The 254119-nt window shown below is 40.2% G+C and overlaps 16 protein-coding genes across 27 annotated transcripts; 8 read left to right on the plus strand and 8 right to left on the minus strand.

The window, feature by feature from the left end:
* Positions 1–4940: 4940 nt before the first annotated feature.
* egr3 (early growth response 3) lies at positions 4941–9529 on the plus strand. Its single transcript, XM_053325648.1, has 2 exons — positions 4941–5429; positions 8204–9529. Exons 1-2 carry the CDS (start codon positions 5276–5278, stop codon positions 9280–9282), a joined length of 1233 nt encoding a protein of 410 aa, XP_053181623.1. The 5' UTR covers positions 4941–5275; the 3' UTR covers positions 9283–9529.
* A 4841-nt stretch (positions 9530–14370) lies between these two features.
* bin3 (bridging integrator 3) lies at positions 14371–49960 on the plus strand. Its single transcript, XM_053325880.1, has 9 exons — positions 14371–14471; positions 21899–21947; positions 22948–22988; positions 31327–31388; positions 33023–33159; positions 37630–37670; positions 44675–44816; positions 45874–46008; positions 48357–49960. The coding sequence occupies exons 1-9, from the start codon at positions 14464–14466 to the stop codon at positions 48501–48503; spliced, it is 762 nt and encodes a 253-aa protein (XP_053181855.1). The 5' UTR covers positions 14371–14463; the 3' UTR covers positions 48504–49960.
* A 1039-nt stretch (positions 49961–50999) lies between these two features.
* Positions 51000–59158, minus strand: acsl2 (acyl-CoA synthetase long chain family member 2). 3 transcript variants are annotated; one of them, XM_053326080.1, is made up of 19 exons: positions 58737–59158; positions 58525–58639; positions 57198–57262; positions 57008–57109; positions 56402–56501; positions 55180–55358; positions 55028–55060; positions 54772–54823; positions 54542–54615; positions 54138–54215; positions 53905–54039; positions 53652–53786; positions 52247–52415; positions 52044–52132; positions 51840–51956; positions 51601–51744; positions 51395–51496; positions 51238–51309; positions 51000–51140 (listed from the first exon to the last, which is right to left on the minus strand). In XM_053326080.1, exons 1-19 carry the CDS (start codon positions 59115–59117, stop codon positions 51000–51002), a joined length of 2283 nt encoding a protein of 760 aa, XP_053182055.1. In that variant the 5' UTR covers positions 59118–59158. The 3 variants fall into 3 exon arrangements, with proteins under 3 accessions (XP_053182055.1, XP_053182053.1, XP_053182054.1); XM_053326078.1 differs by having other exon boundaries at positions 58731–59158; XM_053326079.1 differs by having other exon boundaries at positions 54138–54191; positions 54518–54615; positions 58731–59158.
* Positions 59159–67047: 7889 nt separating this feature from the next.
* Positions 67048–73782, minus strand: prkg1l (protein kinase cGMP-dependent 1, like). The gene is made up of 19 exons (XM_053325340.1): positions 73593–73782; positions 73366–73489; positions 72987–73153; positions 72264–72377; positions 70628–70733; positions 70283–70346; positions 69929–70006; positions 69646–69740; positions 69382–69447; positions 69158–69235; positions 68967–69063; positions 68714–68853; positions 68482–68571; positions 68154–68295; positions 67909–68072; positions 67691–67813; positions 67398–67460; positions 67238–67304; positions 67048–67131 (listed from the first exon to the last, which is right to left on the minus strand). The coding sequence occupies exons 1-19, from the start codon at positions 73780–73782 to the stop codon at positions 67048–67050; spliced, it is 2052 nt and encodes a 683-aa protein (XP_053181315.1).
* A 1853-nt stretch (positions 73783–75635) lies between these two features.
* Positions 75636–80305, plus strand: ubl4a (ubiquitin like 4A). The gene is made up of 4 exons (XM_053325342.1): positions 75636–75789; positions 77639–77744; positions 78099–78307; positions 79679–80305. Exons 1-4 carry the CDS (start codon positions 75742–75744, stop codon positions 79784–79786), a joined length of 471 nt encoding a protein of 156 aa, XP_053181317.1. The 5' UTR covers positions 75636–75741; the 3' UTR covers positions 79787–80305.
* Positions 80306–80935: 630 nt separating this feature from the next.
* On the plus strand, positions 80936–88546 carry si:dkey-32e23.4 (dynamin-1-like protein). The gene is made up of 17 exons (XM_053324775.1): positions 80936–81074; positions 81833–81959; positions 82123–82264; positions 82818–82864; positions 82962–83033; positions 83123–83209; positions 83375–83537; positions 84065–84185; positions 84364–84702; positions 85125–85245; positions 85418–85573; positions 85682–85771; positions 85867–85965; positions 86165–86281; positions 86370–86479; positions 86582–86741; positions 86873–88546. The coding sequence occupies exons 2-17, from the start codon at positions 81858–81860 to the stop codon at positions 86927–86929; spliced, it is 1983 nt and encodes a 660-aa protein (XP_053180750.1). The 5' UTR covers positions 80936–81074; positions 81833–81857; the 3' UTR covers positions 86930–88546.
* Positions 88547–95260: 6714 nt separating this feature from the next.
* disp3 (dispatched RND transporter family member 3) lies at positions 95261–102935 on the plus strand. The gene is made up of 20 exons (XM_053325653.1): positions 95261–96245; positions 96336–96555; positions 96655–96791; positions 96954–97088; positions 97752–97912; positions 98088–98227; positions 98347–98435; positions 98561–98725; positions 99110–99271; positions 99358–99504; positions 99587–99723; positions 99844–100013; positions 100102–100232; positions 100507–100691; positions 100792–100918; positions 101300–101445; positions 101557–101716; positions 101861–101974; positions 102116–102288; positions 102427–102935. Exons 1-20 carry the CDS (start codon positions 95261–95263, stop codon positions 102781–102783), a joined length of 4041 nt encoding a protein of 1346 aa, XP_053181628.1. The 3' UTR covers positions 102784–102935.
* Positions 102936–104316: 1381 nt separating this feature from the next.
* Positions 104317–134656, minus strand: bmp1a (bone morphogenetic protein 1a). The gene is made up of 20 exons (XM_053324756.1): positions 134272–134656; positions 126124–126237; positions 123197–123322; positions 122572–122689; positions 120947–121125; positions 120444–120549; positions 115660–115784; positions 113896–114011; positions 113626–113728; positions 113345–113461; positions 112791–112936; positions 112487–112682; positions 112104–112229; positions 110861–111021; positions 110509–110689; positions 110271–110396; positions 109993–110120; positions 109274–109487; positions 108675–108925; positions 104317–106992 (listed from the first exon to the last, which is right to left on the minus strand). The coding sequence occupies exons 1-20, from the start codon at positions 134414–134416 to the stop codon at positions 106858–106860; spliced, it is 2913 nt and encodes a 970-aa protein (XP_053180731.1). The 5' UTR covers positions 134417–134656; the 3' UTR covers positions 104317–106857.
* Positions 134657–136562: 1906 nt separating this feature from the next.
* kansl3 (KAT8 regulatory NSL complex subunit 3) lies at positions 136563–149918 on the minus strand. Of its 6 annotated transcripts, none has more exons than XM_053324759.1 (22): positions 149256–149918; positions 147762–148034; positions 147493–147663; positions 147268–147358; positions 146812–146997; positions 146568–146699; positions 146330–146446; positions 146141–146239; positions 144485–144556; positions 144308–144382; positions 144026–144183; positions 143831–143894; positions 143536–143724; positions 142726–142882; positions 142294–142371; positions 141785–141955; positions 141269–141356; positions 140924–141051; positions 140430–140536; positions 139471–139663; positions 138378–138488; positions 136563–137565 (listed from the first exon to the last, which is right to left on the minus strand). In XM_053324759.1, the coding sequence occupies exons 2-21, from the start codon at positions 147971–147973 to the stop codon at positions 138412–138414; spliced, it is 2565 nt and encodes an 854-aa protein (XP_053180734.1). In that variant the 5' UTR covers positions 147974–148034; positions 149256–149918; the 3' UTR covers positions 136563–137565; positions 138378–138411. The 6 variants fall into 6 exon arrangements, with proteins under 6 accessions (XP_053180734.1, XP_053180733.1, XP_053180732.1 ...); XM_053324758.1 differs by having other exon boundaries at positions 138378–138493; XM_053324757.1 differs by having other exon boundaries at positions 138378–138496.
* Positions 149919–152860: 2942 nt separating this feature from the next.
* LOC128364229 (beta-microseminoprotein A1) lies at positions 152861–154330 on the plus strand. The gene is made up of 4 exons (XM_053324771.1): positions 152861–152990; positions 153260–153347; positions 153827–153938; positions 154050–154330. The coding sequence occupies exons 1-4, from the start codon at positions 152928–152930 to the stop codon at positions 154177–154179; spliced, it is 393 nt and encodes a 130-aa protein (XP_053180746.1). The 5' UTR covers positions 152861–152927; the 3' UTR covers positions 154180–154330.
* Positions 154331–156977: 2647 nt separating this feature from the next.
* antxr1a (ANTXR cell adhesion molecule 1a) lies at positions 156978–176061 on the plus strand. Its single transcript, XM_053324764.1, has 18 exons — positions 156978–157253; positions 159546–159617; positions 159698–159769; positions 160360–160441; positions 160615–160648; positions 161398–161477; positions 162062–162130; positions 162728–162808; positions 163925–163985; positions 164340–164438; positions 166476–166545; positions 166648–166726; positions 167047–167142; positions 168796–168837; positions 169756–169851; positions 170114–170281; positions 171122–171202; positions 174200–176061. The coding sequence occupies exons 1-18, from the start codon at positions 157096–157098 to the stop codon at positions 174638–174640; spliced, it is 1881 nt and encodes a 626-aa protein (XP_053180739.1). The 5' UTR covers positions 156978–157095; the 3' UTR covers positions 174641–176061.
* Positions 176062–178499: 2438 nt separating this feature from the next.
* On the minus strand, positions 178500–193532 carry gfpt1 (glutamine--fructose-6-phosphate transaminase 1). Its single transcript, XM_053324763.1, has 19 exons — positions 193482–193532; positions 191490–191597; positions 190814–190921; positions 190596–190721; positions 189668–189726; positions 189437–189571; positions 189287–189348; positions 188979–189058; positions 188787–188895; positions 188495–188658; positions 187211–187306; positions 186623–186720; positions 186294–186414; positions 185749–185906; positions 183110–183224; positions 182509–182636; positions 181943–182110; positions 181298–181459; positions 178500–180307 (listed from the first exon to the last, which is right to left on the minus strand). The coding sequence occupies exons 1-19, from the start codon at positions 193486–193488 to the stop codon at positions 180263–180265; spliced, it is 2049 nt and encodes a 682-aa protein (XP_053180738.1). The 5' UTR covers positions 193489–193532; the 3' UTR covers positions 178500–180262.
* Positions 193533–194483: 951 nt separating this feature from the next.
* On the minus strand, positions 194484–198556 carry nfu1 (NFU1 iron-sulfur cluster scaffold homolog (S. cerevisiae)). The gene is made up of 8 exons (XM_053324768.1): positions 198493–198556; positions 196884–196990; positions 196666–196801; positions 195726–195792; positions 195515–195632; positions 195357–195420; positions 195070–195244; positions 194484–194861 (listed from the first exon to the last, which is right to left on the minus strand). Exons 1-8 carry the CDS (start codon positions 198549–198551, stop codon positions 194823–194825), a joined length of 765 nt encoding a protein of 254 aa, XP_053180743.1. The 5' UTR covers positions 198552–198556; the 3' UTR covers positions 194484–194822.
* An 82-nt stretch (positions 198557–198638) lies between these two features.
* Positions 198639–201747, plus strand: c9h9orf78 (chromosome 9 C9orf78 homolog). Its single transcript, XM_053324767.1, has 9 exons — positions 198639–198783; positions 198923–198982; positions 199672–199723; positions 199831–199901; positions 200026–200106; positions 200259–200456; positions 200616–200752; positions 200856–200960; positions 201114–201747. Exons 1-9 carry the CDS (start codon positions 198707–198709, stop codon positions 201209–201211), a joined length of 879 nt encoding a protein of 292 aa, XP_053180742.1. The 5' UTR covers positions 198639–198706; the 3' UTR covers positions 201212–201747.
* A 930-nt stretch (positions 201748–202677) lies between these two features.
* On the minus strand, positions 202678–205523 carry med22 (mediator complex subunit 22). Of its 2 annotated transcripts, none has more exons than XM_053324769.1 (4): positions 205424–205523; positions 205047–205206; positions 204308–204388; positions 202678–204058 (listed from the first exon to the last, which is right to left on the minus strand). In XM_053324769.1, exons 2-4 carry the CDS (start codon positions 205167–205169, stop codon positions 203840–203842), a joined length of 423 nt encoding a protein of 140 aa, XP_053180744.1. In that variant the 5' UTR covers positions 205170–205206; positions 205424–205523; the 3' UTR covers positions 202678–203839. The 2 variants fall into 2 exon arrangements, with proteins under 2 accessions (XP_053180744.1, XP_053180745.1); XM_053324770.1 differs by having other exon boundaries at positions 205431–205514.
* Positions 205524–207876: 2353 nt separating this feature from the next.
* LOC128364217 (AP2-associated protein kinase 1-like) lies at positions 207877–233374 on the minus strand. Of its 4 annotated transcripts, XM_053324752.1 has the most exons (19): positions 232601–233374; positions 228390–228508; positions 227702–227810; positions 226958–227100; positions 226702–226823; positions 226530–226611; positions 226264–226396; positions 226038–226141; positions 225652–225731; positions 225403–225566; positions 224549–224724; positions 223358–223543; positions 222562–222749; positions 220671–220864; positions 220507–220575; positions 220167–220256; positions 217272–217373; positions 215551–215640; positions 207877–210593 (listed from the first exon to the last, which is right to left on the minus strand). In XM_053324752.1, exons 1-19 carry the CDS (start codon positions 232758–232760, stop codon positions 209791–209793), a joined length of 3114 nt encoding a protein of 1037 aa, XP_053180727.1. In that variant the 5' UTR covers positions 232761–233374; the 3' UTR covers positions 207877–209790. The 4 variants fall into 4 exon arrangements, with proteins under 4 accessions (XP_053180727.1, XP_053180728.1, XP_053180729.1 ...); XM_053324754.1 differs by lacking the exons at positions 207877–210593; positions 215551–215640 and adding an exon at positions 215658–216172; XM_053324753.1 differs by lacking the exons at positions 215551–215640; positions 217272–217373 and having other exon boundaries at positions 207877–210584.
* Between the last annotated feature and the right edge of the window lie 20745 nt (positions 233375–254119).

Raw genomic sequence — 254119 nt, forward strand, 5'->3', positions numbered from 1 at the left:
CGGTCTGATATCACAACTCAGTGTGGAAAGAGTTGATTCTAATTCAGGGGCGGAAACACGTCAGGGCCAAAAAAAGGAAGTGGGAGGTGAAACCGAGACCGCAACACAGCCGGATGCCGCAGTGGAACTTGAACCAAAATACTCTTCTGAGTGACAGGACAGGGGGGAGGGGCTGCAGTGCCTGTTGTGAATCGGGTGAAGGGAACTTACTGTTTGTGAAATTGTTTATCATATTTCCATTGACCACTCTTACCCCAATCGGAAACATTGAGTTACTTTCAGGTCCTTGATTGATTTTTCTGAAGCAAAAGCTGCTTTCTCTAAATGCTGAAGTGTCCTTGAATGTAACTTTGGGATGATGAACCCAATTTGAACTTTGGACAGTTGCATAAGAGGCCCACCTGGCAGGTCTGTAGAGGATGGTGTGGATAAACTTTTCAACCCTTTCACTAGGAGATACTTTTCAGACTTCGTGGGTCTTTGTAAAGGGTGGGTCAGAGTACCCCCCAGGAGGAATATTGGTTTCTAACCAGCAACTCTCCTCTGGGAGGGGTTTGTATCAATACCCCAGATGTCTGAAAAAGGCTGGATTTACATGAGGGACTTTGATGTTCTGATGATCAATCTTTAGTTGGTGGTTTCATTGACCCTAATTTGGTGTCTCATCAGTGGGCTAGGCAGGAGTAGGTAATGGAGGTTTTTTGTTCCTTTGGTGGATAAGCCAGCCTTGGTAAACCCCTATGTGCCCTCTTGATGAACTCTGGGAGATCATTGATCAAATTGTCCTGCATCTGCTTTGTTTGCTTCCTCGACTTAGCAGTCAAAGCAGCTGGGTCCGCAAACAAAACAACCAAAACAATGCATATAAGCACACAGCCAGTCAGAGTCCATTGCTTTTGAACAAATGTTAAGTATCTGTGGTTGGATTGCCAATCTTGACCTTGATTTACCCATCTTATTTGACTTATGAAATAACATTTCTAAAAATTGGCAAGTAGAATATAATTCCACACTCATTGTGTGGCATGCCAAGTGGGAGAGCATTCTTCCAAAAACCACCTACTTGAATCCATCAGTACACCATTGAAATGCCAAGATTTGTACGTCCAAATACACTGTGCATTTTTTTTCCTCATTTATATCTTGAAGATATCCTGCCAAAACAGCTGGGTTTGCCACTCAGCTTCCTTGAATGTGTTTATTTTTACTCTAAATGTCAGGAGAGTTGAAATATTATGATTAAGAAAAACTGACAGCTGTAGTTCAACAGTGCGCAGTATATTGCCTTCTCTGAAAAAATACCTTTTCACATCCCCTGATGATATGGGAATGGCATTTAATATTTTCTTAATTTATTCAAACTTACATTAATTAAAAGGAATTTGTATAATCAATTCAATTGCCTAACCGGCACTAAAGTGATCTAATATGCATGATGACTTGAGTCTCTATTCTTCTGTTCTCTCTGCTGCTGAATAAGTGCAGGAGATGTATCTCAGTGGAGAATTTCTCCAGTTCATCTCTTGTTCTACACAGTGGCCAAATGAACTGAATAGTGTGACATATGTTCTTTTTGTTATATACCTTTTATGCTTTATTGTATAATAAGTATAAAAAGTATGACATCTATTCAATGTATCTATGTCAACAGTGTGGCCTGCTGACCACTTTGCATATGTGTTAACTGTGCCTTTGACCTCAATAGCCTGCAGAGATTCAGTGCAGTTCACTTCCACCTGTACATTTGAATTCTGGCTCTGAAGAAAAAATTCACATAACTATCCACATTTTAAGTTCTATTGAACACTACATTCAACAACAAGGAGGACAGACTATTCAAATGCAAACTTCAACCTCTTAATCGTTCTGTTGAGGTATCTGTGCTGGCCTTGTGTCTTTAATGCATTGTTAAAGACATTGGAACTAATGTGAAATTATGGAATTAATAGTGAAAACATTTTTAAAATCCCTGTATGGATGATGTGGTGAAAAAGAAAAAGAAAGAAAGGCTCCTATTCATTTTATTATCTCCTCTTACAAAAGAGCCTACTACTATTGCTTTAACTTCATTTGATGCAAATATTCTACTATGGGTTGAATACTAATCACCTTCCGCTAATGAAACCCTTTCAAAATCTCTTTCATTCCCTGTTGAGTGAACTTGAAATTTGATTAAAAATTGGACAACAGTAATAGTAAGATAGTTTTAGGATAATTTACTTGCTGGGACATCAAAGTCAGTGATTGGAAAATATGACTCAAAAAATATGTCTCATGTCATGTTATCTGTATTAAAATGTGATAACACTGGTTATAATAGATACACTGTCTTAAAAAAGTAAAAGAAAGTATGCAAAGACATTGTTGGTATTACTGGCAACATTATTATCTTTCTAGTTCTTTCACCAACAGCGAGGAACAATTTTAGTCTTCCCCATGAAGCTTGGAAAAAAAGCAAAACTAATTTGACTATATATCCACAGTGCCTGGGCAGTTTTCCACTGTGCTTTAAAATGAGCCTGTGCTTCCATGGAATCCCCGTATGCAAAGAAGCCAGGATGCTACAATCAGAGAGATCTAACATAGCGAGCTGTCGACCAACACTGCAGGCCTGCCCCATGTGACACAGCTCACAGTCGAGGAAATAAGCCCACAACAGGTAGGTGTTCCAGCCGGGATGGCCAACTTTCCAACCACAGAGCCAGAGACGTTTCCCCCGGGGAGAGACACTGTAGGTACAGTAAGTCCTCATCCTGACCTGCCGGGATTTCTCATTACTTTGCATTTATAAACATGACAGTTGGGGCAGCCTTTTCCATGGATCTCCCACTGCACTGATAAGTCTGGGCAACTCCATGGGGGAGAGAGGGGGAGGAGGGGTAAAATAACAGGAGCCGCAAAAATTATAACACAATCTGATGCAATATTCCTGCAATTATTAGTTATTATTATTCCTCATTATATTTAGACTTTCCAGACATGTACTGATTAAACTCTGCTCCTTTTTGTAGCAGTAGGTCATTGATTTGTAGTGAATTACATTATAATGTTAGGACTTCCTGTTGTATAAATATCTAACTCATGCCTAGATTAGATCAATTATACAATTTAGAAATAAGTTAATAATGGGTTCATACATTCACTCTTAGGAGATGTTATTCAAAACTGTTGTGTCTGATTCAATGTGTGTTTGTATATGACAAATATAGTACAACACATCACTTAAACAGCCTTAGCATAGCATGTAAAGCTGAACTAAGGTCAGATTGACAGTTCAAAAGCTTATAAAGAGCTTCATCACAAGCCAAAATGACAATTGTAGCTTTCGGTGCCTTTTGACCTCAGCATTGAGCCAGCGTGAGGCAGATGGAGAAGTTAATATAAACTCACATAATCCATATTTGATCTGCCACAAGAGTGTTGAATTTTGAATGGAGTCCATTAGGTTCACTGTTGTCTATTATACTGATTCAACATACCTGACTGGGCAAACGATGCCCTGAGAGGACATTGCTCTGCCTGCTGGTGTAACTGGTACTCATAAAACACATACACATACACACACATACACACAGAGGCCTGGTCTGTGATGATGAGACACTCAAGATCACTGGCTGCTGTGTTTGTGTAAGCCCCCTAAACACGGAGCATGATTCAGACTAATTCTCCCACACACTCTGTTTACACTTCTGAGGTTCTATTAATTTCCCAGGTCTGTCTGAATATTCAGGCACTGACATTTCATTCAATATTTTCTGTGAATTTTTGGAAAAGCCCATGTTTTTCTCATAATTGTTACAGCTGAAAATAGGTAAAGTTCACACCCAAACTATGAATACCTCCACAAAACTATTAACTATGTGTGCAAAAAACTAAAATGAATGGTGTGACAGTGATGCATGTGAAGTCAGTGTAATGAACTCACACAAGCATTTCACATAAGCCATTCTTTGTTTGTCTGCGTGACAAATCTAATTATAGAGGGGTATTTTTTGAAACATTATAAGGCAACCAAAGTTAGGTTGTTTTTTTTTCACAAGTTTGCAAATTGGTGAAAAGCGAGCCATGACGCTTTGTCCACTGTCATCTCGTTGAACGTCTGTGGCTTCCGATCACTTTTCCACTACTACTTCACCCGGAACTCATATGTCCAAATACAGACATGGCGGGGCGGGGCCGGACACTGCCTTATTTGGAGTTTCCCACTTAAGCGGTCATTTGGGATCCAAGTCAAAGCAAGCCTGTGGATTTACAAAGCAATATTTACAAGCGATTAACTCCGTCAATTACAGTCTTTGTAAGACAGTGTTGCTGCATGAAAAGGCGAGTTTGGAGCAGTGTTCTGCAATACAGCATGGCCCAAAGTGTGTGCATGTTCACCATAAGTAAGGAGTATAAAATGAAAGCATTCACACTATCCTGACACTATCTAACTGAGTTTATTTGGACCAAAAAGTAAACACACATTGGGAATAAATTAACCAAATAAACTTCTTCCTATGGCATATTTGGTAAGGGTTAATATATAGGCCTTAAATGATGACATTAAGGAGTTTGTTATGGCCACAACACACTGTCTATCTCAGCTGCATGAATAGCTCCCACTGTGCCGGATACTCCATAAAGAGCATAATAATGCCTGACAATAATAAAGATAAAGCGCAGTTGAATCAGTGTAATGTTTTCCACAGCAGAGGGGAACCCGGCTCATCCCGAAGAAGGACACCGCTGGAGGTGCCATGTAGATTCAGTAAACTTTGTAGCAGTTATCTATCGGAGCCTTTGCCTCCGCTGTAGTTTCCACCGACTGACGCGCGGAGAGCCTGGCGCTGGGCGCTCTGTCCATATATGGTCATCTACGTCACGCAAATGTTCCATCCCCCTATTTAATACGGGCAGACTGGAGTCCCCTATCCAGCTCCAATAGAGCAAGTAGAGCCGCTCTTGTGCAACCAACACCACCACCTCCTCCACTGATTCACAGACTTCAAATTCCCCCACAAGCAGCCCATCAGCTTCCACGGTGATCAGATTAATAACAACAATAGCTTGTGAACACGCAGGAGGAGATAACCGGCCGCTGCTCGTCCTCCGCGGGATACTTGGATAGCTACAGCAACAGGATCCATCCCTGCTCCTCTCTCCTTTTTTTGTGTCACGCCTGATCCACACCTGTGTTTTCTACTTTGAGAACACCCGCTGCTTTTTTGTGTAACTACTTGGATACCTGCGCGCTGTCCTTTATAGCCTAAATGACGGACTGAATATAACTGCTATGACAGGGAAACTAGCGGACAAGCTCCCTCTTACCATGAGCAGTTTAATAAACACGATCCCTGACAGTCTCTACCCAGAAGAGGACATCCCGACATCTATGAATATTTTCACCAGTACGGAATCTATTAATCACTATTCACAGATGAACACAGGTAAGATTCAAACTTCTTTTTTTCTGCGTGCTTGTGTGCTTGTGTGTTTATGTGTATGGGTGTGCATGTGTATGTGTGTGTGTTTGTGTATATATGTGTGTACGTGTGCATGTGTGTATACTTGTGTGTTGTTTTGGTGAAAATGAATCAAACTGCGCTGTGCGCGAAAGGCAACAGTTGTCTTTGGAGCACCTGTTTGCGCTCTGGCTGTTGCGCACAAAGGCAGATTCCCTCGCTGAATACTTTCTCGGGGTCAAGTGTAACACTGCCCGCTATAATTTAGATACACCTTTAAAATGCTCTACTTTTAGCTCGCCTCTGTCATTTTTTTTTATTTTATTTGTATTTTCTCTCTTGTCCGTAGCCGAAATGCCAGAGCATTTATTAAACTCGACCTGGGGAAAAAGGCAACTGTACTCATTTCCAAAACTTTCTGTTTAACCCTCTGCTAAGATGTTCCTTTTAAGAAAACCTATTGTATTTTATAGTGTTTTTTATTCTCCAAAGATGAGGCGTGTTTGTGGAAATGTGTTTGATATGAAAGGTTGTGGAAAAGGGCTGTTTTATGCAAAGTCTTCTAAAAAATGCAATGGGCTATTGATTGAAACTGAAAGCTGTATATTATGAAGAAAGCTGTTTAATTATTGCGGTTAAACTACAAATACCACTGATTTCTTAATCCAATATTCACCCGCAAAGATGACCTAAGTACTTCAATGACTTTCATTCATAACTCTATTAACATGTCAGAGACCGGATTTTAAGTAGGCGTTTGTGGCTGCCTTTCCTTAGCCTATATGATACATATTAAAGACGCCAGGCCCGTGGATCCTCTACTTCTTTATATGCGAGGCCTGATTTATTGCTTAGTCCAGATTAATGTATATTTCTGATTAATTCAGACGCCTACAGAAACGTGGTTTGTTGTTTCTGCTCGGTGTCGTAGATTGGCAGTAAATCAATCACTAATTGTGCAGCTTCACCTTCTGGGGTGATGGGTCAGTGCGGCACAAAATATACTAAATCTTTCCTGATGTGGCTGAGGAGACCATCATGTGATGTTGTGGCCACAATTAACTTCTACCCGTAACCAACTTTGTGACTAAATCATTTTTATTTTATGTTCAACTTCTTTTTTGTGCACAATTAAAAATAACACTTCAGTTTGATTTCAACCCAAAATATGTGTGCCTGATTTACCTCAAGAGTGTGTGTTTGAATTATCCCAGCGCCAAGCCTTAAATGATATATTTATTTTTTCTGAAGTAAATTAAATATATTACATCACATTTCGCATATCACATTTTTCTTTAAACACGGGTATAAAATATAATTTAAGCAACAACGGACAGGAGGCATTTAAAACAAACGGAATGAAACCCTAATATTATAGAAAACCTTACAGAGTACACGTGTGTGTTGCTCTTTTAATTATGTCTGGACGTGCTGAAATTTATATTGTAAACTGTAGATTATTTTTTATGTATTTTTTGCATGTGAGCTCTTTTCTGGAAAATACATTTTTTAGTTTAAGTACAAAGCTGAGATGATACAGATGGAGCAGGTGTGTGCTGTGTACTGACATGAATGCTGACCTATTAGAAAACACTGATGGCTTTATTTCATACCCCTCACTCTTCTTAATTGCCCCCATATACCCCCAATAGTGTAAAGATTTAAAGTAAAATACATAAATATGAAACTCAAGCTTGTTTTCTTTGTGTTATATCTAAGCCTAAATCATAACCACAAGTGTTCTTATGTACGTCATGTGTTCAACAGTATTGTGCAATATATGTAATTTATCTTTTGTTTGTCTCATTAGATTTTGCCTATAGCTAAATTCCAACACGCTGTAATTACTGGGTGAGAATATATGAGCAGCCCTGTGTGTGATTTCATGCCAATGGGAGAGACATGTATTTTAACCTTCTGTTTAAGGAGGAATTCTTCTCAAATGTTTCATATTTAGCCTTCAGACCACGATCGGCTCATAACTGTATCCCCATTAGCCACATCTGCATTTGGTGGTTTTTTATGGCATCTTCGGAGTTGGTAAATGTGTGTGTGTGTGTGTGTGTGTGTCAGCTTGTGTATTCGGCATGAGGTGTAAGATTCTGTACAATTAAAATGTCAAGGAAATCTGTGAAAATTTAAGCTCACTAATGCAGAGATCGGATAGGAAACATTTATTACCCCCCCCCCCCCCCCCTTTCCATTATGTGCAGATGTTCTTTGCTGCAAATGTGTTTTGAATCCTTGAGCGTGATAGATGTGGCGTCTGCCTTATAATCCTCCCTGCTGTAAAGAAATCAGATCTTGCCATTCAGTTTGGCTGTCCTCCTGAGGGACACAATGACTGGATCAAAGGGGGTGTTTAGGTCTTGATTTATGAGGGCTTGTGGGATCTGAGAGAGAGAGAGACACCACTGTCTCAGATGCAGCAGTCAGTCACTTAACTTACAGGTCTGACAGCGCTCACATTTCTTTATGAACTGTATTGGACTTTTTCATTTTTGAACTCTTGTTGGCACACTATTACAGAGATATGCAGACAAGCTGAATTTTGGACAAACCCAGGACTGTCACTTCAAGTTCATATAGGTTGGCAGAGTGAATTTTCAAGACTTGTTTTTTTTTTTTTTGCACAACTTTTGCCACTTTATCACTTTTACAACCTTTTCTTCTCAACTGATTGCATTTCATATTCATGTTTTAGAAACCATGTGGATGATTTATTCATGACATCTGATTTTTGTTTTGCTTTTATCTAGATAATATCATGGATCTGGGCATGGGAAGTGAGAAAGGAACGGCAGAGATTCAGTATGGATCCAGCTTCCAATCCAACCGAAGCGGGCAGACTGTCACCTATCTGGGGAAGTTTGCCTTTGACACTCCTCCGTCAGGTGGCATAGGTGGTTCTGGCTGGTGCTCTGATAACAATATCATCAGCCTTGTCAGTGCAGGAATCCTGGGCGTTTCGCCATCACCCGGCACGGTAACCACGCAGACATCATCCTCCGCAGCCAGCATGGGCGGACAGACGTCAGATATGGAGCAAGTATATGGTCCACCACTGCCTGCCTATTCCACCTGCAGTGACCTATACCAGGATCAGGTCTCCTTCCATCACAGCCCTGCCACCAGCACGGCACTAGCCTACCCTGGCAATGACTATCATTCCACATCCAAAGCTTCCATGGATGGCAGCCTTTTCTCCATGATCCCTGACTACAACCTTTTCCATCATCAGGGGGAGGTTGGCGTGATGGAGCACAAGCCCTTCCAGACCATGGACCCCATCCGAGTCAACCCTCCACCTATCACACCCCTGGAGACCATCAGAGCATTCAAAGACAAGCAGCAGATTCACCCAGGATTCATTGGTGGGCAGCAGCACCCTCCTCAGCACCACCCACCGCCACAGACTCTGACGCTCAAGCCTATCCGACCACGGAAGTACCCCAACCGTCCCAGCAAAACCCCCGTCCATGAACGGCCTCACGCCTGTCCGGCAGAGAACTGTGACAGACGCTTCTCTCGCTCAGACGAGCTGACACGTCACCTCCGAATCCACACAGGTCACAAACCCTTCCAGTGCAGAATATGCATGCGCTCCTTCAGCCGGAGTGACCACCTGACCACACACATCCGCACACACACGGGTGAGAAACCCTTCTCCTGTGAGTTCTGTGGACGCAAGTTTGCCAGGAGCGATGAGCGAAAGAGACATGCTAAGGTTCACCTGAAACAGAAGGACAAGAAGCCAGCTGACAAAGGTAGTGGGGCAGCTGGGAGCCACAGCTCGCCACCCAGCTCCTGTGGGGGGCCAACAGTGGGAACATCATGACCGTCACTACGTGCACTTGGACTGGACCTTCACCATGCCCCATAAACAGACTTAAGAAGAAGGGACCACATCCACTATGAGATAAATAGGTGACTCTTTTCCTCTCTTTCACATCCCCTGCTCTTTTCAGTTGTATTCCTTCTATTTTGAGATGGATGCCTTTAGTTTAAGTAAGAGGGGAAAGGCTGCTATGCCCTTCTCTTTCAAGCAACTCAGAGCCTCAGCTACTGTAACACAGTGCCAACACAAAAAAAAGGGCACCTTGGCATGTTCTGTCCACAAGGCCACTGTGTATCTGTCGGTTTGGGGTGGATACACTTTTGTAAATTTTACTGAGAATTTCTAAATTGGAAGGAAGCCAGAATCCATCATAGAGGTCGAAACAGACACAATTACAATGGAGCTTAGTTTAAGGGTGAGTTGTCTGGGATGTATGCATTAATTTTACTAGGCTGTTTTAAAAGTGCAATTGGTTATATTTGTGTATTGTCATGGATACCTTATTAGTGGCACTTGTCTTTTTGTTGTTTTTGTTGAGGTGTGGTGTTTTTTTTTTCTTCTTTTCTATTTGAATGTTGTTTTCTCAGAAGAATGTGCCAAATGTATTGTGGTAATACAGCCAACCTTGTTCTTATTATTGTGCCTGACATTTGCCAAACATGACAGTGATATCAGCTTAGCACATGTGTTGAGTTAAAAAGAAAAGATCTGAGTCAAAATGCCGCATCTCAGATTTAGATTTACCTGCACAATTTGACTAAATCTAAATAATAACTGAATGGGTCACAAAGTTAACCAACGTCTTGTCCTGTTACTTATAAAACAAACATGCCTGCAGCAATCAATGCCTTTGCCAATACTTATTTATTTACAGTCACTTAGAGACACTGTGTAATTTTTGTTGCCTTTTTATATGGTGGCTTTATGTGGTGTTACCAGATATAATTTTCGTGTTTTTTTTAAAGGTCACCAATACAGTTAAATTTTTTTTCATTTTCTTGAGTTCTGCCATTATATGCAATATATTCATGACAAACTATGTCACCAACCTGTAAACTGAGATCACAGACAGATAAACTGAACTACTTAAATATTTGACACTGCGTTGCAAACCAGCAGTATAAGAAAGCAAGGATGACGATGGAGATGATGATGAGGCTTCACATTATCTGGACACACTGTAAAAAAAAAAAAAAAAAAGAAAAGAAAAAAAAAAATACTGGGTTTAATTCACCCAAAGATGAGCAGCATATTATGAGAGGAAAGCTCAAATATCCAAATCCATGTTTACATCTTTTCTAATACAGAGAGACTGAGACTGAGTTGTAAACTAAGGGATTGTGTTTTTTTTGTACAGTATACAAATATGTATGCAGGTAGCTACAGTAGAAGTTTCACTTTTGTACTCAAATGTCAAATGCACCATAACTCAGTATTAAATTGTGCATATATGTGCATGCCCTCATGCACACTATGTAAATACAAATGTCTGCATAAATGAGAACTTTCAATTGACTGAATGCTTGTGCGGAATGTGTCTTAAAGCTTTTAGTAATGTAGTTATGATAAAGAATATTTTGTTGTCAAAGGTCATTGCAAAATTTAGGAGCACTACAATAGTGCCAAATATGGTGTGTTATCTTCCATTTAAAAAACAAAAAAAATAGCATTTGCACCATCTGTACGCTTTAAAGTGGTAACTGGTTTAAAGAAGCACTAATGTGTTCTCTGAATAAACGACAAGATTTTTTTTGTACATTCTGTGTATCTCCATTATAGTTGCAATCAATTCTTTCAATTAACACATCTTCCCCTCTGTGTAGAAAACACTGGTTGTTCTCGGATAGAGAGGAAACAAAATGATTTGATAGTCTCTGAAAACTAAACACATGACAGGTCAATGCCAATGTTTTTTAAAGATATGGTTTCTTATTGATCATTGTCCTGATAAGAGGAACTACCTCTCATATCACATCTTATTCAATGACATGTTTTGTGCTGGCTCATCTCTTCTATTGGCTTTTCAATCCGAATTCTTATGTTAAACCCATATTGACATATGCACAGCAGTAACCACGTTTGATAAAACTTACTGATAATAGCTGAATTACTTTTTCTTGGGAATGTTGTTTTGATTTATGTCAGACAGACGTTTTTTTCCCCTCCAAACTGCATTATGACCCTGTGGAAGAAATGCAAAAAGTCAGAACGGAGATTATATAAAAAAAATATGGATATGAAATATAGCATTTTCATCTAATACAATGAATTTATCACATAAAACGTAAAATAAAACAACAACAATAACAAACAAACAAACAAAAAACACATTGAAAACTGTGTGGTGAAAAATGAAGAATGAGGAATTAATACAACTGTAGGAAACCATGACGTATTTACTTCTGTCAAAGCTATAAAACCCAGATGTAAAAAATATTAGTAGGTCTCACCACACAATTAATGTGTTTATTTCATTACTTTAAATGTATTATTCGAAGAGTAATAACCATGTCATTTCTGACTCATTACAATCTTTACTTCGCTAACCTTATTGCTCAAATTACAGATGTACTTCTCTCTCTTTTAAAAGCAGCATCCTTCTCTTCTTCCAGTTTGACTAACGATATCTTGAGTTATTGGCTGTGCTCCCTGACTGTTAGGGAGAGCATGCTGTATGTGAGGCAGAGAAGTTTTATATATATTGTCATCAGCTAAAAAAAAAGGATATTTGTACTGATTAGTAGATTCAGCAATCAGACTTAAAGAGAGTATGACAAATGCAAAGGCCAAAAGAAAGGTTCAGACAAGTGAGGCCACAGAGAACACAGTGCTTTCTGAAACGAGCTTCCAAGGCCATGCTTCCTCTCCTGTAACAACCAGTTTCATTGCTGAGCTTCCTGGCAAGTGTCCACTTATTTTCCAATTAATTTGGCCTCAGAGAGTCTTTTCTCAGCTCATCTACATGGTTAAATGAACAGACCTCCTTGCACTTTTTGAGATGGTTTAAAAAATTTGCAGAACCTGTAATATCTAACTGTAAATCAATAGTTTTGTATCATAAAAATACACAATAGAGTGAAAGCTCATATAATGCAACTGAAATGAAAATCACCACTTAAAACTCCTGAAAATCGACCTTTAACACATCTAATACACAGCATTAGTCATTTCTAATTCCAGATTATTTGTTTGATATTGAAATATTGAAATGTTAGATTTGGATTCAAGTTAAATCCTGTCACAGGGAATGTAAACATTCTGTAGCAGCTATCTTCATGGCGTCAGCACAAAGAAATATAGTATATGAGGTGATCAGATAGAAATAGAAAATGTTTATCTTAAATGTCATATCGCTGTATAAAGGACAATGTGATGTTAACCCGCTGATCATAGACTCTGGATCATTTTGAATTTATTTGACCAAAAATTATGCTCTTGTGTGCTCTTGATTTGACGCTCGCTGGTGAGAATGGATGTTTTTAATTATAGTATATTGAATGTGGCCTCCTCTGAGAGAAAACTGTGTTTATGTTGCTTTGTGTTAAGGAATGATGCAGAGCGAGACAGAGACTACACCAAACTATTTCCATGTCTAAATGAAGCCATGTAATTACAACTTCACAAACCCGATATTTCATTGGTCATTTCATCTGACTGTATTCGTCACTTGGCTTTGTGACATTTTCGTAATGGACAGAAAGATTTTGGAAAAAAATGTATGATCCCCTCTATCCCACCCCCTCAATATAGTTTGGTGGTAGAACAATACAGGCCACACCATGTTCTGCAGAACAATAATCCTACTGTGTAATGTGTGAATGCTATAGATATATGTCAGTGACTTGGTAAGCAAACAGAAACAGTCTCATTTTAATACTGTTTCTCCAAAAAAAATTCATTTTATATTTTTATGTTCTATTGTCCAAAAGTGGGCAGCTGAACGCTCTGAAATTGGAATTTGCCTCATCTTCCTTCTCTGCTCCATGTTGGATTTGAGCCAACATCAGCAGCCATCTTTGTGCCAAACTGGGTTGCAGGGTTGGCTGATCAAAAACAATATGTGATGAGAACTCCACAGGAGCAACAAATCATAAATGTGACCTCAGTCTGCTTGCAGTTGAAGGCAGCCTTATGCTAATGTTTGTGTTTAACTGTTTGATTTAGTCTTTGTGAAGTTGGCCTTGGGCAAGGCAATAGGCTTGGACTCATTCATGACAATTAATAATTACAGGAGGAAAAAAAACTCATTTTGAAAGAGATTTCAATAATGTGTAGATATTACAGGCTACTCATGTCATCTTATGGACTTCAGGGTGGCTTCAGGGATTTTGTGGTCATCAACAGTAACACTGTGGTGTTCGGATGGAGTCGATACTCACTGTTTTCTGTTGTGTTGTGTTTCCTTATCATTACAGTATATCCTCATGTTTGCATGTGCACGGAAATGTTCCAAAGTGCTGCCCTCAGATGCTGTGGGTGGTACTCATTTCTTTATTATGCATGAAAATAAAAAGACACATTGGGTGGAATGGGATAAACTGAGCAACAATTCAAGACGGACAATTGGAAACACACATTGGGATAACTGTTCTGTTGGCTTTTTTTTAGGGGGTCTTGTTTAAAATGTTGTGGATGTCTTTAGCCTATTTCATGTTTTTATTACCTTATAATAAGGTCCTTTTATGATGAGCTGAATATTGAAATGAATTTTACTATATCCTTGTGATGGGGAGACGTGCTCCCCTGTTTACCTGGCACTTCAGTTTGTTGTAATGCAATTGTTTTGTTATTTCTATGTAAGTACTTGAATAAAGAAAAATATCACTTGCCTTCAGTTTACTGAAGTCTCTACACGCACGCCAACGCGCGCACCCGACATACACACTCATCCACGCGCTTGACATTTAAATCAATTCAGATAACCTAACCTGCATTATAAATAAACGTTTCACAAAATAAAACACAAACGCATATTACCTGTCTGGTATTATGATTTTAACACGATAGTAATATATATGCTTCCTTTGGCTTGTTTCTGTCATAAAACTTCCTTAGAGGAAACGCGAGTGACTAAGTCCCGGACTTCCTGTTTAATGTTCGGTTATTGACTGGTAGAAAGGGATGAGGTCTTCGGGAGAAAGGAAAACCATCCAATGAAACTGGAATAAAAGTTCACTCAAAATGAGCTGGTATGTATTTTGGCTACATCGTTCATTCGGGGTATCTGATAAAGAATATAACCTGAAATGACACATTGTTAGTGAGCTAGAACAGATCGCATTGTCGACTGGGCTCTGGCTATTTCCTGGAAGCGCTAACTCAAAACACTACGAAATAGAAGTTAGAGCTAGCTTGTTAACACCACAGCCAGCCCCCGAACAAAAGCTTTCACGGTGATTTGTCTAACTAATTAAAATAACAGTTTTATTGCGATAGTTTGCAGGGATATTGTCTTGTGTAACAGCTGTGTTAACATCGAGCGGAGTTAACTTGAAGCTAAGTTAACGCTAAGCTCAGTCATGTTGTCGAAGCATTAACGAGCAAAGCTATATGATTCATATATGAGGTTATAGTCGCTCATTATATCATTTTAGATACAGTTAGGCAGGAAAGAAATAGCCTAAAGCATAACATGGAAGCTCAATGTAAGTTATCTAGGTCAACAGGGTCAACAGAGGAGCCAGTTAAAGGGAGTGTTGCTGTTTACAGTAATTAACTATTTTCTGTTGCTTTCTGTACTCACATGTAGCCAAGATAGTAAAGTGATGTCGTGGTGCTGTATTGCTAGTGTTCAGTAGTGACTAAAGTATTAATTAATAGTATTTATAGTAAGATTTGTTCATGCCCCCCCCCCCAACGTGTGCACCAAACACAGCAGTGGATTTAAAGAGGCATGTTCAACTTTGTAGGAGGGCTACATGTTCAGATGTGTTTATCTGTATTTTTTTAACCTGTGATACAAGCTAGACAGTTGTGGTAATATACACATTAATTTAGGGCTATTTGTCCACATGGCCAGTGTAAGTTCTAAAGAACAGCTCTAACGGCACAGATTTGGACACTTAATATTATCTGCATATTCAGCATTTATCTTGATGAAACATGAGATAACCTTTAGTGAGGAAATATTTGAGTTTCACAACTTAAGGTCACTGCAGTAGGGAATATGAAAATTATACATTAGTTGGTTGAAAAATGTATCGTCGACTACTTTGGTCATCGATTCATTGTTTTTGGTCAAACATGAATTCTCTTTTACCAACCTCTTTAGTGAATATAATATAATAAAAATAAATGCTTCCTGGTTTCTTTAGTTTTTCTGTGACAGCAAACTGAATAGCTTTGGATTGTTGGGGGTTGGTCAGGACTAAACCAGACATTTTAAGATGTCGTCTTGAGCTTTGGGAAGCAGTGATTGACATAAGCCATTTTCTGGTGTTTCGTAGACCAAGCAACTAATCGATTAATCAAGAAAGTGATTAAACAATCGACAATGATGAAAATAATCTTTAGCTGAAGCCCTAATTGTTAATTTGTTTTTATGGCATGAATCTAAACATCTAAATGAGCCATTCACAGTGATGTCTCTTTGAGGATTTGAGAGTTTTTAGCCTTTAGAATAATCAGTGATTTACTTTGGATTGACTAGATTGTTGTGGATTTAGGTTCAATGTGAACAGTTGGTTTTATGACATAGTCTACATGGATAATGTGCCCTAGATATTAGCTGAGTCTGCAAATCTTGTAATCAGAGACAACAACAGTAACCGGATGGTAACAAAGAAAAAAAGTATTAATCCACAAAAGAATATGCTATGTGCATTTCAGATTCTTGACTCTTATCCCAGCCAAGTTAAATTGGTGTAAATAACATCCTAATATAACAATGTATAGTACTAATTGATTTTACAGGCTTATATCAGCACTGGTACCTGACCTAGCCCAATATCTCAGAAGTAAATTCCCCCAAAACCTTAGTACACAAAACAAATGAACGAAATGTTACTGCAGGGCAACTGAAAGCTCAATTATTTTGAGCTTTGAACCCTGAACCCTGATACATTTAATGGGAAGATGAACTTCTACTTTCAAGTTGGTTGACTTATGAAGCAACCTGTTGCTTCATGTGTCTTTGCCAAGATTTTCCTTTAAAAGGAAATGATTACCCGCCAGCATGATCTGTAATTTACTGTAAAGTTGCATCCGTCACATGCGTGGGGGGGGGGGGGGTGACGTTTCAATGTCTTATTTCTATGTGTTGCACCCACAGGTCGCTTACGTAAATCACGATGGCTCAAATGTTTGAATAGATTAGATGCAGCTTAACATAGACAAAATTTTTGGTGACTGTAAATTTTAAATAAAGGAATCCCTTTACACCTGAGTAGTGGCAGGTGTGTAGGAGTGAAGTGCAATGTACACTTTCTCACTCACTACTGTTTGTTTAAAGCTGCACGCTTTCGGCCTGTCCATTTCAATCAGATAGACGGAAACGTTGCAACTCAATAAAACAAATAGCAGTGAACAAGACAGTGTGCGTGAATTTTTTTTCACTGTGTGCAATTTTGAAAAATGACTTGGGCGCACCAGAACGAAAGACACTTTGAGGTCTGATACCTGGGTCATCAAAATACACAGATTTTGCGAATCTCCAACGCTAATAAACCTGTTAGTTCATCTTTTATCTCTGACCAATCTTTGCTTATGTATCTATAAATGACAGGAACGTCTGTCTGTCTGTCTGTCTGTCTGTTATTCGCATATCTCTTGAACCGTTCATCCGATTGATTTCAAACGTGAGAGGTGTCTTGCTATGAGTACGAGTAAGTGCAGTGCCAAGTTTGATGTTGTTTGGATAAGAAATGTAAAAGATATAGATAAATATATCGGTAAAAGAAGCATTTGCTGTTGCTGCTCTAGCCGCTGGCCACTCCCCCTCTCACACAGCACACTGAGCACAGCGCTGGACCACAGTTAGAGAGGGTATAAGGCAGTGGAGCTTTGGCAGCTAAAATGTGAAATACACTTCAGAACCTCAAAAATATGGATGAAACTGAAAACACTTAGAATAGCCCAGGCTACTTTGGACTGTCTTTAGACTCTGAATAAAAAAACAACAATTCCAATGGATCAAGGTCTCAAACTGAAACGAGCAATAGGCCTAATGGTCCCGAAATGAAGGATGTTTCAGAATCCCACATGTGCCATGCACAACCAGCTACAGACAACAAGTGGCAGACAGAACGTGAACTTTTGTTGTGTAAATTGAGCATTCAAACACATCAAACCAACAATATAGTAAAAACACACGCAAAAACAGATTTTGCACGGGCACTGAACTAGTTAACATTAATTCTATTAGTAATTTGATGGCGGGACAAAATTAAACTTGGCTGTTTTTAAGGGTTTGCTTGCGCTCTGAAGCCAGTGTCAGTCCTCAGCCTGAGTTCCCAGAAACACTGAGCGTGTGGAGCCTTCTCTGTATTTTATTGCGTATCCTCAATTTCAGGCAATCTATAAATTATACTTTTATTATCAATAGTTTTGAATCGAGACCTTCAGTAATTGGTTCAAGAACTTTGTGAAAAACAAGGTGTGCCCAATTGAATAAAAGCATCTGTTATTTCAGTGTAGCAGATACATGATTATACTATTGTCAGGTTGGATTTTTTTTGTTAAAGAAATCACATTGGGATCAGGGCCAAAAAACATGGTCTAGACATGCTTACTTGTTCCCCACAATTTGTGAAAAGAGCTCAAGAAGAAATGGATAGAAACTAACACATTATAACAAACCCTTTCAGTATATATGTGACGTATATTTATATTACCTCTCTTATATACATTACAGATTCTTAGTGTCTTTTTCAGAGAAGATGGTTATCAAGTGAGCAAGACAGCGTCATTCAGTTCAGTCAGATAGTCAATAGCTGGCAAGCTACGCTTCAACCAGCACGCACCGCCAAACACAAGGTCAAGAGTGGGGTGCCCGAACAGTGAAAAGAGTCCTTTATGGACTATGCTGACTGATGCATTCCAGCATGGCCTGCACACTTTCTTCTATGACGTGAGGGGTTTGACTCCGGGGTCATCGTCAGAACAATTCCACTTCCCAACATCTTCAACCAGTGCTCTGTGCTCTATGGAATATCCAAGGTCGAATGATGCACTGTCCCTCTAATGGCGTACACATTTGCAGTTTGGTGAAAAGCCATTGGTTCTTCCAGTCGATGCATAATGTGTCCCGGATAGTGAATACTGTTATGTCTTTGTTCATGCCTACGTGCTTACTGGATGGTAGTGACGTGTAGCCTGTTACAGCAAACTCGTAAATGCAAGTTGTCCAGCTTGCTGATAATGACAGCAAATATGTCACTGGGCAGTTTTCAAAGTATCCAGGCCAGAAAATATTACCAAGAAGTTCTCAAGCTGCTGTGATCCCCTAAAAATCTATGACACCATGAGATCATATATTTCTTGAATTATTGGTTAAAATTTAGTTGTGTGAGTATTTGTGTCAGTTTAGTCCTTTTGATTCAAGTACATTAGCTTGAACCAATACTTTAATGACATGGTTATAATGTTAGTTATCAAGTAGTCCAAAGAATTTAGCACTAACAGAACCATTACTAGGCTTAGATTTGCTTTGGTGCAACACATACATCATCTGCAGTGAGATGTCTTGCGGCCACCAGGCCTCTGCCATGTTAGGCACTATTTCTGCGTTCACAGGACCTCTCTTACCAGTGTTTCTAAATGTGACAGCCCCTACAGAAATATTGCTGTGTGAAGAAACGTTGGAAATGATTCTCACAGTGACTACCATCCTCCGTCTTTCTCATTCTCTCCCTCTGGTTGCCTGCTACATTTTCCCTCTCTCTTTCTCTCCTGAGCGCACTTCACTCGGTGTGTTTGCCAATTCTCACGAGCAGTTGAAGAGAGTGACCACTTTCCTTTGGCTCTTTGTAGAAGAGGCTGTACTCTGAATCTATAACATTAAGGCCTCTCTTCAGTCATTTTTTTAAAGCAAATATAGAATTTGGTATAATTACAGGTAAAGTCCATCCAAATATGGTTTCATTCGAACTGTTGATTTCACCAAGCAAATCCCGTCATGCTCAGTCATGCCAAAACAGGTAGTAAAAGGGAGCATTGAAAGCAGATATTTGAATACATACACTTCATGGTGCATGGACGGCAGTTTGGAGGACTGTAATGTTTATACTTAACTCTCCAGTTGGGTTTTTGCTGTGGATGTCATGATTTTCTGCCTGACACACCCATCGAATGGGAGCAAACATCAAAAGCTGTTGCCAAATGTTGTGCAATGTTGGTAGAAAACAGATTGTCCAACAAACATAAACTAATGCAGAATCACATTAGAGACTTGCGCTATTTAAAAGACAAATTTAAAGGCAAAATCAACATTATACTGCTCAATTTTCTTTAAAATACAACCATCTTGGCTGTCTTTTAGCACTTTTATGCAACCCCCATGTGACCTCTTTTTACTTATGAGTTGTCTAATGCTCCAAAAAACCTTTATTCATTCAAAGTCAAGATATCTTTAATAGGAGAGACCTGTGATAAAATGTATGTGTACAACGTCACAACATGAAAATACAGTTACACAAAGAAGTAATCACAAACAGATATGCTAATGAATTAATCACAGCTTTTAAAATATAAGCAAGAAAACTTTAAAGTCCCTTAAAGGAACAAGTCTTCATTTTGTGTTTCATTTCATTCTAGTAGAAAGGTGCATTGAAACCTTTAGTATATACGAGACACCTGTGCATCTGTGTGTAGTTTTAGTCTCTGCCTTAACTACGGATTTATTATTCAAAAACACTAGAAAATCATGAGGATGAAAACCAAACACAGGAATACTGCATTAATGAAGTGAAGCAGTGATAACAACAAGTAGGCGCTCACTAGCTGAAAGAGTTAATGTGCTTAACCCTGGAAACCAGTGTGAACAACTGCAGCTCATAAACCTGTGGTGATTGTTTGGTGCATGTCTGACTAGGTTGAATGACTGCTAAAGTGGATGTTCCCAGACTTAAACCTCATTGTAAAAACCGAGCTTGCCTTTGGAAGATGAAACTGATTTGATGATTGTTTGCAGTAACGACTAAAACGTCTCCAGCAAGTGTTCAGTTTGAAAAAAAGAAAAGTTTTTTGGTTAATTGACCAAAAAAAGCAACAACTAGCGAACAGACTAATCAATATTCTTTAAAATGCCAAAATGCACCGGAGGAAGGCTTTACATTGACATTCAAAGAAGTCTCTTTTAAATGATGCTGTTGTGGGAATAGGAATTGTGGACAATTTCAGACAGCTACATCACAGCATTTGCATATTGTACGGTACGTAATGCGATGTTAGTGTTCAGGCTGATCAGGTAAGCCGAGAACGGTGAGTCACCTAAAATGGAGCTGAGTAATTTCTGTGGGTATTTTCCGTGTTGGCTCATGCAAATGATGACATAAAGGGTGAAACTACTTTCTTGAGCCAAAAGCAACAAAATGTTTTTAACGTCAGTGATTTGCTCGGATTATATCTTCATAAATCTTGAAAATCTTGATATCTGAGCCACAATAGAAACTTGTTTTCTCTGTGTGTGTGTATTTTTTTTTACTGCATTAATCTTCTTATTTGACCATGTTGAGTTTTGTGATTGAGCTGTCATCTAAAGGATCCCCCCCACACGTCAGTAGCATTCCCTGGTTGCACAATGAGGCCCTACATCACACCCTATCTTTTCCATCTCATTAGTCTACACACCTATCTTTTGACGCAGCTGTTGCCTCACCCTGCCTGTCAACAGCAACTGTCCATCATATAGCTTGGATTTCAGGCTATTAGTGCCACATCAAGACAACCTACAACTAAGTGCATTGGCAAGGCAGTGTTCTCTGTCTCATGGATTTACAAAGCACTCTGATGCTCGGCAGCCAACTTATTAAGGCACGAGCAATGTTTTGAAAAGGGGATGAAAGATTGTGTTTTAACTAAGAAGGAAAATATGTTCTACCAAAACTATAGTGGAGATCTTGTTCTGTGTTCTTCTTTCTTTCAAGAGTGGAGAAAAGTTTGTATTTCATTCATATTCACATATATTCAACTGCAGTGACACTAAATCCCATGCCATTTCCCCATAAATGTCCCCTTAAAGGCAAGTCATTGTCCTGACCTTGTTGAGTTCCAACATATTAACATGTTTTTGAATATGAAGGGTGAAATACGCTCACTGTTTTTCTGATGGTACAATATAGCCTGTGCATCTGTGTTTAATTGTTAGCCCGGGTCATGCAGGAAAGGCACACGGAGAAGAGGGGACAGCCACTTCTGTTTAGTGATCTGCCTGCAATGGGAGCCAGATGTGTTTGGTGATGACATGAAGTTAATGTCCATGACTTTGAGTGCATACTTGAGAGGAGCTGGGATTAACAGCTTCAGACTGTCCATGTCAGGGATCTGAAAGAGGAGCATGTTCTCCTTTTAGATTTGTACAAGCCTCTAGTCATCCAACTGATGACTCAGTAATTATACCTTTTAGGTCAAGCCAGTTGCTTATGTCTGTCACCTGTACATTTCTTTTGTGTCATTTCAGGATTCCCTTCAAGATTGGGCAACCAAAGAAGCAAATTGTCTCTAAAACTGTAAGTAACAAGAGGAAAGGTTTGCATTCAGTCCACTCATCATTCAGTCGACATACATGTAAAATAAAACTTTTCATTCATTCAAGTAGTGTTATAAATGTTCAGCTGTAGTGGTAGAGCTTCTCAAATGATATATGACTTATAAATATGTTTAAATAATGTCCTCAGTGTGCCACAGCTAAAAGATGTATTGGATGCCAATTTGTCTGAGCCATACAAGGGGGCAGAGGTGGTTACCTTGAAGTGACAGTGAGTGGGTGCACTCCTTACCGGAGAAAACCACTTCCACTGTAATGGGCTTGTGGCCCAACAGTCACTGTCAGACCGGCTTTCCAGCTTCCTGGACCATCCTAGACAAAAACCAGGGAGTGGGTTAAAGGCAGCCCAGTTAGATGATCCATTAGTGACAAAGTGACAACTGCCTCCCTCGTTGTTTTGGCCACTGTGTTTATGTCCAGGGGCCCACAGGACCACAACACAGGAACTCATGCTGCCTCTGTAAACTGCTTTGCATGTTTTAGAAACATGCTTAGACAAAGTGTTCAATCCCTTTTTCAACCTTGGAAACCCTATGTACTCAAGTATTTTACCATAATTTAAACTGCAGATTCCAAGGCCCCCTTAATGTAGTAGTAATAATAAAAAAAAAGTTAATGTAACGAGGATGTACAAGGTCCAGGAACTGTTCAGACCACAAACAAGTACCAGTTGTTGCAAGTACGTATTAAGTCTCAAACCATTGGTCACTTTTTAATTTACCAAACGTCATCATTCTTCAGATTATGTAGAAATGTAATTAGGAGTTTAGCCCCCAAACGCATTCCTGACTTTGTAGCTGGGACTTGTATATCCTCGGACTGTGTGGTCGAAAAGGGCAAAGTAATTGTGTGTTCATACCTTGTGATTAACAATTTGCTGTGATTAAAGAACAGAAACAAATGAACACATATGTTAAATAATGAAATCCCAGAATTTCACATGAAATGTGTTCTTTTCTTAGGTTGAAAGAGACTTCGAACGAGAATATGACAAGCTCCAAAAGTAAGTTTGAATTTTGAACCATGGTCTATATTGATGAGGGTGATTATTGAGGTTCCTGTATCTGGTACTCATGTCTTTGGACAGTTTTGGTGCTGGTGCTTTAAGTTTGTTATTTAGCCTACACTATATCTGTGACATAATGCAATTTATTTTTCAGAAAATACTGTTTAAAATCTTAAGCCACCAATCAGAGATTCCCTTGTGTTTAAATGAAAATTCACATTTCAAATAGCTTGGTCAAAAGGATGCCAGTAAAACAGTATCTCAAACATTATTAGAATAAAATGTAATAGCAGAAAATTGCTCTAAAATAATTTTGCATGTATAAATGCATTTTAACTACCAACATATCAAGTAAACTCTTCTCTGAACAATATATAGTGTAGCAGGGGTTATGTTATGATCCCCTCCCTGTCAAAGAGGTAAGTCCGTGCAGAATACACATGGTCATGTACATGATGTAGATCTGAAAACACTGGGAAATCTCTTATACAAAATGTTCCAAATTTAGATAGTTATGCATTATTTGATAATTTTATTTTGAATGAATATGTAGGTATTTTAGCTTCACATATTTAAAAGCACTTGGAGAAACTCACACTTGCAATACTCCTCAGTATACAGGCATACAGTTTCTTTGTCCCACAGTTTGGTCACTTTTTTTCTTAACACTGAATTGTGAAAGGATTTAAATTATGGAGGAGTCTGAAATAAGAAATTGGGAGAGACAGTTTACTTTCCATTAAATATACAGTATATTACCTTCAACCTCTGAATTTAGATTCAAGAAAAAGTTGTAATCTTGTGAAATTTCCTGTTAACCTGTTTGTGTTCATAAATTCAGAAAAACTTAAATGTCAAAGCGTTTCATTGAATTTTTTGATGTAGACACTGACAGCATTTCTACAAGTAATCCTGATTAATTTAGAAACTGTTACCAGCTATTGTACTTCCAACGGAGTAACAGCAATCAGCATTTCTCTAAAACAAATCAAAAAGGGGTTCAGAGCACTTAAGCACCCAAGACCTGAAATCTCATTGCGTCCGGGCCTTCTCTTATTGTGAGACCAAGGTTAAAGAAACTCCCTGAGGGCCCTTTTTGAATGAGTGGGATCACTATTTTACTCTCAGGTTTTGTTGAGTAGGAGGGCCCTTTATCAGGAAGGTGTGGTGGCAATAGACCTTATAGATGAGTCAGAGCAGTAGGCATGTACAGACATTTAGAGTCTCCACCCAAGAGATCCATATCCGCGCATCATGGTGGATCTGCGACCTAAATATTCTTAGTAGACCTTAAACTATGATTCCTGTTTTTGTATTCCCATCTGGCTGATGTTTTGTGCAATGTTTTGTGATGGTGTTATGAGTATTAAAATCTTAATGCACTCAGCAGAGCTAAACTAGAGCCTAAACTAATTTGCGACTCACACTTACACAAACAGTACAACAAAAGTATATTAACAAGATAAGTAGTGACCAGGGCATTTTATCATTTAAAAATACACCTCGTGGTATTCTCTGGTAGGAAAACTATGTTGCAGCGACACGATTTTAAAATGATCTCAAACATATTGTCAGTATTACTGAACTGCATTCTCTTGTTACTTATTGGCCAACCAATCCTGATAGGATAGCTAATGGCAGTTGTTGTATTGGCCCAGGTGATTTATTAATGGAACTTGAAAAACTTGTTTGGTGACCATCAGATAATTACTTTTTAGGGGTGTCAACCAACTTTTCAAGATCAACATATTATAATAAGGGTGTGAGAAAATTATATGGCATTTAGCACCAAGAATTCAGTTTGATGAATGCATGCCATGTTTAATTTCTATTATAAAATTGTAATGAACAAATTAATGTACTGAAATTAATGTACACAAGTTGTGAAATGTGTCTTTTAGGTTTTAGCAGTGATTTGTGCTGAAACAAAGTTGCAGACCTGGTTTTTGTTTGAGTAGCAATGACCTCTGTCCTTTGGGTTACTTGCCAAAAAAGAGAGGTCCCATAAAGAGTTTAATCTTCTCAGCAGTTCAACAACAAATTTTGAAATTTCATCACCACTAAATTTAAATACCACTGAAAGATGTAGTTTACATATATGGCTGCAAATATTGGTACATTGGTCCTTTTTAAAAAACAAACCAAAAAAATATCTCTATTAAGTTAAAACTGACAGAAGTATATGATATCCATCATTCTTTATTTCACATTGATTGTAACTGAAACATTGCTTTTGATGTACAACTGAATATATTATTTAAGTGCCCTTAATATTTTGTAGCATGGCCTTTGAAGAGTGCATGAATTGAAATTGAATGACTGCAATGAAAGGGTTTCTGTAACTCTGTATAAGGTTTCTACATTTCTTCACTGGTAGTTTGGTTAATTCTTCTCCAGCAAACTGCTCCAGTAGGTTTGATGGGTACTGTCTCCCAACTGCAAGTTTCAGCGCTTTGCACAGATGTTCAGAGAGATTCAGATCAGGACTCACAGCAGTTTGTTCTTCTCATCTATTCTTGGGTCCTTCTTGATGTATGTTTGGGGTCATTATCCTGTTGGAAGACCCATGACCTGCCACAAAGACAGCTTTCTGACACTACGCTGTATGTTTCACTCCAAAATGCATTGATAGTTGTCTGATATAAATGTGCCCTGCACAGATTCAAGGCACCCAGTGCCTGAGGCAGGGTAGCAACCCCAAAACATCACTGAACCTCCTCCATGTTTCACAGTAGGCATGGTGTTCTTTTCTTTGAAGGCTTCTGTAAATATAGGGTTGGTGCGATTTACCAAAAAACTCTAATTTTGTTTCATCTGTCCAAAGCACATTCTCCCAGAAGGATTGTAGCTTGTCAACATGCATTTTGGCAAAGTCCAGTCTGGCTTTTTTTTTGTCTCTCTCTTAGATGTGGGGTCTTGTACAATGGAGCCCATTTTCAATCAGACAGTGACAGATGGTGCGACTTAAAACTATTCTACCTTTTAACTTGAAGATCAGCTTGGACCTGTATTGAAGTTTGGCTCTTTCTCGGCCATTCAAGTAATCCTTCTGTTCAATCTCAGGCCAATTTTCCTCTACTGACCAGGTCCAGAGATGTGGTCTACAGATCCATGCAGGATCAGCAGAAAATGTGTTAGTTAAGGTCTCAGGCCAATTTTCCAGGTCCAGAGATGTGGTCTGGGTCATGGGTGTTGCCATGTGTAAGTGGTAAACCCAACAAGCCTTGACAATAAAACATTGCACCTATCGTAATAATTTCAGACAGCCAGATTGTATTCTGTCACTTTCCTTCAATTTAAGGTATTCTCTGAACTATATTATATAGTAGTTAGTATATAGTTTATATTAGTTATTTAGTAGTTTTATTCTCTGAACTACAGTCACCTGCAACTTCATTGGGAACACTTTCAATACAATATAATTAAATCCAATACAACAGCTCTACTATAAATTCAGCTTTTTTGGAGTTTATACATTTTCAGTTTTTGTTGACATTGTCAAAGAAGTGATAATTCTACTTTGTTTATTACTGAGGTTGTACTAAGTGGTGGTGGTGTACCTCCTCATGTATGTTAATGGAGTGGACAAAATATTGGGAACACCATTCAATATAATGCACCCTAATACACCACAATCACTCAATAATGAACATAAAGCAGAATTTTCACCTTCTTGTCAAAAAATGTATATAAGCTTCATAAATGTAGAATTCATAGCAGAGCTGCTGTATTGGATTAAATTAGATTGCACAGGTTAAGCCATTGAGTCTATTTTATATAGGTAACTTATTCTCTGAACTATATTTTATAGCAATTACAAGTTATATAGTATTATACAGTTAAGTACTTATATTCAGCTTCTGTAGCATCACGTTTTTGTTGAACGTTGGTTGGATTTATTCATTTTATTTATTTATTTATATTTTTTTTTTTGAAGACGTTAGTTAAAGCGGCAGGTGTGTGTTGCTTAGGCGGCCGCCTTAGCTGTAAAGTGCTGTGGGAAACCCTGGTTCCATGGACCTTAAACATTGTAAAAATATTGACAACAGTGGTCACAGGAACATAAAGCTCTTTGGAGATGATCTTGTAACTTTTACATTGACCATGCTTGGCTATTACCTTTTTTCTGATGTCTTAGTTTCCTGTCTCTTTCTCATGTTCAATGTGATGCACACAGTAGTAACAATCTTCTCTTAATCTGGCTGCATGAATGATTATAAGATTGAAAACACCCATGATGTTAATTTGATAGGCTCAGTTTAGATCTAAAAAATATAGTAAAGTAAAAAATATATCTGGTTGTTCAAATCCACACTAAACGTCAAGATAAAAGATTTAAATCTAAACATCTTGGATACCAGGGACAAGCAATGGAGTCACGATGGAATTGAGCCATCCTATTAAAGAATACATCTGTTTAAAAGAGTCTTAAAGATGTAGCCATCAACTGCATATTTGAGATCATAAAAGACTGACTGATTGACTGGCTGGGGATTTCACAGGTCTATAAGATTCCTCTTAACAAATATTTGTCTACCTGGTTAGTTGGTCTAAAAGAGAGACCCTCATTGTTACAATTCCCTGTGGAGAGAGCCACACCCTGGCTGGTCGTAGTGTGATTGCCTTCCATTCTGTGACCATGAGCCTTTCTCCACAACATAAGGGATATCTGGACCCAATCGCCCAGAACAAACAGGATTGGGCAGAATGGGATGTCTAATTTAAGGATTGGTTTGATACTGTCATGTATGGCTAACCAGAATGTTTGTACAACTGGGCAGGACCACAATAGGAGCCAGAGTGTACCAATACTCCCCCCACACCTCCAGCAATTCATGCTGTGCCTTAATCTCACCCTGTGTAACCATGAGGGAGACCAGTATACCCTGTTCATTAATTAAATTGCACTAATCTTCACATACATGAATTTCTACACAAAATACTGCTACATTTCAACTTAAAGTATTTAGTCTTGATGTAATTTCACAGGTATTCAGTTTCACAGAGTTTGTGAGTGTGGAAGTCCTATAAATTGCAGTAAGCTCTTTCCACATTTCAATAGACTGGATGGTTATGGCTGTGCAGGCCCAACATTGGGGCACTGGAGCAGGGAGCAGCAGCTGTTCCACCAGGCCACTCTATTAGCACCTTTTTGAAAGAGACTCCAGGGCTCACCTGGCACTCATCCAGAATGACTCTCTCACTGTCAGTGCTGACAGAGTGAAGAGTAGTGAAGATGCAACAGCATTGTGCAACACATTTTAAAGTAGGAGGTACTCACTGGAACAAGAGTTTCACATGCACAAACAGGCAGTGCCAGAACACATCTTGAGGTACGCTTTGGTCTTAGAGCATGCAAGTTTGTTTACATAGTAAGATGCTCTCACCCACCATCATGCAACCCAATCTCCTTGAAGGATAGGATTTTGCTGTTACACTATTATTTTCCCTTCCATTACTTTATACTGTAATAATGTAAAAGCCTTGTTTTACATTATTCCCTCCAATGACTCCATTGACATCAGAATCACATTGAAAACAAAGTCTACTTATGGAGTATAATTGCTGAACTGTGTCTACTTGCTGCCATCACAAAGAGAGATGATAGTCTGACCATATATTAGAATTTTCATTGATTTTTTTTTTTTGAAGCTGCAGGTATGACTGACAATATAATTGGTACATGATGGCTGCATGTAATAGATTGTCTAGAATATTATCTAGAATATTTTGTCAGATTCAAACTGTTTTTGTCTGATGAGACAGTAGACTGAATATCTATTTGTCACAGACAAACCTCAGTGCATAAATAAGATCTCTGTAAGTAGCATTTACTGCAACTAGGAAAGCCCATTTCTAAATATCTGAAACATAGATTTTGGTTACTTTAGAAGAAGGCTTACAGGGCTTATGAGACCCAGTTCCATCTAATTGGTGAGAGCGATACAAAAAGTTACTGTGGAGATTGTTTTGACAGAATGTTTCTTTCCTGTGGAGTGAACAACAAAGGACGGAGTTACATCATTTACTCCAAATGACATTTTTGGAACAACCTCCATCTGGTCGGTGGCGATTCTGTGTAAAATCCTAAAAGATGTCAAGATGAACAAAAGCATGTAGAAGACAAGTCATGATGGGAAATAATTAATCATTTTCAACTTCTTTTAGACCCTGCATCCCTTAAGTTCAATCATACATCCTTGCTGAGATCATGCAAGTGCAATCTGACCTGGGTTAGTAAGATTTTGTGCTCTTTGCCCTGGACCCCATACTACTGTTTCAATGTAAGTGTACATTTGTAACCAAGTGTATGAAATGTCAGGATTGTATTGTGTGGGTAGTATTTAAATCAGAAGTTATTGGGCTTCAAAACTCTTGAAGATGGTGCTACACAAGCTGTTTAGAGTGATTTTATGATAACACAATATGATTTCCTTTCTGGAGCTCAACATCTTCTTTACTGTCCTGCTACTGGTCTTTTGATGTCAAGATAACCCAATATGTGTGCCAAATGTAGATTAAAATTATAGCAATTACAACTTTAGGTGCATTATTCCCTGTCGCCCTGCACCTGAGGTTTAGTACTTTGAGGATTGCATTTAATCGTCAGAAAATTATTTAAAAACTACTTTAATTATCAATTAATTGTTTTGAGTAATTTAAAATACAATAAAAATTCAAATTATCTGGTTCCAGTTGCTCAAACATGAATATTCTCATTTTATTTAGTCCTCTATGATAGTAATCAAAATATCTAAGACAGTGATCAAGAGGTTGTTTTTTTTTTTTCAGATTTATCAATATCGAAAATAATTGATAGTTACAACCCTCATCCTGAGTGTTAACAGATGGCATTGGGGAAGCAGAAAACCAGGGCCATGCTTGTTTGGTTCTTTGTGTATTCCAGTTAAGCCTATGCTGTGCTAGTTTTCTGGCTGCTAAATCATAATAATAATTATACCAAAAAAGAAAGGTATGTTTGGCGGCACCTGAATTCCATTTTTGGTTTGCAGTTTTCATTTGCTCATGTATGTTACTAATGTTTTTACATGTTGTGTCCAGCGCCCATGCTGCTCCCATAGAAATGATATCTTTCTAGATAATATAATCTCTCAAAGCAAAGATGGAAATGAAACCCCGCTACATTCCCTTTTTCATCAAACCAGGAGAAATGATATGACAGCGGTCTCAGGGGAGATTCTAAACCCCTCGTTTGCCTTAATTGATATAATGAATGGCATGTGTTTTCAGCCTCCGTAGTCTGGTAATTGCCATTTTTAACACCCATCAATGGAATATGTGCAGTGGAATGATTGAAGACATTAATGCTTTTGAGCGCAAATGTAGTTGACAGCAAAAGAAGGATTTCCTGTATTGTTAATTAGCTAACGGATGTTATAATAACATTTTATGTGGAATCAATGAAATGTGTAATTCCCTCTTGAACCGTGTTTTCTTATATGCTAATTTCTTTTTCCAGGTTTTTTATTTGGGTGTTTTTCTTTGTTTATGTCAGCACATCTTTAGTGAATGTAATATATTATTCATTATATATATAGGTAATTATTACACTCACTGGCCACTTTATTAGGTACACCTGGTTGACTGCTCTTTTAACGCAAATATTTAGTCAGCCTATCATGTGGCAGCAACATGAACAGGAAACTGAGGCTACAATTTATACAGGCTCACCAAAATTGGACAATAGAAGATTGGAAAAATGTTGCCCAGTCTGATGAATCTTGATTTCTGCTGCGGAATCCACATAGTAGGGTCAGTATTTGGCTAACAATTGGCCAATAATTGAGGCCGGTGTGGTGTAATGGTGTGGGGGATTTTTTTCTTGGCATACTTTGGGCCCCTTAGTACCAATAAAGCATTGTTTAAAGGCCACAGCATACCTGACTTTCGCTGCTGACAATGTCCAGTCTTGTCACAAACTAAGGAATTTGACAAAGAGGGAGTCCATACAAGAGTATACTTAAAACAAATATAGTATTAAAACTAAAGCTAACAAAAAACTGGTGTTAAGAACAAAGTGCTAATCCAAGAAATGACGATGCAGGGTGGATGTGAGCCGGAGGAAAGGAGAGAAAGAGTTTGGAAGGCTAAAGTGGGTCCAAGGCAGCACTATCAAGGTTCACCTAATAAAGTGACTGGTGAATGTAGTTGTGATATGGGTGTGGACGGCCTCCTTTTACCACATTTTCCCCATTCCTTTTATTTAGTTGTACATGTTCATCTTGTATTACCCCCTGTTGTCAGTTTTACTGATGCGTTACTGTATTACCTGACGAGAAGGTGGCTCATAATCATTTTTCTTCTTGTCTTGCAGGCTGGAGGATCAGACAAAAAAGCTTCACAAGGACATGAAGAAAAGCACTGAGGCTGATTTAGGTGTGTTCTGACACTAACGTGTGTTACCGCCTGGGGTGCTATTGATCTCCACTTGTTCACCAACATACTTGATGTTGCTCGGCAGGTTTTTCAGGGCCAGAAAGACGTTTGGTTGTCTTGGTTTGTTTGCTGGTGCGTCAGCTCTCTGAACCACTCAACAAATGAGACGAGAGAGCGCGGGCCTCCGCCTTAATCTTTTATAGGTTTTTCTAGGCTATCATAGTGTGGATTTATGAGCGTATTGTTTTGCACTGTGTTCACTTAAAGCTCAATTTGTCTACCCTTGCTGCTTTCATTTATTCACATATTTGTCAGCCACAAAAAAAACATGTTTACTTTTTATTTGCTTATTTGTTGGTTTTTGAGTTATGTATTTGGGAAGTAGCAGCAGACATGGCCTGTGGTAAGCAGTCAGCTGTGGGGGTGGAGGCGCGGGGACGGATGGAGGAGTGAGAGGCTTCTTCATTTCCTCTCCTTTGTGCTCTGGAATATGGATGTCTGCATCATCAAAGTGTCATAGCTGTCAGGGCCTCATTATCGTTAATGGATTCCATCTGTTGCACAGGTCCCGTCTCCACCAAGTGCTACCAAACAAAGAGCTGGACTTACTCCGCATGTCAGCACTGCATTAACTGCACTGCTTTCTATAACAACCATCGACCATCATTTATCAAGTCAAGGGTTGTGATATGCAGAGCTCTATTTGAACTCACTGACAATTAGCCGGTGAGGGACGATAATATTCCCCAGTTAACAATTTCAATTAGGGTAAGTGGGGAGGAGAAGAAAGTGGCAGGGATAAATGTGTCACGCTGAGAAATAGTTTGTGCCATTTCAACTCCAGGTGATTACAAGGGGCATGAGCATCAGTGAGCAGACTAATAAATCACTACCCATGGATCACCTCTTGATTTCCGTGATCCCAGTAATAAACTTTTCTTTCTGTCATCTCAGTTAAGGTCAAATCTCGCAATTTGTTACTTGTCAAAGGGAGAGAAATGCAGAAATGCTACACCTGTGTAATTGATTGCTCGGAAATTGGTCGAGAGAATCCTAAGGGAGTGTGAAAATAGACCAATGACTGTTCCAGATCTCGACGAAGCCCATTTTCACCATAGCCTCTGCTGTCAGCTTGTCTCCTCAACCCAGCTCATTTATTTTGACAGTGAAGCCATAATCTGATGTGTGCTCTGTGTCTAAACAAAATGGCACGACTGCAGATTAACAGTAATTTGTGCTGTCAGTGTAGAAACATTGCAAAGATTCTTGGTGCTCTGGTGAATATTCAACACGGCAGCCAGCCCCACCACCCCCTCAGATTTTTACAATGGGGGCAATGCTGTGCCATTCTACTTTTTCTCTTCTCCAAAATCTCACTTTTGGAGACCCTACCACACAGAGACACACACACACACACACAATCACAAAGATTAAATGCTGAGAACCTTAGTATAATCCTGTTCCCATGTTTTAAGAAAAATGAAATAAATCTGGTGTTGAATTGCATTAGAATGTGTTCATTTAGAAGTGTAGGTGAAGACCTTAATTTCTGTGAGCTGTAATATACACAATTGTTATTATACATAGTTAAACAATGTTTCAACAATATTCTCTGCTTTTGTGTGTTTTCTCAGCAATGTCCAAAGCAGCAGTGAAGATCTCTGCAGACCTGCTGAGCAACCCGCTGTGTGAGCAGGACCAGGCCTTCCTTGAGTCCATGACTGCTTTAGATACGGCCATGAAAAGGATGGATTCCTTCAACCAGGAGAAGGTCAGTCTCCTTCCCGCAGTCTTTCACACTTTCAATTTTTAGTGTGCCGTTTCACTCGTCTTCTGTCTCATCTCCTTTGCATTCTTGGCTCTTGGTCATTGGTATTAGATTGGGATCTGGGGAAATGTTTTTCTTAAGACCTACAAAGTAGAAAACGAAGTGAGTTTTTGTAGGAAACGCATGTTTTCATATTTTTCAATATTGTGCAGCTTGTAGACTAAAATCTATCCATATGTCTTTCCTTCTGCTGTTTTTGAAAAGCATCTGTGGCATCATCCTCTATAAGCCCAAGCTACTGGTTATCAGCTGTGAAAATTGATGCATTTGTGACTCACTGGTGTCTAAAATAACTCATACAATGGAAAAGCCTTTTTCTCAACAGGAAAATATGCCCTACCAAAAAATTCATAGAAGTAACTCTGTTCACAGCTTGAGTAGTGAACAAGTGCGTTGTATCTCGTGTATATACTATGCATTTCACATCAGCAGTTCACTCCATGTAGTCTTAAAAAGCTGTTTCTTCCCTCATGAATTTACAGCAACTGTAACCAAAATCTTACATTAACTTCTCAAATCCTTTCTGCTACATTTGTATTGGTAACATGACATAAAAGATCATGGAGGTATTGACCAAAGTTACAGACAATACCAACAGCAGTGACATTACCATCAATAAAGCCACATCACTAGTGTGGTCTAATCTCATCTTTCTCCCGTGTCTTCTCTCTTGATGCACATTTTTGTTGTTTGTGTTTTACTATTTAGAGTATTTGTTGATTTAAAGCGCATTTCTTCTTCTCATCGCTGTAAATGTTTTGTCCAAAGGGGAAACAGCAGCAGATATAAAGACATTTCTCTTCAGAACTGTAAGCAATACAGCGTAATCTTCCCCGTTGTTCCACAGCTGTACTCTGTGAAGATCTCTTCTTTGGCTGTCAGGCCTCTTCAGATTATTTTTCCGGGTTGCACTTCAGCTTTTGATTAGAATCATTGCCACAGGTAGCTATAATGTGAATCATAGTGGCACCACATGTGTGCATCCTCAAGGCACTACACTGTGAAGGGTAGACTTTTAAAGAGGAAAAAATACAGGAGAACACAGGAGATCACAGTAAGGCATATACTGATTGACTTTTTTCCATCTGTGTTTTCTTGACTCATTGCCCTGCTGTTATGTGTTCTGGGCTGTTCACAGTTGTTGCCTTAAAATATTCCCCTTTCTTTTCACATTTCATTGTGAACGAGAATGATTTCATAACCTTTTCCACAACTACGATCCAACAAGGTGGAGAAAATGAATACCGCTCTGAAAAGTGGATGATTTATTTTTCATGGTAAAATTGTATTGTAGCGGACCTGAGGAACAACAAATCATCTGGATTTATCAGTTTGGAGTTGAGAGCATGTGATATCTGTTTTCTGTGAAACGTCAGGATTATTACTCAACCTCCCAAACCCTGCCGTGAGCACTCTGAAGCAGCAGTGTCAGCCTAGTTGTGAAGGTTGTGAAGTCCTCTATCATTAAACCTCATTTTGAAATATAAAATAAAGATAACTGTCAATCTAATAAGCATTAGTTGTTTGGTAGATTACACCCCAAAGTTAAATACTAGACATGTATTTTAGGCATGATGTCATGTTGAGGATTTTCTTTCAGCTTTGATGCGAGAGCTACTTAAATGTCACACAAGTTAAGTTACATTATAGGTTTCATTAATATGAATATGCTAAATGTCTCCAGGGTGGAGTTTAAACTATACTGTAACTATGTAGTCACTTTTGTTTCTTTGCTTTCTTATTCAGCTTCAACATACCACTCTTTCAGACTGGCTTTGCTCACAGCTCATCAAATTTTACAGGAGCCGTTTTGAGTGACTAGACAAAGTAGAATGTGGGTTGGATTGAGCGTGTGGGTTTGTGACCTGGGATGCGTATGTTCCAGGACTTGGCTTGGTCGAGTGCCCAGGAGAGCACTCCTGCCAGTTTGACTGTTTTCAGGGGTAGAGTAACTTTTACATTCTTCAGATTTCATAGGATATCTTTTTTTTTTTTTTTTTCTCCACTGTATTTCAAAATCGGAACTGAAGGAATTTTGTCACCACATAAATGATGGTGCAATGGGTCCCTTCGATCCAGCTCTTTTCTACGGCATTTGAAGACCATATTTTGGCCATCTATCTACTTATTTTCGTCCCTGTTTTCCTCATAGCTCTTTTTCACTGGATCCCGCTTGAACTTGCACAGCATTTCTGAGTATTCCCATCATCCCAGTCATCTCTCATTTGAATGCAATGTTGTATTTGCACATGTCTCCAGTAGTAGAAGAAGGGAAATCTGGTCTTCATAGTGAAAAGTCCTGGACTCATTTCCTGGCTCTGAACAGTGCAGCTTTCCTGTTGAGCACTGACCGGGATGTGTTTGACAGTGATTCAGCCAGGCACTTTGATCCCAGTACAGTTTCTCACTTGTGGAGGACAACAGTCACCAACTGTATTGACGTGGTTGTATTTTTTTTTTAACACACTTTCATCCAGAGTGGATTTTGACAGTTAGGTCACACCTGATTTTCTCTGCACTTCTTTCAGTCTGACTAAATAAAAATCCGAACAACATTCAGTTCCAGGTTTGGGGCTGGGCTGTGTTTCCTTTTGTAAAGTGGCTAAAAGTGAGCTAAAGGCAAAATAGTGATTGTGAGCACTTTTTGGTCAGTCTGCTGTGTGAAATATCACCTCAGGTTTGCTAGGTGTTTTAAAATCCAGCACAGCTCACTGCAACACTGCTCCAGCTTCTTCCCTTCAAGCTGACTGTTGATTCTGACGGCACCAACAGCAAACCCTATTGCTCCAGCAAAACAGACACAAAAGCATCCACCCTTTGCTCTTCTTCGTGTTGAGACGAGATGTTCCGCCGCAGGGCCCGCAAGTGAGAGAGCCAGCAGATAAAACGTGCAGCGATAATGAAGGCAGCAGTGGCCCAGGTCTGTGTGTTTATTTCTGGGGCTGAGGAGGGCGCACAGCCCCGCCGGCACACTGCTGCCGAAGCTGAGCCCCAGTGTAGATGGCGGCAGCGCAGTAGAGGATGCTCCGTTTGGAGGGATATTGATTTCCTCTGCGATCTGTGTGTATTTTTGGGAGGCCTGTGTGCCGGGATGGCCTCTGCCCCGTGACTCACTGATGGAGACTGCTGCTTTAGCGCCGGCCTCAGGCTCTGCTGGGCCTCCAAGGAATAGCTCTGCCCCCCCCCTCTCTGTGGGAAGGGGCAGAGGGTAGAGGGCACCAGCATGCTTAAGCAAATCTGCCGCTGTTGTTCTCCTTCCTCGCTGCATGCTCTCACCTTAGAAGCAGCAGCGCAGCTCAAGTCGGGGAGGGGGTGGGGGGGGGGGGCTTGTGGGGATGGTGTGAATATGTAAAACAAAGAAAATGTGAATTCCCATGTACTTATTTGTTATTGGTTCTCTGTTTTCCCTCAAACCACAATCAACATTTTGTACTTGGAAATGTGCCTGTGTGAAGCAGCGAGCGTTGCTGTATGTTGTCATAGATGGTCAGGGGCATTTTTTTTTGCAAAGCACAGCTGCGATCTCACTTCCTCGTTGTTAGATTGTGTGATTGACTGTCCTTCCAATAGCGAGTGAACATATGATTAGCGGAGTTGCTCGCTGTTTCCATGCAGCTGTCACTTCACATCTCGCCGCTTTAAAATTCCCTTTCGCTGTTCTTTGCGTTGCGCTCATCGCTCGGCTCGTTCGCCTAGTTGACTTAGCGCTCTGTCACGCTCTGAGATCTAGTAGCAACCAGTCATTTTGAATCTGCAATGTAAATGACGCTGGAAACTTTATTAATTGTTTGCCAACTTCTGTCGATGAGACTTAGTGCCGGGGCTGGAGGCCTTGAGATGAGATGTTCGTTTACTTCCATTTAACACCCCCCTTCCCCTCCTTTTCCCCTCCCCTGTCGGTTCTGGCAACCAGAAGGAGAATGCAGGAAAATATAAACTGTTATTGTTAAAATGTTTGTTTGCAAAGAACTTTCATCTTGTAAGGCAGCCCACCCTCCACAGGATTTGAAATCAGTTGGGCTTTGCTTTCATGTCCGTCCCCTGACAGTTCCATCCTTTTGTATCACAAGCTCAATGAATATTCAGGGGTTTCTCCTCGGGGCTTGTGTACAATAAAAGAGTCAACGTCACGAAAGTTTCTTTGCAAGCCCCCTCCCCACTCTCGCTCTCTCTCTCTCCCCTCCTCACCCCCCCCCCCCCCTTTTTTTTTCTTGAGTGCTCTGTTTGAAATACACACAATAATTGATGTTTGTGCAGCGACATTACTTTGCTGCTAATGAGCGAGAGATGTAGAAGCTATTTAGTCTTGATGTAACTCAATTTTACAATGAATAACCATTTGTAATGGCACTTCCCTTGATATAGACATGTTTTTTTTGTTCTTTATTTTAACTGTTGTTCATTTTGTTACAGGTCAACCAGATCCAGAAGACCGTTATTGACCCTCTGAAAAAGTAAGTGCACCATCTTGCTTGTCTTTCTATCTATGCCAGATCAGGGTCAAATTGTTGTTGCCGATAAGTTTGAATTCGTGTTGATTAGCAGAGAGCCAGAGTTTGACTTTAGATGCATTATAAAATTACAGTTAAGGCCATTTAGTTAAGTTTTTGTGGCTTAATTTTCCCAATGTGATATATCCATATGACACTCCGGGCAGATTAAGTTCAGTGCCCCATAACATTTTTATTATTTGACCTGGCTTTGCTCTTCATACTGGTGGGGTGGAAAGTACAGCTGTAGTGTAGAACCACAGGAAGGCCTGCAGTGTAGTAATACAGATTGTAAAAATGAACAAGGGAGTGAGCAGTGCTGCTGTGGTGGAAGTGTGTCTGGAAGAAAGTTTATTTGCTTCTCATTCCTAATACTCGCCCCCATTTGAGCAGGCAGTGAGTGCTATTCCATTCCTTCATCCTCCTTTTTTTCAAATACACACACACACACACACACACACACACACAGTACACACGCACATGCAAAGCAGAGGTACTAAAGGGAGTGGTTGGACGATCCCACCCGTCTTCCGGAGCGCTTGTTAAGGCTTTGCTTCCTGCTCCTGGCTCCTCCCAGGAGATTAAACATATGCTGTGTAAGAGAGCGTGTGCATATGATTCTATTGCAAGTTTGTAATGAACTTTCTCCTCCATAAGCCTGTTAGTTCAATTTTTAAGAAAGAACCAATGTGAAGAGATTCCTCTGTGAGACATGAATAGGTTGGGTCTGTGCGTGTGTGTGTATGTGTTTGTGTGTTAAGCCCTTTCTTTCTCATGTGCTCTGGTGGCAGAGCAATGACAGGATGGAATGGTTCTAATTTCCTCTTCCTGGTGGGCGGCAGGCGGACGTGTGGGCAGGCTCAGAATATGGCAAAGGGCCCAGCTTCCTGGGCCCAGAGCCGTGGATTGGTTGTGGAGGAGAACTGTCTCAGGACAGTGCACACTTTCACACAAACATACCATAAAGGCCATAAAGTTAGGCATTTACATGATGTTCTTAAATGACTTTTGAAGCCACGCTAAACTGACCTCTTCATTAACTTTTTCCCTCCATAAAAACACAGCACTATTAGTTATTAGTTTATCAAAGTGTCTTCTATAGAAAAGTGAGACACAAAAGCTACAATACTTTAAAGCTTCCATTAAGATTCCATTAGTCCTTCGCTAATGAATATTTTTCATTGTTTACTTGGTCTCTAAATACTCTATTGGTGATCTTGTGTCATCATGAAGAGAATTAGAGAAGAGTTGAAAAGGAGAACGTTAATGTTAATGGAAGACCTTGAATGGGCTGTGAGTGTATGTACAAGGATGTATGTGTGTTCGGTACGTGTTTGTGTCCATGTGTGATCGCCATTTAAATTTTTGGCATGCAGCCTTAATACTTAGTGTGGTAAAATGTAGAGTCAACAAATGAAAAAGAAGCACCCCCCCCCCCCTCCACTCCCCCTGTCACTGTCTTTTCTCTCTCATGCTCAGACGTGAATTTCATCCACTCAGCAGGGTCACTGAATGACATCACAGTGTTTATGTGAGGGGAGGGGAGTGCGTGGGCATTGAGGCATTTGTGTTATCTGGGCTTCCTAACCTAGCCCTTTCTGCTCCGTTGCTCTTTTGGGTGAGACAGAAGTCAAGCCTGTTTTGACACCTCTGCCCCGGGTTCAGCTATGACTGGACAAGCCACCTCCACCAGTCTCAATCAGAGGAAGACTCCACTCCTGGAGCTGTCTGTGTGGCCTAGAGCCAATAGGACTATTTGGACTTAGCTGTGGGGCCAATGCTGTTTTTTAGGGGATGCAGGGATTTGAATGTGTGTTGTTTTTGGATTCAGTCTTGTGTACTCAGCATGCTCATTATGAAGTCATCTTGGTTGTTTTTAATCTTACCTGGTGTGTCATGGATCCAGACTATGTGTGATGTTGGCTGAGTTTTTCAACAAGGCAAGTTCTAGCAGATCAACCCCCCCCCCCTCTTACCTAACAATGAAGCATTCCTGTCTGACTGGAGAGTAGTTAGCCCAGCTAACTTGATAGCAGTTTAGGATACTGTCATGAAGATGTTGGCACAGCACTTTGTCATTTCTCTCCAGGAGGTCTGAAGCATCTTGGTTAGTATAGTTTGTCAATGGAGCAGATGTTGCAGTGGAAGATTGATGAGAGAGCTGGCTCAATGGGGTTTAACCTTAAGCCTAGCTTGGATGCTGGCTTGCTAGCTTATTTGTACGCAGTGAACAATATTTCAAAGGGAACACCTCTTATCTTGGAATTTGAGGTGATACTGTGACATCTAAATTGAAAAAAAATTGTTTTAATCTAAAATATTCGTCAGACTAAAATATTCATCACATCCTACTACATGAACGCCCGTGCGCCTTTCCCTCCAGGTGTCTAGTCTTGACTTTCCGACCCCTGCCTTAGGTAAGCTAACATTGGTAAAAACAAAAAGAAAAGTCTCCGGAGATTGTAAGGAGTGGAAAGCCGTTCACAGACTGAGAATATGAAACAATCGTACTCTTGGACTTCAAAGAAAATTAGAGATATGCCACTTTCTGCAAAAGCCAAAGAAATAAACACCAGCCACATGGTGTCAGTGGCTACAGAAGAGGCACCTAGTATGAGAGGAGCTTTGTAACTGAACTTCAGAAGTTGCTGGATCGAGAGCTGCTGGCGTTTCACTGCATCTTGCACCATGAAGCACTGTGCGCTCAAACATTTTCCTGAATATATGGAGCTGATGAACCTTGTTATTCCTGCTACATAACAAAGTCCGGTGGTGGTCCAGGGGAGAGGTGTTAAAACGGTTTGCTGCTTGTCTGGAACATGTGTAAACCCTCGTAGAAAGCAATGGCCTCACCTATCCTGAACTGGAAGATCCCAATTGGCCAGAAAAGTTGCATGGTGGATATGACAAGTCACCTAAACACGCTGAAAAAAAGTCTCCAGAGAAAGGGAAGCACAGCCCTGCAGATGCTGCAAGATATTTTGGCGTTTGAGTGTAAGATGACAGCATTCACCAGAGATGTTCAGAGAGGCATGCTCTCTCACTTCCCCTCCCTGAGAGAGTTCAAAGAAGAACATAATCACATAAATTGTATTTACAGCGTGCGGTCATCATAATGCAAACTGCATTTGGGGAAAGATTCAGAAAGGAAAAAAACACATGATCCTTCCCTGTCACACCCCTGGACATGGACTCATCCCTGCTGAACATGTCCACATTCACAGGAGTAAGTCAACCCGATCTTGAAATTGAACTGATCGACGTAAATGATAAAGACGTATGGGTGTCCAAGTTCAAACACTTCACAGCTGATCTCGAAGATGTCAAACTCTCAGGAGCACAAATGGAGCGATATTGAAAACCTCCCCAGACCTGACAAACTTGTTTGAAACATGGAATCCCATTCCCGACACTTAATTGAACATGAAGAAGTATGCATTTGGAGTCTTGTCCATCTTTGGATCAACATACTTATAAGAGCAGGTTTTCTCAGGCATGAATTACATAAAATCCAAATATTGCTCACACCTCGCAGATGACAGCCTGCATCCTGTGTGAAGATCAAAGTCACATCTTATAGCCCTGATATAGAGGAAAATCTGCAGTGATGATCAGAAACAGAAATCACATTAAACAGCTGAGAACGCTATCCTTTAATAGGCTATTATTTTGCAAAAAATATTTATTTTAGGCCCTGAGCTGATGTAATTATGTTTTATGCTCAAGCACGATGATTAATTGCTATACCTGGTTGACGGAAAAAACAGAAGAGAATGACAACATACTGAAATGGACTTGAGTCAAAACTAATGACAATCTAGCCCATTTTTTTATGTTTATGCTATTAGGCTGCAATTATATATTTTTTTATTTATTTCAAAGTGGGCTACTTTTTATTTTATTATGTTTTCACAAATATGGGAAGGACTCAAATAGGCCTGCATATAGTTCAGTTTATTACAAAGTAGGCCTTCACATGACTGGATTTGTTTTCTACTCTTCATATGAGTTAAGTGTTTTTTTTATTATAGTTCTATAATTTCATAAATGCAATATAATCTATAGTTTTTGTATAGTACAACTATATATAAATGTTTATAGGCTGTGTAATCTCTATTTTAAGGGTTAAATATGTTTTGCGGCTCTAGGCAAATTTTATTTGGTGGGAGTGGTCAAAAATGGCTTTTTTGATAGTCAAGGTTGCAGACCCTTGGTTGTTCTTGAGGAGTGATGACGAGATACTTGCAGTGTGGAGCCTGGAGCAAGAAGAGGCAACGCAGATTCTTCAGTGCATCACGTAGCTGCCTACGTCCCCACTGTATCACCATATAGCACATAATATATGCACAAGCACATTAGACTACCGTACGAGACAGCTCTGGTTCAACCTTAAACCCCGCAGCAGGCATCACATAACTGAGGTATTGTGCTAATTGGGTTATCGGCACAGCCCTAACGTCACACACACGAGTTCCCATAGCCCACTACTCTTAAACCATTTATCCAGCAGGTGGTATTTATTTCACATCGAACAAAAACTGCCACGTGATATAACCTTGTCTGACACTCTAAAGTCTTCATCTCAGAATGTGACGCATTGGAGGTGGTAATTTGCACACAAACAATTCCCTTTCCCATATTTTTTATGGTTCACTGTGTCTTTTTTGCAGTAGTGAGTTATGTGATGGTGATAGTCAAGAGCCAGCCTTCTAGACTGAGGGTGTCTAGACCAGACTTGGGCTTGGCTGACGGGTCAGACTGGCCTGTCTGTGGATTGGCAGCTGCTCATAAACATACTCTCTGGGCCAGATGCTATTTCCATCCAGTCAGTTCACCACACCCTGACCTGTCACATGGACAGTGGTGTGCCCTTGGCCCCCGTGCAGCCCTCAGCCAGCGTAAGGCCTCATCCAGACAGGACTGACCACAAATGCAGACCTAACCGGCTGACCGGTAGTTCTCCAGCCAAGGCCCGGACATCGAGGGAAATGTCCAGTGCCTGGACAGTTGTTGAGCAAATTATCATTGCAAGGCATCTATAGTCACCTTCAACCAGAGCTACTGCTTCACATTGTCACGTGGGAGCCTTTGACACAGCTGAGTCACTGTAACTTCTGGACACAGAGAGCCCTGATTTAAACAATAAGACATCAGCATCCAGCATGGAAAAGACAGGAATGGGTTAACAAGCAATTGGCTTTCTGTCTAGCACTTCCTCTTCCCTCAGCGCTAGGAGAGCAGTGGCCCTGAAGTCTCTCAGTGTGCTGAAGCATACTAGTTGCTGGCAGCGTTGTCCCACTTAAGAGCGCAAACAGCAGGCCATCACAGTGTGTCATGAGGAAATTGCGCCGTGCTGTCAGGTTATGTGCGCCCATGAGAATGCAATCAGCCTTTGTGTCGTTTGAAAGCTGGTTTGCTGCTGCGTTGTCATCAGCCAATAGGATCATGCTGGAGAGCAGTCATGCCTTGAGGGCAGTTACATAATCACTTGGCGCTTCAAGTATGTGTACACTGGAGCAGATAGTAGACTTGAGGATCGACATCCACCCCTGCCATAAACTGGGCCAAAGTGGTATTTTATAAATAGCGGTAGAGCGTGGGCCGTGGGGCTGGGCTGAGCTGAGCTGAGCTCCGTGATGTCACTCAAACACTACAAGACCACTCCTTGCTTCCTGTCGGAAACAATCCCTGCTTGTCTGAGTCTCAGTTCATGTCACTTACCCCCCCCACCCCCACCCCCCGCCCTCTGTGAAGGTACACAGGCAGAGATGTTGGTAATCTAGGATTTCACAATCAATCCACAGGTTCTTGGTGGTTCCCTCATATGCCTGACAGAGCAGGGCAAGGGTTGGCATGAAGTGGAACGTAAATCATGAAGCCCACACATTCTGTGGCTAATAACACTATGGGCAGAGGCACACATAATAACCTATTGTAGTAGTGTGCCTACACAGTTGATGAAATGCTTTAAATGAGTCATTCAAAAAAGCTATATCTCACTCTTCATTACGATGGTTTTTATTACTGACTCACATGTAGCAGACACCTGTGCGAATAATTTTGTGGCCTGTTTTGATATTAGAAAGACCAAAGTGTTGTGTTTAATGGCCCTCTGGCTTAGTTTGCTTTGCTATGAATTTGTTGATGACTGCTGGGATTTCAATAACTCATACTGATGCTGCCCTCTTTCTTTTCCTTCATACTCACACACATTATTAGTAGTATGTGCTTTGCCTTTTAGAATAGCAGAAAATAAACCTACCTCAGTTTAAAGAAATACTGTTTAGCCTTTACAGCATGCTGAGTATTAAATACATTAGGAGTCTAATCATGTAGTTTAGATACTACGTATCATCCATGCATGTTAAATTTTATTTCATAATTCATTAAATCTTCTCATAAGGTTGGATATTTACTGTATACAGTATTCCTGCTTCCCATTATAAGCAGCCACAAAACCAGTGCAACAAGTCCCAGGATGAAGCTCAGACTCCTGTTGCTAAGTTACAGATGAGTGTTTTCCTATTTTTAGTGCAGAAGACTAGGATTCTCGATGCAAGAATATATTTTCATTTGGAATATGATAATTGTCACAAAATGAATTGTTTCATGCCATTTTGAACTATAGTAATTAGATAATAGATTAGAGGAAGCTTAATGCAGAGCTGTCCTCTGGGGTTTGAGAGTACCTCTACAATAAGATGTTGAGAAGAGGGGTTTTATTCATTCATAATGACTTTCATTAAGATGGGATGCAATACAGAATGCTTCTCTGCATATTTTATAGAGCTAGGCGAGCTGCTTAATAATTTCAGTAACTTAATTTTTTTCCATTTGAAAACTGTGGTGTGAATGTATGAGTATTTTTTTTGTTTGTCTGCATGCATGCTTTTGTGTCTTATGTTCATCGTTCTATGTAGTGAGTCAAAGGTGTCAACAAAGGTTGTCTTTGTGCTGCTTTGTTTTAGGTACAGTGGCGTCTTCCCCAGCCTCAACATGGCGGTGAAACGTCGGGAACAGGCGCTGCAGGACTACAAACGTTTGCAATCCAAAGTGGAGAAGTATGAAGAGAAAGAAAAGACCGGGCCCGTTATGGTCAAACTCCATCAGGTACTGCGAGTTTAAAGCATGTGTTGGTGCACGTGTCGGTCCACTCGAATGCTCCCCCTATCTGCAGGGGAGCAGAGTTCACTTGCTCTTACATGTTGCACATATTGTGAATAGAGCGCAATAAGTGGAAAAAGACACAAATGCTGACTGGATATGAACAAAAATAGTTGAGCACATGCATACTGTACATGTGCGCTCCTTCACCCACGCAAGCTACCAGGCTCTCAAGTAGTGCCTTTTCAAAAAGGCATACTGCACATCTACAGGCACGTAATTGAGAATTGTAGACACACACATAAACACTCACACACACACATACACACACACCGTGAGGCCACTACAGAAGTGCACACATTCACAGATAGCGCTGCAGTGTTGCCTATTCTATTGCCTCTAACACATCCTCACATGGCGAACCACCCACACACATTGAGAAAAGCACTGTCAGGGGAACAAAGCCTTGAAGAGGCCCCTACATCCTTGCCCTTTGCGTCCCAGTGCACTTAAAGGAATGATCCTAACAAACACTAGTATGCCATTTCAACCGGCATGTGTAAAGAAATCTGAGGTGATGAGACCGCTCCATAATGCAGCAGATAAACAATATGTTGTAGTTTCAATATAACAACTCCCCCCTTCCCCTTAATAAAAATTCTCACCCTCTTATATTCATTGTGCATTCCATAACTCCATGCCTACAGTAGACTACCCACTAATACATTCACACACAGATCAGTGGTGCTGGAGTCCACTCACAGCCAAGTCTGCCCACATTACCCACTCCTCCTCACTGCGGTCGTGATTACAGCCTTTTTTTTTTTTGCACTGTTTCTCCGTGGGAATTAGGCAAATATCTTTCTGAACAAATAAGAAAAAGGACACTAATTATATCTGAAATTCTTAAAATTCACAAATTTCTCTTTCACCCTGTATTGGTTTTTGTAGAGGAATTAGAAATTGAAACGACATGAGGGGATGTCATGTAAAGTTAGAGCTGATAGTGAACGCTGGTGACCTGTTCTTTTGTATTCTCTCTCTCTCTTCTCCACGCCCCCAGGCTAGAGAGGAGCTCAGGCCGGTCAGGGAGGACTTCGAGGCCAAGAACAAGCAGCTGCTGGACGAAATGCCCAAGTTCTACCACAGCCGCATCGACTACTTTCAGCCCAGCTTTGAGGCTCTCATTCGGGCGCAGGTCAGTGACTCCCCCTGGAGACGCACTGCACAATGAGACACTCACGCATGCATGCACAGCTCACACCCACCCCACAGTGTGCAGTTACGCCCTCTGAGCGCAAGTTAAACAGTGGATAAAGTGTCTGATGGAAGGGAGTGTATAATCCTGGCAGTCTGTCTCCCTCCACGCAGTCCTAATGTGATTAACCCCAAGTGACGGCCCACACTACTGTGTTTAGCCTAGGAAGGCCTCATCTGTCTGGCTCCACTGCAAGCTCTGCAAGTCATCCTCTAACCTGAAGCTTCTCTTAAAGCAGCTGGACGTCTCGAGTTAGCGTCACCATGTCCCCCTCCCCCACTCCAGACCTGCCTGGCCATGTCATTTCCCCTTTGGGATAGTCCCTGGCACACTCCTAATGAGTAAATTAGATTATCCTAGATCTAATGACAATTATGGACTTCTATGATGTACTTTGAACTTGCAGTAAAATTAGTAAACAGTAGATTAAATATAGCCAACATTAAATGAGTGCTCAGTCCACAAATCAAAGCTCAGGTTTTTAAAATGAAAGATCACATAAATGACATTTTTACCTTTTACCTGGCTTGATGTGGTTTAACAGTGCTTATTAGTCACATTTTGGGTTTCTTTTGTTTTTTTCAGTGTAGTTTACCTTTTATTCATGTATCTCACGCACATGAATGAGCTTGTACACATTTACACACAAACACAGCCACACGTGGGTGGTCAGTGGACCAGTGGACCTCATCCCCAGCCTCACTGCATATGCTTGGTTTCATCCTCCACTCCCTTCTCTCCCAGCCGCTGTTGCTGCTCAGCTCCCAGCGGCAGCAGGAGAGGCACAAAGGCTGCCTTTGTTGTGAGCCTGCAGCTTCACTACCACGAGTCCCGTCCAGCGACTGTCAGTGGGACACTCGGCCTGACCTGTCCACCTGTACAGATGTTGATGAATTGAGACATTGTGTTGATTTTTTTTTTTTTTTCCTCTCAGTTTAGCATTCACTGCTGTGTGTGTGTTCATTTAAGAAGCACTTGAGATTACTTTCTTTGTCCTTTTTTTCTGTTGATTCACACAGTATTTAAAGACTTGCTGTGTAAGGCACAACTTAAATTATTCATTATTTTGAGGTCAAATAAGTCAGTGTAACATCTCTGCATAAATATTAAGCAGCTGGGACTGTGGTGTGTCAAACTGCCCAGACAGAGGTCATGTAAAGTAAAGCTCTGGTTTACCCAATGGCTCCTTTTTGTGTAGTAGGTGGTCACAGTTGTGTTGTGGCTGCGTTTATCCCTCGTGGTGACTCGACTAATTGTAATAGTAGAGTATCATTGCTAGAGAGGGAACCCAGACACTGATCTGGTGTACATTATCATCACTGGTCATATGGACATTTCCGATGGCCCTTTCAACAAGCCACTTTTGGGAAGAAAAAAATATCCGCTTTACCCCCACAAACAGCAGTAACCCAATACTTACTGCCCACTCATGTGGTTTAGGTGGCAGATATCGGTATAAACATACAAATGTCTTTCAGACTGAGCACTTTAAAAGGTTTGTTGTTTAGGTGGTTTAGAAAACTTGACTTTTTTTTCTTTTTGGCCGACAATGACACATTTAGATAATTTATTTCTATATAAAATGCACAAATCTTTATTTCCAATTTGATCTAGCTGATGCTGACCTTTTAGCCCATCAGCGAGTATTTCCTCCTCCAGTTATCTCAGTTGGTCTTGCTGTTTCGGCCTACAGTAGGACACGTGCAAACGCAGATAAGCCAACGATGCCCCCTTAAGAGCATGGTATCGTATGCATGGCTGCATGAATAAATATTGAGAGTGTGTGTGTGGGTTTCAAGGGGTTGTATTTCCCAGTACTTTCTTTCTCTGCCTACTCTTCTGGAGTCTTGTAATGTGATTAAAGTCTATTAATCATCAAAGCAACTCTCTAGGGAGCCTGACTCATGAACTAAAGGGAAGAAGCAGGGGTGGGAAGTGTCAAGAAAGCTTTCAGTGAACACTCTCTATCTCTTGTTCAGATTGGGAGAGAAAAGCAGGGTCACTACCCACAGAAGTCATGGGTTTTGGGGCTTTGTCGGAGTTGTTTGATATCTGCGGGTTCCCTCTTCTCCTCTTGAATCACTTCTCATTAGCGGGGTTGAAGAGAGCAGCTTCAGACTTGTGTAAGTAAAAGTGAGGTTAGATTGTGCGAGGAGAAGAGTTTGGATATCATTTTCTGGAGAGGCGTCTAAAAGAAAGGTTTGTGGATTCACCTGTCCACTCTATCAGAGGACAGACAGGACTTTTCCCTGCAATGACACTTTTTTTTCCTCTTTCCTCTTCCCCAGGTGGTGTATTTCACCGAAATGTACAAGATCTTCAGCGAGTTAACAGATCAGATCGACCAGGCAGGGTTGACTGATGAGCAGAGGGAGAGGGAGACCGAGGCCAAGCTCAGCGAGTTGCGTGCTCTGTCCATTGTTGCCGACGACTGAGGGAGGAAAGCCGTAAACCGGGAAGGGCTCCTTTCATGCCTCTCTGAATGGATTGCACTCTTTTCAGGCTCCTCCAAACGCTTCAAACGAACAGCATTGGCCTTAACCTGATTATCAGTTTGTTTCCTAGCGGCCTCATCATCAATCCCCATTCCTCATGCACTACAATCCCATGTTTTATTCTCTCTGCAAAGACTCTCTGCAGCTGAAATGCCACATGAACTAAGCCATCAGCCAAGTGCAACATAATAAGCCAATATGTTGGGTTTTTTTTCTCTTTTTCTTTTTTTTTTTTCTGTAAAGGAATCAAATATTTCTCTTTAGAACTGATTAACAGGGTCACACTTCTTGGTTTCAGAGACGTTTATAAGCATTTGTTTCTAGAGTAGGAAATGAGCAAAGAAAATGTTTCTGTTAGTCACGTCTGCTGTGTTAACAACAGTCTGTGAAACATAATTTTTATTATACAACTTTGAAATTACAAACACTACAGACTGAATGTTACGTAATGTACTGTAGGTTGTCTGCACGAACATGTACAGTTATCAGTAATATAAGCTCTGTGCCATGTTGTGAGGGCTTTTTTTATTGAGGTTTACAGGCCGATCTTAATAATGTCACCTGTGTTTAATGTGCCTACACTGTCCTTAATGTGGATGTAACATGAAAACTACCGTGTGAGTGACATTGTGCCTGAGCAGCGGTGTTGAAAGGTCTACCACTCGGGCTGCAGAGAAAACAAGCAGGTTATTGAAGTGGCAATTGCTGTCCAAAACAAAGGCTGGTGCTCCCTCTAGTGGAAAACTTTGATCATGACACCCAAATTTTCTCTCATTCAAACCATCCATCCTTTGTTCTATTGTTGGTGGCTCCATTTGTCTTTTAGCTAAGAACTTCACACATTGTTGGCACTGTTTGGAAAGTCTTATCTGTGTACGTGCCACACCAGGGTTAGAAGCCTAATTGGCTCTCTTTCATTTCGGACCAAATCATACTGTTATTGCACTCCTTAGTTTCCACCTTCTTTTTTATCAGGTACTGCCTCATTACAGTATGATGAACATGCTCTGGTTAATGTAGTAAGATGGTAAACATGAGTGCTCTTATGTCTGAGGTGTCATACCAAGAAGCTGACTATTTATCTATGGCAATCATGTTTTTATTTGTTATTCAAGCAAATGCTTAGTCGATTGTCTAGCTTTGTGTACTGCAATATGCAGACTGTTTGAATTACGTGTAAGTAACTATTCATGAAGGTGTTTTTCTAAATGATTAATGGTTTGTTTTTTTAAGCTGTACTAGTGATTGATTTTTAACACAAGTGAGTGAATAATTTAACATTAGAGTGGGTTTTATTTAGGTATTTAAACGTATCAGTACAACAATCAAATGTTTTCAACTGTCATCTAGATGTATAATCAATCATGAAATAAATCATCTGATATACTAACAACCAACTACAACTGCCTTGTTAATTACTGTTTTATTGGGGCCTTGATGAGCAGTTTTAGTCTCAACATCTGCAAACAAAGTGATTGCATGTGATTTGGTAGGTATCTTTTAAAAAAAAAAAAAAAAATCTATCTTTTTATAGACAGCAATGAATTTTATAAATGGGCTTAAATGCCATAACACTTTACCTGCCATAAAAATCTAGCGACAAAACGAGGGGAGAATATGTAGAATTGAATCACACAAAACAGTTAACGGCAGCTAATCTTTATTTTCTGTTAAGCTTTACTGGAATTAGTCAGTAGCGTCCTTTCAAGAAATCTCACTAGAAGAAGTATTTACAGATCACAGTTTCTTCAAAAATTTTATCCCAGTTGAAACCCTCATTAGTTTTAATGGTTCCAGTTGAAGGATTATGCTGGTATGTTGGTCTACGAAAACCATTAAGACCCAATTAGAAAAAAATGCATAACCAACAAGCTTAAAAATAAAGAAGCTTCATGAATACTTGGAGTGATACGAGGACCCGTCAACAGTAAAATAGACCTACAGTTAATGCATGAGCAACAATGTCCCGAGTACATATCTTTAACAGTGTCCCTTAAAAAAAAACTCCTTTTACAAGAAAGGATCTTAAATTAAATTCCTAAGTTTCTGCAGCTTGATTCCTAATAACTTCTGTGATTCCTATCTGAAAAGCTACACAATAATTTATACAACAGTAAAAATCTCATTGAATCACAACTCTGAATTAGTGACATGGACAACAGTGAGATTGGAACAAACATCAGAATAATGGTTTTGGTCCCATTAGATGAAATCTTTCATGTGAAGAATTAATAGATATATGCAAGTGGGGGCACATGTGGACGTGAATTAAAACCTCTGTGAAACAAAATACCAATAATCAAACATATATCCAGTTGTATGCACAAGGCAGTGCTGGACATTTAGGATTTTAATTTTCTTCTCCCTTTTTATTCCCTTATTGGACACCGGTAACTCTTAGGTGGTGTTTGTGTGTGAATTACTGAACAGAGTCCGTTACATGGATGTCTTGCTGTACATGTTTTCTATCTGTTCCTGAAAGACTCTGCGGATGTCGGCACGTCTACTTTTCAGGGTTGGGGTGAGAAGGCCGTTGGCGATACTGAACATCTCTGGGTGCAAGTGAAGGTCCTTCACCTAAAAAAGGAGGGAAAGATATAACACAAGAAGTCAGTATTGAGCATTTTGTGGCACGTAAGTTTATAATGGACAAATGTCAGCAGAGATTCCTTACTTGTTCTAAAGACTTGAGTCCTGCTTCTTTCCCCACAGCTTTCATGTCATCTAATACTACGTTCTTTACATCCTGTTGGAAGAAAACCCCATCAGTTTTTTTGAAGGCATACTATAATGTGAAAGTAGCAGTGCTGCAAAATTGGGATATGACCTACAGGATTTTGGCACAGTTCTTCGTAGGATCCCACAAATCCTCGCTCTTTAGCCCAATCAACAAACACCTCTGGATCAGGCACAACTATGCCTATGAGATAAGACTGGTGGGATGAAAGAAGAGAAAATGAAATGGTTAACTTTAACCAAAGCAAATGCTGCGAACATAAATCCAATGAGTATGAATGAGATTGTTTATGCATGGTACCTGTAAACTATCTCCATGCACGAACACCTGCAGTACAGGAACACAACGCATGTAGACATTTTCTATCTTCTCAGGAGCGATGTACTCTCCCTGGGACAACTTGAAGATGTGCTTCTTTCTGTCAATGATGCGTAATGTTCCGTTCTGATAGAGAAACAGTGTAAATGTACAAATTTTCTTACTTACAGGAAACTAGATATTTATATCTGTCACTTTCACACTGATTTTTTCCATCTTACTGGAAGCCACTGGCCTACGTCCCCACTATGAAGCCAGCCGTCATTGTCCAAGGCTTCAGCTGTCCTGTCTGGGTCCTTCAGGTAGCCTCTGAACACACTGGGGCCACGAATGCAGATCTAAGACAGAAGAAGGGAGTGAGAAGTGTGAGCAGGCAGCTTATGGTCTATATGTTCATATCTGATTACATCTTGAGATTAGCTCACCTCTCCCTCTCCGTTCTTAGCGTAGTACTTCATGTCAGGGATATCAACCACCTTCACCATGGCACAGGGCAAAGGAGCGCCGACATGACCTGACAAACACACACGCACATAAATCGGAGGTTCAGTGTATCCACCTAAACGGCACTACACACACACACAGAAGCAACATGTGGGAAACTGTTCAGAATCAGTTGATGTCTTACCTGCGCTCCAGTCACCAGGCATAGAAAACGTGCAGCCAGCGGTGCATTCTGTCTGGCCGTAACCCTCAAAGATCAGACAGCCGAGAGTGGCTCTGAGGAAGGACAGTACAGTGGGAGAGATGGGTGCTGAAGCAGTCAGGGCGAACCGCAGATTACCTCCTAAATTGGCCTGAAACACAAGCAATGCAGCCAGGTTTTAGAAGCGATCATATAATCATATTGCGGGTCCAAGCAAAATTCCTTTTTAACAACATTTCCAACCTAGACCATATTTTCCCATCTGCATTGACCACACTGAGCCAAAATCTTTCAGTTGCTTCACCGTTCTTTGCTTCCCTGTGTGCATGCTTCTCCAATACACTCCCACACTCCTGGTGCTTTTGGCACTGATTGCTGGAATAGTTCTGCTTCTCTTATAAAGTTTGGATACAAATTTGTTGACTATTCACAGGGCTGCTTGTCTACATGTACCACTGTGTTAAGTACTGTGGAAAACATAAACAGTGACAACTACAGAGTCCTGGATTAACAGAAAATCTGCCATTAAAGACTAGAAACCAGAAAGTGTTTTTTGTGCAAAAGTGGCCTCTGGTCCCGTAGGTCCTTTAGTAGAGAATCAAGTATGTGGGTTAGCAACACATTTTAGTGGGCTGGGTCACATGTTGAAGAGTTACTGTCATGTTATGTTATTCAGAGATATTAGATCAGCATAAAGATAAAAAAAAGGAGATATTAGTTCAGCTAAAGCTAAAGAGGATTGTTCCAGTGAAGTTACAGAGATTTCCAGGGTGACAGTGAACATTTGTGTGAGATATGTACCTGTGATTGGCAAAGTTAGGTGTCTGTTGTTTTGCCTGTTAGTTTTAGGAGTGTGAGTTGGTCTGTGTGCAAGTTTCAGAGAGATTTTGGCTGAGGTCTAACAGCAGTGTTAACTATTCAACCATATTTTTTGTTTTAGAGTATCTAATAAACTGTCACTGAAGCTTGTAGTCTTATTCTCAAGAGACGCTATAATACAATACCACAAGCACTGAAAAACTAAAGAAATGTTTAACGAGTATACAGCCATGCTAACAGCTCTGTGAGGGTCTATTTAAGCTAAACACTATAGCAAAGCACATTAGTTTTGCAGGTGTTGCATCATAAACTAAAGTAATGATTAATGTTCAAATTTTGACCTAATGATGATGCAAGATTAAAAGTTTCAGGATCACCAAAATCAGAAGGCTTCACTCTCTGGGGATCCATGACAGTTTGTACAAAAAAGTTGGATATTTAGATAATAAATAAAAAAGAAGAAAAGTCAGAGGACCAAGAAGTCATGAGGATACATACATAATGACTACGATGAGGAATGGGACAATGTGATCTAAGATGTAAGTAAAATGGTGTTTCCGCAACTGACCTGAATCCTGTTAAACACCAACTTGTCCCAAAGACTGTTGTTACGTACAACACCGCTGCTGAGCTCCGCTTGCTTTCTCCTCACAGCGTAATGAAGCAAAGCCCGCCGCAGCGGAGAGGTCACAGAACCCAGGATCTTAATAGACATGAGTGGAAATGCACAGAAACACAAATGAGGTGTAAAAACTTAACTGATCCTGAGCTCAAGAAGTGACATATGACACTTACGAGACCATCTCAATGTGTTTACCAACCTTGTCATAGATGCGATTGAGTAAACGAGGGACAACAGGAAAGAAGGTCGGTTTGAGAGTTTTAATGTCATCCATAAGAAGAGAAATGTCTCCTTGGTAGAATCCTACTCGGGCTCCATGGCAGAACATAGAAACCTGAGACAGAAATAGACTTATAATTTGGGGGCTTACACACAAACACACACACACACACCAAAAAAACAAAAAAAAAAGCCTGAGAAGAGGATCAATACCTGAATCATCCTCTCAAACATATGGGCAAGTGGCAGGTAGGAGATCGACACATCCTCTTGCTGGATCACAAACGAACCCTGAGAGAAACAAGAAAATACAAATGAGCAAAGCACATGGGAGAGATTAAGTTCAGGCGGCAGCATACAGTGAAACCACACGGGCAATCAAACATGCTGTATGGCTTTTTCAACAGCAGTTAGATAGCAGAATCTTTACACAGGGGCAATTAGTTAAAGTACCTCGCAGCGACAATGGCAATCAAACACCCAATTAATCATACCATTAAACACAGCAGGGAGAGGGACAGTTTGGAGATAGGTGAACAGAGACACAAGCAGATAGGGAGTGACGGGAGCTGTGAGGCTGTTCTCAATTAGACAAGGAGGTGGAAATGTAGACAGACCTCCAGGATCTTAATGACAGAGGAAGTGTTGGAGGCGATGTTGCCGTGGGTGATCATGGCTCCTTTGGGCTTTCCTGGATAAATAAACAAGACATTATTGCAGTGCCTGGCGCAGCATAGGAAGCTACAGCAGTGCCATAAAGAGAGGTTGTTAGTGGGCACTCAAGGACACTTCTCTAATGATGTGAGTGAAGGATAATTATGCAGAGACTTATGGGATCAGACGGTACCTGTGGTTCCACTGGTGAAGCAAACCACGGCCAGATCCTGAGGCTGGGGCGGCTACAGCAGGCAGCAATAAAATATGAGAATATGACAACGGGCTTCCTCCACTCTTAATTTAAGGCCTGTTTACAAGTGAGTGTTAATGATATCTTACGGGACATGGGCAACGATAAAACTGTCATCCCAGTATTTAGAGGGGGATTAGGTATTTACCGAAACCAGTTTGATGCGGTGATGTAGCAGCTGAGACAGTAAACTCACCACAGGATCTTTGAGGTTCTGCCTTCCCAGCTCCTAAGATGTGGACAAAAAGGAGTTATTCATAACAGTTTAAATATCACCATCGATGACTCAATTAGAGGGGATGGATTTTAATGAGCCTGCATTATTATAGTGATTTCCACCCTGCTCACCATGAGTTGTGCCAGTTTCAAAACCTCCACCTGGCAATTCTTCGCCCTCTCCACGAAGGCCTCAGTGAAATCGTTAAAGAGAACCAGGCAGGAGAGCTTTGGAGTCACGCCTTGCTCCTTGTTCTCCAACAGAGATGCCGCCTTCTCCTCCCGGTCGCAGATCACCAGAGAGATCTCGGCTAAAATGCACCATGACACAAACAGTACACCAACAGTGGTAAGTGAGAAATCAGGGGGTTTCTGCTCCACTGTGTGCCAGCTGTAAATCCAGGGAAGCTAAAAGGAGCAAGAAATGTGTTCTATCACAGCCACAATTCAAACTAACAACATGAGGACAGACATTGAAAAACACATTTTAATGTAAAACCAACTGTTTCTCACACTCATCTAATGCAACAATCCAACAGTTTGAAGTTACATGATTGTACTTTGGGTCCAAAAATCCAAACAGTGAATAAATACTTACAATTCTGAGGTATTTATACTATATAAACTATATATAAACTATAAACCACTACATATTAGGGGGAAATTTCATTTATCCGTTACTTTTCAGATGAAATATTTCACATAAAAACACATGAGCTTACATGAAAACATGCATTTAAGGATTAAACCAGTGGTTTACAAAATCTTGGCTTATGACTAACAAACAAACAAGTCCATTTGGCGAATCTTCTCATATTTGTTGTTAGTAGTTGTCCAAAAGACAGTTCTTCCCTCTAAACAAGTTTCATTTAAATAACTATGTACTGTACTTTAAGGTCCAAAAAGGTCAAATTATCCAATATTTCAAGTACAAATTTGTGTGGCACAACTTTTTTCCCCTTCTTCCCTCACCTTATTAACTCACCCCACACACATTTTTACATAGCACAAGTACTTAGCTGACAATACTCCTGTAGGATGGTAGGGGTAAGCAGGAAAGCAGGATTTTTACATTGTTGTACTGGCAGCTTAGTAAACGTTTGGAGTACTTATTCTACTGCTGCATCTAACACATTGTATACCAAATTATCTGCTTATATTTTACAGTTTCTGAATTAGAGTTGGAGTATATATATATCTCTGAATCTCAAACAGTATTCTGGGAGAGGGCTTGCTAAATAATACTCATCTCTGCGGTCTTTCAAGTCAAGTTTATATAGTGAAGTGAACTGTGCCTTTAAGTAAGTGAAGTTAAACGTGTTTTGTTGTTATTTCTATCTACAGGTTCTCTCACCCAGGTTGAGGATGTGCACCATTGCCTCCAGCCCCAGTGTGTCGTACAGAGGCACCACAGCCATGGAGTAGGTGTAGCAGGCCAGTTCAGAGATGATCCACTGTCACCAGCAGAGGGAGACAGAGCAGCACTGTTACACTCATTTCCAGTCTTTGCTTATTCACTTGTTATGATATTTAAATATTATGGTGCTATGTGTATTTTGACATTTAAAAAAAAAAGTGAAGCCATGCTACAGGCTCTGATAAAGTCTGCATAGGAATTACAAAAAATACTGATATTTTAAAAAATGAATTTGGGAGCAGACATGCTCTAATATTAGCTGCCCTCGAGACCCACATTCACCAACAGCAATTTGCTCTCAAGATGAATAAGTATGAAGGCAAGCACACTTGAGGACAGACAGATAGAAAGACATATTTTCATTTTCAACTTCATAGAAAGAAATATGATTCTGAGGAGGAAGAGGGGTTTGAATGGCCACTTCTAAACTTATGTGTGTAGATATAAAAATATATTACCGGTAAATTCTACCTGCAGATGTCTTAATAGATATCTTCAAAAAGTTCAAGGTGGAAACAAATCAAGTCAGGGATGAGTGCGTACCTCTGGTCTGTTTTGTGCAAATATCCCAACAAACTGCTCCGGGGTCGGCTGGCAGCCTTTAGCTAACAGCCCAGAGCCCAGCACCTGTGCCTGTTCAGCCACCTGGAGGACGGGTTAACAAAATAGCAAAGAAGATTATACAAGAAGTGCTATGACATCTGAGGGATGAAAATACAATAACGTGTCAGACCTCAGTGTAGGAGATCCACTCATAGGGCTGACCCGGCTTCCTGAAGCCAAGACATGGGCCGTTTCCTGAAGGGCACAGAACAGTTGTGTCAAAGCCAGTTCAAACGTATTGATTATATGACACTTCTGATAATTATGTTTTTGCTTGAACTAGAGGACTTTATATCTTCAGTATCAAAAGGCTGCTTGTGACCTGATTGAAGTAAGAATTGTGAGAAAAGGATTTCTGTCATCTGTCATATTCAAAATCAAAACAAGAATGAACAATATTCATTTACAATGTCCAGTGAAACTTTGATGAATGATGTTGCAGAAAGTAATGATATGAAGCATGCATAACTGCTCATGGTTACTAATTACAAATATAACATAACATATTTTATATAGACTTAAATTAAAATTAATGTGACTATTTTAAATATAAGCTTGGGTGTGATGATGCCAGTTTGCAAAATGTACTTTATCCAACAGCCAAATGTCTAATGGATGTTCAAATTTCCCCAGTCACTCAATAGATTACCTTTTTTGGGGGGCTGGTGAGTAGAGCTGGGGGATTATGGCAAAAATCTAAATCACGATTAATTGAACTTTTAACCTCGATTACGATTAATGAACGATTATCTCCACCCTTGATGAACAATTATGTATTTTCACAGTTTCTTTAGTTTAGTATTTTCCACTGCTGCCCTCACACATGAGTATCTTTAGGGAGTGAAAATAATGATGTTTTAAGGTGTGGCACTGTGGTTAATGTCTAGTTTACTTGATTAGAACTATGTAAAGATCAGGGTTTGGATTCAAATCATCACTGGAGACAAGTTTTCAAATTCCTTAAAGATACGCAACCTTTACTGTCATGGCAACAGTGAACGCCACAATTAAGTCGATTAGAGTTTCTAAATGTTGGTTTCGATTATTTTTCGATTAATTGCCCCGCCCTACTGGTGAGTGAAGCAAATCCACCAGCCACTCCCATATTTGACCTGCATTTAGCTGGTGGCTGTTGCTAGTTTTGTCTTGATGCATACATAAATGTGTGCCTGTTTTGTCCAGAATGTAAAAAAAAACAGCAATTCCTTTTATACCTTGACTATTTCTTTCATAAGATATAAAGTATCAAGGTTTGTAAATCGTGTAATCTTTTATCATCTTCATCAATCTTTTATCTTTTTATTAAAACATGAAAGCAACCAAAGGTGGACGAATGAAGAAGATAAAAGAGGAACAGAAAACTGAATTTCTTTATCCTGTTCTTTGATATGATTACATGGTCAAATCTGGGATAAAGACAAATTAAATGCTTTGTGACTGTGTCCCCGTGTCATCACCTGCGATCCTGAGGCCTCTCTGGAACATGTCATAGGCCGTCTTGGTGTCATCGTAGTAAAACTCCAGCAGTGAGTCATCGTTAAGAAGAGCAGATCGCCTGCAGCTGGAATCTCCCTACAAAGACACATCACAGTCTTAGTAAGACATCTTAAAATAGCACTCATGACGAGTCAAAACATTATGACGCCTACAGCAATCCACTCACGTTTACAGCTACGGACTGAGCTTGCAGATCACAGGGGGGACGCATGGGTCGAGGACGTGTCACCAGCCAATACGCAGTGAGGGATGCCAAGGCTCCCAAACCCAGCAGAGAGGAAGGCGACAGAGACAGGGAGGACAAGGAGAAGGAGGACAGAGGCAGAGATGGCAGAAGACTCCACACGTCGTCTGAATCGGATACTTTGAGTCCCGTGCTGGAACGAAGTGATCGTAACCACTCTTGGAAATGCATATCTGAGAGAGGAAAGACATGAGAGAGAAAAAAGATAAAGGAGCAATGAGATAGAAGGAAATTATATGGTGTGTTCACATCACACAAGTTCCATTGTGCTGCAATAAAAAAAAGAAAATCAAAACCTGAAAGAAGCATCAAACAACAAACATGAAGAGGACTGAAACTGAAAGATTCACTGTGTCCTTTAAATCACTCTTAAAAATGCTGTTTTCTTGCATTTTATTTGCTGTTTATCTGATGTAACAATTCTTTTCATTAATGACTAATATGTGTTTCTTTTCATTTGATTGATTGTTTGGTGGTCTGTCATTTGTTCAAAAATAGTGAAAAATGCCCAAGTTAACCACTTCAAATTCCTCCAACTAACAGTCCAAAACCCAAAGACTTACTATTCACAACAACATGGAATAGATATATACACAAATCATCACATTTGAAGATGAAGCCATGAAGTGCTTAGAGGCCCCCTCCATGCCGCCAGACATGTTTAAGATGTATAGAATGTATAAAATATTCAATCTATCTTTGAATAACAATTTTTCACTAGTATGGTTTTTCCACAAAAACATTCAATTATCTTGTTAAAATCCTTAAAAATACATCTCCTATGTCTACCTCATTTTTTTTTAAAAAGCATCAGCTATGAATATGCAAATATTTTTCATTTTAGAAGGTTAACAGTTGGGCACAAGAGCTCTCCTACTTCACTGTAGAGCCCACTATCAGTATTTGTGCTTTATGTCTCCACATCATACTTGTGAAAGTTGCATATTGGACCGTGATTGGCTCCAAACTAGTGGTTACTGTCACAAATCATGCTAGTAGGCACAGACAAACTTTCTCCTTACAGCAGATGATTTGAAAACAGCCTTTTAGTATCAAACTCTGCACATATTCCTTCTGCACATTGAAGCTCAAACATCTAACAGAAGCCACAAGAAAAACATTTTTTCTTGATAAGGGCTCAAACAATTAAACAATTAAACAATTATCACAATGTCATTGATGATTCATTTTATATCCATCATTTCAGCACTAAGACCAAGAAGCAGAACTATTTCATTACATCTCCAAAAGAATATTTCTAGCGATGCACCAATACTGATATCAGATATCGGTCCGATACTGACTCAAATAGCTGGATCAAGTAGTGGTGACAATAGGCCTACCTGGTATTGAATACCATTATTTAATGTTTAAGTCAAGCCTGATTTCTTACACATAAAAGAATGAACACAGTCTCTTCCACATGAAGCATGCAACTTATTAATTAAACACTGGTATTAGATTGGTACTCAGTATCAACTGATACCCAAAGCCCAGATTATAAGTATCAGAACTGGAAAAGTCAGATTAATGTATCCCTTGTTATTCAAAGGTAAATGCATTTTTCAGGATTTCTGTTAAATAAAATAAACTCACTACAACCGTTTTTTAAAAATGAAAATGAATCATATTCCCACTGAATCTGTGCTAGAAAATCAAAGCTAAGTTTCCAGTGATTTTTGCAAGTTAATGCATTTGTTTTCTAACTAAAGTTCTCCTGTGATTTAACTCCCCTATAGTAAACCTCTCTTTAAATTATACCACAACTCATCTTGAAATAGATACACACATCATTCCACTTGTGAAACTGTAGCATACCAGACTTGAGAGTCTGGTTAAAAGGCTGAGGCACGCTGGGCCACAGGCTTGGCACCGCATAGAGAGAGAAGAAGAGAAGAAAAGGCCTGAGCTGCATACAGGAGGGGTGGAGGGGTGGAGAGACACCAGGAAGTAATATTGATTGGCTTAACAGAAACAGCCACCGGGGTTACTCTCAGTCATGGTGTGCCACTCTTTTATCCAACAGGGAGAAAGTCTCGGGGTACGTACAGTAACGGGGGGCTGGTTGGTGAGATAGGGTGAGGGGGAGGAACAACCTGACAGCTCCGAGCCTGTAAGTCCTCCCCCATCATTCCCTGCCAGAGACTTTATTATTCATATCTAAACTGAATGAAAGAGGAAGAAACAGGGAGGGATGAACCTCAAAACAAACTTCCACAATGTTCACACACACACGCTACAAACTACCATTCTCCCCTTAAACTGCTTATTTCACCCCCTTCCACAAACCACTTTATCTTCAGCCAGTCAAGGTATTCACCTCACTGAATAAATTTCTCCTTTCCCACATCCCCTCCCCTCCCTGCACACCCCTCAACCTCTCACCCACTTTCTCCCCCTGTACCCAATTGGAGGAAAGAAGGGGAGAAAATAGTGATATCATCCCCCCTCCCTTCTTTTTAACCAGACCGATCCTGCAAGGGCAGAGCGATGCCACGCTCGTCCTCAGTGGATTTATAATCTACTCTAATCATCAATTTTTGTCAACTAAAGCTGCTGAGTTGCCACTTTACACCTGCTGAAGTAACAAAGCAGATGGTGAACCCCTTGAGTCATTTCACCTGGTAAATAGGAAAAGAACAGGGTTTATGAAATGCGACACATCCCCAAAAAAATTGACAGTTCACTGTGAAGAGAACTTCCTGTAGCCCCTTTCTGTCACTCTCCACCACTCCCTCCTCTCTCTCCCTCTCTCCCATTCATAATGGCTATTGTCAAGGCTCAGACAGGGACCATTGTGCTCCCAGCTTTTACTCCCTGGAAGACATGAGACAAAAGAAATGGCAGACACGTGAAAATATACTGAACTGTTTCAGTTACCCAAAAATGCAGCTTCACAGCCTGTGCCAGTCCCTGCTGGGACAGAAAAAACGCCACTGTTTTGATGCTTTGCACCTGAATTTACATTCTGAGGAGTGGTTGCACAGCAGGGCACAAAGATGTGTTTGTGAGTGATAACACAACATCAGGTGGCATGACATTTAGACTGTAATGGTGGATTAAATGAATGTTTGCTGCAAATTGTCTTTAATCCAACAAATATAATGATGTAAATATAGAAATACGTGGACATCCTGTTATGGAGCATGTGAAAGAAGGGGGGGAAAAAGCCATAAACAGTAGAATGCAGGTTCACAGGAGGATGGTAGGCATGTAGTGGATAGCCTGAGGCAGTCTGCATGTCTGCGCACATTGACTCCTGCTGACAAGCTGAGACAGAGCTGAAAACACACAAGACATTTAGAGCAGGAGCCACAAACTGGTCTTGAGAAACAGTGAGAACAGTTCATTTTATTAGTGGTTTACTTAAAAAGTATCATTAGTATGGCAACTGTAGGAGAACTAACGATCCTTACATGCAGCTTTTATTGTCATATGAGGTGCAGGGAGATATTTTGCCACAGATTAGGTTAATAAGTGCAAAAGTAGCTCCATCATCACATGTTTTAGGTATGCTTAGGGTATAGTGAGAGGTAGAGAAGCTATTGGCAACATCACCAACACAGTAAGGAAAGTCCTCTTCTTATAAACAAATAAGGAGCCAGTGCTTATTAATTTTAAGTAGTTATAGTCAAAACTGAGAGTATGAACCCTTAAATTAAAGGCTGCCAGAGAGTATCTTGGTCACAGGAAGTTGGACCAAACCTTTTAAATGGTACTTCAAACATACATTAGGTATCCATCTAGAGCACAACTTGAGTCTTTTTTCCTGGTACTTTTAGTGATCAAAAGGAAAACATGCCACTGAATAATGAGGCTCTGTACAGTAGCCTACAGAGCTTCTGTGGTGATGAGAGCAATGCTGGGGAATGCTTCCCCCTGACCCAGAAAACTACAGGAGGTGACACATGGAGGGGGGGGGGGGGTTGAGGGGGAGAGAGAGAGAGAGAGGAAGGGGGTTGGGGGGGCACATCATTTTGCACTAGCAGACCAGCAGCAGCAACAGCAGTAGCAATGAACTCTGCACACTTTCCATGTGCTCAGAAAAGTGAATGGTCTGATCGAGGGGGGATGAGGAGAGAGCTACGGGGGGACACACGTGAGGCCGGCCGGGCAAGCGGGGGGAACGAGGAAAAGAGAAAGAATGAAACGCACGGATGTTTTCCGGCTGTGATTCCCAAATGAAGCGTGAAGAACACAGACACACACTTGGTCACAATGAAGTTTTTCTTGTCAAGGGCTAAAACAGAATGACCACTATCCGGCACGCAGAGAACACCTTCACTTTTCACTTTCTATTGGATGATCACAAGGCTCCCATTCTCACAGACAATGTAACATTTGTGCAGCTTTCTCCACACTAAGGTTTTCAATTTCATTAAAATAAAGCATCCGGTTCAAACACGAATGTGAAAAGGGTGATCTTCCCCATTGAGCTTTTCTGGAAACACATCTCTAAAGGAAACTTTTGAATCATACTGAGTGTTTTTGTGCATCAGGGCAGATCAGCCGAGCCTTCAGCTGCTATACTGTATACTACAACTATCAAACACTCGCAGCAGACACCGGAGAAGCTGGCATCTGGCCATGTGGACAACTTTAGACATGTTGCACTGCATGGACCAGAATATGTAGACATGCAGGTTACGGTACTACTCTTTGCAAAGTAGGACACAAACACAGCAGGCACAGGATGAGGACATGGACGGGGGAGTGTGATCTGACGCAATAATGTCATAAAACCTACAGTTGAGGGCTGCAACGCTTTCCAAACACGTAATTATCTCCAGGCTGGATCAGGAATGAAATACCACAGCATAGTGCGGTGCTTTAACTTGACAGCTAAACTTAAAGTTCAGCCCTTTTCTTATGAGAAATTCAGAAGTACACTGCAAAGAATACCAGATCAAAACTATAAGTGACTACATGACAAAGTTATAATTTATTAAAATCGCAGAAAACCCTGAGAAAGTGCAGTATTTATTATAAATAAGAACCTCTTCATGTTTTGAAAACGACAGTGCTCGGATTTGTTTCATGAGTCAGTTAAACCAGGCTTATGTTAGTAAGTCTGACTTTATTTCCGGAAATTCTCTTTTCATAAACCTCTAAACCTATGTTGCCATGGAGACACATCCCTGCAGACTAGACTAACCTAGTCCTGGTTAGGCTAGTCATAATACCCTCGTTCATGTCTTTTACTTGATGTGATGTATTCCAGTCAACATATAAAATGAAACAAATATATAAGATCTTTTGCCTCATATTGCTCTGTCTTTAAATGCCACTGTAATAATACTAAAGAAACACATACCCAAAAATCTGTATATTAAAATACCAAAAGGGCAACGGTCAATAAATCTAAGGGTATTTAAACAGTATCTCCACCTGCATGCAAGTCAACTAAACAGCACCATCCAAGTTTAAAGAAAACGTTGATTATTTTTTTGGAATAAATGACCTCACTGGTGTCCTATTGAGTTATTTAAATAGCATGCTGCATCTCACACATATTGTGCAATCATTTGTGCATATAGGATAAAAAGACATTTCACATTTCTCAAGCAGCTGCTGCAGTGAACTTTGAAGTCATCTCTCCGTTACTTTTGCAGTTTTTCATTCATATTTTATCCTCAGTGTTATTTAACATGAAGCTTTATGCCCACAAACATGGCACTGGACAAAGTCAGATCTTGAACCTTACTTGAATCAGTCTTTAGATTCACACAGATTCTTCAATCCTGGTTCACGTCGTCTCATTTAAAACACGCAGGGGTTTTTCTCAATCAGCCAGCCGTGAAGTCTCAATCTCCTCACTGGATCATTTTAAAACGATCGGTTCAGATTCAGTATGAAACTTTCAAACTTGTAACAATTTGTAAGGAGTTGATTCATCTCCTCATGACTCCAATGACTAATTTACACCAACACAGTCGCAGCTCAGCAGCCTGGAGCGGACTGCAACCAAACTCTTCTTACTTTTACAAAGGAGAAATCGTGGCTCACATATGTTTCTGTATCGAGCTCAGACGATTGAAAACAAACAATCAAACAAAGTCTACACAGAACTTACCTCGGTAAACGCAGGCCTCCACTCTTCCTCTCACACTGAACTCCCAAATCACTTCAGTGTCTCCATCGAAATCTGCCCGCGCGTCAAGTTACAGATGATGGAAACGCGTTTCCGGTGTTCAGCCTATCTGGTGAGCCATCAGAGACTGTGAGCTGAGCAGTTGGAAGAAGTAGGACTCAAATCCTTAAGTAACAGTAAAGGATAAAGTAAAGGTGTCAATACGGTCATGTAAAAACATCAATTATAAAAATAAATTCTGCATTTAATACACTACTTAAATTTAAATAGATACTTAATATATTTTAGATAGCAATTTTATCTTAGTATTTCAAGTCAATTCAACTGGAAAAAACGTTGATACTTTTACTTAAGTTTAAATTTAAAACCCAGGACTTTTACTTGTAAATAAGTGTTTTGACATTGTGGTAACAATACTGTGGCGGAGTGACCACTCCCCCCTCTGGTCGCTACAATACTTTTACTTAAAGCAAATGCTTCTCAAACTTTTTCTCGAGAAGGACCCCTCAACTGACACTAATCTGACAACATTTTTGCTTTTAGCTGCTTTATAACAAAAAGTGTATGGAAGTCATGACCAAAACAATCATACATTCTTCCACTGTGTCATTTATGGATGATATTTAAATGAAAATAAATGAAAGCCCCCACGGAGATCCTTCAAAGACCCCTGGGGGTCCCTTTAGCTAACTTTGAGAGCCACTGACTTAAAGGACCAGTGTGTAGGATTAAGTGGCATCTAGAGGTGAGGTTGCAGATTGAAACCAATTGGGTACAGTATGTTGTGTTGATACTGTGAGTCTGCAGGTAGAGCTACTTGCTTACAAGCATGTAGGAGCACCTATGGTGACTAGAAAACTTAGGATAAATGCAAAAGGCCCTCTCTAGTACCAGTGTTTGGTTTGTCTGTTCTGGGCTACTGTGGAAACATGGTGGTGCGGTGGTGCGGTGGTACGGTGGGCCCCATGGAGGAGGACCTGTTCCCTGTGTAAATATTACTCTAAAATAACAAAACACAACAATTCTTAGTTTCATAAGATTGATGAAAACGTACTTATCAGTATTATATTCCATATCTGTTACGTTAGATGTCACTAAATTCTACACACTGCACCTTTAAGTAAAGGATCTGCGTACTTCCTCCAACACAGTAGGTCACAGAATCTGATGGGTCACTAAATACAATGCAACACCAGTAAATTCAAGATAAAAGCCAAGATAATGCAAACACAGGATGCAACTAAGTTTGACCACTATTAGAGGATGATTATATCCAGACAGAAAAGTTAAAATTGTATTTAATTTTACTAACCCTAACCCTAACCCTAACCCCTCAATGCCATTATTCAATATCAAAAAAGTAAAAAAGAAAGTTGAAAAAAAGACAGATGACACAGGCCGACAGTTAAAATCGAAAATTTGAAATAGAAATGGAAATCGGGGGGTGTTTTTCCTCTCCTATGTAAGTACAGTCTTCTCAATAGGACACCATCAAAATAATCTATTATCTCTTTCTTTATAACAAATAGGTTTCACTACATATTTTGGCATCGGCTTTCTTTTTTTTCTCTCTGACTATTCCTGCTCTACCTACCTCAACAACATATAAAATATGCTTTTAAAACAATTTCACTCACCAAACTTTATTTTCCAGTCCAAATCAAACTACTTCCTGTATTCATCTATCTAACTTTCTGTGGCTGTTAGCTTTTCTGAAACTGAGCCGACTCTGATGTCACTTAATTGTCATCACATTTTGAGGAGCGGTCAATTATTACAGAAGAACCGTACAATCAAAAGTGAAACTTGGCAGTTAGACTATAACATTTCAGAGGAAATAAAAGACAGTCAGATGAAGTCTATTTTTTTATTGAGTAGTTTCATTTAACTGCAGTGACATTACTGAACTCATTTGTATATAAATCTATAGGGTTTTGCAGTCAGAAACAGTCTCAGCTCACAGGCAGCATGGTTAATTTATCAAACAATATCTGCAATTACTGATACTGTGGAAAATAAATTCTTTCTGAAAATATAATTAATTAGTGATGACAGTAAGATTGGTGGCAGTGAATTATTCACAATAACTAAACCTTAAAGTGATGAAACGTTGTTAAACAGGTCTTGATCCGATTCACAACTCATCCATCAGAAATCATCCCAGTCTGTGCACAGCTCTGCCGAGTCCCCATTATAATGACTACATGTGGTGCCGTCCAAAAGATGTTTAACCTTAAAGACAAAGGAGCAGAAATCAAGAACAGTAAGGCAGCATAGTGTATTGCCTATTACTGTATACAAAGTATGTTCACTCATTACAATAAATACTGTGTTTTACTTTTGGCATGAGTGGTGGGCTTAAAGTTCCTTTACAAAGTCCGTCCCAGTTGAATCCTTCAAACCATCTGAATAAAAACAGAGCATCACAACCTATAAAACCATGTTTTCAAGCAGAGGCCTCAGAGCATTCCCCCAGTGTAATAAATCTGCTGTCTTACTTGTGCTTCTGAATGTTCTTGGCCCCATTTCTCTGACTGCCCAGTCTCTCCGAGGGATTGCTCCTTGGTGATGGAGAGTGGAAGAGAACACACAAATAAGTAAACTATGAATTCATAATCAGATTCTGTTAGTCAAGAGGTGATACTCTTTCCTCTTCCTGATTCCTCTAGCACAGGCTGTGCTGGTCTGAAAAAGCACTATGAAATTACCTGAAAACTGTCATTAGCTTTCAAATTATAATTCACAGCTGCACAGCATGGTGATCTGCTCTAGTGGGTCATATTTACAACACCTGCACAGTTTTTTTATGAGGCTGGAGGCACTTTTGCTGATGGTTTTTGGGAAGTCGATCTGATCGATGCCACGAATGGTCTCTGTGAGAACTTTCATTGGGTCGAAGCCATCAAATGGAAGCCTGGAGACAAAAACATCTGCCAATAGCCATCATTTTTATCCACAACTGGAGAAATTAGTTTGAAATGTAAGGGTGAACTAAACTGTAAAACCTACCCGCCACTCAGAAGTTCAAACACAAAAACACCCAGTGACCAGAGGTCTGCTGATGTATTGTGGCCTTTATTCAGGATGATTTCAGGGGCCATATATCCGGGAGTACCGCAGAACGTCCAAGTTTTCTTACCCACTTCAATCTTCTTTGCACACCTGGAGCCAATCTAAAAAAGGCAGATATCAGTTTGGTAAAAATTCAATAGATTATCATTCCATAATCAAAATGTGAATGCAAGTTGCACTACCAATTTGGCATATCCACGCTCATCCACAACAACATTTTCAGGCTTGACATCTCTATAGATGACACCTCGACAGTGAAGAAAGGTCAAGGCCTCGACAACACAAGCAGTGTAGAACCTGGTGATGCATTCATCCAAACAGCCTCTGAAACAGTATGCACAAGGTTGATTTGAATGTGCTCTGTAGGCAGATGCAAAACATCAGTCTTAAAATTGCATTGTGTTGAAAGCTTGGAAAAGGAAATACAAGGGAGGGACAGTAAATATTTCATTAGTATGATGACAAAAAAGTGCCTTCAGTCTTAATTTCCTTTAGTCCAAAAAAACGTACTTATCTCTGAGTAGACTGCAAAGATCACCACGTAGACAAGCCTCTGTCAACATGTAAAGGCACTCTGCATCTCTGAAGGTTTTGTGTAGCCTGAGGTTAAAAAATGGTAACATGTTAAAGATTTTATATCTTTCTTTTATAGATTGAGATAGTATTCATCTTAATCACATAGCTACCAGACATCTGAAAGATGCTTTTTAAAATGATTAAAGTGAATATGTAATCAAAACACCTGACTATGAATGGACACTGAGCCTCAATTAGGATGCGCTGTTCTCTCAGTATGTGCTCTCGTTGGCCATTGTTGAGAATCAGCTTCTTCTTAAGAACCCTCATGGCAGAAAGACACTTGACATTGCTTTTTAGCTGCACCTGACATAGGTGAAAATCAATACATTGCATTAAAGAAACATGGAATGTCAAGACGGCAGCATTCTGGGGGATCTGTGTCATTGTGTGTGAGCTGCTATAAGATCAACCCTCACCAGGTCTACGTGACCCAACTCCCCAACTCCCAGAGTGCAAATAATCTGGAAATCACTTAAAGTAGAAGATGAGAGGAGTGCAGCATCCTTGTCTGACCTGCTCACAAGGAAAGGAGGGGTGAGATTGTAGTTTCTATGGGTACCAATAGCAAGCAATAGTTAATACAAAACAGTATTACAATGCTCCTTACTCGACTTTAGATTCAGTGCTTTGCAGCCCCGCAGGACCGCTGTCAAATACCAACCCGCTGATGATGTCTTTGAAGGTCCTGGAAGACAGAAATATATCTTCTGACAATAACATTGCACAAATCACTGCATAAGGACAACAATTTATTTCCAATTTAGTGCAAAGCAGCAGAGCCACTTAGCTTGCTTCTGCATACAATTTTATTAACTCAATTTATTGACTTACTCTCTGTCTATTAACAAACATGTAACTTCACCAACAGCAATCACATTCACAGTCCGAACATCCTCTCTAGAGACAGAAAGGGAAAACAAGATGAGGAAATTTGATCAAAATAGATCAATACAAAGCACAAAATACAAAAACAAAAGGAAAATCAACGGTATCATGGAGCCACTAATTACTCTTTTACCACCCTGTACTATTTTCATACAAACAATATGCATAATTTCCTTCAGACCTTCTAAAAGGGCATAATTTCCTTCTTACCCCCACAGGGCTTTTTCTCCAAACCACTGTCTCTCAGAAATCTTGGAAAGAATTATCTGCTCTTCATGGCCTGGCTTCTTTTCTGTCATTTTCACCTGGCAAATCATAAAGAGAGGTAATGAATTGAAGGTAATGGTGGAGAGCAGTGTTGAAAAGTGCCCAAGTCAATTATCACTATCATAAAGCAATTTCAAAACCCTACGCTGACACTTTGTCCTCCACAGTCTAAATCTTTTTCTCTGAAAGCCTCGTTTCATCTGTGCAGCAGAGTATGAACCTTTACCTGGCCTTTGCTAATGATATAAAAGGTGTCTCCTGTGGCTCCTTGTCGAATAATGTAGTCACCGTCAGTGTAGTGTGTCTGTGAAGCAAAAATGACAGTTAGAGAAAACAGTGGACAATTATTTGCACAGAGAGCCGGCTCTCTTACAGAAATAGAGATGAGAACTGGTAGCAGTGAGGGATTAATTCTGACTCTTTCGCAGCACGTGCTGCAAATAGAAGATTCAGACAGACCGTGTGTACCCATGATTGTTTACCTCTGTCTGTACACATAATCTATTGGCTTCATTCTGTTTGATGAAGGAGTGATGGTTACACAACATTTTACTTCTGATTTTAAGTACTTAATCCGTACCTCTTCCAGGAGATCAGACATTTTCATGATGACATCCTCTGGCAATGATTGCAGACAGGGAACGCTGTAGACAGGTACAAGTAAAGCACAATAAAATAATATCCAAATGGACAGGTTAGTAAAGAGTTTCATTTCATCTTTCTAGCAGTCTTGGGTGGCATATTTAGAAACATACTGTATCATGGGAGAGTTGACATAGTGATCAGTGATAGTGGAAAACTACTAAAGGCTTTTACGCTGCATTGTGGTGACTGACAAACAACATGACCCTTGTGATATTGTGCTGCAGGAGCCAGAATACAAAGCAGGTGACTGTCACATCAAGTGTATCGGTCTTGTCTTCACCTGCTAAGCAGCTCCATTGAATGAGAAAGGCTGTTGAGACCACTCTGCGTAAGTATGGTCTGGTAACTCTTGTGGTCAATAACCCACAGCTTGCTGTCCGTTTGTGCTACAAGTGAAAAGAAAGGTTGTGTCAGTGCAGTTACAGTATTCAAATGGCTCTCAAAGACATGTGAAATCTGTGATGGATGTGAGTAGACAATGCAGGACAGGGCATGATATCAGAGGACAGAATAGGCTACAGTCTGAAGAGCCTGCCGTCTGCGACATGAGTGCCTCGTTTTCTTACCGAGGACTTTTAATATAAATCTTATCTGATTTCCTCACCCATTATTACACCCTTCCTTTATAATAGAGCTTGAAAGAGGCTGTTGTGAATTAATAATGGCATATTGATTGGTTCACTGAAGCTTCCTGCAAACGGAAGTGGATGTCCTCTAAATGGTCTAATTACATCCACCATCTGATAATGAGGAGTAGTCCTGATATCTCAATTGCAATATTTGGATATACCTCTCTCTATCTTTTTTAGTTGAGCACGATTAAACACGTAAATCATAGCCATTGCTTTTTATTTCCGTGTAAAAGCTGGGCAGAATATTTTTATACGAAGTAATATTCTGTCATGAAAGGAGGATTTTCTGACATTTACTGCAGTATATCCTGTGGAGTTCCATGACCTGATGATGAAGCCTTGCTTTCACCTGCACCTTTATCACTGTCAAAAGAGACCACACACGCAATAGCCTTATTGTTGGTCTCAGATGGCAAAAATGAAAAAAAAAAAAAAGTAATTTCGGGTCAGGAAGGAGGCCCTGAAGAGATCCAAGGGAAGGGCTAACAGAAATGGCCATGGAACAAAGGATACCAGACTGCCGACACAAGCAGAGCATTGTTACCAGAGAAGACATGTAGTGTGGAACAATAAATTGCAGAGGCAGACTGGTGGTCGAAAGATAAAGAAAGCAGTATCAAAAGGGAATGAGATGTTTAGGGACAGAACAAGGCAAATAAACAGATTTTTCAATTTAAACCTATCCTGGCCATTTCCACAGCCTATTTATTTGTGAAACCAGGTCACACGCACATAGAGAAGGCTGACAAAGTTTTCCCACTGGACTCTGCAATCAAATGCTGGGAAGTAATGATAGCACACTTTCCATTTTCTGGTGGAATACGACAAATTCTTACAGCAGAAATGGATAGGTCATAATACAACCACGAGAAAAGGTCACGGACGACAAACTGTTCCTGAAAATGTTGCTTGTAAATAATTGTGAAAACTCAATATCCACGAACAAAGACATTGCTGAATGTAGAAGTGCAGGGAGAAGATGTGGCAGTCAGACGGCAGGAGAACAGAAAGTGTTTTAAATTCCCCACATCTCTAAGAAAAAACGTTTGAAGCTGTGGTGTTGTCTACAAAGGTCTTTGATTTCAAATTCAACTGACATCTTACGTCTAAGACCAACAGCCAGCAATCTGCCTGCTTATGATATTCTCTTAAACAAGAATTATTTATATCCCCACCGAGTCAAAATTAATCACAGTGAAACTCCACAAGTATTCCAGTGTGACTGATCTTTGGTGATATCAGCAACCAAATACAAACTAAGAAGCTGACACAATGCTTTGATACCTGCGACAGAGTAGGTGTGGGTGCAGTTGTAGAGGAGTGCCACCTCTCCGAACATGTCTTCTGGTTCAAGTGTGAGCACCTTCAGTCCGTCTTTAGTCATTTCCAGCCTCCCCTCTGCAATAAACAAACACACAGTGAAGACATGTAGCATGATCATAACATGTAGAACTATATAGTGCACATGTGAACTAAAACTGCATGTGTATTTGTATCTTTAATGGGGCCTTCCATTATGTGAAATATACCACATGATCAGCAGATATACAATCATCCCTGCGCTGAACATTGCCACAACCTCTCACCAGTTAGTGTGACAAGAGAAGAACAGGGAGCAGCCACTAGCCATTAGCTGTCACATTATAAACGCAGCCAAGATTCCTGAGGACAATCAAGCACAGATGAACCCTGTAAACCAGGGCAGGGCAAAGAACTGCTTTTCTCCTGCCCCTTGTATCCAGTTGACATTTCAACAAAAGGCGTCAATGTGGGTCGTTTGTTATTCCCCGAAGTGCTTCTTATTTTCTTGTTCAAACATGCTTTTCTCATGTCACTGTGTTTCGACAGCAGAGTAGGACTGTGAGCAGCAGTAAGTAAATTGATATATAGATATATGATTTTAAAAAATCATCTGACTGTTCTTAAGCAGCTGTCATCTCGAGGAAATGTTAACAAATATCATCAAGCATGATTTACATTAGCGGTTGTGAGAAGAACATTATTTACCTTCTAAGACATAAGCCTGAGCCCCGTTGGTGCCCTCCTTAATGACGTAACAGCCTTGATGAATGGTGATGGAATACATACAGGCTATGATGGCTCTGATTTCTCCTTCATCAAGGTTTTTCAACAAATCATTCTTCAAAAATGCTGCCCGAATCAGCTTCTGAGACCTGGTGGCATGAAGGCAGGACACTGATGTAACATTTGAGAGCACATTATTTTTAAAAAAGTCTTGAATGAAGTGTCACAGGCTACTGTGTTTGAAAATGATTTGATTGACATATTTATTGATTTGGAGCCTTGCATAAACCCCTTGAACATTTGGGAGACAAATGTCTCTGTTAGAGCAGGCAGGAGCTGAGGGAACAGTGTGTGCTCTTACTCCTGGTTTTTGTCACAGCTCCTGTGGAAAATCATGGCGAGAGTCACTGGGTCCGGAGTGATGGGCTCAGAAATGACAGTCTTCCTTTTGGCTCTCTGGTTCTCTTCACTTTGAGCAGAGCAAGCTATGGTGGGAAAAGAAACACACGGTAAGCCAGGTTTAGGACTTGTGCAACCTGTTGATGCTTTAAAATATGACATATTATGTAAAACCACCATATTCTGTACCAGCACCGTCTGCAGAGGGACCTGGCAGGGAGACCGTAGCTCTGTAGCGATCCAGTTCTTCCTGCAGTCTTCGAATGAGTTCATCCTTGGTATCCAACTCCAGCTCTAACTCATCTATTAGTGTGTCTCTCTGGCGAAGCTCCTCAATCTTTAGTTGCAGGGCAAATTGGAGGTCCCGAAGTGTACCCATTACCTCCAAACACCAGGTGATGTCCGTTACTGTTTACACACGCAACCAAACATACACTCGGTGGGTTCACATAGGAAATGAAGGATTACTTTCTGATATTGAGTTGCAGCTACAATCTACATTTCAGCTGACTCAAAGTTTGACAGTCGACACTCTTATTTGTCTACATCCCCTCCTGAGATTACTTGTGTTACCATTATTAATATTAATAATACAACAGGGAGAATCAATATGAAAAAATGATGGCTTCTATTTGAATTTGAATCTAATTAGCATACACAGGAGAGTATGCAGCATAAATTAAACATATTCTATGGCATCCTTATTTAAGAAGGCTTGAATAGGGAGAAAATTGCTCAAACCTAATCCCATGAAACAGTTTCCCATAAAATAAGAACACTCCAAACCTTTCTTTGGTCAATGAGCTTGCAGTGTGTTTTATAACATGGGTGGCTTACAAAATACATTACAGATACAGTAAGTTTTCAATATATGTACTGCTCTTTCTCTCTCTCAACTTCATGGAAAAAATCTTCATGAATTCAAGGACACTTAACAAAAGCACAGAAGAGAAAAATGTAGGATCCGAATAAATGAGTGCTGGAGTAATACCATGGAGATAAAAACAATATATAAACTCTCTAATGAGTCACACTCACTTTGAGTCCCAGCAGGAAGACAACGTGGATTTCTTTTTGATATTTCGGGTCGCAGATGCGCTCGGAGCCATACACGGGATAATAGCTATTATAATGAATGAGTTGGTAAAATCTGACAGCGGCGTGTTAGGTTTGTGATAGACTGTTTGTAAACACATTTGCATGCTCTGTCCTATAAAATATAACGCCGTGCTGTATTTCATGCCACACACAAAGATCACTTACCACAGATTATGTAGCGTCTTTCTCAGTTGTCCTCAATGGGTTTGTCCCTGTTTGGCGGCATGCAGGTGCAGATCTCCTCCCTAAGTGAAGGAGAGGATGCTCCTCTCTTGCTCGGGGCTGGCCGGGGCTGGGCACAGACAGCAGGTATCACATGACCAAGACAGCGGTGGCTGTAATGAGAAATGCATGGACTGGATCCCAATTGGGTCAGAGGGTCTTTGGGGTATTTCTGAGGCTTTGAGATTGGTAGGTGTCTGGTAAACTGAGTAGTGAACATGAATCTTTTTCGGTCGAGTATATGAAAAAGAGACTATAGGCCGGCTGTGTGCATTGATGAGAGGTTTTACTCTCCCTCCATGTGGCTACCTGTGGCATATCCTGATTGACTATATCCTGACTTCTTGAATATAATTAGGCTTATTCTCAGTGACAATAACACTGTCAGGTGATGTTAACATAAACGCATAGGTCTATAAGAGCAAATTATTCTTCGATGATGTTGGGACAACAACTGTAGTGTTTTAAATTGGTCGAAAGCAAATCTATTGTGGGGTTTTCACACTGAAACGTTTTGAAATTAGTTGTGATGTTTAGTCTGGCTAATGTCCTAATGATTATTGTTATTTGATTAAGACAAGCCTATAGCCTTGTTTATATGCAGCCTAACTTAGCCTAAATTTCTTCACAGAAATAAAACAAAATGATTTAGTATAATGATGATAATAGGCCAATTAAAAATAATTAGATGGTAATCATGTTGTTTTTAGATTTCAGTGTCCAACAGAGTCTTCAATTCATTCTTCCTTTTTCTCTTGAATTTCTAATTATGGACTGATTATCCCGAGCAAAGGGATCAAAATAACTTGAAGTGAAATTATCCTCGGTAGTGACACACTCCGGCCAGTGGGCGGCGCTCAGCTCATCTGAGAGCCGCAGTAGCAGTAGCAGCAGCCCGCAGCTGCCGGAGAAGAAGCCTGTTGGGTGTCCTGAGCTAGCAAAGTGTGCGAGGTTTATTATTACTTAACCTGTGCCCGTATCTTTGTGTGGTTTTGTTTAATTCAGAGTATCATCGAAAATGATCCTCACCGTGAAGCCGCTCCAGGGAAAAGAGTGCAGCGTACATGTAAGTGAAGTAACACAGACTCCGCAGCGGCAGACTCTTAGTTAGCCTTCACGCTAGCTGGTAGCGGTTGTCCTGTCTGTCACACGCCGAGCAGTTTTAGGAATAATGATGTCCAATTTTAAAGATTTAACAAAATGTAGCACAAACCGGGTGGTTGTACAGTATCTTTATAAATACCGGTTATACATTGACGTTAGTGTAGCTAGCTTGTTTGCTACAGCCCCAAAAACACTGTTAATGGCTACCTTCCTATTTTACGCTAACACCTTTAAACACAGGGCTTTATCAAAAATGTCTTTGTCGACGTTATTTAGGAAGAGAAAATCAGTAGGTTGTGTGAGTTCGTTTAAGAAAAGCATCCCAGGACAAATGGGTTTACTAGGCCGGTACAGCTGTGTAACTTCCTTCTTTACAAGTCACCAGCTTTTTCTTTACTTTTGCTGCTCTCAGCAGTAATTTTATGCTCATTGGGTCAGTCCTGACCCCAGTGTGTGCCTCGCATGTTTTCTATTGATAACGTTGTATGAGGCACTAACTGGGGTTTACACGTGTGTTTATGAAAGGACACTGAAGATAGCTTACGATGCTGTTCAAACCCACTTCCAATCCTTATTTTATTTATGAAAAAAATAAATAAGAACACATTATCAGACCAAAAGATACTCAACAGACACAGCTTCAGGTTTGTGAAACATGAATATCTGGCCTAATGTGGTCTGGATGGAGAAATAGCACATCTCCCTTTTTTTCAAAAAACTGAAACTGTGTTAAAACCCTCAAGACTCTCCTTGCTAATCTAGTTCAGATTTGACAAGTCAGAATATTGTGTTTTTATGTTTTTTGATGGGAGAAAATCAGTGAAATTTTTTCAAGACCAAAAAAGGAACCCTGAAAATTGGTTTAAACAGTTAAAAGGCTTTTGTTACAATATCTAACAGTCTTTCATTAGAGCAAGTGTTGCAAAAATAGAGAATCAGCCCCTAAACATCATTATTTAGGTGTTTATGGTGCAATGTGTAGAGTTTGGTGGCATCTAGCAGAACAGACCCTGCCATGTATGTACAGTAACCCAGAAAGGACAAACCAAACATTAGCTCCAGAGAGGACATTTGCATTTTTTGTGAGTTTTACAGCCACCATAGGTTCACCTTCAAGCTTGGAGGTGGGGAAAGGTATTCAGTTGGTTAAAATGTAACCTAATCCTACACACTGGTCCTGTATCTATTCCCTTAACCCCAAAGCAGAAGCTAACTTCTGTGTTGTGGTTAAAGGAGCATTTGAACTTCATCAGAATATCATTTGAGTACAGGGAACTCTGTTTTAAAAATGTTCACTATACTCCCTGCTCGGGAAGTGTGGCGTTTTGTGTGTAGTTGATGGAAAAAAGAACAATATTGATGTCTGGCACAGGCAGTGACAGTATTTGATGCTGTTTATGTCAAATGGGGAAGTAAATTTTGTATTCTGTGGAGGACAAGTAATTCTAAATGCTGCCTCTATAAAGTATGACAGTGATCAAGGCCATGCCATATTTCTCCTAGCTCTGCTCTGAAAGTTGAAAATAAAAAAGTACCTGCTCATACTAAAGTGCTCAATATTTTCTATGTTTACAGTGCTTGCAGGGATAAATACTTCCACTACAGTCCCAGTCATTGTATTTCTTTTAATAGGAAGAATATACTAACAGGGCCATTCAAGTCCACATTCATTACATTTTGTGTAAAGTTGATGCAATGGATGCATTTCAGACTGGCTCTGCCCCTCTGAAGTTTGATTTCTGTTCAGCTAAACTGCCCAAAATATTGTCATCATGTAGTATGACTGCATCATCATACTGTTGATGTTTCAGGTGAATGAAGATGAAAAGGTCTCCACAGTGAAGGAACTTGTGTCCGAACGTCTCAACATACCAGCTAACCAGCAGCGGCTGCTTTATAAAGGCAAAGCGCTTGCAGGTAAATTTTCTTTCAAGTGTTTCATAACATTTGTGCAGAACTGTAATTACTTGATCTACCAGCCTCATTTTTTTTTGTGATTCATACTAGTGCCTGACCGATATATTGGCAGATGTATCGTATTAGTGTATATGTTAGCCAATAAACAGGTTCTGAAATAGTGTCACCATTCAATAGTCAGCCAGAAAAAAGTTTGGTTTTTCAGCTGTAAAACATCCTGCCTAGTACAAGAAAATTAATAGGTCAGATATTTTAAACACTCTATCAATATCGGCCTCAAAAACCCTGCATCGGTCGAGCTCTATTTCAAACGTTTAAATGTTTGATGATTGAATACTATATTGCTTTCCTCAGATGAACACAGACTGAGTGATTACTCCATTGGGCCAGAGGCTAAATTGAATCTGGTAATCCGTCCAGTGGGAGAAAGGACTGGAGCATCAGGGACGAGTGCCAGCAGCAGCAGCGGCACGCAGGGAGGAGTATGGCAGACGGTGTCTGCTATCCTTGCTCGACATTTCAGTCCTGCAGATGCAGCAAAAGTGCACGAACAGCTTATTAAGGTATATATTAAAGTTTATGAATGGTGTACTTTAATGTTTTGATGTTTTGCTACCAGCAGGGGTTGTTGGCAAAAGATACATTTGTAATATTTTCATTTCAGCTAGCATCTGGGGCAGTACTCACAAAGCGTCTTATCACAAGGAGCACTGATCAATTCGGCAAAAAAACCTTGCCAACAGCTATTTATAAAGCTGAATAGAGCAACCTTTATAAAGGACCCGATGAACATCCTAAACACAGAGACTGAGTGATGTTGTCACGGTAACTATGGACGACATCATGCTTCTGAATGAATTTACTCACTATATCCTCAGATTGGTGGACAGGTGACTCGTCTATGTCAGTGAATGTAAACTTAAATATTCATCAGTACATCAGAGTTTGAAAAAGTAGTGCATATTCTACAGGTAGTTGGGGTCCTAAATTCAGCTTAATTGATTTATTTTTCATTTGGTGATTATTTAATGTATACTTAATGAAGTGTCAGCTATTTTGTATCTAAAAAGTGCATATTTATTTTTAAGAATGATTCTCACTTATAGCCGACATACATCAAGTTGATCAGGAATACATTTTCCAGTGTCCTAGTAGGAAGAGTTGTGCAAACTGCTGTCTCAAGTGTTATTCTAGATCCTAGAGATCAATACTGAAAAGACAAAGCCTGTTTCATTCCTTCAAATATTGCTAAGAAATGCAAATGCCAGAATTTTGAAGAAAGACAAACTTTATCCTTTTGAATCTTCTTCCAGTCAGAAAATACTGAAGATTAGAAAATATTGTGAAATCACCACATATTTAGTTATGTCAGTTCAGGTGGTTGAGACCAGTGTAAAACTGCTGCAAGGTGAAAATAATGAAAGCCATAAAGTCCATATTAATAATTACTACATGCACCTAAATTATGTCAAATTGTACTGATTTGTTTTCACTTTGGCATTAAACTTTTTTTTTGTTTGAGTAACATAAAAATACAAATTATATTCACTCTGATTATATATGATTGTAACTTATTATGGCCAGGAGTGGGGCTAAATACTCATTATAGACCCCAAAAGTAGTAGTTGCATCAATATGTTTAAACCTCACAATGGTTACACTCAGTTAGAAAGATTGTCCCAGTTCATCGCTGTTATTTAGAATATCAGACCAATTTCTTGGTGATAAACTTGGAAATCGTTGACAAGGGATGTTAGTTTGGTCTCTGAGGATTAACTACACGTAAAGGAGACATTTAAGAGGCTTATCCTTTTTATCCTTTGATTTTATTTAAATAGAGCAATATTCATCCACAAATGTCGTGATTGCAGTAAAATGGATTCAGTATATTATGCTTTTAACCTGCTCCTTCTCCACATTTACTTTTCTTTAAGGATTATGAACGTTCACTTCGACAACTTAGTCTAGATGACATTGAGCGCCTGGCCGGAAGACTGCTTCACCCCGATGGCGAGGGCATGGACACCTCATACATGGACTAAGAATGCTCTGCTAACTGTGATTGTCTTTGGAGAGGTGCTCAGTGCTTGGAGATGCATACCGTGTTTAGAGTGTGAGAAACACAGTATCAATTTCCTTGCAGAGCCCCATATGTGTGCCTAATCAAAGGCTGAATGAACACGGATAACAATGACTGTTGATTGCCTCAACAATAGGGCTTTCTTATCCACGACCGGAGGACTTGGATAAGAAAACTTAGCCACTTTGAATTGGTCCCTGTCATTGATGTTGCAGTAATGACACAAGACCTGATCACACAATATTTGAATACAAAGGAATCCATTCATGCTGTTGGTTTCACATGATCTCTGGCTGCTATGACTCCCAGGGGACACTAACTTGTACTGGAGGGTATTTATTAGTGATGTCTGTGTTGGATGATGACTGGGTGTTTTTCTGTTCTCCATCCGTAAGAAAGTAATACATGTTTTATCCCATAACTAACTGATGGTCATTGTATGATTTGTAAATATCATGTTTATATATAAAAACATTAAAAAACACAGGAAAAAATATTTGAAGTTTGTTGTTGTTATGTTTGTTGATATTTTGAGTGACTTTATGATGTGATGAGGCTGACTTTTTCCCCTCCTTTCTTTACTTTTTATTTTATATCTGATGCCTTCCTCCTCTCAAATAACATTGAACTGGTTGACAATCACACTTTAAAAGCATTGTTCTGCACAATGTATAATAATGTTTCTATGGCACATTGGATATTATAATAATAATTCTTAATATTTAGTGTACTATGTATATAATTGTGCATTGAATTATAACTACTCACCTATTTCACCACCAATTTTTTACATACCATACATACAATTGCTGCACAATGTATAATATTTTTTATTTCACTTTTTTGTTTTGTTATGTTGTGTGTGTGTGTGTGATGTGAGCTTGACGGTGCTGTTGTGCCAATGAAATTCCCGCGAAGTTTAATGAAGTATTTGTCATTCTTCTAAAAAGTGGAGTTGGTTAAGCAGAAATGAGGAAAGGGATGTTGGGCTTTTAAAATCCATCCACTGTGCGGGGCGGGTCCGTTAGGTGTCAACCAATGAACTGGCAGAAACGCTCATGATTCATATTTTTCGACCAATCGGGTTGTTGGAGGGTGCGGCTCTGGTGGTAAACTGACGCTTGTCACTTGCTGCTAATTTTCGATAACTATCGAGGTTAAATGCGGTTATATTGACGCTTTGCCGTTTTACTGCGAAATATGAAGAACATGCACGTTTGACACGGAGGGATATTTGGCGTTGAACATCGGTAAGGTCAGAATGGAGCCTTCGGTGGTTCCCGCGGCTTAGCTTCTTAGCGTTAGCATAAGACTAGCGCATCTCATTCACTTCCTGCTTTTTTACCAATTAGCTTTAGCCAGCTGCTGTTAATGGCGAGCTTCTCGAATTGAGCTGATGCTACACCTCTACCCATACCACTTAGACGTCAACTCAGTGTCATGATTGATATCGAAGGCTTATTTTCGTGTTATACCCTGTTAGGATTCACACAGTGTTGTTGGTGTTAATCCTGCCGGGGCGTTACATTCCCCTCTCTCATCAGGACCACTTTCCCTTTGGAGAAGCAACACTGATGTCTTTCTCACTGTCTATCAATATATATATAGCTTTTTCTATATACATTTATAGATATACAGCGCATGTACCCAACTTGATTATTACAAGGTCTTTTGAGAATGAATAACTCCCAATTTGTTGTAATTTATTTCAATTTTGCTGTCATTACACATTGTGCAGCCAGCACATATGCAACTAAGGGAGGGAGCCATACACATTGACACAGTATATATTCATATAGTTATGCGCAATATACTAAAACGTTGTAAAAGCCTTGCATTATGAGATGAACGTTTGTAGGAGAGCTGTGCAAACGGCATTGTAAACATATGGCAGTAGTGCAAAAAGAAAGTCATTGTGATATAATGTAACTTGATTACCTTTGCTGATTGTTATATTAAATATCCCCTCTTTGTATTAATGTACGTTAATTTTATCTGCCTGTTTTAGATAGTGTGCTGAGTCTAGTGGAAGGATGGAGAGTCTGATCCCCACCATCAACAGGCTGCAGGAGGTTTTTCTCACAGTGGGAGCAGAGCTCATCCAGCTGCCACAGATAGTGGTGGTTGGATCTCAGGTAAACGGTGAAAAACAAAAAGTAGAAGGTTATAGTTCATTATAAGTATGAGCGTGCCTATAGTTGATGTCCACAATGCACAGAATACTTTTATGACAAAATTTGCACATGAGCAAGTGTGCCAGAAATGTTGCTGAATTGCCCTCTTCATGTGCCCCAACAGAGCAGCGGAAAGAGCTCTGTGCTGGAGAGTCTGGTTGGACGGGATTTCTTGCCTCGGGGATCGGGAATAGTCACAAGACGACCCCTGGTGTTGCAACTTATTAATGTTGCCCCTGTGGAGGAGAGACTGAAGGTTGAAAATGGTACATACATATTTATCTGTTATTTCTAAATGTGTTAGTCCAAAAATCTATATATAACTGTAAACACACAATTAGGGTTTTATACACGTTCTGATTATGTCAGCAGGGTAGTAGGTTTGCTATTTCTGTCTTTGCATGTAGTCTACTTGCAGTAGTTAATGTGTGACTAGTACTCTGCCATAGCACCTTCTCTCACTGTCTGAACTGATAGATTCTCATTGTAGGGCATTAATTTCGCTTTGCTAACATGCAGTTTATCTTCCTCTTCTTCCTCTTCAACGCTTTTTCAGGAAATGCGGTAAAACAAAATACCCAAAACAGCTACCCAGGTCTCTTTATATTTGGTCTGCATGGACTTGTCTTTGTTTAGTCTCTTCATTTCTTTTGTGAACACTCTCACATATGACATGACATATTGTTCATCTGGTCTTCATCTGTCTGGCATGACACAAAACTCCATTTACATTGTATTTCCTGTAAACCTTAATTATATCTGCATTTTACATTTTAGAGGCATTTCTGTCAAATAACTTGCTTTTATGTGTTTGTGAAGGTGTCAAGGCTGAAGAATGGGGTACATTCCTGCACTGCAAGAACCAGGTACATTTATCCAAGGGATTTAAATAATGTGCTTGCTGCATTTATCCTGTAGTGTCAAGCTTTTATGTAATGCATCATTCTCTCACCTATTTAATAGATCTTCACAGATTTTGCAGAAATTCGCAAAGAAATTGAAGGAGAGACTCAACGCTGTTCAGGTGACAACAAGGTGAGGAGAAAAAGTATGAATGTAAATGTAATGGTGCCTTGAGTGTAGTCCTCTTTTTAACTGGATCCTTTTTTGTTCATATCTTCCAGGGAATCAGTCCTGAGCCCATCTATTTAAAGATTTTCTCCCCCAAAGTCCTTAATCTCACTCTGGTTGATTTGCCTGGCATTACTAAGGTAAACTCAGCCATGTGACAAAGATTTTGATTTTGTTTAATGTGTACAAACACGCCCACACTAGATGACGATTACTGCTGATTTCACTGTGTATCTGCAATCATCACACAGTCACAGCAGCAGTGCTCTTACAGTAACTATGGTTGCTCGTTGTTGTTGTCTCAGGTTCCTGTTGGGGACCAGCCAGAGGACATCGAATCTCAAGTGCAAGAGATGATCTTGTCCTTCATCTCCAATCCAAACTCCCTCATCCTCGCGGTGTCCCCTGCCAACTCTGACTTGGCCACCTCTGATGCACTGAAATTGGCTCGTGAGGTTGATACAGATGGTAGGACATTTTGCACATGGGCGCTTCTTCACTATCAAATTTAATTTTCATTTTCTTTCTTCTCCATTGGTGCTTATTACATAACACGTTTAAGTAGAAAGGCTTTTTAAATGATTAAATGTGCAGGAATAACACATTAAGCACACCAGTCATTTAAGGCAATTAGACCTGCTGGTCATTAAGCACTGACAGCATCCTGACACTCATCAGTTGCTTGTAAATTGAAAGTTGCTATCATGGTGCACTTTGATAGATTGATAGATAATGAAAATCATTCCGTGGTAATTGTCCAGGAGTTTGGCAGTGTGGCCTAAAACTCCCTAATGTGTTCAGTGATTGTGTAGTAGTTACGATAGGTATCTTGGCCCAAATGTTCCCCAGCTGGCCTCAAATCCTGTCCCATTAAGGAACTGTTTTCTGTTTCTCTTCTATTATGTCCTACTGTAAGATTTTGGAAGGATGAAAAAAGAATTAGGGAGAACTGTCCACTGTCCTTTGATCTAATACTGTCTGCATGTGTCTGTCAGGTCGAAGAACACTGCTGGTAGTCAGTAAGCTGGATCTGATGGATGCAGGGACCGATGCTCTGGAGGTCCTGCTTGGTCGAGTCATTCCAGTCAGGCTTGGGATTATCGGGGTGGTTAACAGGTTCGTTATAATAATAGTAAACCTACTTCTAAGGTTTAGTTATTAAAGCCATGTTTTCTTACATTTACTAAAAGTGTTTTTTCTTTCTATTCATCAAGTTGATGTATTGTAAATGTCCTTGTTACCCTGATTATCTGACTACACTCCCTCTCTCTCCCTTAATTGGTGATCCTCCCAGGAGCCAGCATGACATCAATACCCAGAAGAGCCTGGAGGATTCGATGAGGGATGAGCAGGCCTTCTTGCAGCGCCACTACCCCTCGCTCGCCTCCCGCGCCGGCTCACGCTATCTGGCCAAAACTCTCAGCAGACTGCTTATGCACCACATCCGGGACTGCCTGCCAGACCTCAAAACCCGGGTGACCGTGCTGAGTGCCCAGTACCAGACACGACTCATCAGCTATGGCCAGCCAGTAGAGGACGAAAGCGCCACTCTGCTGCAGATCGTCACCAAGTTCGCCAGCGATTACTGCAACACCATAGAGGGAACAGGCAGGCATATTCAAACAACAGAGCTGTGAGTCTGACCTTTTCACAGGAGTGGGATCTTCATTACATAGCTAATGCTTTTATTATGACAACAGCCTTTGTCTCATGTTATACTGAATTGTCTCTCATTTTCTCATGCTGTTACTGCATTTAATTTAGTCCTTATTGTTGCAGAACTCAGCATTTATGTAGCCTGGTGTACAGTGCGTGTCATTAGAGGAACGTCCTTGGGGTAATGTAATTGTAAATTGAAATGGTATCAGCATCTTAAGTTGGCACCTTCATTTTCACAGCTCTCTTACCACAAGGCGATTAGTTCATGTAAATATATGGAGAGCAAATATTGACCTTTTTTGGTTGACTGAATTTAATTTTCAAGCGATTAAGTGTGCCGACACACAGCCCTGAGAAACAGCGCTAGTGTCACAGCTGAACCCATCTCTTCTGCAGCTGTGGGGGTGCTCGGATGTGTTACATATTCCATGAGACCTTTGGCCGCACTTTGCAGTCCATTGACCCACTCGGGGGACTTACCGAGCTCGATATCCTCACTGCCATCCGCAATGCTACGGTAAGCTTCTCTCAACTTCTGCTCATGTAGTTTGTTTAATCTGAATTCTAGTCAAGTCCTCTCATTTGGAGGGAGAGCAGGTGAATAGTAGAGCTTGTGTGTGTGCGGGTGTGTGTGTGCGGGTGTGTGTGCGCGGGTGTGTGTGCGTGTGTGTATGTGATATGCCCTGCAGGGCCCACGGCCAGCACTTTTTGTGCCCGAGGTGTCCTTTGAGCTGCTGGTGAAGCGGCAAATTAAGCGGCTGGAGGAGCCCAGTCTACGCTGTGTTGAGCTTGTCCATGAAGAACTACAGAGGATCATTCAGCACTGCTCCTCCTTCAGCACGCAGGTAATCCAAGTGATGGTGATGCTTTTTACATCTCTTTAACTTCCTAAAACAGACTAGCCTTATTTATGACAGCACCATGTTAAAAATTGTGTCTTTTATGTTTGCAAGGAGCTTCTGCGATTCCCCAAACTGCACGATTCCATTGTGGAAGTGGTGACTGGATTACTGCGGAAGCGTTTGCCTATTACCAATGACATGGTAATTCACAGTTTTAGCAAAGACAAGTACTATTCAGTTAAATTCAATGCCATTAATCATGTGAGGTACTTTCCTCTTTATGTTCCCTTTTTCAGGTGCACAATTTAATAGCAATAGAGCTAGCCTACATCAACACAAAGCACCCCGACTTCACAGATGCAGCGCAAGTCTCAGCATCTGTCAACAATCAGCAGGTAGTTATTTGTCCCCTACAGCAGGTACTCTCAATTATCATTTATCCTGCAAGGATAAACAGCAGACGTTGTACTCTGCAAAGCCTTAACCGTTACATGTCACATTCAAACATAGCCCCTTTTAAAGTATTTTATTGGAATACCAGGCTCAGGCAAAATTGCTTTGACCGTCTGACTTCCTCTGGTTTCTCGCTGTTAGGCAGAGGCCCTTGATGGAGGGAAACGCTGGAAGAATGAGAAGGTTGCAGAAGAGAAAGCTCCGGCTGCAGGCTTTGGCAGCCCCAGCAGAGGCCATGCCATTAACCTTCTTGACACAGTGAGTGGTGGGATTAGCAGTGAGACAAAACATTTAGTAGTGAATTCATTGCAGCCTATCAACTTTACACTTTCGGCTTCTCTGCCAGGCGGTGCCAGTATCCCGCAAGCTGGGTGCAAAGGAGCAGAGGGACTGTGAGATCATCCAGCGCCTCATCAAGTGCTACTTTCTTATTGTCCGCAAAAGCATCCAAGACAGGTCCGACTGGAACACATCCAGAACTGCTGTCTCTATTGTTGAGTCTAGCTGATGTTATTGATGCTGATTTTCTAACTTTGCCTTGGGGGTTTGTGTCCACAGTGTGCCTAAGACAGTGATGCACTTCCTGGTGAACTTTGTGAAAGAACATCTGCAGAGTGAGCTGGTGGGTCAGCTTTACAAACAGCCACTGCTGCAGGAGCTGCTCATTGAGTCACAGGACACGGCACAGCAGCGGACCGAGGTTGCTCAAATGCTTGAGGTAAAATTGGCTGATACTTTTGTTCTCTGAATAGGTTCTGAGAATTAAGAACAGCAAGTCCTTTCTCTTTTCTTTTATCTCTTATTCTAAGGCCGATGCTCTAACTAACTCTTTTTTTTTTTCTTACTCAGGCTCTTAAAAAAGCCAATAACATCATCTCTGAGATCCGAGAGACCCATCTGTGGTAGCCAGCCGAAACGAACAACTCCCTTGTCATACAACAGCTTTGAGAGTATGAGAGTGTATGTGAGTTTACAGCAGAGAGAGAGTGTGTGTGTTTGTAATTATGTGGCAGTACAACAGTTTTCTCATGGACCAATGACCATACCACGTTAAGACTTACTCTCTTTGTCATCTGTTGCCCCTGAGCTGTACATCAGGGCTGTTGCTTTTCACTGTGTATGTTGTGTAGTGACTGAAATTAATTGAACACTCAGGCTGAAAGTGTTGTTAATGTAAATGAGACAGCTGTGAACAAAATATTTTTTTCTTTTTTGTCATAAAATGTTTGTTGGAACATAATTCTGTAATATATGTAAATTATATGTGGCATATTTAAGTTCTCTTATTCTGCAGTTTCCAAAAACTTGGCTTCCTCTGAGGCCCTTTAGCAGGTGCTGAAACCATGTTACATTAGATGTTTTCCAAATTCAATCTCCTTTGTTGGAGCATTTCGTCAGAGATAGAAATGGAGTGAAGTTCCAATTCAATTAATGATGACTGCAATGCAACACTGAAGACAGACTGTGGTCACGTGTGGAAATAACAAAATGATTGCACAATGTTTTACGAGCTCTGTAGGATTAATTAATATCAGATTTATTTTCTATCTACATATCATCCAGTTTGTACTGTTATCTGTTTTGCTGACAGTGTTGTTTGTAAACTCGGGGACCAAGCGTTCACAGCTTTTGTTAGGTTTTTAAGAAGACACACACAGTTGGACACGTATAGTCTGTAGCTTACATGTACTTTGATATTTGGCACACAGAAATTAATTCATATTATTAATAATAATAAATATAATTAATGTATAAAACTTGTCAGAAGATGATAATAGAAAGTTAGGATATGTCATCATTTTTTAGATTTTAGATCCTGATGGTATATTCAGTAACTTCCCTTTATTTCCTCAAACTAAATGTCTACCCAATTCCCAGTTTTAGAGATGTGCTACATACCTATCTTTGACCCTCTCCAGTAGTAAAGACAAATTTGCCCCATAGGATTCAGAGAATAACAGTATGGAGATACCTCCGACATGCAGTTTTTGCATCCCATTGTATGCTGATGTCCCCATACGAACCATAAACTTGCATCTTAATTAAGCCAGAGTGATTTTCTAGTCACACAATTAATTCTGTAATATTGCTTGATGTGTTTTAATTATCATCTCTTCACATCTGTTCTTAACTTAGACCATTGTTCCGGCAGATTCCTCTCCCGAGTGCTGTAGCTGTTAATGTGAATCTGTTCCCATAAACAAAACAAATAGTTATCCTAGGCTTTTTCAGGAAGAACTGCCTTAATGGGACCATTGAACAGTAACTGACTTCTGTGTGATCAGGGAGCCAACACAATATCCAGTCAGTCTTGTCCCTCTAAAAGCCCTGTCTAAGTTTGCATGTCTGTGTTCAGTATGCATGTGTGGACGTATGAGTGAATGATTAGTGTATATTTTGTATTATGTATATGTATATTATGATCATGTGTCAACTGCCTCTGAGTTCTTGCCTGCCAATATTTGTGATACATGTTTACTGGATGGAGTCTGTAGAGATTGGAGAGAGATTCATTAAATTCTGACAGAGGACATTGTACAGAGTTTGTTTGGGTTTTATTGATGACATGCAGTGATAACAATTGATTGGATTTTATAAAATCTGTTTGTCTCCCACAGTTCTGCAGCAATAGAAGTGATGAGATTCACTCTGCTTCACTTTATTGATTCCAGCTGACTGAAAAAGTCTGTTGGTCAGATGAGTCTGTAACAGCTGCACCAACAGGATGAAGACAAAATGTCCTGAAGGCTGCCAAAACACACACACGCTTACAGTGACATGTGCACCAGTCTCCATACCTGATGTTTTTCTTTGTGTTTCACTCCGCTCTCTCTGCACTGCACCATGGGGCAAAATTTCAAATCAGACTTTTCCACTCCCATTTCAATGATGGATTATTACCTTTTGATGTCAAGGCAGTCCAAGTTAAATCGGAACAGAGGTGGAGAAGTGAGATGATGGATGAGTTGGATGTGGCAGATGAGAGTGCTGGTCATTAATGTTTGATGTGAGTGAGCGAGAGCGCCACTGGAGATGCTACAATTCAGGAAGAAGCATTATTGACACTACAAAGCAATTTTGACAACTCAAATCAGTGCTGAATTCAAAAAGCCTCACTAAGCGTTAGTGGTGATGTACAAACGGCAACAAAATTGCATCTATAACAGAGAGCCAGATTGAATGGCTTCATTTCATCTGGTACTTGAAAATGAAAATGAAACACAAGCTAATAAACTCTTATTTCAGGTGAATAATTTAAATTGATTGCACTTTGTCTCCCACTGTAGCCAGTTATTCTGATCACCCTCTTATAACACACCCCACCTCCCCACCAACTGAGCCTAGACTAGACCATACCAACTCTGACAGAAAGGGAGGGGGCTCGGCTGCAACATCAGAACCAACTGCATCATTTTGGTCTCATTAAAGCAGCTGAATGAGGGTGAAACCAGTCTGAGAAATGTCTTTACTCATTCATGAGATCCCTCTTGACTTTCCAGTCTTCCACCAGCAGTGTACGGAGGGCTTTGGGCTTCCTTTCCCTCCTCGCCTCTCTTCCACTGGTGAGCCAGTCAGCAGGGCAAGCTGAACAAAGCCATGGGAGAGAGAGAGAGGAGCTTCTGGGAAGAAATGTCTCTCCCTGACTCTGTCGCCTGGACAACCGGGTAAGAGAGGAGGGGAGGGAGTGGGAGAGAAAGGACCGAGGAGCATAAAAGGAGAGGAAAACAACACATTATTAACTGCTGAGATTAGAGGATTCTTCTAGAGTGTGTGTTTGTGTTTGTGTGTGTGCGTGTTTTAGGAGAGGGGAGTGGATTTTTGTGTGTCCTTCTCTTGTTATGGTTCCATTAGTTGCTCCCTTGATGTGCTATTAACTATAATAATAAAGCAGTGAATTATTTTTCCCCCACACCAGAGCATGGAGGAGATGAAATTGCAGAGCACAAGTTCACCACATTACAAGTGGACCCAGAAGGCCTGAACACTCCACCTGTAATTCTCGTCTCATCAACCTCAGGTAAGACTCCTCAGTGTTGGCGACATCTGCTTTAATAGGAATGCGTTTATTGTTGGCTGATTTATAGATTGAAATCATATTTGCTAAGGGCAGTCAAGTGTACAAATGTAGAGTAAGAAAGAGAAAGTCTTAACATTATTTAACAAATCAATAAAAGCTTGTCCTCTCTGCCTGCAGACAGTTTGGGAGACAAGCGTTATTCATCAGAGCAACTCTGAAGCAGACAAGTTTTGACAAACAGGCTTTATGTTATGTGTTTGAATTTTGTTGTCTTTAGATTTAGTTTTATTCTGCCAGATAGAAACTACCTTTTTTTGTTTAGGAGAGCGAGAGAAATTGTATTGTGCATCTCCAGGATGCTTCAGACAGTGTGCACAGAGCTGTGCGCTCTCTTCAGTGCAAGCATGAATTCAGTGACAATAAGAAAATGAACACTGTTGTTAGGTGCAAATGGATCTCGAGAGTTTGAGTTGAACCGTGGACTCTGGATTCACGGTGCGTAAAGAAAAGAGGCACGTCCGCTATAAAGATAGCCCGCTGCTGAGCACTCATGCATATGGAATATATATTCATAGAGCACTGGTGGTGAAATCAATGCCCCTTTAAATGAGGCGGAATGCTGGCTGAGTTTACACCAGGCTGAGTGTGTGTGGGGCAGGACGAAGCATATTGGATGAGATGGAGGGGAGATAAACTGAGCAGGGTGTGTGTGTGTGTGTGTGTGTGTGTGTGTGTGTGTGTGTGTGTGTGTGTGTGTGTGTGGGAGGGGGTGCAGGGTTATTTTATCTGCTGTCAGTAATGAAGGTTACAAATCTTTCACCTTTGTGGACAAGATAGAGATGTGCAGCAAGGTTGAAGGGAGGCAAAAGGTAAAGAGAGTGAAGGGATGGAGAGTGAAGGGAGGGATGAAAGAGATGTTGAGAGAGATGATTATAGGTGAAGGGTTCAGGCTCGCAGCGTGCTGGAATTGCTCACAGCTCACCTACCCGACACAATCTAGAGATGTAGCGGAGGGTAAAAACGCTGACGCTCGGCTTATCCGTGCTTTTGTTTGAGTAAAAATACATACACTCCTTTCAGGAAAAATCCACTGGAGTTTGTGCTTCACCTTTTTTTTTTTTGCTCACAACTCGCTGAACACGACATATAAGACAGCCCAAATACAGCTCTGTGCTGCACCATCAAGCACAGCAGCTGTACTTCCAAAACGCAGGTACAGCACGGCAGCACTTGTTTGTTTTTTTTAAGTAAAAAAGCTGCAGAAAAAGTTCCCAACTGAGTCCTACGTGAGGGCAGGCAAAGGCAACACAGTCACACACTACACTTAACACAAGAGCAGTTTGATCTTTCAGGCGGTTAATGCAGTATTTCATACCTCATACCCTGCATGGTTCACTTCAGACCATTCAGCACCTTTATCTGTCTCAATTTTGAGTATAAAACTGCATCACAGATAAAAGAACACTGTCTCACTATTAAGAAAGACATAGTTTTAATACAGTGTGAGCCATATGGCTGGCAGCTTTTATTCCAATAAATACAGAACACAAGATGCCAAATACACACTATTTTTACACCACACCTGTGCAGGGTTTAAATCAACTGTGTACTCCTAATCTTTGCAGAAAAATATCACTATTGAACAATTCTGGCAGCTTGTAAACACATTAGTTATACCAGGCTCTGCACTGCTCGCAGTGCTTTGCAGCTGCACACCGCTCATAATTATTGTACATGAGGTGCAATGTTCTTGGATGCAAAGACACGTCGGACTCATCAAGGAGAGAGAAAAGAATGTGTCCCTGAGGCCGTACATCACTGTGGTTATGGTTCCTCCAGTGTACCTGCGTGCTGTCTGTTGGAGGTGCACAGCAAGCAGTGGAGGGTAAGTATAAAGCACAGAGCTCTGCCTTAATGTCTAATAGACATTGAGTCTGCCTATCAGTCTCTAATGAGTCCCTCGAACTGTCAGGCTTTGACATCTGCACTACTAATCAGCCTGTTTGATGTTGAAACGGACACAGAAATGGAGCTGCAGAGATGTGCTGATGGTCCTCTCATTTAGATTTCCTCCATGAATTTTAAGCAGCAGAAAAGCATGATGTCTTTTCACAGATGTTGAGGTGGTGGTCGTTTGTTTGAAGGGTGACTGCTGTGTTGTGTGTGCCTCTTCACTCATTCAGTCCCCAGGCTCTCTTCCTTTTCCCCTTCCACTTTTTTCTTCCTATCCCTTGCTTGTCTGTGTGCCTCCTCTCATCTCCTGCAGATGAGAGCACCATAATCAAAACCGGAGAGGGAGAGATGAAATGTAACAGGATTACAATAATCTAATTACCCAAAATTAGAAGCTGTATTCCATTTCATTTACTGTGACAGCACAATTATACCTCACATATTTCTTGAAATCTGATGATATAATTGGTCATTACTTATGTAGAAATACATTTGAAGAGAGGGGGGGAAGTGACTTGCATTATGGCATCATAGAAAACAACGTAATAGTGCTCATTTTGAAATGACATCCTATGATGGTTGCAGATAACCAATAATACCACCTTCAAATCACAGCCTGAAAATTGAAACAAATTATTTTCCCTCTTATTTTAGAAATAGAAGACATTGCATATTCTGTCCTCTGTGTAAATGACTAGTAAACTCTTCCAGTTTACACTTTGAAAGTAACTTCTCAACACCATTAATGAATATACATGTCCTCTTGAGGGGCAGGAAGTTCATATTCACACTGCGTGGACAGATGCTGGTGCACTGCTCTTCCAATAAAAGGTGCACTGGTGTCCTTGTCTGTTCAGTAAGATGGCACTGGTGTTGTGCAGATTTTTTTTAAATAGCCAAAAAGGCCTTCTTTCACAGAATATTAGACACAGTGGAGACCTTGATTTTCAACTCATCAGGCTTTCTTATCTGTTTCATAAAAGTGCAAGTTCTCACTGATTGAGACACAGAACTGGTCGTGTACCTGAGATATGACTACACAAAGGTTAACATGGAAGATGTCCTCCACTGAGACACACAGAGTGGAGTGTACCCTCAGACTCGTGTGACCAGTGCCCATGATGTTGAGGTGAACACAGGGACCCCCTAAGCCTGACCGACCTTGGGCTGGAAGGACAGATACAGACATAGTTCCACTTATAGTCAATCAGCATAGGTCTCCCGTTCTTTTGGCCAAAGCCAGGTCTAAGAGGAGTGTTGTCTTGAGTAACAGTATCTCTGGATCTGCATGACCCAGAGCCTCAAAAGGCAAATGTGCTAGGCCGTCCAGCGCCATTCATATGTCCCAGTGAGGAACGAAGCATGAAGTAGATGGCCTCAGCCTGTGGACCCCCCACAGAAACCACTAAGCTCTAGAGGTGAACTGGGCATGCCACAAGACCCAAACCACCCGGTCTTACCCCTTAACCTTCAGACCATGAGGCATCATCCCAGAATTGGAAGTGAGAGGATGACTCCCTCTGCCTGACTCAGAGCCGTGGGCATTTCCAGTGCTGACACTGCCATTCGTACCAGGTGCAGGATCCATCTGGCACCTGGATGCTCCGGGATGTCGGGGGCGTCGGTTGCCCTAAGGGAAAACCAGACAGAGCCCTGAGTGTTCTCTTTGCTTGAGAACAGGTCAGCCACTGGTCGTCCAAACTATTGGCAGACCTGTGCAACTATGACCAGGGAGAGGCTCCACTCCTCCTCAAGTGGGCCACCTCTGGACACCCATGGTGAGGGATCCTGGAACATGAGAGGCCTCAAGGAGCAGATTTGGTGATCTGCCCAGGTAACGATGCACACTGCGGTGCAGGGCCAAGGATCTGATACCGAATTGTCTGTTCAGCAGGGCCAATACATGTGGTGATCTGACCTCACCATGATGTTCATTCAACTCTGGGAAGCTTGACCATGTGCCTCCCACACAGCTCTGGCCAAGGGTATCATCTAGAGAGGAAGAGAGAGGAATTTGCAGTACGTAGCATATGTATAGCGCCACTAGTTTTCGTACACTCTACTCAGGCCGTGTGCAGCAAGGAATTTCAGCTAATAAATAACCATCAAACACTCAACTGATGATTTATTGTGGAGACAAAAGCTCTTAGTTTCATTTTCCTCTCCTGCATTTCTCCTTCATTCATTCATCACCACTACTCCAGTACAGGGAGTGATGATTTTCTCTGACCAGTGGTCTGCAGTGTTTTCATGTCTCTTACTATAAGCTCAGCTGGCATGGAACCTCGATGGAGGTGATAATGTAGGTACCAGGTACCAAGTAATATACACAACTTTTGTCCAATGGAAAACCAAAAATGACAAGTAGAGTCAAGTCAAGTCTAGTCGTACCATGTGGTGGGAATGCAGCCTTACTTACTTCTCTGCTTTCTAACTTCAGGAATCTTAATCATTTTTAAAAATATATTCATTAAGTAGCATCATTTGTAAATTCTTCTTTTTTATTATTGATTTTTCACTTCAGCAACATAGCTGAGTGTGGCTATCTTTTACACATAATCAAGATTCACTGTCTTACCTGGCTGACCTTAAAGCACTGCTCTAAAGAGAAAAGATAAATTGCTGCAGTTAGCAGGCTCACTGCCACTTGAATGCAAACTGTCTGCAGTATCTTGTGTGGAGAGGAGTGGGGGAAAAAGTGGCACCTATTGACACTATTAGTCAGAGGCTGCCCATCACAGAAGATAAACCTTCTCTTTTTCCACAACTCTATCTAATATCCCACTCGCTCTTCTTGTCAGTAATTAGACAGTTGAGATGATTTAATTTGCTGCAGAACAGACAAAGCCATGGCGGGTGCTGAAATGTAGGTAGCCACCGGTAGACTCCCTGGGTGATAATGGTTTGCTCACATTGACAGGGAGAAGAATTAAATCACATCTTTTAGCCTGTCTCACCCCCGAGATCAGCATCTTAAAGCAGGATGATTTTCTCCTTTAAGGTTTTGAGGAAGATTTTCCCCATGACTGCGGTGAGCTGCCAAAGGAATTCCTTTTGTCACCAGCTGTGTGAGGCCAGGCTTAATTCTCATGTCCTTGCTTGCTGACTTCACCTTTGGAAGTTACCTTGTCCTTCATCTTGTCAGATGTGTCAACTGCTAGTAGTTCAAACATTTATTTTGTGCTTCACCTGCCCAAGGAAAGAAAAGGTGTTGTAATAAGTGAGTGATGATCAAGTGCTCTTATGTGTCCCTGACAGGTGCCAGCATGGACATGGATGATGAGCCACTGCTGTTTCAGACGAGCTGGGGAGGGGAGGAAGAGGAGGTGGAGCAAGAGGAAGAGGATGGAGTTGTGCACGCACCAGGACAGAGCTGTTTTTCTGGGGACGCTGGGGTGTGTGGAGTTTGGAGGGCAGTAGGGTGGGTGTACACCCACTCCTGTGTAAGTGGAGTGGTTTTAGGGGTAGTTGTCGCGCTCCCTTGTACCCTGTTTGCCTACATGCTCCTCTACTGCCCTCCACTGGACATAGACCTCTCCTACAGTGCCTTTGAGGTGCATAGTCACTTCTCTGCCGAGCGCTTTGATGCGCTCACCATTGCTGTAAAAACTCAGCTGGGGTCCTGGGACAGACGTAGGCGAGACTTAAATATTGAGTCTGAGGCCCTGCAGGAACTTCTGCTAGAGAAACTGGGCGGACAGGGAGTATTCAACAGGACAGATAATGAGGAAATTAGGTCATCCACCCCTCAAAACGTCCCTTTCCAAACAAGAGATGAACATAAAAGGGGAAGTGTTGTGAGCAGAGATAAAAGGACAGCACCTGATTTGGGTCAGGAGGAAATGTTGAAGCACAAGAACTCAGATTCTAGAGAAAATGAGGAAAAGCAGATATCACGGGATGGAAATTCCACTCTGTCACTCATTAGGAGGCGCAGGTTTTCTCCCAACTACTACTTGCAGAGCCAGGCTTTGTGGAGGATCGAGCTTGTGTTTGTTGCTCAAGGGGAGGGTGATCTCAACATCTTCACGCCGGAACGTCTGCAGACAATCCATCATGTGGAGCGTTTGCTCATGCAGCACCCGCAGTTTCATCAGTTCTGCTGGAAGCCTCTGGAGGTGTTGAGGGATCTGCCACTGGGACCATCCTACTGCTCCCCTCCCAGCTCACTCTTGTCTTACCTTTACCCCAGTGAGCGAGGAGGGAAAATCTACTATGATGGTATGGGCCCAGACCTGGCTGATATTCAAGGTGAGAAAACCAGCAGTTTTTCAGGTATACAGATGACCTGTTAGAGTCCACCTCACAGTGTGGATTTGAATTGTATGTATTCCCTTGTAGGTTCTCTGAGTCTGGCCATCACCCACCCACAGTTCTACTGGTACGTGGATGAGAGTCTGTCCCCTGAGCATCTCTCCTCCTCTCTCTTACGCAGCGAGATCCACTTTGGAGCTCCTCTCCCATCCTACTACTCCCTGCAGGACCGAGCTGATGAGCAGAGAACTAACTTCAAAAAATTTGTGGTTCAATATGCTGATATCTTGGCCAAACAATCTACCAGGTGAGGAAAATTAATGTTTTGCATAATTACATTTTTTTTCTCATACTCTGAGAAGAGAGTTCATTTAATGTTATTGAATATCCACCTCCTGTGTCTCAGTCAGGTGAAGGTGCTTTATGGGGGAACAGAGCTGTTTGATGATGAGGTTAGACACACCTTCCACAATGATATGATGCTGGCTGTCATCAGCGGAGCCTGTATTACTGCACTGGTCTACGTCCTTACCTCCTTCTCTGGTACAGTATGACCTGTTCTTTTGTATTATTTCAAAATATTCTTGGACTGTTAAGTCAGTTTTATGGTAACCTTTATATATCATATATATATATATATATATATATATGTATATATTTAAGTATATGTATATATGATCCTTTGGTGTTTTCTTGTCTCTCTAGTGTTTCTGACTTTCTTCGGCCTGACTAGCATTGGACTAAGTTGCTTGATGGCTCTTTTCTTATACCATGTTGTCTTTGGAGTAAGGTACCTGGGCATTCTCAATGGAGTGGCAGCATTTGTTATTATCGGTATCGGTAAGGGGAATAAATACACCAATTCATTAAATTAAAGGAATAGTTCTAAATTTTGGGAAATATGCAAATTCCCCCTCTTGCTAAGAGATGAGAGGATGTATACCACTTATGTCTGTCTATTAAATATGAAGCTAGGTAAGCTTAGCATAAAGACAGAAAACAGGAAAACAGCTAGCTGACTTTTTCCAAAGGTAACAAAATCTGCCTAAGAACATCTCCAAAGCTCAGAAATGTACATGTTGTATCTTGTTTGTCTAATGCATTTTACAGGGCATTATGTGCTAGGGGCAGTGACTTACTAAAGTCTTGCTGTCACCATAAGGCAACCAGTGGCGGATCCAGGAAGTGACTGCGCCCTGCCAATAAATCGTCACATAATACTTGCTTGTAAAACTACATCTGCTATAGTCTTACAAGCAAGTTAACTATTTAGCTAAATAGCTTCATATTCAGCATACAGACAAGAGATAGCCCCTAGTTATGACCCATAATTTAGTGTTATCAATCTTCTCTCAATCTTTTCACCTAACTCTCGGCAAAAAGTAAATGAGTGTACAGTATTTCCGAAAATGTAAAACTATTCCTTTAAAGTGTAAAGGATAGTACATTTAGCATAATATATAATAAGGCAGCTCTTTCATTTTCTTTCTCACCATTGCTTAGGGGTGGATGATGTATTTGTGTTCATCAGCATCTTCAGACAGGCCTCTCATCTGCGTCAGCCACAACAGCGTATGATCTACACAATTAAAACAGCTGGCCGAGCCACTTTCCTCACCTCTTTCACTACAGCGGCTGCCTATGCTGCCAACACTTTCTCTCAGGTAATCATTGGAGAGAAATCTGACTGTTAAATAGGTCTGTACAATAAGTGTAAGTGACTCCTCTGCTATGGATGAACAGAAGTGCCGCTCTCAGCAGACAGCCATTTTCACAGGATAAGCACAAATTGAATGTTTCAAGGTCCTTTACATTGTGCTTCATTTAACTGACACTTAGATCCCAGCCGTGCATGACTTCGGCCTATTCATGGCCCTCATTGTCAGCTGCTGCTGGCTTTGCGTGTCAGCCCTGATGCCAGCCGCCCTGTGTATCTGGACTCAGTGTGTGGAACCTCGCGAATATACCTGGTTAAATCGGTGAGGTATTATTTCCTTACTTTTGTGTGAGATGTTATTTGTGCATGCTGTGTGACACCAGGGGCGAAATGTAATCCCTTCAGCTGTCTCTCTCTTTAAACTGCCTCCTCCCTCTAAAGTTGGAAGTTTTTGGGCCTGTCAGCGAGCCACAGTCCTTTGTCAGATGAAGATGATGATGTGGCGCTTCTGTCAGTGGAGATGGAGCCAGGTTAGATTATTATCTCCCTTGCATTGAATGGATGATGGGAGGAGAATGAGAAAATGGAATGAGTCCAGGCTGTAGAACACTGCTGTCCAGGCACCCACTAAGCTTTTCTCTTTGTTTTGGGCTAGGCTCTTGTGACACAGACGGTGATGCAGCCATTCTGTCCCTGTCATTGGAGACACCTCTGTCCCCTCCAGGGCAGCAGCATGTGGGTGTGGTGAGCACAAATCTCCAGTGGGCCCTGAAGCATTTAGTGGCAGAGCCAGCTGTGGGGCGAAGAAAGGCTGTCCTAGGTAAGATTTAATAAAAACTCTGAAAGCTCAGTAGGAGTTTGACACAGCTAAGCATAATTACAACTAAAAAAGATTAGGGTGAAATTTCTACAATTTGGGTTTCTCAGATATCGTGTACTGAGCTCTTCCTCTTTGATTTAGACATGAGGGTGACCTTAAGATCAAATAAAAAGTATTGAAGAAATGCTGTAATGTCTGTCCACCCTGAGGGGATGCAGACTGTTGGAGGAAAAGCAGAGGCCTCTCATGTAGTATTCATTCACCCTCTTGAGGGGTGACTGTAATTGATCTGTCCATACTTCTTATCTGTCCCTCAGCTGCTCTGTCTAGTCCATCAGAGACTCTACTTTGTCTTTGTTTATTGTGATCTTCTTGCTGACCCAGGTGTCTTCTTCATGGTTCTGCTGTTATCTGCCGGATGCTGCTGTCTCCTGAGGCCAGCCACTCACGCCCCCTTACTTTTCCGCCGGGACACAAACCTCCAGACTCTGCTGGGTCTGAGGAGCAACCTCAGCGGTCAAGGCATCTCCTGCCCCATGTGCTCAGGTGAAACTGCGTCCATGATTGACAGACACTCACCAGTTATCCTCAGCCAAAAAACAAAGATCTGAAATGCATGTTATATCCTGCAGGTGTGTTCATGGAGAAGCCCCATCCTCTGTACACCCACACTTCTTTATCAGGGTTCAAGTTTTCTACACATCAGCATACTCCGAGCACCACAACCTCCACTTCTCCTCGGAGCTCACTCAAACCAAATTCAAGCATCAACCAAACAGGTACAACACATATAAAATGCTCATAGTTATTTGAAACCTAATTCTTTGTATTGAAATATTCTACATGGTGCTGTCTTTTTAGGCTCTTTGCTTACAGTGCACATATCAAAGTTGGACCTTGGAGCCTCAACAACCATTTACCGCTTCTCCCTTAACACCAGCACTGCCTCCCCATGGAAGCTGTGCACCTCAGAGCAAGAAGAGGTGTCATCATTTCAGGTTAGGGAGCATTAAAGTTAACTGGATCATTTTTTTAATAATTAGCTGTGGTGTTTTGTCTCCCATCTGTGATATGAGCCACTAAAGCGGCTTAAAACTAATCTTGTTTTATCTGAATAGGCTTATAATCAGCCCTGCAGCAATTACACCACCAGAATGACAGTGTGTGTTTCACATGTGTACCATCCGTACCCCAGCTGGATGATCACATTCGGCTCATGTGACCCCCGTCACGGCTGGACGCCAGACTTTTCCTTTTATGTAGCATCATCTCCACAGCAGCACAGCAGGTGAATGCACAAATTCAGAATCAGAGCACAAGTTTGCTGGACTGTCATGTCGTTTTAGTGTCGTTTCAGCTCTGCTTTCTCCTTTTAGGAGACTGTACTTCGCCCAGCGCCGCCTCAGACCTCATCCCAGCCGAGTGTGTCTCAGCCCCCCTGGTTGTGGCATCAGCTTTGGGTCTGATGGTCCCAGGCAGGGAAGCTTTTACGCTCCTTTTCCCAGTGGTGAGTGTCAGAAAGTATTTTAAATATAATGACAGTTAATAACCTTTTTGGCACTGCATGTGTCGAACTGCTAAACTGTTTTTATTTCATTTATTCTGTCTTATGCTGCTCTCATGAAAATTCTGTGTGATTTTACTTTTTTTTTTGGGCTTCTTAATGCCACACTCTCTGAAGCCTCTGTAAAACTTTTCCACAGTGCTCCAGTTGTACAGATCTTTCCACACTGTATAAATAAATTTAGTGGTGAGATTTTTCTCTGCTTCTATTTTTAAAGATTCTTCTTCAGCTGCCAAAGGGAAATCATCCAAAACTTTCGGCTTCAACCCGTGCAGTGGCGGTGTGTGTGGCCACCCAGCAGTGCGTCCTCTAGTTGACACCGGAGCGATGGTTTTTGTTGTGTTTGGGATCTTGGGAGTCAACCGAACTGAACACAAGGACAACCATGTTATTGGAGATATGGTTGGAGTTACACGTGTATTCTTAACAACCAACAGAAATAACACAAGATTTTTAGGTTATTTTCTCATGTGGTTGACATATTGTTTAATTCTCTCCTAAGGGTAACATCATATTGGATCCAGACTTTGATATTTTCCAAGAAATGGGACATCTTTGCAAAATCTGTAAATCTATTAGTGCAAACAGTCAACTTGTGAAGCCGGGAGGAGCGCAGTGCCTGCCTTCAGGTAACACTCAAACACAATTCAGCATCAAATCACTTATTTGTTCATAATAAAACAATAATATAAGCCTCGGTTCCACTAATATAAGAAATTGCAAATTGAATATCTTTAAATTTTGGACTGTAGTTTGGTTAAAACAAGAGATTTGAACATGTGGACCTAAGTTTGGGAAACTGTGGTGGGCATTTCACAGGTTTCTTACATTTTATGCATAGACCAAACAAATCAGTGAATCGGAATATTATCTGCAGTTATATAAAGCAATATTAAGTGCCTTACTGCTAACAGCAGACAACACACCATCATATCCTGCAAGTGAAGCATACAATTCTATTAAAATAATCATATCTAGAGGATTAGAGTGCTTTCTTCTGTTCCCTCCAGGTAATAAACTATCATCTATTCTCCCTCTGCTCCATCCTGAGTGTCACTCTCTCCCTGAACCAAACTTGCTCCCGGGCCAGCTCTCTCATGGAGCAGTGGGAATGCACGGAGGAAAGGTCCGCTGGCTCTCCATGGCCTTTGAATCTGTAAGTCCATTCATCCCTCAGCTTTTTATGTTCCTGCATCAAAGAGCAGTACTTTTCAGCTCACTCTCACTTTATAAGAGCCCTAATTCTCTACATCTCTCCTTTCCTAAGACCACATACAAGGGTAAATCCTCCTTTCAGACCTACTCCGACTTCCGTCAGTGGGAGACATTCATCCAGGAGCAACTCGCCACCCTCCCACAATCCTCAGCTCTGCAACGAGGTTTCCAGACCTGCGAGCACTGGAAGCAGATCTTCATGGAAATCATAGGCGAGTGAGAAGTGGTGTGCACATTTGCACATTTGCATGACATGTGGGTTTTTCTGCAAACTGAAGAGGGATTAAAACGGAGAGAGTAAGTGAGGGCAGCCATGTGTTGAAAATCAGATAAAATAGCCTCTGTTGTATTTGTAGGTGTGGAGAGTGCCCTCTGGAGTCTGCTGCTGTCTCTGGCCATCTGTGTGGCAGCTGTGTCTGTGTTTACCGCACATCCTCTTCTGCTGCTGCCTGTGCTCATAACTATTCTAGGTAAGAAGTTAAATTGTATATTCAGGTTTGGAAGTCTTGAATTGATGCATTTAGATACTGAACAATGACTTTTAAGATTAAATATTCAGGTCTGCTTCGGGATCTTGGATGTAATTCTGAGTTTTTCTGGCTTTTGTTCAGGAGTGATCTGTCTGGTGGTGGCACTCATGTATTGGCTCGGCTGGGAGATGGGAGCTGTGGAGGCAATTTCTCTTTCTATTCTAGTGGGATCTTCTGTGGATTACTGTCTTCACCTGGTGGAGGGATACCTGCTGGCTGGGGAGACCATGCCATCTACACCTGGGCGCAGCTCGGTATGGGAGTGTAAATTCAGCAACACTTTTACACACACCTTAAAACAGTCAGTGACTAAGATTTTGGTGAGGAGTGGCCCTGATGCCTCATGAATAAAGAGGAGCGGCTCATTCCATTAATCTGTGTTTTGTTCACAGGAGCCTCCGGCCGAGAGGCAGAGGCGGACCCTGGAGGCAGTGAACCATGTGGGTGTTGCCATAGTGTCCAGCGCCGTCACCACGGTGATCTCCACAGTCCCACTCTTCTTCTGTGTCATTGTGCCTTTCGCCAAATTTGGCCAGATTGTGGCCATCAACACCGCTGTCTCCATTTTGTTCACCCTGACAGTGACTGTGGCCATGCTGGCGTGCATGGCCCCCATCAGCTTCAGCAGACCCCCCGGCGCTGTGCTGAAGTCCAGCCTGGTCGTGATGGCGGTCGTGGCTGTGGGAGCGGCTCTGTACTGGGTGGGGGGACAGCTGGGAGCGTTGACCTGGCAGTCGGTCAGCACTTAAACATAGCAGCTGTCAGTTAATTCACACTGATGTCAGACAGAGGATTTCCTCTGTACATAAAACTACGAGGCACCAATTGTAAGCACTGTATTTTCCTTCATGTTCAGGTTGAGCGTCAGATCAGTAAAATGATCTTGTACTTTACAGCACAAAGATGTCAGAATCAACTCCATAAATAGAGGCTGTTTCCTACATTCATAAACCAATTTTTTCACTTGTATTCACTAGTGGATTGTAAAGTATTAAAAAAACATAATCACCCACTAGGTATCTCTTCTTAAATATTGTGTAAATTACTTTATGACTCATAATAGAAAGTTGACCTTTCTGGGTTGGAATGAGGATTCAGTTGAGGTCATTTTTTGATCACCTTCAGCCTGGAGGCGGGGATGACATACATTGAGTAATTGTTGGGCAAAACTATCTGAGTCACAAGATTCATGAGTGTAAATTCTTGAGTTGTAACGAGCCACTGACTGTTCTGTGACCTGCTTTTGTGAACATTGGCAGAGTATCACGCTCTTACGTCCGTTACCGGTTCACATGACTCATCTATCATCTTGTGAAACATCACAGCATTTGTTTCTTTTTCGTGATTCTTAACTGAATGTGGTTTTTGAGCCACGTCTGTAAGGTTATGATGTCATTTTGTGGCCAGATTAAAAAAGTTGTACAACTCAAATTTAATACTGTGCAGTTCTGTTAAACGTAGCATGTGATATAAACATCTCAGTATGCTGCTTGCACACTTTCTCAGCTGAACTTTTGATGATGCCAGAATACACTTGCTCTGGTGTTGTGTATGCCAGTACTCACCACAAATTATCATCCTATTTTCTGATCCTGTCTTTATATCTTAGATCACGAACTGCTTCAAGGTCTCTATTTTGGTCGTCAGCAGCAATTAATAAGAGACCTCTTGCCAGCTCCTCAGGTGTACCCTCCACATGCCCTCCACCGCACTTGCAAACATTCATTATAACCCACTCTGCTCCTTCCTCTGCTCTCATACAATTTAGAGCACCACTCAAACAACCATCGACGCCGGCTTTGGCCTGCCCTGTAGAGAAGGTGAGGGCCATTTGTCAAACCACATAACACAATAATGGTTAGAAAGAGGGATTGACTCACTTTCTGCAAGAGCAGTACATTTTTATTGTGAGTGTGTGTGTGTGTGTGTGTATGTGTGTGTTACTTGTGGATGTCAAATAAAGCAGGTGCAGAAGAATCGTGGGTCTTTTCTTGTGAAAGCTCAGCACTGGCTTTCTTCTGCATTGTTATGTAACAGAGCAGTGGAGCAGGATGAGGACCTGTCACTATATGCTTACAGTCACATAATTACTCAGACGGTAGACAGTGTTACACTAGTTGTTCATTATTCATATGAAATGGCTCAGATTTAATGTTGAATTGCAGCACATCAATGTTTTATGCAGGTTTAAGGAGGTTGTCTTTAAAGTTCCTGCTCATCTTGACGGCAACAAAAGCAGAAGGATGTAAGCAATTATTTTGAGTAAAATCAGAAAGATGAAGCAGGAGCACTGAATTTATTACGTGTTGCCATTGTCAGTACATTTTCATTGTCAGTGCACAAACTTTTATAATGTGAAATGTCAGTGGTGCATTTACATTTATTATGTAATGCTACAGGGATGCTTTTTCTTAAGATGACATTCTCTTGAAAATAAAAAAGTAAGTGCAGCTGGTGTGTAAAGAAATAGAACTCCAGCAGGGTCAGTATGTTATGTTAAAGCACTTGCGTATAAACGTTTTTGTTTATCACCCCACACACACACATAGGTGGATGGGTTTTAGTGTTCAATCTTTACAGTTTATAAAATGAGAAACGTTCAAGGATTTTAATCTTATCCAGGAAGATAGTTGTAACACAGGCACACTGGATTAATACATATCCAAAATATACTTAATGATCTAAATCTACCTACATGATTGATCACATTTTTTGGTGAAACTCTGTAACTGAATGCAAAAATAAATGCATATAAAAAGGTAATGTACCTGAACCTTTTATGAATTAATATCATTTAGTCATGAATATGAAATATGTCTTGATCCTTGTTATGTGTTTATCCAAACTGTGCCCCAGCCAGACTGCAGTTCAGTTCTCTATGTGTGTGTATTTTGCGGTGCTTATTGGGTTAAGTAGAGTGAGGGCCTCAGTTTATCTTTGTGCCAGTCTGGCAGTTTTTCCTGTGCACTGCTTTGCTCCTCATGTCCTTTATGGAAAAGTAAAAGAGAACAGAAATGGAATCATTATTGAGGGAGAGTAAGGTTACATGTAGGGGAATTAATATTTAGCAAGGTGGAAATGGAAATGTTTTCTTTGACTGAAAAGACAAGTTCATCTATAAATAGTGAATCACAGATAAGATATATATTTGCTTTTGTCGCAGTTCTCAAGTTTTCGTGTTTTTTGGAAAGTTTGCTAGGTGTCCGAAAATTCTTCTGAAACTTATTTCAAACGTAGACCAGTTTTAATTCCTCTGTCCTGTATTGTTCTTCTTATTTGTACTGGGCTACAGTGAACCAGTAAACAACAAGGACTCTATAAGGAGTAAAGCTTTGTGAATTAAACTCACTCAATGCACTGCCAGGACTTGCCTAACTAAACTGACACTAAAACAAGTTTTCTACCAGTGAATACTGTGAGAAGGAGGTGAGACATCAAACATGTGGCAGATTTCTGCAAGTTCATACAACAACATACTGCTGAGTGAGAAATAAATGGAGAAAAGGAATGAGTGAGCAACGTAGTATATTCAACATAGACCAATGGCTATACATTAGAAGGCAATTATAGGGCTAAGTTCAACAGTACCTTTCCACCTTTACATTATATATGTAACTACTATGACAATAAATACCCAGGCTCATTTGGTTCTTGAGAAATACTTCATTGTACCAAGAAAAGGCATTTTCTCTGGAGAGAAATTATTTTACATCAGAACTGTAAATCAACACGGAAACATAAGTCATATCTTTATTACCCCATGTTACAGGGCACACACAATGTTCAAGTATGCCTGAGGAACTAAATGGAGCAATTAAAAAAAACAATAAAGAATAAGAGAGATAAAATGCATTTAAAAATAAGTGAACTGGCATTGCATTTCACAAAAATTCATAAGCTCATGATTTTGGAACAATTCACTGTAAAGTGCTAACTGGTTCGAGCTGAAAAAGCACATGTTCCCTTTGAAAGATCATACACATTACTTTATACATGGAGGTACAGTAATAGCCAGTCATCAGGCAAGCAATTACCAACCAGAAGACATGGACCGCATTTCATTTATTAGTCCTTTAATAAGATAACTGCTTCCTTAATTTCCTTGTTAATGGTAACAACGTGAATCTTGCCACTGGTTGCCAGGACAATGCCAATTACAAATGCTGGTGTTGTCACTGTACAGTTTTCCTTCTTTCCTTGTAATTACATGCAATTGACTGACATACAGTATCAAAATCTCAAGTCAAGTCCTTCTAATCCTTTTACGGATATGAATCCTTGAACAAAAAGGATGAGGGTGTGAGGAGAGGAGAGAATAATTGAGGAGTGCAGGGAACCCTCCCATACTCCTCCTCCTCTTTCTCCCCTCCCCCTGGATGTGGTGGGCTGGCCCGACAAAAGCAGGGATCTGTCCAGCTGATGCCTGCCTTCCTACAGGTCCTGAGAATCCACTGTTTTCCTTTGTGCCTCTCATTAGGAGGCACATTTTTAAAAAAAAGAAACAAACAAAAGAATATCTGGAGGGGACTGGGTCAATAAATTTTCCCCTACTGCCCGCCTAAAGCGGACCTTCACCCTCCCACCCCAATCCTAACCATAAAAAGGTAAAAACAAGGTGTACTGCAGAATGGCTTTACTCCTCATAGTCTGTGGGGGGAGCTAGAGCCCCTAGGAGCTGAGGTGCGGTTGGTGGTCTTGCGGCTGTTCTGTCGTGTCTGATTCATCTTGGTGGCCGAAGGTTTCCGAGCGTCAGGCTTGCGCCTCCCATGGGGGCCCCTCCGTTTGCCCCTTTGCCCTGCACGGCCCCTTCCGGCCCCCGCTGGTCACTTGCGTGAGTGCAGTGTGTCCTGGAACTTGGTGCTGGTGTAGCGGACGTGAAATCCTTTTTTGTTGATTGTATCGTCAGAGCGGAACTTGATCACAATGGAGTCACCGGCTGAGTAGATCTCCTCTGGAGGCTGTCAGGAGGGACAAAACAACAGATTCATTTGTGGCTGCCGCTTTCTGCTTCTTTGACTGCACTTCAATTAAAACTTGAAGACTTCTCACATGCTGAAACTGAGAGAAAATCAGTGACCATGATGAATTGCTTCTGACTACAGAGGACTGCTAGTTCTCTAACAGCCAGGGGCCAAGCAAGGGTACTGGACCAGGATTGGCCCTCTCTAAATTTTTGTCTGTTTTTGCCTTGTGTGTTCAGTTGAATGTTCACATTTAATGTCTGTTGCATTGTCTTTGTGTGTTTTTGTTGTGAAGCACTTTGTGACATCTGCTCTTTAAACATGCTGTATAAATAAACTTATAATGACTGTTATTATTACTACGATTCAGGCTTTGGCTGCTCCTGAGGTGAGTATAAAATATACTCTGATTATTAGTGCCAGGTGCAGCACTGGAGAGAGTTCATTTTTTTCCCCTGAACAAAGCCATTTACTGCATGGCACTTCATATATATTCTACTGTCCTGAATTTAATCAGCCAAGCTTTTTCCAATGGAACAAAAGGAAAATTAACTGCATAATGTGTGCACAGAAAATATGCAACACTTGACTTGGCTGCTTGTCAGAGTTGTGGTATCACCTGAATATTAATTCAGAACACCACACTGAAAAATAATTAGCTGGTGGAGGTGTTCAGACAGCTACCCTGTGGCTTCGACAAAGACAAGTGTGTACTGTCAGAGCAGCCAAAGCGTCTCCAACCAACTGTGAAACCTCAGATTGTTGATTAAAGCTGCCATTGAAAGATAAATAAGTATCTATATAGGTAGGGCCGTCATATGAGACTATCATATGAGATTTTGGATATCGTAATATTGTCATACGGCTTAAGAGTTGTCTTTTCCTGCTTCTAAAGGCTGCATTACATCAGTACACTGCATTAAAATAGGCCATAAGTCTTGGTTTAATGGGTAAGGGATTCAAAACACAAGAGGAAAGCCGCTGAAATGTTTCTATCGTACACCCAGAAATATGTAGACTACTATTAAACTGAAAAAAGCCCTTAGGCTAAAAGTAAGCCTCCCTGCACTATAATGAGTTTTCACCCTACTTTGGATTGAAGTGTGCCATCTTATTTCGACCCGTTTTTATAAAAGGAAACTTGATTGAGGAGCTGCTCCCGTGGGTGCTGTGGGTGTTATGTCCCCTCCAGCGAATGATTCATAGGAATGGGCGTGAGTAAAAGGCCACAGCTTATTACCGAAGTGCGTAAATGAAATCAAGCTGTTCTCTGACCTGCTGGCCTCATTGTTGCAGACTCTGGCTGCAGCATTGGCTGATTAATTCTCAGTTTCAACCCAATGCCAGACTTTCTGATAGGCTAATGGCACCCAGGGAGTGTCGGCTTGTGTCGACCTACAACCACCCCCACAGCAATACTCCGAAACCCAGAAGTGCACAGTAACTTTAACAAAGTGATTAAAGCTGGAGTATGGACTAGGAAACATGAGCACCAGGGTAGTTCACAAAGTCACCCTATTAAAAACCACTGGCAAAGGTTACTGAACAGCGGCGCTATTTCCACAACAATTGTCTAAATATTTCTGCTGTCAAACACAAAAATGTGCCGTGACAATCCAGCTGTGTTTGACAAAGAAAAGCAAATCAGAGAGTAGCAGCTGTTAAAAAAATGTTCTTACCCCCGAGCCACAGTAACGTCCCAGCCGTGGAGACTTGGTATCAGCTCCATCGAAGAGCTCCATGTAGTCATAGCCACAGTCCGCCTCCTCCTCAATCTCAAAGGTCTGGAAGATGAGCTCCACACCATAGCCCTTCTCTGCTGAGATCACCCACTGACAGTCCGAGGCTCCGGGGTAGTTATTGTCCCCAAATTGTGCATGGGAGAACAGATCCTTGGTCTTGACTTCAGCTTTCAGGCGACCGCCACACTCTGGACAAAAAGTTTAGTTGAGTTGGACACTTTGCAGCCAGAGGCCAAACTTGATAAGTACAAGTACAGCTGCTGTACTCTTGGTCTCTTGCTAATTTGTGGTTTTACAGTCATGCAGATACAAAGGACTCCAAAACATGCTCTGTAGTTAATTATGACTCATAATCATTCTCAGACAGGATGGCGAAGAGCACCCGAAGCTACATCCTTTATTTCAAAAACCTACATGAAGTTTGATATCTGAGTAACTGGCCTAAATTCAACTTAATGCCTCAGAAACATGCATGGTGTGCTGTTTTTTCAGCAGGAAAAGACACTGAATACTCTTACAAAAGCATCTAATCTTACCTGCAGTGTGAGAAGCCTCAAAGCCTTTCTTCTGCACGGAGTTATCAGAGAAAAAGCGAATGAACAGTTTATTGGCGCTAGACATGATGGGTGGGGGCTTCTTGGTACCACAGAAACGACCCAGACTTGGCGCTTTTCCATCTCGCCCATCGTAGATTTCAATATGGTCATAAGCACACTCCAGATGAGCCTCCATGTCGATCTCATTAAAGGCCTGCGATCAAACAAGATGGTGAGTGAGTACATTAAAAAAAAAGAGCTGAGTGGAAATGTATGAGATCAAACTTTAAGCTTTGAGTGTTTTTTTTTTCTCAAATCAAATTACATTGTCTTTTATTTCTCATCTTAAGAGACTTCTGTGGAGAGGCACACTCGAGTTTAAAAGGAAATGAGGTTTGCTGAAATGAAGTCCTTCATACTTTTTGCATTATTATTTGCATGGCATGTTTTGATGTTCTACGTTGGTGTCTGACATAGATGCTAATTTTCTTTCAGCGAGCGCTACATTTTAAAATAATTTGATATAGTAGACAAAAATGCATATAATAACAGAAGGGGGAGCCACACATCATCATTAGGAACAGCATAACAGATCCTGACAACAGTACAGTAAACACAGATGTCCTTGAGCGATTTAGCAATTCAACTACACACTATACATGCACACAAATACATAATTTACTAGTGAACGACAGAAAGCAGGAGGAGGTGGCACGTACGACTTTGATGCGATGGCCCGGAGTGGTGGTGAGTGCCCAGGTGCATGCCTTCTTGCTGGGGTATTTATCTGGCCAGTTGGGGCTGGTGATGATACCGTTCACGCCATTCACAGTGTGATCGCAGCCAGCTGCAAAAAAAAGACATCACTGAGTCAGCACAGACCAGCTAAGACTGCACTCAAACTGTTTTTGACACAAGGAAATGTGGGCTGAGCAATACTAATAGCTGCTCTGACAAAAAATTATATCAGGAGTACATGTGCAAAAAGGTGAAATACCTTCTTTACAGTCGTGTTTGTTCTCATGCAGCACAAAGCCACTCCTGCACTGACAGCTGTAGCTTCCAAAGGTGTTGACACACTCATGTTGACAGCCACCATTCTCCTTAGAGCACTCGTCTTTGTCTGAGGAAGCACAGAGGACACAACCTTAGTTCCCTTTGAAGACTGACAGATAGCAGCTCCAAGTGACAGAGAAAAGACTTGATGATGTCCACAAAAGTGCCAGAGGACTCACCTGAGAAGAACTGTGCCTTAAAGCCCTTTTTGGACACTGTGTTGTCTGACTTGAACTCAATGCGCATGTTGTTGTACTGAGAGGTAATAGCTTCTGGTTTCTCTGCCCCACAGAACTTCCCATGTAGCCTTGAATCTGCTGAAAGTCCACTTCGCACCTCCACGTAGTCGTACTTACAAACCTGAGCAGAGAAACAGAGCATGTGAAGATGGTGTGACATTTTTCTTTTATTAGTTTAAATTATGAAACATAAGGCTTTATTTGCTATGGGAGTGGAAAGACGATGAAATGACAGAGAGAGAACACAGAACAAACCCACCCCGCGCCGATTCATAATAACCCCAGTGCTCACGTCATTGCCCTCAGTCTCGAAGACGTCAAAGAGCAGAGTGATGCGGTACTGTGTGGGGGCAACCAGCTGCCAGATGCAGTTCTTGTTTGGGGGGTACTCTCTGGGCCAACCTGGACTGGTGATTGACCCATTCAGCTTGGTGATGAAGCCTCCACAGGCAGCTGGACAAAAAACAAGACATAGGAAGAGACAGAAAAATTGTGATATAACTTGATACAAATACAGACATGTGAACTAAAAATATACAAATGTTATGTTGCAAGCCATACAGCGACAAAAATGATGAAAGACAGAAATTAATCTTCTCTAAAATATCTGGGTACCTGGGTAAACCCGATTACTGCCTGACCTGCCTGCGAGGTCTCAGGAAAGTACTGAACCAGTTATGCAATATACAACATGTTATTACAACAGCTGTTACCCCCCCCCTCCCCTCACCTGGCTATTCTTAGCTAAAATTAATGAAATGTTTATCTGTAGCAACTGCAGTGGATTCAGTGTTGATACACGGATTGTAAAGTTATTAGATGTAGACATTACAGAAATGTTGGAATGGGTAACGTCACATTTTTAGCTATTTTTACATACAATGTGAATGTGATGCGCCAGTTTTTTAAAAGATTATTTTCAGGTGTTTTTGCCTTTGTTTGACAGTCACAGTGTAGATACAGACTACAGAGAAAGAGAAGAGAGAAGAGAGAGGAGTTACGGTTTATAATCGAACTGTGGACATTGCAGGTATGTACTGTACACCTTTACCCTTAGACTACCGATGCACCCTGAGGCACCAATTATTCTATTTTTTGTGTGTATTTACATGAAGTTATTATTATAAAATAACACATTCATCATTATTTTAGTGTGCAGTATTTATTTTCTTGACATTGCACTGGTGTTACATATAAAAAATCTGCAACTATGGCTTATACAGGTACACATGACGAACTGTAGTGACAACTGTCTTCCTCTAGAGGCAGAAAGAGGTCAGATGATCATATTGTACAACTTGTATATGCGCAGTTAAGTCTTAAACAACAACATATAATTTGAGATAGATTTTTGCATTGTTGTGACCCAAATCTTTAAAAGATAGTGCCCAGGCAGCCCAAGCATCATTGTTGGCATCTCCTCTGTTTTTTTGGAATGACTGTATTTATTGTATTTGGGTGGCTAACTGTTTAAAATGCTTTAGCATGTAAATTACATAGTAAGCAGGGCTGGTGACTTTTCTCCCTGTACTTACCCTCACAGCTGCGTTTGTCGGCAGCCAGCTCATAGCCTGGGTCACAGGCACACTTGTAGCTGCCTAGTGTGTTGACACAGCGTTGCTCACAGCGACCATTGTCCGGCTTAGAGCACTCATCCATCTCTGGAAACACAAAGATATGTTAGGACCCTTCTAGCTGGCCCCTTGGTTCCATGGCTTACAAGACAAACCCTCCAAAACAACAGTAGAGTCGGGCAAAGAGGGTCTCACAGAACCCAACAGTGCACGTAGACACAAACATCTTATAATAAACGTTATTTTGAATGATGATTTAAAACACACAGAGTGACTTCGGGAACAGGTCAGATATACAGCTGTTGACATTCCCTCCAGAGAATTTACAGCACTTAAACTCTGACCTTTGAAGAAGTTGGCAGCAAAACCGGCCTTGTTGACAGAGCCATCTGAAACGAATTTCATCCACAGCTGGTTGGAGCTGGTTTTGATGTCATCTGGCTTGTCGTAGCCACAGAAACGGCCGAGTAGAGGGCTGTTCTCAGAGTTCCCATCACGCACCTCCAGGTAGTCGTAGGCACAACTGTCATGTCTCTCAATCTGAGGAAAAATAGAGGGTCTGAGGTTAGAGCTGGACACCACAAACATCTCTAAATTAATGATGAAAGACCCTCAAAGAGAGTTTGGGAGAGAGTACTGGTGTCTTACCTCAAATGACTGAAAGGTAAGGCCTACGTGGTAGCCCTGAGCTACAGTAATCTTCCACACACACACTTTGTTGGGCCTGTAGTCATCAGGGTAGTTGGGGGACTGGATCTGGCCATTGTCCTTCTTCACCTCCCCACCACAGATGGCTACATGTGACAGTAAAAATGATAAAAACAATTGTAAAGCTCCCTCGATAGTAATATCATCAGCACATGCCTCAGAAGAAGGAAAAAAAAAACGAACCCTGTGCGCTCACTGTTCTGATTTACGCAATATGGATTAGCAGAAATGCCTCCACAACCAGCTTCCACACACACGCAAACACACATCATCCCTTTGCACAGTCTGGAAACAATGGAGCTGAATCTGAAGGCTGGCCAAAATCTGATTAATGCTGCGTAAAGTGCCTGACACATCAGCAGTTGCGGAGCCAGAAACTGTGGATATTACTGCGGCTTCTAGGCACATTGTTGGATGTGTGACCGGCCATGCGTTCAGTCAGCTGAGAGACATGCTGGAACGGTTTGGAAGGAGGTCGGGGAATAAGTGCTTACCCTCATAAACGGCAGAGAAACCTTTTCCCACCCAGTTACTGCTGCTGCGGAACTCAATCCACAGCCGGCTGTCGGTGGAGATGATTGGTTCGGGCAGCTTATCACCACAGAAACGACCTAGGTCACAGGTGAAAACACACACATAAACCAAGATTTGATTATCACAACACCTTCAATAACTCTGAAAGTCAACTGCACAGCTCTTTACTGCATAGAGGCTCCTAAAAGTATATACACTGTGAGAGGAAACTCAATGTACAGAATGATTCAGCAAAACTAACCTTTGAGAGGCGCCTTCCTCCAGTATCCATCTCTGATCTCCACATGGTCATACCAACACAAGTGACTCCTGTACAGATCCATGGAGGTGAAGTTCAGAATGATCTTAAAAACAAAGAGAGCATGATTATTGATACTGAACAGGCCAAAAGTTACACACTGCTACTGCTCGGATAAATAAAAAGTAACAAAGACACCACAGCTACAAACAGACTGCAGTGCTTGTTTTAAGGCGTATCAAAGTTGATCTGGCTTCTTCCATATGCTCATACCTTTTCCCCTGGTGTGACTGATATTCTCCAGATGCAGTGCATGTAGGCTGAGTATCCGTTGGGGAAACCAGGAGAGGAGAAGTTCCCGCTGCTGTCCTGCAGACTGTCCCCACATCCTGTTCACAGAAGCAAACACACACAGAACTCCCCGTAAGGGCCTGAGCCATGAGGCATGAGATCACTTACTCCCTGAAAACACCTAAGACACTAATTCAAACTATACAAACAGCTCTAAAGCATTTCCCCTGCAACCACGATGAGGAAACAGATGTTTGATAATAGAATTATAATCATGATTGTGAAGTAAAGGGTAGCTCTTTTATTTTCAAAGGCACATCTGCTGATAATATTGACTCACAACCCTGCGCCTCACCCCTCTCCTCCCCCACCTACTCCAGATGATGATCACACAAAGGAATAGAGATTGTGAGACACTTTCTCTGAGCATCCTCTGAAAATAAACCTGGCCCTCTATAAATAACCCAGCTCTCTGGAGGATGTGATGCATTATGTACGTGTTGGCAGTGAAAAAACAGCCTTAGCTTGACTGGCGAAACTAAGTGTGCAAGTGCCCAAAGACTTACTCCAAACACAATACAGCCTCATGGAGCAACTGAGGGAGGCTCATGCCAAGTGGGAGAAAGACGTGTTTAATTAAAGCAACTGGGAAATAATAGAAAGTAGATTTATACCTTGAATTATTCTTCTTAAGAACTCTGTTTGCACTCTTTATTTCCTCCGTTTTATCTTTACCGTGGGTTGCATTTAGTAAGAGTAAGAAAACATCTCCACGACTATTTACGTTCATTGCTTCCCACAAGGACTGTGTGTAAGCAATAAAACAAGGAGCCCTGAGCTACAAGTTGTGTGTAATAATGCTTGGCACAGGTCTGCCAGTACTAACCCATTAACAAGCACTAGCACACACGGGGGATGACAATCACTCCCTGGAATGCTACATGAATGGGAGACCCGTGGCTCTTTAAGGTTTTTTTTTCTTTTTTCCAGGAACACGTGGAGAGAATCACTACCTCATCCCCCACAATGTGCGCCACATCATCCAGTCTGTTTCTTCCTCGAGAGACAGAAAGCTTGCACAAACACATATAGATTTAAGGGTAAAGCACTACACTAAAACCGCACTGGCTGGTTTAGCTCTGGTGACCATCTCTGTGTTTATTCATTGAGCTTTGATGTGAGGCTGACAGCTCAGCTATCCTGGCCTGACCTACAATTAACTGTCTGACATCAAATCCATTCAGCAGAAGGTTCAATGTACATCTGTTAATGCTATAAATTCTGTTTACTTCAGGCACATTAAATCCTCTCTGTCCTCTCTGGAAACATAAACAATGTGAGTGTTTCGGAAAAATGCCAGGCTTATGTAACTCTCCTTAGTGTATAGCTACACTGTTTATAGAGTGCTGTGATGCTCGGACATGAGCCTTGATTCCCAAAAATCGTTTTAGACATTGTCTTCTCCAGGGAAGCTGTTCTTTTGCGTGTATCTGGGAAAAAGTGATGACAAACTTCCTGTCCCTGGGCAGTGTTTACACTCCTCCCAGCTTGGGAGTCTCGGACGCTGTAGCCAAGGAGCCACACCACATCAATAGTAGCTGCTTGGTTATTTCCACACAATGTGAGCTGAATCTAGGAGAAAGGCAGGAGGAGCTATAGACCTCTTTCTCAGGACTGTGTAGTGCACACATGCAAAAATACACAGGAAAACCCCACAGCAGACAGGATCTGTCATTTTGGTCTTACGGGAGCACTTGTAGAGTTTGCGTGCTTGTGCAATATCCCCTTTGCTCAGTCTGGTTCTCTGGCCAATGGGTGGTCGCACTCCATTCACATCATAGCGTGGCAGGATGGTGTCCAAGAAGATGCCTCTGTAATTCGGAACGAGAGACTGATGTTAATGTTGCATGAAACCCAGACAGCATGCATTACAAACCTGTTAACTATTCCAACATGCTGACACGCTACCAAAACATGATTGCTCAAGGATTTGGTGACGTACGATTGATCAGAGGAAGTCAATCAAAGTCAACATTGCTTTTAATGTTTTTTACAGGGCTGAGACTTTTAAATACCATGATGAAATTAAGTACTGCCAGTACTGACTAAACCAAACAACATGGGGTTGTCTTGTAGAAATCCAACAGTCCGGCAAGTAGTGCATGGAGATCTTATTCTTTTGAAACCACTGCATTTGTAGCCATGAAATGTCAATATTCATGTGGGATTTATGGTTTAATGTCAATATAATTAAACAATACAGTGGTCACAGATAACTTCAAATGATTTGCATCACTTAAAATGACAGCATGAATTCTTGTGCCTCCTGCTGACTTTGGCATGAGCATGCACAACCACACACATGTGAACAAAAGTGTAGTTAGACTAACTGCTTGTGCTGTAACCAACATTAGATCATTAAGACCACTTGTCTCTGATTTAGCATAACTGTTCAGGATATGATAGACACACTGATGTTATTTGAAAATACCAAATGGACGTTTTTACTCTTGATTATATGTTTTTTTTAACTCTATTACCATGACCTCCTCCATCTGCAACCAACATATTCTAACGTTAAATTGTGTGTCTGTAGGCTGAGGATCTTAAGTCATTCATTTTAATCTTTTATTTTGGATTTTAGAAATCGGATTTAGTCCACCCCGGCTAAAATCCAACAGATGGACAGTTGCAGTCACTTATCACAGTCTTCCTTTGAGGTCAGGGTCACGCAGTCTGTTTCTAAGGTTAACACTGACATCGTTCTTCACACACACACGTCTGCCCCACAGATGGAGATGAACTAAGAGCCAAAGACCTTCTCCAGAGTAACTGAGCCGCGAATGTTTGTACGTGAACAACAGCCACATTTTTGATATTTCAAAGTGTAAAATGACTGTCACCACCAAAAGGTCACACAAACATATAGATTGCTTTAAAAATGACAGTTTGTCCAGTAAGACCCTTTTCACACTGATGCCTCACTTGACACTTTGTTAGTTTATCATCTCTATTTTTCTCTAAGTATTGGCGAGCAACGGCCTGGATCCCTGGCCGTTCCCATGGTGACATGCCTATCAACGCCAGGCATGTGCAAACAGTGCAGTTGGAGCTAACAGTTTAGACTCTGCCTGCCCGTCTGTGAGCTTCCAGGAGCCCGTATGCTGGCTGTTGGTGAAAAACGCCACTCCAGTCGGTGTCAGAGCAGACAAAGGGCACACTGGCAGGTCTCTATTTGAGTTGGCACTGTTCCATGCACCGGTCCTGAAAAATATCTCTGAAGAAAAGGAGGGGGCAGGCAGAGTTGTGGGTCGGGTAACACACCCCCAGACAAAAAGCACAGGGATCAGCCCTGCTTGTACCCAAGAGATAGCAAAACATCAAGACAAGCCATGAAATCTTTCGAACAACACCCGCAGCAAAGGCCCTGGCTTCCCACGGTGATTTACTGTAAAACACCGAGCAAACACACAGACTAATAATGGAGTAAGAAAGACAGACACTGGCACAGGTAAATCAGCCAATCAGTGCTGTAGAAAAAGTGCTTGGAATGACTTGTGAAAAGCTAACAGGAGCCCCTTGTCTGCTAATACAGCTCTGTGAAACATTCCCCGGCAGTGGTAGCCATTCCTCTCTCATGTCCAAACAGTCTTATTGATCAACACAGTTCCATGAAGACAGCAACAGAGTTAGAGTGAAAACAGAACTTGGAAGATTACCCAACATAAACATACTTAAGGGCTGGGCCGCCTTCATTGTGCAGCAGGCTGAAAAGCATACCGCAAATTTACAAGATCATGGGGTTAAGTCCGAGCCTTGGCCTGGAGTCATAGCCAGAGTGCTGAGCTGACTGAAATCCAATATGAGATAAAGTCATCCTCTTAACCTTTAAAAAAAACAACAATTTATCAGCTGCAGAGGACTTTGTTCAAGTCAACAAAGGATCATGTAGATCCAAACATCCACAAGAGAAAGAAATGAGAGTTGGAGTAAACTGAGTGAAGCTGTGCAAAGTGCACACACAGTATTTCACCTCTATTCTGCATTGAACTGCATTCTCGACCTACAGTTAGGACACACAGGGCCAGACAGGCATTTCTGTACATTGGCCTACACCCAGCTACAGCCTCCGTTAGGACAAAGATTCCCTCTCTGCTTCCCAGAATCTGTTTGCCGCAAGAGCATGGCAGTTGATTTGCGAAGGAGGCCCATACACTAAGAGAGTAGCACAGGGCATGGGAGAGCGTCGTGAGCTGGATTTAGAGAGAGTAGAAAAATATATATACAGCTGACATAGATGGCTATGAAAGAACAAAAGGACTGCCAACAGCTGGTTCTCATATCAGACTGAGGTAGTAGTGATCATAGTCTGGGCTCACTTGCGTTTTGCTTTGACAAAAAAGTACCCAGAGATCACATTACACCCACTCTGGCTTACTGAGGGCTGTCAAAACTATTCCTGCTATAGGTAGCACATTGCATGGTTAGAGTGGCTGTTCCTGCAGCTGTCTGAAAGGTTCCCCCATTTTATAGGCAAGGTCAAAATGCAGTTTTTTTGTACACAACACTGAAGTCATATCCTGCACACTGCATCAAGGTGTAACCATAACATTTACACGCCTTTTGGTATGGTTTCCTTGTCAAACTTAACACAATAAATTAATCCAATTTTCTGTGAGTGTAGTGATGCTTTTGTAATGACTGACTCAGAAGCTGAATCTGAGTCAACTTCTCCCAAGAGGTCTATTTTGGCTTTGCAGTCACCCAGCTGGTAAATAACACTTCAAATTATCCACCGCCTGAGATGACTAGAGTAAGAGCCCAGACTGACCAGTGTTTGTCATGGGACTTTTTCTAGTGAGATCTTTTCTCTGGCGCTGCTACACCCTTGCGAAGAACTAAGTGACAGCACAACATCTGGAAGAGTTTCCTGTAACATCTGACAGGGAGTTAAGAATGAGGTTAGCTGGTCATTAAGTATGACACATTTACAGTTCTGCTTTCTTTGAAACATGGTTACAGTGTCCAACAAATTCGACACCAAATTTGGTCTCAGCTAGGCCTCAAAATTTTTGTCATTTATGTCTATTTATTAGTTAACTTTTCTGTCAGATGTAGGGGAAACATTAATTGAGACAATAAAATTTCCACTTCCTCATTCCTTACCATATGTAGGTGATTACTAGGGGTTGACCTACATTGTGCTTGGAGTACAGAAGACAGTTAGTAGCAAGGCATCTATTATAACACCTGAGTGCTATGAAGGTGAAGCTTTGCAGCAAACACCTACAAAATGAGCTTATAGTATGAACCTCTGCATTACCCTCCGGTGACTATCATGCTACTACTCATTAAAACCTCTTCAAAGAGCCTTTAGGAGTATAATGAGCTGGTCGATGGTATGAAAGCATGACTTTTACAAGAAAGTTTCACATTGCCCTGAAAGTGGTCTATAGAAATTGATGTTGTGATGAAGCGGGGCTACTTTTGCTGGGCTAGCTCAGCCCAGGGCTGATGCTGCTTTACTGGGGCTGCTGCTGCTAAAGCAGCAGGTGCCGAAGAGAGAACCCTTAAAACCAGGCTTAATTTGAATAAGCTGTGGGAAGAAGCTGGCACATCCTACTTTCACTCTGCCTACAAACACTAGGCTTTCACTTTAAAGAAAAAATATTGTATGCATCAATTTAACCTCTTAAGAAACTGAAGATTGTAATGATTTAAGTCTGTTCCTATTGCAAATATTGTAAGAGGAGTCCAAATAATGTGAAGGATATGCGTTTAGTTGCCAGAAAAGGCAAAAAACTATGAAGCAAGAACTCAGCTAGATGTGAAATTGACAAACTCACTCTGATCTCCTCTGGGCTCTAAAGGAAGATGCTAAATGGAACCAGACACATCAGATTTCTTGTTACAGCTTACCTCAGGCACCAAGTGTATTGTTTTTTGACTCTCCCAATATACCAATAAGCAATTTAATCCTGTCCAAATATTACATAAATCACATTAGTGTGCCTGCAGTGTCCCTAAAGCCCCGTGCAATGTGAAAATTGTTTAAAAAGAAAAAAAAAAGTCTATCCAAAGGAAACATACGGAAGGAAGTGAGTCCAAAGAGAAGCGTTTATAGCAGCTTCTTTGAAAATTTCCATCTTTTCCCAAGAAATGAGCTTCCATCTCTTTGCATCTGAACTCAAAAAGTGAGGAAACAATCGAGATCCAAGACAGACATTCAAGCAACAGTAAGGCTTTTCAAATGTGATGTCCTCAGGCTGCATGTTAGTTTTCTAGTGATTTATTAGAGAGGGGAGAAATAAGAGTTTCTTTTTTTCCCAACATTCGGGAATCAAGCCACATTACTCAGCAGCCTATACATACAGATAGACCTATAGAGTCATAAAACACAAAGATCAGATATGGAAAACATGATGATGGGTTACAAGGTTGCAGAAGAGTGGGAAAAAGCTCGGCCTGACTTGATCTAAGACTAGTTTCATGTCTGGGGTGAGCTGAGTGGAACTTGGCTTGGCTCCTACCTTGAGAATGTATTCCTGGCATAGTGCATGATACTGTCAAAGTCATAGACTTCTCCCAAAGAGTCCACCTCCCCCGGCTCCATCTTCAAGAAGTTATACTCTTGTCCTGTGAAAGGAAAAAGGGGAAAAGCACAGTTGAAATATGAAGCTGAGTCACACTGTGCACCCTCATGTGTGTGAGTCAAAGGTGAATACAGTTTTGCGCTGGCTACAGATGCAGATGAGCCACCTGGAAAAGTTAAGCTAATGTGTGTTTCAAAACCCTTGTCTATCAAAATTTATATGTGGTTCAACAGATCTAAAAACAGTTGGTTTAATAGAAATGTGACTGAGGATGTGTGAATAACCCACAGTGGTTAATTTTTCCTCCCACAAGTTGTTTAATTTTTCATACTTTTTCCACCTTAGCCCAGACTCTTTGTGTGTGACTTTTATAATTTCATCTCATAATGTGTCTCTCCAAAATGTATTGCTGAGGGATTAAATGAGACCCATGCTCCTACCTGGTTGAATGTTGTCTCTGATAATGCTGACGTGGTCATCTCGATCAGGCCTTGTGTGTTCGTGCCAGAACCCAATCACATGACCCAACTCATGGACTACAATACCAAACTTGTCACAGTTTTTCCCAATGGATATGGCCTGGGGGCCCCCTCCGCGACGACCCACGTAGGAGCAGCACCTGTGAACCAGCAGCCAGTCGCACATACAAACAGAGGAGCATTGTTAACAAAGCCAAGATATAGTGACTGGAATTTATATTTTAGTAAATTTAAAAAGAAAAAAGATCACAAGCGAGTGGAAACTACAGAGGGAGGCCAAAAAAACTTAATTTTGCCCAAGGGAGAAGAAGAAGGAATGTGTTTCTCGCTCTATCATCTCCACAGTATTTCCTATATTTCACATGAAGTGTGTGTTTATAACAGAGCTTGTGATAAAGACAACAACTTCTGGTCTGTTTTACAGGAGAGTCATACAAGGGACCCGTCATCCACACATACAGCAGTGACATTCATTCATCCGTCTGCCAATGCAAATGCTGCGAGTGACGGTGGAAGCTGGCTGGCTGCAGTGCTCCATCGCAGCGTGACATGAAAGGTTCAGTGTGGGAGTGTGCAGGACGGGCACACACATCACGGCCCTGTGGGCCAGACAGCCGCTCTCTAATTACTGTGAGCCCAGCCAGGCTCTCCTGAGACACGCCTTGAACTTTGCACAGGACAGATGGGGGCCTGCTGAATATGCAGCAGAGTCAAGCATTCCCACTGCTAACCACTGCCGCCTGCGTGGATAATGTCATCCCTGTTGCTCCAGAGGCCAGTTACCAAGCTAAAAATGGCTATCAACAGTTGGCCGGAAAAAGTTCAGTTTCATGAGCAGCATCCGCTTTCTGTTAAGCTATTTGTGTTGAATGATACATATCAGTGGGAGAGGTATATTGTGGGTAATGACATAATGGGTCCAACTTGTGGTCTAAATTTGTGTGAGGTTAAAACATGGGAATGGAGAACATTTAGGTTTGTGTGTCCCCTGAGAAACTCTCTAATACTTCTCTAGCAGCTCCAGTCTCACTTTTTCTCAATATCCAAAATTAATAGGTTGCACTGGTTTGTGTTCCCAAAAGCAGTTGTTGTAAGCATTTCATTATTAAATAAAAGAGCAGGTCCAAACAGGTTGCGAATAGTCGCTTAGCAACAACAAGAACCACACAAAGCACTTCTCCTGAGTATCATTTAATGGAGAAATGCTGAATGGACACTGAGCCTAACTTTAGTGGAGTGAGGTGAACATAGTTATGGAGAGGATGAAGACGTCTCTCCTTTGGGTGCAATTCTGTACACCATGTATGACGCAAGTGCTGTAAGTGACTGCTGCAGTGTGATGATGAGACACAGGAAACATTGGTGACCATTGAATAGCCTTCTCTCTCAGGACTGGTAGGGGTCTGAAATAACAAGTCACGCAGGGACCGTGAACTGAGAGGATGAACAATGGTGAAAGGCTGCTGAGCAGGAGTCAAGGAAAAGTACTTTGGTGCTAAATAATTAGATGTAGATAAAGCAGGCTCAACATAGAAGGACCATTGTTCTGTTCCTTCATGTGGGAGCTAAAAACCCCACTGACTCACCCACATGGTCGGTAGGTGAAGACAATATAGCTCTCCTCCTGCGTCCTCTCAATAAAGGTCACACAGGTGTGCTTCTCCCAGTGCCGCATGGCTTGGCGGAATATCGCCCGCTGGCTGCCTGAATAGGATGACAGAAAGGGTGAGATCAGTGAGACACACACACACACACACACACACACACAGACACACACACACACAGAAGCACACAGACAGACACACACACACACACACACACACACACACACACACACACACACACACACCAGCTGTCACAGGGTGTGTGTGTTAACAGCTTTCAGAGTTTGGAGTTGTAAAGAAAGTCGCATAGATGGTGCTATATAAACTATCTGTTGAATAATAAATGCAAAAGGTTTCATGATACAGTTTTTTTAATCTTATATGTTTCTGATCATCATAATAAAACCTTTTATGGTGAAATGACTAGATGACAAATATATTTCTGTCTATAATGTATTTATTTTGAGGAAGTTGTGTCCGTTAAATATAATGCTTCAACACAAATTGTTTCCTGCCATTATATCTCCATGTACACAAATACATTCACAAGTCAGAAAAAGAAGGAATTATTCTTAAGCAGAAGGAACAGTAAATCAGTGTTACTTACCACTAAAATTGCCACTGATGACATAAGGAATAACACCTTCAGGCCAAACACGCTCAGGTCTGGAGGTGGCAGCCCTTTTCCTGCGGTGTGAGCCTTGCCTACTGCGGCTACTCTGACTGGTTGATCCTGAAAATGTCATTTCAAGAAAACAAAAATAAGATAAATTATTAAACACAGTTCTTGGTCTGACTGAGCAACTATTTCTCTAAAACAGCCTGTTAGTTGTTAAGATGACAAATGAGGCATTTCATCCCCTTCTCAACACTCCCCAAAATTATAATTATTATTTCTTATTTAGAAAATTACATTTACATCCTGAAAGAGGCATTTGTTCAAATGTCACTTCTTCTTTGTTTACACTGAATTAATTTTTTATTGAAGCTGGAGTCTTTCTTCTCTCAAATTAATTTCACTGTTTTAATGTCACTCAGACACTCATCAATGCAGAGTAACCATGGAGACTAAGCTACCACGTAAACCTGATGATTATAATATATCATAAGTGAACCACATATACGTCTACACAGTACTTCATTATTCTACAGAGCAGGGGAAACTTGGAGTAAAGCAAGAGTAGAAAAAAATACATCATTTTGCAACTATTCACACCACAAAACCCTTTAAAACACAAACATTTTTCAGAAGAGAATATCTTTTTACATAAAAGCACAGATGTTTTTTATTGGTTTTCAGTTGATCTCCTGAATGATGCAGCTCTGTATGAGAATGGAAATGTTTTATCTGGTGAAAGAATTATAGTTTTAAAAGGTGCATTATATTATCATGACAGGAATTTAACTGCTGCAAACAAAAGTTTTACCATTTCAGGCATTTAGATTTGATAGTCACCTGAGTAAGGACATCATTCTAAACAATTTAACTAACACTCAAGCAAATATGGTGTTGTATCTTTGTATGATCTTCTTTTTATCATTTGACTAAAATGTTTAGGACAGGGATGAACCACCGTAAAAAGTCAGTGCAGTTTCACTTCCTTCTCAATAGCTTCCTGTTATTGTGGTGTTACTTTAATACATCTGCAGAATCTCAACAATACATAAATAGCAACAAGTAAAAAATGTATTCAAAGCATTATTGCTTTGAATACATATATAGTTTTATTAGATTGCTGTAGAAGCAAGTAACAAATACATTTGGTATCAGTACATCCTGCACATGGGTTAGTGTTCATTATCACTACAGAACACCTTATAATTGTGTTCCCTCATATTTTCAAACTAAATTTGATTAACATGCATTTTAATTTGCTGGAACAATGTGTTCTATTGAATTTCAGTCCACAGGACTAAAATCTTAACAGCGTGGTGAGATCAATTAGCACGTACACTTGTGCGTGTGATGAGGGAAAGTCTGATAACAGCCAAATCTGCATGACTCACAGATAAGAAAGAACGGGAAGACAAAACTTGTGGAAGATGTGTTAATTACAATATTGTGATTAAATCTGCCATTTTCATTCATAGTAAGACAGGAAGGCTTTCTTAGGTCAAAGGGTTTATTACTACTTATTCTGAACATTAATTCAGTCACACGTCCCTGCTCCTTGATTTATGTAGGACAGACAGAGAGCAGAAAAATGAGGATTAGAGTGCAAATCAGATAAGGAGATATGACCAAGAGGTAAGATCGTAGTCCAGCAAGAGGAGGTGAAAGACTGAGGTGTGCTGAGAAATGTCTTGGTTGTGGTGTTGGCTTAATAGTGAAGGCATATACCACATAACCCCAACACACAGGGTTTAAATCCTGCACCTGTGTTGTATGTCTCACTCCTCTCTGTTCCCCTCTTCTACATTTCCTGTCTCAACACTGTCAAATAAACGCAAAGCTTGAAAAAATGAGCTTAAAAAAAACTAAATGTCTTGGGTTCACACATTGAATTCTGTGAGAACAAGTCGATTTCATGAAGATTATAATTTGAGTTATTTCCTGAAAGATGAGTAATTCTATTGATAATCAATTCTTTTTCATTATGCGGATCAACTGGGAGCTAGTTATATAAGAACTGGTCAATAATAACGCAATAATCTTTTTTTCTCCTTCTAAATACAGTTTTTAATTTAGTTTAATTTGTTATTAAAACTTGACCGTTCTATACAGACTGAGCAAGTCTATGGCAACAAAGCGTTACACTCAATGAACCTCAGCCGTGCTTGATTTGTTCTTAAAGAAGAGTCTTGTGCAATGGCAGTATGTAGTTTTGTCATTTGAAAAACTAGCATAGCCTTTTCATTGCACAGCATTTAGATGGGCGGTGACAAGTGGAGGAAGGGATATTCAGAGAAGAGTGTGTACACAGTCTGGTTTATCTCCATTGCAGTCTTAACCTAATCTGTGTAGACTATGTAGTTTAAATGCTGTCTTTCCTGTTGGTTATATAAAAAGAATTCAGGTGTATACTTAATCTTGTGTAATGTTTCTTCCCCCATGCAAATTACTTCCAGTAAATTAAAAAAAAAAAACTCTCGCCATCCAAACACCGTCCACAACATGCACATACTTGCTGGTTCATGCTCACCTATAGTTTTTTAGGATTGTGGAGCATATGAATCCCTGGTGACTCACAGCTGCTGCCTAAATACTGCTTTTCATTCTAAGAACAGCATTTAACCTGACAAAGCCTGGCAATTACTGTCGTACATTGTTATACAGGTGTACTGATATGTAGCAATAGCAAGATAGATTGTAGGCGTAAACATTTAAAGAGAGCTCATGAAAAACACAGAAACGACATCCAACAGGTGCTGCTACCGACTCTTTGACGGAGAGGAGAGATGTATGACAGTTGTTGTGTTAGAGTATAATTACATGAGAGAAAAAAAAAACAATTTCAGGCATTTAGCTGCAATTTTATCAAGTTTCAGGTCAAGTTATAATCTTTGAAGCTGTACTTTTTTTATTGTAGTTACCTGTATCTGTGCGGTTTACAATGTGGACGGTTCTCTGAGCCAAATCTATTATTCTCTCCACTTTAAACATTCGCAGGTCCTCCTCGTCCAGAGCAATGTCTCCCAGAAAGGCAGCTGAAACAGACAAAACAGAGAAGGCACATGTCAAGACGACTGTAAGGCATCTTCACAATATGGAGCATCGGTTCGCACCGCCCAGTAGCCCCAAGCTTTTCCTGCTGCTCAGACTGAATAGGCTGCATGAAGACCCAGTCAAAGCACTTGTGGACAGCCTAAAGCGTTTAACAGACACACGTATAAAAATATAAACTTCATTCCTGTCTTGACTCTGTCCTGTTTACCCTTTCCTCCCAGAGTAATAGAAACAGAGTTGTGAAGCAGCTGTATGACTGTTTAGGTAACAGGAAAGCTGCCTTGTCTCCACTCCAAATTATAGGATAGAAATATAAGCAGTATATTGCACATGGCCGCTGTAGCTCCGCGACACAAAAAGAGAGCATGAACCCAGAAACCTTAGAGTCCACATGATTAATTGAGCCAAGTTCAGTCCAGCTGTTACCAAACAACAAAACTCACACTGTGTGCTTTGGCGTCTTTGGATAGTTAATGAGAGCCATCAGACATGATACAGTGAGACACTGACACTGCCTCGATGGAGTAATATGGGGCACCTTGAACAAGTAATAGCTCTTTAATGAGGCCAAGGAGAGGGAAAATAACCAAACAGTCCTACTTTATGAGGAATGTGCTTTATAGGATTCCTTACTAAATGCCCCATTTCTGTGCAGCATAAGTTAGGAGACCTTTCTACAGAGACGGGCGCTCCGTTTAACAAGCTTTTAACACCAGCACGTTTCCAGAATTTATGGCCGGGATTGTATGCAGGAGTAAGGGGTTGTGTGGGGGGCTGCTGGAGGTGATGGGGGTTTTGAGATGAAGCAGAGGGGGGCCAAAGGGGTTGGCATTTTAATCCATGCCTGAACAGGAGAAGACAACGAAAGGAAAGGAAGGGAAGAGAGGAAGAAGGCATATCCCCTCTGCCCACACCGCAGCTCTGAATAGGGATGGCAGATGTGGAGCAGAAAGAAAATGACAGCCTTCTGGATGTGTGTTTGGAGGTTAGTGCGGTGGAAGGGAGACAAACCCTGAGGGGGAAGAAGCTGGGAGAACCGCTACACTGTAGAGTTAATAGAAGTGATTTACAGCAGCTGTGTTTGTCAGAAATTCGAATCTGTAACTCTTCAATGTGTCACCACTGATACAAGCTACCCTTACTGTAAAATTCACAAGAAAATTCACTGTGTGTGGATAAACTGGGTTTTATTTTGGTTTTGAGGCAGCTCATCAGATCTTTTTTCCCTTTTTTTTGCACACAAAAAAACCCGGAAAGGCCTTTTATCTCCTGCTCTCAAATACAAGTTTGACAGAGGTCTGAGACAAGAGAGAAAAGGGATGAAAAGCACAATAGAAACAAAGACAAAAAAAAAAAAATACTTGGCTCGCATCCCTATTCACTATGGGAGTATTAATGAAACAATCTGGAGCTGGCTCTGGTAGATGCGGGCCAGTCTTCCACCCTGCAGGTCGTAGAGGATGCACAGCAGAATGACAGTGTTGTTGATTAGAGGCTAATGACAGCAATAAGAAAAGGTGTAGATCACTGTCGGCAAGACAGGGCATGCACAGAGGACAGGTTTAAATTCCAGAGGTCAGAGGGATCCTCTAATTTGTGCTCGCAAGAAAACACTAATTCCCTCAGACCAAATCCCTGAGACGCAAAACAGACTACTCACAATCAGCACTCATACTGACAGCATTGCCAAAAACACCACTGATAAGGGAAGCTACCAGATGTCTCACGGTATAGGATGAATAGACTGACTACAAACGGACATTTTTCTCTTTTAACGCAACATTTTTTTATTATTGGATTCCAAGAATTGGCTGAGCATTGAAAAGAATAGAGAGTACTTTATTCCAAGTGGCTGTCATATGAGTGCAGACAAAAAAGTACTCAAAGCAATTCTATGAAACTCCTTGTCACGCCATATTGACGAAGGAGAATTAGACGGCAATTGCAGGACATTTCTTATCACATGAAGTGTCAATTTGCCCCGTATTAGCAGGGTGTGCAGACTGTGACCAAATAACGAGGTGCGGGCTGGCTCCCACCCCCATGAGGTTCACAGAGGGCTGCGCTCTCTGCCCATGGCTGAGTCCCAATCATCCACCACTGTGCTGGAGACAGGCTGCTTAATCCGCAGTGTCATTGTTCCCAGACAACAGTGGAGATTGAAGTGAGCAAATGCACGGCCAGGCGGCATTAGGACTCATTTCCCCCGGGCACAGCAGTCGTCCTGGAGACGCTGTTGCAGGTTTATGGAAAGACTCGCAGGGATTGGGAATTAATCCCCTTGTCTCCTGGCTTTAATTATCCACAGACACAAGGTTTTAGGAATCTTTTGTACACAACTTTTGACCGGGATTGAGGACAAGCTATGGAGAAAGGTGATAAACTAATCTAGATCCAAAGCTCCATCATGATATGAGCTACAAACACAGAAGCACTTGTGTGTTATACTGTAGATTAAAGCCCAGTGAATGTGGCAGATGGCAAGTGATCACCATAGAGTACAGTGCTGCATCTCTTTCCAAACATTATTCATTAACTAAATGACAACAGCTGTAGTTATAATATTAATATCTGTCCAGAGCTGGATAATATTTTTGAGAGTTTTTCACCTCTGGTCACATTTACACGTCCCTTTATAGATAGAGAACAACAAAAAGAAGGCATTCAAGTTTAAATGTACTTTAAATGTAAAATCTGTGTTCGTTTCCCATGAAATAATGGCCTCAAACTGAATGTATTGATGAAATGTTGGATTGAACAAATCAGATAAAGTGTGATCAAGTCCCAATTCCCACCCGTCTCTGAATAAACCATCATAATCCTTCTCATCTCAGACTGCACCCATAAATCAGCGAATCCAGTCAGATTACACATGAGATCTCAGTCAAATTAATCCCATTGATTCGTGTAATGCCCTAGCCTCGACCTCTGCGGTGTCAAATACTGCAGGACTATTCCCATAAATCTCTTTCCGTGCATACTAGACCACGACATCTGCCACTGAAACCTGCACAAACATCAATATGAAGCCTATACAGACACTAACACCAGCCTATATTTAGAGGGCCAGCCCCACTCTGATGTTTAAACTCCTTGCTGTGCTTATACAGACATTTTCCTCACACAAGACCCACTGATGAAGGATGAGAAAGCCTGGCCAATATGTAAGCTTGGAATGCATCACAATACCCTGGCACCGCCTTTCACAGCCTGTGTTTGGTAACAAACACTGCATTTGAATTCCAATAGAGGCCAATAGTGTATTGCGTTAAGGTGATTACCATCTGATGACAGTGTAAGTATCACTTTTTAGGTTTCATTCTGTACCAGCCCTTTCTGACAAATGCTGGCCTGGGTAGCCATTGTCCCCTTTACACAGGGTACGTTTAAAATTGGATAGAAAAAAAGTAGTAAAGTAACAGAGCCGGTGCAACATAAATATTGAAACAAACTGTTTCTAAGAAAAAAAAAGCATACTCCTAACTATACAGTGAAGAATGATGAATTATGCAGACCAGTTGCTGTATAAATGGTTCCTCTCTCCCTTGTAACAACAACAGCCGTTATTTCTTTGGCAAATGCTTACCTTGACATTTCCTAACACCGCAATTTGAGACAAAGGTGGGAGGGAAAAAATGTGCTTATCTGCACTCTGCTCATTTCAAAAAGGTAACTAAGGTATAATTAGAAGAGGTTCCAGCGAAGTCTCAAGCCTCAGCCTGAGATTCGAGTAATTATTTTCCAATAAAAGCTTGAAGTCTCACCAGCCGCAGCTGAGATCAAGCCTGAGTTACTGTCACCACACTGCGGCTTCGATCTTATTGATAAAATTGAGAGCAGCCTCAGCTGCAAAGGGCACACAGCAAGAGACTGCCTCCCCTTTAACATTTCACACTCCATCAAGCCCATTAGCAGATTGGATTTCCCAGCTCATCTCTGCCACTGATTACTGATATACCCTACTGCCAGTCGAACCCCCTCTAATGACTCATCAGCTGGCCAGCCATTTGTCTGTTTTAATGTCAACGATACACAGTATTTGAGCTGCTTACATAGACAAATAATGCATCGCCATGCTGAAGGGATTTTCACCTTTGACAAAACTTACTTGGACCATCTAGACCATCATACTTGTGGTTTAGACAGCAGACTAACACGTGCAGTCTGGTGAAAGGAAAGAGACGGTTTTCTGAGGAAAGTTGAAACGGGTTTGTGTATGCACTAAATCTGGAAGGTATCTTCAACACTTTCCATAAATAAAAGCCACTGTATCTGCAGCCGAGGGAAACGCTGTAAGTATTTAGTACAGGTGGAGGGAACAGAAAAACAATTCTTCCAGACGAACAGAAACGTAGCACCAGTGAATTATTTAGGACAAAAACAAACAGTGAATTATGAAGAAATGACTGTTAAGCAGCTCATTATCGTAGGCTAATTGGGCATCCTTTGAGCCATTTAAATGAGCTCTCCAAGAGCATTTGCTGTTACTTAGGCTCCGTACCTAGCCTTGGTATTAATGTAATGCAAGATTAGTTATTACTTAGCTCTGACGACAAACATATTGTTCCAACTAATGCACAGAGATCGTGCCAATAGATTGGCTCCCTAATCACCTGAACCCTGTGGAGAGAGAAGAGGCAGGGGTCCTGTAATGTAAAAAAAACACCCAGTGTGGGCTGTGCTATAGAGAGCCTGCATTCCATGATAAAAGAAAAGCATCTGCTTAAGTGCTGCTTGAAGGCCCAATCATGAGGTTGAGCAGACAGCCCCATCGGTTTCCAGAGCAGGACTGAGTGTAACGAGTGTCATCTGTTTGGGGCTGCCTTTTTTGTTTTTTAGAGATTTATACAGAATCCAAAGATACAACTAAGATTTGGAAACAAACAACAGGCTGTTAATAAAACCTGACTGATAAATATACAGAATGTGTTGCCATAATGTGCTGTTTTACATCTTTCTATGAGATGTAAGAGTTAATTAAAACCTTTATTAAATTGCATGAATGACTGCCTGATGGGAAATAATAACATAGCAGGGCATGGTGGTTTTACAGCGTTGCCTTAACAAGAACAATAGGTGACTTTTATGAAAAGATGAAGGCTCTAAAACACTTTCATTAAAACAAAAACAAAAACAGGCGGCTATATTTTAAACCATGGTCGGAGGTTGACAGCAAGAGGAATAACATAAGTCAACAACAAATTCTTCAGAGGCAGTGAGCACACAGTGGATAACCTACTAAGCCGCTTTTGTGAATGGCCTGCACTCACCTCACCTCGGCTGGTGTGGCAGAGTGTGACTGGCCTGCACTCCACCTTCAAACTGTGCTTTCCCTTGGCACAAGGTGAATGACCTACAGTCTGTGTGAAGTGCTTGAGCCCGTCAGAGAAGAGAGCTGGGGGTGTAGGGAAACGGGAAAACCACTCGCATAAGAGAGGACAGGAGAAGAAGGGGGTGTTCAAGTTTTCCTGTCTGCAGCTGAGGCCATCGCAGCAGCAAAGGAACTCAAAACGCAAAAGCCTGAATTTGCACGATGGACTGCACAGAAAGGCAATACTGTCACAAGAGTGCTAAATAGATTAAGATGTCTGCTTCATAAATTAATGCATATGTACACATCAAACCAGCTGCTGCCCTCATGATTATCATTTAAGTTGAGAAGACAATGAGCGTGACTGGTTCTCATCCATTTTTCATTTTGAAAATGAGAGGATCTCATCTCAGTGGCTTGTTAGAGTCTTAAATGACTTCCTGGGCTGCTGCCAAGTTTGAGTTCTGCAAACTAAGGAATTTTCCACTGGTTAACTTCCTAAATAGATGGCATGGCTTCAGTGTTATTGCACTGCCCTCTTCAATCAATGCACATTTCTATCATGTCTAGTATAATGAAGAGTTATTTAATCCTTTGCTAATGTGAACATTTTTGAGGGATTTCTTTTGGCTTAACTGCAGAGGAGTGGCACAGGAGTTGTGGCAGGAAATGAAGAATGTATTAAAAGGCATGTTAAACAATCTGAGGATACTGTATCTTATCCAGTTTGTCAACAGGAAAAACAATTTCACACACATGTCCTTCAGTCAATTAGTAAAAATCCTGACATCCGAGAACAGTGTTGAGCAAGGTCAATCTTAGAGAGGACATGAAATGCACTCCTCACTGGGTCTTACTGCATTAGGAACTTCACGCGGCTGTAAGCATTTTTCCTCAGCGGAAACTGCATGACATAAAAATGCTGACCCTGAGGCCACAGAAAGTGATCAAATACACTCTGTGCTTGAAAAATGGGGGAAAAAAGAGAGAAAATCGATAATCTGGGAAACATCAACTCTGTACAAGTGACCCTATAGAGGAAAAAATGTCTCTGGCGCATTACCAAAAGGAAGAGCTGAGAGATTTTGGACATTTTGTTGCTTAGTAGGAAGGAGAAAAGCAGGTGGTTGTTGGAAGAGCTGGAGACTGGGAGGGTTACAAGAGAGGGAGTTTGTACTCGTGATCGTCTCTTAACCACCTGTCTATAGCGGAAGCGATAAACAAAACTGAACTATTCAAATGACGCTTAAATGACGCTTAAATTGGACTACTGGTGATGATAGCGTCGTCATAAATGAGATAAATACTGATAATGACTACAGGGGCTCATCAAGTGGGAAAGTCCCTGCCAGGAAGTTGCTGCTTAATATCAATGATTGCTTGGCAGCAGCACAACATAAACACAGCATCACTGACCCTTTGTCAGAGTCCTCAACACTACATCATGTCCAGTAAATCCATACTTGTGACGCAAAACAACCTGGTGTATCCACTCCAATGACTAATATAATTTCTGCTTTGACAAGGTTACTCCTCTGAACTCAATGTGAAGTGTAGCAAAAACAGGAAGAAACATTCACACTGACTTGTACATGACACACAGTTCTTCCACACCATGACCTCTGTCATGTTTATGTAAAGCTACAACACCCTTAAAGCACAATCTTTATATCTGTCGCGACACTCAATTTCTCTGGGGGGCAATGAAAAAAATCAGATAAAGTTGTTAACTCTGAAATGTTTTTTCGGCTGCCACATCTGAAAATTGTCAAATGCACTTTCAGGACTTTAAAGGTCATTTTGACTGAAGCCAACTCTCTCTATCTGTAACCTGAATACTTTCACCAGATGGAAAACACAATCTGTTCAAACTCCCCCAAAGGGATTTGGCAAGACAGTGAGTTCACAGTACAAAAAAAAAAAAAAAAAAAAAAAAAAAGATTACAATGACAACTCAGATATTCCTTGGCCAAATAATGGGAAAATATGCAGGCCTGGCCGCAGCCGAAAAGAAACAGACATATTTATACCTTGAGCCATTAGACAACAGCCAACAGATTTATGTGAGCATAATTTCTAAGCTCCACTGTACACTCCTCTCTCCCCTCCTCCACTTTAGTGGCCGTGTGAATAGCCGGTGGAGAAAAAAAAAAGACTATTTGTGCACTGAGAAAAACAAGCAGAAAGAGAGCATAAGTCTGAAAATCAAAGTGCAGAAATCCTTTGTTTTCCCAGCAGCTGAGACTTTTTTAATACACAGCAGACAGCCTGCAGGAGGATCGCATTTAAAAGAAGGAAAAAAGTGCCTCAAACAGCAGACTGCAACTTTTCAACGAGCACTTAAGCCCAAAAACTTTTCATGTCTGGAGAAATGTATTCAGGGACTCATCCTCTTTCATTTCCATTCTTACAACCCCTTCCAGTCAGTCTCCGGGCTGGTCTATCCTCGGCGACTCAGGAGGCGCTTCAAATGTTTTAAACTGCAGAAACTATGTCACTCAGTACAAAACAAATTGCACATAATGTTCTCCCAAGCCTTTTAAAAACTACATCCACTACTGTCATCTCCCTCAAAACGTTTCCCTGGTCGATCTATGCAAGCTCCTCAAACACAGTCGTGGCATGTTTCAACCTCCACACATAAAAGGTAAATAAATTACAGCGTAGCTTACTACAAGACCAGAGGAGGAAAAAAAAATCTCACCAGCTTTACAGGGATCCTTGTAGTCGATCGTCTCTGATGTGGCAGCGGACTCCACATAGTAGCCTGGATCAATCGCTTCCAAATCGATCGCCAATATCACGCCGAGACAGGAGAGAAGAAACAAACATCTCGCCGTGAGATCCATGATTGTGGTGGGGGAGACGGCGAAAGGCGAGGGATAAAGGTAAAGGGAAGAGAGAGGGACGAGAGAGAGGGACAGAGAGAGAGAGACAGAGACAGAGAGAGAAAAGAGAGAGAGAAAGAGAGAGAGGGAGAAAAATGGGAGGTTTTTTTGGGGGAAACGAGATCCCTCCGGAGGGCGGGTTTAAATCCGACCTCTCTCCGGTGTCTCCTCGGCCAAGGGGGAAGTGATTCCTCTCCTCCAGCCGGAGCTCCGGGCGAGTGTGTGCGGACTAGAGTACTGCCTGCCTGCCACAGAAACTTTGATGATATGGCAGCTCCACAGGGGCGGTGAAAATGCCCTTTTACTCGTTGATGCCCGTGTGCGTTTTTATTGCACCCTAGTCTATTCATCAGGGGTCCTTATAAAGAAGACGGGAAGATTGTGATTTGATTCATTAGATATTAAATCATATTGTACTTCTACTCTGCTGCCTACACACACTTCTCTGGTTTGTTTTAACTTAATTCAATCATAAATCTACCAGAGTAAATATTTAGCTCCCTGGAGAACAGCTTGTTAAAAAAGGCCCGTGGCACTGATTTGTTTATTTTTTTTGAAAGGGGCACAAAATATAGTTCATGTTTAACTGTGCATGAATGACAACTATGTATTCGTTTTTCTCTATCTGAAGTAAAAAATGCTAATCACATTTTAATAAAACTCACTTCTTCCTCTCCGTTTTCCTCTTCACTCACGAGCGCGCAGAAACGTTTTTATACGAATAAATAAATAAATGAATGAATGAATAATTACTATTTATTTTATTATTCCCACGTGCGCGCTCCACCACAGCAGCCCATTCGCGTTATCACACGCACGCGCGCACACAAACAAATAAACAAACACAAACTAACAGACTGGGCTTGACCTTTTTCTTGAATAGTCACATTCACGAGCAAATTGAAGTGATTACAGCGCCACCTGTTGGCAGTGTGCTAAATACTCCTAAAGACTTAGACAAGAATACCCCATGAGGAGACTGATGGATGTTATTCAACACTGTCTGTGTCCACATATAACTGTAAAGCATTCAAATTATTGATTGCCATATATCGCAATATTATCCTTTACATGTGAGTAAAATATATTGTACAGGTAACACTATACACCTTACTGTAGCGCATACCATACTTGCACTACTTACTGCACATTACTGGCTTACAAATAGAATCAGACAGCAAGATGAAACAAATATGCGATTGGATCTCAGTTCTACACTCTACTCTCAGCTTGTCCTTATTCTTTGTTGTTTTATATTGGCATATTTGACTGTTTTATGGTAATTTGTTTCTTGCCTACCTCATTATGTATGTGTGTGTGTGTGTGTGTGTGTGTGTGTGTGCTGTAGCCTATCTATGTCATTTTAGCTGTGAGTAAATGTTCACCAAATTTCTATTTAAAAAATAGAGAAATTAAGGCAGGTATTCCCTCAATTTCTTCTTAATTTACCACATCACACCATAGCAAAGTTCTTGCCAATAACTGCTCCACTTTCTCCAGACTGTTTACAATCAAGTATAGAAATCTTCAGATTGATATCAGATGCAGGGACTCTTCTGTTCTACAGGATTTATTGAATTGACACCATATCTCAGTGAAGAGGGCTTCACGAAGCCGAAATACTCTTCCCAATCTCATCTGACTCCACACACATCAAACTTGCTCTGAGAAGAAAATAAAAAAACCTGAACTGCGATGCTCCAGTCTACACTGTGTACTGGATGGAGACACTTCAGATGGATTGCTTGAATATCTGCTGCTACTGATGACAGGAGAGTATGCCAGCAGCTCTGTTGTTCTCTGTCAGACTGGCATCGGTTATCCTGTCCCCACCTATTACATACAAAGCCTGGTTTATTGAGAGGGAAGAGACACACGCCCCTCTTTATCTTATCAGTCTGCAGCCTATGTGTGGAATTTAAGACAAGATGTCTGCTGAGATGAGTGGGCTGTATTTATGCTGTTGCTGTAAACATGGCAGTATAACTATCAGGCATGACAGTAAGCTCCTTCATTATATTCTCAGCAAGAGGAGAATTTGAGGAAACTCTAAGCTTACATATAAGACCAAATATTTAGATTAGCATACACGCAACACAGTTGAGAACAGGCCTTCTGTTTACTGTGGCGGTTTCAGACAAATAGTCCATATGCAGCATTGAAGTGATGATACAGTGCAGACGAAAAATATTGCCTTCAGTTTAGATCATGGAACATGTGGTTATACAGGACACAAGTACTGTTGATAATAAATAATCATAATAAACGATCATAATGTATTGCGGCTTTTGGAGAGCATAGTGCATATTATTCAGTGAGAGCATTGTACTGCTGCACAATCAACAGCAGGCAGCTTTGACAATATAATGTAGCTTCTGCAATCACCAACTGTAATTTAATTCTTGCTCATAACATATTTTTGGCCCGACAAAGAAAGAGCAATCATCATAATGCATTACTGTAATGATATGGATATAATTACCGTGTATAATTACTGTGATAAATAATATTAAAGCCATAGGAATCATTCAAATGTCTAACAAATATGCTCCAGTGGTTACATCAAAATGCTCTACACACAAGCCGACATCACTGCTAATCATACTTATCTAGGCCTATGCCAAATGAGATGACAAAAGGATTTAAACTTAATGTGCACACAGAAAAAAAAAAGCTTAACATTTCTATCTTATTTTAGTAGAGATGTAGGCACATCTGTCCTTTCGTAGGGCAGCACGGTTGTATTGTCACAGGTTACAGTTTATCCTCGGTACTGTTCTCCCGGGAGGATGGATGATGTTGGATAGCTCAATGTCAGACTTTGCTCGCTGAATTTAAAGGTGTAAGAAGAGGGCAGAAACGTTGTTAAAGCATCATGGTGTCTCAAACACAGCCGACAACAACTGCAGAGGCCTAGTGCAACCAGCGTGACAGGGGAGCCCTCTGGAGGATACGAGACAGGTGCTCTGCGTGTTGTAGGGTAGTGTGTTCATCGCTGCGGGGAGGGTTCAATCCCATCAGCAGGCTGTGGTTCCCAGCTGCCCCTGGCACAGTAGCTACTTGGATCAGGTGTGTCGCCAAATGGAAATCTTGGTCTGAGATTTTCATTGCTGTAAAAGGGGCACATTGAAACTGATTGACATTTGGCTCTAGGACAGATAACATTGGAGTATATACAGTATCTTCTGCAATGATGTGATCTATCTGTTTAACGTTTTCTGAATCCTAGGTACTTTTTGGATGCAACCTCCAATTTAGATAGATTAAGATAATATTTAGCTGAGGAAGAAGGTTCTCTTCTGTAGTTATGGCAGGCTCTTTTTTCCATTACCCATTAAAATCGTACACTGTCATTATACAAGACTGTACAGTGAAAACTGATAATTATAATATCACTTATATACCCAAATCTCATCACTCTGAAACATGGGTGTATCAGTTCAAACAGATGTTGTACTACACATACTTTTCTATTCTTTTCCCTAAATTACAAACTGCAGTTCACTCTTTAACCTAGTTAGTGTAATTTTAAACATTAAGTATGTTTATACATGTAAACATCACACTATATTTTTCAACAGCTTATTTGTGTGTAAAATGTACACTCAGTTTTAAGATACTGTGACACATGGGTGCACTATTAAAGTAAAGAATAATTATTCTTTACTCAATTCACCATTTTAACCTTTTGTAATAGGTCTGCAAATTTAATTGTAACCAGAGGACACAAGTCACTGTGGTTGCCATGGCAGTGAGGATATTTGTAAACTACTCAAATAGACAAATTGCCTTTGGTTGTACGGGAAAAAAATGTGGGCAGTGTGAAAATAGTGTGCCATCACATTAGAGATAACAATAAAATAAAGTTATTAATAAAACATGTCTATATCAGTGAGCCATTAGATAATCAACTGAAAAACACCTTAGGCTCATGGGTCCGAGCTGCCGTCACAGCCTCACCAGCTTGGCTGAGTGATCCCACTCTGCTCGGCTGTGCTCCTCGAAGGGTCACCGTTATAGAAGTGGGGGCTTTCTGCCCTACTGACAACACACAAATAAAAGTGCTCAACACTATCAGACAGACATGATAATCTCTTATATACATTAAAATGATGTTCAATATTTGACTATGCCACAAAAAATGATAAATATGTTGTGATAGAGGCCATTGGAACAACCATTTGTTTTCGTGTTTAGGTTAGCAAGTCAAATTGAAAGCAGGGTGCTGGACACTGAACTTAATGAGGAGTAAAAGCAGATGTGTAGGTGTAGTTGAGTGAGAGGGGTTGGCAATGTGACTGACTGAAACGAAACAAAACAAAAAATAACAGGAGCAATGAAAACATGAGTTTGATTCCAGTTTTTATTGTAACAGGAACAGGGTTTAGGTAATTTCATGTGCTAATGTTATTGCTTCTTAACACATATCAGTACTTGTATGTATGGATATTGTTTGCAGGTGATTTATAATGAAAGGGTTTATCAAACATTACTACATGAAGAGGCAAATAAAAAACAGAAACATAAAAATGACCAAACAGACAAATCTGACACACATCTAGGTATCTTATTAAATTTGGCCACACTGGTTAATCAGTCATTATTGCCTAACTTAACTCACAATTATTTTCTATCATATGGTTTCATATATTTATTATTTTGCATCCATTTCAACATGAACATTATGTGTCAAACATAAACTGGGAACTAAAATTTGGATCTTTTGTTTCCCATATGGCTCTTTCTGAACATGAACATTTGTACAAAACATGTTGTACGTTGCTAATCTGTCCTCAGATGCCGTATAGCTGCACATCTGGCTCTGCAAATCTCACAACAGTCAGATTTCTCCAGGCAAACAATCTACACACGTCGACACAGCTGTCCTCTACGGTCCTCTAGTGCAGCAATCCTCCCTGGCCTACAGAAGTCCTGAACTAGTGTCTCCAAAACAAAGGATGAATGAACCCTGGGCATTCAACGTGGCCGTCGTGTTTTGGCAGTTCGAGACATACCAGCGGTCTGGTTGGTGATATGCGCCAAGCCGGGTAAGCTGCTGGCAAGTTTGGCCAGCCCGCCATTAGTAAGCAGTTGGTGGATGGCAGTGGTTTTAGCCACTCCTCCAGTGGTGACCACAGGCACCGCCCGGAGCAAAGTGCTGCTGCTGGTACCGATGGAGCTCAGGACTTGACCCTGGCCACAAACCGCCTGAGGGTGAAGGAGAAGAAAAACACATATCACTGACATGAATTTCATTTTTGACTCCCAACAGAAAATATACAGTTTGTAACTGCCAGCATCCAGTTATACAACTAACATTCATTGGTAGAAATGAGGACAAAATATTTGAAACCTTATACATGTGTTAGCTGCTTGTGTTGCATTTTATTAATAAACTGGAAACTGAGTGTACTATATTTGTAAATAAATTTGGTGATTTGAGTGGCAAACAAATCCTGTTAGTAGAACAAACCTAATATAAAAAAGCAAGAAAGTAACCCAAATCTGTCAATAGAGATGGATTTACCCACTGTACCTATTCTTTGCTGCTGCACTGAGTTAATTCACCCTTTCACACTATTTATGTGCACAAACCGGTGGTTTTCCCATGTTTTAGCAAACTTGTACTTTGGAAAATGGTTGTCAGTAATACCACCCAACTGATATTAGATTTTTGCTGCCAATGTTGATCCTGATATTAGAGAGTAAAAAAATATCGGTATAAACATATGGATCATAAGGATCAAATATACATAAAATGTTGTCTATATATCTTTAGAATTAAAAAAAAAAAATTGGTGCTTATCAGACAACATATAGGGCGATACTGATATATCTGGGATAGGCCAATATCTTGGTTGAGCTCTAATCAGTGTAGGATACATAACCAATTCTGAATTGATTTGAAATAAGTGAGACCACCAATATGGTCCTTCAAATGTTCATGTTATGTGACTATGTAAGTAAGAAGTACCTGTGTGCTGCCTGTGTTAGCTGCTGTGGAGGGCAAGCTAGGAGCTTTGGTGACGATCTCCTGAAGACTGAAACTTAGACCTTGAAGCAGACTGCTGGCGGAAGGCGCTACAAACAAACACAAAGGCAATGAATCAATGGAGCTGAAATTAGGGTGAAATCAATGCCAAAGAATTGCTACTCTCACAAACCACTCCCCCGCCTCCCACCCCGACAACCTCAACCTAGATGGCACACACAAACACACCTTATGAAAGTCATGTCATGTCCAAAGGGTAAGGTTCAGGACAGTGACAAACAGCGATGGCACAAGAGGTGATCAATGATGATGTTTGCTTGAATATGTTGTCCTCACACACTGTTCTCATCCAGTGTTCAAAGATTTAATGTTACTCTTCAAAATAGTTAGAACTGCACTGTGTGTTGAGGCTACTGCGCTGAGATTAGCTGCACAGTGGAGAGTACAAACAGGCGTGCAGGACAGGACAGAGGTACCTGGGGCAGTAGCCGGTGCTTGCGCCTGGACTGGTGTGGAGGACCCTGACACCATGCAAGGCTGCACGCTGTTGAATGAGCTTGAGCCTGGGGACAGGGCACCAGACACCTCTGAGAGACTACCAGACCTGCAGTGACACACATAACCACCAATCTACTCAAGAGCTACCCCAGCAAGTGCTATTTGGCCATCACTCAGCCCTCAAACTCTGAGTGTACCACTCATGAATCCCTCTGCACCAGACACACACTTTTGTCCAATAAGGTGGGAGTGGGCATGGGTGTAGGTTAGGGGTTTAGCACTCTATACTGATTGTGCCTGTGTAGCTTGGTAGGCTAACTTACCGCTGGCCTGTTAGAAGTCCAGAGAGCTCCTTGGCTCCAGCCACCGTCTGTCCCACAGTAACTGTTAGGGGCTTCCCAGAGACACCCACTGCATGGAAAGATGAGCATATCATGACAGTCTATTATTTAGCTTGGGAGAAAAAAAGGCTTTCTTTGAAAAAGGTTGAAATAATAACCCAGCAGAAGTAGGTCGACATGCATCACAGATCTTGATCTTATTTTTTTATGTGGTGGTGGCTATGGGAAAGACCTACTTTCGCTTTAGCAATATTGCATACCAAACCAACCCATGCTACTGTTATCATTCCATCAAGAGATCTGTATGGATCTGTCTCGCTGTTTAACACCAAAGAGTTATGCCATCCTGTCTACCCACAACTGATTTAATCAATCCACAAGACAACACAGAACCGTATTTGTTTACGCTCATCATTCCAACAAAAAAGCCTAGGCAAAATGTCCCAATGAATGAAGAAAACACAGTCTAATACGCAAGAAAGAGACTTGATTTTGTACCTTCCTGTGTAGCAGAGCCCCCGGTTGACTCGCTTTGGGAAACTATGGTGACCTTGATCTTTGCTCTTTTGGAGGCTTTGCTTGGCGTGGGACTAGGCGTCTGCCTCCTCTTGCCATGGGACCTCAGTTCATCTCTATCCAGGCCCTCCATCTGATCACTAGGCACTGGCACTATATCACACAAACAAACAAACGCACACACAGACACACACCAAATTCATGAGACTGCTGAAGTGACTTGACCCTGTGCCGTTAATCTTTTCTGCAATCCTAGCTTTGGTTGGAAATCTTACATTTCCACTCAACTTCATATTGTCAGTAAGATAAACCTGCTGCTTAAAAAGTGCTCCTCAATATAAAATATACTTTTTTTGTTTAAGAACATGACAATAGGTGTTCAATGAGGAGGAAGCATTTTAGTGTGACATTCATGTAAAATTAGGGCAATGGAAACAAGGAAAGGAATGAAAAGAGAGAGGAAAGAGAAAGAAGGAAGGATAGACACTTACCAAAAATACAAGGAGGGGTGCCAGGAGGAAGATTTTTCCTCACAAGCATGTTTTGTTTCATAAAAGCAGCAAACTGAGCTGGAATGAATTGGAAAAAAGCCAGAAAGGAAAGTTGTAGGAAGAGAAGAGACAGAAGATGAGGAGAGTATTTCAGTCACGTTCCATCTTGCCCCATCAGATGTCGTGACGTGATAATCTGTTTAAAGTTTCATTTACACTCATTTCATCCTGCTCTTACATACCACCCAATCTGCTCTGCTTGTTCACACAGCTTTTGCAAAATTCAACAGAAGTTGAGGTGAATGACTCATTGTAACAAGTTTACATAAACAAGTGGGGTGATTGTGAGAGCTGTGTATGCACAGGATCACTGTGCACATGTAGGTATGTGTGAGTATTCACGGTGCGTTTTCAGTGCAGTGGTGATCTAACCTTGGGCCTGCTTGTGTGTGAGCACTGTGCCAGAGCGCTGCATGTGTGTCTTGAGTAGCTGGGTTGCTGTGATCAGACTGGACTTCTGAGCTGGAGACAGACCAGACGTCTTGGGTTTGGGACTTGAAGTGGGACTGCTGCAGACACTAGACAGATCCTGAAGACAAAGGGAAGAGGAGGAACAGCTGATGAGTAATGATTTATCAGTGTCAGTCCATGACTATGCAGACAGTGCAACCTTTTAATATTCATAAGATTGATGCTTTGATTTTAAAATGTCTGCAGCCAACTGAGTTGGGGTGTGTGGATTAAAATATCCCCCAGGTGTGATGTACAAACTGATTATCATCAATGGAAAGCACAGAGTACATTACAAGAAAGTAGTTTCTGGATTTTTCAATAAAGAGAAGTCATAGATTTAGATCTCATTTTAAGACATTTCTATCCAGGTAACTGAACTCTTTGAGGAAAAGCCTATTAATATGTCTTAACATTTTGAGAGTTTTTAAATGCTGATAAATGGTGGAAGTGAATATCTGCTAAAAAAAAACCCCTCACATTCTGCTGACTGACTGATTTTTACATTATCTGGCACATTTTCCACTCAGCAAAAAGATGACAATAAGTTTTAAGACAATACCATTTCCTCAAAAAAAACAAACAAAAAACAATTCATTAAAAAAGTATTTGAAATACATAACTTACTTGTTGGGTATTTGTACAGTGATATAGTAATCAATAGTTTGTTAGTTCAAGACATCTAAAGAGACGTTTTAGAAATGTCAGCAATTGAAGTTGTTGTTAACTGACCTCTGAACCCGATGGTGAGATGGGGACTCTAAGCGCAGGGGAGGAAGGTCGTCCTCTCTCCATGTCAAAGGGAAACTCTCGTCGAGGCCTCTTCTTCTTCTCTGTGTCCAAGTCCCTCATCTCCCCTGAGCCATGGCCATGGCCCTCTGCTCGTGTGAGGACGCCTGACAAGAAGTCAGCAATCTCATCCTGCAGAACAGTGATGGAAGAGGGAAACACTTTTGACATTAGCTTTGAGGTTTTTTTTCAAAAAGTTCTGTAGGAGTGCCAAAACAAAAAGATTTCAAGGACTAACCTGAATGCAGCGATCCACAATGGTCTGTGTCAGTCCCTCTGATTTCATCTTGGCTGAGTTGATTCTGTGAAAAGAAAACATTTAATGTTCAAATTCTAACTACTTCTACTCCATATAAAACTCTTTACACTATTAGAAAAAAAAGGATACTATATGATTTCTTTCTCCTGAAACTACCAGTCAGATGTGACTGACCTGAGGTTGTCGTCAGCTCCTCCCACCACCACCATGCTGTTGTCTGCCCTCAGTTTCTCTCTGAACTCCTCCATGCCTTCAATGCTGCACTGCAGAGTATTCTGGCCAACCACAAACAACACTGGAGTCTTCATGTCCAGCAGCGGGTCATCCACATCCTGTAAGCCAGTAACACAAAACAAATCCATCACAAGTACAAACTAGAGGCTAATGTTCAGTTAAAAATATAACCATAAAAAGGGGAATTTGCACATCACTGGAAGATGATGCTTTAGGTCTTACCCCTCTTGGCCCATTGACTGTTAGCAGGGGGAATCCAAGACACACCACAGCTGTCAGATACTCCATGAGGGATACCTGTAATTATTCAGTATTAAATTACCTAATGATGCTTCATTTTTCATGGGAGAAAACAGTTTAGACTCACATTAAATCACAATAAGTTACAAGAAGCCTTACATGACACGCAATGAGTGCTCCAGCATTCCAGCCAACCAAGATGATAGGTTTGTGAGGAAAGTGACTGTGAACCTGGAGGTTATAATTATAAGACAATCAATACAGCAGCAGAAACATCATGTGCAAAAAAACAAACAAAACAGTAAAGAAATATTCCACATGGTCCTATTTTATTCCATTTTAGCATCACAGGCAACATGACTAAAGTACCGATGCAACGTTGTAACAACGTAATAAACATCTGAACTGATTTAACAATAGAGATTTTATTATTAGCCCTACCTGTTAAAATAAATACTGTCTGGTACAGACTGAGGTGAGTCATCAAAAAGTATACTATTCAATAAAACCATGTTAAATGTGCACATTAAAAACAATAAACTACATCTGGCTTCATGTATTTTGCATACAACATTAGTTACAACGTTTACATGCACAAACTATTCCAGTTTTTGACCCAATTCCAAAAATGAGCAAAACATTATATTTTCCACTAATATTCCCCTTTACATAGAAGGGGCTTTCAGGGTTTCCCTCTGCTTCATGGGAGTGGGAATAACAGTGTCTCTGCAGGTAGTGAAGTAAACCAGCAAGGTGAAAAACATTAGTGAGCTGGGTCTGATTTATAAGTTATATTGATATGTCTGATATTATAAATGTACAGCTACAGGCACATCCAGTACCATGGTTGTAACCATGATGTTTGTTACTATGATCACTTTGACTAGTAGCCTGGGTAAACCCATGCTCTCTTTCCAGCGACATTGCACTTTGCTCAGAAAGTTAGCATGGCCACCAAGACAAAATTTTCGTCTGAGATAGGAAACCAATCACAGAACGGGGAAGCGGTCTCAAGGCGATGACGACCGTAGAGCGAGTCTGTTTACATCCAGCATGGCGGCCACGGAGGTGCAGCAACCGTTTGAAGCAGCAGTACATTGTGTGCTAAATAAATTGGAAGGCAATTTCACTTTGACAATAGAACAAAAACTTGCGCTACATGATTTGTCCTTCATAAAAAGGATGCGTTCACGCTGCTCCCTACTGGCTCTGAATATGTCAACGTCTATCGTTGATATGATTGGCTGTAAGTTTGTCCAGTAGCGTACAGAAGCATTTGATCGACATTCGTTGATCCTGCCTCAAACACGACGAAATGAACGGCTTCTCGCCAGACCCTACCTCACTTGTAGTAGGGTCTAGCGTTAGCCAGACTATATGACTAGTGTTTTTGGTGCATCACACTGTCACTGTCAGGCTACGCGTCAGGATAATAACCAATCAATCCTCTCTGTCCCTATGATGAAGAAGGCAAGCTCTGTTTTTCCAGTTCACCCTCAACAGTTCTCCACTGTCTTCTCATTGCTCTCGTCTGTCTGTGTTCCTCCGCCAGCATATGTCATTTTTCTTGCACAGGGGTAAACAGGGAGGAGGCTGTGCGTCACTAACTGCGGCACAAAGCCCAACTGAGACGCATAGTCTGAATGCACTGTAGATATGTCCAAAGAATGTTCCTAAAACTGGAATAGTATGGACATATCCAATGTCTTAATCAGAAAATGCTAAATTCAGAATAAGGTCTAATTAAGAGAATCCAAACAGAGTATGATGTAATGTAAACATACCCTCTCTCACACAGAAAAAAAAACATCCTACCTCCATGACCTTGGCTCTGACGGTGCCCAACATGTGTTCTAGACACTGGGTTATGCTAATATTGGCTCCGCTGTTCACATGAGTGTGGACTGGAATTACCTGGTACAGAAAAAGCTGTCATAATCACTTTTCTGAGACAAATCAAAACATGAATTCCCAGTAACATTTGCAGATTTATGTAAGAGAGACCTTTCCCAAACAGGAGAGCTGTGACTGCCAGAATCTCATTCGCCGCGAGGTGGACAGGGCAGGATTAGTTGGACTTGATGGTGCAATTAGGATGAGTGGGGATCCAGGAAGCTTGCTCTGAAACATTGAAGAAAACAAACATGCATTGGTCTGTAATTGCTACAAACTACAAATACCAGCTTAAGAAGGAATATGAATCTTGTCTTTTAAAACTGAAAGTGAATGTTGGAATATATACCGGTTTGTTTTGAGACAGAACTCCAACAGCTGGGTCCCAGGGACGTTTCAGTAACAGCGACAGGGCCTCTGCACTTGGAGCACCAGTCTTTGCGGATGTTGTTAGCAACATTCTGTCAATCAGTGTGGGCAACTTCACAGACACAGACAGGAGGGTAGTAATGAATCAAGAGTCCAAGGCCTTGCACAGATACTGGTGCGCACATTTGACATGAAATATGATCATTCAGTGACAGACAACATACTTTGCTTTTGAGAGTCTGCAGCACATCCAGGTAAGCGGCAAGCATGGCGAGACTCAAGGATTCAATCATGGTGGTATGTAACCATTGCGTCAATTTGGTATCCCAGTTCACACTTGCTAATGCATGCCGCACCTTTCTGGCACACTTGTCCACAGCTATTCGCCGTAAAATCGGCTCATTGGAAGCCTAAGAAAAACAAGATCATGTAACATTTCAATGATTTTGAATGGAATCATTTTTAATTATTCACACCCATGACTTTATTTAATCTACAAAACCCTAAAATAAGACATCTTTAGGCACACATCAGCTGGGCAGTTGGTTTTAATTTCAGTTGTCTTTAGCATTTGACCAGAGGCCACATACTATGGTCAGCAGTAGGTAGTCATAACTTTATAATCTCATTATTAATTTACTCTATGGACTGTGAACACAAATGACATGACCACAACTTACATGTTCATTGGCTAAGCGGGCTAGTCTTTCAGCTTGCAGAGCTTTGAGCACTTTATTGAACAATTTGTTTTGAGCCACTGACCATCCAGTCCTGAAAAACAATAATGATAATGTCAAAACGATGCACTGCAGGTGAATACTTTGTCATAACTTGTATTCAAGATGTGTACACATCATGTATAAGAGTAAATGATAAATCATGGATCACTCCACTTGACTGATTACTTGTTTATATGTTCCTCCCAGTCATCAGGGGGTGGTGGACTATCAGCAACAGTGCGAGCAAACAGGACATGCCGCTCACACTCCTTCATCACACCAAGAGCCTTGTGGTTATCATACAGGGGAACAGGTATAGGTGTGACTGTCTCCACGTCTATTAAAGGATCAGAGTCTCTGTAAAAAAGAAGAAAATATCAAGTTATTGCAACACAGAAAGTGTAGTGTGATATCTAATCAGTTTAGAGATGATGATTAGGAGCTTTCCAACTCACGACAAGGCTTCAGGCTGGCGACGAGGAGTGACAAACAGTGTCCTTGTGGGCCGGGCGCTGCTGGCATCAGGGTGAGCATTCCAGGGCTTGGCATAGCTGTGGTCCAGAAAAACCAAATCTAGCTCTCGTTCGTGAGCCGACAGCTGGAAGAGCAAGGATGTGCCCATTTTTCGTGCTGATATCTGGAAGTCCTTATCGCCACCACGATGCATCCTCTTCCTGGGCCCCAAAGGGCCCTGGATAGGGACTCAACTTCTGAGGATTCAGACCAAACTGGCAGGAAAGATAGGGTGAATTAATTACATTTAAGACACAGTACAACCATTTAATTCATTCTTTCTTCTTTGCTTTCCACCAAGGAAATGCATATTGGTGCTTTCACAAAATATTTACACCATGAGATTTTTGATAATCACCCTAATAATTAGTAATGTCAATTTAATGGCAATGTTGGTAAAGGCAAAGACTAGAACAGCTAAAACAGTCTATTAAGTTCAGAAAATGACAATTTCACTGTAATACAACCTTTAAAATCAGGAAAAGGCAGAACGTATGCCTTATGATGTTACTATATCCACAAAAGACGATGTGTACAGTTGTATCACAATATCAATATAATGTTGAAATATTGTGCAGCCCTAATGAGTAGTTAACAATTATATGACATCTGCTGTGGCTCTAGAGGAGTTTGAGAGACGTGTTTATCAGACAGAGAAGGTCTAACCAAAGACGCCATGAAGGTATATTTTGGAAATTGTAGGCTCCAGCAGGATATTTGGGTTTGACCCACATTAGACTAAAAGCCATGTTATCACAGCCTAATGCATCGATCTTTACGTATTGTAATCTATCCATTACAAGTTCGCAATGAGTGCAATACCAACACTGAAGTAACGATGCGGCTTGAATGTGTGTGACACAAAAAATCGGCCTTCAGAAATCTATTATGATTATCGTTTGAGCGTGGTTAAAGCAAACATGCCAAAATAAATACACTGGTGAATATCTACTGGTTTATTCCACTCGGAAGCAATAAGTTGCATTATAGGGTTTTCAACTGCTGGCCAACACAGGATATTTTTTCAGCTTGGAAACTGGATGGATGTCCTCCTGTTTCCCGAAACTGAATCAATTAAACTACTAACGTAATATACTGACAGAGAGAATGAGCATTTAACTGGCTGATAAGTAATATAATAATTATATTAACTGAGGCACAATCGACGTTTAGACATGCAGGTGCTTTGTCCAGTCAGCGACACCCATTACTGCCATAAACTGGATATTGAGACATTATACTACATAATTCATCCACTTCGAACTTTATATAACGTCTACACCCAACATTAAGCTTAGTGTTGAATTGTACGACTCATTTATGAACTGAAAAGCTCAATATTTATCATTAACATAAAGGCTGGCCTAGCATGCTAACGTTAGCATAGCAACGTGAAAGCTGAGCTAATAAAGGCTCCGGTACGTCCAACGGCTCACCTCACAGCTCCATGTTCACCGACACCGGTTAAACTCCTTTTCTGAGCTAAATAACACCAAACAAAGACGTGTTTCTTCTTAAATCCAACGAGTTACATAAACCGCTAATATTTAGTGCGTGTGTGAGCTTCACTTCCTTTTGTTATGTGAATTGTTGCCATGTTTATGTTCCACATCCGCCTTTTAATGCGCACTAGACACAAGTCGGATAGGCAAGGCTGCATTTCAACAAATCTGGCAACCCACTTTGTGGCGCGTCAGCGACCAACACAAAGCATGGACTGGATTACTTTCTGAAACTGGAAGCCAGGTATGTGATAGCATAGTACCATGAAAACAAAGGCAGAAAGTTATATGGACTGTCAATATATTCATTTTACCGGGAACATTTCTAATCCATTGATCCAAGTTTTCCAAGTCTATCCAATTTATTAAAAATAAGAAATGTGCACATAAAGTTAGTACATGCATTCTTTTTTTAACGAAGATGATGTTATTGCCTACGTATTCTGTTATTTTGTTGTGTTTTATGTGTTTATTTATCAAGCTTGTCTTAACAGTCAGGTGCCCAATTTAGCAGCTAGATTGCTTTTCTTGCTTTAATCATTCCCTCTGTTAATAGGCTACTGGTCATTAGAAGATCCCTTCATGATGCACTTACGATGTAAGACTGCGGTCAAGTGAGCCGGCGTTCGTCTTTCCGTGGTCAAACCAGCCGCACCAAAATTTCAAGTGCGCTCGTATTACATAATGTATGGCAAATACACGTAGTTCACTGATACGGAGCGAGAAAACTTCCGGTTTTCAAAATAAAACGTTATTCCAAGGCAGTAAAAACAGACATGCCAATGTGACAGGCCACATAGTCTAGAAGCTATTGATCTAAAATGCTAATATTTTATTATGAAAAGGCTTGATGATTTCATACTAATTTTTGACAATGGATGACATTTTGCACCTCAAGACTACATTTACTCTCACTGACTTACTATCCAACATGTATCATTTTTGAGAAATTCAGCCTCAAAGTTCCTTCTTTTGCATTGAAAAACGCACTATGTGCAATATTTACTCTACTGTAAAATCCATTTGATCCATAATTTCTGACAGAGGTTCATACACCTGACCCCAGGACCATCCTGACTGTTCACTCACTCACTCTGTATCAAGCATATTTACTATATCATTTTTGAGAAATTCTGCCTCAAAGTTCCTTTTTTTTGCGTTGAAAAACCCACTATGCAATATTTACTCTACTGTAAAATCCCTTTGATCCATAATTTCTGACAAAGGTTCATACACCTGACCCCAGGACCATCCTGACTGTCATCCATTGTCAGAAATTAGCATGAAAGTATCAAGCCTGACGCCATAAGAAAATATTAGCATTTTAGTTCAATAGCTTCTAGACTTTGTGGCCTAATGTCTGAAAATCAGTCTAGGATCACATTGGCATGTCTATTTTTACTGCCTTGGAATAAACGTTTTATTTTGAAAACCGGAAGTTTGCTCGCTCCGTATCAATGAACTACATCCATTTGCCATACATTCTATAATACGGGCGCACTTGAAATGTTGGTGCGGTTGGTTCGGGGTTTGGGCTGGAACTGTGTGGTGGAAAAGCGCCAAATGTGAATTCGTGTTATGACGTACATCAACATATTAAAAATTGTTTTTTCCTACACAGCTGCTGTTTTGCTCAGCAGATCTGGAACAGGTCATGTCAAGTTCAATCTGACCTGTTACCTTGTTTCAACTGCATTCGTTTTCAATAATAGTGATTATAATGATTATAATAATGAAAATGAAAGTAATCCATATTTCATTTAAACACATATATTGTAGTTTTCATGCTTTTACACTCACTAAATGGTTTTGGTTATCTAACAGCCTACAACAGTCAACAAGTTCCTTTATATCAAAAACAATCTCACACAATGTTAATAGCCATCATGAAGATTTTACTCCACATCCACTTAGTGATTTTATCAGCAAGTCAACAAGAAAATCATCTAAACATCTGTGGTTAAAACATCTGTTAATGAATGTGGGTGATTCTTACAGTGTCTCTTATCCACAGCTGTTTATACTGTAGGACTGATATGTAGCAAAGTGACAGCGCTCCTGAATATTAAAGGGAACTCTGATTGGTTTACCGTGTTAAACCCACACGCCTATGATTAATTAGGGGACTTAATTCGACCCTTTTAGACCATGCGCCTGGCGCAGTGACCATTTTTCTGCCGTAAAAATAGCAAAAGTGGATTTGGACACGCCCTGCGCCACGCCATGCGCTATAGATCGTTAAGATAGGGTCCCAAATGTTGCCGATATCCACTTGGCATGACTAACCCAGACTGCTGAGGCCTCATATAAGCTTCAGATAAACTTTTAATGGCATTTTTGCACAAAATAACTATGTGGACACACTGGATTTTGTCTTACATTGAAAGCACATTTGAAGGCAATCTTTTAATAGCCAGTATGAACAGGAGGAATGATTGCAGCAAGCAATCATTCCTCCTGTTCATACTGGCTGTGTTCATTTAGACACCTGACAATTGTTTTAAGACAGACTTGACAAATTGTGAACATGTCCTTTAAATACTCATTAGGTACAGGCTGTGTTTACATATAAATAATTTAATAAATAATTTCAAAGCTTCTTGATCAAGGTTTAGACATTTAACTCTAGTTATGGTTTGTTCAAAGATGTGTGTGTGATCTGTGTCTTGAAAAAAGAGAACTTCTACATTTGAAACAAAATACCTCATTCCTGTTCATGCTCCTACAAAAGAATATGAACGACGGGATCTTTAATTCATCTGTGCACTGATAGTTTTGTGATTATCAGCATTTACATTTAAATAAAAATGTTTTAAAGTTTCTTCATCAAGGTTTAGACACACACACACACACACACACACACACAAACACACACACATACACACACACATGTACACACACACACACACACACACACACACACACACACACACACGCACACACACATGCACACACACACACACACATTTTCTTAATTTGAACCAAATAAAACAATCAACATTTTTTAATAATAAAATTAATAAGACATTTAACTCTAGTTATGGTTTGTTCAAAGACGTTTAATTTACATGAGCTTACTAAGTATTCACGTTTAGTCTGTCATAAAACTCAGGAAATGCCCCCAAATATTAGAACATTAGAACAACAGTGACAACAAACCTGCTATTTCATGTAAAAACATGCACCTTAAGAAATGGTGATTTTTCAAATATAAAAATATGCCCTACCTGAGATATTTAAGAAATGTTTTTGTTGTACCCTGATGTTAAGTTTTGTTTAGTTTTTTTCTATTTAAAAAAAAAACATGTAAGTTTTTTAATGCAAGTACAATTTTGTCTTTTTATGTACACTTTTGTTCTTTGTATTGTGTCTCTATGTGAGCTATATACCAGCAAAAGACAAATGTCCACTTTTGATTGCATATAATGGACAAAGTTTTGTTGATTATTGATTCATATAGGGGGGCTCTTACTGTAAACCACAGGTGACCCCCCCCCCCCACACACACACACACACACACACACACACCCACACCCACACACACTATTTAATTCCAAAGGTCCCTGCTGACACACTGTTTAAAAGACAGAGTCCTTCATTGACCACATGCATTATTTTCAACCTCTTACCTTCACACTTTCAAATCTGACAAGTCTTACTGCAACCATGGTAAGTTTTATTAAGACATTTTGGTTATGGTTTTTGTTGATTGCCTTTTTGACAGAATAAAGTTATAAACCCTTTGAATAAACCCTAACCCTTTGATGGTGAAGAGTGGCTATAAAATCTGATGTCTACTAAAAGTGATAATAATTGCATAATCATATAGTTTTATTAGTTATTGTTACAGAATGATTCATCTGTGTTTCAGAAATATAATACACTGTTCAAATAGAAAATGTAAAAATGTAAAACTTTCTTTCTTTTTCTCTATGAAGAAATACTTGGCTCTGGCTTTGCTGCTATGTTCTCTGCCTTCACTGTCAGATGCTGCCTGCTACAGAAAGGCTGTGAAATTGGAGTTAGGTAAAAGAAACAAGCACACACACACACACACACACACACACACACACACACACACACACACACACACACACACACACACACAGATTTTTCTTTACGATTTGGTTCAGGTACAGGATGTGTATACTATGTAGACTTCCTAGGGTGTTGTGTTTTTGCTTTGTTTTTTTGTTTTGTGGATCTATGTTTTGTGTTGGAGGTCTGGCTTGAGTTGTACGTTATTGCTTTTTTTTTTCTTCACAAAAAAAAAATTTAAATTAAAAATAAAATAAAAAGGAGTTTCCATTTTATTTTATTTTTTAATTTTTTTTAATTTTTTTTGTTTGTGAAGAAAAAAAAGACTGGACAGATACTGAAAAAAAGACACAATGCAACTCATATTCATGTAACTGTAATAATGCAACAGTTATTGTTTTGTATTTGTCTGAACAAAGTAGCAATAAAACAAACAAAAAAAAAAAAAAAGTTCTTTACATCCACAGGCAAGCCCCAGACCCACTGTCAGGATGATGTTGATAAAACATGGCATCCTGTAGGATCTACATGGAGAAACAGTGAATGTATGGACTGTGATTGCACCGAATGTTGCTCTGCGTAAGTTTTCAGATCACAAAACTACAGTGTTTACATGGGGAAACAATTATTTCTGTATATACCTACTTTATTGTTAACTGTATGTTTATTTTATGTTTATGTTTACTGTAGGTATTCTACCCCCAGGCAGTTCCCTGACGACTGTGTGTCAGTGTTTGACTCAGTAGCATGTGCATACATAGTGCACAAGAAGGATGACCCCTCCGTGCAATGTCCAATTTATGCTGCAGTTGGGAAATAATGGAGTCTGATTGTATTTTCTTTTGAGAGAAGCAGATGAGTTCCCTTACTGGATTCTCAGAGCAATGAACATTTTTGTTTAAATGCATGACCAAGAGCTGCTGAAATGTATTGTATGGACATGAAAGTAGAAAAACTCAAACCATTGCAAAGTTGTATGATGTCTTCTGTGGCTCGGGGGGAGGGTTCCAAACATTGATTTGATCAAACAATCCTGATGATGTGATCAGCTTGGGCTTGAGATCTATATTGTTTAACAGAAAGCAAACTTTAGGCATGTGGTTTGAAAGATTTGGGTGTTTAGGAGGCAGGTTCTACTGTTTTTGGAACTTCACTCACACTATCTCAGCCTCTACTTTCACACTTCCTGGGGTCTTCACCTCTGAATATAGAAATGTGTCATCTTGTATGGATGTCATCTGAACTGTGCTGCTTCTCTACTCAGTATACCGAGAGCATTTTTCTTTGCTTGCTCTCTTATTATATGTCAAATCTTAACGTTGTATACTCAGTTTGAGGAGGAGCTGGTCTTACTGTTTTCACAAAGCTGTACAGGGTGGCACACAGTTGTCTTGAAGTCTTAGAAGAATATTGGATTGGGAGGATGAAACAATACTCATTTGGCTTTGAACTAGAGATCCCCTCATCTCATATGCTGCCATTTTAACACACAGTGACACAAGTAGAGAGGGACTAGCAGGGGCCCAGTTTCCAAGATCAAAATCTCATCTCAATCTCATGGAGTTGAAGGCAGAGTTGGAGAGCTTGGTGCAGGAAAGTGAGGAAAAACTTAAGAATATCACTGATGTGTTCAGCCTGTTCACAGGGCAGGAGGAGGCAGCAGAGTACCAAGTGCTAGTAAATGAACTCGAACAGCTTCAAGTAAAGATTACTACACAGAGGGCTATATGTTGCTCATTAACTTTTTGAGAAGAAACAAAAAAAAGGAAAGATAAGAGCAGCAGTAGGGATTACCAGTAAAAGCAGTGGGAAGCAAATAGGTGGGAGGTTGGTGAGGGATGGGGGGGTGACTAGGTACAGCAGAAAGTGTGGGATTGTGGGGGATAAAGGGTTAAGATTACACAAGAAACCATTTTATTTATTTATTTTATTTACTGACACATGACCAGCTACGCATTGGTGATCGTTATGGTACAGTCATTGAACATCTTTTCAGCAGTTGAGATGTATAATTAATATAATCTCTAATAATTAGTGCAATAGACAGGTAAAAAAAGAAAAGAATAATGATAATAATAATAATAATAATTATTATTATTATTATTATAATTATTATTATTATTATAATAACAAATTTAATACAAATATTTTCTATATTCTATTTTTTCTATCCATTTTTATACTAATATTTTGTTATACACATATATTTTATTCTAATACAAAAAGGGGATTTTTAATAGTTAAAAGCAGGAATTCTTGATTCAGGAGGAAAATAAGCCAGTTACTGGAGGTCAAACTTACTTTTCAAATATTTATATATCTATTTATATATCTTTTCATCCTCAAATACTTCCAGTCTTGAAGCCCGAAATCTTTATTTTACAGCTCAACAGCTGCCTCCCCGTAAAAAAAAAAAAAAAAAATCATCAATCAACATTACTGTTTGAGTGAGCCTCATTACATCTAACCTTCAGTTTTAAATTGAAGGTGAAGTAGGTTTAAACCTGTTTAGTTATCTGTGTAATAGCTGCAATTCTAAGTATCTTGTACTCATATCTGTTTCAAGAGTGAGTTCAGATTGTTACAATACTTGAGAAGATTTTCAACAAAAATATTTTAACATTTAACAGTTGTTGCAAATGTCAAATTACTAATGAACTGTCGCACAAAGACATACAATAATCTCATGCTGTTGGTCGGAATTTTATTAACAATATACTGATAACCAGCAGAACCCTTTGAGGTGGTGCTGGTGGTACTGTACTACTCTAGCATTTCTTTTCAATCATTGTGTGCAATTCTTTTCAATTTGAGTTTGAAATGTACCTTTAGAGTATATAACAGTTTACGTTTATTTCTTGTTGTTATTATAAGCACAATTTTATGATCACATATACTTATTTTATTTAAATTAAGTTCAAGTTAACCTATAAGGCAGTGTTAAAGTGTTTTGCACTTAGGACCAAAACTTAGAGTCATAGATATGTATGATGTATAGTTTGTCTAGATGTGGTGTCTCAAATATTATGTCCCCCAAATGTCTGTGCATAATGGTGATCATAATTTAAACTTAAAAATAAAAACGTCTTTCAATATGTTTTAGTCCAATAACACACTCTCTAAAATCTGAATATAATACCGCTCACCATGGAAGTATTTATTATATTGTTGCTGGAAAGGTATTCACAATATCAGGGTCACTGAGTTCATAATCAGGTCTGGTATATTAATAACTGTCACCAGTCACTTATCACCACTAGGTGGCAGGACAAGCCCAGAGATCCTGGTGTTTTATTGTCTTTATCACCTGGAGTGAGAGAGAGAGAGAGACTTTTACAAAGGGTTTGAGAGTTAGACATCCAGTGTCTTGTGATCCAGAGTGATCCAGAGGATCCCTCTGATGCATGGCCTCGTGATAAACTGTATGCAGCTAGAGTGGGAGGTTGTGGAGATTTTCACCTCTTTGTGCATGCTGTGTTGGATCAAGTGATGTCCCAACAAGAGTCAGACCCACAACACTCATGCCTCCTCACTCTCCACTTCAACTTCAATGAGTTACTCTCATTCCTCTCCTTTGGATTATTACTCTTTTCGATGCTGAAGACGTGTGTGGAGGATTGAAAGAAGATTCTGCAAAGAGGATTATCTTTGCACCTACTTTTTTGCCAACTTTTTTAAAATTTAAGGTGGTTTTATTCATCATCTCACCTGTATAAGATTTTCTTCAGATGGAATAATGCCTTCGTGCTGGAGTAGAAGCTCCTGGTTTCCAGTAGTATTTGGTGCTGCGCTGTTTGTTCTCATTGCTGGCAATGTTGGACCGAACCAGGGCAGAAGGGAGGCAGGGTCATCATCATGCTTTGGAGGCTTTGATCTCTACTTTGTCTTAGACAAGTGAGTTGGTCATCCTATTCTACCTGCACATATAAGCTGACACACTTCAGAGGATGCATGAATATGCCAGTGAATGAATATATCATGTTGAAAAAGAAAATGACTTGTGTGAAAATGTGTTCATTCGGCATCGTATCATTTATCTCCAGTGACTGAACTTGAATCATAATTATGCATGAAGTGCACTAACATTGTTATATGTTTTTATTTCGTTCTCTTATTGAAAATAACAATCTGACAAATTATGTCAAGATGTCAGCAGTTCTTTTGTTATCATTGTGCACCCTGGTGTGAGGTCAATCACAAAAATGGATAGATGCACCAATGATGCAATGCTCTAATATGCCTAAATCTGTATTTCAGCATGGCTTATGTCCATGGATGGTAATGATTAGTGGTGTGTTAGTTCTTCTTTTCACCATTCAGTTGCAGGCTGCACAGACCAACAGGCTTTTATCCAGAACTGCTTGCTAATAAGTGTGTATTTTCCTTTTCCTGGATTTTTATCATTTTATTAAATATGATTATTTTATCATAATCTGTGTTTCTCAAATAGGACACAGAAGATACAAAGTGACTTGCAGCTTCCATGTTTATCTAACCTGGATTTAGTGATCTGTGTTTTTCCTTTTAGCCATGCCACTCTGTCAACTGATCAAAGTAATCAAATTAAATTGCTAATTAAGAAAATGTTGGTAGCTCCTGCAGGAATCTGGAGCATATACATGATGCATTTCTGACTAAAACTGCATTATAAATGTATCTAAACAGAAATTGAGCAAAGACAGTCAAATGAAAACAGTTTAAGGCTTTCAGAAAGTGTCAGGATTTTTTCATCTGGGACTTGTAGGGAAACTTGAATATGCAAATATGCACACAGTTCCTTTTCTTTGGGACTGACTAAGGTAAACATACCGAGGCTGTTGCCTTTGGACTGTAACACAACATTAAGACATTTGTGTTTTGCAGAGCTAACATGAAAGTGTGCGAGGCGGGGGGGGGGGTTGTGGTTTGGGTTTTTTTCTTGTTTTATTCTCACAAGCTATGTATGCCAACTAGGTCAACAACACATTCGTCATACACATTATCCAACTCATTGTTTTTTTTATCTGGAAGATGAGACTGGAGGATTGTTGTCTGCCATCTTCCTCTGTAGCTCTGTAGCTCTACTGTTTCGAGTCTCTCCCTCCATGGTTGGTGATGGATTTTCCAGTTGTCCTATAGTACATGTCAGTGCCAACTCCCAGCACACTGCTGTTTTTCTGAGGGGAAATCAGGCAACTCTGTGGAGAGAGTAATTGCTAGAGTGACCCATGTTCTAATGGCACAGATTTTTGTTGCATCAATTGACTGCATTAGCTGTTTTTCTTTTCTTTTTTTTTTACTGTCTTTTCTCCCCCCGTGGGAACTTAGCTTGCCCTGCTTTTTAGCAGCAGTGTCCTCCACCTGCCTCCACTGTCTTTTCGCAGAATGTGCCTGATCTCTCGACTCTTTTCTCTCTTCTCTTTCTGCACTGCCCTTTCTCCATTAAGTCCAGATGTTCTAGTGTTTTAGCCTGCTGGCTGGGCTGTTTGTGCTGGGACTTGTGTCATGGTAACAATGGAAAAAAATAGGTGTTTTGCAAATGTTGCAAGGGGATGCAGGGTTATAAAAACAGTTTAAATGAAAGACAATTTGATACACATCGGCAGTGATACAAAGACATAAAGAAAACATCCAAGCTCAAAAACATCTCTTTATTAACCAAACACCACTCAGATAGAACTGTATTTTGATATTTATAGAGAAATGATTTGATGATGTGGATGACTACACTGATAAGCTTCCCTCCATCTAAATCTAAAATCTCTTTATCTTCATTTTGTCACAACAGCAGTGCAGGATACAGAGGACTTAATGGCGGTTGGAAAAAATGTGAATAACAACTGCTCAGATTTGACTTCATTAGCTTTGAGGGAATATAGTGTAAGATTAATAACCACACTGACCTAGTTATGATCACAGAGCTGGTTGCATGGAATGAGTGTTCATTCATCTTACTTGAATAACACTGGTATAACAGTGGGTGCGTTATAAAGATGTTAACAGTAATGTGATGACATCACCGCTACTCCATAGAGTAAACCAGCTGTGCTGTCCAAAGCGTTTACTCACTGTCTTCCCTCCTAGAAGCAGCCTGTTTTTAATTATGACAACACGTAATTAACAACCAGTAGCACGCAGATCCTTCAGATGCATTTCAGTAAAAGAAAAATTCATTCTCACATTCTCACATTCTCTTCTTTTTTGTAGATCTGGGAGTGTGCAGAATCACTGGACTGAAATCTACCACTTTGTTGAGCATCTAGCTCATAAATTTATAAGGTAAAAAAATCATTGTGTCTTTGGGAAAACATGTAACAATAAATGTTACTGATGTATTTTTTAATTCTCTTTGACTTCAGTCCACAGTTGCGGATGTCTTTCATTGTGTTCTCCACAGAGGGAAGGATTTTGATGAGTCTGACAGAAGACAGGTGGGTGCAGATCCCTTTCCTAAGTGTTTTTAATCCTTTGTTTTTCTATTATCCATCTGAATGGAATGAATGTAATACCAGATTTGGACACAGATCACACACAGTTATGATCCTTCCAAATTTTTATGACCAAGAAGAGATTCCAGACAGATAATTTCCCTTGCCGTGATCTGTCTACAGTGCCTTCAGTCTGGGCAGCTATTTCATCATGTGGTTTTTGACACATTGTGGGCTGTGAATGTGTCTAATCTTTCCTTAGCAGAGCATCTCGACAGCCGCAAAAAACTTTTCACAGTTTCACAGCTTCCCTCATATCTTATTAGACAAACGGTTCATTTCCTGTCGATCTGCGTGACAATCTCTCATGCCAACATACACCAACATTGTTTCAGTTCATTCATCTGTTACACATTGCTGGTATTTTCTGCAAATATTGGACTCACGGAAACTATTATTCTGTTACCACATCTCACAGTGTCTGTTTTGATCCCAAAGTATATGTTCACAAGTTAATCTAACAAAATAAATGTTTTCATTCAGATTAGATTATCAGCAATGTGGATTAACTCGTCTCTGGTTTATCTTCTCAGAGAACGTATCCGCAAAGGTCTGGAGGAGCTCCAGAGGGTTCTTCCAGGGGGAGACACCTTCATGCATGAGGGCATCATAAGGGTGAGCCGCACATCCAACTCAAAGCTTTATCTGTACCATCGATCCAGTACAAACAGAACACAGTCCAGAGAACTAAATTGCTGTTGTGTGTGTTGAGAGAGTGTTCGCTTTATTCACTGCATGCTACCAGATATCCCACTGTTTCAATCCAGCTTGTCTTTTTTTCTCCACAGGCCAGTGAGCAGATATACTATGGAAACACTGAAGGTGGGTATTGCTTTTCTTTGTTCAGATTCATCTATCTACTTACCTACCTACCTAAATTAACTTAAATTATTTTAAATATAATTACATTTTTAGTTCAGTTTATCTCTCTCACTTCCTCAATAAACATTGATCTCAGCAGCTTTGTGTTTAGGAAACTTAAGCATCATTCAGGAGAACTCCTAACAGCAAGAAGACACTTTGTTAATATGTCTACAGGTTAAACCAACACTTGAATGTAGGATAGAGTTTGGGGGACATCCAACCCGAAATAAAGAACTAAAACTTTAATCTGCTGCATAAAATTGATATTTTACCATTTGGTGTATTATTCTCTGTTTTTGTTCTATTTTAAACAAAACTGGATAGTTATATGGCCCCAAGCTTTTACAAATGATTCAAACTAAACAACCTGACAAGGTAGAACATATTCAACTCAAGGAAATATGTAACCTTGGATGAGGAGTTGCAAGTGTATTTTGTATCTTTTAAAGGGTTAGAAGCCAAAAAAGTTTGAAAACCACTGTGTTATGTGACAGTTTGGATTTGCCCCTTGACCTGGAATTAGTTTTGTGGCAGCTCAGGAACAACTGTGTTTATGTTTAAATGGGCTGTCTGATGCAATCTTCAGATTGTGCAATTTAGATTACAATGAGTTCGACTGTAATGTCAATGGTTATTTTCAATGGATTAGAGGTTCAGTGAAGTGAGTGAAAGCACACCAGGAGTGACCAAATGCTTTCTGTCTGCAGGTTACCGCACTGCCAGTGTTATCATAGCTCTGACAGATGGAGAGCTGCACGAGGATCTTTTCTACTATGCTGAGAGAGAGGTGTGTGAGATAAAGAGACTTTAAATAGGTCACACATATTATAACCAGGTGAAACGTGATGGAGATGGACCACATCAAACACTGCCAGCCTATACATCACTGCTTTGATCCTAATACCTTATTGGAGGGGAAATGGGGTCAGAGCAATTTATACATCAGAGCCCAGTCATTTTCCACACATCTGCACTTGGAGACATATGGATGTCTGCGGTAGAGACATATGGATGTCTGCAGTAGAGACATATGGATGTCTGCAGTAGCTTGAAATGCTGCCTCTTGGTAGCTTAGGTTGTTTATTCAGTGTCAATACCAGAAACCTCCACTGGGAAATAAGAAATATAGCTTGTGTGTTCTGTTTGGTTTTCAGGCATTGGTCTGACATTTCTATTATTGTATGATGATTGGTCAATATTTTTCACTTGGAACATGGTGTTGCCCAACTTCTTGTAGAATCTGGTTAGAAGCCAGAAAAACACACAGCCTTTCTTACTATGTTGTTGATGATGTGAAATGCAGACAAGTAATTGAACCCAGGTGCTGAGTGTCTTCCTGTTTTTGCTGTGCAATGTGTGCATACCTGACAGGCCAACCGTTCCCGAAGTCTGGGTGCCTCTGTTTACTGCGTGGGGGTGAAGGACTTCAATGAGACACAGGTGTGTTTTTCACTAAATTTTAACCTGTACCTTAATGTCTCATGACATCTAAGCTCCAGGGAGTGAAATGGATAGTGAGAGTATAAATTTAAACCATCATGTTGAAAACACTATGAAACTATGTTTTTAAGATGTTATATCACGTATAACACCACATAAAGGTGCAGTCCATCCCAACTTAAAACTTCCACTACTATCTAGTCTTTCTTATATCAATCAAAACTATTTATGGAACCACCAAATACACAGCAAGTTAACACTCAGGCTGCCAACACAGGTAAATGTTATCTAGTTAGTCTAAGCAAAGATTTAAAATATACATGACATTTGCCTAATCATTTAAACAGCATTTTTTGTAGCATAGGCTAATGAATGCAATGTGAGTCAAATAGCCTGCATACATCATTTCGTAGTAAGAATTTGTAGTAATTTATTTTTAAGTATGTCACAAGCTGTGTTTGATCAGGCAAATTTGTGGGAAGTTTCAGCCAACAAGTGCACAACAAGATGATGACTGAGAAGCCCTGGATGTCATGATTGTGCAACTGTTATTCATCATTGTGCTCATGTGTTATTGAAACCCTTTCTTTCTTTTAGCTGGCAAAGATTGCTGATAGTAAGGACCATGTCTTCCCTGTGAATGATGGATTCGAGGCTTTGCAAGGGGTCATTGATTCTGTAAGTATTTCAGGTCTGGCCATATACATGTTCAAGCAGCACTTATGTTCTTATTGGGTTATTGGGTTCATTTTTTTATTCAGTGGCCACAGGTTTGTCTTTAAGATGCACTTAACAATTTAAAACACCACTCCTGTGCTAAAGGGACATTTTTGGGTTCCGGGGCATTACTGGACTATAACAAAATCACAACAGCTACTGTACATACAGTATTTAGTAGTTACAGATGTGGTTTAAATAGCTACAGCTACATATATACATCTGGATATAGTTAGCATCTGTATGTAAAGCTGATGTTAGTAACATAACACCCATACAGTTACATAGTGACAGTAACAAACTTTATTTCTAGCTTTGCAAGGAGAGATGATTCCTCTGTTAATGTGGTTTATAAATTACCTTCTCTAACATGCACCTGTCCTAATGATGACTCAATGATATTGAATGAATCACAATTGAAAAATATTTTTTTTACATAAATGGAATTCATGTTATCTATCCTCACATTTACTTCTTTAATCTGGCAAGGCACTGATCAAACAGCACGAAACCAGTTCTAAATCATTATAAGCTCTTCCATCCTTGGAGGCTGGCCAGTGACAGAATTCCAGGGAAACCAGCTGCGACTGTGACTTTCCTGCTTTAGATCAGCATGGCTAATATCTGGCCAAACATGATCAAAGTGTTCACAGTATCTCTTAAGATCCACCTCAGTGGTGTTGACTTAAATTTCTTAAATGAGAAATGAAAATTTGTTTCAATGGAGTTAAAGGTCAGGCAGCTGACTATGATCTGGAGCAGATTAAATACCTCCTGAAAGATGTTGCGTCTTACTCATATGAGCTTGGTGGTGTTCCATGAATCAGTATTATATACTTTGTCTTCAGGGTTATACAGTGAGTATGTATTTTCCTGGAGAGCAGAGTGTAAATAGCACCTTCAAGTGGAAAAAACTTAATCAGTACATTAAACGTCATGACTTTGGGTGAAATTGGCCGTGAGATTAAAAAAGAAAAGCTTACCATAAATGACAGACGCTGATACTGCGAGAAGAAAGAGCCAAATTATCCCCTTTAGAAGACTGAAATAATTATGCTTTTCTCCTCATTTATTCAGATCCTGAAGAAGTCCTGTATCGAGATTCTGGCAGCAGAGCCCTCCAGTATCTGTGCAGGAGGTAAGGCGAGGAAGATTCACCTCCCCTTCATCCTCATCGGGCCAGTGTAATTAATATCGACACACAGAATGATTAATCATTTAGGCCATTATAATGTCATTATTTGCCTTTTTCAAATGTATCATTTTAGTCATTAGAAGAAAGTGTTTTGTATGGGGGTTGTTGACTACAGAGGAGTTGGCAACAAAACTTTTCAGTGAGGGCATTTCAAGGCAGTAACCACTGTGATAGCTCATACTGTTTGTTGATAATGCTAAACTGAACATCACATACTGGTACCTTGAACCAGAGAAGAAATTAATTATATGGTTCAGTTTTTAGGATGACATTTGTGTTTCTCTTTGTCTCACCCAGAGACCTTCCAGGTGGTGGTGAGGGGAAATGGATTCCTTCACGCTCGCAATGTCGATAAGGTCCTGTGCAGCTTTCGCATTAATGACACCCTTACTAAGAGTGAGTCAAAGATCATTTAATATCATTGAGTTGTTGAAATGTTGCTGTCCTTGATTCACAACAAGTAGCATTGTGTGTTTAGAAGTACTTTAAATGAATAAATAAAGCTGAGTACTCACTAAATTCACAATCAAAACAATCAGTCACTTAGCTTGAACTCTCAAACAGGCAACTATGCTGGGATTACTGGTATCATTACTTTTTGTTTTAAAGAACAGAGTGTGCAATTTTATAGCCAGGAAAGGAGTCATAACAAGAGATGCTAGAGAAACAGAGCCACACACGAGGAAGGATGCAACCGTTTTTCCCGCAGTATTTACAAGTGGCTTACTGTAATGTTGCGTAACCACTTCCCACCATGGATGCCACAGCAACTGCAGGAGGCACTGCCCTAATTACAAAGCACGATATTCACTAGCATTCAGGCATGACAAAAAAATTAGGCAGAAGTGTTGAAAAGGTGTTTCTTTTACGCTGTGCTAGTGGCATGGCTTGGCTTTATGGATGGAAATTTAAGTCGGTTGGTTGGTTGGTCATTTCAAAACGCTTCTATCATGAGGTACAGCCTCATCGAGCTGCTTACATGTCAGTGTGTCCTCACATCTCCATCAATTAACTGTAGTTTTTTTTCAATAAATATGCATGATAACACACATGTAATAGCTATTATACAATAACTGCTAATATCAGTAGTTATCCAGAGAGAGTGTTTTCTTCATTTTAATGATGAATACTTTGATGGTTCCAAGGTATCTTTCTCTTTAAAATCAAATCTTCTCAGTATTAATCAAATGTTAAGTTTCTCAGAATCACATTGTTTTTTGTGTGTTACAACATCCTGTAAACACAGGTCATGGAAACAAACAATCTGAGTCAAATTTGCCAGTCCCATTATACTCAAATACTGCTCCAGATTCATTCACTTCTCTACACACTATTCTCCCTTACTTGTTTATTTCACATCACATTAAATGAAAATAATGAGGCCATGGCTTAGCTTGCCTGGAGTTAAATGCATGAAGATCATGAAGGTAAACCATTACTTTTTACTTTCCCTTCATGATGACTCCTCCACTCAGGCCCTCTGCATACTTTGCAAATATGGTGAAATATTAAAAAGGAAGGCAGCAATATGTAACTACATGTGTTGAGCAGATGAATCAATGTTTGACTCTACGGGCCTCCAGGAAAAAGTAGCAGCAAATACAGTCAGGCGTGCTGGGATTTGGCAGGTATTGTCTTGCACTGTCCTCAGCTATCCATTGCTTTGGTGACAGATGTTGCAGCTATGGTGCAGTGGACAACACTGAACTGTGTTAATAATGGGAGACAAGCTTTTAAAGGAATAGTTCAACATTTTGGGAAATACATTTATGATCTTTGAGTGGAATTATCATTTTGGCCTAGTTTATATTGACACTGACTGTTGATCTCTCCCCTGCTGTCCTGAATGTTTCTAGAGAAGAGCAGCCACGACCCATTCAGCTCTTGTTGATATGCTCAGTTCTGGGGTATGTTTTCCCCCTGCCAGCATAAACAGACTTGGGTGACGATGCTTGTTCGAACTGCTTTCTTAAAAGCCAGCTGGAGACAGAGAAGACCTACATTTGTCTGAACAAAAAAAATAGCTGTGGTGAAATGTTTCTGAGAGGCATACAGATGTCTTTAGACAACAAAGCACTTTTCTTCTCAGACAGTTTGCTAATCGATTTACAGTGAAAGATGTGACATCATTAAAGTTTTGTAAACACATGGTTGTACATGGTTTCCCCCTTTCTTACTGTCATCTACTGAATTAAAATTAAATCATGTGGTGTTCGTCAGTCAGTAAAATAATTTAAAGCACTTTTAAACAATGACATAATTTGAGATGTGTGATTTGGGTCATGATTTTGTGGTATCCAAAGTGGTGAAACATTATGGTTTGGGAACTTTGTATGTCAGTGGATACTACTGACTGTTACCACAAGACAAGACTGGAATGTTTGGCTGATGCTTTCACTGTTTTTCATGACCCTTTCCCCTCTTCTTCTCTAGTGGTGAAGCCTTTGATTGTGGAAGATACATACCTTCTCTGCCCTGCGCCAGTGCTTCAAGATGAGGGAATGTAAGTCCTATAATTTATTAAAATCAATGTGAGGTTTGTTATGACGCCCCACCCGCTTTGAACATGAATGATGGCTGAGGCATTTTTCTCTTTCTTCTCCAGGGCAGCAAACCTTTATGTCAGCATGAACGAAGGTCTCAGTTTCATCTCGAGTTCAGTCACCATCACCACTGTTGGCTGTGTGAGTACAATATAATATACCAACATTTACCTTTGAAGCTGTAGTTTTTTTTAAGTCATGGTGAATTCCAACAGTAGAAACAAACAGACTAGCACTAACACCAGGCAAAACCAATCCAAACACGCCACATCAAGCTCAAGATGATCTGACTGATGATGCAAACTGAATAGTGTTTTAAGCATCGATTCCATTGAAGCACAAAATAAAACAAAAAAAGGCTTCTTTCCCGCACAAGCATTAAGCTTAGATTAGTGGTTTACATCTATGTAGTGCCCTGCATATTCAGACAGTCTGTGTTGATGTGTCTGTCTTTGTCACAGTCTGATGGGACCATCCTGGCCATAGCTCTGCTCATCCTGATGCTGCTCCTGGTCTTGGCTCTCCTCTGGTGGTTCTGGCCTCTCTGTTGCACTGTGGTGAGTCCTCTAAAGTGCTGATGCAACAATAGCATGCTTTAAAGATAGATGTTAGTCTTTTCCTTTCAAATTTCAGATGACTTCAAACTGTTTTAGAATGTGGTGACCTTGCTTTGTGAACTATAAGGCAGAGAAAAATGTCTTTTCCAGGTCTGTCCTGTCTAGCTAACACCCCCTAAGGCATCTTATTAACCTAAACACCAGTGCCATGGTGAAAAGTTTAGGGTCTATGAGTCAATAATATGCACCTCTGCAGCTGAACATAGTCCACATCCAGAAGAAGTTAAGGCCACTGGGTAAACGTGTGTTTAAGCAAGTATACTGCTGTTGAAATAATTTGTGTTTAAAAAGGTCACAGCAGTTGACCCCCAAGTCTCACCTCTCAATACAATACCACAGTTTATTCACTGGAAGACCTACAGTGCTAAGTCTATCTGTTAGTTAGTCTGCTTCTTCAACAGTAATGGGACTAAATGAGGTGAATGTGGAAGCAAAACCCCACATAGCCTGCATGTTTTTGATTGATACTGTTGTTACTATGAGATTGTAGAAGAAGAAAATATAACTCACCAGGAATAAAAGTTTTACGAAAGGTATTTTTATGACAGTCATCTGCTCTGAATACAGCAAGAGGAAATGTGCATGGAAAAACATGTCTGTGCCATTATTTGGACAGCAGTCAAACTGCCAACATCACAAAATTGCAAACTGTAAAAAAAAAAAAAATCTGTATTTCTCTTTTCTTTTCTTTACGAAGACACCAGTGTCTCTTCAAAATCCACAGCAGAGCTGGAAGCAGGAAAGTTTCAAATTGCCAGAGAAAGATGTCAGCTTTTACAACATGGCTGTCCCTCCCTTTACTTTTTCTGTTCTTGTCCATTTAGTTGCAGTTGAGATCCGTGTGGCTCTGTTTAGGAAAGCGATGCTAGGTTACCATGGGGAATCATTTTGTGTTCCAGGATTTGGAGAGGCATAGAGGAAAATCACAAATAAGAATCAGAATCACTGAATTTGCCAAGTGCATTTAATGTTGAAGAAACTGACTTTATCACCTCGGTAAAAACCATCTGTACTGACAACTCATGTGCATACATACGTAGTGGCAACGACAGCAAAGGCATAAGGGGTATACAAGGACATAGTGTCAAACATAGACTAAACTGTGCAGGATAAGAAAACAAACATTCTGTCTATGTGCAATCATGCAGTGCAACATACTCTGATGGAAAAGTGAAAAAAACACACTCACATAAACTGGAAAAAAACTAAAGTAGAATTACAATAACATTTTATCCATAACATCGCCCCATGCAGAAAGTAACAAGAAAAAGATACAGTATTTATGAGCCCTGTTACTTTTCTCTTCTCCTAATCAACAACCTCAGGCCAAAAAATCTGGCTAGCAGATTTCTAGGTCAGTGCATTGCTCTTGTTAAATAGCGGAGACTTAGAGGAAAACAACAATTCCTAAGCCATGTGTTGTTGTGTAACCATCTTGTTGCACACAGAACGCACTGCTGTGACATGCAAGTTATACAAAATCCCATTTTGATACATGATACATGTGTTTGCGACTTTTGTCATTTCCTGATATATAAGAGCACCGTCCAACCTTTTCCCTCTCTCATGCAATCTGTTTTTCCGCCTCCTCAGATCATCCATGAACCCCCACCGCCAGCTGTAGAGGAGAGTTCGGTAGGAGCTGTCTTGACTGTTTCTTATGACTCAGAGAAAGCTCATTATTAAAGTTTCAGACTGCTGCCAATGTTTAGGTTGTGTAATTGTTTAGTTTACTCTGACGTTTTAAACCTCAATGACCACACAGCGTCATTCACTCACTCCAAGGCATAAAACTTTGATTCATTTAGTGATTCACCAAATGTGCTGTAAGTTGACGCCCTCTTAGCATAACAATGAAATCCTGACTTTTACTGTTTTTTGTATCCCTCCCCTGTTTTAAAGAGGACATATGTGATTTGAATTCATGTTTTTTTAAACAATCTTCTCTGGAGCTCTCTGGTCCTACTTTGATTATGATGTGAAGTAATTCTGACTAATCAGATTATTTGATCAAAGTTGTGCTAATAAATTGCATTATGGCTACCCTTCAAACATAGTGCACGCCACTGTGGCACAGAACCATGGCATTTATTAAGACAGCTTGAAGTGGAAATTATGTTTTAAGAGGGGAATTTATTCCCGAAAGAGACCAGGAATCAAATGACAACCATGGCCTGTAACACAAATTTCAGTGTTCAGTGTAACGTCGTCTGCTTGATGTCTTTGTAGATTATTAGTCAGACAGGGAGCATTAAAGAGCTGAAACATCACAAGATTGGCCAGTGGGCTTTGTCATTTCCTCTGATCTGCAGAGAGGGGGCAAAAATTTGGATTAAAGTGGGGATAGCAGACAGAAGCAGAAGGACCGGATGACCCTGTTAGGGGGTCTTTGCCCTTGGTAGCTCCAAGGTGCTCATATGTATAAATCTGTGGTGATATAATTGTGCAAATTATTGGGTGAATTTAACCTTGTGAAACAGTTATTTAAGGCAGTCAAATGGCTCATTTAAAAAGTTCACACAATCAAACCTGCTTCATGTCACTCTCCCACAGGATGATGAGGATTTAGAAACCCCTAAGAAGAAATGGCCGACTGTAGATGCCTCCTACTATGGAGGAAGAGGAGTTGGGGGAATCAAAAGGATGGAGGTGAGATCTAGTAAAAATGAACAAGGATGATTGAATGCTTGCCTTTATTATCCCACAGAGATAAGTGTTTGCTGTGTGGCACTTAATTGAACAAACACAGTCAAACATGGAAGAAGACATACACCAAATGTGCAATTCTTACTATCAGTAAGCTCTAACCATAGTGTTGCATTCACTAATTTTCTCATGATGTCACACATTTAAAGGTAGTGTCTGCCACTGTCACTGAGTCACTGATAAAGCTCAGACTCTCCATTTTTAGGTTCGCTGGGGCGAGAAAGGCTCTACTGAAGAAGGAGCGAAGCTGGAAAAGGCCAAAAATGCCAAAGTGAAGATGCCCGATCAGGAGTATGTGCAGACCCCCATGCGCGTTCTCAACAATGGCATGCACAAACCCTCAGGGCCACGCAAGTGGTACTCACCCATCAAGGTACCAGAACAAGCAGCCAAGAGGAAACTGAGTGTGGGGAATGTGTTTTGTCTGCAGATGCTCTTTCAAGTCTCATTTTTGACAACTTATAGAAATGACAACTATCCAACATAAAAATAGGAGATGTTGGGGGATTAGTGAGATATTTATATATCCATATAGCTCAACTTACTTTTAATTTATAAAAGCTCTTGTGGTTCTTTAATAGCTCTGCTGGGACGAGCTTTGTTTCAACTGTTAGCATGTGTACTGCATAAAGTACCGCATCTGTTACAAATTACTCCATGTTAATCTGGCTAAGGGTATGTAAGTAATAACGTTATTAAAATGTTGTAGTGAAAGTGGCATAAGATGTGTTAAGGTAATAATACTAAGGTGACTACTGGCACACAGTCCCTTCCTCCAGGGCCAGCATGGGGTTAAAGGACTCGTATTGAAGCCTTCCCAGTCAGTGGGGGATTGCTAATAGAAACCAGACTCTTGTTGGACTGACCTCCAGGGAACAGAGCTGCAGAGCCAGCAGTTTTGTGAGGAAAAACAGCTGCTTTTTCTGCCCTTATCCTCAAAGTATTTGTTGTGTTTAAAACTATGAAGAATCAGTTCACATTGAGACTGTCTGAGTGTGTCACTTTGAAATGGCTACAGGATTATACTGGTCATATAATTGCAGCTGTAGTGTGGATTTTGTGGACCCGCCGATGGCTTGAGTGGGCATTGTGACCCCCCCCCCCCACCCCCCACCTCCTCCCACCACAAAAATGAGTTAATATCAGAAACTTGATAAAGGTTTTTGTCAGCTGAAATGGTTTCTAAGTTTGAGTTTTTTCTCTTCTTCCACAGAGCAAGCTGGATGCATTGTGGGTACTTTTAAGAAAAGGCTACGACCGTGTATCTGTAATGAGACCTCACCCAGGTGACAAGGTAAGAATAACACAAACGCTACACAGGTAGGCATTATGTGAGTATCATTAATCAGCCTGTATTTTACTGCCTGATATAAGAACTTGGCATTGCATTCACATTTGGCAAAGAAGGTAAAAGACAAATGGTACAGCTGCGATCAATGAAGAAGTATGCAAAAAGACTCAGGGAAATGTGTGGTGAGTTGGGATTCAGACGGCAGCGTCTGACTACAGTGCACTGCAATGTAAAGATGTCTGGTGAAGTCATTATAAAAAGGCAAATGCAATTCCTCAAAGGCCAGCTGCACTGGTGGAGGGATAACAGAGCGATGACCTCTGCTGTTGGCAGCTAATATGTAGTCTGAGACTGTGAGATCTGCAAGTGTTGAAAAAATGTGCCAGGGGGAATTCTGTATATAATAATCTCTCACCCGCACGAGTTTATGTAACGCTTCATCTTTCTCTGAAGAAAGAAAACTGTGTTGATCTAAAAGCAGAAATTACCCTCAAGCTAGACAGACCTTCAGACATGTTCACATAATATATGTCATTGTCTTTCAGATTTTACATTTTAATTTAAGTATTTCGCATAATTACTAGTTAAGGTTACTTTATGGTTATCTGCATTATGTTAGACCAGTTTTGAATGCACCAACAACCCTGGCTGTGGTATCTGCTGTTAAACTCAGGCCTTTGCATACAGTCTGGGGAACAGCTGCTCTTACTGTTTTCACAAAGCTGCATAGGGTGGAATACAGCTGTGTTGACCTTTACATTATGTCTCAGAATATATAGCTGAACTGGGAGGATGCAACAATACTCATGTGGCCTTGAGGTTGGGGATGCCCTCATCACATGTGTTGCTGTTTCAACCCACAGCGACACAAGTGGAGAGAGAATAGCAGAGGCCAAGTTTCCAAGATCAAAATGTGAATTAAAAAAAAAAGTATCTAAAACTTACTGTTGATTACCCAACTTAACAAAGACAACAAGCAGTAATAATCCAGACTTTTACCTTTTTTGAGGATTTATTGTCATTATATTGTCAAGAAGATCTCTGGAAGAAAATAAGGCACCAGTTACATTAAATCACACTACACAACATTTATGTAGCAATAACCAACCCAATAAAGACAATGACATACATTTGTAATCAGTAATTTGTCTAGAAACAAATTGGAGCAAACCAAGACACTACAAGACACTACAATCAGCAGAATGGGAATAAATTCACTATCAGGACGTTTGCAATTTTTACAGGTAAAATTCAGCTCATACACCTGAGCCTCTATTTAAGTTATATTGTTGTCATTTTGATTATTTCAATTGTTGTACGAAGCCCTTGAAGTTCCAAAAGATTATATATTTTTTATCTTATACAGTATGCACAAGATAACCCTTTTTTAAAAACAAATCTTGTGACCTTTTGGAGGGGCTTGACCCCCACGTTGGAAACTGGGCTACACCACCTAACTGTATATAAAGTAGCTACTGTAAAACTAGCTCCACTTGGACCAGCTACAACAATAAAATATAATAATATTATTATATATATAATCTTAGTGCTTCTTCCACCACTGGGACTTTCAGAGAGGAGCAGAAAAAGCTACGTCAGGGTCTAATGGAAAATAAATGCAACAATTTATAAAGTGGACTAGCTCACTTTACTACACTCACAATCAGATAATGCTACCAGGCTGGATTTATATTCAGAGGATTACCTCTATGGCTTTTTTCCAGGACAGCCTACACAACACACCATAATTATAAGTGTACAAGTGAGTTCTCCTCACTATAAAACTCTTAATTAGTGCAGTGGATAAAAGCTCAGCTTTAGTATCCTTGATGATTTGCAGTAAAGCAGCTTGTTCTGGTTGCAATTACAAATCTCTTGTCAAAGCCTTACTTTTATAACTTCCCCTAAATGAATGCAATGTTTGGAGGAAGGCGATAGCTGATCCTACTGCCTGCCTGCAAGGAACCAAAGTTAAGTTCCTGTAACGCATCATATACTTCTGATTCTTTTAAGACCACCTGTGCTTTAATAGTTTGTATACAGTAAAGAGATTTTTAAAAAGACACAACACTACAGGTTAAAAAGTCAATATCAGTCATTGTAAAACACTTTTCTATCATACATATTTTCTTCACTACTGATTCATTTTGAGGTAAGTTGTAACTATACAGCATAAGAGTCCAAGCCTTATATTAAATGTCCCCCAGGCACTAAAGGAGTAAAAAATATAGGTTGAGTTTCTTTTTCCATCTTTGCCGAACAACGAGTCACTTTTCATGGTTTAACCTCTGAGGTCATTTCGCCCTGTGGGTAAATGAGAGGCACAGAGCTGCACTGTCATTCCTTATCAGCCCACTTCAACTCCCTGATCCCCTCAGTGCAGCTGCTCCAGAGGCGTAGCTTGTTTCTGGAAAATTATCTCTCTCAACATAACCTCACTTTGGTTTGGAGAGTGGTAGCTGTGTAACTTGTCCAGCTGAGGAGGGTAAACATACATTATTATTGCCTATTACTGAAACTATGCTGGCAAGTTTTCGCATATGTAGAGGTTTGTTCGAATTGAAATGTGGTCATGTAAGCTGTGTGTGGACAACACTTCTATAAGTGAGAGTCATAGTACCGTCTGCTGTAGTCATCAGTCCGTGAGATTTGCAGCAGAAACCGACAGGGGACATTTTTATATCTTAATTCTGCTGTCAGAGCAGGAAAATGTTGTGTTTTGTCAAAAGAATAAAAAAGTTTCTCTGAGCTCCAGACTCTTGTGCTTCATTATTTTTAGTTGTTTGCATTTATACTCTTTTAATAACATGACATTACATGAAACTTGAAGACTCTATTGCCCATACAATGAAGTAGGAGACATCTAATATCCAGCAGTTCAACAGTTCAATGAAATAAGAGATTTTGGAATTTGTAATGAGGGGGAAGAACTAAATGACAGTTGTTTATACAGTATGTTGTACATTTTGTTCTAAAATCTGGTTTGCTTTCACATTTCAGGGCAGATGCATGAACTTCACCCGCATTAAGTCTCCAGCTCCTCACTACCCAAACAACAATCACCACCTAGCTCCCATCTACAACCCTCCCAGCAGGAATCCACCTCCACCACAGGGCACCCTCCCACCAAGCCCCAACAGCCCTCCATCATCTCCGTCTTTCTCCTCCACCTGTCCACTGCTGCCTCCAACGCCTCCTCCCACCTACTCTACTCCGTCCCCTCCCATCACCCCTCCCCCTTACACCCCACCTCCCAACCGGGCTCTTCCTCCGACCACGTTGCACATACCTGTCCCGCCAGCGCTCCCACCCACCCCGCCCACCTCGCCCATCCCACCACCCCCTGCCTCCCCGACCAGCCCCCTACCTCCTCCTCCACAGGGACCTCCCCCAGGACGAGCCCCCCCACCTGCCCGCCCCCCACCGCGCCCTGGCCTGTAGAGCAACACGCGTCCCACCAACAATCAGCACATCCTTGATTGTACCTGCGAATGAGGGCATGTGGCCTTTCTGCCCCTGTGAAGTGGAGCAGTGAAGACATGTTTTATGCTATTTGTCTACAGTGAATTTTGTACACATCTAGCCCAACAGTGCAATTGCTCTGATGCTTGAATTACACAGACATTCCCTACAAATGAGGTCATGCAGACCGCCTCAAAAACATTTGCCTCTGTCTGTCTTTGGAGCTGCCTCAGGCCCTGTTGTCCCTTCCATGACCACACAAGTCAGGACAAAGCCCTGATGAATCCCAATCAAGCAGAGGATTAATGAAATGATCATAATACTAAAATATGTGCCTGTGTAACACTCCTGTCTTTTCTGATATGGGATAAACGACTCGTATCATATCTATGTTCCACATAGCCTACAGACTTGATTCAGTGGAATCTGAAACACCCCAATTTTTATTTTTTTTTGTCTTGAATGTTGAGCAACTGCATGCAATATTGTTTGAGTCAGCATTTTTTTAAGTGCCTCTTTTATACAACATAAATACATTCTTTATTTGTATTGTTTTTCTAATTCTTTAATCGCCTTGTAATTGCTGAATTGTAGATTACATTGTCTGAGATTGAACTTTGAAGTTAGAAAAAGTCACAGCTTGCAAACACACAATATTGTAGTATATGTGAAATAACATTGACTTCCGTCCTCACAACTTTTGACATCTACATGGTGTCAAACCAGCCTAATGTGAGTCACAGCTGGCCTATTTTTGGTGCACATCAGAGTAAACAGTGAATTGGGACACTAAATTAGCCCTATTACGATAACTGACCTTACAAAGATGGCTGCAGTCACCGCTATAGTTGCATATGCTCTGTCTATCGAGATGTGGACAAAAATATGTCAGAATCAGGGAAAAGCTTTGCACATTGCCTCACTCATCCACCTATGGTCCTTAACAGAGGTTGGGTTTAATGTAAATAATCATTTTTATATAACCATGTGTGTTTAGATATGTGTATGTGTGTATGATTGTGTATGTGTGTTGAAGAGAAAGAAACTGTATGTGTACCATCTGTATTTGTGACAGTACAGTAATTGTGACCATTACCAATATTAAGTTTTTCAGTTTCATTAAGAAAATCATCATTTTTTTTTGCACAAGACTCTTTCAATTCCTCTGGTCTTGGAACATACAAGCTGTTCTTTGATGCTGATCAGAAGAGTCTCAGAAGAACACAGTGCAGATTGCAAGCCCATATTTAGCACTCAGATATAGTCTGAATCTTATATTATCATGAACAATCTAAAAAGATAGTATGTAGCTCTCCACCAATGCAGCATGTACACATCTACAGTATGTCTGTTTCAGTCAAAATGAAAGTAAACCTTTAAATTGTATAACATTTTGTCTTTCTCTTTCTGTGTTTTCTTCCTAATACAATTCAGTTTCTTCATATCTCTATAACAGCCAGTATTCATTCTTTTGAAAACTCTTAACTTCATTGAATGTCTCCCACATGTTGTTTATTATGTTATGCATCATTTACATTTGGGTGAGATATGAACATACGCTGATTGCATGTGCCACTATTATTCACTTTCTGTTGTTTTAACAGTGATTTAGACAAGTGATATTGCCACTGGGATCATTGAGTTCAAACACTTGAGAGTGACTCTCTGCAGAAGCACTGTGTCTTTCACTCACTCCCTGAGATGGAAAAAAAGAGAAAAGAGTATGTAGAGCATGGCTAACTCATTCCAGATGTTCACATGTTGCATTATGTCACATGCACAAATGGAGTGAGCTATCTTGGAAAATATTAGACATCATCTAATCTTCAGGAAATATGGACAGTCTGCAGGAAAGGCGTGCTGGTGGTGCTAATCATTCATGACATAATTTGGAGGCAGTGGATAGAACAGCGTCCGTCTCATAAACACACATAAAGTGACGTTGATTAAGATTTCTTTCGTCATTTAAAATTGATGATATGCAAAGAGGATAGTCACACTTTGCTGTTTTCAATGAATATTCCATGTCACACACACACTGCGTGCAATGCAAGATACCCTAACACAGTTCCCAGCTTTTGTTTCCACTTTCTTTAAATAATTACAGCATGGATGTCTAATATATAATTCCAATATTATTGAATCATAAATTGGAAATATTTTGCAGACTTCTCCAACATAATAAAAAGTAAACAACAATAGGCATCAGTGTTAGGCTGTGTAGTGCCTCCGGAACAAATCAATTTTAGAGAAGAATTTAAGTGGTGTTTTTAATAAAAAAAATAAAAACATAACAATTTATTGGTAATTGAAGGTAGCTTTGTGTTAAACTAACATTCATTGGTGTCTGAACTCCATACAGCTTGTGTGTTAGATTAGATGACCAAGCTTATCTTCCTCTTAATTTAGATTTAGCCACTTCCCCTAATTTTTGTGGGAAGAGGCTAAATCTAAATTGTATTATTTACAACTAATGCATCTTCATTAAACAACTTTACATTTAGGCTTGTCGGATGATAGACACAGGTGTCAGTAATAACACAAATAATGCCTCTGCTCATTTAGGACCCTGCTATTTACTATGGTGGTGTGTGTTTCCTACTGTGACAGTTGTCTCCAGCTAAAAATACCTACACCTCAAGCTAGAGCAAATCTAGAGTCACTTAAAGATTGGTCACAATTTAGTGGCAAAATTGTACCAAAGCCATGTAGCTGCACTAATTAAGGTCACAGTGGCAGCAACACCTGTTAATTGTTACTCAATCACACTCAGACAACATAAAGCTGCTGTGATAGTTTGGGTCAGGGGTCTCCAAACTATTCCACAAAGGGCCATGTGGCTGCAGGTTTTAGTTCCAACCAATCAAGAGCACACCATTTGACCAATCAGCTGTCTGAAGACTGAGATCAGCTGATTAAATGAATCAAGTCTGGTGTGCTCCTGCTTGGTTGGAATGAAAACCTGCAGCCACATGGCCCTTTGTGGAATAGTTTGGAGACCCCTGGTTTGGGTTGAAGAGACAGGTGAAAGACTCGGATGCAGAAGACACTTCAGACAATGCTCTTTCTGGTCAGAAAATGGAAACTGCATTTGTTGCTATCCATGGCTGCCTTTTGCAATTACGCTGCAGCTGCACTTGAAGCCATAGTTGTGGTTAGTCAGTGCAATGAAATCCTTCTGAAAATTGCACTTGCTTTCATTAATGGCTTATCATTTTACCTTTCAACAATGCTAAAGCTGAATGCGTTCTTCAGGCTGACGTTGGCAGGTGTACTCCCCTCACGTGACAAATTGGACCGACAAGGACAATTGAGCTGCTCCACCTGGCCTTTATCACAGACCTTCAGACAAAGCAGCTGCTCTCCTGTGTGTGGTGGAGGGGGCACATCTGTGAAGCCATTCCTGTCATTGTTGCATGCTGTGCCTGCGCTTTGCCGACACTCGCTGTCTGTTTGCATGACTGTCATCCATTTGGCACCATCATCCCTGCCACATCTGGCCAGTTTTATCACATCTACTGTCTCCACCATTGTGACTCTACGTGGATGCATCCGACCGGTACAGTCAATGTTACTGACTCTGACAGTTTACTCCACACAAGTACTTGGTATTGTTTGGGATCTGTCATTGCTCCTAAACAACCCCTGAATGTCTCACGTATCTTAACTCTTTGTATATAATGTACATAAAAAAAACAAATATCAAGAAATGTAAACTTTTAATAATATTCCAAATGCTTGTATATCTATTGATTTCCACTGGTATATTTTTATTTTTATTAAAGTAAGAGTGAAACATTAACCCTTGTCAATCAAATGAGCTCAGACACTTAAAGAGAAGTACTTGACACTTTATTGCATCAATTCCACTAATAAATAGTACCCCAGTAACTCAATGGATGTTGCTAGGATTCAGTGCAGTTGTCTCCAGTCAAGAAATAAAAGCCTGCTCATTTCTGTGGGTTACACGACTACCTGTAACCTCATCGTCCAGTTTTCAAAGCCTTTCACTTTTACACTAAGGAAAAGCTCAATGTTGGGAGAGGGGAGGTGTCTTGAAGTTAAGGCTTGATTGCAAAAGCAAAGTGTTTAACCTAAAATATGTGAAAGGTTACAAAAAAAACTGAACTGAAGCAGCTCCTCTATTTCTTCACTTCACAACTGTGTGTGAACATCGTCACTCATTCCTTGGCTTTTTGATAGACATTTGGGATCACAGAAAAACACAGCTGACATCTGACTATCTAAATAACATCTACATTATGACATAAAGCCATGTAACTGTGTATCTACCCTCTTAAAATCTGAAGCATCTTCATATAACAAAGTCTACCAGCATCAGTACCTGTTTGACTACAAAATAACATAAGATGAACATACAATATATATATATGTGTGTGTGTGTGTTTTGGTTTACAACTGCCAAAGCCATTGTAAAGATTTTTGGTTTGACAGGACATTTCATGACAGTAACATTCACATTTCAAATCAAAGAGTAACTTCAATAATATAAAATTCATTTTCCTTTAAGAAAACAAAATGTAACAAAAGAAAAGAAACAACAGCTACAAATGGTCCCAATATTGCGATTGAAGTAGTCATGGTGTCAGGGTGTGGGCTGGCAGCTGGGTGCAACTTCGACTTCAGTAAACTAACTTCATCTCACTTGAATTACTTCAGTTTAGTGTTTAAACTGGAGACAAGAGAACAGCAGTAAAGGTCTTCAGCTGTTTGGCAACAGAGATCAACATAAGAATTAAACTAACCTGTGCAGACAAAGCTTTAAGTAACAGTATGATTTACAGAAATGATACAAAAAAAAAGCAGAGTATAGCAACAAAAACAAAGTCTCACACTCTGGTGTTAGGCAGCTCAGTACATGAGGTTTAGTCCTGTTAACTGAGACCACCAAGATCAGAGTTAGAAACCTGTATAGTGTGTAATGTACACTGTAGGCAAGCTCAAGATTATTTTACACAACAGTGTATTCATGAGCTTTGGTGCAGATTACACACTTACGATGGTGCTCCTGCAGTAATTGGTGTGTACTAAAGGAGCCAATCCATCTGTGCTGCAATTATGACGAAGCTGAGACCTGTGGCTTGGAATGATTTAAGTGGAGTAAAGACACTTCAAATGATTAGCTGCCAAAGAAAAATATACTAAATAACTACAAATCATTGCACTAAAGGAAAAAAAAAAGAGCCAGTAAGGTCTTCAAAAGCTAACATCTGTTAGTCAACAACTCCCTGTGAGCTTGCACACTAGTTTTGAGCATAGATCAATGCCGGAAAGTTGCTACGGATTCACAAACACAGAGAAATGGAGATGTGTCGCTGCCAGCCCAGACCTTGCCACCACTGACACAATAACTTCTCTAGCAATAATATGACGAGAATGCCAAAGGTTTCTGAGAAAATAGACAATGAGATAGATAATATGTAACAGTGAGATACACAACTGTTGAGTTAAAGATTGCATTAAAAAGAGCCGTGACATGGGACACATGAACAGGACATTGTACTGTATGTGTATACAGATGCTCCCTCTCTGTCTGTACGTATGTCCGCCAGGCTTTCGTTAGTCGATGAGTGGTGCGGTTCACTCTACGGTCACAGACTTGGCCAGGTTTCTTGGACAGTCCACCTGTATTTACATAAAAAAAGATCATTTACCATATGACAGATAATAGTTATACAAAACTGTCTAACTATCATGTAGCACAATTTTTACAAAATCTCAAAAACTCTTTTAATGTGTGAGCCAGCTTGACAATGCTGCTCTTTAAATTCCTAAACTTCCTGGCCAGAGTGTCTTTCATCATTTAAACTTCACAGACGGTCATCCTTTAGAGCTTTAGAGAGTGTGGATGGAGATGTTTTCGCATAAATGTTTGCTTCTCTGTCAGGACGGCAAAGCAATATTGTGCAAGGGTGACTAGTATTCAAACTTTAAAACAATAGCTAACTTGGCTGTGCTGTCAGGACATCTCTCTGAAGTGAAGTGCTTTAAAACTAGCACCAACTAACATGTCATACTTCAGTTAAGCTGTTTACTTTGACATCATGACAATACAGAATACAGTAAAGTAGTACAGACAGTACGACTGCCAGGCCACTCCTGTTTTAATTGTAAGTTCGGTGTTTAAATGTATTGTGATGTTTTTAATGTTGAAGAAAAACAGGTTTGCTTATAATCAGATAATTATTTTCATCTCAGCAGCCAGCGTTAGAAAGTTTACATGCTTTGGCTAAAATTAAGTTACTAGTGAAAGTGAGAAAGGTAAGAGAATGATGTGCATGTATAAACACTGAATGTTGTTTATTTCTGGTGATGGTTCTCAGTGTCTGTCTGCACAGCGGTCCAAGGGTAAACTGCCAGATCATCACTGACACTGACTGTCTAAACACCTCTCTCCTATTTTGGACACTTTCCCTCTAAACTTCAAGATTTTCCTCAAAGTTGTCAGCTTCACTTAACTTGTATACTCTTGTTGTGATTTTCTTATTATGGCTCTCCACAAAGAGCCGTAAATGTAAAATATACAGGTGATGTGGAAAGTGTTTAGTTGGAGCGATGATTGCAGATGTAAATAGTGGAGCTGTTGGACTTGCGAGATGAAGCGAGCATACTTACGTCGTAACCACGGAGGACTGCCAGGTGGAAGGACAGCAGCTGCAGGGGGATGACGCTCAGGATGCCCTGCAGGCAGTCCACACAGTGAGGCACTTTGATGGTGCGGCTGGAGCTCTTGATGGTCTCATAATCATCTTTGTCACAGACCACGATGGGACGCCCCTGTGAGTCAAATAAAGAATTCACATTTCAAACATCTGTAAAAATGTGATCCTATACCAGCCCCTCTGCCCTACTGGATTTTCACACCTCTGAAACCCACATCTGCTGCACATTATTAACAGCAATGATGTCACGCTGGGCCAACCCCTCCCTTGTATTTATTGAGGTGAAGGATCAGAGGTGTGGCACAGACAGCACTGTGAAAATTAACCAAACATGCAAAATGTGCTTTGGTTACCACATGTTCAGAGTTTGAAGTGTTTGATATACTGTGAGACACTTCAAACCAAAAGAGCAAAAAAGTAGGAAACTTGCTAGGAAGTGTTCAAAAACTCCACAAGGGATATTATTAAATAGACTATGACATTTTAAAATTATTCATCTCTCCTTCAGGGACAAAATCTTTTTTGTTTTTGTGACAGCGACAAGTCATCTTATTATAGGTTAGCATTTGACTTTTAGGAGTGTGCATGCAGGTCTTACCTGTCGGGCGACAACTTGCTGTAGGGCGTTTTGACATTTGACGTAGGTGTGGTCTCTCATGATGATCATGATGACCGGCATGAGTTTATCCACCAGGGCCAGTGGACCGTGTTTCAGCTCTCCAGCCAGGATGCCCTCTGAATGCATGTACGTGATCTCCTTGATTTTCTATACGGGGCAGAAAAAAACCCACAGCTTTACAATGATCTGAGTCTATACTGTAGTTATTATGAATTACATTTCAGTTTACCGACATCTTTTTACTCATAAAACATACCTGAAGTCAACTTTTCACTTTCTGATATACAGAAAATGGCATTACAGTTAAAACTTCACTTTATTATCCAAAGGTACAGTCAGAGACATTTATGTGGAATATAACTCACTACAGAAACCAATTATTTCTGGCAGGAGTCTCTAGGAGTGAAATGTATGTTGCAATCTGGTGTTACTTACTCACTAATTACTGTACTTATTGCTAAAGAACAAGACTACAGCAGATTTATTAGTGCACAGAAAAAAAAAGTCAGACAAAGCTGTTCTAGTGGGAGGTTGTATTTGCTCACCAGTGCACCTTCCAGGCAGGTAGCATAATGGTAACCTCTGCCCATGATCAGCACACTCTTCTGCTGGTACAGCTCTGTTGCCAACTTCTGAATCTCATCATCCAAACTGAGGACCTCCTTAATCAGATCTAAAAAACATAACAGGAAGAAAAACAACAGATATGATTGAGGAATTTCTGAAAAGGAGTAATGAAAATCTGAAAATACTGTGCGTTGAATAAAATACTGCCTGTACAGTAATATGTTAGAACCTGGGCTGGACAGACTCATAATGTTGGGCAGGGAGCAGCAGTGTGGATACGACATTCTTCATTAGTTTACCATTAGGGGCATGCCATCATATGCTTTAAATCCTGAGAAGCATGCAAGGGCCTACAGCCAATAGCTAGTCCTCCTCTACTCTCTCTGTTCTTGTGATCCTTCTCGTATCACTTAGTTCCTTCCTCCAAGATGTTTGTTTGAAAAAAAACAATAAAAATGAAACAGGTTTTGGATGTGCTTGATTCTGCTATGAGCTGATTTTCCATCTCGATACATTCTAATCTCACGTGTGATCAGGATTTGCCTGGCCTAACCAGATATGCTGGAGGACTTTATTTACCTGGAAGCACCCTCAGGCCCTGAATTATCTCGCGGCGTCTGGGTTGCATGGAAATCCTGTCATCGCACATCAACAGCGCAAACATGATGAGGGCCACAAACTGGCTTGTGTAGGCCTGCAGAGCAACAAAGCAGAAAAGCAGACAGTATGTGTTATTAAAGTTACAATGCACAGACTCCTTCACTGTTAGATTTGCTTCATTGTTTTGACCTAAATATCTTTTATCCTATTAAGTGGTCATATTTCATTGTCCACTTACAAAGAAAAAAGCTGCTAGTGCCCGATGACACATATGAATGAAGAAATTGCAACTAAACTGCAACTGGATGTGACCCGATACTGTAACTTGCAACTTAATACTGAAAAAAAAAATAGAGTAACCAGTTCCTGACTTAAGCTTTTCTTTCAGTAGAGTTTGTGAAAGCCGTGCTTCTTGTCTGCCTGCTTTGATAGAAAACTTTGTCCCGCTAATAATCTGCACCAGATGATGAGAGAAGGAAGGAGAGGTGGGTTTTTAGTAAATGCCAAGCAGCATTAAAATTCATGCAGCAGAGCTCAAACAAACCAGTGCTCATCCTGGAAAACTTGGTGAACACACACATCATCACATCAGAGAGCATATTCTCTGATCATTCTGGAAATATCACGCTCACAACCTCAGCACATCTAAGGTCTGATGCCTGCCGTCATCACTGCCCACCCTCTTTCTGGTCCTTCATCTCCTAGCACGTTTGGAGGCTCTCCATGCCTATTTGGGCGATTTAATCAGTGTTCAAGTGAGGCCAAGTCATTTCACGGGACCCTCCGGACTCAGAAATGCCAGTGTGTAGGGCCAAGAAAATAGCTGTAAAACCTTTACACTGTTTTTTTCCCCCCTGACAGCACGCTAACCACGATCCCTCAGAACTCTTGACGGTCTGTGCAGTCGGCTCAGATGTGGCAACATGTTCCACATAGTAAACTGTTGTGTTTTTCTGTGTTCATGTCACCAACTTTTTAGTGTGCAATGCAGTGTGTTGCATGCAGAAATGTTACCATAGAAAGATGGCCACCCTGAAATACAGCTGAAACATGAGCACGCTTCTCTCAAGAGAGTTGTGGACTAGACAAGCTTGTGCCTTTTAACCCTCTAAGTTCCACCTGGATGGTAAATCATAAAGGCGGTCTTCCACTGTGTGTCTGTTGACCTGCCAACACGATTTGCTTTTTGATAGCATCAAAGTATTTTGCCTCAAACTTTGGAAAAACCCTTTCCATAAATCTTGAGTATGATCCCAAAATTTGGAAAGAGGTTCATTTCTCTTTTCCAGTGAAGAAATAAGATCAAATTAGCATAAGACAGAGAAAATAGAGGCGGAGAAATCATTTAGCAGTTGGGTGTGATACATGTTCTCCAGTGATTTGGTGGGCTAGGTTGAGCAGCATTTGGTTGGGCTGGGTGTGTGGCTCAGCCAGCCAAGCAGTAAATGATGGCGTCTCCGAGGCGTGCTCTGGGGCTTTGGAGCAGCACAAAAGCCCCTGAGCCAAGCTCAAAGGCTGGGCCAGGGAGAGACCTACTCCACTCTCTCTGCCTGTGCACTCTAACTTGACAGAGGCTCCACTTCTTCAGGTCCAAACTAGCAAATCCTTTTGGTTTAGAGAAGTGGGGGGTGGTTGGAGGTGAGGCTGAAAACCACTGATCCTGACTTTACATAAGTTGAGATGAGAATATCAGGCTTCTTCAGCCCCCCTCTTGGGATCAGAATGGAGGATGAAAATCAGCTTCCAAGAGGTGGGACCAGACAGACAATGGAGTTTTCATCTGGGTTTCATTCAGTGTCAGTGGGCGTTGGGTTCATTTAGGAGATGATGTAACAAATTGGTGTACAGTTGCTTCAAGCTCAGTGTCAGCTCACCCAAAATATAGAAAGCTACAGTTTCCACTGAGTCAGGCTCCATCTATACATGCAAGTTGCCTCTTTTGCTAAGATTTGATGTGAGGTATACCTGCTAAGTGTAAACGGAAACATTGCAGTTCTCATGCACAAATTTTAGTGACAAAATAAAAGCTGACCCACTGGTGAGAAAATAGCTCTGTGGTGCTTACTGAGCTTCAGTATCGATTAGCTACTCTCCTGTATATACACATCTCCTTCACTTGAGCCGTAACCAACATTCTGTCTTTCCCGCCAGTACTGGCATGCATCCTTTTAGTGAGGAGTTAGACCATTGGCAGGCGTGCTTTCATTAAAACTTATAATTTATGGCAAAAGACTTTTTTTAGTGTATTTTTAGTGGCTTTAACCTGGACATCCATTCCAGTTTATACATTGGTATGAATTTATTACCTTTAATCAAGGTACTACACAGACCAACATTAAATTTCCCCACGATGCTAAAATCTGTGACAGAAAGTTGAAAAAGCACCAACTAACTCTGTTCATCTGGATCACTAATACAACCTGACCCATTAAGATATTTAAGACCACAAATTTTCTCCCCAGCAACGGAAACTCTTCATATTAGAAGACGATGATGATGATGATAAGTGTATTGTTTAAATTTGTTTTATGGTGAAAACATTACGGGTTGTAACATCTACACTGTAGGTCATCAAAGAGCTGAGAGAGCAAACCCAAACTGCGGCCATCATGGCTCACCTTGGTGCTGGCCACTCCAATTTCTGGCCCGGCATTGATGTGGACTCCGCAGTCAGTCTCCCTGGAGATGGAGCTGCCAACTGTGTTGGTGACTCCCACAGTCAGAGCCCCTCTCTCCTTACAGTAACGCAGGGCCATTAGGCTGTCAGCAGTCTCCCCTGAAGGGTTGGCAATAACGGAAAGAAACAACAGTTTATGCATTGTGACAATTAAATTATGCTGACATATTAGTTTGTTGGGAAATAGCGTTTGCACTATACATGACCCTGATTTGAAACAGCTTCACAAAAAAAAACACAGGGCGCGCCACAGAAATATTGCAATCATCACACGCACACAAATATTTACTAGGCTACAACAGAGCAGTTTAGATACAGAAGCATCAACTGCACAGCAGAAATTTTACTTAACAGTCTAATAAAACTCAAGCAGAGCACAGGGAAAACATAAATGAGGAAGATCCAGAGTGGCTTCCTGGGATGGAAAGTGGAGGACAAATCGGGAATGTGCACTAGATCAAGTCCAGATGGCACTGGTCTCCCCACCTGACTGGCTGATAAAGAAGCAGACGTCGTCTCGGAAGACGGGCGTGTTCCTGTCCAGGAAGTCACTGGCCAGCTCCACCATGACAGGCAGCTCGGTTAGTTCCTCCAGGACCTGGCGGGTCTGGGAAAGCAACAGAGAACTGCTCAGCATCACTCTCTTAAAACAAACCAGTCGAGCCGAGAGTGTGCCAGTGTGCAAACCTCGCACCTGTGTCTACAATACAGACTTCCTACTAGTCTGATGGATCCAACGTGGACGGCAAATAAGACACGTTTCGAGGATGTTGATTTTTTTTTTGTGTGTGTGTGTTTGGTTAGTAGCTACTCACCGCTACCCCAGCATGGTAGCTGGTGCCGCAGGCAATAAGGATAAGTCTCCGACACCTCTGGATCTCTTTGATGTGGTCCTTCAGTCCACCAAGTATCACTAAAAAACCAAACAGCCAATACATCATCATCAGTTTCCACCTTGTTAAAAATAGACAACAAAGATCCCATGAGAATGCTGAGAAAGAATAGCGGTTACTCACAAGGCCTTTCTTTATGTATTGTGTTTTCACATGTATGCAACTCTGGTATGTTTAGGCATGCACAATGATTAAAAAAAACTCTTTAAAACTATTGGATTACTATTTTGACATGCAGTGTTGTGTGAGCAATACAAATAATCAAGGTCCTAATGTGCTTTTCCTTTTTGGAAATCCTGTTTTTGAGCAAAATGCATAAAATGGAAAGACAAGAACAATAAGAGCAACTGTTTGCACTTTTAGCTGCAATTTAAATCTTTGCAATCCCACAGTTATGACGGTATAAAAACTGAATGCAATTAATGGGGACAGAGTGGAAAATAGTGTGCTCATAAGCTGTGTTAATGCATCAACACTCCACTGAGACAATGATTGGGACACCTCTCTCACCTGTGTTGTCATCAAAGTTGATTCTTCCTCTCATGGTGTTGACCACAGACTCTGGCTGCTCAAAGATCTCCTTCTGCATGAAGGAGCTGTAGTTGCCTGGAAGAGGAGGATCAGAAATAAGGGAGGGAACATATCCAACGCTAGTAAAAGAAGGTAAATGCCTCTTAAGAACAGTGATGGACTTTTTATAAAGTGAGAGCCCACATGAGGCGGTCTAAGAAGGGTTATGTTGACACACATTAAAGTTCCTGAAAATGCAAACCGCAGTGTCCTGGGGGTGCAAGAGTAATCTTTACAACATTTCACTGATAACAAGCTTTCCTAAGAATGAAAGGAGTTAGTACTTTATCTTTTTTGTTGCTTTATTAACATCTTCAGACAACCAGGGTAAGCCACATCTTTCAAAGGCAAACAAACATAAGACATCAGGGAGATTGGGTTTTTCCATCAATAACAAACTGTGACACTGAAATATGCGGGCGCTTTTTGGCCTTTTTCTGACAGCAATCTGGGTCATGCGAATTAGGTTATTCAGCAGAAAGGCTCCAGAAACTGAGACAGAGGAGAGAGGCTGAGTAATGACAGGACCACAAAGGAATGTCAAATCCAGCCAACATCAGCTTACCTCTGCCCTCTGCTGGACAACTAAGAAAGAGCAAGTGAGGGAAAGGGACATAAAAAAAACAAGACTCACTAGAGCAGTCCTGAAGTTATTTTAAATGACAGTGCTTCAAGGGTATTTGTGAGTTTTCATATTGGGGGAACAAAGTCCTTTTTATAAACAGGCTGCCAGAAACATTTTTTAAAATGTAACCAGTTTAGTCCCTAAAATTAGGGGTATATATATAAAATGTCAAACAAATCCTACACTGTTTATCCTCACTGTCAAATGACAGCTGTACTGTATACATTTCACATTTGTTCTCTCTTTTTAATGTTCTACTACATACAAACTGCCCGGTATCTTAACCCTAATAAAGAGGGAGGCTGAGGGGGGTACAGCTAATGGTACTGGGTTGCAGGAGTCACTTTGATGACTTCCCTGGGGGTGTAAGTGATGTGGCAGGGTTGTAACTACCTGGATAATATCTGCCAAAGCCTCAAGGCTGAAGGTTAAAAGCCTCATCAGCTATATAACCTGTGTCATAGTACAACTGGGGAAATAATAACAGGGTTCTGGACAAATTATAGGGCAGTGGTACTAGTGAGTTATTTACAAATGCAGCCAGAGGTAATTTATGGTGGGTAAAAAATGAACAGAACAAAGTCTGACCCTCCACTCACCCTTCATGATCTGCTGCAGCTCCATCTGCAGGGTCTGGATGGCCCGGGCTGGGTAGTCTCCAGCCCTCCGTTTTATCCTATGGATGGACAGCCGGCCTTCCATTACAGCAGCCACATCGTCGTCTTCGAGGAAGATCACCCGGTTTGTGTGCTCGATCACTGCGCTGCCGGAACGAAAGCAACAGACCAAAAACTATATTTGTTTGATTTTGAGACGAATATAAGCTGGGTAGTGTTTCATGGTGGCCTGAAGCAGAAAAGGCATCTGTAAAAGACACAGCTGTGTGCTTACCTTGCATCAGAAGCAAAGTAGTACTCCACAGCTTTCTCATCCACAGGGAACAGGCAGGTGTCCTGGTCTGTCCTGGGAAGGGCGCCACAGCTCTTCTTCTCTTTAGCAGCTGAGGAATTTTAAAAAGTCTCAGTCCTGCTGATCCAATCACATATAGGCAAATTGGACTTAAAAAGAGAAATATGAACTCACAGGAGCGGTAGAGCACAGGGATGTGATCTGAGGATAGCTTGTGAACACTTCGCACTCCAATCAGCAGAGGACTTCCCCTCCTGTATAAAAACAACCTCTTACAAAAATATACAAATCTCTACATGCAGCAGATTATGTATGAAATGCATCAGCTAGTAAAAGTGCAAAAACTACAAACAGATCATTTAAGAAAACATTTATTTACATTATGTTTATTATCTTTGAGTGATTTATTTGAAGACTTTTTGACAGTCAACAACCCTGGATCTAAAATTAATAACAGTTTGACAGGATCAGATATAGTGTACCTTGTGCCAACTGCCTCTCCAGGGTAATGGACACTCTTGAAGACCAGGGCAAACGCTCCTTCCTGTCAGAGGGAAGAACAAACAAATCAGAGAGGCTCTTCTATCTGCCGATCATTTTATGAGCAGTAGTGCATGTGAGCGAGCCCTTACAAGCTGCTGGGTCACCCGTTCCACTAGTGTGGAAAAGCTGATGTCGTCATTCTCCCGGTTGTCGTACATGTACTTAACAAGTTTGGCGATTGTCTCTGTGTCAGTCTCTGATTCAAACTCATAGCCTTTGCTCTCCTGTAGAGACGGAGCGAGAGGGAGAGAGTAAATGCTTGAGTATGTCATGAATGAGGATAATGAAAATTACTTGCAGATGAAAAAATGTCTGCTCACCAGGAATTTCCTCAAGTCTTTGTAGTTGGTAATAATACCATTGTGAATGACAATGAATTCTGCAGAAGAGGAAAAAGAAATCATGCACCTTGAGTCAAAAGACAAAAAATAATGTACAGTTATAGGATAACTAACTTTGACAATACAGATTACAGAAAATGCTCCAATAAGGAAACCAAAATAAAAATTGGGGCTGTCAAAATGAACGCGTTAATAGCATGTTAGCATGCAAATTTATTTAATGGAGTTATTTTTTGTGCACGTTGTGTTTGACCCTTATCCTGGCCGGCAGTTTGAAAATAAGGAAGCGATGCAGCAGTAAAGTTTTGAATAACAAGCAGAAATGGATAAAGAGAAGACTCTCATGAACAGCAAATTTAGCTCCAAAGCCCTGCAAGATGTTTTGTCCACAAGACCAAAGTTATTTACATTACGGAGTATGTTGAGTCTCAAATACCTGTCACTGATACAGAGCCTTCTTCCTGCTCAACAAAGGTAGGTGTGTGTGTGTGTGAGAATGTGTGTGAGCATGTGTGTGTGAGTGAGGAAGAGAGAGACAGTGAGACTGTGTACGTGAACAGGTGAGTGAACATAACTAGTTCCTAACTGATATACTGACTGATGGAGCATACAGTATTTCATTGCTCATTGTTTAAATATTAATAAATATACATTTGCAGAATGCAAGCATATGTGTCCTCTTCCATGTTAATAAGAGTATTGACAATCATGACAATCATGCTATTAAATATTTAAATCGATTGACACCCCTAATAAAACATATTTGAGCCTATTTGGTTACAAAAGTCTGAACAAACTGTAGGTGAAAGGTATTTCCAGTTCAACAAATACTGATAAAAGTAAAACCTCAAGCTGCGTGCAGTAAATTCACTTTAAATTTAGATTTCCTGTTGTCAACACCACTGACCATTTGTCTTGTCAGATCTATGTGGATGGCTGTTAACTGGGCTTGGCACACCGTGGGTGGCCCAGCGGGTGTGAGCAATGCCGAGGTGAACATCAAACTCCACATCCAAGTCCATATCCTCTTGTTCTACAAACAAACACAACACACAGAATACTCAGTATAATAAATGTACCAAAGATTACAGATGAGAAATCCAGAATTCATATGTTAATGCTCACTGTTGATCTCCTCATCAAGAGCCTTCACTTTTCCACGTTGCTTGATAAGTTGGATACTCTTGGCATTTGACTCCCAGTCCTTGCCATTACCGGCATCGATTCCCACACCTAAAAGCAAAACAAATACAACATAAAAATCAGAAACTGCATGAAAATTAAGTTCCAACAGGTTATGAAAATCATACATTTTCAGTTTTCTTTCGCTACTGTTCCTCCCACTCTGAAATCCTCCCTTATGGTGTTTTCTTCATTTTGCAAATGATATCCTGTTTCTCTGTCCCCACAAACTCTCATGTCAGAGGAGAACTCCAACACAAGAAGCTGAATATCCTTCAGAGCTGAACAAAATGCAAATGCACTTAATTTACAGTAAATTACAGCTGCATTAGTCGTGCAGTATGTGTAACCTAGCAACATGGTAATGGTTCTTCAATAATTCACAGAAAACATTAGTCTTGCTTTGTGTTCCTAGCTCATGAGAACAGCAAAAACAACAACACACTATTATTTTACTGCACTCATGTTATATTGGCCAGACCGTAGATACCAGCAGCTACTTTGTGGCATTATCAGACTAACTGTCCTGTGGGGAGACAGTAAGGGGTCAGTGAAGGAAAGACGCCTGATAAACAAGCCAGAGCATGTTGGTGATATTAGCCCTTTCCATCTCTCTCACCGGCAGAGTCGTAGCCTCTGTACTCCAGACGTCGCAGGCCTTTGAGGAGGATCTCAAGGATCTCACGGCGAGTCTTCGGCACATGGTAGTTGAGATAGGCAAATATTCCTAGGGAGCAGAAGAAAATGTGAAGATTCAGAGCTGTGAAAATGTGCATCCATGTAACAGTGTTACTGTTCTGCTGTTGACTTTCATATGTACCACTGTAAAGGAATTACAATGACTGAGGTTGGGTAATATGGCTAAATCTATATTACAACATTTATTTTTCCAGTTGCATATAATCCCGTATTATTCATTAGACCACATCCTCCTCACATGTAAAAAACCTCTTTGTTCAATTTTTAATCCAATTTTATAAAAACAAATATAATAAAATCATAATGGTATGATATAATACCACCAAAGGTCAGTATAGAGAATACACTACTAAAATTTAAAATTTCTGACCAGCCCCTAACAACAATAGTAGGTATAATGATGGCTGCTGATCAATAATAATTTCAAGCATTACTCACTGCCAGCCTGTTTATATGTGTCAGGTGAAAAAACTAATGGGTTGAAAACCAGTCTTACAGGATAGGTAACGTAATGGAAAAACATATTGTTGTTATGTCTGAGCAGCAAGACCTGCTTAGAAACAATGGAGTTTATCTCTACGCCCTGAATTTCGCAAGCTGATATCTCCTGCCGAGTGTGAGGGCAAGAGAGGGAACAAAAGAAAAACTCTCAACCAAGAGTTTTGGTGATGATGCTATGACTGAACGTGGCAACAATCTTGGCAATAATGTGCTTATCATTTAAGTGTTTGCAGAGTCAATGTACAAATCAGGTTGAGATTTGTTTGGGCATGATAACAAAAAACAACTCAAAAACTAATATGTTGCAATCACAGGCCAAAGTAAATCATCTTAGTCACAAATCCAAACAATACCCATGAGTTCTTTCATATTTGGTATCTACAGCGTCTCCAGTAACTAACTCACACTGACAGTTGTGTTACCTTGACAGACCTAATGGGATACATAAAATGCAGCCCTGTTAGATGGCTAAACACTGACAGATAAATGCAAATGTGGAGCCAGAGGGCTGCCAGGTTCAACAGAGCATTCATTCAGCACAGCGGCTGATGGAAATAGGCAGTGAGGGAAACATGGCCAAAGGAAAGTGCTGCAGTAAAGGAGTAACATTATAAGACCTACATTTGCTTGAGGAAAAGGTTTAACAAGAGTCAAAATTAACCTAAATTGGCCCTGACATCTGTTTTGGTATCTTAAATAAACCAAATAGTCTGTCTGGTGCTCTCAGAGATTGTAGTGACAGCGATGGGAGACGGAAAAGCACCTCTTATCGGTCACAGACTCAGTATCAGACAGTGACAGATCAAGTGAAGCATCTCTACTGCATTTCCCATGCTGATAACCAAATATATCACCCCCACCCCCCTTACCTCTAATCACAGTGTGACAGCTCTGGTACGACTGTATCCAATTCATCGCCTCTATTCATGCTTTCATGTTTGATAAGCGTGTCAACTATTTTAATGGCAACATGGACTCGTAACTACTTCAGCATTTAGATAAGAAAAAAACACAGTGACAAAGATGTGGTGGAAAGTTACGCGATGGGCGTAATATCGTTAGCTGTCTGGCGTTAGCAGGAAGACAACGGGTCATTATTTTAACCTTACATCCAGATATCGACTTGTCGTTTGACACTCTTAATCTCAAAACACAAGGACAGCATGTACAGTACAAGTGAAACATCGCTTGGTTTACACTTATCCAGCTAACAGCATCAGCAGCACCAGCAGCTCATGTCTGCTAACTCCAGTTAGCCACCCCTAGCTAATTTCAAATGATTTGCGCTCTCAGTCAAACATTAACGATACTGTTAGTGTTTTAAATGTAACGTATTCGCTGTTCTGGTAGGCGAAGAATAAAATACAATTTACGCTTAATCATATAAATGTAGAATTAATGGAGCACTCACCACACATGTCTACAGTTTGGCTGCCAGTTAACGCCTGTCACTTAAGCTTCGCCCCTTTCTGAGTCCACTGAATCAGAGCCAACCGCCTCTCTCCATGGCGCCATCTGGTTGGTCGAGCTGCCTGTCAATCAAGCTGCATTTAATAACGTAGGTAGCTCTGACGTGGCATCAGGATGCAGATCCGTGAGCAAGACAGTCGAGTAGTCAGCAGATCCACATCCTGCTGCCATCCAGCTGCGCACGTAAAATAAACATCACGGCACAATCACAGACCTGTGCTCTTTACCCACTGCAGATGAATACACAGTATAGTAAAACAACGCACTGTCTATTGATTTATTCATAGCAGAGACTTTAGGCTGTTTGGATTTGGTGTGTCCACATACATGGTCCCTCCCAAAGAGAACATTAGTAATTTTGTGTTCCTCCAGCGTAGAGATTTAGATAATTAATAATTCCTATTATTATTTTCTTTGTTGTGTGTTCCATGTCACTGATATTGTAGCACTTTGAGTTTCACTATGAATGAAAAGTGTGGTACAAAGTAAATGTATTATTATTAAATGCCCTATAGAACACTATAGTTGCTTTCAATGTCACCAGGATTTACTAGGAAATACTGAAGTCCTCCAGCACAACCCACACAATCATGGCACTTTTATTAATTTAATATATATTTCAAAGCAATCTCTACCAGTCAGGTATGTAAATGGTGGAGAATACTGAATCTATGTTAATTTTCATTTTTAATATTTATGATTTCTACACTCAAAATTTAAGATATTTTACATTTTACACAGTAGTCTATTGAAATAGCACCATGAGCCTATAAAATGTGCTCTAAAGCAACATAATTCTATAAGTGTTTTTTAGATGCAAATCTTTTATGTTTGCTCTGGGTGTAGCTTGTAAGGATCATGATTATGTAACATTAAGCACATACGTGATTCTCACCTTATCTCAAAAGAATAAACTGTTGGATTACGTAGAACACATAGTTGCAAAATACTTCAATAAACTTTATTTATATACATACAGTATGTTTTTAAGCCTGAAAGCTGCTCTGACTAGTGACTGATACAGAAAGGTTTGAAATAATAAATACAATTTATTTCAGCTCTACATACATCAGTTTCTATGACCGAGCTCTTCTGAAATATTGCCAGTGAGCAAAAAACAAATACCAAAATCAGTGATGACATCTGAATGATGATGATGACGATAATGAGTACTCCCACACCGATAAGCTAAATACCAGGCAGAAAGATGCTATTTTAATTGCACCTATGGCTTGGCCAGGGTGGGGAGGAATGTGTAAATGTGGTTCTGGTTTCAGTGTAATTAGACTTGAGCAACCTCCTCTTCCTCCTCATCCTTCACCTGTGGAAATGGAAAAACATAGAAATATTTATTTAAAATGTCAAGTTTCACCAGAGCACATCTTCTTTTATGCATTTTTGTTTTGTTGCTCAGTGTGCTGAATGTGTGAATTTAAAGATGCAGATTTTCATTTATCTTAATAAAAAAAGAAGTAAGAAGTGTACACCACTGTAACTACATTAAGCACACTTTTGGCAGGAGAACAAACCTGCTCCACTGATTCAACTTCAGGGACGTAAAACTGCAACATGTTTTGGATCCCACTCTTCAAAGTAACAATGGAACTGGGACAGCTGGTACAGGAGCCCTGCAGCTTCACTTTAACAACACCATCTTCAAACCCCCGATACACAACATCACCTCCATCATCCTGCACTGTTGGCCTGGGGGAAAACAACAGCAATAAGTGTGGACAACGGACAGAATGACAGAGCAACAGGGACTAAACCAGATATTATAATATGTCTTAACAACCATCCCAAAAACAGCAGCTACCTTATTCGAGTATCCAAAAGTTCTTTGATCATAGCAACTACTTCATCATCATCATCTGACGGTGCTGAAAATAAAAGTGGAGACATTCATGAACAGCTGGTCTTAAGTGTTTTTGTCTGTTTAAAGTTTGTGTCATACACAGCTGGTTGAATTCCTACCTGTATCTGCACTAGGTTTGCTGTCCTCATTGACTATAGGAAGTCCAGAGGTGAAAAAGTCCATAATGGCAGCAAAGACATCAGGCTTGATTACCTTCCATTCCATATTTTCATCAGACTAAATGTAGAGAGAGAAAGATAACAAGCACTTAAAACAATGAGATTACATTATGTCACACAGTGCTGGTCATTAAACTGGATCTGGTTTTACCCTTGTTATGGTGATAAAGTCGGGGCCCAGGAAGACACTCTTCACACCATCAATCCTAAACAGCTGTCTAAAGACAATACAGAACATTACTTGGTTAGTTCATTAATGATAATGGCATGATAAAAAAAATATTACAGACAAAATCAATAGATGGATATAGAATGGATATTATGCTTTAAAAAAGTACACATACATGTTTAGAATTTGACACATTGCAACAGGAGTCATTAAAACTTAATTATATGTGAACATAAATAAACATAAATAAGACTAGATTAAAATAATGCATTGTCCATCTTTGGCCCATATGGTAGTTCATAAAAATGCTCATACATGCAAGCGCACACACACACACACACACACACACACACACACACACACACACACACACACACACACACACACACACACACACACACACACACACACACACGCACACGCACACACACACAGCACTTCAAGTAAAGAGATTAAAATTGAGTCACTAAGAATGTGATTCAATAATTGCTCATGTGATAAGATAAACAGCTGAACTACTGTTTAAAAGCTATGTAACATATTATCATATGTCATGAGCACTTACAGTATTTCAGGTCAGACCTATTAAATCTAATTATCTTAAACTCAAACAGATGTAAAAGACAAGCAAACACACATTCAATGCCTCACTGAAAGCATGAATTGCAAGAGAATAACAGAATCAAATCAGGCTTTGAAAGACACACAAGGTTTCACACAATTATGGGTTGGATCATATAAAATGTGCCCAGTTTTAGAGATTCAATGACATTCTGAGCAACACATTGAAGTCTTACTACAGTGTCCTTTGGTTTACAAGTGTTAAAACTTCTTTTGTGTGTGGAAATGTCCAACAGTGGCCAATTTTATTATTTATATTATCCTGCTGTGAAAAAGTCTTGTCAAAAGTCAAATCACATACCTGGCTAAAGGTGAGCAGTACGCATCACGAGGGCCAGCAAAATTCATAGTTCCTTCCTCAAGAACTATGCGACCGGGCAGAAACTTTAGGCTGTTTGGATTTGGTGTGTCCTGTGTCTGCACAAACATGGTCCTTCCTGCAAAGAGTACAGAAACATAAGTCATTATAATGTGTTTCTTCAACATAAAGGTACAGAAGAGTGCTACGGGAATACACACCAGGGACAACCAAATGGGGGTTCTGTGGCCATGGGCTTTTGACTCCAGTGTTATGTGAAAGCCAGTGCAATCTGGAGCTCTGATATCCACTGCCAGCAAGACTGACACTGCAAAGAAGAGACAGATTCATAAAGTTATTACAGTAAAAATCACACTTTATTTGTACATACATGCTGCTAAATAAATCTGAATATTTACTTGGGAATGTGGCAGTAACTGGTACAAATAATCTAATCTTTTAAAACCCCTTTCCTGCGCAATGTTCATACACAGGAGTAACAATGGGCGATACATCACACCATGTTATATATTATAATGTGTCTTGTCCTTGTCAAGAACGATGCTCATTCACATCTGCATTTGATTGTAATACTGATTAACTTTAGTTTTATATCGCTTTTACAGGCATAATGCAGGGTATTGTGACTATTGGATTTTAAACGCATTGAGATACAAAATATATAGAACACAATGAGGAATGGAAAATAAGTATTAACCCCTCTCTTTAATTGCTTTACAACTTTGAATCACAATGGACTAGTTCAATTTCCTTGATATGTATCATAGGGAAAAGACTGTAGTACATAATGACACTATGGTCTCAATGACTGATCACTGTTGTAGCCAACTGTTATCAGAAGTCACATAAATAATAATATGGTCATAATGAAGATGTGATTAATTAATGTGGATTAAATATTTGTATTTGGAAGTTCCTAGTAAGTACATTTCCTATCAAAGACTATGGCTGTGTCTGAAATCAGTGGCAAGAGTTTTACTTGCAATGGGTTAGGGTGTTTTTATATTGATGTATTGGTACTTTTACAAAAGTAAAGGATCTGAGTACTTATACCACAAGTTAAAGGCCACAACTAGTTCAATTTGTGGACTTAGGAGTGGTGTAAATGATGCACTCAATTAAACGAAGCTGAAGTTATTTTCTGATTCTGAGTTAAGGGAAACATGAATACTGATGTTTTAGGCACCAGTTACCCTCAAGAAAAAGTTTTATACGTCGTAGCACGGCCCTTCATTAAACTTACTTTCAGATTTGCGAAATTTGTATTTTGCTTAATACACAAAGAAAAATAGCCATTGTTTGCTTTTGTGGTGAAATCGCCTTTCGCCCCCTGATTTCATGAGCACAATAAAAGGTTTCACAGATCTGACTGGGTTTAAACAGCTATGGCTGTGATGCCTAACACTCTGTCACGGGTGTAAATGGTCAAAGAAGAAATCAGCCGCTAAATACAATTACTTATGGTCCCATTAACACCCAATCGGAAGCTGACTTCAGTATCGTTCAACTCATTTGATTTATTTTAGTGCTTCATTTTTGCACAATTTATATATTTGTACAATTGCCCAAAATATGCAATTAAATGGTTATTTCTGTTTATCATGTAAAAAGGCTTAAGATCCAGACTGTGATCCAAAGAGTTACAACAAATAGACGAGGCAGCCTCATCTAATCAGGCTGCGTCACTGCATGACTTAGCCGGCTCGTCGCTAATTGTTAACGTCAACCGGTACTTATGAAGCCAATACATAAATGTGAGCAAAGTGAGAAGATATGGCATCCTCATAACTTAAAAACAGGTACACTTACGGTCGCGAAAGTCTTGCTGAAATACCCAACAACCTGCCGACCTGTCTGTACGTCGCCATGTTTGTTATGGTTATCTAAACAAGACCGGAAGTTGTCACGTCGAATTAGCTGAAGTGACGTAGTATTATTGTACGTTAGCTAAAGTTCCCCCGCGACAACGAGACGTCGACTAGCGCAGCTTTTACAGAAGCACAGAAATAAGGTTTCATTAAAAATGCCGAGTGGAAAAAACTTTAGAAGGAGAAAGGACTCCTCAGATGTCGAGGAGGATGAGACAACTGAAGCAGTCAGGTAAAATAGTTTTTGTCATGTTACAGAAGCTAACGTGGCCGACAGCTCTTTGTGTAAAGTGACTTAAGCTTACTTAGCGACTTAATTAACTTATTACGTTCATGTGTATTTGGTTTAATATTTATTTATTGTGTTTTAGATCAAAATTAGAGGAGGCCAAAGAGCTTCAGTCATTGCGGAAACGACAGACTGGAGTCAGGTACGGTAACGTGAATTGAACGACACTATGAGCACATCTTGGTAGTATTCACTTTGGTAAAAGTACCAATACAGCAATGTAAAAATACTTTATTATAATAATACATGCATGCATGAAAAATCCTACTGCAGTAAAAGTAAATAAGTAACGTTATTTGCAGTAGTGCAATGGTTTGGTCCTTCTGACTGATAAATTTGGACTGAAACATTTGATTATTAATACTGAATCATCAGTGCAGCATGTTGCTGGTGGAGCTAGTTTGAACTACTTTATATACAGTAAGCTAGTTTAGTCCAGTGGTTCCCAACCTAGGGGTCCGGCCCCTCCAAATAGTCACCAGATAAAACTATTGGGTTGTGAGATGTAACCCTGACTACACACTGCTTTTTGTAAGACATTCAAAAGTCAAAAGGGTTGGAAAACAATGATTTCATCTTGAATAATGTGTTGTATTTTAAAAGTGTATTATATTCTCCATTGTGTCAAATCTTCATCTGAAAATAACTAAAGATGTCAAATAAATGTAGAAATTACAATATTTCCCTCTGAAATGTAGTGGAGTGGAAGTATGAAATAGTGTCAAATGGAAATACTCAAGCACTGTTCTTAATGCAGTACTTGAGTAAATGTACTTTTTAAAATTTCCACCACTGGATGTAAATCAATGTTCATATTTTGCGTTTTTCCAGTGTGACTGCCTTGTTGGTAGGAGAGAAACTGCCACCAGATGCTGAGATTGATGTAAGTGACATGTTAAAATGTGTAGTTTCTTTGAATAGCCTGCATATTTGTCTAGTTAACTAGTTTTTTTTGTTTATTTCATTGTCGAAAATAAACGTTTCTTTCAGAATGACCCTTTCAAGCTGAAAACCGGAGGGGTTGTAGACATGAAGAAAGTCAAAGATAGGAATAGGGACATGTAAGTAAAACCGACTACTTCAGTGTTTTTTGTATAAAATGATTGTGTATACATTGATATGTTATAATTTTATCTTTTCATGAGACATGATTTGACTTAAGATAACATCTGCTTCTACGTGCAGGACAGAGGAAGAGACTGGGGACCTCAACCTGGGGACCTCCTTTTCAGCTGAAACTAACAGAAGAGATGAGGATGCAGACATGTAAGCATATTTTTTCATTTGTGATACACATTTTAACCCCTAACATTCAGGATACTCTCAAGTTATGATCACTAACAAGCAGCTGCTTACCAAGTGCTTCATATAAATATTCTAAGCTGCATGTTTTGTGTTTTCAAAAATCTATCCTACAGGATGAAATATATTGAGACAGAGCTGAAAAAGAAGAAGGGCCTTGTGGAAGCTGAGGAACAAAAAGTGAAGGTGAAGAATGCAGAGGACCACCTGTATGAGCTGCCCGAGAGCATCCGAGTGAACTCTGCCAAGAAGACAGAGGAGATGTTATCCAATCAGATGCTGAGCGGGATCCCAGAGGTTGACCTTGGCATTGAGTATGTAAAGAAGTCTCTCAGTTATCTGTGTATTTTTTTTCCTCTAAATCTTTAAACTATGTATTTTTATTTATATGCAAGAAAGACCTTTTGACATTGCAGGGACTATCAGACAGAAAGGATTCAACAGTTACTAACAGCCTGTTGTTACTTTCCCAGTGCAAAGATAAAGAACATTATCTGTACAGAGGACGCAAAAGCCAAGCTGCTGGCAGAACAGAGGAACAAGAAGAAAGACAACGGCACATCATTTGTGCCCACCAATATTGCTGTCAACTATGTCCAACACAACCGCTGTGAGTTCTGTCAATGTGGCAGTTTTAATAGAGACAACAGTAGAAGGTGATGATGAGCTATGAGCTGTGAACGGTTGGCTAACTATAAAAAATGTCTCCTCAGTCTATCATGAGGACGTGAATGCACCACAGAGACACCACAGACACAGAGAAGAGCCCAAAGCAAGGCCGCTGCGTGTGGGTGACACAGAGAAACCAGGTCCAGAGGGTAAGCAGTGCATGCACACAATCACGCTCTTCTTATAGTGAATGACAATAGTATTTTTTGTATTCTGTCTGGCAGTTGCCCAGCTCTTTGCAACATATTTTGCAAAAGATAAGTTGCTGTTCAGTCTTTTTACCTTCTCCTGTTACTCCACAGCGCCATCACCACCGAACTACCGTAAACGTCCCAACAATGAAAAGGCTACAGATGACTACCATTATGAGAAGTTCAAGAAGATGAATCGACGATATTGAGGAACTGGGTGTTCTTTTAACTCAAAATGATGTCTTTTTAGACACTGAAGCCTCAAAATTGGCCATAAAGATAATTTGCAGACTGGTTTGCCTAAATAAGTTTAACAGAGTGAACTCCCATGACAGTGTTGTACTTTGTAAATATTGTACATATCGCAATAGTGGTTTTGGATTTGTAGTTAATTTGCTTTGTATTATGTTAAAAGGGAGGATTAAATCATAATTATCTGACCAACAACAAATAAAATCAGTATCTGTTTCGGAACTCAGTTAATAATTTTAACTGAGTGGTGGTCCTGTTTATGGAGAGGAAATCTGAAATCAAAGACAAATGCATTTTCATTTTATTCTACTGTGACTTTTAGTTGTAGAATTCAGTCTTTATTAAAAACATAAAACATTTGTGTTGTTCTTTAATTTGGTCAGTGCATGGTGGAGTAAAAAAAGGAAAGAAAAGCAGAAATAAAACATTACAAATGAACATTTATACAAATGAAATGTAAGATCATACATTCTCATTCAATACTTGAGCCAAAGTCCAGCATGCACACATAAAAATGTACTTTGTATTTTACTTCAGTATTGGATGCACATTTCATTTCAGACTGAGGGGAATGTTATTCTAACAAGTGTTACACCATCACTCTTCTGAATGATTCCTCTTTCTTTAATACAAAGTAGGAGTTCTGCACCTTTCCTGAAATACATCTTCTGGCAAAATAAGTCCTCAAAGCCTGAAAGTTTGAGTTCAGTTATATTTGAGTCAAAGTGTATAATACAAAATTAGTTCAGAGTACATAATGGAAACTAAATTAGCCAAACTGCTCAAGTCCAAACTAAGCACTAGTGTTGTGTGTTCCAGTTTGTGTCCAGTTTCCTCCTCATGGTTTCTCTATGGAGGTGGTCCCATGCCCATTAAGGTGGTGTTGAAGGTTTGTTTCCTGTGAAGGAGGTCCGTCCACGTCCTCTCGCTCCCCCTGGGTAGAGCTGCAGCTGCTGCCCGGGGAGGCCCAGCTCTCTCGCTGCCGGAAGGCCTCACACAGGGGCAGATCAGTGCTCTCCCATTGACTGTAGCTTTGCAGAGCGGAAACCAGTAGGGGGCAAAGAGTCAGTGCAGCACAGAAAGAGGAGCAGATGAGAGCAGCAGGTCAGAATTAAGCACATCCATACACATACAGCAGCACATAAAAGCACACGCGATAGAACGGACAAGCATTGAAGGTTATGCAAAAGCACTTGGACACTGGAATGTGGGTGAAGACATTAAAGTGTCCGTTAATTTTGTACTATTCAGAGGTACGACTGATCAATTGTTTTCAGTAAAGCAAAAAGGTGGAGTTAGTTGCTGATGGAGGAGAAAGCAGAGCAAGTGTAGTGAGGAAAGAAGGCCCACAACCAGCATGCTCCAAACAGGACAGAGACACCTCTCAAAGCTTTCTTACAGAAAAACCAGACAAACCATAACAGTGTTTTCTTTCTAGTTTATTTCTTAAATCATTCTGGGTCTAATGGAACAACTGGTGCACATGTACAACCGCACCATGTGTGATTGACACTGCTTGCATGATTACAGCTCGAGTCACTTGTGGTTTTAGGGACGGAATCAGAAAAAAAAATACCTTACTGCTTTTACAGAAAACATCTGCTTGACAAACTATTAGTAACTTAAGATTTGACCTTTAATAAATAACAGCAAACAGCTGTGTCTGACTTTATAGTCTACCCTCAACATCCACCTATCCTCAATATCTAGCGCATAGGCCATCACCATTATCTTTATGACTTCAATAGAAACAATAATCTTAAATGAATAATGCGTTTATTAAATATATTTTCTGATATAGGCCTTTAACAACCTATCAATTATCATCCGTTAATAAAATGTACATATTATATTAATTTTTTGCACTCTGATTATTACTTCAATTTTAAAATATTGAAATACTTAATTAACTAAGAGCAATAATCTCATGACTTTCATTCCTTTAAATCAATTATCTCACTTATGTACTATCAGCACTTGTTAAAAGCAGGATTAATAAAGTATCTATCTATCTATCTATCTATCTATCTATCTATCTATCTATCTATCTAATCACCATTTAGAAATAAACTTTAATCAACAGCAGTGCTTTCTCTTCTGAATTATAACATGTATCCTTGTCACTAGAAGAACCCTGGCTTTCCAACTATGTCAATAAACTGCACTAAAAGTGCATCCTGACCTTTTGTGGTTCAAGCTGCATATTGATATTCAGCCTCTTAAATGCTTTCTTTCTTTCTACTTTGACCAATTACGACACAAATATATAAAATAGAGCAGGACATCAGTCAAGGCACTTAATTAAAAAACCATGTAACAACACTTAGCCACTTAGTGAGGTGAGCTCCATCGTGTATGGTGCAAATCTACTGGATTTACAGTGAACCCCGGCTATGAATTGTGTTCATGTACAGTTTGGACTGACGGATGAAGATGAAATAAATTCAGCCCTGTCAGGAGTCAGGTTTAGATGCTGGCAGAAGTAAACCTTTCCCTGGGCTCAGTGGTGAATGGTAAGGGTGACACAGTACATGGTGCTGGGCATGGGACAACAGAGGGGCAGTGGGATGGGGGCAAGTATGAGCCTACTTGTACCTGGAGGAGTAATATTCTTCCTCTAGCTCATACAGGTCAATGGCGATCTCGTCGCGGAGTGAGGTGAGCTTCTTGTCACACTCCTCCTGCAGTGAGCGGAGCTGCTGGTTCTGGAGGCTGATGGCGTCGTTCACAGAGGGAAAGTCATTCAGAATCAGGAACTGCTTCAGATCTGAAACCAGCTTCATCAGGGACTCACCGGCACGTACCTGATATGAGCATGCAGAGGAGAAACAGAAATTTGCATGAATGATGCACATCAACAATTTTTTTTTAATTTACAGGAATGGTGCAGCTATAAAACATGTAGTCCAGTAAATCTAAACATAAGGAACTGAAGCAAACTGAAGCAAAAGATACACATTCTATCATACAGTGCTGAACCCAAAAGCAGAAGCGCACATTTAAAACAAAAATCCCTCTAATTGATTGGTTGTTTCGGTTCTTGCAATACTTACAATGTTTGCTGCTCGTACATGCATCTCATAATGGTCTTGCTCTGCTTGAGTTGGTCGAGAAACCTGTGTCTCTTCCTCTATCTGAGGGGAGAAAACAGGGTGATCATGTTACCTGACTAATATATATAGTGGGCAACAAGATAACATGTACATGCAGGGTACAAGAGGGGGAATTAAGGACAGGTTCACAATTGTTCAAATTGGTCTCAAAAGCAGTCAGATGCCCATATGACAAGATCCCATTCAACTGAACTTTCAATGTAAGGGATGGGGGGCAAAATCTACAGTGTGTCTACACACATGCAAACATGCAATTTAAAGTTTATCTAACGCTTATATGAGTCTCCAGTAGTCTGAGTTAGTCATATCAAATGGATATCTGCCACATTTACAGTCTTTTTATAGTCAAATTCCCTCTTTGTATTTCCCTGTTGAACTGTGGTGGAAGTATAGTAACAAAAAGGGACTTTGGCACTAACAAGACTGTAACGTTGAAAGGTGTCTACTTGATTCAACTCATTTGGATGACTGAGGATTCATATTAGCTTCAGATGAACAATTTTTGCACAGGAGAGGGCTTACATTTTAAGAACACTATGAAGGGATCTCTTCTCATGACCTGCATGAAGAGGAGGAATGACAGTAAAAAAAAAACAAAAAAAAACTGTAACTTTAAGACAAACTTGAACAATTGTGAACCCGTCCTTACACATCAGAGACAGGAGAAGTCAGGAGGTACCTTTGCAGTTTTGATGATTTCGGTGAAGTTGTCCAGGATGGACTTGATGTCATCTTTCAGCCTCTTGTTGTAGCTCTGCAGTAAAGTCTCTTTGCTTTGAGGGAGCACTCTCTGGGTAGCCATCGCGCTCAGGAAAAACAACGAAGCTTACCTTATCTGTCTACACACACAATGAAACATTCAGGTGATGAAATGAAAAATAAAAATACTGAGGACAAAATGCAAACAGTGTTACCAGCGAGTACTGTTATTGTTAGCAATCCCAGCTAGCAATGGGCTTACTTTCATGAGAGAAACAGGTGAGAATTACACTACTAGTTTATACTACACTGTACTACTGCATAAGTGCACTTTCCTACACATAATTTATGACTTACTTCTTACTTCATATTTTGTAAACAATGTCGCTATTCCACAAAATCATCCAGTAAATGTACGCAACCACGAGAAAAGCACTACTTTCACTCTTCTTCCTCTGTGAAGTTAAAGGCGGCTAACATCCGGTGTGTGCGGGTATTACTGCCCCCTAGTGACGCATTACTTACCCTACACGGCCAAACCACAGCACATCAGTGTAAAAATACAATTAAAAGGTTTTTTTTCTCGCCATAATCATGCCATTCCTCCTGTTCACCCTGACCATATAGAGTCCCTCCATAATGCACTTATAATGTAAATGATGGGGGACAATACCACAGTCCTCCTGTGCAAAAATCCTTCCGTGCAAACGACTCAAATCAAGCAGATTTGTGAATAGGGGGGCTAAACCTTTACTAGGGGAGTCTAGAGGGAGGATTTTTATTTGTATTTATATTTTTATTTATCATGACTAGTAATAGGGAAAATGTTGGGCTATAAATAATAAAGTATATTATTAGTTACTTTCATTTGAAGGTAATTAGTTTCTTTACAATATCTCTTTCTATACTGCACAATATCCTTATAAATTATGTTATTTATTACACTACTTTTACTTTTTTCCGCAGAAGTACCGTGATGTATTCTAAAATAAAAGCGGGTAATGTAAAACTCACGTTCATTGTAGTTCATCATAAATCCAGTGGAGGGCGATATCTCTATTTGGCCAGAGCCTTATGATGGCGTTGGTCTGAATTGCTAAGTGTGAGAGCTTGTCTCTCCTATTGGTTGGTGTTTTCTGTTATGCGCAAAGCAGCACTCATGCAGTAGTCTAAGCTTTTAATACACTTTCTAAAAACTCTAATAACAGCTGTAGACTATAACGTAACAGCTGCAGCACAAACACTGTTATCATAATGCTTTTTCTTTCATTACCGACATAGAAAAATATAGAACAGAATAGAACAATTATTTCTCGATGTAGAGTTCCCTATTAGGGAAGGTTACTTGACATAGTAACTAATAAAATTGCTGAAATTCTAAATGTAACACAATATATTACTGTGTTACTGTCAATGCTGCATTAGTAGGCCTACCCCCAGGAGCCATCGACTGAGCACCGAAGCTCGTGTCCCCTAAACAACTTTTATTTTATTCTTATTGGATAAAGATGCTGTTGAGTGGAAATCTTGTAACTCCATATTATGTTTTGGACATACTAACATTTCTGGCAGTGACCATAATTATCAACATCGAGAGAGTGAGTCTCCCATCATTGAGGGCCCCTGGGCACTTTCCCAGATTGCCCATATGGTAGATATGGCCATGGTTACTACTAAGAACACTATATTACTGTAATGGCGCTACTTTTGTAACGCGTTACCCCCAACACTGAATGACATGAAAAAAGGAGAATGGACTTGGATGTCAAATAATGTAGGTTAATGAAGTTACACCCTCTGTGTGTAAGTTTATATTTGCTTGTTGCTCTATTTCCTGATAACTGTCTTTCCTAGGCTGTCTGTGTATGGAACTATCCACTGTGTACTTTTTCATTTTTTTGGAGGTTATGTTTTGTAGTCTGGACACTGAAGCTGCTGTGTCATAGCAAGCTCCCCAAATTAATTAAAACCCTACTGGAAATGTCTTCATGGTGTGTGGTTTGTAAATGAACATGCCGGTCGGTTGGCTAGTAGCTTGTGAGAGTTTGTTCATTCTTTTTATAATTATGATGTGCTGTTTGAGCAAAGGCCAATAGTTTAACTTGAAAACTGCATGCTGCTGGTGGAAAGAAACTCAAGGAACTTATATAATGTTTTGAGATACTTGTACTTGAGTGTTTCCATTTGATTCTACTTTACACTTCCACTCCACTACATTTCAGAGGGAAATATTGTAATTCATACTCCTCTACATTTATTTGAAAGCTTTAGTTACTTTGCAGATGAAGATTTGACACAATGGATAATATAACTAGCTTTTAAATTACAACACATTTTTAGAGATGAAACCAGTGGTCTCCAACTTATTTACAATTTACAATCTCCCATTAATAATCTCTTGACCCCTCAGATTTATCTTTGGAGGGGCCCAACTTTTAGGCTGACTAAACTAGCTAAATGCAAATAGTTAAAACTACCCACTGCAGTGTAGTGTTCCCAAAATTACTTACAACATCAGTGGCCCCCTGTTGGTTATACTGCATCTAGTAACACAAAGCAATTATGCTTTGGGCATCTAATGGTCCGCAGCAGCCCTGAACATAAAACGTCATTTTTATGTTGTAGCTGGTTGAGATGAAGAGGTGAGTGAAGGTGAAATGTGAGTGCTTAAAAGCTGTATTGGTACAATAGTTGTGTAAATGTACTTAAGTGCATCCCACAACTGATGATTAATAACAACAATGGTGCAAAATTTGATTTACATTCATTTAATTATTATTTTTTTTACTTACAACAGTTTTGAAAGGCAGGCTGTGCAGCATGACAAGTATTTCAAGTGCCTTTTAATCCAACATTGTATCAGCTGTTGAATGCTCCATGGACTCTCTAAACAACACTGGTCGAAATACATTTTACAGCTGTGTCACAATCAAAACACATTCTTAGAGAACCCTGACTCTGTGTCAGTGACTATGTGCAACCTTCATTTATACAAGTTGGGTGAGAAAAGTGAGCATTTATAAAAAGATTGTACAATTCAAAAAAGAAAAACACAAGATTTTACATTGCAACAGAAGAAAATGTGAATTAAACTTTGGGTTGAAACAGGATGGATCCCCTTTCTTCAAAGTGCCATGGTGGGAACAAAATAGTGTTCCGTGATTTTATAAAGCACAGAGATAATAAAATATTTCCAAATGGTGATGGGATTAAATTGTAAAGGAATGTCATCAATCAGTCACCACTCAAGATCCTGCTTCCAAGATGCTACTATTACAATCCCTGATTGGAACTGCTAAGCATAAATAAGTGCTGTAGATATTACTGTGACTACAGGATAAGCATTATTTAAGTTGCAGGAGCTGTTACATCAGTTGTTCATCAGTGGGAATTACAGTTAATACACATTTGGAGTTTAAAGACATGTCTACAATATAGATGCATTAAGGAGTTGAATGAATATCTTTGTGCTTATGTGTACTGTGGATAGAAAATAAGTTTTATATGATTGTACTTGGTGCTGAATGCAAGTGCAATAAAATGATGTACAAAACCAGTCAAAAAGTTTGGACACCATTTCTCATTCAAATAAATAGGGAGTAGTGTCCAAACTTCACCAGTACATAAATGCAGCAATTTTTTAGGAGGGCAAAATTAAAGGCAAATGTGATACAAATGACACTGTCTGATATGAGAGTAGTTATGTACTGCAAGAGTGTAAGGCCTAAGAGATAATGTCCTGGAAAACAGGAAAAAAGGTGAATCTTCTATACGTGTATAACATAGGAACTACTATAATGAGTTTTCTATCCCTAACATTTATATAAAGTTGCGTATGCCACATGGAATAAACACTGATATTCTACTCTTATCAGAGACAGGACAGTGACCACAAACATTATACACATGACAAAAATGCAAACATCTGGAATGAAACAAAAAAGGCTTTTCATCATCAAACATTACTTGCATCATTATCCAGCATCTGCTTAAATGCAAACTGTCAGACTAAAGGGCCAAAAAATATTGACTTTAAGCCCATAATTATAAGGCAGTTTAATGTTTTGTTTTATATAATTAAAGGTGAATTTCTCTGAAACTCCCATTGAAGAGAGAATCTGGGTCATTTGTGACTGATTAAATTGTACGCCATATTAGTGCTATATGCAGTGTCTTCTCCTTTGTCCAGCGTCTGTGAAGCCATGATCTTGTGATTCAAGTTGAATCAGTCCTTTCTGAGAATACAGTGGAGGAATGACAGCAATGAGGCGTTATCAGATCATAGTTTCACAGTACAGCTCAATTCAAACTGCCAAAGCTGCAGACAATCTTAACTCCCTCACTGAGTGATATTTTAGTGCTGACAAAAAAAAAAAGGAAACTGAGGTAGGCAAGAAAACAATCATATGCTTGACCACCATGTCGTCTTTGTGTTGATGTTCGTACCAAAAAGGATGAACGACGATTTGGAAGGTAAAAAAGTATGTGACACAGAAAATAAAAAGTGACAAGGAGTCTGGTGATGATGTCAGTTTTCTTACTCTAACAGAGCATTCAAGTGTAAAGATAACCTCGCACTATCAGAACTAATTCGAGCCAGTTAAGAATGAGATCCATGCAGGCCTGCAGTCCGGCTGAGGCGTTGATGACAGCATGCAGTATGCCTGTAATAGCTTGCATAATTCAGTGGCGCTGATACCCGCTGCCCTGACCTCAATTTATGTTCAGGGCTTCTCTTGTGGGGCTTTGAGGTGAAAAGGTGCGGAGACGAAGGGGTCCACAGTGCTCGCTTCTGAGGTCCATGAGTGAAGAGGTCCAACAGGGACTGATCCCACAGCAGTTTGCTTGCTCACACTAGACACAACTCTTAGAGCTGCTACGGGCTGCTGCGGTACAGGTCCCTCAAAGTGTCGGGAGTATTTGGCCAGAGCTTGTGGGCGGAATGGTTGTGGGGTAACTTGTCCCAACACACCTTGTTCAGGGTACGCTCCTGTGGACTCCTTTCTTTTTCCAAAGGGTGCCTGTGAGAATACATCGAATGGCTGCTGAGCTGCAACGTGAGCGCGTGGAAATGGAGCATTGGCAAACACATCTGCTGATTCTTCTTGTACAACACGAAAGGGGGCTTTTGAGAAGACATCTACAGCAATGTCCGCCCCCTTTGCTGGCTCGGGTGCATGCTGGGAATTATTCTGTGCAAAGGCAATAGGAGCAGGTTGCTGGAAGGTAGTAGACGGTTGTGTTGGTACTATGCTGGAAGTAGGTGATGAAGGTAAGGCCAGCTGAGGTCCTTGTTCTTCTTCGTCCTCAGAGTCCAGCAGTAGAGGTCTGGAGCCGCTGCAATCATGGACCACTTCGTGACTTTCGATGTCTCCACTTTCCTGCTGCTCTTCCTTGTCGGCCTCTTTTTCCTCATCTTCATCACTTGAGTGAACACATCCCTCATTTGTTTGAGAATCTTCCTCTGGAATTTCAGTCTCTTGTCCTTCCCCAAGCACGGAGTAGCCATTACTTCCCCCTTGCACATCTGTTTTAGGAAAAACAGATGGAGAAAAACCTATCAGAGATGAGCAAAAATATTACAAACTGTATATATCCAAATATTACCAACAAGAAACTTCAACCCTGCTTTAATCATTATCATCTGAGGTCCAGCTGCCCATATTCCTACCAAAGCATCAAACTTCAGTCGCACACACATCATACTGTATGACCAATGGATCATCTCTAACAACTGAAGAGTCAATGTGAGCGACCTGACAGTGAGGAACCAGCACAAGACTACAGCGACACAGACATGGTCTACTCTGAACACATCACATAAGCTAGACAAGACTACGCAGCTCTATCATTACATAACATCCAATAACCTTGTTTCCACAAATTGGTCTCACACAGCTGCAGTATCCACATCGCTCAACCTTCAGTAACAGTGTCAACAATGGGTTTGTGTTAGGATCGATTGTGCTTAGGTGAGATCAGAGGGAGTCAGTGGGAGGTCTGTGGAAACAAGGACAAAGAGCCTTCACAGCAAAAGGTAGGGAGCAGTTAGGGACAGACAGGTTTGCACAGATGAGCAGAGACAGATAAGTCTTACCTCAGAAGTGTTGACAGCGGTTTTTAACTGGCAGCTCTTGGGAAGATGTTAGTTGCAGCCATTAAAGGAAAACACCAGTTTTTGTTTTGGTCCACTACTTTCTTCTGTCATTTGCTTAATTGTTTGGTTTTTAAAAAATTTGTCCACAGCCCATTTACCATATTATAAAAATTTACACATTAATTTAAGTGAAAAACGTGTTACAGATAATCTCACTGACCAGTACTGACTTCCAACACAACTAAAAGTAGTGAAATTGTAATCACATGAAATAACAACTACCAATTCAACTCAATCTGCATTGGCACAGCTCACTGACTCTACCGGCTGTCTGTCCTCGGTACAAACTAACAAGTTTTATGCAATTCGGGAAACAAATCCAGTGGACAGTAATCCAATTTTAACACCCAAGAGGCATAAAACAACTAAGAAATTAGGATAGTGACAAGAAAGCGGTGTAAAGAATGAAAGCTTAGAATAAACACTGGTAATTTCCTTTAACTCTCAGAGCAAAGCTCAGTCGGTCAGAGCAAAGGAAAACTGAGCAAGTCATCAGACATGTCTGATAATATTTAAAGTAAGAGCTGCAAATGTATTTCAAAACATAAAGGTCTTATCTTGATTAGACTATCTACAGTATCTAAATGAAACACTGTCATTAAAGGCAGCTGTGTCTTCTCTTTCAGGTAAAAATGAATAAAAATGTGACCCCAACAGACAATGTACATTCACATAAATGGGTTTTATTCAGTGTCTCTCCTTTTGAACCTCTATTCATAAAAACAGAATGGTCGTGCTTTGACGTACAGTGTGGACGTCTGCTGCCAATTCATGTCAAACATTTTGATATAATGAAAGTAATTTGCACAGCGATCACCATTTCAGTCCAACCAGCACAATAAGTACATTGGCTTCACACAGCAACACAAGTAAAACTATACGGCCAAGGCTATGAAGTCTACAGGATCCATCACTGGAGTGTCTGAGAGGAACATGAAGCATTGTTGTAGGATTGCATAGATTAGCTACGAGAATGAAATGAATTAACTAAATAATATTAAATGGAGAGAAAGAAGAAAGAATAGTGTTATTTACCCATGCCAATTCTTACAATATGTACGTCTATGACTAAGCTTTACAATACGTAGAAGTGGAGGTGGAGAACTTATGAATGTTGCAAATTTACAGAGCTCTAATCTGGATCAATGCAATGTTTTGTATGTGTATTACACTGTATTAAAAAATATTGGTACCAACTGAGTGCATAATGAGAGCTCTGCTTCTACATTAATGTCATGGTAGTGACTGATGTCATAGATCAAACCATCTATTACAACAAATGGAAATACAGTTTTACTTGGTGCTGAAGGCTCCACTCTAAAATACTCCCTGGATTAGGCAGGGCAAGACATGAATTATAGATTGACTCTAGAGGCCATGATGGGACCCTGAACCAGAAAGGTGGATGCTGGGGTGGGTAAAAACAAAACAAAACCAAAAAAAATAAAATACTTGAGTGATGGATTTCTGGCTGGAGACGAGCCAAAATAAAAAGGGTAATACTTAGTGGGATTTTTGACACAAAGCCAGTCATAGCAACTGTAATCATCGCGTGAACAACCTGTTTTTCAAGTCACATCGCCTTTACTTATGATCTGTGGCCGGATGACAGAGAACACTTACCGGAGGAGAAAGGTGCAGCAGAGATATCGGGAAATAAATTCCGTCATGAGCTCTGTTTTGCTGCTCTATGAGGATTAAATCTATTCCAGTCATGTAACTTTCAAGGACCACTGTTATGGAGAGAACTGGGATGGAGAGCTAAAACATACGATCCCAGTCAGCACTTTGTTTCATTTATCGATGACGTCTAAAATAAAAGCACTAATTGAATGCTTGACATGAATGGAGAGATAAGACAGAAGGACTTTGGACAAAGGAGGTCAACATCTTTGCACTCTTAAATACAGCTTCATACACAAATATTGTTTTTTTTTTTTGTATCTATATATCATTATAAATTTTACATATATCATAATGGTACTCATCATGTTTCATACATTCATTCTAAAGCACTATCAATAGTCACGTTTATTCATACCATGATAGATGAAATGCCTTTAAATATTACACACTAAAAAAAAACTTTTACCAGTGCTGACAAAAGCAAAATGAGAAAATCTGAACAGTGATTTTATGTACATACAAAGGAGATTTTTTGGAACATCTTAGATTAAAATAAATGTCATATTGGCCTTCAAGGTATGTGGTAGGAATGAACTGGCTAGATAAGACAGAGAGGGTGTCAGTGGGACCCCCTCCCGCCAAAAAAAAATAAAAACAAAAAACCCCACACTGGATGAAACCTATAACATCGTGCCACACGCTATATAACAGTGGTATGCTGCTAAATATCTGGTCATCTTCCCTGATCCTGAGAGCAGATCAACACAGGGCATAATCTGAAACATAACATAGTAATAATAAAATCTTTCTTTTAGCTTTGGCATGGCTACAGCTCTTTTTTTTTTTTTTTTTTATCTCATCCCGTTTTATTTCTGCTGTGCTTATATACACATTAAGTCAAAGATATGAAGGTGACCTGGCCTACACATAAAAAGATGTATTTATAAAATGCAAATATACCATTAATGGTCTTATTGTACCATATACTGTATATAATGCTGACAGTGAAATCATCCTGTCATGGCGATGTAGCCACATGAATCAGCCACATTAACACTGATTTCACCAGTTTGACCATTTAAAGACATTGTGACCAATTTATAGCTGGAGAAAATAATGCCCTGTTTAATATTCAGAGTGAGGCGATACAGTCATGCTGAAGCTGCAGGTCTTAATACAGGTATTAACTTAATCAGTTTAACAAGATGTTTTAACATGATTAGTGATCTATTTGGGAGTAGGTTAATAGAAACTAAAAAGACTTCATACAATAGTGCAGGCAGTATGTGCTCAAAACAAAATGTGAAAACGGCAGCCACTGTTTGGGAAACCTATCAAGACTGTCCAAGACAGGCATTTTGTCATCACTGGTTAAATCAGCGCAAGCAGCTCTCAATGGGTCACTCAGAGTGCCTCTTTGTTTGGTCAATGATTAAGCTACCTGTAAGCAGATGTTACATGTTCAAAGCTTTCATAGGAAAGTGCATCAACTCATCCAGGAGGCCTATAGCATTTTCCCTCCTCACTCTTTATTCAGACCCCTGACACAAATGAGCATGCCTGCAGGTGGCTTGTTTAAATAAAGCTTCAACCCTGAACACGTACACAAAGTAAACATAATGTGGCTGTGATCAGGCAGTCTAACGTGCATATGATGAAGGTCGGTCCACGTGGTAGTACACTCAATGAAGGATTAATGCAAGTATGAGGAAAGCATGAAGAAGACCATGGTGTAGCCAGGACAGAAGAGGACGATATGCTTGGGCATTAATGAGAGATTATTACCAGCATGGGAATGTCAACAGCAGATACATGAAACCAGCTTTCAGGCAACTAGAGATTGAGTCGAGGCCAAGGAGGCACATAAAGAGAAAGGTTCCACTGAACCAATCTATGCTGGCTCCTCCCTTTTACTTCATAAGGTGCTACATTAAGTGCCCCTATTTCCCCATCTGTACCCCCCGCCCCCTCCCCTGTTCCCTTGTTAGGATTGCACACTGCCCCTTCGACCTCTCCCACCCCCTCTAGAGGTCGATGAGCTGATCCACCAGCAGAAGGGAGCGGGCCAAGTTGGGGATGCTGGACTCTGAACTGCCACTGTTGCTGCGCGAGTGACCACCTGGAACGTGCCAGAGAAAGAGAGACAGAGACAGAGATGGACATGGAAGAGCCGAGGGAGATTGTGAAAGACAAGCCAAAGAATAAGTTATATTACCAGAGATTGTATGGAGAAATTAAGAGCGAGTAGTGATTGAGGATGAAGATGGAGAGGGTGGGGTGGGATTATGGCAGAGCAGAGATATGCATGAACGGGGGCAGAAAAAGAGAAAGAGAAACAGGCAGAGAGTGAGCTGGGATAATCTTTATACAGCTGCATCATCACAGGGGGAGAGTAAGGGAATGACACTCTAACATGAGGAGGACTTTCAAGATAAACTACAAAGAGCCACCTGCAGTGTGGAGGATCACTGGCAGTATAACATTAGAAACAAGGGATAAAAAGCTCACTGATGTGAGAGCTTGATGGGATGAAAAGCATTAATGTGCCAAGCACACCCATACAAGACTTCTCACATGACCAGGGACAGAACAAGCTGTGGTGACAGGGCCTTTGAATCAGGGACTACGTTATACATCACTTGGCTCATAGTCTGGGCTTCAGCGGGTGTGTGTGCTCATCTCAGGATTCTGATAATCTTACCTTGATTTGAGTTTTTGGAGATGAGCACAGGAATAGGGTCAAACTCGTCATCATTGCCCTTCTCCCCACACGACATGAGGAAAGCTGAGTCTGCGGTGAAGGAAGAGGAAGTGAAGGAATGATGGAAGGGGAAAGAAGTTAACTCAGCCAAAGAAAAGAGCAAAAAAGAAAGGAGGATGCATGTAGATTAAAAATAGATGGAGCCAGGGCAGTAACAGTATTTAAAAGCCATGCATTTTAGGCGGCTTTTGGCTCTTCCACAAATGAGTCAAGGGTCTGTGAGGCTATCATTTTATATGTCCAATTCTACACTGTCATATCACATGAATCAGTTTTTGTTTTCTCTGTCTGAACAGGCCCTTCTGTTTTGGGAAGGATCTGTGGTCTGCGATGCTTTCTCTGGCCAAAACACCCAACAGACATAAGGCTAGCTGAGAGGAAGTCTTACCAGAGGCTGGCTGACCAGGCGGCAGCTCCTCCAGACAGGATCCAAAGCCAGAGCCAGGAGGAGCAGAGGAGCAGGCGGAGGAAGAAGGGAGAGCAGAAACAGACTGGTTTGCATGAGGAGAAGTATGAGATAACAGATCGCAGCCCAGCAGAGAGTCCTCCCCAGTGAGAGAGTCTGAGACAGGATGAAGCAAAGCCAGAATGAGAAGGCGCCAAAATAAAATAAAAAAATAGAAGAAAAAGATTGTTAGCTTAAAGCTGCAGTGTGGAACTTTTGTCTCCCCCTTCTGGCAGTAAGTGATGTAAAAAAAATAGTATTAGTAGTTACCTGGATGTAACTCGAGTTCTATGACTACATGTGTGAGTTCCCAACCGGGTGACATGATCTGTCTGTCTGAGGAAAGTCCGCCCCGGTTGACATTTGCAAACCAATCATTGCTGGTTGATGTAACATGCATCTCTACTGGAGTGCCAGCATGCGTCTTACCAGACACAAGATTAAAAGGCTAAATCAGCATTGGGTGAAAATGTCTGGCTAGGGCTTGAATGTAATGAACGTTCATTTATATGTAAAAGTCCCACACTCCAGCTTTAAGGAGCAGAACGCATTTTGTTAGTAAGACAGTTCAATATTTTATAGCATTAAAAAAATTCTTTGTCATAAAATAAAACAAAATCGGAAAGTTCCCTCCTGGTGGAGCAGTGTCCTGCAGCAAAAATATGCTGCGCTAGACAAAACATAAATTACAGAATACTAGGTCAAATCCAGGAGGCAGGAGCAACTCCTACACTGTGAGTCACCAGCCTACATGTGCTAAGAACTAATACTTATCATTACAGAAGAATGTGGACTAGGGGTCAATTTTAAGCAAGATTAGTACTCATAAAAAATCGGTTCAGACTTCTCATTGAGCAGACTGCTTCATGCCCTATAAAACCTTGAGGAGTCATGGTCATGGTCCACAGAAACTGTAGTTTGCTGCTATTTTTCAAGAACGACAAACCAAGATAATAATTGGGGGTTACAGATTTCTTGCCAGGACAGCATGATCTAGCACAGTGAAGAGGGACAATAACAAAACACTTCAATAAATTACTTCCACCACAAAAATAAAGTGATTGCAGTTGTAAAACTCCCTCAATAAATTATTGGGTCAAAATTATTCAATTAAGAACTGGGAATTCACCCTGAAACAATTCTGCTTCTTTAATATTTAAATGCTTTAAATCAATTAAGTTGTTGAATTTCCTATACTGTGGTCCAGGATGCTAACCTGGCATGCTGGCAGAGACGAGCTCAGGCTGGCCTGCATGTCGCTGGGCTTGGGGGGCTTCCAGACCAGGAATCAGTGAATCCACACACACCTCTGCCTTTGCTACATGGAGACAACAGCGGGAAAGAATTGCAGTATAAAGTAATTATTGATATCGTACAAGAAAACATATTCCCCTGACAGGGATTAAACTGATGGAGGCCTTCTTAGCTCCTTTTCCCAGTGGGTCTTTCTGAGTTCATGACAGATGCATGCATAGCAGAGGGGGATTACTGCAAGGCAGGGGACAAAAACAGAGCTGGTACCATTGGTGGTGCTCTCTGCAGAACTACTCAAGGTGTCAGTCAGGGTTAAGAGGTCAGGGAGCAGAAGAGAAATTTCAGGGGACTTCAGTCCCTCAATCAGCTTCTCTGTGAGCGAGCCAAGAGAGAGAAGATGGAAGGAGGTCATGGATGGATGGCGAGAGAGAGAGAGAGAGAGAAAGGGAATGCAGGTGGATTTTGCATACAAATAAACAAGGAGCAGAAAAAAAGATATGAAACTCTAGTAATATGGGAAATATTACATTGTGAGGAGAGTTACAATTTAGTAATAATTTAATGTAGCAGACATCGAGCTGTCTACATTTTTAAGAATAAAATATGAGTTAAGTTGAGAATTAGGTAGCTTGGGCTGTGGGAGTTAAAGAATTTCCCCTGCTGTGCCTAAGGTTGGCTAAACAGCGTGGTAATGCAGTCTTTGTGGTATTAATGCCAGCTTTGTTTTTTGATGGGAAAATCATGGTATGTTAGCCTGTCTATGTGTCACCAAATGGAGCCGCAGTACCTGGCAAACACGGAAAATACTTTAAATTGTGTTGTGGCAGGAAACAATGTTGACCTACAGCTGAGTCTCTTTAAATCAAGGATTCATGAATGGAGCCAGGCAGGATGCACCTTTACATTATATGATTAGTGGAAAACAATTTTACCTCACATATAAAATGGCAGCCTGCTCAGCCGTGCAGTGACCCAGGAGAGTTTAAATATATAACAAAATATTCACACAGATTTGTTCTTAACTACAGGGCATCAGTACCAAGCCCAGGTCAGCTCATCCTGAGCCTGGCTCTGTTATGAGGGCTGGGTGCCAGGTTAGCTGGCACTCAGTGTTCAAGCTGCTACACACGACGGGTGGGACCTTCTGTAGCTGCCAGACAGGGGGAGACACACTGGACCTTGGGAGCCGCCAAACATTCAATACACAAGCACTAAACTGTACAACAAAAGGGGCTAGTCTCAAAAAAAAAAAAGAAAAGAAAAAAAAACCCTACAAACCTAGCACAGTTTTGGTGGTTGTTGTTAGGTGGTTGTCCACCATGTTTATTTTGTCTATAATGTGGTATTGCAATTGTGCAGTTATTGCAACAGCCCTACACTTGGCTTGATAGGTGACAAAAATATTGTCTGATGTGTTAGTTCATTTAGTTCTGCCCACCACAGCCACACACTACAAGAACAGTTAGTGGAGTGAAATTCCATGCACTCAAAGGACAAAACTTTACAAGCAATATTATCATGACAAACAAATTCTGAAGAAAACACTCAGAAATGTTCACACTGTTTGAGTACCAGCTTCAACAACAAACATGAAATTATAGAAGCCAAAGCAAATGTAGTGAGCTGAGACTGCCCCACATGCCAGCCCTCTCAACTCATGTTTTGGACCAGTGCAGACAACTGAGCAGTGGACATCCCTGTTAACACGACTTTTCCCTGCACGCCAAAATCTTAATCATCAAGACTTGCACACAACTATTAATACAGATTACTGTTGTGATTAAGCTGAAATGTAGTCCATGCATGAAATGACAAACTGAATGCTTTTCACTGCAGCTCATACTTACAGGAAACTGCTATGGGGGCAAAATGGGGTGGGGATCTTAGACAAGGAATGTGTTGGCTCAGAAAATGGCACAGCAGATGTGACCTTTTGCCCTCTTCACTACAGGAGAGAGGCCAACATTGATGAAAAGCTTTTTACAAATCCTAAATGTCAAAAAAAGCTATATCTCCCAGTAGAGTAAATAGAGAACACATGCACTATTATAAATGCTATATATAAAATATGCTCCAGTATATTTTTCACTTAATTGCAACAAAGGCGTCTTTATCCTAAATGTGGCTCTGTATCAATCTCCTGTCAACAGAAATCTCCGATGGGGCTCACTGCGCTCCATCAGCAAAGTCAGACTGTTTGCTTGTGTGCATCCTATTTCAGTGAGTGATACAGAGAGAGTCAAAGAGACAGCTTAGGCTGGGTAGAGGAGATTAACCACACTCTGATGATGTAATAGCCTCAACATATTTATCCTCTGTTCATGCCTTAAACAGCAACGACACAAAAGGAGGTTACCGAGCTAAGACGTGTGTCCTTCTAAAATGGTTACAGGCTAAAAGTGAGGAGAACATAAAAGGCTGGGTCATCATTTTAACAAGACAGTGTGCTTAACTTTCTCCTTGTTCCTAGTGGCACTGGTAAGCAGGCTTCTCCAGCAGGAAGGCAATCCAATTAACAAAGGAGAATTTGTCCTTCGCGTTACCAGGCAACGGCGAAAGCACAGATCTGCAAATGAGATGCGATCTAGCGGTAGCCACTGCCTCTTTTCATGGAAACTGACAAGGAGCCACTGTGAGGCTGCTTGCTATGTCAACAGAGATAGGGCCGTTTACAAATCCAAACCATGAAACTAGCAGTCACAAAGTAGCCTTTGGAAGGCTTGATACCCAGCAAACAACCTCTGTAAATATAAAATAGTGACTCATAAGCTCTTACAATATATTTGTTGTAGAGCCCAAGGCCCAACAGAATCAAAGGCATGGCTCATACTGTGTCAGGTATAGACAAGAAAATTACCTGGGCTGTCAGAGAGGGAGAGGGTATTAAAAGGGTCCTGGACACTCAACAACGCTGAACCTGCCCCCAGGATGTCAGCAGGTCTTTCAGCTTAAGATTGCACCATGAATAAAGATGGAGGAGAATAAATTAAGTACTTTTATGGAAATATATCAAGACAGCAACAAATAAAGTAGACATCCACTGCCCTCAAAATGACTACCTCAAAATTAAACTGCAAAAATGATACATCACTTTAGGAGAAGCCAAAGTTATGCATAAGAAAAAAACAAGCCTCTTATTAAACGCAGTATGCAGAGATATGAGACAGAGTACTGAGAAGAATTAAGCAAAGCCTTACCTGGAAAAGCATCAAGCCCTGGAATGAGATTTTCACTGGAGCCCATGGACTTCTCTCCTTGTGCAGCAGCTGTGCTCAAACAAAAAGTAGCAAATCATTTTATATGACACTATTCGCTACCAAAGCTACAATTGTAAATATGGTAGTGGACATGCTGAACTTACCCTCAGCTAGTTTTGCAAAGTCTTTGTTGAGCAGCTCCTCTGCTGTCAGCTTGGAGAAATTATCATCTCCAAAGGGGTTCCAGCTGGGCTGAGTGCTAGGTGCAGAGAAGGCTGATGGGGCATCACCGTCACCTTGATGATAGACACTCTGCTGGGATGAGCAGGGGGAGCCAGAAGGAGTAGTACTGGCTGATCTGCAATACACAGAGTCGTAAACATAAACAAAGGTAAGAGTGTACAGTGATGTTTAACCCTCCTATTGTGTTCAGAAAGGGTTTACACCCTTAGGGCCTGATTCACTAAAGGTTTACATGTGTAAAAACAAGCTGATCTACTAACGCGGTGCACTGAGATTTGTGTCTTTCAAATGTGCAAGATAGTACGCTGTCCATTAGTACCCACGCACGCAATTTAGTACCCACTATTTGGGATCTTAGTAAATCAGGCCCTTAGTGTTTCAGGTCAAATTTGACCTGTGTTTCAATTCATTAACAAGCACTGAAAAAAACACTAATCATCACCCAGTAACATGTTTTATCTAAATTATTATCCACCTATAACCATTATGTTTGTGTTTGTGTGTATATGTATATGTATGTATATATATATATATATATATGTATACTTATTTTAATAATTAATCAACCTTATAGGGAAATATATTATAAGACCACAAGAGGCTACTGAACAAAATTATTCCTTAAATAACTTGTTTTCATTTCCGTATATGTTAAAATGAGCAATTATTGTTACGTCTGATGTGTTATGGGTCAAAATTGACAGCATATGCTCTCCTATGAATAGGAGTAAGTAGGAGCTCATATATGAGTAAAGTCTTTCATATATGAGCATTAACTCCAAAAACAACACTTTATTATTGCAGACTGTGCCAGGTGTATGTTCAGCTGTGAAATAAAGCACAAGGAAGCCACAGTCTATATACTGCTATACAGCTGGAGGAAAGGAGATGACACTTTCAGAGAAAAAATTAAGACTGAAGACTAGTTAGTTGGGGACAGCTTATCCAAATGAGGACAAAAGCTGTGTCCCCAATTAGGAAAAAAAGCAGATTTTTGTGTCAGTGGTTAAGGTTAGCTTGGTTTTGTTAGGGTTAGGGTGAGTCTCCAGGAAATGAATCTAAGTCTATGTAATGTCCCAGAAATGACCAAGGTCACTTTGTCTGTGTGTGTGCTCACTGTGCCAGGTGCGCAGTGAGATGTGAGAAATAAAGTGTGAGAAAGTCACAGCCTGTTTACCGCTATAGAGTACAGCTGGGGTACAGGAGGTGTGTGTGTCTCTGTGTGTGTGTCTCTGTGTGTGTCTATGTGTGGGGTGTGAGTGAAAGAGTGGGAGGAGTGTTTGTAGGATCACATTTGCTGCGTGCCACTCTAAAACTGGATTCAAGTCAATGCGCTTTCTTGGCATGGAACTTTAATATTATTATACAATATCATTATACTATTATTATCTTTTTATAAATTTTTTTGGTTTTGTTGTAATTTTGTTTTTTGTTCATGATGGAAATTTGACCCATTATGCAACAGATGTAACTTTAGAAAACCCCCCAAAAAGATCAAAATATGTTTTATTGTATTCAGTAGGCTACTCAAGAGGATGTAATGAAAACTTCTTTTGATTAGAACATTTTTCATGTTTATGTTTCACACATCCAGACTTGAACATGGATCAAATTTGACCTGAACACAATAAGTTAATCGAATGAATTGAGTGTTTCTTCTGAAGCTGGATCCTCTGGGATATAAAAGGGTCGTTTATTCTCCTTTGGGGTTCTGTCATATGAATGGACTGTCTATTGCCTTTTTGAGCTCACTTGGTGCCAATGAAAGAACATTTCATCCTTGGATCACTGAAGGGTGTTAATTCTGCTCACTTGGACTTGTTGAGGCTGGCCTCAGCTGCGGCTGCCTGGAGTAGCTGGGTGGACTTGCTGACTGGGACCCCAAACACGGCACTGTGAGTGACATCGCTCAGGATGCGTCTATGGCCACTCTTGGGGGCCATCTTCGGCGATGAGGGGGGTGTCAGGGAGCCGACTTTGTGAATCCCTCGGCTTGCCGTCTGTAGGGAGTATGACAAGATGCAGAGAGGGAACTTAGAGAACATGTCTGTGATGACAACATTGAGAATATCTGCTTAGTGAAAAGAAACAAGCAAATCGGATGCTCAAAAATACAAAAACAAGAAAGCTAGAGCCACTGAAAAAGAAAGTCAGAAAAAGATTAATCATGAAAAGGGTATATACAAAGTCGAGTGATTGGACATAAACAGATGAACCTGTTGATTCGAGAGTTAACTGACAAACCATTTTATGAATACATACAGATTCTTCCAAGCATGAAAAAATCACTTTGACAGTTGGAAGTGGTGGTACAGAGTGGGTAAATCATTTGTGAAGGATTTCTACTATATCTATGTAATTGCAGCAAGGTCTTTCTAATAAAGATAGCATTAAAGGGTAGCGTTCCCAACATTGCATTAATTTTGCCATGTTCTGCATTCAGTTCCCCAGAACAAGAAAAAGGTAAAAAAAAAAAAACACCCAACCAAAGAAAAAACAAAAACAAAAGAAAAGAAAAAACATTTTTGGTGTGATTCGTTCGAGAAAAGCTAATAATCAACTCCCTAGCCCAAAAGAGCAGCAGACAGCAACATGAGCAGGATGTTACCACAACATCTGGGTCAGCTGCAGAACCAATGACAGCAGACTCAGGGATGGGGGTCAGATGGGGAGCTGCTGTTTCATGCACTTCATGCTGCTGCTGGTGTTGCAGTTGCAGGGTAACAACAGGAGGAACGGGCTTAACTTTGGAATGCAGCAGGGTAGATGCCTGAGAAGATGTTTGTTGTTGCTGCTGTTGGTGATGGAGGCTCTGAGTCAGTTGATGCTACATAGGAATACCACACAGCTGATAATGAGAAAGCTCCAAACTTGGTACAACTTCTCATGAATTACTGTAGTTTGACAAGTCTTTTTTCAAGGTTTATTTTCCTGCTTTTGGAGAGCGCACAATTGAAATTAACAGAAGACATGGGGAAAAATGGGAAAAATGGAGGAGGGAGATTGACAATAGAGGATGTGATATTTGTCAAGAGCTGCTCAGAAACCTACAGTGTTATGATATGAATTGTCTTTTGTTCCTAAAAAATAGGTTCTGTCTGCAAAATACACCAGCAATGAACGTAAACTACACAGAAGCACAGTAGCTTTTAGACTTACAGACACAATTTCAAAAAAGGGACTGAGAGGCTCAGACAAAAAACAGTAATAGATGGAATAATCTGAGGTGTGACTGTTCTTGTATGGGTACTTCAATTAAAATAGAAACATTAAAAAGACATTTTAGCAGTTATGTTTATGAGTATGTCATTGCCAGCTCAATACAGAACAAACAAACATCTGTGTATGGCATCACATTGATAGTGATGTTATGACTTGAAGCCTGCTGAACAATGACTGATGATCCACACCATGTCTGTATTGTGGTCAGTCAAAATAAAAACGCTGGCAACTCCTGCACTCACGTTGTCCCCGAGCATCACAAGTACCTTCCTTTTTGTGAATGGTCAATAACACACATCAACTGTACTCTACTCTGCAAATATTGTCAACACGTCCTGCTTTTTAATGTGCTATCAGTCTCATATCCCTAATGTTAGTGGTTCTTGACATATGGTGGAAAAAGGAGTAATAAATGCTCAGTGAAAAACATCCTCAAAGATCAAGGATATTTACTTAACATTTAGTTACAAATCTTGTTCTTATGTAGTCAGGAAGCTTTAAACTGTTTTTAATCTTGTAAACTGAAAACATCTGGATCTAAATATTATTTCCATTCTTGTTCTGCTATGATGCTTACCTGCTGGTTACTCTGTGGGATCAAGAAGGGTGAAGCTTGCTGCTGCTTCATGAGGAGCTGCTGATGCTGTGGTGTAGCCTGCGGCTGCATGTTGGTGGTCTGAGCTGGCTGTTGCACAGCCTGCTGAGCAGGTTGGACAGCAGCTGCAGCTGAAGGTGGGACACTGGCACCAACACCTGGAGGGGAAGAAAAATCAAAAGAATGGGTGACGTCAACTGGGAGCACAAATGAGAAGAAAAACAGACCTATCATTTACCACATCAGAAGTATTATTTTTAAACGCGACCACATTTCTGCAGATCTGATGAAAAGCCCATTAAATAACAATTGAAACTCTTGACATCTTGTAAAAATCAAGCAGCAGTTGTGCTTCCTTGAAAAAAAACACTCAAATTAGACAAATGGAAAGTCTTTAAATTACTGTTAATATTTAGGAAAGCTGATACTTTAGACCTTATTTTCACTTTCATCAGCTTTTCTTCCTGAATACATTCAACATTTTATATCTCAAACACTACTTGGATGAACACTCAGAAAAGGAGTGACTCAGAGCTGCACATAAAAAACATGACTGCATGCTGCTGTAATTAATATGACATCATGCCACCATTTATTTTGTCTTTGCAAGTGGGCCACAGATGAATGGCTCTGTCAAATTGTAGATGTCAAAGGCCTCATAAAAAGACAATTAGAAGCCTTTTAAGAATGGGCTAATTAAACCACTAGGAATACAAGACCTCGATAGGCTTTAGAATTAAATTACTGAGCAGTTATGTGCTAAATCCAATACAAGATGTCCATTTGAGTATATTATTAGCAGGATGACTGTCACATAATCACAGAGCTACTTGTACCTATGGACTGCGGTGTTCCAGGAGCCACATTGGGCCTCTTGCGTGGGGTCATAGCTGGCTGGATGGGAAGAATGCCTGATATTGGCTGGGGTTGAGCCTGCCCAGCCTTGGGTCGTTGTCGTGGTGCTATTGAGGTTTCAGTGGTGGGAACGGGGTCTGTGAGTCTGATGAAAGGAAAAGTAGAGAATTGACGAGTAATATTCAAGTTTCTTATAATGATAGCACCCAAATGCCTTGCTTGCCACTCACCTGGCTTTGGTTTGACTCTTTTTGGCCACTGCTTCACTGGCTCTGATAGGCTCAGGAAGTTTTGCAGGAATGGACGAATTCTACAACAGTAAAGACATTTCTAATTTTCATTTGATCAAGAATAAATCAACAAGACAACATTTTCTGGAAAACTACTATGTGACTACATTAGAAAAGGGCTTGAGGAATGGAGGGCACAACATCCATTCAATATAATTTCATACTACATTATTGTTGCTTTACAAAGCAATGAGACCTGAAAACATAACAAAGCAAATTTCTGATTTTAAAAAAAAAGAAGTGACCCAAATGTTAATATTCAACACTAATTCTTTGACATATTGTCCTTTCATATTTCTGCCATTCCTCTTGCTATGGTGACTTACATTTACATTTGGAACTGGACACTCTCGTCGAGTCAGTTTAAAGGCAAGGTAGGATACTTGGTAGATGTCTGGTCTCATATCTGGGTCAGGTTCCAACATGTATCCTGAAAAATCATCGAATAAGGGATATTTACATTGAGTAAGATGCATAAAAATTCCAATTCAAACTTGGCACATGGTAAGTAAGTAGGATGATGAGTTTATTCTGAGGAGCAAGGTTACTCACTGATGAGACAGTGCATGTCCTGGGAGTAGCGGGAATTGTCTGGGATAGTGAAGCTGCCGTCACAGATTGCCACTTGGCTCTCCCCAAAAGGAAGTGTGAAGTAGCACAGCTTATAGAGTAGACAACCCATGGCCTGCACAGAGAAGAGAATCAACACACCTTGTGCAAACCAAGCTCAATGTACAGTATATATTTTAACAGTGCTCTAATATGATCATCATGCAGTCATTGCAGTTTGGCATTCTGACAACAAATCTCTATCTCACCCAAATGTCTGCCTTTGTTGTGATGACCTTTCCACCATAGAGGTTGACCATCTCTGGAGCGCGGTATGACAGAGTAGTGTACCTGGTGTTAAGAGCAGCAGAGCTATGAGTTTCTGAATATTTGTTAGGGAAAGTATTTAAGGGGTAAAGTAAAGGGCTGCGAGTGACTCACTTTTTTATTTCCTCCTCAACGACTGGCACCCCCTCTGTCTGTGGGTTTTGGAAGCGGTTTGTAGCACTTCCAAAGTCACAGAGCACATAGTGTCCCCGATCATGGAGAAGAATATTTTCCACCTACACGAGGAAAACAAGATTAGATCTGTCAGAATTGATTGTACATGAGATAAACAACAATCCCGCTACAAATTACTTCCAAATAAACTGCGTTGTCAACAATGAGCCAAGCGTATTTGAAAATAAAGACTTGCCTTGAGGTCTCTGTGGACAATTGGAGTCTTGCACTGGTGGAGACGAGCAACAGCTTCACATGTGTCACAAAAGATCTGTAACACCTCGACCTCAGTGAAGCCTGTCTGTAACCTCTGGTTCATTAGATTTACCACCTGTCCACCTACATAACACAAATAAAAGACTATGAAAGATGAGCTGTTACCAAGTGACCACTGTTCTTACCTGATGGCTAATACTATACATTTTATTTTTTGGAAAGAGACAGTTAACATGGCAGTTCTGAAACTGGTGTGCCAATTTCTTTCAGGAAAGCTCCAAAACAGACTGACAGCCTTTCAAAAAGATGTCGGTTCCCAGTGATGGAATATGTACATAATGCAGCATAAGCTTTGCTTTCTACAGTGCACCAGGCTTAAAACAGAAAAGAAACACGTTTTTGTGTGGAAGATGTTTTTTGAAATCTATGACTTCAGCACTTCTTTAGCTTTGGTGCATGTGGCATGACATAGATTCAAATGGCAAGTTTACATAAAAAAATGTTGTATTATAAAAAGGCTCCAATAACAATAAAATCAAGTTAAAACTTCAACTTCAACTTCGGCTACCAAAACACTGTGTCCATAAATAACACCACTTAGTTTTGTATTGACTGAAACAGAAGTTCTGATAGCCATCAGTCGAATACTTCCAACAGAACAGGATGCTGTGAGATGAGGGTAATGGAGCCAAGACAGAAAGAGATGGGGGGTGGACAGATTTACCTCGACAAAAGTCCATTAAGATTAGGACTTCCCATACATCCCCAGCTCCAACTGCAGTTATGCTGGAATCCAGGAAACCAACTATGTTTTTGTTGCCCACTAGATCTCTCTGTGTAAACAAACAGAGAAAAGGCAACAATGACAAACAATGAAGATACAGTTCTCATAGACTTGACAGTTCTTAAACATTTAGCTTAGTAAATTGCTAACTATTCGGTCTATTTTTATCTGGAAAGAAACTGACTCTGTGCCAAAGGTCTGTGAGTAATGATAATAACCACTCTGTGATAGTCATGCCACCCAGGGTGTGGCTACAGGAACTGGTTAGTTTCACTTACAGTAAGGACTTTGGTTAGGAAATGGGCGAATTTGGGACTTTAGATGGCAAACTGCCAATTTAACATTTTCAGAAATGTTCTTTGTATGTGTAGTTCATGACCTACAATCCAGCCCCTGGAAGTTTCACTGTCACTATACATGGATCAAATTATTTTTCTTTTTTGGTTTCTGTTAACTTGCTTCAAATACACTGAGCCTGTAGTGGGACAACACAGCTGGAAAACTAGTATTCAAATGTTCAGTAAGTATACTTCTCTATTCTGTGCTCACAAGACCATCTCCTAATAGTGCTAAAAAGAGAAGGTAGATTGCTGCAATCAGCAGTCAGTTACTGGACTGTCTTACTCACCATAATCTGTATCTCAAGATTGCAGATCTGTAGATCATGTTCGTTGTTGACATACATCCTTTTTAGTGCGCAACGTAGCCCTTGATGAGTCCGCACCAAAAAAACAATGGCAAAACCTCCTGAATGATGAAGAGAGGAGAGAAGAAGACAAGAGGATGAAACATATATTAATTACAAAAGAAAAAAAAGAAACACCTACTAAATAAACTGTAATTCAGGATTATCATCTGAAAATAAGATATTTTACTGCATTTCTGCAACTTAATGTGCTATACTTTACTTTTTGATAGAAATATATTAGATATGAGCACTGATATTGAAAACTGGGTATTGTCTTGTTTAATTTTTATTTTGAAATTTTGTCGTTCCCGACCAGTGTAACAAAGAAATACTCCAGCACATCTTATATATGAATGTAATTCTGATTTGTGAGAGAAAAAAACATGACCTTCTGTATGATAATTTATCTCTTTTGAAAATGTCTCCAAGCCAAACATCCCTCAGCTGTGCTCTGACCCAAACAGATCAGACATTTCTAACAACAGGTAACTGAAGCTGACTGATGGAATGATGGAGTTAGCTATTTAAATATTTTGTATATCTAAAATTCATGTTATCTTTATGATAATGTAGAAAGAATATGTGGCTGGTAAACTGATAAGAGAAGCTAGAAACAGCACTGTATGAGTCAGCAGTTGTGCTGAGGGGAAGGATGCATGAGGTGGACAAAACTGACTCAGGCTGGAAGTGACAGAATTCATCATCCCATCTTTAGTCACAATGTCAGTGATACTCAGAGAGAACTAAAGATGACTGTGTTAATCATATCATAGCAACCAAAACACCCAACAGCCACAAAGAAGAACAAATGTATTTCTTTCAACAGATATGCATAAATAGAGCCAAATCAGTCCACAATGAGGTAGCATTTACATCTACAGCTCACATCTCACACTTTTCCTCTGAGTGTAAATTGTACTGTTAAACTGATTTAATGCCAAATATAAATACCTTTGGCTGAACTGGGATCAAGCCTGACTTCAGCTTTTAATTTGGTTCTCTCTAGATTTTAGGTCGACAGCATGGAGCAGCTTTTACTACAAAGGTCTGAATACTGTTGTTACTGCAGCTCTTGTGTTCACATTTTTTTCCTCACACAGCTTGTGTTAATGCCATGCACTGGGCTGACTCATCCAGCTGGCATCACTAAGCCAAGGACAGTTCCACGTGACCAGTCTGGTTGAGGTTTGATCAGGACTGCTTTAGGCTATATTACTGTGAGCCCTAATATTAAAGAAATGAACAGAGTAAAAAAATATGATGGGAGTAAGCAACATTTTACAATAACTTTTGAGCATCCAATAAATACAATAAATAGTGTTTCAGTGTTCTGTTTTTGACAGAGTGGAGATGGGTCATCATGGGTGATAACACATTACAGCTAATTTCACTGATGTCATTAATTATTAATTTAATGTCTGGAAATTTCACAGAGAGGTGTATTGGCAGGACACCCCTCCTGAGTAATTACTGTTATTATGATACAGAGCAGCAATGTGATTGAAATGTGTGGTTCAATGCAGGGCAGTTATTCTCATTATCATTTAATCTGTCTTTCTTTATAGGTTTGTCTTTAAAATGTCAGAAAACTGAAAAAAAAAGAGCATATTATAATTTCTCAGAGTCAAAGATCACTTTTTAAAATATTTTCTCTGGCAAACTGTGTAAATGTGAAAGACACTTTTCAAAAATGTATAACAAGGAAAGCACTAAATTCTTATATTTGAGAACCTGAAACCAACAAATTCTTTTACATTTTTACTTAAAAAATGACTGGAGTCGACTAATTGCTGAAGCTCTAATTAATGAAGACAACATCAAACTAACTAATCAAAATACAGATCAAAGGGGAAAAGCATGCAGTATAAGCACGGGACACAAGCCTTGTGTGTGTGTGTGTGTGTGGTCCCTCAGAGTTCACACCACTGAGCCCCTGCTGTCTAAGCTGAGATGCCTGTAAGAAATTAGAAGGATTAGCAGCCTTCTTAAGCAATGTTTAGCAGTGGTCTACACTCAGAAGACAGCATGACCAAATAACTAAGTACAGCCACAAATAGCCACAACCCCTTGACGTAATTGACTGTCAGGATTATACCAATCTAGCTTATGCATACACGCACGAGCAATTGCACAGAAAATTAAAAAAAAAAACATCTTTAGGCTCTGCTATAAAAAGCACAGTGAAGAGGTTACAGTGTTTGGCCACAATTTGTCATCAGTGTGATGGAGCTTACATAACTACTAGGCTTTGAAAATACTACACATCCTCACAACTACTATGTTGTTTACAAATATGCTTGCTGAAAAAGTCACATGACACTGCAGCAACAGCAAGAAAAACTAGCAGCAAAATCTCATTTACAAATTAACACAGACTACTGAGTGTTATCTTAAAACAGTTTGTGCTGAGTTGCGTTTTCAAATGAAGGAAATGCTCGCTGGAGCTCTATGCTGTGTTGTCTGATAGCATTAACTTGGGACATGTCCTCCCTTACAATGAAACATGTTACATACATATTCAGAGAGGGATAATGTTACTAACTGTAACTCTATACATAAACAAGAAAACACTTCTTGTGGGTGGTTAAAAAAAGAAAGCCATGTCTACGGAAATCCTGACAACTGATTGAAGACAAATCACAGACATCTGCCTTCAGGCCAAATGTCAAAAACAAACAACAACAAACATGGAAATGGGACTCCAAGCATGTACCTTTGGGCCTTAAAGGGTTTAGTAACGCCAGTATGTCACACTGACTGTTTTTGCCAGTGCATTGTGAAAGCTATTTGTTGTAGCTGAATGGAGTCAAGTTAAAAATTAATAACAAAGGCAGGGAGTAGACAGAGGCACAAAATCCAAATGGAGCAACCAGCTAACAGAAACTAAGAGCACAGACTACAACTAAAGCATCTGAATAAATAGGCCTGGTGACACTGAAGAGGCGGAGGAGTCACATTGCAAGCTGTGGGTCCACGCCATATGATCTTTACACACACATTCCAACTAGCACTTCCTCAGAGATGTGTAATCTTGATAATCACATTTATTTTTACTGTCTTCCCAAAAAACTTGTTACAAGACCAATTACCATATGCACAGTTTTAACAGATACAAACTTGAATAGGTGCAAGACTCACAGGTGAGAAAATAGACCAAAAATAAACACAAAGAGTTCCCACTGACTGACATCTCTGACATTAGATGTATCACCCATTCATAAGGCCGCGGTGCCCTTCAATAATACTGATGAATTAATCAGTATTCTTACATCTATTATTTAGTAACAGGCGCTCTTAGCTAACAGAGCATGGCAGGCTATCATTGGAAAGACAAATGACTGGGAAACCTGTTACCACTACCACTACAAGCCCTGTTTGATGGCGTTCAATGAAAATGTTAAGTGGGAATGTTTTCAAAAGAGCTTCAGTGTTAAAACTAAACCTTTCTCCCCATTTAACTCTACTCACCTATAACCAATTAACACACAGCTGTGTTATTATAGAAAAAGCCCCCCCAAAGTGTTATATACATTATTAAAGTACCATTGTAGCCACTCCCTCCACCTAACCAACAAGAAAACATGCATCATAACCTTTGAAATCTACGTTAGTGATCTATCACTCCCTCTGTAAACCTTGAGATAAATGACTCAGCATGGCATTGGTCCTTCTCACACAGTCGACAATCCAGTTATACCATGCTCCTCCCAGCCTTTAGGTAAAACTGCTAAGTACCTGAACAACTTATAAGTAAGAGTAAGGTAAATCACTGTATAACACACCATCTCCTAAAATGTAATGTCCTCATTTATCCACTCTAGTGATCATGGCACACAGGAAAACAAGTTAAGTACATAAAAGAGAGATCTGTTTAGGAGAAGGCTTCCTGACAAGTCAGTGAAGTAGACAAACTGAGAAAAGACACCAGCTACCTGACGTGTCAGTACAGATGATCAGAGGCTAGACCTTTTTCATCAATAACATAGTAGAGGTGATATTATCAAGTTGGTCGTGTAGCTGGGCCAAAGAAAAGGCCCACTCATTTAACACTACTTCACTGTCCGCCAGGTGCAGTTCAGATGTTCGCCCGCGGATCAAAAGCAGTAAAAAAGTGGTTCTCAAACACGTATGTACAAAGCCACATAGTTCACCTTCAGCGACAATTTCCTCGATGGTGACTTGATATCGTCCAATGGTGAAGACCCGTCCGATGAAGCTGCCGCCGCCGCCGGAACCACCGCCTCCTCCACCGGCTCCGGAACCAGGCCCGGAGCTCACCAGCTCCCGACGAGAGTCAAAAAATTTCTTCATGACCTCAAGGTGTTACAAAAAGCACGGCCAATTCCTAAATATGTCAGTATCCTAACGAGGATTCTGGTTGTTGTCCTATCCCCGGCCCCTGACGGCTGAGGAGCTGGTGTTAACACGGTAGCAGTTCTTCAATAATTGAATGAATGTAGCTAGCTAGCGTCAAGCTAAATGCTAGCTAACTAGCTGGACCACAAAATATCCAAAACACTGCTGGCCGACGTTTTGCTTTGCTAACTCATGGCTTGGACAGCAGGCGGAGTCAAATATTGTTGAGGAGATTGTAAGATATAACGTCCATGCGGAAGTCGCTGGTTTTAACTCTGAAACGAGCCAAATAAGCCCGAAAATAAACACTTGTTAGCCTTTAGCTCACCAGCTAGGTGCGGTGACAGCTGTCAGTTGACAGACTGGCAGCCAGGTAGGTTCTTAGTGTCCAATGCAGCTTATTACACATCTCCTCTGCTATCGTCCGCCCAAAAAAATGTTAATTCACGGTTTGCTAGTCCACCGGCTGGTCTCATACAAAATTACAAGTATCCAGAGTTTAGTCTGTGTCCGGCAGGCTGTGACAGCGCTGCTCAACTAACTTAATGACAAAGCTAACAGAGCTACAAACACAGTAGATGCTGCTGGGTAGATTCCTCCTCTCCAGCTCCTCTTTGCGGACTGCTGCATTTCTCTCGATGTGATTGGTCCAATGAACAACGACCGCCAGTCAGTCTGCTGCAGTCTCCAGGCACAGCTCCCCAATAGGAGTCATTTAACTCAGCAGTTCATTAACTTTATGGATTGAAACCGTTCATGTTTGTACCATGTAGGCTAATTATGTAGAATGTGCTTATACTTGGTGTAAATCTGTATTTTTAACCTTGCAAAATCATAGGTTTATGATTTACAGATGTGTTAAATTCTGGCTGCAGAAGTCCATCTTGGCAGTCAAAGGTAATATCAGTTGTTGTTTGTTTGTTACTGACTAGGAGAAAGAAGATGGTCATAAAGGTGAAGTGATGGCATGAGAGAGAAGAAAGTCTACTGAACAGGTAGGTTAATGTGGTGAACTACTGAATGTTACAGCCAGGGCCACATTTGGAACACATTCAACAAAGTCTAAATTTTACACACCTTTCAGAGACTGACACCCAAGCGACATCCTCAGGAAGCTGTTTTCTCAACTACTGTCAGAGTGTTAAGGGAGAAGCATGCATCTGATTACAGGGATCCATCTGAGAGGAGAAAGAGTGGATGGATGAATAGAAGAAATGCATGAGGTAATGTGCATGAGGCACAGCAACATCATAATGTTCCTATAATTTACTGCACCAAATAATATGAACTAAATGTTCACCAGTTTTAATAACACTGTAACCTACACTCAAGCTGTATGGTGTCATTAAGTGTATTTTCTTATGAGTCCTGATCCGCATTATATGTGATGGAAAGTGATTGTTAAAGTGAGTAGTTGCTGCAAATTACCATGTTTACCAACCTTTTAAAATTATATATCAGGTTTAAATTTTGTATGACTTTAGGGTTGATTGTAGCTCGTTGCCAAAGTATATTAGCAGACAATCCACCATCAGCCTTTTGTTGTCTGTCCCTTTCCCATGTGCTTACCTGTTATCTGCCCCAAGATTTGCTCATTATATTTCAGTTTCTGCAATCTAATATATACTAAGATAATTTGTTGTATTGAAAGATGTAGAAGGAAGGAGGTGGTTAAATATATCTTAATTCTTGCCTTCATCAAGGGAAATCAGCAGATGCCATTATTTGTAATCTTGCAGCAGTCAGTCTGGTAGGAATGTTCAACTTCATTTGCAATCCCGCTGGAATGTGTTTGGACTTTTTTACTCAAAAGAATCTCATTTGTCTTCAGCTTGCATCAACACACAATAACCATACACAATAGGTTCACACAACTTTTCATATAGACTTTATGTCACACTATCAATTCAATGCTCTAGGTGTGCAACCATCTGCCTTGTCGGGTTGGATTGATAGAGAAAGAGGGAGAGAGGAAAGAGACACACAGAAGCACAATAATATTATAATAATGATAATGATAATAATAGAAATATGACTAATAATAATAGTAGCAGGCATGGGTGCCCACAGCCACAACCTGAGGATCACTTTCAAGAAAACAGAGGCAATTGAAAACTGAAAAATTAGTATTTCAAATCCATCCACTTTGTTAGTTAATAAAATGGTTCAATTTATAGAAGAAAATCAGATTCCCTGTGGATATACAGTATGCATTGAGCCAACTGCCTCCAATCCCAAGGCATGGCCTGTTTTATACATTTGTTGTAACCATCGGAGGGCTAGTTGGCTACATCTGTATGACAATGTGAGAGTCTCACCAGCAGGGGTCAATGTTTCATCACTAAATGAAGTCAACTCTTAACACCTTTTTTCATTTGCTCCACTGTTTGAAGCTCTATTCAAGGACAGTACTACCAATAGTCATTTGTTTTTTCAAAAGTAGAGCTGTATAAACTTTGTGCAAACATTGATGTGGGACTGTTATTGCTCCTAATGGATCTTTTCAATTACTGGTAGAAAGGTTAAATTCCACAGGAGCCACTTTACTTATTCATTCCCTAATTCCTGACTGCTAGTGTCACATATAGTATTTTCAATATAGATGATCAATCAAACACCAAGTCTATGTGTCTGACATTTGTACTATAAGTGGTTTAGCATGCTTAATCCATTATGAATAATTAGAGACACATGGCTGTTGATTCATTTTTTTCTCTCTTTGACAGCATATTTATGCATGATTATTTGTTTACAGAGTGTGAGACATTTATTCTAGAACAGCTAATGCCTTGGAATAAATGCATTTACACTTTTTAAACATGTGGTGACCATTTTGCTGAAATAATTGGGCCATTAAGCTATTTGCGCAGCAGACTTGTTAGTGCTCCGGTGATAAATGACAAAGCTCTGATACATACTTTCCCCTGTGTTCGTCTACAATATGTTGGCTGTCTGCTGACCCGAAAGCAAAAGGTAAACATACTTTGTTCTCATTTTGTGTGGTCCCTTGAGAACCAAAACATCCTTACAATTTGGTATCTGGAAGTGGATAATGTGAAAAGGCAAGGTCAAAAAAGCAAGCATTATGTATGCATACCAGCAAGAATTAGAACAGAGACTAATGTTTCCTGTGAAGAGAGTAGAGCTATAGTTATGTCATTGGAGACATTGAATCCTGCACTTTGGAAAAGGTCTAACTCTGATGTTGAACATTTTTGTGTTCTTGTGAATTTTTTTTATTGTATATTTATTGGCAAGTCCAACATAATAAACCTCTGACACCTGAAATATTCAAAAGTTTTGAATATTAAAGGGATACTCCACCCAAAAAAATGTCTTGCTCTGTAGGCTTCAAAGAAAGCCGTAAAAGGTTTTCTCATTAACAGAGAATAGTAGTTTGAATTCTGCCAGTTACATTGGATTCCAAGAAAATGCCATCCAAATACCAATAGAGGCCAATCCTGTGGCATAATCCATTTGTCTTTTTCACCCACTTAAGCTCAGTATGCTCCTCACAGCCATACTTTTGACTAGTACACTGCCTCCACTATTGGCAGTTTTGGCTCAAATATCACATGAACAATTAACCAGAAAACATCCCAACTACAGATTTCCCTTTTTCATGTGTGAAACGATCTTTTAAATGATTCTACACAAAGAGATACAACAAAAGTATTAATGTTTTCAATTTACCCATTTACAAAATGAGTAAGAATGAAAACACATTTAATTAATTTTACACTTTGATATATACTTCACCTCAATACCTGCCTGAATCTGCTCCAATGAGATCAATTAAAGTGTGAATTTGTTAAAATATTGCAAGCTTTGGTTGAAATGTTTGAGTTTCTTATCATCCTAATGAAAATCAAACCATGTCCAATTAATGACACAACCTGATCTTTATCTGTGTCATTTCTAGGCAGGCATTCTCATCGAGATGGCCTTTTTCAGCTCAACATTCATATTTTTCTGTTTTGTTGTTTATAAATGCAGAATTAAATTACACAAGAAAAAATGGCATGTTCCTACCTATTGCAGATCATCAAAGCCACTCCAACCACCATCCAGGTTTTGATTAGATATTCCATCAAGCTGGATGAAAAGAGAACAAAGCAGTCATGTAGAGATTTCTGGGTATATTAAATCCCAATCAAAGTAGCTGCATCCCAGTTCCTGATAGATGGTGGTTTATTTTTGAAAAGCAAATCTCACATGATTGTTAGAAGAGGGACAGTCAGATTCCTTCCTATCCACTGGCTTGTTTTGGCTTTCGCTGCTGTTTTAGAGTAACTTATTATTAGACTTTTAGAGTGTGTGATACTTAACGTACCCACAGTCCAGGGCTGAAGTGCCCTCTTTCACTCCAGTTGCAGACACACTACACATCTGGATCTCATCCCCCTGTAAGGGAAAGCCAATCATCACATACCTGAGCAAACACTCTTGACTTTCTTGGGATTTTAGCAATGGAGAGGGTCAAGCCTTAATTATTGCACCCATTTGTCAGAAGCATAAAGATTTCCATAGGTATGGTCCAAACTCTGACATTATATAGAGATTCTAAACTCTGGAAGCCAAACAGGCACATTTTGAAAGAAATTTGGCTTCTTAAAGACTACTGACACTGTGCAGTACTCAAGTACATCTTGAGTATCAAAGGAAAATTTTTAGAGGAATAAAATATTCACTTTCTTTATACTATAGCCTGAAACAGGTCATGGTTCATATCACTGACTATTGCTTTTTTAACCTGAGCACGATCTGTCTCCACAGTCCCTGCTTCAGTCTTGATGCTCTAACCTTCACATCTACCTCCAATTTCCACTAGTAGTGTACAGTCAGGGCACGGACAACTCTTTATTCGTTGCTGGAGCCGTTTATCTGTGTGTGTCTGAGTGAATATTAAATTAACCAAATGATACCACCTTTTTCCTTAGATAATTTTCTTCCCCTTTTTACCCTTGTTGCAATGCACACATTGTAGAAAAGGGAAACACAGAAAGTAACTGTGCAGAAAATTGAGAGCAGATTTCTTTTTTGCATTTTAAGTTTGGCTGTGATTCGTGTAAGCTTCATGTAATGCTTAATTGCCAACCAACACTTTTCATTCTCCACATTGTTTAAGTGCATATTAGATAGAAAATACATTTTAGAGCCGTGGAGGTTTAAGTAGTCTTGTCAGCTGTAAATAACAAAGTATAGAAAGTGCACATTTTTAAAATCTTGCGGTAATGAAAAGCAAAAGGGGCACCTTCACCTTAAGTCACTCTAGCTAAACTACATAATGCCAGTGATTCATTCTTTCATTATCCTTTTACTCTTAAGGTTTTTTTGTGAGTGAATTGTAAACTTACCTGTTGTATGCTGCAGTCAGGGTCCTAGTGGACTCAGGTCAGTCTCTACGCTTCACTCATAGAAACTGAGGACAACTTCCTAGGTTTCGTTGTTAAACCTGGGTGGAGTGAGGGGAATCATTTCTATTAAGGTGTATCCCTGACAGAATAGGCATAGATTTGTAGCAATTGTTCTCACTGCAACTACCATGCATTTAAAAATCCCTAGTCTTCTGTAGGTGGAGATCTTCCATTGGTATTGTGAGACTATAGTCATTTTAAAGTTGTTCACTTTAGCAACCTAGAAGGAGTTTACAATGTCGAGTTAAAAATATGGTGGGTAATTTATGAGCTGATTTCAGTATATTTTTGACTCAGTATGTTTCAATTTTGTGTCACAGTGATATCATTGCCACACATGGAGGGTAGAAAACAAACTATATAACTGTGAAGCTATGAGGTCAACATGCAAAGTTGTTTTGTGTGTCCCTGTTAGCTCATGGTGCATTATTAGCTATTGCATCTAGTGATCTTGTCAGTGCCCTGGATATTAATAAGCCAGTGTATGGTTTGCAAATGAATCCAGTTACAGTTAGCATTGTAACTAACTGCCTTTTCTCACTGTAATGAGGTCATTTTAGACTGACAAATGTATATCAGTTTAAGCTGGTAAAAGCAGAGTAAATATACTGCTAAAAGGTATTTCTCAGTTCAAGTTTAAAAATGAACAGTTAATAAATAAGAAAAGCTTCTGGTCAAAATAGTCTGGGTTAGGTGATAAGGACTGCGCTGGAAAGACTTGTGACCTCAGTATTTCTACAATCTGACATGCCGCCCTGTCTGGCACACAGAGGTCAGCTGGCAGGAGAGTACTGTGTTAACACATACACACATCAATCTTATTCATCAATCCATTTTACATGCATGGATTTAGAGGAGGAAAGCCATACAGACACCATGTTGTTAAGTAAACAGCACTAACCCATAGGCCACCGTGATGATAGCTGCTCTCTCTTGAATTCAATTCCGTGTATGTGTGTGTGTGTGTGTGTGTGTCAGCAACGGTATAAAAGACACCTCCACCTGCTCCACTACAAAGTATTGTGTGAGGACGTGCCTCTTCTCACGGGTCTGTGGTAACAGGCAGCTATTCTGTCAGCCACAGACAATACAGCAGCAGCTTTTGGATTACCGTTCTGATTGCAATGGTAACAGGTGTGCTGACCAAGACTGGATGGTGTTGACGGCCGTGGTGACAAACAGCCGACCTGCCTGGAACAATCACGCTATCTGATGGAACTTGTGGCAGGTGCTACAACAGTATATCTGGTGGCAAGAAAATCAATCAAATTTAATCTCTGATCCGTTTTTTGATGGAGTTTGAAAATATTGTATTGTGAGAGTGTTTTGTTTGTTTGTTTTTGTTTGGTGATTGTTTCTGTCTGGTATATTTTTAACTTTGTATTGTTGCAGGTTCACACCACTATCTTTGATGGTCAGACATTAATTCCTAGCGTCTCTTCTCCTCATTAGCATCTGTTATCAGCCCACCCAACCTCCAGTAATCAGTCAAGATCAGTCGAGGCAGGAAGAGTGAGGGATGAAGGGAAGAGGCGACGAGTAAACTTCCTGTGGAATGTGCTTCTTTTCTCTTGCAAAGGGTGGAGTGCTTCTTACAGACAGAAGAGGGGAGCATTTTACCCTATTTCTGTTTTTTTTAATTATTTGTGGTCACAGTACACTAAGCAAGAATACTTCCTTGTGTTAGTAAACGGAGCCAGTCATTTTGGGAGATAAGACTGTTTTCCAGGAATGAGGAAATTACCTTGACTCAGTACATTTAACTCGACTGTAGCACTGAGTCACTGGTGGAAAGTAACTAGTATGTTTAAATGTACTTGAGTATTTTATTTCCATTTGATGCTACTTCATATTTCCATACAGCACGTGTAATGGAGTATTTTTACATTGCTGTATTACAACTTTCACTTAAGCTAATGATCTGAGTACTTGCTACATCATTGCACTGAATCACCACTTGGCTTTTTAACATTTATTTCGAAAATAAATTTAAAAAAAGGGATTTTTAAAAAATCATTTATGTAAAATAATGTAGTCAGAGTTGACCAGCTGATGACAGAACTATGATCTTAGGAGATCTATCAATCGCAGCTCAAATTTTACGCCTTAAAATTACATATTCACAAAATTGAGTCGACATTGAGACACTCTTTCACACTTTTTCTTTAAACCACTTTATCTTTTTACAACACTTTATGATCATATTTTACCTTATTTAACAGGTATTCTATTTTATGTGAGTGTATGTAAGAGTGTGTTTGAGTAGAGTGAATGGAAACAGTTTTCTTTTATGAGAGACAGCTAATTTTGTTGCATGTGAACATGCAATGACAATGAAGGCATTCATTCATTCAAATATATCCAGTGTTAAATTCAAATCATGAAGGAAATATCCCATTTTGTTGAGATACTTGAGACCAGTGGTAGGAGTGTGCAACACTAAAAAAAACCCAAAACAACACATACTACGTGTTTTCTGCCATCTTTGGCAGGATGACATTATTCATCATTACTTCCAAAATGTTATGAATAACAGATGAATGAATAAATCTACTGAATGATCTGACAATGCTATGGGTAAGGTTTAGTTTAACACAAAGATGTCCATGTTCGAAAATAAATTCTTAAGTTAACATTACAACCTGCTGCTGGTGCTGTTAAGGTTAGTTAATGATTGTAGTCATGTTTAAAAGAAACCAACATTGACTCCTTGACAAAGTTTTATGTTATGTTAATCAAGATCAGAATGAACTTCATGCCTCAGTTAATTTAATGTTTTATAGAACTAAATGTAGCTGCTCTTATGTCATCGTGGCTGAAGGTTTTCCCCTCATTTGCGTCCATGCCTCCATGTTTTTGGTCTGCTTACATAACTGTCATGGGAAGTCAGTCATCAGCTGCTGATAAAAACATACTCAAGGTTGTTACAGTGGAGATATTGCAACAATGTATATGATCGTATGAATACACTTCCAAAGGCTTTTTAAAGTAATAACAAATGCCAGGATTTGCAACCCAAACCACAAACTTCAGACTTGTCTATGGAGTGCCACATGAAAAACAGATACATTATTGTCCATCATGCATGGTTATATGACTTGTTTTAACCATATTGATGTTTCATCAAGGATATTCCCCAGAGCTGAATTGTCTTATATTTTTATGTTGTTTTGATGTCTAATCAAATGGGATTACTGAGCAAGTCACAGTGAGAGACTGCCGACCATCTCTCTGATAACAGATTCTCTAAGAGTGTCTAGAGATGACCCTGAGATCACTGTCCCAATGGGAAGGCTGTCTCTATCTTACAGCAACATTCTCATGTACTGATATGCATTTTACTAACATCTTTGAAAAAAATGTAACATAGCAAAACTACTAAATGTGGCTCAATAATGCAGTCATTAACAGATGCATTTAAAAATGTATAATTCAGTGTTAAAGTTATACCACAGTTGGTTGTGACTGCTTCAGTAGTGATTACGTCTTCAGTCTTTTAGGAAATAAAAGTAGCACTTTGTTCCATGGTTTTAATTTTCCTGATTGGGTTTCTTTGCTTTTATCATCAAAATATGTGGATGTCATAGTGGATGTCAAGGCCTCTTTTTACTCAAGGGTCCCTAGGTACTTGCCTAGATTTCCCGTATGGTTGATCCAGCCATGGTGGATGTAGATCATCAGTTCAAATTAAATCTGGGTCATCCACACTCAGTAGTCCTGATTGTAACAGGTGCATTTGATATCTTAATTCAGATATAGTCAATTTTTGGTGCAAAGTTCACACTGCATTTAGACACCACATTCTGACAATGAAAATAAAGCTGCTGGTGATAGAAACAGATATCTTTACCACTTTTATCCCACCTCCTGACACAACAGCCTGCCTTGCATTCATCTAATGTTCATCAAACCCCTGGTGGATTGTAGTGGCACACTAACTAGTAGCCAGCTGAATCGTTGAGCCACTGAGCTACAGTAACAACAGCCAAATGGATATGATGGCATAACCAGAACATGTGGATGTTGTGTGACATGGCTGGTTTGTTGTAGTATATACCTGCTGTGGCACTACAGCTATCTTTCTGCAGAATGATGATTCAGGCAGCACACATCAAAAAGATATTGTGCATGTCATTTAAGATCAATTCAAGCTCAAGTGATGAAAGGATTTTTTGTTAAACTAAAATGTCTCTCTCATATGTTTTCCCTTTTGGACAGAATCAGCTGATAACCTTAACCCTAACCCTAACAACACAAGCTTAATTATCTTAATTACAAATAAATCAAATTAAAATCCCTTTTTTTTCTTCAAATAGAAAGAATGAGCAAAATATGAAAAGCCTGATACTCCATTACCTTCCTACCCTTACCTACCTACCTACAGACATATAGAATACACATACTGTACTCATACACATATATACAGAGTGTTAATGGGTTTGAAAATTATCTTTTTGGTGGTAAGAATGGCTACACCTTCACCTAAAAAGAAGAATGGAAAACATGCTCCAACAGGACATGATAATATAGGTTTTTGTTGTTGTTTCTTTCACAAACTAACACAAAATGGAAAGGTCCTCTGCCTCACAATGAGTGATTCATGCTGTGGTCCTTGCACCAGCAAAAACTTGTATGTAATTAAAAAGACACCAATTTGACAGTTAGCAATAATTATGACAAACAATATGTAAAACCCAACTCTTTTCAACAGAATATCCAACAAAAAGCTGTTTAATCAGTCACAGAGAGGAAAGAGTGCTATAAAAGGAAAAAAATATCACTGAACCAAAATTAGTGGCTTCACCTTCAGATATGAAAAGCACTGGGATGAAAAGCGACTGGCAACTGTTGTTAAGAAACAGGGTACAGTGAGTGTTTTGTTTTTATTTTGGACCAGTGGTAACATTGGCTTTCAGCTTGGTGCAATTACTTTGTACTTACTCTAGAGCCAGAACAACTGCAGGAATTCACTAATCTTTTTATATTGAACATTGTTATTAAGTCCTTACAGTCATGTGTTGTGATAGAAATGCAGTACTATTACATTAATGACTGCTTATTAGATTGCATGTTTTTATTTGTAGACATGCTAGCGATGTGGATGGAAAATTTCGGTCAGTCAGTTGGTTCACCACTTTGGTCCAGACTTAAATATCTGCAAAGCTATTGGATGGATGACCATCATATATAGCTCATCATGGTAAGATGATGAATCATAATGACTTTGGTGATTCCCTGACTTTTCACAATCCAGTCATCCAGTCAAAATAGCTATTTATTTAACACAAACAAGTATTGACATTCCCGTGATGTGCTAGAAAAATTAATAAATCTTAGCATGCTAACAAGTAAGCTAATATGGTGAATATGGTAAACCTGTTTAAAAAACAATCTGCATGTTAGCATACTGATGTTCCCTAAGTATAACCTCACAGAGTCAATAGCTTAAACTACAGTTGTATGTACAGCTTGATCAACTGACCATTTGCATGTAGAAGTCATTGCAAAAATATGTGTATGTGGAAACCATTTCTTTGCTTTTCTAAAAGGGGATTTAACGCTATAATAGCTGAGCTGACCATGATCCGTTGACCTGATGAAACAATACATGTGGTATTTTGGTGTTTTCATGCTAATCTGAATAAGGCACGTACGTTTCACAGGTACAACTGTCGTGAGGGTCATAGAATAAATATTAAACAGCTCTGAAGGTCATGAAATAGACAAAAGTCCATCGCTGAACCTTCATTGCGTACGTGCAGATCGGAGTTCCCCTAAGAAGAGACTCAGTCAAACCCTACTTCATGCTTGGCTGAGGGAAAAGGTTGACAAACATAAGACAAATGACCAGTCACTGTAAAATGAGATGGATGGTGTGAATTGAAGCAGGCATTAAAGGGGTTGTCATACGCATCAGCAATGTTTCCTGTATCTGACATCTCATCTATGGCTCCAAAATAACACGCAGGTCTCTGGCAGGCGAAGCCCGTCAGACTGAAATAACAAACCGAATTGCAGTAGGAGGATAATGCTTTCTCCTGCTTATAGGCTGATTCTAGAAACCCTTAATATGCCACGGCAAGATTTCATGGCACATCATGATTCCATTTTTTTTACTACTAGCCACAGGGGCGCAGTGGAAAAAAGCCAAAATTATTTAGAGAGTCATGTAAAATTATCTGTAGTACCAAAACTGTCTGTTGTAAACATCCATCACAGTTTACAGAATGACTTCCTGGTTTAACTTTGAGCTGCTGTATTGGCATAGTTGTGATCACACACATATTTCCTGTGCAATGGGAAGATTACCACTGACATTTTGTAGTGTTGAAAACTGTTGATATGATTACAACTTGTTTGATCAGCTCATGGGGCAATGTTTTTTGTCCCGTCTGATTCTTTTATAGTTATGTCACCATTTTTCAAAATCTCAGCAATTACTTTGGTGGCTACAGTGTTGTTATTACCAATAATAGCACTCAATCATTTAAAACTATTATCACAGTGTCAAGGTTGGCGGTAGAATCAACCTAAACACTTATATTTTCATTAGAGGCGACACAGAGAAGCGGTGACCTATCTGCGAGTTTGTAGAGCCGCACCGAGTAATTGCTTACTAAACAGAGGCAATTGAGCGTGTTCAAATAACAATAACGTGGCATATGTTGTTGTGGGTATTGTGGGAAACCTATTATCTCAACGTTTGGCTCTGCTGTGTAAACCTGAGTCTCTGGAAGCTAGTGTTTGTCTCCATGTTTTTAATCCATTTTCATCAAAAAGACAGATAAGATTGATCCAGAGGAAATATGGAAGAATACTCACCGCCTTAAAGAGAGCGGGGTTGGAAAGAACTGGAGGGATCTTATTTCGGTCTGTGCTGACCTGATTCAATAAATCATTGTCTCTGACTATTAACTACTGTTTGATAGAGGGATATGTTTGTTTCCTTGCAATTTCCTTGTGTTTTTCCTTGGCTACGTTGGGTTATAAATCACAGTACCAGATGGGTGGGTAAAGTGGTGACGATTTGAAATAACCCCTCTTTCAATAGATCATTGGTCGTAGGCAGCATCAGGCTGGGAAAGGATTAATGAAGTATGAGATTGGGCTGAGTGCCCCATGTAAGTATAGTCACCACAGAAGTTGAATCGCCAGAAAGTTCATTTCACCTCAAAAGACACAACTCATTTCTTTCCCACTGTGTCTGCTGGCCTCTGACCTGAGGACTCACGCAACACATCATCACATCATTAGTGTTACGTACCAGGCTAAAACAGAAAATTGGCTGTTCTTCAGCTGTTGACAGTGTGAAGTACATGGCCAGCGTGACTTTTTCCACAGCTGCTCAACAGAACCTATACAGTGCAATATAATGCTCTCAGAATGCCATTTCCCAGTCTAATCAGGAATGTCTAATGTGTCCTGTAATCATACCAATTATGAGAGAAGAGATCACTGCTGGGACTGAACAGGCAGCGTGCCAATATGTCATTGCCAATAACAGCTTTGTGGTCACATCCATGAATGTGATGTAATCCAAAGGAACTCTCAGCCTCTCTCCAGAGATTTGATCAAACTTGAATAACCTACCATTTATAGGCCCAAAGGTACACAGTGTCTGATGTGTTATATTAAAACATGTAATACACAACTTATATGGTTCTGAGGATTAGGATGTTTTTCTGGTTGGAAGTGACAAGAACATGTTCTGGTAAGAGCGATTTTTGCTATTAGATAAAGTAATGGATTGAATGATAGAGAGTGAGAGAGAAATTGGTGCTAGCAGATAAAGTTGTCAGAGTGCAGTGTATGCCTCAGCTGGAGAACTCAAACACAGCAGTATGAAAATTGTTGCAGAGATTTAAGACTGAATGTGAGTGAAATAAAGATTACCCCGAGCAACACATGCACAGCTACAACTCTGCAAGGCTGTCATCAATTCTTATTTTATGTCACAAGCTGAAAATACAGACATAACATTTTTCAATGAATTTCCTTTATATTGGGTAAAGGAATCATAGAGCAATGCATTCCTAATAATACTTGAGTATGAGTCAAAGTTAGTCAGGAAGGATTCATTAAGAAAATATCCATTATGCAGATTCACCAATATTAACTAATTAGACACTGGTTCATTACCGCACCCATTAGTCCAAATAATAGTATATTATTATTGACTGTATAGTCCCTGATACAATGTTATTTAGGAACCAATTATTACAGATAATTACCGATTACTAGATAATGATACCTGAGCACAGGCAGCACATCTACATTGCTGAACAAACTTTTGACCAACTCACAGTTCACTTGTTGGCTTTTTCTGGACTTATCACATGATGGGCAGGGCCTTTGCTCAGTTTTAATGAAGTTTGATCTGTTGATATGAACATTCAGTGATTATTAGCACTTGGATTTAAAGCCAAAAGATAGGCTCACAATTTGTCTTAAAATAACAGTCAGGTGCTCATATGAACACTGAAACAGGCTTTTCTTGCTGTAATCATTCCTCCTGTTCATACTGACCACTGGGTGATCAAGCCTTAAAATGGGCTACAAAGTAAGCATTATGACAAAATTCACAGCTTTTGTTTTGGGCATAAATGAATTTAACCGAAGATGTTTAAAATGCAGCTCAGGCTTGCAACATAGGGAGTTCGCACAAACAAATGGTTCAAATGTCAAATTGAGTTTATTCAACCCAGAAAAGAAAGAAAATAAGATAAGTTGTGGGGATATGGAAGGAGTCAGCATGATGAGTGGAGGTATGTATGTAGTGTTATAAGGTGCATATTGAGACCATGATTTGGTTGAAACTACCCGACAGGCGAGAGTGTGTCCTGGGAGAACAGGCCTTATATACCCTGTGGCCACACCTGATACTTTTGCATCTATATTATGCAATCAAACAGAATAGGTTTGCACTTTGCAATCAAAAAAATGTTTTATTGCAAGAAAAATAAATCTTTGATGAAAATGCACATTAAAAACCTTAGTGTGCTAATCCAAAAGTCGTTTTTATTATTTTGCCAATCCAAAAGTTTTGCTTGCTGTTGAGCTGAATTTCACTGAAAGATGTAAGACATGTCTCTGTTGGTTTAGTCTCAAACAGATTGACAGCTTGGCAACATCAACAGCTAGTAAACAAGAAGGGAGTTATGAAGTGGTGGAGTAGACATAAGACAGAAAATAAATGTTTACACATAAATTCTGTCTTAGTAATAGCAAAAATGTTATGTTTGTAATGCTGCATGTGGATCGCTTTTGTTTAGCGATCTTTGATGCTGTAATGGGTTATGAGCAAGTAATTAGCTAATTGACCTAAGCTAGCAGCTACAGGCTGACAAAATATGTTTTTTTGACCTATTACAGCACAGATCATTTCTGTCTTCTCCAGAGACAGAGAGAAAACTGCCCAAGACAACTTTCATCGTTGGTCCACAAGATTCAGCTCAACAGCAAGCAGAAGTTTTGGATTCATAAACAAAACTTTGGGATTTTTGGATATGAATACACTAATGATTCACAACATTTATTTCACTAAAAATAAAACATGTTTTGATCGCTGTGTTTATAGTTTTGCTCTCTAATATGTTTTCATGATTTCATACTTTTTCTGCTTGATTGCAGAATAAAGACGCAAAAGTAACTTTATAACCTCTCAGGTGCAGCCAGTTACTTTGACAACCTATCCAGGCTCCTGCCAGAGGGAAAGAGATCCGCACAGGAAGCTGACGGTGAGCCATCACAGTAATATGAGTTTTCAGCTGTCTGAGTTAGTCAAATAAAGTGGATATTTTCCACAGTTACAGTCTTTCTAGGAAAAACAATCACTTTTAGTAAACACTTCCCTCCTGTCCAGCTGCAGTGGATGCTTAGAACCATATTAACTTGTTTTTACTAGATAAGAAAGCTGAAGCCTTTCACATTTTGCGGAGGAGAAAGACTGCAGATTTTGCCCCCATCACTAACACTGAAAATACTTTATGAGGGGATCTCTTAATGGACAGGAGGGAGGATTACAGCCAAAAAACAAAACAAATGTCAATGTTTGTTTAAAAAATTATGAACCTGTTCTTCAATTCAATTATTTAATTCCTTCAATCAATTATACATTACACAAAGGAAAATGAACTATATAACACACACACACACACACACACACACACACACACACACACACACACAGTCATATATTCTACACATGCACAAATTGCATTATTTAACAAGCGTCCAACCTATGTTTTGCTGGTATTTACTTACCATCAGCAGCTATGTTAGCCTGGCATTTCTCTTCTTTTGTTAGGGCACCTCTGTCTTCTGCATGCCTCAGGCCAGTCTGTTCACTAGAGAGACAAAACTGTTATAAACCGTTCAAACTCTTGGTAAGACAGCTAATAAGCTGACGCCCAAACTGAACATTACTTGAAGTAGTAGCTGCAATTTAATCACTGAATTTTAAATTATTATTCCTTATACAACTTGTCACTGAAAGAAACGATCACAATACTGGTTACTAAGCAACCACTAAATATTACTTTCTTTTTCATAAAATTGGATGAAAGATGAGAATTTTTGTTTTATCTTCTTCGTTCACTGAAGGAAATGTTTTTGCCTTTTATCTATTTGGCTGACTCTCAGTCCTCAATGTGGGTATAGTATTTAGATCACTTGAACTGTATTCTATTGTGGCAACACTGTGGCAGGGTCTGACCCAGGGGACGGCCATGTGTAGACCAGTGTGAGGGCCTGAGAACAAGACTGGAATGTCAATGTACAAATTCACAAGCAACTGCAAACTACACTGCAGGGCTTAAAATAAACCCCAGAGGCATTATAAATAAATATATAGGTTTATGCAAATATCACTTGTTATCCTATTTAGAATATATACCTTACTTCTCAAGGGAGGGGGTCTTTGAAGATTGTAATTGTACTGAGGATTCCCATTGGTCTGAACTAAGTTCCCACAAACTGGATGTATGTGTTAGTGCATGTGAGAGAGATTAATCATGCTGGCATAAAGAAACCCAGACATTTCCAAGTTCACAATGGTCTCATGTACCCCCACCCTTTACTCCCACTATCCCCACCCCAAGTCCTCATTTCCCATTGTCTCCTCCAGTAAAAACAGCCTGTGTTATCTCCTGGATTGCTGATAATGCCGGTCGCGCAAATGCAACACTGTTTGTTCAGCCATTATGGACTAAATTCAGAAAAGCCCCTGTACTCTGTAGCCACTATCGGACTGAAACTTATTATTCAAGTCTAAAAACAGAGCTGTTCCCTCAGAAATCCATCTTGGCCAGCTGTGTTAAGCTGCATGACCAGAGATTGTTTGTCACGAACATCACAGTTTCATCATATTTTTCAAGTTGCATAATTTGCGTACTGATAAGCATGCAGCCAGGTGGCATGTCATGTCCAATCAGTGAAGAGATTTACTAATGCTGACCTGCTTTTCTTTCCTTCAAACTGGAAAACAAACAGGCTGCAGGTGGATGTGAAGTTTAGGCTAGAGGGTGAAAGGTGAAATGCAGGTTTATCTGATCTTGAATGAAAGCAGTCAGGAATCTGATCATCTGATGTAATGTGTCTGGATTTACACATGGCGCCTGACTGAAGTAGCATACCATCCCACAGACACAGGTCACTCCCTAAAGCCCATGAGACACAGATGCAGAGAGGACAAACATAATACAGTGTTTGGGGGAGAGAGAGGCTTGTTCTCAGACCACACACTAACAACTACAGCTGTTTCTTTGGTTCTTACAGTGGCTGGTCTGTTGCCTGATCAAGTATATGCTATTTCTGCTCACTCGAACATGGCTCATAGGCTAGACTGACTCCTTTGAGTGTAGCTATATTTAACATAAACATGTTACCGGATAAGCTTACATCATCCTGGAAGTTTGTGCGATGTATACAATGCCTTACTGTAGTTAGTTATTTTAATAAAAATCAGTCATCATGTACATGTACATGTCAATGTACATGCTATTATTAGGGTCCAACCAGTCCTGGAATTTTGGGGCCGATATTACCAATACCGATATTAGGGAGTAAATAAAATAAGTAAACTTGACTGGGAATCTAATAATTATAAATAACCATAAATAAAAAAAGAAGGATGTCTGGGTTTCATTGCTCAGCCTAAAGCCACCACAACCCCCACGGATAAGCAGCTGACAATGGATAGATGAATACTGGCGCATATCGGACAACACATACACGGATACTGATATACCTGTGACAGGCCAATACTGGCCTGTCACAGGTATATATATATAGTTGAGCTCTTGTTATTTTGTTTGAATGTCTGTTCAGAGTTTGATTATGGATGAAAGTTTGTCTCCCAGGCTCCTAAGCTGAGTATCTCACCAGTAAGAAAAGTGATACCTAAGCAATGCAAAACAGTCTGACACTTCACTTTAATGCAGCTTCTTTCATGCACAATGAACTATTCTTTTCCTGGAGCTGAGGTGATGCTTGCGGCGGGTAGGCTGAAGGGTCAAAGCGTGGTCAATTGCAATCCTGCCATCTGGGCACTACCTGCTTTAGGAACCACAGATGGAGTTCCAGTTTACACAGTACACACGGCAACACCATTCATTCAACACGCCGACATGCAGCACTGGAAATTTCCTTTGTACCGTGATCACATTGCAAGTTAAAAAAAGCTCAGTGAGGAAACTCGATTCACGGTGGTTCTGGATATTGTCATTGACAAGCCTGAGAGTGTACACCTGTTATTATTTAACACATACTTTGATACACTGTATGTTCATGCAGTGTGTATTGGTAAGTACTGTGTACTGTAGCAACAGCAATTTTGACAAATCTGTGATATTCATTAGGCACATAACACAACACATATTTAATTGTTAAAAACTGTGCCACAGAGTATATTGCTTATATAACATCACTACTTTTTAAGACTACGTGTAAAACAACTCTGATATACAGTATGTGATATACGATGGAGACAATGTGCAATCTACAGTGAGATCAAATGTGTCCCACACCTGTTGAAGAATGTGAAAAATGTAAGTGTCATCAGGTAGCGAGCTGCCACCTAATTTCACACAGTCACACAATACAACATGGGACAAAAACCACCAAACAGTATACTGTTGGCCCCTCTTGTACTCTGTAATACTCAGCCGTCATACTGTCTTTGGCCTAAGACTAGACCTGCCCCCCCGGCATCGGGGATCCATCATGGTGGGGGAGGATAGGGGAATGCTGACAACCAAACAGGCAGCAACCCAGGAAACTCTAACTCGAGAAGGAAGCATGATTTAACTCTAGATAAACGAGGAATTCAATTAGAAGACACTCAGTGGGACGTCAGAAAAGAGTGAGAAAACAAACTGTGGCGTGAGACGAGGGTGAAATGAAATAATGCATGTATTCACTTAAAACTAAAATTGACAGTAAAAATCAATTACAACTAATTTTACAAATACTTTATGGCTATAAATTAGCAATTAACTGGAGATTCAACAAGGGACGGAACTGAAATAGACCATGGTAACTCCAATCCAATCCAATTAAACTCAGAGACTCTGCCTCATGAAACTAAGACTTTCTTGGTTTCCCATGGCTCACTGTAGATGCCTGCATTACTCTGAGAGTGGGTGTTCTAAAAATGCATGACAAAATCACTGAAGCATATTTAATGAACTTGGTATTAAGTCCAGCTGAACTAATCTCTTTCAGTGCACTCCCAAAAAAAAACAAAAAACAAAAAAAAAAACGCTTTTGCTTTATCGTCCACTCTATTAAGGCTAAGTGGGTCGTGACAATAGACAGGATAATCAGATAACTATATTTGATTTAAACTACAGGCTCTTGGCAGTATGTACCTCTATCTATTGGTGGGAAGGACCTCTGCTAACAAGCACACAACTGTAGTCCAATTTCAAGATTACTCAATGAGTCCCCCCCCCACTCCCCACCCCAAGTCCTCATTTCTGGTTCCTCACTTGGAAAACAGAGTATGATTTCAAACTGTCTATGAACAAATATTTGTTTTTACTTTAGCTGTTTGCATCCTTCATTTCTCATTCCCTGCAGACATGTCCCACTTGGCACATGATGGACCCATCAGACATGTACACATACAAAGACGTGGAAGAATTTGTACAAACACACATGCCTAGTGCATAAAATAATGGACAAAACTTCTGCACATGGATGTGCATGAGATCATGGTCTGCTGCTCAGCTTAGCATTCAACTTGATCTCAAGATCTTTGCACATTTCTTAACACTGATTGCTTCATTTAACTTTGGTCTCTCATTTAAAGGTCGATTTTACAACTAAAATAAATTGCACGTGGCTTGCAACAAAAACAACAACAATAAATTGAGGAAAGTAGGACAAGACTTAAATCAGAGGAATGGCAAACTGCTGGAAGCAGAAACATGAAAAAGACAGAATGTAGTTCTTATTTCAGCACAATATGTGCACCAGAGGAGCAATACATCATTTAAATATGAAACCCTTGACTGAGCTGATAAGCATAAGAAGTCCTGTCTTCACATTGAAAGAATCACTACAAGAGAAGGTAATTTCTTCCATATCGCAGCAAACAACTTCCCCTTGGCTATTAAGTGCCCATTTGGCTTGGCTCTGCTATTTAGTGTAATTTAAATAAGTTTGTAAGGGGAGTAACTCTGGGACTAATCTGCCAACATCGGGCAGCAGCATTTGGGAAGTAGAGATCTCTGCAGCCGATGGACATGGAAACAAATTCACAAAGGATCAAAGTCGAAGGGGAAAGTAGTTGGTTAGTTTTAATGTCTGCATAGAAACCGTTGATCAGACAGGTAAAATTTTCAAAAGCACTCTGCATGAGGATCAATGCAGAATCACTCATAGTGGTGATCCTGCAGTTCCTCCCAGTTTTTTTTTTTTTTTAGCACAATTTAACTATGTCTTGTTTAGCAATAATGTCTTGGTTAGCCCTCACCACCAGGACAGGACAAAAAAAAATATCTTGATACGGGCGCACAATAAAATGTATGTTGAAAGCAATGATAAACATTGGACAGTTTTTAGTGGATATGGATAGATCTAACAGCCTATCATTCAGCAATAATAAACCTGACAACAACCAGTCAGTCTGCAGGTTTTTTGCAGAAATGTCCATTTTGTACTGTCTGACGAGGCTACACTAGTGCTATCATTGGGGCTGCAGCTATCTGTAGTGCACATCATGTCTGAAGTAACGTTAACCAAAAGAAACTGCTCTCACTCATGGACACACTTCTCTAGTGGATACATCCTGTCTTCAACTGCAGAGCAACCATCACATGCCATTGTTTTAACCAGGCCACTTTGACTGTGAATGCACTAAGCTACAGTAACTGCTAAGCTGGGCTAAACTCGAAGCTAGGAAGGCTAGGAAAGCAACGAAAGCGTATCCGCTCACAAACACTGGTGGTGTTTTGTAAAAAAAAAAAAAAAAGAAGCTAGCTAATCTAATTATATATTACCTTTGCACAGAAAATGTAAATCATAAAATGTAGCCAGTAAAATAAATAAATAGTTAACAACAGAATAAATAGATTGTCTATATATAAAAGGTACAGCGTAATGACTAGATTACAATTTTGCACTTTTTACTAATTTCTACCTCTAAAATATTTTAGAGATGTAAAACCAGAACATAATATCTTTTAAATGTATTTTATCTGACATATCAGTTCATGAATGTGCCTGTTTCAGTCATAATCAAATCTACTCGTCAAATGGTAGAATTACAAAATTATACATATCCTGATAAATATCTGGATATATATACTGAAGATATGGACAAAAATGATCTTGATCCTATTTTTTGCCATATGACCCAGCCTTACTCAAGCTCTCATTCACATAATTTCTGGC

Source organism: Scomber japonicus, chromosome 9 (assembly GCF_027409825.1).
Source record: "Scomber japonicus isolate fScoJap1 chromosome 9, fScoJap1.pri, whole genome shotgun sequence".
Classification (NCBI taxonomy): Eukaryota; Metazoa; Chordata; class Actinopteri; order Scombriformes; family Scombridae; genus Scomber; species Scomber japonicus.

Excerpts from the sequence above, each read along its gene's own strand:
- disp3 (XM_053325653.1), top strand. The coding sequence starts at position 95,261 with ATGGACATGGATGATGAGCCACTGCTGTTTCAGACGAGCTGGGGAGGG. Across the intron at positions 97,089-97,751 it reads ATTTGTTATTATCGGTATCG|GGGTGGATGATGTATTTGTG; the intron begins GTAAGGGGAATA and ends ACCATTGCTTAG. Across the intron at positions 100,233-100,506 it reads TTACGCTCCTTTTCCCAGTG|ATTCTTCTTCAGCTGCCAAA; the intron begins GTGAGTGTCAGA and ends CTATTTTTAAAG.
- egr3 (XM_053325648.1), top strand. The coding sequence starts at position 5,276 with ATGACAGGGAAACTAGCGGACAAGCTCCCTCTTACCATGAGCAGTTTA. Across the intron at positions 5,430-8,203 it reads CTATTCACAGATGAACACAG|ATAATATCATGGATCTGGGC; the intron begins GTAAGATTCAAA and ends GCTTTTATCTAG.
- bin3 (XM_053325880.1), top strand. Across the intron at positions 37,671-44,674 it reads GTTATTGACCCTCTGAAAAA|GTACAGTGGCGTCTTCCCCA; the intron begins GTAAGTGCACCA and ends GCTTTGTTTTAG. Across the intron at positions 46,009-48,356 it reads AGGCTCTCATTCGGGCGCAG|GTGGTGTATTTCACCGAAAT; the intron begins GTCAGTGACTCC and ends CCTCTTCCCCAG.
- LOC128364229 (XM_053324771.1), top strand. The coding sequence starts at position 152,928 with ATGCATTATTTTCAACCTCTTACCTTCACACTTTCAAATCTGACAAGT. Across the intron at positions 153,348-153,826 it reads GGCTGTGAAATTGGAGTTAG|GCAAGCCCCAGACCCACTGT; the intron begins GTAAAAGAAACA and ends TTACATCCACAG. Across the intron at positions 153,939-154,049 it reads TGCACCGAATGTTGCTCTGC|GTATTCTACCCCCAGGCAGT; the intron begins GTAAGTTTTCAG and ends TGTTTACTGTAG.
- med22 (XM_053324769.1), bottom strand. The coding sequence starts at position 205,169 with ATGGCTACCCAGAGAGTGCTCCCTCAAAGCAAAGAGACTTTACTGCAG. Across the intron at positions 204,389-205,046 it reads AAATCATCAAAACTGCAAAG|ATAGAGGAAGAGACACAGGT; the intron begins GTACCTCCTGAC and ends TTCTCCCCTCAG. Across the intron at positions 204,059-204,307 it reads ATGTACGAGCAGCAAACATT|GTACGTGCCGGTGAGTCCCT; the intron begins GTAAGTATTGCA and ends TGCTCATATCAG.
- ubl4a (XM_053325342.1), top strand. The coding sequence starts at position 75,742 with ATGATCCTCACCGTGAAGCCGCTCCAGGGAAAAGAGTGCAGCGTACAT. Across the intron at positions 77,745-78,098 it reads TAAAGGCAAAGCGCTTGCAG|ATGAACACAGACTGAGTGAT; the intron begins GTAAATTTTCTT and ends TGCTTTCCTCAG. Across the intron at positions 78,308-79,678 it reads TGCACGAACAGCTTATTAAG|GATTATGAACGTTCACTTCG; the intron begins GTATATATTAAA and ends CTTTTCTTTAAG.
- nfu1 (XM_053324768.1), bottom strand. The coding sequence starts at position 198,551 with ATGGCGACGTACAGACAGGTCGGCAGGTTGTTGGGTATTTCAGCAAGA. Across the intron at positions 195,421-195,514 it reads CAAACCTAGTGCAGATACAG|CACCGTCAGATGATGATGAT; the intron begins GTAGGAATTCAA and ends TTTTATTTTCAG. Across the intron at positions 195,245-195,356 it reads CTTTTGGATACTCGAATAAG|GCCAACAGTGCAGGATGATG; the intron begins GTAGCTGCTGTT and ends GTTTTCCCCCAG.
- si:dkey-32e23.4 (XM_053324775.1), top strand. The coding sequence starts at position 81,858 with ATGGAGAGTCTGATCCCCACCATCAACAGGCTGCAGGAGGTTTTTCTC. Across the intron at positions 83,034-83,122 it reads GCTGTTCAGGTGACAACAAG|GGAATCAGTCCTGAGCCCAT; the intron begins GTGAGGAGAAAA and ends CATATCTTCCAG. Across the intron at positions 86,282-86,369 it reads CCATTAACCTTCTTGACACA|GCGGTGCCAGTATCCCGCAA; the intron begins GTGAGTGGTGGG and ends CTTCTCTGCCAG.
- prkg1l (XM_053325340.1), bottom strand. The coding sequence starts at position 73,782 with ATGGGTACACTTCGGGACCTCCAATTTGCCCTGCAACTAAAGATTGAG. Across the intron at positions 69,448-69,645 it reads GGAGAAAAAGCCCTGTGGGG|AGAGGATGTTCGGACTGTGA; the intron begins GTAAGAAGGAAA and ends TTCTGTCTCTAG. Across the intron at positions 68,296-68,481 it reads TGCAGTCTACTCAGAGATAA|AGGCTGTTTGGATGAATGCA; the intron begins GTACGTTTTTTT and ends ATACTGTTTCAG.
- kansl3 (XM_053324757.1), bottom strand. The coding sequence starts at position 147,973 with ATGCATCGTGGTGGCGATAAGGACTTCCAGATATCAGCACGAAAAATG. Across the intron at positions 146,998-147,267 it reads CCCGCTTAGCCAATGAACAT|GCTTCCAATGAGCCGATTTT; the intron begins GTAAGTTGTGGT and ends TGTTTTTCTTAG. Across the intron at positions 146,240-146,329 it reads AGCTCTCCTGTTTGGGAAAG|GTAATTCCAGTCCACACTCA; the intron begins GTCTCTCTTACA and ends TTTCTGTACCAG.
- gfpt1 (XM_053324763.1), bottom strand. Across the intron at positions 188,896-188,978 it reads CCCTGTGCTCTACCGCTCCT|CTGCTAAAGAGAAGAAGAGC; the intron begins GTGAGTTCATAT and ends AAAATTCCTCAG. Across the intron at positions 182,637-183,109 it reads GGGCCTGAGGGTGCTTCCAG|ATCTGATTAAGGAGGTCCTC; the intron begins GTAAATAAAGTC and ends TATGTTTTTTAG.
- c9h9orf78 (XM_053324767.1), top strand. The coding sequence starts at position 198,707 with ATGCCGAGTGGAAAAAACTTTAGAAGGAGAAAGGACTCCTCAGATGTC. Across the intron at positions 198,784-198,922 it reads GAGACAACTGAAGCAGTCAG|ATCAAAATTAGAGGAGGCCA; the intron begins GTAAAATAGTTT and ends ATTGTGTTTTAG. Across the intron at positions 200,961-201,113 it reads AGAGAAACCAGGTCCAGAGG|CGCCATCACCACCGAACTAC; the intron begins GTAAGCAGTGCA and ends GTTACTCCACAG.
- LOC128364217 (XM_053324752.1), bottom strand. The coding sequence starts at position 232,760 with ATGAAGAAATTTTTTGACTCTCGTCGGGAGCTGGTGAGCTCCGGGCCT. Across the intron at positions 224,725-225,402 it reads TGGAACACCGCAGTCCATAG|GTGTTGGTGCCAGTGTCCCA; the intron begins GTACAAGTAGCT and ends CTTCCCCTCCAG. Across the intron at positions 220,257-220,506 it reads AGGGCTTGATGCTTTTCCAG|CTGAAAGACCTGCTGACATC; the intron begins GTAAGGCTTTGC and ends TGCAATCTTAAG.
- bmp1a (XM_053324756.1), bottom strand. The coding sequence starts at position 134,416 with ATGGATCTCACGGCGAGATGTTTGTTTCTTCTCTCCTGTCTCGGCGTG. Across the intron at positions 126,238-134,271 it reads CAAGGATCCCTGTAAAGCTG|CTGCCTTTCTGGGAGACATT; the intron begins GTGAGATTTTTT and ends TGTCTGTTTCAG. Across the intron at positions 106,993-108,674 it reads GACGTTACTGTGGCTCGGGG|CCTCCAGAGGAGATCTACTC; the intron begins GTAAGAACATTT and ends CCCTCCTGACAG.
- acsl2 (XM_053326078.1), bottom strand. The coding sequence starts at position 59,117 with ATGCTTCTTTCAGGTTTTGATTTTCTTTTTTTTATTGCAGCACAATGG. Across the intron at positions 57,110-57,197 it reads AGTGGATCTCCTACACTGAG|GTGGCTGAACAGGCACAGGT; the intron begins GTCTGACACGTT and ends CCCGTCCTCCAG. Across the intron at positions 51,957-52,043 it reads CTAAGAACGGAGAGGGAGAG|ATCTGCATTCGTGGCCCCAG; the intron begins GTGAGCTAATCT and ends CTTCTGTCTTAG.
- antxr1a (XM_053324764.1), top strand. The coding sequence starts at position 157,096 with ATGCCTTCGTGCTGGAGTAGAAGCTCCTGGTTTCCAGTAGTATTTGGT. Across the intron at positions 160,649-161,397 it reads ATACTATGGAAACACTGAAG|GTTACCGCACTGCCAGTGTT; the intron begins GTGGGTATTGCT and ends TTCTGTCTGCAG. Across the intron at positions 164,439-166,475 it reads TAATGACACCCTTACTAAGA|TGGTGAAGCCTTTGATTGTG; the intron begins GTGAGTCAAAGA and ends CTTCTTCTCTAG.